Source organism: Salmo salar, chromosome 24 (assembly GCF_965601325.2).
Source record: "Salmo salar chromosome 24, fSalSal1, whole genome shotgun sequence".
NCBI lineage: Eukaryota > Metazoa > Chordata > Actinopteri > Salmoniformes > Salmonidae > Salmo > Salmo salar.
In genome coordinates, this window is record NC_138314.1 from 12,637,574 (window position 1) to 12,856,714 (window position 219,141).

The 219,141-nt window shown below is 44.6% G+C and overlaps 3 protein-coding genes and 1 long non-coding RNA gene across 9 annotated transcripts; 1 reads left to right on the plus strand and 3 right to left on the minus strand.

Moving 5' to 3' along the window:
- Window positions 1-15,178: 15,178 nt before the first annotated feature.
- On the plus strand, window positions 15,179-20,544 carry LOC123730441 (uncharacterized). Its single transcript, XR_006761891.2, has 3 exons — window positions 15,179-19,848; window positions 19,964-20,035; window positions 20,246-20,544. It is a non-coding gene; the product is annotated as an uncharacterized LOC123730441 (long non-coding RNA).
- Window positions 20,545-85,117: 64,573 nt separating this feature from the next.
- LOC106585101 (methylcytosine dioxygenase TET3) lies at window positions 85,118-150,813 on the minus strand. 4 transcript variants are annotated; one of them, XM_014170937.3, is made up of 12 exons: window positions 150,115-150,813; window positions 147,121-147,876; window positions 130,096-130,155; window positions 103,179-106,182; window positions 101,145-101,235; window positions 94,904-94,997; window positions 93,989-94,197; window positions 93,510-93,660; window positions 93,214-93,303; window positions 92,532-92,669; window positions 91,602-91,962; window positions 85,118-91,201 (listed from the first exon to the last, which is right to left on the minus strand). In XM_014170937.3, exons 2-12 carry the CDS (start codon window positions 147,508-147,510, stop codon window positions 89,445-89,447), a joined length of 6,345 nt encoding a protein of 2,114 aa, XP_014026412.2. In that variant the 5' UTR covers window positions 147,511-147,876; window positions 150,115-150,813; the 3' UTR covers window positions 85,118-89,444. The 4 variants fall into 4 exon arrangements, with proteins under 4 accessions (XP_014026412.2, XP_014026413.2, XP_014026414.2 ...); XM_014170938.3 differs by lacking the exon at window positions 130,096-130,155; XM_014170939.3 differs by lacking the exons at window positions 147,121-147,876; window positions 150,115-150,813 and adding an exon at window positions 130,962-131,205.
- A 297-nt stretch (window positions 150,814-151,110) lies between these two features.
- Window positions 151,111-162,146, minus strand: ap3m2 (adaptor related protein complex 3 subunit mu 2). Its single transcript, XM_014170941.3, has 9 exons — window positions 162,026-162,146; window positions 161,275-161,552; window positions 159,704-159,875; window positions 159,260-159,397; window positions 159,036-159,121; window positions 155,807-155,940; window positions 153,540-153,747; window positions 153,171-153,315; window positions 151,111-152,440 (listed from the first exon to the last, which is right to left on the minus strand). The coding sequence occupies exons 2-9, from the start codon at window positions 161,545-161,547 to the stop codon at window positions 152,340-152,342; spliced, it is 1,257 nt and encodes a 418-aa protein (XP_014026416.1). The 5' UTR covers window positions 161,548-161,552; window positions 162,026-162,146; the 3' UTR covers window positions 151,111-152,339.
- A 5,690-nt stretch (window positions 162,147-167,836) lies between these two features.
- LOC106585100 (histone acetyltransferase KAT6A) lies at window positions 167,837-202,968 on the minus strand. 3 transcript variants are annotated; one of them, XM_082968486.1, is made up of 17 exons: window positions 202,591-202,968; window positions 199,259-200,635; window positions 183,809-183,917; window positions 183,379-183,494; window positions 183,080-183,161; window positions 182,629-182,743; window positions 181,790-182,133; window positions 181,207-181,319; window positions 179,227-179,342; window positions 178,949-179,090; window positions 177,965-178,126; window positions 175,979-176,072; window positions 175,248-175,479; window positions 174,812-174,998; window positions 173,993-174,694; window positions 173,557-173,812; window positions 167,837-173,429 (listed from the first exon to the last, which is right to left on the minus strand). In XM_082968486.1, exons 2-17 carry the CDS (start codon window positions 199,940-199,942, stop codon window positions 170,128-170,130), a joined length of 6,756 nt encoding a protein of 2,251 aa, XP_082824612.1. In that variant the 5' UTR covers window positions 199,943-200,635; window positions 202,591-202,968; the 3' UTR covers window positions 167,837-170,127. The 3 variants fall into 3 exon arrangements, with proteins under 3 accessions (XP_082824612.1, XP_014026410.3, XP_082824613.1); XM_014170935.3 differs by having other exon boundaries at window positions 181,799-182,133; window positions 202,591-202,967; XM_082968487.1 differs by lacking the exon at window positions 202,591-202,968 and adding an exon at window positions 201,890-202,407.
- Between the last annotated feature and the right edge of the window lie 16,173 nt (window positions 202,969-219,141).

Consider the following 219,141-nt stretch of genomic DNA (forward strand, 5'->3'; position numbering starts at 1 on the left):
ACATAAATACATTCTATCACATTAACATCAGTACACAGCATCTCAATGTATTACAAAATAGCTTTATCCTTATTAATACATTCTATACAACCATTTGGATGCAAGTCCCATCGCTTAGGCTATTATATAAACAGTTTTATGGTAATATGGCTATATTGTCTCTTCTGAGTATCACAAAATTGTACCAAGCGGACCAGTTTTTAGCTGGATTCTTCACCAATCTTCCATACCTTCTCCAGAACATACATGTCATTCGGTTCCCCAATTCTGTGAGTTGGAAGAATTTCCTGTGTCTCTCTATGAACCATGTGGCAAGAGATTCTCCTTTAGAATTTTACAACCCTTCACACAGGGCCTGGGTGGGGGGAGGTAGGTTGGGGGATGGTGCAAGGGGGAGGGGGTCAACTGTCCTCCCTGTACTCAAAGAGGCCAACGTCATGACATACCCCCCCCCTGGTGGTTTGGATCTTGTTTATAATGCAAGTTACAAATCAACATAAAATCATGACCACGTGATGTCCCATTGGTTGATCATCGTTGCAGTCCCCTCTGGTGGTTGAACTTGGTAGGCTCTCTGAAAGCGGCGCAGTCCACCACAAGGATGGGCAGTTGATGTCCGGTTGGTGATCGCCGTTGCGGTCTCCTCTAGTGGTGTACCTTGGTAGGTTCCCTGGAAGCTGCAAAGTACCCCAGGAAGGGCCAGGGGATGTCCTGGTTGGTGATCGCCGTTGCGGTCCCCCCCTCTGGTGGTTTACCTTGGTAGGCTCTCTGACAGCGGGCATGCCGCCACAAGGATAGGCCGTGGGTGTCCGGATTTGGGGTCGCCGTTCCGGACCCGTCGCCCAAACTGGAAGATCTGGCAGTAACTTAGGCAGATGTTAACAACGCACACACACTCATGAAATATATATAATTACATTCATTCCCCAATGAGCGGCGTTATGGCACTAAGTGATGGTTGTATGGGGACTTGTTTATGGCTCTGTCACTTCCTAAGTGTCAAAGGAACTGAACCGAAAAGGAATGAAAGCATAAAAAAAAAAAAGTATACAAAATATAGTTCTCACACAAAAAAAATAATCTAATTGGACTGTATTCTATATACGTCCAATGTTCTGGCAAAATGATTATCATGGCATTGTCTCTAATGCCATATCTAGGGTTTTTCCTACTTGGTGTGTTGCTTAGGCGCTATCCTAAGTTGACAACTATATGATAAGTCTACAGCGTAATGCACTAGTTTTGGGCAGTCTACAGGGATGACCTATGGACTTCTGGGAAGAAAACTGGTGAGTGCTGTAGAGTCAAAGGCCTAGAAGTAAATGTTCAACTTTACTAAGGCTGGTATATTGCTTGGGCCCTTAAGTGGTCCTAGCATAAATCCTAATTGGATGTTCCGTTGTGCATGTGCGCTTATGCTTACACAAGCGCGCATGTCAAGGGAAGAAAACCAAGTATCCGGGCAGATTACAACTTGTTCAGAATGAGTCTGACGTAGTCAGGTAATTTTCAGGTCAATGCCTGGAGGTCAATCAGAATTGGTGTCAAGGGAGTCTGTAGTGGTTTTACTACCAGTCACTGTCTTCCACTATTGTAGTGGCGATAGGTATGAAGTCTATTTCATAGCTATGTTATCCACGGAGGAGCTAACCTCACGACGGAAGTACTCTTTAAGTATTGGACCAGTCATACGTGGTGTGATCATGGTTCATGACTTCTAATAATTTTCCTCCTGAATGGAGGGTCCTATTTATTAGTGACGTGTGTTAACCATTGGAAGAGTGCACTGGAGATTCCCCTACACGTGTTGCACTCTGAGTGACTCCTATGTCGCTGTTGTCAATGGTAATTTGATTGGTTAAGTCTCTAACCTTCTTACTGATTGTAGCGGGACTGACTGTTGCTAGTATTGGTACTGGTACTCAAGGGGACCAGTTATCCTACCGATTTATTCTGAAATATTATCTACCGGAACACATGATTGGAGCATTTTACTAGTTGTATTGTAGTTGAACCTACACATGGCAAGGAATGACTATTGATGCCATTTGTTTTGGAGGTGGACAAGTCCACTGGACTTCCTTTACGACCAGTGTGGTACACCTCAGTACTATCTTTAAATGTGTTCTAAGATAAACCCCGTTTATCTTTTTCCCCTCGTTCATGAAGTGAAGTCCGGCGGGCTTAGATCATGTGCTAACAAGACGGAGATTTTTGGACATAAATGATGAGCTTTTTTGAACAAAACTACATTCGTTATGGACCTGTGATACCTGGAAGTGACATCTGATGAAGAGAATCAAAGGTAATGGATTATTTACATAGTATTTTCGATTTTAGATCTCCCCAACATGACGTCTAGTCTGTATCGCAACGCGTATTTTTCTGGGCGCAGTGCTCAGATTATTGCAAAGTGTGATTTCCCAGTAAGGTTATTTTTAAATCTGGCAAGTTGATTGCGTTCAAGAGATGTAAATCTATAATTCTTTAAATGACAATATAATATTTTACCAATGTTTTCTAATTTTAATTATTTAATTTGTGGTGCTGACTTGACTGCCGGTTATTGGAGGGAAACGATTTCCTCAACATCAATGCCATAGTAAAACGCTGTTTTTGGATATAAATATGAACTTGATAGAACTAAAAATGCATGCATTGTCTAACATAATGTCCTAGGAGTGTCATCTGATGGAGATTGTAAAAGGTTAGTGCATCATTTTAGCTGGTTTTATGGTTTTGGTGACCCTGTCTTTGAATTGACAAAACATTACACACAACTCTTGTAAATGTACTGTCCTAACATACTCTAAATTTATGCTTTCGCCGTAAAACCTTTTTGAAATCGTAAAACGTGGTTAGATTAAGGAGATGTTTATCTTTCAAAGGGTGTAAAATAGTTGTATGTTTGAAAAATTTGAATTTTTACATTTATTTGGATTCAAATTTGCCGCTCTTGAAATGCACCTGCTGTTGATGGAGTGCACCACGGGTGGGACGCTTGCGTCCCACCTAGCCCATAGAGGTTAAGCGAGAACAAATTGAGAAAAGGGTAAAAGATAAGTCACAAGGACTAGACGGGGAATTACCGGACACCAGGTCCGCAGGAATTAACACCCATAGCAAGGACGTTAAAGTTCAAATTTCTCCCGCTCTCATTCAAGACCCTATCCAGGGCCCGCTTGATCAAGAAACAAGCCCCCGGGCTCTGTCTATAGACTCTGATACAAAAGTTGCGAAGAAAAAGGTCAAACGCTTCGTTAAAGCCAAGCCCACTCAAAATCGGAAAAGTCAATCTGCTTCCATCTTGAACAGACATGGCACATCACGTCGTTGCGAACGACCACTCCACTTTGTGGGGAATATGTCCACTAACCACGAATCTAAACGGCCATACCTGGAAACAGTCCTGAAGGACTGCTTAGCTTGTCATGCGCTAATTGATTCGGGTGCGACAATATCACTCATCTCTCAAACATTGTTTGATGATCTCAAAAGGGCTTTGAGATGGTTAAAAGTGGAACGATGCGACACTAAACTTCGAGGGGTCACTCAGACTACCTCGCCTCTCACATTGAGAGTCATGCTGAAACTACACTTCCAGGACGTATCGCTCGTTCACCCTGTGTATGTTACCAGCCTCGAAACTGTACCCCTGCTACTTGGAGCAGACTTGATGGATCGGTTACTCCCATTGATGGATTGGAAAACCAACCAGGTATGGTCACAGGCCACAGTGCCTTCTCCACTGACCACACTGTCTCCCCCTAACGCTAGCTGCAACGCAGTCCTTCACGAGGGGTATCTGTCGAAAGCACCCCTTGGGAAAAAGACGTTTAGAAACCTCTTGGTACAGAATCCGATCCACGGAGATTGTGTCGAGATATCGTACTTTCCATCAGCCAACCTGATTGACCAGTCTTTTCATGATTTCGAGCCAGCTGTCTCTGTGAATAAGCAACTTCCCTCCTCCTTGCAGTCGTGCAATACGATAGTTGAGATGAACTCTTGCCCTTTGGACACTTCCGCAAGCACTGCGGCCGTCTCAGCAAGAAAAACATTGATGTGCAGAGTATACTCTGTTTACGATGATACACCTTCTGCTTTGTTGGGGACTGTCACCCCTTACAATGACACTAATGGCGTCAGTCCAGCAACTGACCCGATGACTCTCACTGGTGAAACACTTTGCGATATCACAGACCGATATCCTCGTCTCAGTTCGCAGGTAATGAAGAGGTTGCCACACGCGGACGCGGTGGTGACTGACATGCCTCAACAGCCACTGAGCGTTTTGAAGCACAAACACCAGGAGATTTGGTTGAAAGGTTACAGCCATTCTCATAACAACGCGGCCGCTGACATCTCGTACGTAGGGTCCGACCTTTTCATTTGCGCATCGGACACCAACACCACCCGCTGGTGGGGGGGTCCCGAGGCACAAAGGGGGGGAAATAGTAGCCCAGACCCATGATGAGCCTCATCGAGGCCGGTGGGGGGGTCAAGACTACGGACAACACCGTACGAGGCCGCCAGAGCATAAATCAAATCTAGTTGTAAACTCCCCTATGAGAACAGTGAGGAGCAGACAGGCCCCTAGACGGGGTTTATCTTAGAACACATTTAAAGATAGTACTGAGGTGTACCACACTGGTCGTAAAGGAAGTCCAGTGGACTTGTCCACCTCCAAAACAAATGGCATCAATAGTCATTCCTTGCCATGTGTAGGTTCAACTACAATACAACTAGTAAAATGCTCCAATCATGTGTTCCGGTAGATAATATTTCAGAATAAATCGGTAGGATAACTGGTCCCCTTGAGTACCAGTACCAATACTAGCAACAGTCAGTCCCGCTACAATCAGTAAGAAGGTTAGAGACTTAACCAATCAAATTACCATTGACAACAGCGACATAGGAGTCACTCAGAGTGCAACACGTGTAGGGGAATCTCCAGTGCACTCTTCCAATGGTTAACACACGTCACTAATAAATAGGACCCTCCATTCAGGAGGAAAATTATTAGAAGTCATGAACCATGATCACACCACGTATGACTGGTCCAATACTTAAAGAGTACTTCCGTCGTGAGGTTAGCTCCTCCGTGGATAACATAGCTATGAAATAGACTTCATACCTATCGCCACTACAATAGTGGAAGACAGTGACTGGTAGTAAAACCACTACAGACTCCCTTGACACCAATTCTGATTGACCTCCAGGCATTGACCTGAAAATTACCTGACTACGTCAGACTCATTCTGAACAAGTTGTAATCTGCCCGGATACTTGGTTTTCTTCCCTTGACATGCGCGCTTGTGTAAGCATAAGCGCACATGCACAACGGAACATCCAATTAGGATTTATGCTAGGACCACTTAAGGGCCCAAGCAATATACCAGCCTTAGTAAAGTTGAACATTTACTTCTAGGCCTTTGACTCTACAGCACTCACTTTTTTAACCAGAACATGAATAATATTCAAGGTGGACGAATGCATTCTCTTTTATAACGTATTGGAACGAGGGTACCCAACATGAACTCGCGCGCCAGGTGTCTAATGGGCCATCATCGTTCCATGGCTCTTGTTCGGTCAGATCTCCCTCCAGAAGACTCAAAACACTTTGTAAAGGCTGGTGACATCTAGTGGAAGCAATAGGAAGTGCCAAAATATTCCTCAGCCCCTGTGTTTTTCAATGGCATAGGTTTAAAGGTAATACAACACATCAGGTATCCACTTCCTGTCAGAAAATGTCTCAGGGTTTTGCCTGCCAAATGAGTTCTGTTATACTCACAGACACCATTCAAACAGTTTTAGAAACTTTAGAGTGTTTTCTATCCATATATAATAAGTATATGCATATTCTAGTTACTGGGTAGGATTAGTAACCAGATTAAATCGGGTACATTTTTTTATCCAGCCGTGAAAATACTGCCCCCTAGCCCTAACAGGTTAAGTTCTTCCCGTAGTGGGACTTCTGGAGAACATTGGTCTACGTTTTGATCGTCCTTCAACCCTTTGTTACCCTTGCGCTCTGACACTTTTTGTGGGTTGGGTGCAGGAACGTAGCGAACAGGTTGATTGTAGCGGTAGTCATGTTGATGGCTACGTACTTTACAGTTATTTCGACCACAGAGGTTATTGGAACCATGGTTTCGTGGTAGAAACTGTTGTTGTGCGTCATCTCTCGACGCTCCAATACCTGATAATGCACCCTCTAACTGGAGTGAGTGCTCCTGGTCAAACGTCAAAACCGAGTGGTCAGGGATCTTTGCATTGTGAACTTTAGATGCCTCAAAAGCTGTGCTTGCAAGCTCTCTGAGTTGTAAGATAGGCAAGCCAACGTGGGCGGCAGGGCCCAAGTAGGTAATGAAGGTGGGATACATGTTCGACAGAAACATTTGTTTGAATGGTAACAGCTCTTCCATTCCTGTTTCTGTGAGTAGGCCAAAGTAAGCTGAACGAAGCCTATGATAGTAAGCTTGAGGGTGTTCGTTCCGAGCTTGTTTGACGGTGTTAGCCAGTGAGCTGTCGTGTTTGCGAGTCGCAGAACCACTGAATTCTAATTTCAAAGCTGTGGCAAGTTTAGCGTAGTCATTTAGCACGTGTTGCTGTTGTAGGCGATTGAACCTCGTCACGTGTCTATTCGACGTTCGCTTCAACAGGTAAACCCTGTCAGAACCCGTAGCGTTCGGGTAGCCATCCAACGCGTCCTCTATGTCAGCTAGGAACGTCTCAGTATCGTTTGGCTGACCTGGAACAGGGTCAAAGGTGGGGAAATTCTTGACGAGTTTGTCAAGGTATTCCGCGCCAAGCGGGCGGAGAGGGTTGGCTTCATCCTGTGGAGAGATTGGGGCCGAAAGGCCAAGAGAGGAAGCCAAGCCTTGTTGTTGTTGGCCAAGAGGCGCCATATTACTCAGTGCCGAAGGGCCAAGAAGAGAAGACTGAGGGACACATGAGGGAGGCAAGGTCTGAAACCTATTGTCTTCACTCCTGTGAGTACAGGGCTCCGGTTGCTTGGATGGGTAGTCGCACTGTAGAGCGTGACCATTCTGGATTTCCTCCAGATGGTACCTAAGGGTGGAATTCTGCTGCATTGCAGAGTCCACTTAAGCGCTTAGAGTACCGATTTTGGACACGTGAATGTCACACCTGCTCCTTTCGGTCTCAAACTTATCTGTCATGGTTTGCAGATAGAGGTCTTGAGTACGGAGCGAGAGATTCAGTGATGAGATTTCCTCTGCTTGCTTAGAAATCAATATTTCCATCCTCATCACCTGAGTTCTCTCATCATTCATTTGGTCAGCGACTTCAATAAGTTCTGCTGATTTATCATCCAACTTTGTCATTGTGTTCATTAACTGATCGTCTTTGGTCTGCAGCGCTTTGAGGAGAACCGTGTTATTTTGAGTAACATTCAACAAAACAGCATGCATATTGTCAAGTTGAGCGCTCCTGTTTGTAGATAACTCTTCAGATTTATCTAGTTTGGCGTGGACATCATGGTATTTAGTTTTGGCTAAATTGAGTTGTTCCTGTAGCATATGATTTTGTTCCTGTAGAAAACGATTTTGTTGAAGAGCTTGTGCTTGTTCATCGTCGTACGTTTTTGCAATTACATTTAATTGTTCGGTTTTCAAGCGCAGTTCCATAGCTAGCAGAATTTTTCCCTTTTCTGCATTTATCATTGGTTTCCCGGTTCTCTCCACCTGTCCCTTTATGTCTACCGTTACCTGCTCGTGCTTCAGCTGCGCACTGCGGTATTGGACAGATGCCAATCTCGGATGGCAAGACATCAGAGCTAGACTGGAGAGAACCTTTACGAGACCTGCGCCCGATGTTTGGTTTTGGAAAGCATTGTTGTCTGCTTTTCCACTAATGGCATAATTAGGGTTGTTATCGCTGCTGAGGTCAGAGATCAATCCATTTACGGGTGGAGGTTCACTAATTAGCGGGTGAGTGGGGACCACCCCCTCTGATAGCTTGCACATTATTAGAACCTTTGAAAGGAAAAATGTTTTTCCTAATTTTCCAAAATTTGGTTTTGGAATGTGGGGAGCTGCAAAGACGATTTTAATCTATTTATAGACGTTAATGAACCATCAGTACTGTACAGTACTGTGGAAGTTGGACGTGACTGAATTTGCAAAAGCAAATTGAATTAATCAATTAGTCGTACCTGGGTAGGCTATCTGGGTATTAAACTTGAATTACCTGAGAGGTTGCTTCATCCAGGTTAATATGCAAAGTTTAAGTTGTCTCATTTAGTTGGAAGAACCTAGAAAGGTATGTTCGACAATTTAACTTATTAAATTGAATGAGACAATAATCCATACAATCTCCATTGATTGGATATCATAAGTGTAAACCGTAGGTCAAATGTTGGGACCCTTCACCACTAGGGTACGCTCCTCCCTGGGGCTGAAGCCACTTGGGATTCCCTCCCGTCAGTAATGGGTTTTACTGAATGTGCTTTGCTAAAGCAGATTTTACTGATTCATCTATTTATGATAAATCAAACCTGTAAAGGCTATCTGGGAATTAACTTTCAATGACCTGAGAGGTTGCGTCATCAAGGTTAATATGCAAAGTTTAAGTTGTCTCATTTAGTTGGAAGAACCTAGAAAGGTTTGTTCGGCAATTTAAATAAATAAATTGAATGAGGCAATGATACCCAAGCAATTCAGATTGCGGGGTTATCATAACAGTAATGTAGTTTAAATGTTTAGGGTACATTCACCATTATACTTTCCCTTAAGGCCGAAGCCACATGGGATTCACTCCCGTCAGTAATGGGTTTTACTGAATGTGCTTTGATAAAGCAGATTTTACTGATTAATCTATTTATGATAAATCAAACCTGTAAAGGCTATCTGGGAATTAACTTTCAATTAACCTGAGAGCTTTGCTTCATCTAAGTTAAGTTTGAAAAAAGTTAATCATGTCTCATTGTAGAAGCCCAATCAATTTTGGATATTATTTAAAAGATCCACTTGAAAAGGTAAATCTGGCAATTTCACTTGTTAGTTAAATTGAATGAGACGTCATATCCAGTCAATTGCGATTGTCTGGATATCTTACCGTAATCCACGTTTGGATTTCCCCTAGAGATGTACTGGCAATTCTTCACCACCAGGGTATAGAATGCTGAAATTAAACGGAAGTACAAAGGTCGGGACTTCCGTCGCGCTAGCGGAGGAATTTTAAACCTGGTACGGGGAGGGTAAAATGTTCCCTCTGTTAGCTTGCAGTAATGCTAAGCTCTTCCTAACTTTGTTCAGGAGTATCACTTCCAAGCACCAAAATAGGGTCCTTTCACTATGGAAAGGGTGGGTTTTCTAGTGACGTCTCACCTTAACCCCATTCAGCATATTCTGCTAGCGTTTATGCTGACCGGAGCGACACGGTACTTAAATACAGATACGCATACGGTCTGCCCACACTGTCTTAGTGCGGTAGGCAAATTATTCGGCTCGGTCACCGGACAGTTATCTTCTAATTTCTAACCTTACTCTAGAAGTTAATATTGACCGACAGAAATAGTACCGTTTGGCCTAACGGACTAAATCTGGAATTTATCCCTCACTGCTATCGACATAAGACTGGAGCCACTCTAAATAGCTTCTCCCAATGGAAAATACACAATCACTTTGTTTAGATAGCCTGTTTGGACAATTCTGTTTGCACAATTGATATATAGAATTTCACAGCAAACTCCAATTCTATCTTAGATTCCTCGCACGGGGGCTCCATATATGTCGTGTCTTTGGGGTACCATTAAACTGAAGACATGTTTATCAATTAACTCCCTGCAATTATTATCACGCAATTAAACTGATTAATCGTTTAATTGTAATTAACTAGGAGATCGGGGCACCAAGGAAAATATTCAGATTACAAAGTTATAATTTTCCTAATATAACTTTCCTATATTATAACATTATATATTATATTCTATTATAGTATAGGCCGATTATCTTCTGGTTTAAATGGTGTATTTTACCTCGCGTCCAGTCTCATTCCAAACGTCGTAAATTGTTGTAACTGCACGAACCCAGTCTTTACTAAGAGTCATCCATACATCAATTGTCTTAAAATCATTTAGTTACTAAACTAAGTAATTCACAGAAAGTATACAAACAGTAATTATCGTCACAAAGAATTGGTAGAGGAATGTGCCCTAGTGGGCTAAACGGGCATGGCGGCCTGTTGAACAAAGGGTCATAAACGGTCAGCTGAGGAGACACACAGAGTTCATTAATATTAACAATTGATATGCTAATCCTTTGTACATGAACGCTCACTCATTCGGGAACAACTGCAATCAATATATATTTACGCTCAGTGTGTCGTCGGGATCCTTGTTGAAGAGTCGTTCTGTTGGAGAGTTCTCTCTCTCTCGGTTAGAATGGATCTTTCAAAGCGACATTCATTAATGTCGTTATAGAATGGATGTTTCGTTGGTCTTCGCGTTCAATGATATAATTTCTAGCTGCAGACTATTAATTAATATCAAAGACTTGTTCTTATTCTGTCGGTATCAATAGTCTAAAAGTTAACACGTGGTATAGTTCACTTTCAGTATAGGAATTGGATGGTCAAACCTATTGGCCAACTCGCAATGGAGTGGAGGCCTGGTCCCAGGAAAGTAAATCAGGGTGGGGTTTTATAGTGAACATAGAACAGGCTTGTCACATGACGCCTGGTCCTGTCTGTGTCCCTGGGGGCGTGCCGATGACTGATTTAATCTTTGAACATAAATACATTCTATCACATTAACATCAGTACACAGCATCTCAATGTATTACAAAATAGCTTTATCCTTATTAATACATTCTATACAACCATTTGGATGCAAGTCCCATCGCTGAGGCTATTATATGAACAGTTTTATGGTAATATGGCTATATAGTCTCTTCTGAGTATCACAAAATTGTACCAAGCGGACCAGTTTTTAGCTGGATACTTCACCAATCTTCCATACCTTCTCCAGAACATACATGTCATTCGGTTCCCCAATTCTGTGAGTTGGAAGAATTTCCTGTGTCTCTCTATGAACCATGTGGCAAGAGATTCTCCTTTAGAATTTTACAACCCTTCACACAGGGCCTGGGTGGGGGGAGGTAGGTTGGGGGATGGTGCAAGGGGGAGGGGATCAACTGTCCTCCCTGTACTCAAAGAGGCCAATGTCATGACACCCCCATGGACTTGAAAAACCCCCACGAATCCACCTAAAATGGTTTCATCCCTGTTTAGCTTTCACGCTACGGTTAGGCTCGGCAGTAGGCTTGTATTTGGTGTGATGATCTATGAGGTGAAAACATTTTATTTGCTTTGTGATTTGTCAAAAAAACGGTTAACGACTTGTCAAGTCATGTGCTCCGGTTCTTGTATACACTGTAACAAGTACATCGACGATTTGTAATATGCTGAAAAGTGCTAAACTAAGTTAATATTTTTCAGGCAATGAGCGCAGCCATCTTTGACTTTGTTTATTTGCATCTTATAGTGAATAGCATTCTGGGATTAGGGAGATTTCGCCCAGTCTAACATAAACAAACATGGCTGCCATCATAAAGAATTTAGCTGCTGTTAGCTTAGCTGACACACATTTATTTTCCAAACAATATTACACTAGTCTCGTGCTCACCAGAGATGTGATACATTGTAAACTAGTCTAGTTGTTAGGTCGCTAACTTATGTTTAGTTTTTTTGTCAGCGCAATCTGTTATTTGGACTGGTTTATGGAATGGCTGTGCATGTGTTCCGTGTGATGCTTGGATGAGGAATTTCACATTTATATTTTACATTAAAGGTCAAATTCAGGAATAAAGTTTAAGACCTTTATTTTCAATCAGTACAAAAATATATTTAGATGCTGTTCAGGCAACAATGCTGTTTAGACGCATTTGTTACGTCATACGTTCTGTTGCTACTGTTCAAATCACATATTTGAGATCGTACACTGCAGGGACGACTCAACAATGATCACAAATACATGGTCGTACGCGTCAAAGGGTTAAAACTGCAGAATGTTCTCTCAGCCTCAAGGTAAAATGTGAATAAAAGCATGAGATAAGCTATAAAAACATTTTTTTTCTCTGCCCCATGACATAATGTGTAGAAAAGCATTATAAAACTGCATATTTCTTTTCTCCACACCATGGCAAAATTTGTTGAAATGCAGTAAGTTAGAATTTTTAAACGAATAATGTGGAACAAAGTGGAGAGTACTCAACTAACGTGAGTCGAGGTGCAACCAACATTTTTGTCATCATTGGAAATGAAAAGGTGCAACGCTCGCTCACCATTAAAAAGTATTTGTTTTATTTAAGCAAGGTTAAAAGATTAATGTTTCGGTCTTCAATTCAGAATTCTGATGAAGGACATTGAAGGCCAAAACATACATCTTTTAACCTTGCCTAAATAAAAAATAAAAAATAAAATTAATGGTGAGCAAGCATTGCACTTTTTCCTTTCCAAAAATAATAACGTGCAAATATTGTACAATCCGGAATCCAGGTGTGCAAAGCTCTTAGAGACTTACCCAGAAAGACTCACAGTTGTAATCGCTGCCAAAGGTGATTGTAACATGTATTGACTCAAGGGGTTGAATATCTGTCTAATCAAGATATACAGTTGAAGTCGGAAGTTTACATACACTTAGGTTGGAGTCATTAAAACTAGTTTTTCAAGCACTCCACACATTTCTTGTTAACAAACTATCATTTTGGTAAGTCGGTTAGGACACTACTTTGTGCACGACACAAGTAATTTTTCCAACAATTGTTTACAGACAGATTATTTAATTTATAATTCACTGTATCACAATTCCAGTGGGTCAGAAGTTTACATACACTAAGTTGACTGTGCCTTTAAACAGCTTGGAAAATTGCAGAAAATGATGCCATGACTTTAGAAGCTTCTGATAGGCTAATTGACATAATTTGAGTCAATTAGAGGTGTAGCTGTGGATATATTTCAAGGTCAACCTTCAAACTCAGTGCCTCTGCTTGACATCATGGGAAAATCAAAAGAAATCACCCAAGACCTCAGAAAAGAAATTGTAGACCTCTGGTTCATCCTTGGGAGCAATTTCCAAACGCCTGAAGGTACCACGCTCACCTGTACAAACAATAGTACGCAAGTATAAACACCATGGGACTAGGCAACCGTCATACCGCTCAGGAAGGAGACGCATTCTGTCTCCTAGAGATTAACATACTTTGGTGCGAAAAGTGCAAATCAATCCCAGAACAACAGCAAAGGACCTTGTGAAGATGCTGGAGGAAACACTTTGTACCTGTCTATATCCACAGTAAAACGAGTCCTATATTGACATAACCTGAAAGACCGCTCAGCGAGGAAGAAGCCACTGTTCCAAAACCGCCATATAAAATGCCAGACTACGGTTTGCAACTGCACATGGGGACAAAGATCGTACTTTTTGGAGAAATGTCCTCTGGTCTGATGAAACAAAAATAGAACTGTTTGGCCATAATGCCCATCGTATGTTGGAGGAAAAAGGGGGAGCCGAGGATCACCATCCCAACCGTGAAACACGGGGGTGGCAGCATCATGTTGCGGAGGTGCTTTGCTGCAGGAGGGACTGGTGCACTTCACAAAATAGATGGCATCATGATGAGGAAAAATTATGTGGATATATTGAAGTAATATCTCAAGACATCAGACAGTAAGTTAAAGCTTGGTCACAAAATGGGTCTTCCAAATGGACAATGACCCTAAGCATACTTCCAAAGTTGTGGCAAAATGGCTTAAGGACAACAAAGTCAAGGTATTGGAGTGGCCATCACAAAGCCCTGACCTCAATCCTCTAGAAAATTTGTGGGCAGAACTGAAAAAGCGTGTGTGAGCAAGGAGACCTACAATCTTGACACAGTTACACCATCTCTGTCAGGAGGAATGGGCCAAAATTCGCCCACCTTATTGTGGGAAGCTTGTGGAAGGCTACCCGAAACGTTTGACCCAAGTTAAACAATTGTAAGGCAATACTACCAAATACTAATTGAGTGTATGTAAACGTCTGACCCACTGGGAATGTGATGAAAGAAATAAAAGCTGAAATAAATCATTCTCTCTACTATTATTCTGACATTTCACATTCTTAAAATAGTGGTGATCCTAACTGACCTAAGACAGGAAATTTTTACTAGGTTTAAATGTCAGGAATTGTGAAAAAAAACTGAGTTTAAATGTATTTGGGTAAGGTGTATGTAAACTTACGACTTCAACTGTGTTACAGAATCTTAGATAAAACATTTATTTTTACAAATGTTAGTTTTTCTTCCACTTTGACATTACAGTGTTTCGTGTAGCTTGTTGACAAACAAACAAACTGTGAAAAAAGTAAAGGGTTGTGAATACTTTCTGAAGGCACTGTAGGCACTGACTGCTGACTTATCACTCCGCATGCTACGTTGCATCTAACCTAGCCTTAGATGAGTTGCCAAAAAAACGGATGTTCTGGTTTTCAGGTATACAGCTATTTTCAACCTAGCTTCCTTTTCCGCTGAAAACCGGATGTGGTAACTCCGCTCAGATGTTTCTCTTACGCCTGCTACGTTACTAACCTAAAGTAGCCAACATAAAATAAATGCCTGAAACGACATCCCCTACATACTGGTCTTGATTAGTAGAAGAAGAAAAAAAACAGTTGGAAGTGGTTCTCTTCTGCACTGTTCAACCAATCCAGTAAATGTGGAGGAGGAGTTAAGATGGAGTGTTGCCTTGTTATCATCCAAAAGTGGTTGTCGCATCAAAGGCTCTCTTTCCATTTCCCCTGAAAACTGTAACATCCTGGTTGTTGGATAGTGGCAGAGACTGTTGTATCAAACGTGGTGGAATCAGAGAATGAGAGGCCTCTAGTGGCCGAAAGGCCATATTAGCATGGGCAGCGCCATTGAGGGCTTCCACCATTTTAATGTAGTCAACTGTCGTGGTTGTTCCATGTCATGTCCAACTGGGTCATCAGGAGTGATCAGCCAATCGTGAAGAAGAAAATTTAGTAATTCAAAATGGAATTTGCCTCAATAGTCCTTTTGCACAACGTAGCAACGCCCACTTCTGTTCAACTTCTTACCCGATACATAGCTTCCTCTCCCGATTGCATCCTGTCATGATGATTGTAGCCATTCTAGCCTCGAATTCACTCGTTTTATCATTATCTCAGTATATTAATATAATCATATTAATATAATCATATTTCTATAGCGTTTTTTTATCGTTCTTGTTGAAAATTGTTTATCCGTTCAGTTAGTGATTCGATTTTTGTGTTCTGTGTCTTTTTTTGTCTCTTTAGCTAGCAAACGTTAGCTACCAGTAGCTAGCTAATGTTAGTGCTAACGTTAACATTATTAGTTGGTGCAGCATCTTTATTGAAAGTTAGGAAGTGAAGAAGAGCAACATCAAGGTTGAGGCGAGAGGTCATCTTCATGGAATATTGCTCTGTTCCGTTGTGTACCTCCTCAGCGAAATACTCCTCGTTGAGTTTTCACTCATTTCCAAGTGATACTGAGCTAAGAGTAAAATGGGTCATCAATATTCGCAGGGAAAAGTTCCCCATCACAAGTCACTCCCAAGATTTGTGGTAGACACTTTTTACCACATGATTTCATTGAACCATGTGTGCTTCGACATCTGAAGAAGGGAGCAGTACCTTTGCTATTCCAGTGGAATAACTAAGCAAGAGCAAGTGTTTGGGAAAGAAGGGAGACCAAGGACTGGATGTGTAGAGGACAACCATGTTGAAGATGGAAAGGATGAAAAGATGGATTGCTAACATGACCATGACTACTGTGCAGTGGCTGGGCCCGATGTAGTTGACCTGGTTTTGATTGAGAGGGAAGAGATGCAGAGAGCGATTGAGGACCTATTGAACAAAGTAGAGGAGTTGACTGTGAGAAGTTATTTTGGGCTGCAGCGATTTGTGGGATCAGAGGCACAGATCCAGTCCTTCACAAGGTGGGTAAACCTAGCCCTGCTTAGTATTGTTACATCATAAACTTTACACTGTTTGCTTTCTGGCACCATTTCCCCTAGCTACCAGCATTTCTGTCTTAGACTTATGAGTAAATAACTCCTATCAATGATTCTTGCCTCATATGACCATCTGATGGCCTTTTGGTCACTCATCGAACTGTCAACTGACAATATTGTCCTGGTCACATGAGCAAGGAGAGCCAAGCTGCGGAATGAGGTGACACTTCCATGTACCTACTCAGTAAGTTCTCCCATTTCTGCTTAACTGTACTGTCTTACCAACGTTACTTTTCACTTGAGCTAAAAGCTATAGCCTACTGTAAATATCTGTTATGCATGTATCCTACAGAGACATGCCCTATCCATGCTGGATGAGCTGTTCCACTTCCTCATGTACTTGTTCTTGGGTTCAACTGAGATGGACCTCGCTAACCGATTTGGCATCCATCACTCAACAGTAAGCAGGATCGTTGTCACATGGGCCAACTACCTTTTACATTCTGCTGGGGTCTGTCTCTATATTGATGTCTTCGGAAGATGTCAAGGCTGTGTTGCCGAAGGAGTTCATTAGGTATCCAGACACCCAAGTCATCATTGACTGTACCGAGTTGAGATGCCAGTAGCCAGCCAGTCTCCCTCTACACAGTGAGATGTACTCTCATTACAAGTCCCACTGTACCTTGAAAGTCCTGCTTGGGATGGCCCCACATGGAGCAGTTACTTTTGTGTCAGAATTGTATGCTGGCTCCATCAGCGACGAAGAGCTATTCAAACAATCAGGACTGTTTGGCTTGCTCACTGAAGACATGGCAGTGATGGCAGACAAGGGGTTCCTGATTGATGACTGTGTGCCAGGCAAGGTCTACCGTCCACCCTTTCTGTCTTAACAGAGCCAAATGCCAGCAGCACAGGTCCATCAAACGCAATAGATTGCTCATCTTAGAGTCCACATTGAGAAATGAATTGGCAGAATTAAACTGAAAAAGCTGTGTCAGTCAGAGATCCCCATGTCACTGATGGGACGCATCAACTGCATCTGGGCTGTGGCTTGCCTTCTCACAAACTACCAGTGTGGGCCTCTTGCGAAGGCATAGGCCAAGGAGCTACTACTGCAATGCATCTTTCCTTGTTTTGCTGTGACCGTCCACATTGTCTAACACCTTGTAGTCCATTTATTGATAAACACCACTGCTTATCCTCCAAACACAAAATGTTGTAAAGAGTTTTTATTTACAGTGACAAGAGAACAGAAAAAATGTAACTGAATTATTTGAAATGATTTATTTATTAATGTCAGCTGTTGGTGCTGTGCCTTTGAGGATCCTTTCAGCTAGATTGCCTGCGGATGTCAGCCCTCTCACATGTCAAGCCTCTCGGAACCATGACGAGGTCAGTCTTGGTTTCCGGAGCACCTGCCAGTCAGAGACAGCACTCTGTTCTTTAGTAGCTTCCTCTATTTTAAGGGCTGTTGCGAAGCTCACCTGAAAAAAACTATAGTAGCCATCCAGGGGGCAGTGAAGGGAATGATGGTGTCTCCTTATGGTGAACTATGTGTCACGTTGTGATTGGAGGCTGCTGGTAAGACAGGAGGCTCCCAACCTGTACCTTTCCAAAGTGGGAGCTTTTCAGCAGACATCCCCATGCTGCAGATCAATGGCTTGGATAGAGGGTCAAAGTTCTTGTGTGCCTCTTCTATCTGGAGAACTGAGAGGTCAGGGAGAGGTCCAACAAGGGCGCTGTAGAATGTACTTCTGCAAAGCAGCCGCTGTGGTTAGCCAATCTAAACAATGTACTTGAAACCACCTGAAATTCAATTATTTTATATAGTCAAAGTGTAATAGGACATGAGCGGTGTCATGACTCTCTCTCCTTGGTGAGGATCAAAGGTGCCGGATAAAGTAGGCAGCCAAACTGACAGTCAGCCAAACTCTCTCTCTCTCTCTGTCCTGGGGGAGTTGGCCCAGTTTTTTAACTTAACAACCGTTATCGTAAATACTTTGCAGAAACTCTCCCTTTGCCTCTGCAGTATTGGGAAAGACATCCTTTGTATTACAGAAGAGAGACTCTTGTCCAAAACTTCAAACAATAGACATTGGGGCAAAATACTTCAACATCCAAACGCTGGGGATGACGAGGGATGGCATATGGGAAATTAATGTCTATTTTGTGATGTCATTAAAATGATCAGAAAGACGTTATAACGGAAACATTGTAACAATAAGAGCTTTCACAATGTATATATCAGATTTGCATCTAAATGTTGTAAAACGTATGATTATTAAATATGAAACTATTTGTAAGTAAAGTAAATATATTTCGAAAATGTAAAAAAAAACTATGTATTATTAGCTAATTAGCTATGGTGCAGGCTAACTCAAATGAGCTGCTAAATGAGCTAACTAGTTAACTATCTAGCCAACTTCACATACTGTATAGATAGCTAACTAAGTGAATGAAATATCACCATCTACCTAACTCCATATTAGCTAGCTATCTTGATATATTTATCACTGTAAAAAACAAACTCAAAATGCATTTGTAGGTAGCTAGCGAACAGCCATGGAGGAGGGTGAAAAGATAGCAGCCCCAACTGTCAGTGAGAGAGTAGGCTATTCTGGATAGGGCAGGTACTTTTGTGTAGTTCCTGTCCCTAGAAGTGAGGACGGAGATAATAGTAACATAATATTTGGTGTGGTGTAATTTGACTATAATGAAGTCTGTTTCTTGTGAGGTTTTCTGTCCTCAGATAAAGAGAGCTATGAAAGCCAGTCTACATATGAAGAGGTCCCAATGAAGAGCAGTGGTTCTCAGTCCTGGTCCTGGGGACTCAAAGGGGTGCACATTTTTGTTTTTGCCTTAGCACTGCACAGCTGAATGAAATGATCAAGTCATCATCAAGCTTCAAGTGTTATTTATGTATTCATTTGTGATGCTATCCTTGATATGATCCTGTTATTGTCACATGTGACACATGCACATATGTGTGCCAATGCATCTTTCAATCCAATGTTATCATGATTTGTTATCAGGGATATTATAGTTTAGTAATCCACAATGACCTGGTAAAAGTCTAATAATTACATTATCTTCGATATTCCTACAGATACCTTGTAATTGGAGATTCCTTCAAAACCATTGCCTACAGTTAGCGTGTAGGGCACTGCAAGGTTGGGTGATCAGGGCCATCTGGGACTGCCTCCTGGAGGAATTCAGGTGTGTGAAGGCTACCTGTGTCCTGCATAACTTCATGAAGATGGACACGAGGACCAGGAGTGGATCTGCAGCTTGCCGCCGTGTGCCAGAGGAGAAGTCTGGTGCTCTGCAGGATGTTTCAAGGTTGGGGTCCAGCAACGCAGCAAGAGAGGCAATCCGTGTGCTGGAGCTCGTCACCTCCTACTTCTTCGAAGAGGGTGCTGTTCCCTGGCAACACCATAGACTACATTATGCACAACCAAAGGCTATTTTAAGAGCCATCCACATTGCAATAAGAGTATTCTTCCATTTACTGAGCTATGTCAACTGCAGTTATTCAATTCCCAGTTTCTCTCCCTTTGATTTCTACTTCTCAGGTGAGGGTGCTGTTTAGATAAGGGTGTGATGTCTGTAGAAAAACAAAACAGGCTATTTAAATCACCCATATTGAAAAAATGTAGAACAATTAGACACCCTGTAACCCACACCTACACACTCATAAGCAGGCTCAGGTGTATAAAAAAAAGGTAAGAGGGCCAACCATGGAGAATAATAAGACACGTCATTATTTCTATTACCACGCTATTTTGTTTGTCCTCATGTGTTCATTCATGTTTTTCAGCATAAAGTACTCTGCAGCTACTTAGTGGACACCAGGTGAGGCCGCACACACAGATTCCTGTTGAACACTGTCTTTAACTACCTTATTTTCTCAATAACAATCTCTCTCCTTCACTTCATTCCTCTCTCCTCTTCTCCCTAAATCTTCTAGGTTATATCAGCTGTGTTGGTGAACCCCTCCCTCATCTGAACTGGCTACATAGAGGGCACAGCATGATCAGAGGTGAGAGGTCACTTGGTCAGCTCAACAAGAAGTATTATTAAAGGGATGCTTTACATTGAAATATAGATAGAGACACAGTAGTCCCAGAGTTAATGATCCAAGGTTAGTTTTGCATTTCACCTCCTGATTATTATGATGAGAAACAATGTTAGAATAAAAACTAAAAACACAAGGCTTAGATCTCTCTCTCCATCTGTCTCTCGTCTGCAGATGTGTTTTGTTGTGAGAGAGGATGCCAACCCCCAGTCCCATCATCGCAACCTCACCCGCTTTTAAGATAACCTTCAGGCTGACTAGAGACACTTATGTAATTGTGATGAACTGAGAGAATATTTGTGTAGCACTGATTCATTATTCATATCCCTGCTCCTATGTTCTTACCTCTTTCCCTTTCTGTCTTTTACACCTCTCTCGCCACCTCCTCTTTCTTCCTCTGTTTTTATAATTCACAACAGATGTGCATTGAAGTACAGATTGAACTTGTATTTATAATATTACAATTATAATATTAATGCATGTATTTATAACACTTGGATAATGAACTTCTTTCAATAAAGTGTTTCACATTCTCTACTGGTTGAAATTAAGTCTCATTTGATGAAATACTACACCTATCCTGTGTTTATCAGATCAATGCAGATGAAGGGCGTAGTGTACTGTTTTTTAAATTCTATTTCTGTATATATGAATTACAAATCAGCCTTTAACTAGTTAAATCCTGTTTCCAGTCTATTAGTTACAATGTCCCAGGACCAAGATTGGTAAACACTGTTGAAGTGTAACGGGTGTCGTTCGGTAGAGAGGACCAAGGCGCAGCGGGTTGCATGTTCATCATTATATTTTATTAACTAAATGTGAACACAGAAAAACAAGAAAACAAAGAACGACAGACCGACAGTTTCACAGGCTAATACTCACAGCAGTGCGAAATACAACTACCCACAAACTACAAACAAAACACATACCTATATATAGGACTCAGAGGCAAATCAGAGGCAACTAAAAACACCTGCCTCCAATTGAGAGTCCAACACCCAATTACCTAGACATAGAAATACAAAGAACTAGAATGAACCTAGTAATACAAAACATAGAACATAAACCAAAACCCGGAAATAATAAATCAAACACCCCTACAATATTCACACTCAACCTAAACCATACAAAACAAATACCCTTCTGCCACGTCCTGACCAAATACTAAGACAATTACTCCCTCTGCTGGTCAGGACGTGACAGTACCCCCAAGGGAAGCTTACAAAATTGTACATTCAATTTGCAGTAAATGCTTTAGCTAGCTAGATTCTTTACATCCACTGTTTCACAAGACGACAGCTTGGTTGCTGGTTGTTTCAGGAGTCCCTAAAATATTAAACAACCAGAATTACAATTTCATACTCTCACAACACCCATAAAGCTAGCCAGCTAGCTAATGTTAGCTAGTCAGCTAGCTTGCTAAATCGCAATTTTCGTAAATTAACTAAATGATTAAAAAAAATATGCATAATCGTTTGTCTACATTAACTAACATATTTCTGTCAGCTGTAATTTTTTTTGCATGATTCGTTATGACGTTATAATCACTTACATTTGCTTCCATCGCATAGCGTAAAATTCGTCATGGGAACCACTCGATATGATTGGTCATCACCCAGCGGTCGCTGCTGGTGATTGGCATAAAGTTAGGAAAAGTTTATATTTTTCACCGCCTCCAGCGCCACCTTCGCACCACCCAAAGGACCCCGCCCTCTCCGCTTCTCACCGCTTTCCTTCCATTGAAATTAATGGGAAGCGATGTTTCACAGCGCGGCATCCTGTTAGTGATGGGCATTCTGGCTCTTTTCAGTGAGCCGGCTCAGCTCACCAAAAAGAGCGGGCTCTTTTGGCTCCCAAACAGCTCTTTAAAAAAATATGTTTTGTATTTTTTCAAGTCAAACAGTTTGCGATAGTTTGACTATGATTGGTGTTAAAAGAATTCTAATTATATTCTTAAATAAAATCATACTCTACCTTAACCACAATTTATTTAAAATGCATTGGTTTGTTATGAAAAATAATGATATTAAACATTTGCATTTAAAGTATAAATTTGCAAAACTGCAGCATCCCACAAATTAAAATAAATGTAAAAAAGAAGGATGCTATTACACATGTGCATTTAAAGTATAACTTTTTAATATATATGAACAAAGTGCATATAAACGTAACAATACAAAACGAATACAATCTGAACAACATAATAATAGAATATTGCACCATATCAAAGAAAAATAAATAACAATGTGCAAAACTTCAGCATCCCACTTAAAACATTAAACTGGTCCCTCTTTTCTCTCTCTTCTTTATTGCCATGTTATTACCAGCAGCACACAGCAATGCTGACCATATTTTGCTCTTATGAGAGATTTGCATTCAGAAATGCAAGCTACCTCACTTTCGAGGGGCTGATGCGGTTTCTTCTCTCCGTAATTATTTGTCCCGTTTTCGAGAAGACCCTCTCAGAGGGTATGGATGTGGCCACTATGCAGAGTCTCCCTGTCATGACTTTAGTAAGCCGTGGGTAGACAGAGGCCTTGTTCTTCCACCAACTCAGGGGCTCCTTCAAATAGAATCGGACCTCCATTATGGCATCTGCTGAGGGATTCCTTCGTGCTGCATCCCCAGTTGCTCTCTCGTCTAACAGCATCCAAACAGCAGACGTTTGTGGCACTACTGCTGGTGCTTCTGCTCCATCTGATCCCTCTTCTTCCTGTTGCCCTGGTGCCTGAGCCAGCTGACTGCCGGGGCTGTCCCTCCCTGCTGCTGAGGTTATTCTCTGAAGAGCCTCGTCAATCGCTCTGGCATCACAGAGGACTAACTTGTTAAACCTGGGGTCAAGTGCAGCGGTTTCTGATAGCACGTGATTATATTCCATTCTGTGGAACTTTCTGTCCATTGATGAACATAGGGTGTCCGTCAACTCTGTCACATGTCCTGTGGTTACGTTTGCTTCTCTCTGACGGCTGGCTGTGATTCGCTGCAGACCCTTACACAGGAGTATCATTTTTTAGGCTGTCACATAGCTGAAAAGAGAGAACAGTAACTTATTAGTTAAGGTTCATGTTTTGTCTACTGATACTACGTTCTCATCTACTACTCATATACCGTAATTTCCGGACTATAAGCCGCAACTTTTTTCCCACGCTTTGAACCTCGCGGCTTAAACAATGACGCGGCTAATATATGGATTTTTCCCACTTTCAATTTTTTTTGAAAGGAGATGACTTCAGTGGTTTCAGTGCACAGGAGGAGGAAGATGGTGACCAATGACTTTCTTGGTAGGCTACTGTTTACTGCAAATTTTTAGTTTTTTGTTACAAGCCGTGTTTCGTTAAAGCCTATTTCTTTTTGTTACAAGCCGTGTTTTGTTAAAGCCTATTTATTTTTGTTACAAGCCGTGTTTCGTTAAAGCCTGTGTAAAGTTCATTTGTTTCAATGTACCAGTAGGCACCTGCGGCTTATAGACATGTGCGGCTTATTTATGTTCAAAATAATAATTATTTTAAAATTCAGTGGGTGCGGCTTATATTCAGGTGCGCTCAATAGTCCGGAAATTACGGTGCATATATAATACTGGATTAAATAAGGATGTAGTAATAACTGCTTACTGTAGCTCTCTCCACTGATCTCCACAGTGACCTGCTCAAAGGGTTCCAGGACTCTGCACACCTCCTCCACCACCTCCCATTCCTCTTGGGTCAGAGCATCAGCAGGTGCATTGACAATGGCAGGGTAGAGATGATGGGATCCTTTGACTCAAGAAACCGCTTCAACATATAAAATGTTGAATTCCACCTTGTAGTGCAGTCTTGTTTAGGCCTCAGCTCAGGCATCCCCATCTGGCGTTGTGTAGACTTTAGTTTTTCAGCACCTACTGTGCTCCTGTGGAACTATTCCACAGATGCTTTCACTTTGTCCACAGTGGGCTTCATCACCTTCAGAGCATCTCTTACAATCAGGTTGATTGTGTGGGCAAGACATGGATGATGGGTCCGTTTTAACATTTTCTTGGCTTTGGTTATGTTAGCTGCATTGTCGCTAACACAACAGACCCCTTTTCCATCTACTTGCCATTCTCTGGCCACTCTCAACAGTTCCTCTGCCAAGTTTTCTGAGGTGTGTCTGTCGCTGAACTCAAAGCAGTCCAGAAGACAGCTAGACATCTTCAATGAAGTGACATGTAACCTACATTTAAGAAGTGGTTACCCATGATGTCCAGCAGTCAGTGGTAAGGCAAACTGCAGTTGCTTTTTGGACTCTTTCCCGCATTGATTCCTGTGTGCTCTAGTACAGTTGTGGAATAAGTGATTTTGAAAGGGTTTTCCTGCTTGGAATTGTATACATTAGATTTAGACTATTGCTATAATTTCTAAAACCTCTGTCCTCCATGATCGAAAAATGGCTGGCAATCGTTTTAGCCAATGCAATATCAATTTGGCCTTGTTTTGCTACAGACATAGACTTTGGCAGAAGACTGCGTTGCTGTGGGTCGCGGAGTAGGCCTACTTGACTGAGTGGATACATCTCCACGTGTGGAGGTGCTGGCTCCACCACTATCACTAGCAGGCCCGCTAGTTTCTCGAAGCTCCGCTACAGCTACAGTAGCTTCACAGTTGGGTGCACAGTTCGCATGTGCCGGTGTAGGTTGTGCGTAGAACCGGCTTGATATGAGATTTTGTTTTGGCAAATTCTACACTGTGCTCTAACATTGTCTACATTATTAAAATGCATCCAAATGCTATAGTGCTTCCGACTCCTTTTCCAGCTGTTGTTTTCACAGCTGTCCTTCCTCTCTCTCCTCGGCTGCTAAGTGTGTGACTGTGAGTGAGTTGGCTCGGCCCTCCCTCACGCATCTTTGGTTCATTGGTTGACACTGCGTGTCTGATTGACAGGAACAACAGGTGAGGCTGTTAGTCTGAGCAGACAGTCAGATTGAATGTGTGCGCTTGAGCATTTAGGCCTATATTATTTTATTTATGTTTTAGTTCTTTGAATTAGTTAATTCAATTCATTTAAATATTCAAATCTTAATTTTTAAATATTTTTATAAATAGATTTGGCTCTTCTGATATGCGAGCCGGCTACCAATGTTCACCTACAAGTTCGCGAACGACCCATCACTACATCCTGTGCTAGTGTATCATGCCCTGCTTTTTTCAAGTTATCAAGAGCGTTTGTGACTGTACCTGTGTTGCTGGCAACAATTGAATTACGCTTTGTTTTGCCAACGTTTACATATTCAATAGGTGTTGAGCATTCAAAAATTCATCAATTAATCTGCGCTCTGGCATACTAAGACGAGAGTCTTTTGTTAAGAAATGTAGCTACAGTTGAAGTCAGAAGTTTACATACACCTTAGCCAAATACATTTAAACTCAGTTTTGCACACTTCCTGACATTTAATCCTAGTAAAACTCCCTGTCTTGGGTCAGTTAGGATCACCACTTTATTTTAAGAATGTGAAATGTCAGAATAATAGTAGAGAGAATGATTTATTTCAGCTTTTATTTCTTTCATCACATTCACAGTGGGTCAGAAGTTTACATACACTCAATTAGTATTTGGTAGCATTGCCTTTAAATTGTTTAACTTGGGTCAAATGTTTTGGGTAGCCTTCCACAAGCTTCCCACAATAAGTTGGGTGAATTTTGGCCCATTCCTCCTGACAGAGCTGGTGTAACTGAGTCAGGTTTGTAGGCCTCCTTACTCGCACACACTTTTTCAGTTCTGCCCACAAATGTTCTATAGGTTTGAGGTCAGGGCTTTGTGATGGCCACTCCAATACCGTGACTTTGTTGTCCTTAAGCCATTTTGCCACAACTTTGGAAGTATGCTTGGGGTCATTGTCCATTTGGAAGACCCATTTGCAAGCTTTAACTTCCTTACTGATGTCTTGAGATGTTCTTCTGAAACTCGTCAGTCTATTCTTGTTCTGAGAAATGAAGGCTATTCCATGAGAGAAATTGCCAAGAAACTGAAGATCTCGTACAACGCTGTGTACTACTCCCTTCACAGAGCAGCGCAAACTGTCTCTAACCAGAATAGAAAGAGGAGTGGGAGGCCCCAGTGCACAACTGAGCAAGAGGACAAGTACATTAGAGTGTCTAGTTTGAGAAACAGATGCCTCACAATTCCTCAACTGGCAGCTTCATTAAATAGTACCCGCAAAACGCCAGTCTCAACGTCAACAAAGAGAAGAGGCGACTCCGGAATGCTGGCCTTCTAGGTAGAAGTCCTCTGTCTAGTGTCTGTGTTCCTTTGCCCATCTTAATCTTTTCTTTCTATTGGCCAGTCTGAGATATGGCTTTTCTTTGCAACTCTACCTAGAAGGCCAGCGTCCCAGAGTTGCCTCTTCACTGTTGACATTGAAACTGGGGTTTTGCAGGTACAATTTAAATATTTAAAAAATATATATTTTGTATTGGTTTTTAAAGACAAAGACATACAGTGCCTTGTGAATGTATTCACCCCCCTTGGCATTTTTCCTATTTTGTTGCCTTATAACCTGGAATTAAAATATATTTTTTTTTGAGGGTTTGTGTCATTTGATTTACACAACATGCCTACCACTTTGAAGATGCAAAATATTTTTTTATTGTGAAACAAACAAGAAATAAGACAAAAAACTGAAAACGAGCGTTAATTACAGTAATTACAGCTGCAAGTCTCTTGGGATATGTCTCTATAAGCTTGGCACATCTAACCACTGGGATTTTCTCCATTCTTCAAGGCAAAACTGCTCCAGCTCCTTCAAGTTGGATGGGTTCCGCTGGTGTACAGCAATCTTTAAGTCATACCAGAGATTCTCAATTGGATAGATGTCTGGGCTTTGACTAGGCCATTCCAAGACATTTAAATGTTTCTCCTTAAACCACTTGAGTGTTGCTTTAGCAGTATCCTTAGGGTCATTGTCCTGCAGGAAGGTGAACCTCCATCCCAGTCTCAAATGTTGGTGTATGTGTATGGTTCCTAATTGGATGCAGCTGATAATCGTTGCCTCTAATTGGGGATCATACTTAGTGTGTTCCTTTTCCCACCTGCGATGTGGGATATTGTTTTGTTTTGTATGTGTGCTTATGTGCGCAATGTATTTCACATCGTTATATCTTTGTTGTTTTGATAAGTTTCACTATTATTCAAATGTGGAACTCACCATTGATCGAAATAATTGAGTAAAACACTTTCTAGAAATCGAAGGTAATCCTATGATTAGTTTCATTGTGCCGCCATGCTTTTTTTCCTCACAGAAACCAAAGATAAGAGAAGACAAGATGAGTTTGTTCTGTTTATAGTATGCATTTTGAAGGGGTGTGTCGTCTACCATCGTTCACATCCCACCATTCACTTCCTGAAGTTCTCAAAAAAGGAGTGAACCCTTACTCACCTCATTTTGTTATAGCATCTTTGGTCAGACAGACGATTACGTGAAACCCAGAATGCATTGTATGTCAACAAACATGGCTCCACACATAGCTGGAATTAGCTTAGCTCATCATAATCAGTACAACCTTCAAAAAAGTATTTTACACACATACAATGTGCCCATTACAATCTATGCAAGAATCGGAATGCATGATTTATCCCCGTTACTTGAAAACGTGAATAAAACAGTAAATAGATCAATTACCACACAAAACATTTTCTGATAGTGATTTATTGATACAAATGGCGTGTGCCGGCAGTCAATTACATAACCTCTCACTCCCACTCTGAGCCATTCAGTGTTGTTTATGTATGTAGCTTGTGAGCTAAACTGTAGCATTAGCAATGTCTTTCGAAAAGGAGACAACTCACAAACGGGGAAATTCTGGATATTTTTTTAAATTCTGACAATGAGTCTGAGTATGAAAGTCAGGAATCAGATTCTGACTGTGACAGTGAGAAGCTGCCCCCCAGCCAATGAGAACCCTGAATCTGAGGTTCCATTGACAAAGTCCCGGTTCCCTTTGAAGATGCTGGTGATGATGGAGGCAGACCGACAGTGGATGACGTACAGGAGTTCTGTGGTAGCTGGAAGGCCGCCAGCCATTTCACCCCTCCTGGCCCTGCTGTTCGTTTTGATGAGTCCCAGTCTGGAGTGCAAAGCCCCTTACCATTTCCATCTGATGCAGAGTGGTTCAAGTTGTTTCTGACAGAGGAGCTGGTGGGAGACATAGCAGAGACCAATCGCTATGCCTTGGAGCTACAGGAGAAGAGAGAGCCAGGAGTGGGGGGGGGGGGACCACAATTCGTGAAATGTCTACCTGCTAGTGCTAGTAAAAGCTACTTAACTGTCCCCTCTGTCACAAACCTAACACACAGAGCCAACTGTTCAGACTGCCCATCCCTGACCTCATCCGCCATAATGGCATGCATTCCAGACTTTGACATCTCAGAGACCATGGTGTCCATAATCTCTTGAGCACAGCATGCGATCATATTATTCTGAGATTCTAGAGAGAGATACGTCCCATTTGATGGAGTATTGTACCTTTGCAGGAAAGGGTCAAACTCCTTCAAAAGCGCCATACATTCAAGAAAGTTCCCTCTATTTGTGCTTTCACTAGATTCATCATTGGCACGGAAAGAGAGTCCCTGTCTTCCTAACATTGAGGTGACCGCAACAATTCTCCTCAGATACTCCCTTCTCTCTGCAATATCACTAGCATGAGCAGATGTTAAGATCTGAGCAATATTCCCATGACTGCTGGTTGCCTGGTAGCTTTGCCATGCCACAACACTGTCTCTGTGCTTTTGTGCCATTTCATGTTTACCAAAGATAAACAAAGCTTTTTTCCAATTTTTGCATAATCAAATTTTATGTTTTTGCCAAAAACTCTACATGGAAAGCAGAAAGCTGCGTTTTTGTGGACAGAGTACTCTACCCAATTGTATTTCTCAAACCAGCAGTGCTGTAATGCCCTTTTCAATGTACCAAAACATTTGTGGGGATAGCTATTCAGCTTTACTTGTCTGGGCCCTGTGTCTTTGTCACCTAAATCGCTCTCATTTCTGGAAGGAGTTGCTGCAGTGGCATGATTACTTTCTTTCTCTGGATCTGTTTGTTCTCCCTCCCTGTCTGGAGCTGTTTGTTGTTCCTCTCTCTCTGGATCTGTTTGTTGTCCCTCCCTCTCTGGATCTGTTTGTTGTCCCTCCCTCTCTGGATCTGTGTGTTGTCCCTCCCTCTCTGGATCTGTGTGTTGTCCCTCTCTCTCTGGATCGGTTCGCTGTTCCTCTTTCTCTGGATCTGTTTGTTCTCCTTCCCTGTCTGGAGCTGTGTGTTGTCCCTCTCTCTCTGGATCTGTTTGTTGTCCCTCCCTCTCTGGATCTGTTTGTTGTCCCTCCCTCTCTGGATCTGTGTGTTGTCCCTCTCTCTCTGGATCGGTTCGCTGTTCCTCTCTCTCTGGATCTGTTTGTTGTCCCTCTCTCTCTGGATCTGTTCGCTGTTCCTCTTTCTCTGGGCATGCTTGCTCTCTCTCACTTATACAGCTCGCATGTTGATCTCTGCCTTGCATAGAAGCCTCTCTTTCTGCATGACCCATAATTTACTTATGCCTAACAAAGTAAGACATATGCTGTCATGTGCTGTACAAATTTAACTGAAAGCTTAAACATCTACTCACCCCCCTAAAATAAGCCTAGCGATGCCCCTGGGTGTGAGCATGCCTGTTGGGTGGTCAATCCCTCACTTTGACAGACAGACAGCTGACAGACAAATAAAGGAATGGTGTAGTTTTCATTAGACTGTGGCATGTACCCTACTCAACATGAACTCAGTGACCTTGTGGTTAGAGTGTCCGCCCTGATAAATCAAATCAAATTATATTGGTCACATACACGTGTTTAGCAGATATTATTGCGGGTGTAGCGAAATGCTTGTGTTTCTAGCTCCGACAGTGCAGTAATATCTAACAAGTAATATTTAACAATTTCACAACATATACCCAATACACACAAATCTAAGTAAAGGAATGGAATTAAGAATATATCAATATATGGACGAGCAATGTCAGAGCGGCATAGACTAAGATACAGTAGAATAGAATAGAATACAGTATATACATATGAGATGAGTAATGCAAAATATGCAAACCTTATTAAAGTGACTAGTGTTCCATTTATTTAAGTGGCCAGTGATTTCAAGTCTATGTATATAGGCAGCAGCCTCTAATGTGCTAGTGATGGCTATTTAACAGTCTGATGGCCTTGAGATAGAAGCAGTTTTTCAGTCTCTCGGTCCCAGCTTTGATGCACCTGTACTGACCTCGCCTTCTGGATGATAGCGGGGTGAACAGGCAGTGGCTCGGGTGGTTGTTGTCCTTGATGATCTTTTTGTCCTTCCTGTGACATTGGGTGCTGTAGGTGTCCTGGAGGGCAGGCAGTTCGACCCCGTCGATGCGTTAGGCATACCGCACCACCATCTGGAGAGTCCTGCGGTTGCAGGCGGTGCAGTTGCTGTACCAGACGGTGATACAGCCCGACAGGATGCTCTCAATTCTGCATCTGTAAAAGTTAGTGAGGGATTTAGGTGCCAAGCCACACTGTCTGTGTGGGTGGACCATTTCAGTTTGTCAGTGATGTGCTCCCTCTGCTGTTTCCTGAAGTCCACGATCATCTCCTTTGTTTTGTTGATATTGGAAGGTTTTTGTATTTAAAAACATAATAATGTCACCTTTATTTAACCAGGCAGGCCAGTTGAGAACAAGTTCTCATGTACAACTGCGACCTGGCCAAGATAAAGCATAGCAGTGCGACAAAAACAACAACACAGAGTTACACATAAACAAACGTACAGTCAATAACACAAAATAAAGATCAAGATCAATAGAAATGTCAAACACACAAACCGAGTTTGGGGATGGTGGAAGAACATGTGCAAATGTAGAAAAATAGGGAAGTAGGCAATAAATAGGCCATAGAGGCGAATAAAATTACAACTTAGCATTAATACTGGAGTGATATATGTGCAGATGATGATGTGCAAGTAGAGATACTGGGGTGCAAAAGAGCAAGAGGGTAAGTAAACATGGGGATGAGGTAGTCGGGTGTGCTATTTACAGATTGGCTGTGTACAGGTAGAGTGATCGGTAAGCTGCTCTGACAGTTTACAAATACATTTAAAAGAATTGTCCAATAGATCGGCATCGGCTTTTTTTGGCCCCCCAATAATCGGTATCGGCGTTGAAAAATCATAATCGGTCGACCTCTAGTCCACATATTCTAGGTCAGAACCGTCCAGAGTAGTGATGCTAGTCGGGTGGGAGGGAGCGGGCAGCAATCGGTTGAAGAGCATGCATTTCGTTTTACTAGCATTTAAAAGCAGTTGGAGGCTACGGAAGGAGTGTTGTATGGCGCTGAAGCTCGTTTTTTGTTGGTTTTTTAGCACAGTGTCCAAAGAAGGGCCAGATGTATACAGAATGGTGTCGTCTGCGTAGAGGTGGATCAGAGAATCACCAGCAGCAAGAGCGACATCATTGATATATACAGAGAAAAGAGTCGGCCCGAGAATTGAGCCCTGTGGCACCCCCATAGAGACTGCCAGAGGTCCGGACAACAGGCCCTCCGATTTGATACACTGAACTCCATCAGAGAAGTAGTTGATGAACCAGGTGAGGCAGTCATTTGAGAAGCCAAGGCTATTGAGTCTGTTGATATGAATGTGGTGATTGACAGAGTCGAAAGCCTTGGCCAGGTTGGGGGTTTGATCACCGGTTCAATCATACAAAAGAGAAAATATGGAACCTGATGCATCTCTTCTTGGCACTCAGTATACAATTTAAAATAAAATACAATATAATCAAGAAAAACAATCACATTCCTCAGCAATCAACATTTTGTAAATCAAGCTGCCTCACGGCAGAAACATCCTATAGGCTGTTATAGCTCAGACGAGGCTTACTGAATGCTGGTTACTCTATCCCTCTCAGAGACCATGGAGCAGATGGAGAGGAGACGCCAATTAAATCCGTAAATTTTTTTATTAATTAGACCATCATGGAGAGCAGGTGGGCAAGACGCTCTTATGAATAACGTAGGGAGACTGATAATCAACATAAATAGATGTTTTCTGGTTGATTTATTAATTATCAGATGTTTTAGATGTTTATCAAGGACGATCTGTAGTTTTGAATGGCGTAGGGAGACTGATAATCATGTCATCATACATGGAAGTGTTTTGGTTTGTTTATTCATTATCCAATGCTTTGGATGTTTGTATAATTGGGATGGATGCAGTTGTTGACGTGGCAACCATTTATTACCCCAGTGTCGCTGCTGTAGTGGTGACAGGTTCATTATGCGTACTATTTAATTACGTACAGTATACATGACAGTGAATTTATTGAAAATGAAATACTGAAATATCTTATTTACATAAGTATTCACACCCCTGAGTCATTCTTCCAAGATGGCGTAGCAGTCAGGCGTCTTTATCTTTGTCTTGTCGTGTCCCGTGTATATATCTTTATATATATCTTTTTATATATTTTTTCTTCACATATATTTTTATACAGTATTTTTCTTAACCCCAACTTCACCATACTCTCCTGCAACCCGCCTCACCCAAAGTGGTATGGATCTGCTATTTTCTTTACTTTAGAACCGGAACCGCCAACAGAAGCTAGCCAGCTAACTAGCTACTAGCTAGTAGTCAGCTAGCCACTGCTAGCGGTCATCAGCTAACCTTTAGCCCGGACAACTCTTGCCAGTCTGCACAGCATAATTCAACCCAGATCTTATCAGACTTATTTTTCTCCATATCTCCGGATTCCTACCGCAAGCTCTGAACCTCTTCACCTGGATCATCGCATCTAGCTAGCTGCTATCCGATTGGCTTCTCCTGGCTAACGTCTTTGTCCAGAAGCAAGCACCAATTAGCCTGGAGCCAGCCTCTGCTAGGCCCATCTCCCGGCTAGCTGAAGAGGTCCATCAGCCACTTCTTGGGCTACAATACCTATTTTGCCAATTGGCCTGGACCCCTTTATTGCCGATACGGAGCCCAGCCGATCCATCACGACTGGACGACCGACGTAATCCGCCCGAGGTTTTTTTTTTTTCAACAGGCTGCTCCTTCGCGACGTCTCCTGAATGCCCATCTGCTAGCCTGCTAGCCACGGCCCGCTAGCTGTCTAGAGCATACCGGACTGTTAGCTGAAGAGGTCCATCACTCAATTTCTTGGGCTACTATACCTATTTTTCCAATTGGCCTGGGCCCTTTTACTACACGGAACCCTGCTGATCCAACACGACTGCTCTGCCGACGTAACCGCACGAGGGGGCTACAACAGACTGCTTCCGTCGCGACGTCCCTCTAAGGCCCTTCTGCTAGCCTGCTAGCCCCGGCCCGCTAGCTGTCTGAATCGCCGTGTCTCCAGCGCGCCCAACTACTCACTGGACCATATGATCACTCGGCTACGCATGCCTCTCCCTAATGTCAATACGCCTTGTCCATTGCTGTTTTGGTTAGTGATTGTCTTATTTCACTGTAGAGCCTCCAGCCCTGCTCAATATGCCTCAGTTAACCCTCTTGTCCTACCTCCCACACATGCGGTGACCTCCCCTGGTTTAATTGATGTCTCTAGAGACAATACCTCTCTCATCATCACTCAATACCTAGGTTTACCTCCACTGTATTCACTTCCTACCATACCTTTGTCCGTACATTATTAATTGAATCTATTCTACCGTGCCCAGAAACATGCTCCTTTTACTCTCTGTTCCAAACGTACTAGACGAACAGTTCATATAGCCTTTAGCCTTACCCTTATCCTACTCCTCCTCTGCTCCTCTGGTGATGTAGAGGTTAATCCAGGCCCTGCTCCACTCCCATTCCCCAGGCGCTCTCATTTGTTGACTCCTGTAACCGTAAAAGCCTTGGTTTCATGCATGTTAACATTAGAAGCCTCCTCCATAAGTTTGTTTTATTCACTGCTTTAACACACTCTGCCAACCCGGATGTCCTAGACATGTCTGAATCCTGGCTTAGGAAGGCCACCAAAAGACCTGAAATTTCCATCCCTAGCTATAACATTTTCCGACAAGATAGAACTGCCAAAAGGGGCAGAGTTGCAATCTACTGCAGAGAAGGCCTGCAGAGTTCTATTATACTATCCAGGTCTGTGCCCAAACAATTTGTGCTTCTACTTTAAAAAATCCACCTTTCCAGAAACAAGTCTCTCACCATTACCGCTTGCTATAGACCACCTTCTGTCCCCAGCTGTGCCCTGGACACCATATGTGAATTGATTGCCCCCCATCTATCTTCAGAGCTCGTGCTGTTAGGTGACCTAAACTGGCACATGCTTAACACCCCGGCCATCCTACAATCTAAGCTTGATGCCCTCAATCTCACACAAATGATCAATGAACCTACCAGGTACAACCCCAAATCCATAAACACAGGCACCCTCAAAGATATCATCCTAACCAATCTGCCCTCCAATTACACTTCTGCTGTCTTCAACCAGGATCTCAGCGATCACTGCCTCATTGCTTGCATCCGTAATGGGTCTGCGGTCAAACGACCACCCCTCATCACTGTCAAATGCTCCCTCAAACACTTCAACGAGCAGGCCTTTCTAATCAACCTGGCAAGGGTATCCTGGAAGGATATTGACGATGCCTGGCTGCTCTTTAAAATGCTTTCCTCACATTCTGAAATAAGCAAGCCCCATTAAAAAAATGTAGAACCAGGAACAGGTATAGCCCGTGGTTCACTCCAGACCTGACTGCCCTTGACCAGCACAAACACATCCTGTGGCATACTGCATTAGCATCGAATAGCCCCCGTGATATGCAACTTTTCAGGGAAGTTAAGAACCAATATACTCAGGCAGTTAGGAAAGCTAAGGCTAGCTTTTTCAAACAGAAATGTGCATCCTGCAGCACAAACTCCAAAAAGTTATTGGACACTGTAAAGTCCATGGAGTATAAGAGCACCTCCTCCCAGCTGCCCACTGCACTGAGGCTAGGAAACACTGTCACCACCGATAAATCCACGATAATTGAGAGCATTTTTCCACGGCTGGCCATGCTTTCCACCTGGCCACCCTTACCCTGGTCAACAGCCCTGCACCCACCACAGCAACTTGCCCACGCCTCCCCCATTTCTCCTTCAACAAAATCCAGACAGCTGATGTTCTGAAAGAGCTGCAAAATCTGGACCCCTACAAATCAGCAGGGCTAGACAATCTGGACCCTCTCTTTCTAAAATTATCAGACGAAATTGTTGCAACCCCTATTACTAGCCTGTTCAACCTCTCTTTCGTATCGACTGAGATCCCCAAAGATTGGAAAGCTGCCGCGGTCATCCCTCTCTTCAAAGGGGGAGACACCTCTAGACCCAAACTGCTACAGACCTATATCTATGCTACCCTGCATTTTCTAAGGTCTTCGAAAGCCAAGTTAACAAACAGATCACCAACCATTTCTTATCCCACTGTACCTTCTCCGCTATGCAATCTGGTTTCCGAGCTGGTCATGGGTGCACCTCAGCCACGCTCAAGATCCTAAACGATATCATAACCTCCATCGATTTGAGACAATACTGTGCAGCTGTATTCATAGACCTGGCCAAGGCTTTCGACTCTGTCAATCACCACATTCTTATCGGCAGACTCAACAGCCTTGGTTTCCCAAATGACTGCCTCGCCTGGTTCACCAACGACTTCTCAGACAGAGTTCAGTGTGTCAAATCGGAGGGCCTGTTGTCCGGACCTCTGGCAGTCTCTATGGGGGTGCCACAGGGTTCAATTCTCGGGCCGACTCTTTTCTCTGTATACATCAATGATGTCGCTCTAGCTGCTGGTGATTCTCTGATCCACCTCTACGCAGACGATACCATTCTGTATACTTCTGGCCCTTCTTTGGACACTGTGTTAACTAACCTCCAGACGAGCTTCAATGCCATACAACTCTCCTTCCGTGGCCTCCAACTGCTCTTAAATGTAAGTAAAACTAAATGCATGCTCTTCAACCGATCACCAGCAGCACCTGCCCGCCCGTCTTTGCTAGGTAAAGCCCCGCCTTATCTCAGCTCACTGGTCACCATAGCAGCACCCACCCGTAGCACACAGCACTAAAGTAATACTATGTGGAAATGCAATTAACTTTTTGTCCTGAATATAAAGTGTTATGTTTGGGGCAAATCCAATACAACACATTACTGAGTACCAGTCTTCAAATGTTCAAGCATAGTGGTGGCTGCATCATGTTATGGGTATGCTTGTAATCGTTAAGGACTGGAGAGTTTTTCAGGATAAAACATTTACAGAATGGAGCTAAGCACAGGCAAAATCCTAGAGGAAAACATGGTTGCCTGCTTTCCACCAGACACTGGTAGATGAATTCAACTTTCACCAGTGCGCCTCCATGGCCCAGTATATCCTGTGCCTGCGCCACGTACCCGGCCTCCAGTGAGTCTATCCAGCCTGGTACGCCCTGTGCCTGCTCCTCGCACTTGCCCTGAGGTGTGTGTTACCAGTCTGGCGCCACCTGTGCCAGCCCCACGCATCAGGCCTCCAGTGTGCCTGCCCAGTCCAGGGTGTCCTGTTCCTGCTCCCCGCATTCACCCTGAGGTGTGTGTTACCAGTCTGGCACCACCTGTGCCAGCCCCACACATCAGGCCTCCAGTGTGCATTCCCAGTCCAGAGCTTCCGGCGACAGTTCCCAGTCCAGAGCTTCCGGCGACAGTTCCCAGTCCAGAGCTTCCGGCGACAGTTCCCAGTCCAGAGCTTCCGGCGACGGCCCGCAGCCCGGGACCTCCGGCGACGGCCCGCAGCCCGGGACCTCCGGCGACGGCCCGCAGCCCGGGACCAGAGCCGCCATAGACAGTAGTTACCCACCCTACCTTCGGGGGGGTTGTTTTGTTTAGGTGTGTTCGGAGTCCGAACCTTCGGGGGGGGGTACTGTCGCATCCTGACCATAGAAAGATGTTATTTTCTATGGTAGAGTAGGTCAGGGTGTGACAGGTTTTTTTTCTAGTTTAGTTTTTCTATGTTGTCATGTTCTAGTTTTGTATTTCTATGTTGGTTTTGTTTGGGATGATCTCCAATTAGAGGCAGCTGGTCCTCGTTGTCTCTAATTGGAGATCATACTTAAGTAGGGTTTTTTTCTACCTGGGTTTGTGAGAGATTAATTTTGAGTAGTGTATGTTTCACCTCTGCGTCACGGTTTGTTGTTTTTTGTCATTCAGTTTATTTATGTATTGCATAGTTTCACAGTATAAATAAAATGTGGAATGACACACACGCTGCACTTTGGTCCGTTCATTCCTACGACAGCCGTGACACTGCACTTCATTTCATTTTACCTTTTTTCAATTGACATTTATTTGTATATATCCATTAAAAATATGCTATCTGATTCATGATTTTGGCTGAGAAACGCTGCCTGCCTCGCTGTCTTGTCCCATCTCCTGAAATAGGACAGCTGGAGATCAAATTTGAATATTAAAATAATATTGCAAATGTCGGAGAGACAGACAGCAAGGTTTATACAAATCTCCGATGTTGAAAACTCAATGTTAGTCTAAAAGAAATGTGAGATAATGTCTCGATGCTTTTTATAGTGGAGATCAAGTTAATAAATTGCCTGGCTGGGCTGATGAGACAGGGGATTGCGCAGTCGGATGGAACAGAGTAAATAGGCATTTCAAAATCATAGATTTAGCCGGTATAGACACCGGCTGGAATGCGGTTTTAAGCAATCAGCAGTCAGGATTAGACTCACCCATTGTATAAAGTGTAATTAATAACTTCACCATACTCAAAGGGATATTCAATGTCTGCTTTTTTACCAATGGGTGCCTGAAATTAACTGCTTGACTGAGGGACCTTACAGATAATTGCATAAGTGGGGTACAGAGATGAGGTAGTCATAAAAAACTCACCCCACAACATGATGCTGCCACCCCCGTGCTTCACGGTTGGGATGGTGTTCTTCGGCTTGCAAGCGTCCCCCTTTTTCCTCCAAACATAACGATGGTCATTATGGCCAAACAGTTCTATTTTTCTTTCAACAGACCAGAGGATAATTCTCCAAAAAGTATGATCTTTGTCCCCATGTGCCGTTGCAAAACCGTAGTCTGGCTTTTTTATGGCGGCTTTGGAGCAGTGGCTTCTTCCTTGCTGAGCGGCCTTTCAGGTTATGGCGATATAGGACTCGTTTTACAGTGATATAGATACTTTTATAGATACTGTTTCCTCCAGCATCTTCACAAGGTCCTTTGCTGATGTTCTGGGATTGATTTGCACTTTTCGCACCAAAGTATGTTCATCTCTAGGAGACAGAATGCGTCTCCTTCCTGAGTGGTATGACGGCTGCGTGGTCCCATGGTGTTTATACTTGCGTACTATTGTTTGTATAGATGAACGTGGCGTTTGGAAAATGCTCCCAGAGATGAATCAGACTTGTGGAGGTCTACAATTTATTTTCTGAGGTCTTGACTGATTTCTTTTGATTTTCTCCGGCGACGCTCCCCAGTCCGAAGCCTCCGGCGACGCTCTGTAGCCTTCGGCGGTGGCCCGCGGCCCGGAGTCTTCGGCGGCGGTTGGCGTTCCAAAGCCTCCGGCGATGATCCACGGTCTGGTTCCTCCGGAGACACAGAAGCGGGGGGATCAGCAGGTGGTGGGGGTGCTACGCCCCGAACCAGAGCCGCCGCCAAGTACAGATGCCCACCCGGACCCTCCCCTATAGGTTCAGGTTTGCGGCCGGGAGTCCGCACCTTTGGGGGGGGGGGGGGGTACTGTCACGCCCTGACCTAGGAGAACTGTTATTTTTTCTGTTTAGTTAGGTCGGGGTGTGATAGGCGGTGGGCATTCTATGTTTTTGTTTCTATGTTTTGGCCTGGTATGGTTTCCAATCAGAGGCAGCTGTCTATCGTTGTCTCTAATTGGAAGCCATACTTAGGCAGCCTTTTCCCACTTGGTTTTCGTGGGTAGTTGTTTTCTTTTTCGTTAATGTAACCTGACAGAACTGTTGGCTGTCGTTTTGTTTCTTTTGTCAAAGTGTTCGTTTTCATTAAAATTACAATTATGAGCACTCAACACGCTGCGCCTTGGTCCCCTCTATACGACGCCCGTTACACAATATCAAGTTTGCCTTGTGTGGTCTCAATAAAATTATCCACAGCCTATACTATAGGCTACAGGCCTAGGCTATACAAAGTGTATGCTCGGAGAAGCACTGGGCCAAGTTATATTTCTAAGAAAATGTACTTCTTTCCCGAGATTTTGCACTGCTTGGATGGTGTAGATAAAACTAGGCTACATTGCATTACACACTGCAATGGATAGGTGTTCCCAATCATGAGCCCCGGCCTGCCCTGCTCTTGATGATGTAGACTGTTTTGTACTGCCTAACCAATGACTGTGCTGTGTATGGTGGCACTTCAGGAGGTGAGTCAATTTGTAGAAAAAATCTGTGCGTGAGGACTAGGCCTACAGATATCCTATTCATTTGACAGGTAGAGTGCGAAGATGAGAAGGAGGACCGGAGGTAAGCTTGTTATGGCTATAATTGATTTGAATAAAAACAATATGTTGTCCATAATGAAGCTATTTATCAGAGTTATTGACCTCACAACAAGCCATATCGAGTAATTTACATAATTTACATTACTATGAAGCGGCAGCCGCGGAGATGGACAGCGCATGGGTGCTGAAAGTGGGTTAATTCGAGAAGGCCTAATTCATTTAAACCGTCTTCATTTTAATTTGACATAAGTCTACTAACAACAAAACGTCTTTGTATTGGAGCCTATCTCTTCATATTCAAGAAATAAGCGGTAGGCCTACCTGTTTGACAGACAAAAATATAGTCTACTGTCCATGGTTTTCGTTAGACAATTCCTTCAGTCACCATTAGGGTTGAATCTTTACCCAGTATATTACAAATGTTCCATCCCAAGAATAAATCACTTTTCTCCCTGGTAACCCGGTATTTCCCACCAAAACTGGAAGTGTCATTCAAAAGCATATTAATAGCCTATATCTGGATTTCATTAGAGCTTTGATCGGCATTAACATTCAAGCCTGATGCTACCTGAGCCTGATGAGCCATACATTAAATACATTTTATGAGCCCTACATTAAAGACATATTATGAGCCCAAGCCCAAAAAAGCCACAATTATTGTGCCATTATCTAATACATAGTCAATGATATATAGGCTACTTCACAGAAAAGCATAAAAGCCTGTAAATGTGGCTATGCTCTCTGAGAATTAGATGTGGCTATGCGCTGTCTGATCCCACCCTGAGCATTGGTGATTGATCATGCAGATAGCAGAGAGAAGGGCATAGAGAAGCCAGATTTAGACAATGCATACAATTTAACAGTTCCATTTTACGTCATGCTGTTCATATAAATAATGTATCATTTCTCGCAGTTATTTATCCCTGGAAAAGAGACTGGATTTGGGTGGTAAATCTCAGTAGCCCAGTTCTCGCTATTCAACCCTAGTCACCATGCCCACCTTAAATATCTTTGTCAGTGAAGAGCTTGGTGTGTAAGTTAAAACCTGGGCTCATTAAGGGGGTATCTGAGGGTATTGTGGCTTTTGTTAAATAAATTGGCTAAAAGCATAGGCCTACCCCTTGTCAACTTAAGATTAAAAAAAATATGTAGATATATACAGTGCATTTGGAAAGTATTCAGACCCTTCAACTTTTTCCACATTTTGTTACCTTACAGCCTTATTCTAAAATGGATTTTTTTTTTAATTTCACCCTCATCAATCTACACAATACCCCATAATGACAAAGCAAAAACAGTTTTTAGAAATTTTTGCAAATGTATTAAAATTAAAAACAGAAATATAATATTTACATAAGTATTCAGACCCTTTACTCAGAACTTTGTTGAAGCAACTTTGGCAGTGATTACAACCTCGAGTCTTCTTGGGTATGACGCTACAAGCTTGGCACACCTGTATTTGTGGAGTTTCTCGCATTCTTCTCTGCAGATTTCTCAAGCTCTGTCAGGTTGGATGGGGAGTGTGGCTGCACAGCTATTTTCAGGTCTCTCCAGAGATGTTCAATCGGGTTCAAGTTCGGGCTCTGTCCGCTGTCACCATATCTATTCGTTATGGCCATCGAAATGCTAGCTATTAAAATCAGATCAAATAACAACAATAGAGGATTAGAAATCAAAGGCTTAAAAACAAAAGTGTCCATGTATGCCGATGACTCAAGTTTTATGTTAAGTCCGCAAGCTAGACTCCTGCAATGTTTCATTGAAGATCTAGATAACTTTTCTGTACTCTCTGGACTAAAACCTAATTATGATAAGTGTACAATATTACGTATTGGATCTTTAAAAAATAAAACTTTTACATTACCCTGCAGTTTCAGGCTGACGTTGAAGTAGACATACTTGTTATTCATGTCACAAAAGATATAAATGAGCTCTCCACAAAGATCCTGCAACCATGGAGTGGTGAATACCTGTCTATTTATGGAAAAATTGCCCCGATTAACTCCTTAGTCATGTCTCAGTTTACTGACTTACTTGTGGCGCTGCCTACTCCTGATGATTTGTTTTTCAAAACATATAAGCAAAAAATATGGGACGCTAAACTAGACAAGATAAAGTGTGCCTATCTATATAATGAATATGAATTGGGTGGGTTGAGATAATTAAATATAAAAGCACTAAACCTCTCTCTAAAAGCTTCACTTATTCAAAAGTTTTACTTGAACCCTAAATGGTTCTCAAGTAGATAACTAAGAAAAGCTAATCTATTGTTTAAAAATTGCTGTTTTGCAAGTGGCAGTGGGAGGAGGAAGGGAACTGGTCTGTCTGCCCAATATAAAGGATCAAAACTGGGGAATAAAAATAGCATAAATAGGAAAGTATACCAGTTCCATTTGAGGACCAGGATGTTGACAGCTGTGCCATACAGTTTGCAAAATAGTTGGGAAGAAATTTTTGATGTACCGATTCCGTGGTAAAGGGTGTATGAGTTGATATATAAAACGACGTAAGATTCAAAACTTCGTGCTTTTCAGCAAAAATTATTATATAGATTTCTTTCCAACAAAATGTTGAATATTTGGGGCATACAATCATCAAAGCTCTGCCGATTTTGTTGTGAGAATACAGAATCAATTGTCCATTTATTTTGGTATTGCCCTCAGGTAGCCTGTTTCTGGTCTCAGGTTCAGGTATGGCTGAAAATGCATTGATCATTGATCTAAAATTTACCCTAGAAATAGTACTGTTGGGAGATATGGAGAGACCGGGTCAGTCAATTACTAAAATACTAATACTCTTAGTAAAAGTATTTATCTTCAATTCGCAATCTGTGGATTCTATTCGATTAGATAGATTGAAATTGTATGTTAAACATTACAGCATAGTTGAAAGATATATGGTGAGTGGAAATCCGAAGAGGGTGGCCAGCAGAGAGTCTGTTAGATGACTAATGTGATGTAGTTGTTGAGCGGCTTCACAGCAAGGATATTGTATGTTTTAAATATTCAATAATAAAAAATTGTAATTAACGGCAAGCTATTCAGATACTCGCCAAATTCGGGGCAACCTAAACTCAGAATTAGTATTAGAAATATTGTATTACCTTTGCTTTGTCAGAATGCACTCCCAGGACTGCTACTTCCACAAGAAATGTTTTTGTTCCAAATAATCCATATTTATGTCCAAATACCTCTGTTTTGTTCGTGTGTACAGATCACTTATCCAAAGGCATAACGCGCGAGCGCGGAACGAGAGACAAAGTCAAAATGTTCCATTACCGTACTTAGAAGCATGTCAAACGCTGTTTAAAATCAATCTTTATGGTATTTTTAACGTAAAATTGCGATAATATTCCAACCGGACAATAGCATATTCATTCAAGAAGAAAAAGAAGGAGGGGCGCGCTCGTGGGACCGAGCATATCCAATCCCTTTGTTGCCAGGCAGACCACTCAGTAACTGAGCTCCTATACTCTGCCCAGTGACAGGAAAATGCTCAAAACACTTTCTGAAGGCTTTAGACAGCCAATGGAAGCCTTAGGAAGTGCAACGTCACCCCACAGACACTGGAGCTTCGATAGAGAATCAAAAGAACTACAATTCCCAGACTTTTCACTTCCTGCTTGGAATTTTCTCAGGTTTTTGCCTGCCATATGAGTTCTGTTATACTCACAGACACCATTCAAACGGTTTTAGAAACTTCAGAGTGTTTTCTATCCAAATCCACTAATAATATGCATATTCTAGTTTCTGGGCCAGAGTAGTAACCTGTTTAAATTGGATACGTTTTTCATCCGGCCGTGAAAATACTGCCCCCTAGCCCAGACAGGATAAGGCTGTAACGTAACAACATTTTGAAAAGTCAAGGGGTATGGCACTGTATGGACCTGATTATATAAAGCCATTATTTTTTACATGCTTTAGTCACAATGCTTTATCCTAGAAACAAGCTGTAAAACACCGAGGAAAGACCAGACTAATGCAAATGGGACATCTTTTGTTTGTCTCTATGATCTTCATAGACTACAACCTTCTATAGGAGACTAAACATTTACTTTGCTCAATTGACGTTAGACATTTCAACAAGCTATTAAACAACATACTACCTCTCAATCAGTCAGGAGCAAGCCAGGTAGCCAAGAAGGAACGAAAATGTATTATTTAGGCTATAATTTTATTTCAAGGCTGTAGCCTGCCATTTAAGAAATCAAGTGTATGACATTGTTGCCACCTGTAGCACTGAACACAAGGGGAGCCAGCTAGCAGTATGACTGATCCTCAAGACTTTTAGTGTGAAGTCCCCATGTACATTTGGGCAAATCGTGAGACATTCGCATTCATATTCCATTTTTTTCTGCAAGAATATCATCAAATCTGTATACTTGGACTTTGATATAGCTTTCCAAGTATTAGTAGCCATATTATAAGTTCAACATTTGCAAATCAACCAGTTTTCATAACTTCATAACTCTGAATATCCTTATAATTTTGGGCCAAAATGAAAAGGCATGCTGTCGTACAAGGTTAGCATATACATGGTTTACAGGTACTCCCATAAAGCCCAGCTCATTGGCTATCTAGCTAGCTTTGTTTGACCCCGATTGGTGCTTATTTGACAAAGATATAGTCATTCAAGAGATGGCCACCCACGTCATTGGTGTGCCATGAAGGCGTATACTACACCCCTAATGAAATAGTGAAGTCTTGTTACCTTCTAGGATCTCTGAGGAATAGATACGAACGTGATTTGACTCGTTGAAACAACGTTTAAGGTGAGATTTTCACAGATTCCTTTCTTTGCAAATTGAACGAGTGGAAATACAAAATCGATCGTGCATGGTATATGGACTTTTTTAGGATATGAAAAATAATTTTATCTAACAAAATGACACTTCATGTTATCTCTGGGACCCTTTTGATGATAAATCAGAGCAAGATTTCAGAATGTAAGTACACATTTCACCTTCAGAGGTGAATTCATCAAACCTATCGCAGTGAAAAAATCTAATCAAATCAAATCAATTTTATTTATATAGCCCTTCTTACATCAGCTGATATCTCAAAGTGCTGTACAGAAACCCAGCCTAAAACCCCAAACAGCAAGCAATGCAGGTGTAGAAGCACGGTGGCTAGGAAAAACTCCCTAGAAAGGCCAAAACCTAGGAAGAAACCTAGAGAGGAACCAGGCTATGAGGGGTGGCCAGTCCTCCTCTGGCTGTGCCGGGTGGAGATTATAACAGCACATGGCCTAGATGTTCAAATGTTCATAAATGACCAGCATTGTCAAATAATAATAATCATAGTAGTTGTCGAGGGTGCAACAAGTCAGCAACACAAGAGTAAGTGTCAGTTGGCTTTTTCATAGCCGATCTTTGAGAGTATCTCTACCGCTCCTGCTGTCTCTAGAGGGTTGAAAACAGCAGGTCTGGGACAGGTAGCACGTCCGGTGAATAGGTCAGGGTTCCAGCAGGTCTGGGACAACAGGTCTGGGACAGGTAGCACGTCCGGTGAACAGGTCAGGGTTCCATAGCTGCAGGCAGAACAGTTGGAACTGGAGCAGCAGTATGGCCAGGTGAACTGGGGACAGCAAGGAGTCATCAAGCCAGGTAGTCCTGAGGCATGGTCCTAGGGCTCAGGTCCTCCGAGAGAGAGAAAGAAAGAAAGAGAAAGAGAGAATTAGAGAGAGCATATTTAAAATTCACACAGGACACCGGAAACGACAAGAGAAATACTCCAGATGTGACAGACTGACTCTAGCCCCCCGACACATAAACTACTGCAGCATAAATACTGGAGGCTGAGACAGGAGGGGTCAGGAGACACTGTGGCCCCATCCAATGAAACCCCTGGACAGGGCCAAACAGGTAGGATATAACCCCACACACTTTGCCAAAGCACACCCTCCACACCACTGGAGGGATATCTCCAACCACCATCATACCATCCCGGGACAAGGCCGAGTATAGCCCACAAAGATCTCCGCCACGGCACAGCCCAAAGGGGGGCACCACCCCAGACAGGAAGACCACGTCAGTGACTCAACCCAGTCAAGTGACGCACCCCTCCCAGGGACGGCATGAAAGAACACCAGTAAGCCAGTGACTCAGCCCCCGTAATAGGGGTAGAGGCAGAGAATCCCAGTGGAAAGAGGGGAAACCGGCCAGGCAGAGACAGCAAGGGCGGTTCGTTGCTCCAGCCTTTCCGTTCACCTTCACACCCCTGGGCCAGACTACACTTAATCATAGGACCTACTGAAGAGATATGTCTTCAGTAAAGACTTAAAGGTTGAGACTGAGTCTGCGTCTCTCACATGGGTAGGCAGACTATTCCATAAAAATGGAGCTCTATAGGAGAAAGCCCTGCCTCCAGCTGTTTGCTTAGAAATTCTAGGAACAATTAGGAGGCCCGCGTCTTGTGACGGTAGTGCACGTGTAGGTGTGTACGGCAGGACCAAATCGCAAAGATAGGTAGGAGCATGTAATGCTTTGTAGGTTATCAGTAAAACCTTGAAATCAGCCCTTGCCTTAACAGGAAGCCAGTGTAGGGAGGCTAGCACTGGAGTAATATGATCAAATTCTTTGGTTCTAGTCAGGATTCTAGCAGCCGTATTTAGCACTAACTGAAGTTTATTTAGTGCTTTATCCGGGTAGCCGGAAAGTAGAGCATTGCAATAGTCCAACCTAGAAGTAACAAAGGCATGGATAGATTTTTCTGCGTCATTTTTGGACAGAAAGTTTCAGATTTTTGCAATGTTACGTAGATGGAAAAAAGCTGTCCTTGAAACAGTCTTGATATGTTCTTCAAAAGAGAGATCAGGGTCCAGAGTAACGCCGAGGTCCTTCACAGTTTTATTTGAGACGACTGTACAACCATCTAGATTAATTGTCAGATTCAACAGAAGATCTCTTTGTTTCTTGGGACCTAGAACAAGCATCTCTGTTTTGTCCGAGTTTAAGAGTAGAAAGTTTGCAGCCATCCACTTCCTTATGTCTGAGACACAGGCTTCTAGCGAGGGCAATTTTGGGGCTTCACCATGTTTCATTGAAATGTACAGCTGTGTGTCATGCGCATAGCAGTGAAATTTAACATTATGTTTTTGAATGACATCCCCAAGAGGTAAAATATATAGTGAAAACAATAGTGGTCCTAAAACGGAACCTTGAGGAACACCGAAATTTACAGTTGATTTGTCAGAGGACAAACCATTCACAGAGACAAACAGAAATCTTTCCGACAGATAAGACCTACACCAGGCCAGAACTTGTCCATGTAGACCAATGCAGGTTTCCAATCTCTCCAAAAGAATGTGGTGATCGATGGTATCAAAAGCGGCACTAAGATCTAGGAGCACGAGGACAGACGCAGAACCTCGGTCTGACTTCATTAACCTCTCTAGGGCTAGGCGGGACGAATTCGTCCCACCTACGTAACAGCCAGTTGAATCCTGTGGCGCGATTTTCAAATACCTTAAAATCCTATTACTTCAATTTCTCAAACATATGACTATTTTACAGCTATTTAAAGACAAGACTCTCGTTAATCTAACCACACTGTCCGATTTCAAAAAGGCTTTACAACGAAAGCAAAACATTAGATTATGTCAGCAGAGTACCAAGCCAGAAATAATCAGACACCCATTTTTCAAGCTAGCATATAATGTCACAAAAACCCAGAAGACAGCTAAATGCAGCACTAACCTTTGATGATCTTCATCAGATGACAACCCTAGGACATTATGTTATACAATACATGCATGTTTTGTTCAATCAAGTTCATATTTATATCAAAAACCAGCTTTTTACATTAGCATGTGACGTTCAGAACTAGCATACCCCCCGCAAACTTCCGGCGAATTCACTAACAATTTTCTAAATGACTCACGATAAACGTTCACAAAAAGCATAACAATTATTTTAAGAATTATAGATACAGAACTCCTCTATGCACTCGATATGTCCGATTTTAAAATAGCTTTTTGGTGAAAGCACATTTTGCAATATTCTAAGTACATAGCCCAGGCATCACGGGCTAGCTATTTAGACACCCGGCAAGTTTAGCACTCACCAATATCAGGTTTACTATTATAAAAGTTTGATTACCTTTTGTTGTCTTCGTCAGAATGCACTCCCAGGACTGCTACTTCAATAACAAATGTTGGTTTGGTCCAAAATAATCCATCGTTATATCCGAATAGCGGCGTTTTGTTCGTGCGTCCCAGACACTATCTGAAATGGTAAATCAGGGTCGCGCGCATGGCGCAATTCGTGACAAAAAAAATCTAAATATTCCATTACCGTACTTCGAAGCATGTCAACCGCTGTTTAAAATCCATTTTTATGCAATTTTTCTCGTAAAAAAGCGATAATATTCCGACCGGGAATGTCCATTTAGGTAAACAGAGGAAAGTAAACAAAGCTTTCGGTCAACGCGGGCACGAGCCTGAGTCTCACAGTACTGTAACCAGCCACTACCCAAACGCGCTACTTTTTTTTTCAGCCAGAGCCTGCAAAGCCACGATTCAGCTTTTTACCACCTTCTGAGACCCTATGGTAGCCGTAGGAAGTGTCACAGGACAGCTAAGATCCTCACTCTTCAATAAACAGAGACAAGAAGAACGACACCTTGTCAGACAGGCCACTTCCTGCATGAAACCTTCTCAGTTTTTTGCCTGCCAAATGAGTTCTGTTATACTCACAGACACCATTCAAACAGTTTTAGAAACTTTAGGGTGTTTTCTATCCATATGTAATAAGTATATGCATATTCTAGTTACTGGGTAGGAGTGGTAACCAGATTAAATCGGGTACGTTTTTTATCCGGCGGTGTAAATACTGCCCCCTAGCCCTAACAGGATAAAAACCTCCGGGGTGAAAAAGTTGAATGAAAAAAGTTGAGTGAGGGAAAAACTAAAAATATACGGTAATGAAAAAGTAAAAAACGTGAAGTAGTCAGGAAGTTTTATTGTTGGGAGCTCTCCTCAAACAATAGCATGGCATTTTTTACTTCAGTAATAGCTACTGTAAATTGGACAGTGCAGTTATATCGGCTGAACGCTTAAATTCTTGTTAATATAAGACACTTCTATGTACCGACAATTGTTGTTACTCTAAAATCCGCAATCTTGACATAACGCTCTGAATGATTTACAACTGTCCCATTGACGGGACGCCGATCCTTAATGAGTTCCAAATATCTCTAACGGTCTCCCCAGCGTGAGTGTTTTTATGCACGTGATGTTAGAAAGTTCTCTCCATTCCAGAATGTGATTGCTACACAACAGTACATTTAATCCGCGCTGCCCTCAAACCAAGGCACGCAGCCTGTTTTTATTTATAGGCTGTTTTCAACTTGTCAATTTCAAATTCTTTTCTAACAAGTTTTTTATTTTCTAAGAACAGTTTGAATTGAGGTGTGTTCCGCCTCATTCATTCACATAAAAGTAGTCATTTTTACTTTTGCGGACCAATACATTTTTTGGACATTTCTGACCCGGACAAAATTCCCCAAACACTTACCAATTGTTTGTGCAGTTCAAGTCTGCAGACATTTGCTAACCTCCCATCCTGCACACACGTGTTCACATTTTCCGTCTGTTGCCTGCATCGTAGTCATAGTTTTCATTGCCAATAATAACTTTGGAAATGTGTGCGTTTCTGTCGAAGTAAGTGCCTTATTATGTTATAATAGTTTCTGCATGTCGTGTTATGTTGTTTCTACTGTAGCATAATATTTTTGTGTATATTCCTTATAACCTGTGGCGGATGAATCAGAATTAGTTGGGTAACATAGATATTTAAGATGTTTTATTTGTATAATATGCTTATGTGAGATACTTGTCATTAGGATGGCGTGCCCTTTGGACTCTGGTGTTGATAGTTGTACTTTTCCCTTAGCTAGGGCTCAGTCACTTGGGGCCCAGAGAGGGGAGAAGTCAGAATGAAACATTGTCTTCATATGTGAATGTGTCTTTACCCATTCTTAAACCATGTGAAGGGATGGCGTGATTAATGGGGAACCAATTACTTGTCTCCACAATGTCTGTGAGCAAGTCACTTCCTCCTTTTCTATGTTGTGGGGAGGTTTATGGCAGTGTCTGGGACCATTGTATGTCCTCTCTTAGATCTTGCTCTTATCCTGGGATAGTATATGACCTAGAGGCTCACTACCCCCAGTGAGCTTGTCCAGGAGTGGGGTCATGAGGGGGTTTGCTTGAGATGGGAGTATTTAGAGTTGACAATTGATATATGGCATTGGATGAGTTGTTGTTTTTGTACTATGAAGTACCAAGGACGAGATTAGAAACCTCGTCAAGAGGACCAAACTGAACGATAATTTATAGCGAATGCTATTTGGCTGTGGATACTCCTCTCTCAAGTAACAGTCTTTCTTTGTGAACCGTTCCTAACTATCTGTGGTTTGTCATGTCAAAAGGGGGTGGATCTTGCTATAAAGATCTCAGTAGCCATTGTGTTGACACTCTCAATGGTTCATTAGAAATGGTGAATCATTGAAAGTCAAGTGCTAATGCAAAGCTCTTATAATTAAAGATGTAGTTTAAGTATAACTCTGACTGGTGTGTGTTAAGTTTGTCTCTCCTCATTTGGTAATACAGAAATTAGCAACCACAAACCGCTGACAAGCGAGGTAACGTTACTCATTTCATAACCTTATGGTGTTATATTCAATCGTGCTTATGTAGCTAGCTACATTCTTATATTAGCTCTGTAAAACAATGCTAATTGCGTCAGAGAAGTATTGGCTTGTTGTGTTTTGAAGCTACCCTGGAAAAATGTACAAATATCTTCTTATACCACTTGATCATTTTCTGAGTGCATTCTACAAAGCTGTTTATCATGTCCGCCTTATCCACTGCCCCCATTTTGAGGTTATAGTCAAGCACGCAGTTTGGTTTGATTTTTCTCTCTCCCCTCAGGTGGTCTACCTTCCCTGTGGCCGACATGGTTGCTGTATGGACAGTGGAGAGGACACTATCAGAAAATGTTTTGTGTGGTAATTACTGGTATATTTACTGTTTTATTCACATGTTTTTCAAGTACCGGTGATAAATCATGCATTCCGATTCTTGCATAGATTGCAATGGGCACATAGTATGTGTGTAAAATACTTTTTTGAAGGTTGTACTGATTATGATGAGCTTAGCTAATTCCAGCTATGCTTGGAGCCATGTTTGTTAATATACAATGCATTCTGGGTTTCACGTAATCGTCTGTCGGACCAAAGATGCTATAACAAATGAGGTGAGTAAGGGTTCACTCATTTTTTGAGAACTTCAGGAAGTGAATGGTGGGATGTGAACGATGGTTGACGACACACGCCTTCAACATGCATACTATAAACAGAACAAACTCATCTTGTCTTCTCTTATTATCTTTGGTTTCTGTGAGGAAAAAAAGCATGGCTGTGTGCTGAAACTAATCATCGTCGGATTACTTTCAATTTCTAGAAAGTGTTTTACTCAATTATTTCGATCAATGGTGGGCTCACCCGTGATGTGATTAATTATAAATAGTAATTGCTATTAGCAAATTCATATTGTAGTTTATGTCAGCCGAGAGTTAGAAAATATGACCGCTTGTGTTGCTTCAATCTTTCCTCAGTTAGTGCTAGGACAAATGTAGCCTACATTTTTCCGGATTGGATGACTGTGTTATGCTATAGATAGTTCTGTGAATATCTGAACATTGCATCCACAAATAAACTGCTCACATTCTGGACATAACTTTGTAAGGACTGTGTTTGTGTAAATAGTTTCTGAAAAAAGTGTGGCCAGCTCAAATGCTGATTGTTGCGTCACTCCAAACTGGCCCTTCTAAATAAGCGTTCTAAATAAGCGTTCTAATCACATGGGTGTGATCGTGCACTTCAGGGACCACTGTTGAACGATCACACCTGTGTGATGGTAGGTGGGAAAGGGTTAAACAATGAATGGCTTTTTCTCGAATTAATTTATGGTCAGATACTTCAGTTGCAACTGGTTCATTTGCGCTCAATTTTTACAGTTGGTAGACAACATTAGCATTGTTCCAAACTTAGACTATCCTCTCTTTTAACAGTAGCCTGTATATGTTTTGAAGTATAACTATTTCAGGTTTGATGATGAATATTACCTCCAAACAAATGGTACATCGATGGGCTCCACATTCGCTCCGAGCTATGCTAACCTTTATGTGGGTCTTTTTGAAGAACGTTTTGTTAATAATGAAAGCTAAAATACATTTTTGAATAAAGTCCTGAAGTGGTATTGATATATTGATGACATTTTTTGCATAAGGGGAGGAACGGGAAAAGAGCTGTCAGACTTTATGGCACTACTCAATGACATTGACCCCAATCTCAAACTCACTATTGAGTGTAACACTAAACGTGTTCATTACCTCGATATGTGGATTCAGAAATCAAATGGAACCCTGTTTACAACTCTATATAGAAAAGAAATGGACAGAAATACTCTATTACAGGGGGACAGCTTCCACCCTGAGCCATTAAAAAGAGAACTTCCAAGAAGCCAGTTTTTCAGACTGCGCCGTATATGCCACTCCACCGATGATTATCCAGAAAAAGCTGCAGAAATGTGCAATAGGTTTCTACAAGGCTACTCTCCACAATGTGTGGATGAAGCTCTTAATTTGGCATTGGGGAAAACACGAGATGAACTGCTTCAAAAAAGACCCACTAGAGCTAAAGAACACACTGTAATGTTCACAACCACATATACTTCGAACTCGCGAAAAGTGGGAGATGCTGTCAAGAAACACTGGCATGTTTTATTGTATATAGGAGAGGTTGCAATTTACGGATAAATTGGTCCATGCCAACTGCCAGCCACAAAAGAAAATCAGCTAGGCTCTTTTACGCCCTCTTCCGAATGCTAGCTAGAAATGCAGAGGTTGTGCACAGTGCAACAATATGATGAAGTGTGAATATTTCTGCCACCCACACACAGGAAAACGGTTCCAAATAAATGACATTATTACGTGCTCCATCACCCATGTTATCTAAATTATAAAATGTCCATGTGGGCTGTGCTATGTAGGTAAAACCTCTCGTTCTATCAAACAGAGAATCTGTGAACATCAAAGTTCATTTAGGAGAAACGACAGGAGTCGGAGTACATTTTAATGACCTAAAACATGACATTTATACCTTTTAGATTTTGTGGCATAGAGAAAGTTAAGATATCAGACAGGGGAGGTGATATAAATAACACTCTGAGCAAAAGAGAATGTTTTTGGATTTTCACCCTCCAGACATTATTTCCTAAAGGTCTTAATGATGAAATGTTATGTTGTGAATTTGAACATGAATTATGCCCCTATTTCAGATTACTCTGACGTTTTTCTTGCACTGTACCCAATGATTTATGAAATCTTCCTTTATAGGTCGATGTCCTCATTGTGGTTTTACAGACGTGTTTAATACGTTTTATGTACACACTTTATTCGAATATTTATGAAATGCACTTATTTGTTTTCCCTCGACACCAACCCCATTCGATGCGTGGAACGGATGCGGGTGGGGCTAGGTCTACATAAGGCTGCACATTTTTTTTTAAGCACAAAAACACTGACGAAGGCAGTGAGGGCGATACGTAAAGCTTAATGAAGAGCAGTGATCCTATCAAGAGCAGTCTGCAGGATTTTTATTTTTTTCTCATCTAACAGTAGCCTGTATAGAAATCAAAAAGGTTTCCGGTCCTGCAGAATGCGCTCATTCGTTGTCATGCTCTGTTTTGGTATTAAAAAATATTCTGCTTGTCTCCAGTCATGTAGAATTGCATGAAATGCTTTTATAAAAGGCTATTTTATCTCTGACTGCAAATACGATTATAGATGCATGCAGTACTTTTATTATAATGGATATCTTTTCACTCCTACCCTAGACCGCTTGGTGGTCTGCAAATCCACAACCTTCTGGCTACTTTGCCATGTAATGCTTACAAAACTTTTGTTTTTCTTCTAAAACTGCATGTCAAATCAAATCAAATGTTATTGGTCACATACACATGGTTAGCAGATGTTAATGCGAGTGTAGCGAAATGCTTGTGCATTTACAAGTAATCTAAGTAATTTAACAATTAATCTAAGTAATCTAACAATTTCACAACAACAAAGGAATGAATAAGAATATGTACATATAAATATATGGATGAGCGATGGCCGAACGGCATAGGCAAGATGCAGTAGATGGTATAGAGTACAGTATATACATATGAGATGAGTAATGTAGGATATGTAAATATTATATAAAGTGGCATTGTTTAAAGTGACTAGTGATACATTTATTACATCCATTGTTTAATTATTAAAGAGGCTAGAGATTTGAGTCAGTATGTTGGCAGCAGCTACTCAATGTTAGTGATGCCTGTTTAACAGTCTGATGGCCTTGAGATAGAATCTGTTTTTCAGTCTCTCTGTCCCAACTTTGATGCACCTGTACTGCCTTCTGGATGATAGCGGGGTGAACAGGCAGTGGCTCGGGTGGTTGTTGTCCTTGATGATCTTTTTGGCCTTCCTGTGACATCGGGTGGTGTAGGTGTCCTGAAGGGCAGGTAGTTTGCCCCCAGTGATGCGTTGTGCACACCTCACTACCCTCTGGAGAGACTTACAATTGTGAGTGGAGCAGTTGCCGTACCAGGCAGTGATATAGCCTGACAGGATGCTCTCGATTGTGCATCTGTAAAAGTTTGTATGTTTTTGGTGACAAACCAAATTTCTTCATACTCTTGAGGTTGAAGAGGCGCTGTTGCGCTTTCTTCACCACGCTGTCTGTGTGGGTGGACCATTCCAGTTTGTCCATGATGTGTACGCCGAGGAACTTAAGACTTTCCACCTTCTCCAATACTGTCCCATCGATGTGGATAGGGGGGGGCTCCCTCTGCTGTTTCCTGAAGTCCACGATCATCTCCTTTGTTTTGTTGATGTTGAGTGTGAGGTTATTTTCCTGACACCACACTCCGAGGGCCCTCACCTCCTCCCTGTAGGCCGTCTCGTTGTTGTTGGTAATGAAACCTACCACTGTAGTGTCATCTGCAAACTTGATGATTGAGTTGGAGGCGTGCCTGGCCACGCAGTCATGGGTGAACAGGGAGTACAGGAGAGTGTTGAGAACGGACCCTTGTGGGGCCCCAGTGTTGAGGATCAGTGGGGTGGAGATGTTGTTTCCTACCCTCACCATCTGGGAGTGTCCTGTCAGAAAGTCCAGGACCCAGTTGCACAGGGCGGGGTCGAGACCCAGGGTCTCGAGCTTAATGACGACTTTGGAGGGTACCATGGTGTTAAATGCTGAGCTGTAATCGATGAACAGCATTCTTACATAGATATTCCTCTTGTCCGGATGGGTTAGGGCAGTGTGCAGTGTGATTGTGATTGCGTCGTCTGTGGACCTATTGGGGCAGTAAGCAAATTGGAGTGGGTGTAGAGTGTCAGGTAGGGTGGAGGTGATATGATCCTTGACTAGTCTCTCAAAGCATTTCATGATGACGGAAGAGAGTGCTATGGGGCGATAGTCATTTAGCTCAGTTACCTTAGCTTTCTTGGGAACAGGAACAATGGTGGCCCTCTTGAAGCATGTGGGAACAACAGACAGGGATAGGGATTGATTGAATATGTCTGTAAACACACCAGCCAGCTGGTCTGCACATGCTCTGAGGACACGGCTAGGGATGCCGTCTGGGCCGGCAGCCTTGCGAGGGTTAACACGTTTAAATGTTTTACTCACATTGACTGCGGTGAAGGAGAGCCTGCAGGTTTAGGTAGCGGCCGTGTCGTGGCTCTGTATTGTCCTCAATGCGAGCAAAGAAGTTGTTTAGTTTGTCTGGGAGCAAGACATCGTTGTCTGCGACTGGGCTGGTTTTCTTTTTGTAGTCCGTGATTGACTGTAGACCCTGCCACATACCTCTCATGTCTGAGCCGTTGAATTGTGACTCTACTTTGTCTCTATACTGACGCTTACCTTGTTTGATTGCCTTGTGGAGGGAATAGCTACACTGTTTGTATTCGGTCATGTTTCCGGTCGCCTTGCCCTGATTAAAAGTAGTAGTTCACGCTTTCAGTTTTGCGCGAATGCTGCCATCAATCCACGGTTTCTGGTTGGGGAAGGTTTTAATATTCGCCGTGGGTACAACATCACCGATGCACTTGCTAATAAACTCGCTCACCGAATCAGCGTATACATCAATGTTGTTGTTCGACGCTATCCGGAACATATCCCAGTCCACGTGATCGAAGCAATCTTGAAGCGTGGAATCAGATTGGTTGGACCAGCGTTGAACCGACCTGAGCACGGGTGTTTCCTGTTTTAGTTGCTGTCATAGGCTGGGAGCAACAAAATGGAGTGGTGGTCAGATTTGCCAAAAGGAGGGTCCGGGAGGGCTTTGTATGCATCGCAGAAGTTAGAGTAACAATGATCCAGGATTTTGCCAGCCCGGGTTGCGCATTCGATATGCTGATCAAATTTAGGGAGCCTTGTTTTCAGATTAGCCTTGTTAAAATCCCCAGCTACAATAAATGCAGCCTCAGGATATGTGGTTTCCAGTTTACATAGAGTCCAATGAAGTTCTTCAGGGCCGTCGAGGTGTCTGCTTGGGGGGATATACACGACTGTGATTATAATCGAAGAGAATTCTCTTGGTAGATAATGCGGTCGGCATTTGATTGTAAGTAATTCTAGGTCAGGTGAACAAAAGAACTGGAGTTCCTGTATGTTGTTATGATCACATCACGACTCGTTAATCATAAGGCATACACCCCCTTCTTCTTCTTACCAGAGAGATGTTTGTTTCTGTCGGCGCGATGCATGAAGAAACCAGGTGGCTGTACCGACTCTGATAACGTATCCTGAGTGAGCCATGTTTCCGTGAAACAGAGAATGTTACAATCTCTTATGTCTCTCTGGAAGGCAACCCTTAATCCGATTTTACATTTACATTTTAGTCATTTAGCAGACGCTCTTATCCAGAGCGACTTACAGTAGTGAATGCATACATTTCATACATTTTTTTCCCGTACTGGTCCCCCGTGGGAATCGAACCCACAACCCTGGCGTTGCAAACACCATGCTCTACCAACTGAGCCACACGGGACCACGGGATTTTGTCTACCTTGTTGTCAAGAGACTGGACATTGGCAAGTAGTATACTTGGGAGCGGTGGGGATGTGCCCGTCTACGGAGCCTGGCCAGAAGACCGCTCCATCTGTCCCTTCTGCGGCGCTGTTGTTTCGGGTCGCCTGCTGGGATCCGATCCATTGTCCTGGGTGGTGGCCCAAACAGAGGATCTGCTTCGGGAAAGTTGTTTTCCTGGTCATAATGTTGGTAAGTTGACGTTGCTCTTATATCCAATAGTTCCTCCCAGCTGTATGTAATGGGACTTAAGATTTCCTGGGGTAACAGTGTAAGAAATAATACATTAAAAAAATTAATACTCCATAGTTTCCTAAGAACGCGAAGCGAGGCAGCCATCTCTGTTGGCGCTGGCGGCCATCTCTATCTAAGGCTTTGGTCTGTCCTAGGAGTAAGGGTAAACGGTAGGCATTTTCTCTGCTATCCACTTATGTTTCAATTATTATTTTAGGTATAGAGGAGGGTCACTTCTTTTTTTCAAGAGTTCACAGAGGATCGGGTAAAATATATATTTTTCCTGAAGGGAGGGCCATCCATTTTCATTTCAGAGATCCGATTTTCTCCACGTATCCCTCATTATAAATAACATACAGTCCCTTTTATAGCTGCTTTATTAAAATCAAATAAAACAACAGGTGTAGACTAACAGTGAAATGCTTACTTACGGGTACTTTTCCAACAATGCAGAGTAAAGAAACAAAAACAGTTACATATGGAAAAAATACACAGTGCTTAACGAGAAACAATAACGAGTAAAAATAACATGGCTATATACAGGGAGTACCAGTACTGAGTCGATGTGCATGGATACGAGAACTTAGGTAGCGATGTACATATAGGTAGTGGTAAAGTAACTAGGCAACAGGATAGATAATCTGTGATTGCGTTTGAGTGGGTGTATGTGTGTGTTGGGGTATCGGTGTGTGTGTGGGTGGAGTCCAGTGTGTGTGCATAGTCAGTGCAAGAGAGTTAGTGCAGTTAAAGGCCAATGCAGGGAGTCCATATAAGAATTTGATGAGCTATTTAGCAGCCTTGTGGCTTGGGGGTAGAAGCTTTTCAGGGTTCTGTTGGTTCCCCCCCAAAATTATGAAAAAAAATGTTTTGTCACTTACACCGGATAGGTGCAGTGAAATGTGTTGTTTTACAGGTTCAGCCATAGTAGTACGACGCCACTATGGTTCCAGACTTGGTGCATTGGTACCGCTTGCCTGGCAGAAGCAGAGAGAACAGTCTATGACTTGGGTAGCTGGAGTCATTAACATTTTTTGGGGCCTTTCTCTGACACCGCCTGGTATAGAGTTCCTGGATGGCAGGGAGCTCAGCCTCAGTGATATAAATGGTAGACTCAGCGAAATGATGCTGTCACGAGCAGCACCGCAGATATTGAGAAGAGCGAGATGCAAGACCTCGCTCTCACACAGTCACACAGAGTATCTGCACATGTGCACAGGTTCCCTTCACGCTGTTACATTGTGGTAGCCACGCCACTAAAACAGCAGAGAAGATGAGCCTCACACTTTAGTTGTTGCAGAAATTGATTCACTATGCTGTTTACTTTCTGCATCTACTTAATTGCTGAGTCTACCATTAAGGAATGTTTTACTTACAATCATTCGTTGCGTTTAGATAGGCAGGCCAATTCAAGTATTTTTTTCACTAATTGATCTTTTGACCAATCAGATGAGCTCTGAAAAAGATCTGATGTGAAAAGAGCTGATGTGATTGGTCAAAAGACCAATTAGTGGAAAAAATATCAGAATTGGGCTGTCTGTGTAAACGCAGTCATTGTGATCTATGTGGTTTCTTGTCTAGTTGAATGTACTAACTGTAAGTTGCTCTGGTTAAGAGCGTCTGCTAAATGAAGAAAATGTAAATTCAACGTATAAATATAAACGTCTATTTCTGGAGGGATCACGCAGGCCTACACTACACATAGGCCTACAAAAAATGTATGCACTCCGCCAAGTACCATATAGCATATACACTACAGTTCAAATGTTTGGGGTCACTTAGAAATGTTCTTGTTTTTGAAAGAAAAGCAATTTTTTTGTCCATTAAAATAACATCAAATTGATCAGAAATACAGTGTAGACATTGTTAATGTTGTAAATGACTGGTGTAGCTGGAAACGACAGATTTTTTTTATGGAATATCTACATAGGCATAAGAGGCCCATTATCAGCAACCATCACTCCTGTGTTCCAATGCCACGTTGTGTTAGCTAATCCAAGTTGATCATTTTAAAAGGCTAATTGATCATTAGAAAAGCCTTTTGCAATTATGTTAGCACAGCTGAAAACTGTTGTTCTGATTAAAGAAGCAATAAAACTGGCCTTCGTTAGACTAGTTGAGAGTATCTGGAGCATCAGCATTTGTGTGTTCGATTTCAGGCTCAAAATGGCAAGAGACAAATAACTTTCTTCTGAAACTCATCAGGCTATTCTTGTTCTGAGAAATGAAGGCTATTCCATGCGAGAAATTGCCAAGAAACTGAAGATCTCGTACAACACTGTGTACTACTCCCTTCACAGAACAGCGCAAGCTGGCTCTAACCAGAATAGAAAGAGGAGTGGAAGGCCCCGGCCGTTTTACTGGCTCTTAACAAACTGTGCTACTTTATTTGTTTTTTCGCATTTTTTGTAACTTATTTTGTACATAATGTTGCTGCTACCGTCTCTTATGACCGAAAAGAGCTTCTGGACATCAGAACAGCGGTTACTCACATCGAATTGGACAAATAATTTGTATTTAATGAGTCGGACAGGAAGGATATACTTCAAACACCCGAACAGGCCCTCATCACCGTCATTCGCTGGAGAAAGATTTTTCGGAAAGAGATCGAGGTGCCTTGTGAGGATCAGGCGACGAGAGGCTAATCTGCCTTTGCCATCCGTACTGTTAGCTAACGTTCAATCACTGGAAAATAAATGGGACGAACTGAAAGCACATATATCCTACTAACGGGACATAAAAAACTGTAATATCTTATGTTTCACTGAGTCGTTGCTGAACGATGACATTAATAACATACAGCTGGCGGGTTATACACTCTATCGGCAGGATAGAACAGCAGCCTCTGGTAAGACACAGTGCGCGGGCCTATGTATATTTGTAAACAACAGCTGGTGCATGATATCTAAGGAAGTCTCGAGGTTTTGCTCGCCTGAGGTAGAGTATGTCATGATAATCTGTAGACCACATTATTTACCTAGAGAGTTTTCATCTGTATTTTTCATAGCTGTCTACATACCACCACAGACTGATGCTGGCATTAAAACCACACTCAATGTGCTGTATACCGCCATAAGCAAACAAGAAAACTCTCATTCAGAGGCAGCGCTCCTAGTGGCCGGGGACTTTAATGCACGGAAACTTAAATCACTTTTACCTAATTTCTATCAGTATGTTAAATGTGCAACCAGAGGGGAAAAAAACTCTAGACCACCTTTACTCCACACACAGAGACGCGTACAAAGCTCTCCCTCACCCTCCATTTGGCAAATCTGACCATATTTCTATCCTCCTGATATCTGCTTACAAGCGAAAACTAAAGCAGGAAGCACCAGTGACTCGGTCAATAAAAAAGTAGTTAGATGAAGCAGATGCTAAGCTACAGGACTGTTTTGCCTGCACAGACTGGAATATGTTCCCTGGACTATTCCGATGGCATTGAGGAGTACACCACATCAGTCACTGGCTTCATCAATAAGTGCATCGATGACGTCATCCCCTCTCTACGTACATACCACAACCAGAAGCCATGGATTACAGGCAACATTCTCATTGAGCTAAAGGGTAGAGCTGCCGCTTTCAAGGAGCAGGACTCTAAACCAGAAGCTTACAAGAAATCCCGCTATGCCCTCCGACAAACCAACAAACAGGCAAAGCATCGATACAGGACTAAGATTGAATCGTACCACACCGGCTCCAATGCTCGTTGGATGTGGCAGGGCTTGCAAACTATTACAGATTACAAAGGGAAGCACAGCCAAGAGCTGCCCAGTGACACGAGCCTGCCAGACGAGCTAAATTACTTCTATGCTCGCTTCGAGGCAAATAACACTGAAACATGCATGAAAGCGTCAGCTGTTCCGGACAACTGTGTGATCACGCTCTCCACAGGTCAATATTCACAAGGCTGCAGGGCCAGCCGGATTACCAGGATGTGTACTCCGAGCATGCGCTGACCAACTGGCAAGTGTCTTCACTGACATTTTCAACCTCTCCCTGTCTGAGTCTGTAATACCAACGTGTTTCAAGCAGACCACCATAGTCCCTGTGCTCTAGAACACTAAGATAACCTTTCTAAATGACTACCGACCCGTAGCACTCACGTCTGTAGCCATGAAACGCATTGAAAGGCTGGACATGGCTCACATCAACACCATTATCCCAGAAGCCCTAGACCCACTCCAACCCTAGACTCACTCCGCCCCAACAGATCCACAGATGATGCAATCTCTATTGCACTCTACATTGCACTTTCACACCTGGAAAAAAGGAACACCTATGTGAGAATGCTATTCATTGACTACAGCTCAGCGTTCAACACCATAGTGCCCTCAAAGCTCATCACTAAGCTAAGGACCCTGGGACTAAACATCTCCCTCTGCAACTGGATCCTGGATTTCCTGACGGGCCGCCCCCAGGTGGTAAGGGTAGGTAACAACACATCCGCCACGCTGATCCTCAACACGGGGGCCCCTCAGGGGTGCATGCTCAGTCCCCTCATGTACTCCCTGTTCACTCATGACTGCACGGCCAGGCCCGACTCCAACACCATCATTAAGTTCGCCGATGACACAACAGTGGTAGGCCTGATCACCGAAATTAATGTTCATTTCTCTACCATAAGCCGCCTCCAACGTCGTTTTAAAGAATTTGGCAGTACGTCCAGTCTGCCTCACAACCACAGACCATGTGTAACCACGCCAGCCCAGGACCTCCACATCCAGCTTCTTCACCTGAGACCAGCCACCCGGACAGCTGATGAAACTGTAGGTTTCACAACCAAATAATTTCTGCACAAACTGACAGAAACCGTGTCAGGGAAGCTCATCTGCATGCTCATCGTCCTCACTAGAGTCTTGACCTGACTGCAGTTCGGTGTCGTAACTGACCTTATTGGGCAAATGCTCACCTTCGATGGCCACTGGCATGCTGGAGAAGTGTGCTCCTTACAGATGAATCCTGGTTTCAACTGTTTAATTATTATTATTATTATTTTATTTAACAAGGTAAGTCAGTTAAGAATAAATTCTTATTTACAATGACGGCCTACACTGGCCAAACCCGGACAATGCTGGGCCAATTGTGCACCACCCTATGGGACTCCCAATCACGGCCGGTTGTGATAAAGCCTGGATTCGAACCAGGGTGTCTGTAGTGACGCCTCTAACGCTGAGATGCAGTGCCTTAGACCGCTGCACCACTTTGGAACCCCAAAACTGTACCGGGCAGATGGCAGACAGCGTGTATGGTGTCGTGTGGACAAGCGGTTTGCTGATGTCAACATTGTGTACAGAGTGCCCCATGGTGGCGGTGGAGTTGTGGTATGGGCCAGCATAACCTATGGACAACGCAATTACATTTTATCATTGGCAATTTGAGTGCACAGAGACACTGTGATGTTGTCAGGAGGCCCATTATCGTGCCATTCATCCGCCACCATCACCTCATGTTTCAGCATGATAATACACGGCCCATGTTGCAAGGATCTGTACACAATTCCTGGAAGCTGAAAAGGTCCCAGTTCTTCTATGGCCTGCATAGTCACCAGACATGTCACCCATTGAGCATGTTGGGATGCTCTGGATAGATGTGTACGACAGCGTGTTCCACTTCCCGCCAATATCCAGCAACTTCAGACAGCCATTTCACAGGAGTGGGACAATATTCCACAGGCCACAATCAACATTCTGATCAACTCTATGCGAAGGAGATGTGTTGCGCTGCATGAAGCAAATGGTGGTCACACCAGATACTGACTGGTTTTCTGATCCAAGTCCCTACCTTTTTTTTAAGTTTCTGTGACCAACACATGCATATCTGTATTCCCAGTCATGTGAAATCCATAGATTAGGGCCTAATGAAATTATTTCAATTGACTGATTTCCTCTACGCAGACGACACCATTCTGCATACTTCTGGCCCTTCTTTGGACACTGTGTTAACAAACCTCCAGACGAGGTTCAATGCCATACAACACTCCTTCTGTGGCCTCCAACTGCTCTTAAATGCTAGTAAAATTAAATGCATGCTCTCCAACCGATCGCTGCCCAGCACCTGCCTGCCCGACTCGCCCACCCTACTCTGGACGGTTCTGACAACTACAAATACCTAGGTGTCTGGTTAGACTGTAAACTCTCCTTCCAGACTCGCATCTCCAATCCAAAATGTAATCTAGAATCGGCTTCCTATTTCGCAACAAAGCCGCCTTCACTCATGCTGCTAAACATACCCTCGTAAAACTGAGTATCCTACCGATCCTTGACTTCGGCGATGTCATTTACAAAATAGCCTCTAACACTCAAATTAGAGTTTGTTTATCCCATGTGTAACTCTGTGTTGTTTTTGTTGCAGTGCTTTGCTTTATCTTGGCCAGGTCGCAGTTGTAAATGAGAATTTGTTCTCAACTGGCCTACCTGGTTAAATAAAGGTGGAAAAAATAAAAAAATAAAATATGAACTGTACCTCTGTAAAATATTTTTGTTCATTATAACTACAGCCTACTCCAGTTGTAAAGTGGTGCCTTAGGCGGTCCTTGCTCAGAATTTTTTTTAACATCTAAAGCTCATTTCCTGCATTTTTACTAAGACTGCCACTGACAAAAAAATAATAATATTTTGATTAATAAATTGGTTGACCGTTTTCTTTTTCTTTTTTAAACATATTTTTCCATATATAGACACAATGTATGTGTTTTAATCAAATCAACTGTATGTTTTCAGCACGCTTTGACTAAATAATGAAGACACAAATTACTCAAAGGGAGCCAGAGATCAAGATAACCTGTTCCTGACCCTGCTGCTGGCCTTTGGCCTTTGCAGATTCTGCTGTTATGCTCCTGAAGTTGCCAGTAATAGGCTACACCAATGGTTGGCAACCTTTTTGTTTGGGATGCCAATTTATCTTACTATTTCAACCAATCTGCATGCCAGTTCTGATTTTCAGATGAACATTTTCGTGGAACAGTTTTATTTAATTTATAATAGTCTTTGTATCTCAAAATCATTGTATCATGACACAAGGTGAGACCCAGATGCAGACACAGGAGGCAGATGGTTGGAGTCTTACAATATTTATTTATTGTATTGTAAGGCAAGAGAATGGTCGTGGACAGGCAAAAGGGTCAAAACCAGTTCAGAGTCCAAAAGGTACCAAAGGGCAGGCACGCAGAATCAAGGTCAGGGCAGGCAGGATGATCAGGCAGGTGGGAAAGTAGTCCAGAGTCAGGCAGGGGTCAAAACCAGGAAGACTATCAAAAAGAGAATAGCAAAAGGAGTACAGGAAAAACACGCTGGTTGACTTGACTAACATACAAGATGAACTGGCACAGAGAGACAGGAAACACAGGGATAAATACAATGGGGAGAATAAGTGACACCTGGAGGGGGTGGAGACAATCACAAGGACAGGTGAAACAGATCACGGCGTGACACATTGTCTGTGGTTAGTCTAGATTCTATCTAAATATAAATGAACATTTTATAAATCTAAAAACTCTCTCTAACAAACTTTAAACATTGTATAAAATATTCTGGGCCCTCAGAGTTTCCAGTGCCAGTGAGCTATTTGTGAAAGGGATGAGAAGTAATCAGGTATTTTATGACGTTTCCACTGGATCAGAGCATTACATTTTTCTCTTTCATGTCGAGTGGTTATCGAGCTGGAAATATTTTTCAAATACTTGACTGCCTCCTCCTCAGACTCAAAGTTAAGATCATCCATGACGAAGGAGAGCATCTATTCAGCAAGTCCGCCCCAGGGGTTCCTCCCGTTTTCCCTCTGGGTGGGCCATTGTCATTCTCAATTGATTCTAAAAACACTTTGTTTACTTGCTGTCTGAGGTGAAGAAAAATTACTTTGAGAAGCTCCACAGCTAAAAAGTGGGGGTGAGTTAAGACAATCAGAAATACTATCAGACGTCACCAAATGGGCACATGTATAGGCCTACATTTGCACGCAGGCCAGGTAGACGAGCCCTACTTCTAAACTCAGCAAAAAAAGAAACGTCCTCTCACTGTCAACTGCGTTTATTTTCTAAATAGCTAGCCGTGATGGCTGGGCTATCTACTCAGAATATTGTAGAATGTGCTTTCACCGAAAAGCTATTTTAAAATCGGACACCTCGATTGCACAAAGGAGTTCTGTATCTATAATTCTTAAAAGAATTGTTATGTTTTTTGTGAACGTTTATCGTGAGTAATTTAGTAAATTCACCGGAGGTTTGCGGGGGGTATGCTAGTTCTGAACGTCACATGCTAATGTAAAAAGCTGTTTTTTGATATAAATATGAACTTGATTGAACAAAACATGCATGTATTATATAACATAATGTCCTAGGAGTGGCATCTGATGAAGATCATCAAAGGTTAGTGCTGCATTTAGCTGTGGTTTTGTTTTTTGTGACATTATATGCTAGCTTGAAAAATGGGTGTCTGATTATTTCTGGCTGGGTACTCTGCTGACATAATCTAATGTTTTGCTTTCGCTGTAAAGCCTTTTTGAAATCGGACAGTGTGGTTAGATAAAGGAGAGTCTCGTCTTTAAAATGCTGGAAAATAGTCATATGTTTGAAAAATGGAAGTTTATGTATTTTTGAGGAATTTGTAATTCGCGCCACGCCTATCATTGGATATTGGAGCAGGTGTTCCGCTAGCGGAACGTCTAGATGTAAGCGGTTAAGGGGCTCTATTTTAACAAACCTAATGCAATGGTAAATCTTGGTGCTGTAGGTAGCATTATAGGAATTATGGGTGCAGCAGCTGGCGGCGGAGCGAAAGGGGACAAACTCTTTTCAGGCCAATTCGATACAGCTATGAAAGGAAGTGATTTTTGTAGCAGGCTAGGAGTGCGTTTTCACTAACCCTGACCCTAAACCTTACCCTAACCTTAACCTAATTAATTATCCTAACCTGCTGCGTAAGTTCTCCTAACCTGCTAAAAAAAAGACGGGTGAAAAAGTCACTTCCGGTCAGTAGCTGTATCAAAGTGCCGTGAAAAGAGTGTTTCTCGAGGCGAAAGGGCTGGGTTTTGATGAATAAATAAGTTGTGGGTGTGTCGAGGCTTGGCCCCTCATTGGCCAGTCAGAACATGCTCCATGGCTAAATATGTGGTTGCTTCAAGTTGTGTATTTATGGTCTTTTATGTATTGTGTTGATATCAACTCCAATTCAAATGTTAGTCCGATATAGCCTAGTTCGCTATATTTGCTAAATATTTTGAAAAATGTTCAGTCCACAATGTTCTAATGGCATTGCTTCAATATGGAAACACATTGTTAAACATACTTTGTAACATTCACACTGATATAGGAGCTAGGCCTATGTCACAGGTGTAGCTGTGTTGAATCGACCAAAACGCAGCCGGGATGTGAATACTCATCTTTATATTTATTTTGAATAAAGCATACACGGGAAACCAATAAACAAGAACGACTAGTGACAGTTTCACAGGCTATACATTCACTAGCAGTGCGAAATACAACAACCCACAAAAACCAGGTGACAAACACACTCCTAATATATGACTCCCAATCAGGAACAACGATAACCAGCTGTCCCTGATCGGGAGCCACACAGACCAACATAGAAACAGAAATACTAGACAAACACATACCCAGTACTTCTGCCACGTCCTGACCACAATACTAAACAACTACTCCCTCTGCTGGTCAGGACGTGACAGCCTACTTTAAATTGTAGTCTTGCCATGGACATGCCAAACATTGTCAATAAGCAAGATTACATGCTATTGATAAGACCTAAAAAGACAGCTTATAATTCTAATAAAATCAAAACAACTTTAAAAAAAAGCCTATGTTAAATACAGTTACAGGCACCATAATTGCTCCCCATAGGCATATAATACAGACAAGGCCACTTAGATTATAGAGGTTTTACGCACATCCAAAGTTTTCACAGAAGCTGGATAAAGATCCTATATAAAGAGAAAGGGGGAATGTCCACTCACCATTATACTGCTCCTAAATGTTTTATAAATATCATAGAACCATCTTACAGATCATATTTGCACTTCTCCATGAAATTGCATTGCGTTTGAGCCATGTACGTTCTCATTTTCTAATAAGTTTGGCTTTTTATTTCAATTAAACAACAAAACAATGTGTTTTTTTAAAGCATACTTTTTAAACTACTGACCACAACCACAAAACTACTGACCACAACTACTGAACCTCAAACCTATTTACCAAAACTACTGACCAAAACTACTGATCACAGCCACACAACTACTGAACCACACAACTAATGACCACAACCACAAAACTACTGACCACTATTACTGACCACAACCACATAACTACTGACCACAACTACTGACCACGTCCATACTGTATGGCTCAAAGATCCTGCAACACAACTGCACAACTACTGACCACACAACTACTGACTACAATTTCGGACACCAACTACTGCTCTGTCCTACACTAGCTCTGTTCCTAGTTCGCACCAGCTCTGGTATGCACTATACATTATAACTACTTAAATATACATAAATTAGCATATGGTTTTGCCTGTCTGTAAGAGAAAGGTGGGCTGTAAGTTGATCCTGCTGCTCGAATTGGATACAGCAAAGCTGTCTCCGTTCACTCACTTCATATTTCATCCGATCACTTCTCAAAGCACTTCTTTCAGTTTTCACACACAACAACTGTAGCTTAGACACTGACCACAACTATTGACCACATCCATACTATAGGGCCCAAAGAACCTACAACACAACTACACAACTACTGACCACAAATACTGACCACAACTAGACCACATAACTACTGACTACAATTCCTGACAACCACTAGTGACCAAACTACTGACCACAACTACTGAATCACAGATCTATTTACCAAAACGACTGACGACTACTGACCACAACTACTGACCACAACCACACCACTACTGACACAACTACTGACCATACAACTAATGACCACAACCACACTACTGACCATAACTATTGACCACAAAAGTGCTGAACCACATAACTAATGATCACCACACCACAGCTATTGACCACAACTATTGACCACATCCATACTGTAGGGCCAAAGAACCTGCAACACAAATACACAACTACTAACCACAATTACTGACCACATAACTACTGACTACAATTTCTGACAACTACTGACCACAACTAACAAACTACTGACCATAACTGCTGACCACAAATACTGACCACAACTACTGCTCTGGTCTGCAGTAGCTCTGGTCCAGCTCTGGTCCTGGGTGTAACTAGCCAGCTGTGAAATTAGTAAAAAAACTAAAAGCTGAAATGTCTTGAGTCAATAAATATTCAACACCTTTGTTATGGCAAGCCTAAGTAACTTCAGGAGTAAAAATGTGCTTAAAAATCACATAATAAGTTGCATGGATTCATTTCGTGTTCAATAATAGTGGTTAATATGATTTTTGAATGACTACCCCATCTCTGTACCCCACACATACAATGATCTGTAAGGTCCCTCAATCGAGTAGTGAATTTCCAGCACAGATTCAACCACAAAGACCAGGGAGGTTGTCCAATGCTTCGCAAAGAAGGGCACCAATTGGTCGATGTGAAAAAAGAAAAGAAAAGAGCAGAAGCTGAATATCCCTTGAGCATGGTGAAGTTATTAATTACACTTTGGATGGTGTTTTTGTCCCCCCCAGTTGTATCATTGCACTGTGATACAACACTGGGGGTGCTTTAGGACATTGCGGATGCCTCAGAGAGGTCAGGTAGGCTGTTTTCCGGTTTTAGATGGCTGGATTATGGAGACCACAGAGCGAGCGGACAGTGTCTGTGTGAATGAAAAGCTTCTGAAAGGCTGGAGTATAGGACCAGCACTGGAGAGTTGAACAGCTGCTCTCTGTGTTGCGCTTTTTTTCTGAGTTGTAAAAGCAAGCAGAGCAGAAACTGGTTACTCTTTAGCTGACTTATCTAGCTGGCAAGGTAACTGCTGTTTGACAGAGAAAAAATATATATTCCCAGTGCTGAGCTAGTAGTGTAACATTAGCTAATGTTTCATCCCCTCTCGACTGAAGTGAATGAACTACTAGCAGCTACTGTAGTTAGTTAGCAAGTACATACCACAGCCAGTTCAGCTGTAGCTAGCCTCTAGCTATCTGTCACTTACCTGTATCTAACAGCTGTTGTGTGTATGGAAATGTTTTGAAGCCTTTGTTTTGTACCGTTTCAACAGAAGTACCATTAGCTAGCAGAGCTAGCCAAATGTTGGCTAATGTCAGCCAGCTATTATTTTTCCCTCAATCACAGTAGACCTTGTTGGATTCGACATTTTGAACATTGAGATATTAAAGACATGATAGATCAGACGCATAGTATATTAAGGAGTGAGATCTGTAGAAAGACAGTGGCTATAGAATGTGCTGGGTGGACGGGAGGAGCTAAAAGGATTGCTATAGGGGAGGCAGATGGACACCTGTGGACTAGAAGAAGGAAGGGTTGAGGTCAGGAGGTGAGGTCAGATCCCCTGAAGGGAGTAATAAAGGTTTACTACCCTTTTCCTGTGGAACCATAAGATGTAAGGATTGGAGAGAAGGAGGAGTGTCGTAAGGGGGATATATATACCTGATATGGGAGAAATGTTGGGTTGTCTGAATTACAGCTGTACAGAACCTTTGGGAAGAATTAAACTTTGTTAAAGCTTCTCTAGTGTCCATGAGTTATTTACTCTGAAAAATAAGAAACTAACAGATGGCGTTGTCGGCAGGATTCACCATGAGTTGTAGTCAAACAAAAGAGTCCAGATCAGTGGAGCAGAGCTGGCAACAAACAAGGTAGGCTAGTTCCTATATCTGTTTCCACTCATTTTGACATCTTGGGGAGATGAGAATCGTTGGCTGAACTAATGATGGGATACGACCTGGAGAGCCTAAGTTTAATTCTACAGGTCCATTGTGTAACGACCGGTCATAGCTTTGTGGTATATGCTAAAGTATAGAGTAAGTCCCGAGCAGGAAAGATCCTGTGGAGGGTAATTCTTGTAGCGAGTAAGTCCCTAGCAGAATAGATCTATGAAGGGAAAGTCTCATAAGTCCCGAGCAGGATAGTTCCTGTGGAGGGTAAAATTTCAAGAGTAAGTCCCGAGCAGAATAGATCTGTGGAGGGTAAGTCTCATAAGTCCCGAGCAGGATAGTTCCTGTGGAGGGTAGAATCTCATAGATAAAGTCCCGAGCATAAAGCCTGTGGAGGCTAAAATCTCAGAGACAGGGAAAGTCCTGAACAGGGTAGTCCTGTGGAGGGTAAAACCATAGTGTAACGGTATATAGACCCGTAAGAAGGGCAAAAGGCCCAGTTGCAGTGGCCGTGAGAGCGCAGGGTGTGAGTGTATGTGTGAAAGAGGTTAGTTTTGTGACCTGTTGGGGTAGTGAACCATGGTAGATTATGTGGAAATAGGAAGACAAGTGTGAATCATTTTGGTGATGTGTGTTATCTATAATAGGGATATTGGAGGAGATACAGGACAAAGCCATTAAGTAATCCGTATTCTCCAGTAATACATTTGCAGACGCTATGGTATCAGTTCTAATACAAAGTATTAAGTGCCGTGACCAATGAATTATTATCCGGGGTGTGTAGTGCTATCTTAGAACATAGTTAATAGAAGGTGTGTATTATAGACGGGAGTGAAGAAATCTAAAATACCCTGTACACTGTCGGGAGTGTTTAGGGAATAATAACTATTGATATGGCGACAAACAGATCTGTTTCTCCCTGTAATATAGAGCTAGCAGATTTGAATAAAGCCATGGAGGCGCTGAAAGAAGCACACAAGCATTCTACCAATTCGACTGGAATATGGGAAGAATTTAGCAAATTAGATCAAATTGGAAAACATTTTCCTGCTGACGGAGAATTCAAATCAAATAAAGACTTCAGGGAGGCAATTATGACTTGGCATAAAGACATAAAACCAGAATCAAAAGCTTAATATACCAGCGTTTTGATGTCAGTATTCTATCAACAAAAAATGGATCACGATAAATCCAGAATGAGTATCAGTACGCTACTACAGAAGGACTGGGAACGGGATTGTATTGATAGAATTTGCACTTCTGCTTTGATGGCAGGTTTGAACCCTGTGATCAAAACGGTAATTGGGGGGGTGGTAGATTTAATTCAAGACGATGTTTTGAGAATGGAATATAACTCCGCTCACCTCGCAGACGTGCGAGGGGTTAATAGGCCCATAGAGAAAATCACTAACTATAGTTTCAATGGCAGAGATAAGACTAAGAAACGTAGCGAAAAAATCATCAAAGCGTAAGGAGATAGCTCCCTTACGATTGAGTGTATGAGTGTATGGTGATATTGAGTGTATGGTGATACTGGAACCTACACGAGCTCTGAAGCAAGCTTCCAGAAAATTGGAACGGAAATGGCGGCACACCAAACTGGAAGTCTTCCGACTAGCTTGGAAAGACAGTACCGTGCAGTATCGAAGAGCCCTCACTGCTGCTCGATCATCCTATTTTTCCAACTTAATTGAGGAAAATAAGAACAATCCGAAATTTCTTTTTGATACTGTCGCAAAGCTAACTAAAAAGCAGCATTCGCAAATGGAGGATGGCTTTCACTTCAGCAGTAATACATTTATGAACTTCTTTGAGGAAAAGATCATGATCATTAGAAAGCAAATTACGGACTCCTCTTTCAATCTGCGTATTCCTCCAAAGCTCCATTGTCCTGAGTCTGCACAACTCTGCCAGGACCTAGGATCAAGGTAGATACTAAAGTGTTTTAGTACTATATCTCTTGACACAATGATGAAAATAATCATGGCCTCTAAACCCTCAAGCTGCATACTGGACCCTATTCCAACTAAACTACTGAAAAAGCTGCTTCCTGTGCTTGGCCCTCCTATGTTGAACATAATAAACGGCTATCTATCCACCGGATGTGTACCAAGCTCACTAAAAGTGGCAGTAATAAAGCCTCTCTTGAAAAAGCCGAATCTTGACCCAGAAATTATAAAAACTATCGGCCTATATCGAATCTTCCATTCCTCTCAAAAATTTTAGAAAAAGCTGTTGCGCAGCAACTCACTGCCTTCCTGAAGACAAACAATGTATACGAAACGCTTCAGTCTGGTTTTAGACCCCATCATAGCACTGAGACTGCACTTGTGAAGGTGGTAAATGACCTTTTAATGACGTCAGACCGAGGCTCTGCATCTGTCCTCGTGCTCCTAGATCTTAGTGTCGCTTTTGATACCATCGATCACTACATTGTTTTGGAGAGATTGGAAACCCAAATTGGTCTACATGGACAAGTTCTGGCCTGGTTTAGATCTTATCTGTCAGAAAGATATCAGTTTGTCTCTGTGAATGGTTTGTCCTCAGACAAATCAATTGTAAATTTCGGTGTTCCTCAAGGTTCCGTTTTAGGACCACTATTGTTTTCACTATATATTTTTCCTCTTGGGGATGTCATTCGAAAACACAATGTTAAATTTCACTGCTATGCGGACGACACACAGCTGTACATTTCAATGAAACATGGTGAAAGCCTCAAAATTGCCCTCGCTAGAAGCCTGTGTTTCAGATATAAAGAAGTGGATGGCTGCAAACTTTCTACTTTTAAACTCGGACAAAACAGAGATGCTTGTTCTAGGTCCCAAGAAACAAAGAGATCTTCTGTTGAATCTGACAATTAATCTGGATGGTTGTACAGTCGTCTCAAATAAAACTGTGAAGGACCTCGGCGTTACTCTGGACCCTGATCTCTCTTTTGAAGAACATATCAAGACTGTTTCAAGGACAGCTTTTTTCCATCTATGTAACATTGCAAAAATCAGAAACTTTCTGTCCAAAAATGATGCAGGAAAATGTATCCATGCCTTTGTTACTTCTAGGCTGGACTACTGCAATGCTCTACTTTCCGGCTACCCGGATAAAGCACTAAACAAACTTCAGTTAGTGCTAAATACGGCTGCTAGAATTCTGACTAGAACCAAAACATTTGATCATATTACTCCAGTGCTAGCCTCCCTACACTGGCTTCCTGTTAAGGCAAGGGCTGATTTCAAGGTTTTACTGCTAACCTACAAAGCATTACATGGGCTTGCTCCTACCTATCTTTTTCCGATTTGGTCCTGCCGTACATACCTACACGTACGCTACGGTCACAAGACGCAGGCCTCCTAATTGTCTCTAGAATTTCTAAGCAAACGGCTGGAGGTAGGGCTTTCTCCTATAGAGCTCAATTTTTATGGAATGGTCTGCCTACCCATGTGAGAGACGCAGACTCAGTCTCAACCTTTAAGTCTTTACTGAAGACTTATCTCTTCAGTAGGTCCTATGATTAAGTATAGTCTGGCCCAGGAGTGTGAAGGTGAACGGAAAGGCTGGAGCAACGAACCGCCCTTGCTGTCTCTGCCTTGCCGGTTCCCCTCTCTCCACTGGGATTCTCTGCCTCTAACCCTATTACAGGGGCTGAGTCACTGGCTTACTGGTGTTCTTCCATGCCGTCCATGGGAGGGGTGCGTCACTTGACTGGGTTGAGTCACTGACGTGGTCTTCCTGTCTGGGTTGGCGGAGATCTTTGTGGGCTATACTCGGCCTTGTCTTAGGACGGTAAGTTGGTGGTTGGAGACATCCCTCTAGTGGTGTGGGGGCTGTGCTTTGGCAAAGTGGGCGGGGTTATATCCTGCCTGTTTGGCCCTGTCCGGGGGTATCATCGGATGGGGCCACAGTGTCTTCTGATCCCTCCTGTCTCAGCCTCCAGTATTTATGCTGCAGTAGTTTATGTGTCGGGGGGCTAGGGTCAGTCTGTTACATCTGGAGTATTTCTCTTGTCTTATCCGGTGTCCTGTGTGAATTTAAATATGCTCTCTCTAATTCTCTCTTTCTCTCTTTCTTTCTTTCTCTCGGAGGACCTGAGCCCTAGGACCATGCCTCAGGACTACCTGGCATGATGACTCCTTGCTGTCCCCAGTCCACCTGGCCGTGCTGCTGCTCCAGTTTCAACTGTTCTGCCTGCGGCTATGGAACCCTGACCTGTTCACCGGACGTGCTTGTTGCACCCTCGACAACTACTCTGATTATTATTATTTGACCATGCTGGTCATTTATGAACATTTTAACATCTTGACCATGTTCTGTTATAATATCCACCCGGCACAGCCAGAAGAGGACTGGCCACCCCTCATAGCCTGGTTCCTCTCTAGGTTTCTTCCTAGGTTTTGGCCTTTCTAGGGAGTTTTTCCTAGGGAGTTTTTCCTAGCCACCGTGCTTCTTTCACATGCATTGCTTGCTGTTTGGGGTTTTAGGCTGGGTTTCTGTACAGCACTTTGAGATATCAGCTGATGTACGAAGGGCTATATAAATAAATGTGATTTGATTTGATTCTGCATTCGAAGGAAATGCCGCTATACAAGAGTTTGCATCTTTTTCAAAAGAGCAACAACTAATCATTTTGACATTTGCAAGAATGGAACTTTCACCTAGCGGTGTATAGTTTCTGTTCGATCGATAAGTGGTTCATAGAGATTACAGTTTCTATGTGATGGAAGACGTATGAGATCACGTTCTACCTAACTTTTAGTAGAGTACCGATGGGATTTAAAAATAGTTCCACTTGGTATCATTTTGCATTGAAACAATCGTTAAAAGGGTGTCAATTTGTAGGTTCTGTGTTAGTACAATACGTGGATGATTTGTTATTAACGTCAAAAGACGAAGAAACTCATATGCGAGACCGCACCACATTGGTAGACAATTTGGCGGAACAGGGTCATAAAGCATCGTATGACAAAGCACAACTAGCAAAGCAAGAGGTAACATATTTGGGTGTTTCGAATTCTAAGGGCAAGATAAACAATTACCCGGGATTGGGTAGAAACCATGCGTTCTTTGGCACGGCCAAACGCTCCTCGCACGCTCAGGAAAACTTTAGGAGTTTTAAATTTTGTTAGTTACCCAGTAAATTAGCAGTGGTGAAATGTGAACCTCATACTAGTCGTACAGATAAAATCACCATAGGTAATCGTAAAGCAGATGAAATGGCTAAGGCGGCTGCCTTGGTGAGAGAAAGGGTTATAGAGAACCACATGTAAATATTGCGGATTCCTTACAATAAAAAATTGGCTAAATTTGCCACAGGAAAACGTTTTTTGGGTTGTAGATTCTAGGCGAAATGCCAGGGGAATGGATTCTAAAGGTAAAACATTTAAATGATATGGCCAAACACTCCTTGCAAATGCAGAAGGCCTTAGGTTTGTTTAAATCATTAGACATTTTATGTGGTTTTATTTTTAAATAAATTTAAGTTTTATGTTGTCTTATTCTGGAATGGAATTCTAGAATGGACGAAAGGATGGAGGGGTCACGAGGAATTAGTATAGGGGTTACCTAACCTAAAATGAACTGGGGTCACGAGGAATTGGTATAGGGGTTACCAAACCTAAAATGTACTTTACAATTTTTTATGTGGTGTGGTGGTTATGGAGAATCATGGAGAAAAGGAGACCAGTGAATCGTTAGACTCGGTGGTGTCACGTGTGTGTGTGTGTAGGAATGGACCAAGGCGCAGCGTGCGTATCGTTCCACATCTTTATTATATAGTGAAACTTAGCCTAACAAACAATAAACTATAAAACAAAACACAAACCGTGACGACAGAGGTGCAACATGCACTAACTCAAAAATAATCTCCCACAAACAAAGGTAGGAAAAACAACTACTTAAATATGATCCCCAATTAGAGACAATGATGACCAGCTGCCTCTAATTGGGGATCATCCAAAAACCCCAACATAGAAAAACAGAAACTAGAACCAAACAACATAGAACTAAATACACTAGATAAACCCCCCAGTCACGCCCTGACCTACTCTACCATAGAAAATAAGAGCTCTCTATGGTCAGGACGTGACAGGTGGAGAGATAATGTCGCCGTGTTGTGGGATTTATTGGATGGGGTCTTTTCAATTTAGTTGTGATTGGGATACAGCGAGAGAGAATTGCTAAAGCACGATGAGGGGTGGGGGCGCTGCTAACATTTATTTGGCCGAGAGAGTCTCCAGAAACCTATCTCTAAGCGTCATCCTGAAAGGAGGTGGTTTGTTAGGGGTATCACTGGATGTTAGCTTGGGACAACCATGAAAGTTTTTTGTTCTCTTTTGTTTTACCCTGTATTCAGAATTTTTATGTTACATCGCATCAATGAGTGGTGCTAAGTAATTAAACATGTACTTTGTTTCTCTTTTCTTTTCAATTTGTTTTTAGGTTTTGTGGAACATGAGGTTGTTCATTGTTCCAGAGGCGGGAATGATGTATATTGACTAACTGATTTGAGAATGTTAGTATGTTTATAAATGTAGAAAATGCATTAGGAGTAGTAACGTGTGTGTTCTGGGTTAGATGTAATGATAGAGGAGTACCGTGTGTTCTGGGTTAGATGTAATGATAGAGGAGTACCGTGTGTTCTGGGTTAGATGTAATGATAGAGGAGTACCGTGTGTTCTGGGTTAGATGTAATGATAGAGGAGTACCGTGTGTTCTGGGTTAGATGTAATGATAGAGGAGTACCGTGTGTTCTGGGTTAGATGTAATGATAGAGGAGTACCGTGTGTTCTGGGTTAGATGTAATGATAGAGGAGTACCGTGTGTTCTGGGTTAGATGTAATGATAGAGGAGTACCGTGTGTTCTGGGTTAGATGTAATGATAGAGGAGTACCGTGTGTTCTGGGTTAGATGTAATGATAGAGGAGTACCGTGTGTTCTGGGTTAGATGTAATGATAGAGGAGTACCGTGTGTTCTGGGTTAGATGTAATGTTAGAGGAGTACCGTGTGTTCTGGGTTAGATGTAATGATAGAGGAGTACCGTGTGTTCTGGGTTAGATGTAATGTTAGAGGAGTACCGTGTGTTCTGGGTTAGATGTAATGTTAGAGGAGTACCGTGTGTTCTGGGTTAGATGTAATGATAGAGGAGTACCGTGTGTTCTGGGTTAGATTTAATGTTAGAGGAGTACCGTGTGTTCTGGGTTAGATGTAATGATAGAGGAGTACCGTGTGTTCTGCTTTAGATTTAATGTTAGAGGAGTACTGTGTGTTCTGGGTTAGATGTAATGATAGAGGAGTACCGTGTGTTCTGGGTTAGATGTAATGATAGTGGAGTACCGTGTGTTCTGGGTTAGATGTAATGATAGAGGAGTACCGTGTGTTCTGGGTTAGATGTAATGATAGAGGAGTACCGTGTGTTCTGGGTTAGATGTAATGATAGAGGAGTACCGTGTGTTCTGGGTTAGATGTAATGATAGAGGAGTACCGTGTGTTCTGGGTTAGATGTAATGATAGAGGAGTACCATGTGTTCTGGGTTAGATGTAATGATAGAGGAGTACCGTGTGTTCTGGGTTAGATGTAATGATAGAGGAGTACCGTGTGTTCTGGGTTAGATGTAATGATAGAGGAGTACCGTGTGTTCTGGGTTAGATGTAATGATAGAGGAGTACCGTGTGTTCTGGGTTAGATGTAATGATAGAGGAGTACCGTGTGTTCTGGGTTAGATGTAATGATAGAGGAGTACCGTGTGTTCTGGGTTAGATGTAATGATAGAGGAGTACCGTGTGTTCTGGGTTAGATGTAATGATAGAGGAGTACCGTGTGTTCTGGGTTAGATGTAATGATAGAGGAGTACCATGTGTTCTGGGTTAGATGTAATGATAGAGGAGTACCGTGTGTTCTGGGTTAGATGTAATGATAGAGGAGTACCGTGTGTTCTGGGTTAGATTAAATGATAGAGGAGTATCATTCCTAGAGACTGTATATTGTTACAGGAGATTGCTCATAGAAGAGGGAGGACAGCTAACTGTACACAATATGGGGATTTAGTTGAACATTACACATACCTAGATCATGGTGAGAGTAGAAGAGATAGTGGTGGCATTTCAGACATTATGGTAAACTTTCAGGACACCTGTGACTCAGCGTTTTGTTATTCCCAATTCATACATTTTTCTCCAATTTCTAACAGCCGGTGAACATTTGACAGATTACATGCAGGAGGTATTCTCACGGCAGGCGCTGGAGGGACAGTAACTGAAGGAGCAGTACTAGTAGCGAAGGATGCTATATTGATAGCATGGAATTGGACTATTGCGTAAATGAGGGGTATTATGAGACTATAGTCATGGGTCATGTTGGAAGTAGCAGTGGTTACTTTAGTAGCATTGTTGGGATATCAGTTTATGACGACTCATGTCACATGGATTGGGACCGATGGGAGGACAGAGGATGCGGTTATTCAAATGTCACAAATGATGTTGTCAGGAAATGACCCATGTGTTGCAGTGTGTATATCCTCAGGTGAAAGCAGAGATATAACCAAGGGCACGGGCTGAATTCTGGAGATAGAGTGTACATCAAGAGACACCAGGCGGGGGTGTTGGGACAGAGTTGGTTTGGGACACACACTACCCAGTACAGTACCTGCAGTGGTAAAGATTGTCATGTCTCTCCTTGGGAGGGTGCATAGTTCTCACGTGAAGTGAGATCCAGCTGCATAATGGGTGAGTGAAGCGAAGCGGAGCGAGAGAGAGCGAGAGAGAGACTAGATTCCACTAAGACATACAGATGGGTGGGGTCTGGGAGCTACTGTAAACATCATAGTTGGTTTGGGGTTACCTGCTTTATTGGTTAATGCATCATATGATAGAGGACAGAGGGGTAATTATACCTCAAGAGGATGTAACGTGGAATAGGGATACGCACTTGCATATCAGGTGAAATGGAGGAGATGGGGAACAAAGTGAAAATTACATGACTTTGTGAACAGCTCTCGGACCCTGGGGCCTAAAAGGGGAAGACTGGGCGAAAGCATGAGGAAGCTTTTTAAGAGCTTTCATTTTTGTGGAACCCAGCAGGAAAGTATCCTGGAGGAATAGAGTCAGGTGAAGAGAGAGTGGGAGTTGTCATGGTCTCAGACTTCATGCATATATAATTATGCATAGTTTATCACATCATTAATACTGTTATGTTTTGTGTGTCATTTTGTTGCTTTCCAAGTCTTGTGCTATTACTCTCTTAGGAACCAGAAGGGGGAAGTGGAGAAACTAAAAGCCATAGAAGGAGACAGCAGATTCAGCTGGAATGGCTTTTTGTTGTGTGATGATGGATGGAAATAAAATTGTATGATCATAGTACAGAGGCCATAAGTCTCTGAATGTGTAAACCTCGCGGTGAATGTTTATTCATTGTTTGTTCCATTTGTTAGTTTGTTTAATTCATGTTTTCTAATAATGTGTTCGTTTTTTTTATTCATGTTTTATTATCATTGTTTATACATTTATTAGTAATTTCCAAGTTTATATAAATTGAACATTAGGATGCTATTGTTCAAGATGAGGGACTGTTGGATTCGACATTTTGAACATTGAGATATTAAAGACATGATAGATCAGATGCATAGTATATTAAGGAAAGACAGTGGCTGTGGAATGTGCTGGGTGGACGGGAGGAGCTCAAAGGATTGCTATATCCCCTGAAGCGAGTAATAAAGGTTTACTACCCCTTTCCTGTGGAACCATAAGATGTAAGGATTGGAGAGAAGGAGGAGTGTCGTAAGGGGGTTATATATACCTGATATGGGAGAAATGTTGGGTTGTCTGAATTACAGCTGTACATAACCTTTGGGAAGAATTAAACTTGGTTAAAGCTTCTCTAGTGTCCGAGAGTTATTCAGAGTTATTTACTCTGAAGAATAACAACCTAACAACCTGAATCAAATGATGAAACCAGCGGCCAAACGATTGAAGATATTCTGACGTTTATTCAGCTCAATATGAGTTTTTATTAGTCAGTATAGCAATGTAACGTTATTGATCTGTCCGTTTCCATAGCTAATTCCCTACTTTTCACACTGACACAGTATAAACAGCTCTACAGGCTTCACTGTCATGGTGCACAGTCAGAACACAACACTATGCTCATCATGTCTTAGCAGGATCAGATGGTGACCGGTGTCCCTGCAGGGTCAGACAGCCAAGGAAGACCAGTCTGTGACAGTGCAGAGGTGAACTTTTGCAGATACAACAATTTATTTTCTCTGTGCAGCAAACACTGGACAAGCAAGAAGCTTCAAAGATTGACAAGGCAGTCTGACTAACCTCTAAAATTGATTTCCAAACTGCATCAAGGGTTGATAGGCTTTTCCCGACGACACAAAGCATATAAAACAAAAATGTGAAGAAGACCTGGTAGAAGCTATTGATGATGAATGGATAGAGATATGTTTGAATGCCCAGTCATGTTCATATAATCTCAGACATAAATTACAGCAGTTTAAGATCATCCATAGAACATACTATATGCCAGTGAAACTGAATATCATGCACTTACAAATGTTATTCCTCTGCTGGAGGTATAAAACACTGAAGGGACATATTTGCATATGTTATGGTCTTGTGAAGGCTGGCTGAATGCTGGCAAAGATTATGTTCTTTTATCTCAGCATGTCTACAGATTCTCCCTTCTCCCTGTTTTTGTTTACTTGGAAATGTTGATACTGGAGACTGAAACTATGTAATCAGAAGAAACTATGTAAACTAGCATTTATAGCGGCTGTCACGCCCTGATCTGTTTCACCTGTCCTTGTGATTGTCTCCACCCCCTCCAGGTGTCACTTATTTTCCCCAGTGTATTTATCCCTGTGTTTCCTGTCTCTCTGTGCCAGTTCGTCTTGTATGTTTCAAAGTCAACCAGCGGTTTTCCCGTTCTCCTGCTTTTTGCATTCTCCTTTTTCTAGTCCTCCCGGGTTTTGACCCTTGCTTGTTTCTGGACTTTGAACCCGCCTGCCTGACCATTCTGCCTGCCTTGACCACGAGCCTGTCTGCCACTCTGTACCTCCTGGACTCTGATCTGGTTTTGACCTTTTTGCCTGTCCACGTCCATTCTCTTGTCTACCGCTTTAGATTAATAAACATTGTAAGACTCCAACCATCTGCCACCTGTGTCTGCATTTGTGTCTCGCCTTGTGCCTTGATAGCGGCTACGAAATACATTGCCATTCTTTGGAAGGTTGTTTATCCTCCCACAATGGATGGAAGAAATGTCAAGTTATGTATCACTAGACTTGATTTATTACAAGATTAAGGGTACACTGCAACTTTCATAAGGTCTGGATGCCTTATATGGAATACTGTACGACAAAAGGAGTCTGTATTGAAAACATGCCCACGTCAGGGGAGATACCTATTAAAGCAATCCCTATCTGCTCAGTCCTGGCCCTGGGGGTCTGCCGTCCTGTTGGTTGTCACTCTGGCCTTGGCAAACACACCTGAAACCAATAATGAATGTTTCACTAAGATCCTAAAGGTGAGTGGGGTGTGTTGGGTTGGGGCGCTGCAGGGCCGTGGACCCCTAGGGGCAGGACGGGTTGACCCAGCAATATTGTGTTCAAGTAAAAAGAGGTCAACAGTACTATTATGCCTATGATATGAATTATATGGAGGGTCTGCTGTTTCTGTGTGTTAATGTGTTGTGTGTTAATGTGTTAACACACCAAAATTTGTGTTAACACATGGCAGAAATTTGATACAGAGGATGTCTTAAGACATTCAAAAGTCTTTGTACTTTATTTGAAAGAGTTGTTCATTTGTTAGGCTATTGTTTAAAGGTGCAACACAATATTGACTGTTGAATTACTTTTGATCTAGTTCAGGCTTATCAATCACTTAAACATATTTAATACCTAGCTTGATAACTGTGGGCATTTTTGCTTACTTTGTTGTTCTAAATAGAGACCGCTAGAAGGGCCATGGGTCATATTAGATTGTGTAGAACGCTTTAGATGCCCCCAAAGAAGGGAGGACCCCCCAGACCCCTGCCAAGTTATGCCCCCCTCTTCTAAAACCAAAGTTGCACCCCTGTGTATTTAATTTGTATTTCAGAGCTGTAGTCTAACTTTCCAATAAATGCTGAAATGATATTAGGATAGCTATGAGGCTCGTATGTGGAAAATAATTATATTTTGAGACCAAAGTAATGGTGGATTGATGAGAAATATATGAAATGGTTTCTGAGGGAAATGCCCTGGTACTGACATTTTCAGTGTCTTCAAGAATTGTAAAGATTAATTTAAAGATATTCTCCAGGTTGGCTGGTTGGGAAGTGCTTGTACTGTATAAAAGAACAGGTGGGAACCATACTGTAGGTGTAAAGAGCAATTAAATGTATCTTGCAGTAATATAACACTAAGTTAAGTCCAGCCATCACCTATTTCAATGACAGAACAACAGATTTGGCACTTATGTGAGCATTTTTTTTTGTTCTTGTGGTGCATTAGAACATTTTGGCAGCATTGTTAAATGACTCTTTCATTATAGTGGTCTTGCTTTTGACACTTAAATAGATTTGCTCAGAAACGACTGCTCCTGGTCACCGTCATTACTTCCTGCAGGGCTTTGACATGCTAACTGTACCAAAAATGGAGGGACACTCAGTCAATGACATTGAACAAAGGACAAGTCTTCAGTTCCTATTGATTTTCGCCACAAAGTGCTTCTTGGCAACAATGCTTTGGCACAATTATTTCCCATTGAAGAAATAATTGAAGATGTGAAATTGAAGTCTTCCACCAGAAAAATAAAACCTAATGCTGGCGTAGACATAGACCTTGACCTTTTCTCAATTGGATTTCCTTAACTCCTGCGTCCTCTCGGATTCTTTTGAAAAAGGTCAAAGGTTATTGAAGATTGGCGGCGAGGAAAAGGAACGTGGACGAAAATGTGTTTGTATGAAATCAAATTTAATATTATCAGGAATCAAGGTAAGACCCAAGTGCAGACTGTGTGAAGTAACAATGTTTATTGTAACAGGGGCAGGCAAACGACAGGTCAAGGCAGGCAGGGGTCGATAATCCAGAGTAGAGGCCAAGGTACAGGACGGCAGGCAGGCTCATGGTCAGGCGGGTGGGTACAGGGTCAGGACAGGCAAGGGTCAAAAACCAGGAGGACGAGAGCGCGAGACTGGGGAACCAGGCGCTGAGAAAAACCGCTGGTTGACTTGAACAAACAAGACGAACTGGCACAGGCAGACAGAAAACACAGGTATAAATACCCAGAGGATAAGTGGGGAAGATGGGCGACACCTGGAGGGTGTGGAGACAAGCACAAGGACAGGTGAAACAGATCAGGGCATGACAATTATATTGACAAGATAGTCGAGCGACCGCTCTAACAATGGGAATACATGTTCTCAAAGGTGGAAGGCAGGCAGGTGAGAGGAGGCGAGATGGGACCATTCTAGCCAATGAGAGGGCAGATCTGTGTGTGAACAACAGGAACACATTTTATTCAGAGCTAATCTGCCCTGAGTTCCCTGCAAATGTGAATTTCATTTATTTTGATTTATTCTATGCTATCCTTCCAATTTGAATGGCAGCTGAGCTCTGTGGATGAAATCATCATATTTTACATATCATTGTGTTTTTTTCTCCTGCTTCTGGGTTTTTGCAGCACGGGCGCACACACAGCCATCTATAGAACACAATATTGCTGTGCTGCGATCGCGTGGCCATGAAGAGATAACTGAACTGTGCTTTGAGTGATCGTTATTCTAGTTCCAAACTAACATGCTATAAATCAAATTGACAAACCGTCAAAAATGTTGATCATACCACAAATGATTTTCATTTTTAGCTTTTTATTTATCGCACAACATAAAACAATATTGTGGGTTGTACCACATACACTATGTATTCACATAATACACCATACAGCTACAAAGAGAGACTGAACAAAAACAAAACAACTTTTTTACATACTGCATACTTGACATGAAAAAATAGAACCAAGAACAATCTTTGAACTGAAAAAGGAATGTAGCTGCCAGTTGTGGTGTTGTGTTTGTTTTCTGTTTATTTGGGGCAGGATTTAAGCTTGAGCCCAGCTTGAGAACTGAGTGCGGGGTATAAATGGTGACAATATTTGTGAATGTGTTTATGAGAAAGAGAAAGGGGGACAGAGAGGGGGGGAGGAAGAGAGAGGGGGGGAGAAGGGAGAAGGAGAAAAGGAAAGAGAGGGACTGATTATTATAGAATTATTTTCAAAGTTGCTGAAATGACATGAGTCCACCTATATCAGCGCATTCGTAACAACCTAAGTGTTCCAATACTTATATTTTGATCAAATTAGCCTCACGTAGCCAATTAGCAATTACATTTTTTGTTGACCAAATTTGATTCTCTCTCATTCACCTCCAAACAAAAATTCCTCACTTCGTGGTCATATTTTCGTGTACAGATTTTGGGCTGCGTAAACCCTCTCACTTTGCCTCTTCCTCTCTGCTGAAATGAGACTCTCCTATTCCTCTTGCGTGTCATCAGGCAAATTACGTTTACAGTTGTGTATGCCAAAATAAATGTGTAAATTGATTTTTTAAAATTAAGCTAATTAAATGTTGTGCAAGACATTTTATAGATTAAACGAGACGCATCTTCTTCTTCTTATTCTTCGGTCATGCTTTAACCTCAGACCCCCAAGGAATCCTTGCAGGAAAGCCATCATCCCATTATGAGAGAAAATAACGTTATTGCATCAAAGTACACCCTGCAACTGATTGGCGACTCATTTGATTTGGGTGATGAGGTTGAACGATGTTGGATTGGATGTTGCAGGATGTTTGATTCAGTCCAACATATGTTATTTGTTGACCTGGTCATTGGTTATTTGATTGGGACAGTGTACAGTTGGGTAATGGAGGGCGAGACAGAAATGACAAAGTACTGGGTCATGTCCAGAAGTCGTGATAGAGGCAAGGCACGATGAGGTGCAAAATACATTTTATTCAGAGCTAATCTGTCCTGAGTGCCCTCCAAATGGGAATGTGTCTATTTGTTTGATTTATTCTATGCTAAACTTCCAATTTGAATGGCAGCTGATCTCGGTGAATGAAATCATCATTTTTTGCATATCATCGTGCTTTTCCTCCTGCTGCTGGGCTCTTACTGCAAGGGCGCACATGCGCAGACAGACAGGCAGACAGACAGACAGACAGACAGACAGACAGACAGACAGACAGACAGACAGACAGACAGACGGAGTGAGAGACAGACACAGATAGATAGAACATAATATTGCTGTGCTGCCATCACGTGGACATGAAGAGGTAACTGAACTGTGCTTTGAGTGATCGTTATTCTAGTTCCAAACTAACGTGCTATAAGTAAAATTGACAAGAAAAATGTAAAAAATGTTGATCATACCACAAATGATTTTCATTTTTAGCTTTTTATTTATCGCGCAACATAAAACAATATTGTGGGTTGTACCACATACACTATGTATTCACATAATACACCATACAGCTACAAAGAGAGACTGAACAAAAACAAAACAACTTTTTTACATACTGCATACTTGACATGAAAAAATAGAACCAAGAACAATCTTTGAACTGAAAAAGGAATGTAGCTGCCAGTTGTGGTGTTGTGTTTGTTTTCTGTTTATTTGGGGCAGGATTTAAGCTTGAGCCCAGCTTGAGAACTGAGTGCGGGGTATAAATGGTGACAATATTTGTCTGTGTTTGTGAGAAATAGAAAAGGGGACAGAGAGGGGGGGAGGAAGAGAGAGGGGGGGAGAAGGGAGAAGGAGAAAAGGATAGAGAGAGAGATGGAAAGTATGTGAGATGTGTAAGCAGTTAGTGAGTGTATAAGTACGTAAGAAAATAAGTGCATGAGGGAGAAAAATAGCGTGGGAGTACACAATTGTTCCAATATTGTTCCAATATTTTAACATTCTCCCCTCACCATTAAAATGTACAACATACCCAAAACAGTAATGTTTAATAGAATAGCTTCCGCACATACACTGCAACAAGTTTTCAATTAAGATAACAGTCTGTTCACTTCAATATAATATGATCATTCAATCCCCATAGCAGTTAAAAGTACCTTATGGGGACAAGGATTAATAAAAGTGTATGTATGAAATGTGTGAGTGCTTCAATTCAACAGTTGTCTTTTTTTTTTTTTGTTCACTGCCTTGAACATGAATGGGAAATTCCCATAAGATCAGCACCGGAGCAGTTCCCCATCCACTGAAACGGACATATTTAAAATAATAGTTCCTCTCATCATTCTAAGAGCTCTAAAAAATATCAGTGATATACCCCCCCTCTCCCCCCCCCCCCCAACACACACACACTATTCCACGGGGGAGGGGGGGGGGGCACCATAGCACCAGCCTCCTTTGAGCATTTTTCTGTTATTTCCATCACGTCTTGAATAGAAATGTACAAAATTCATCTGAAGAATATAATGATCAGCACCCCTTATTACATACAGGTCATACATATGAATGAATCATTATAACTGTGTGTGAATCATGCATTGTCGTTATTAAAGGGGGACTTTGTTCTAACAGTGAGAATAGAATACAATTGAAACAGGATCATGAGTAGTTTGAGACAAAGGAACAGGCATATTTCCCCATTTCCCCCCCCCCCCCCAGTCCCTAAGTTAGTCAAAGTCCTGTTGGTCATGTCTGTGACAATCTATGACAATGAACAAAAGACAATATTACAAACTATACTACCAGGTATTATCTGGTGTCTTCCAGTAATGCACTGTACCTTCAGTCTGGTACTACAAGTGTTAAGTTGTCATGGTTTTTCATTACGGTTACATCCTTTACTACTGTTATAATCACTATCATTGATAATAATAACCAACAACCACATTTAAAAAATGAGTTACGGTGGGGGCAACCTCTCACCTCATAGTCTAATACAACGAACCAGATAGATTGCTGGGGCGACACCTCACTAGAGTTCTCTCACACATTTCTGATGAGTTTGATTCTGCACCTGTTTGAATCTCGTGTAAAAAAAATAAAGAAAGAAAAAAACATATTTTGAGCTCTATTCAATCCGTATTGTTGAAGCGTTACAGATTTCGTGATAGAAATGTAGTCATTTCCGATTTGAGCCGACACGTGATGCATTTAGCGTGAGTGCCGTCTCTTCCAACACCGAACCGTTGCGTTTAAATTTCAATTGGGCTTTACCACTGAATTTCTGCGATACGGATTGATTACAGAGCCCTTCGTTTAGCATTGGTTCTCAGAATGGATAGCTAGATATCATAGTCAGGTTTATAAGCAGCCTGATTACTGATTAGGTCTATCTCTTCTCACGAAGGGGGACTGGTTGGTTGCTGTCAGAGGTATCGTGTAGTACAGTACTAATGAAATCCAGACAGCAGGATTGAGTATACATCTACAGACACAACAACACATTGGAAATCACTGTGTTGCTTTCTGCTGCTGAAGGCTGTCTGACAAACTGACTGGACTTAAAAGCCTGGAATTAGTCATTATCCCTAACCAGTTAAATAATCTTACCTAAATATTTTAAATATTAACATTTTTTTTATCTCTCCCCCCCCAAAAAAAACAAACCAAAAAAACGAAGCTTCAAGTTGTCAATAATCTGTTATTTTTTCAAGATTAAAAGTGCTTTTATAAAATCTTTTCTTCTGTATGTACAATTTGTATTACCTATAAAAAAAAAAGAAAAACAATCATCATTATCATGTAATAAATAAGAATAAAAAAGTGGATTAAAATGAGTTTAGATAAGAGAGCACACAGGGAAGTTGTGGACTAATGTTTATCTCGTTTCTCTGTCCTCTGTGGTGCCTGTGTGTATGTGTGTGTGTGTGTGTTTCTAGCTTTTTGCAACCATGACCAGTGTCTCTGCAACGTTGAGGTATAGAGAGCTCTATATCGACAACTTCATAAGCACCAGGGTTTTTCATCTCAGAAGTGAGCACCAAGCAGACTCTGGTTCTTGCACTTACTTACACACACGCACTTACACGCACGCACACGCACACACACACACACACACGCACTTACACGCACGCACACACACACTTACACGCACGCACACGCACACACGCACACACACACACACACACACAGAGCTCAGAGCTGGATACAACATGCAGCGCTGCACTGAGTGAGGCCTCTAACAGGCTGAGGAGGATCTTAGTGCAATGTGGAAAAAAGATTCACAACCTCTTATAGCCCAGTCCACTGTGGTGCACATTAGATAGAGTCAGCTGGGGTTCAACCCACTGACTGCAACACTTGATGACTTAGGGCCAAATGCAGAGGCAGCCAGGATTGGTGAATACGTTTTTACTGGCTCTGTTGTGACAATGTATGCATAGAGACAAACCTAGCTCTGCTTCAAGACAACAAACAGCACCATGCAGAAGCAGGGCTGACTGACTGAGCCCTTTGTGTGTCGACATGTGTAGAGAAAGCACCAGTGTGTGTTTAGGAGTGCATTTCTGTCCACACACTATTCCCATCAATGTCTCCGGTTTCAGTGTAAAGGCCTTGCGTGGCCCGTGCTGCCTGCGGTCATTGGAAGGACTGGACTTTAGCGGCCATGCTTCGGTGGTTTAAAGCAGTAAGGCATTGCTCTGTGCTGGCCGGATGACAAGAGCTTTGTGTGCGTGCGTGTGTCTGTGTGTATCAGTGCACCATTTTACAGGGGCTTACAGGGGAGTCATAGAACTGGAGGGATAGATCTCTCAACCAACACCTGAAGGATGATGAGGACTTCTACTGCCTGTTGTTCTACTCACTCTACGTCTATGCCATAAAAGCACCCTTCCTTATATTCAGCATCTAGTGCCATTAAGAGTAGAGAAATGGAGTGACTGACATCCTCCCTGTGGAAAGGAGGAAGATCAACATGAAGCACCAATAGAGTGAGGTGGATTGGTAGGGTGAGAGTAACAATGAGGAGAGAAGAACCCTTCTCTTCACCGCAAGGCAGACAAGACGGGAGTTTAAAAAAGGCATGAGTTTGGGGACGTTGCTCAAAACCAGATGGTTCAGAGAAGTTTCTGTGGGTGGTGGCGTTTCTCTTCACTCTTTTGGTAATGATTAGTGATTCAAATGTTTAGAATTCTGTGCTGGAAAGACTGTCTTGAGGAGCCTTGCAGTGCTGAGAAAGGCCATTCTCCAAGTACAGTCACAAGAATGTCAAAGGCCAAAGGAAAAACAACAAAGAAATGGGCAGATTTCCAGAAATATGGGAAAAAATAAAGATCGACTGAGACAAAACCAAAACCAATCACATCATTAATAACAACATTAATGACAAAACAACCATATCAACAAAAAAATTAAAAATCAACTCAGCATCATAAAAATAACAATACCTGTAATAACAACATTGATAGTAACAATAGCAATCATAATAATATTGATAATAATAGTAATAATTAGGAGGATCATTAAAATTCTATGAAGAAGGAGAAGCGATGGAGTCCCCCCGCGGAGGAAAGAGGACGAGCACCACAGGCAGTGTGTCTGTATGGCCCAGGGTCTGGTCCAAACTGCTGCCTGACATGAGGTAAAAAAAACAAACAAAACAAAAAGAGGAGTTAAACCAGTAGTCCCCCTCTTTCCAGCCCAGAGGAAACAGAGCAAGAAGAGAAGGAAGGGCTGAGACACTCCTCCCTGGCCTGCTCAGCCCTCTCTCCCTCCACCAGTCTGTGTCTGTGTGTCCATCCATCCTCACACAAAGTGGCTGTAGGGCCCGGTGAGGGTGGTAAAGGCGTAGGGGGATACAGTGATGGTAGAGGTGGTGTGTCGCGTGGGGGCCAGCCGTGTCACCGGCCCCTCTCTCTTGTCCGTGGTCTGGCCAGGCCCCGGGCTGGCCCCTGCTGCCGTGGCCCCCAATTTGCGTTTCTTCCCAGGTTTGATGTCGTCGTAGGGCAGCCCCAGTAGTGCTGCCTCCTGCTGCCTCTCTCTAGCCCGCTCCGCCAGCATCTTCATCTTGGCCTCCCAGATCCACTGGCCGTGGCACGGCTGGTTCATGTTCTTGTGCTGGTAGAACACTAGGGAGATGCGGGTGGGGTGAGAGCGGTCGGGCCTCTTGAGCGGTGTGGTGGCGTGCAGCTCGCGCCGGGCGCACTCAATCAGGATGGACCCGTGGGCGGGCGCCACCGCCACCCCTCCGATGCTGGGGTCCAAGAAGTTATGCTCGCTGTCCGACCACCGCTCTTCCTCCTCGAGGTTGTGAGGAGTCTCAGCCTGGGACTGTCCATCCGACTGTTGTAGGGCATCGGGGAACAAGCGTCCCTCTGGGGCTGGGGACGGTGTACCTGCCATAGAGCCTCCGGAAGACTTCCAGGCCTTCTCCTGGAGCCCCAAGGGGGTCGAGCCCCAACTCTCGCCCGCCTTGGACCACATCTTGTCGGGGAAGCCTCCGGCGGGACTGGGGCTGTAACCAGCAGGAACCATGCCCATGGGCCAAGCCTTAGGCTGAGGGCTGGAATCAGGGCTGTCCCAGTGGCGGGGGGTGCCGGGGTGTGAGGAGGGAAAGGGGGACGGGGGTATCTTTATGGAGGGGGACAGGGAGGGAGCAGGGGAGGCCGTGGGGGTGTTTGGGCCATGGTAAGAGTTCCATTGCTGGGAGTATGGGGAGGGCTGTTGTGGGGGATGCTGATGCTGCTCTTGGGGGTATGGGGACTGGAAAGTCTGGTGAGGTCCCTGCTGGTGGAACTGCTGCTTGTCTGAAGTGAAGGGAGCCTCCGGGGGGCCTGGTGGTTGGAGGTTGCCTTCCCAACTGCTGGGCACCCTAATGCCGTTGGGCTTGTGCCCATGCCAGGGCCCTCCAGCAGCGCCAGGCTGTGGGGTGGTGCTGGGTGTGCTGGGACAGCTCTGGGCATTGACCCCCTTATAAACTGGCATATCTATGGGCTCCTGCTTGATGACGGGGGTCCCTCTGTGGGAGGGCTCTGAGGACACTGAGGAGGGACGTGATTGGTTGTAGTCAGTCTGGTGAGGGTGTGGGTAAGCGCTGCGTTGGTGTTGGTTGGCTGGGTCTCCGTGCTGCTGCTCCAGGTGTCCTGGGCTGGAGTAGGAGTGAGCTAGCCTGGCCTGGAGGCTCTGAACGTCTGGCTTCTTGTCCACAGGAGTGGGGGAAAACTTGTGCCCCATGTGGTGCCAGGAGCCGTTGCAGCCCTCGTAAGTGAGCTCATGTGGGAAAAGTGTGCTAGGGTTGGGGGGGTAGTTGTAGTAGCCATAGGGCAGTGCTGCCGGTAGATTAGGGCGGTAGCCATTGACTGGGCCTGGTGGAGGTGGAAGTGCAGGGGGCTGGCCATTGGAAGAGAGGCCTCCCCGTGCGTAGTAGCCAGGGTGGGAGGGGTAGACGTGGTAGGGGTCAGCGGTTTGGGCAGGGTAGCCCTCCAGCTGACCATGGAAGGGCTGGAAGCGCTGGTCCACTGGCTCCTTCTTTATGGTGGGCTTCACCTCCTGCTTAGGGATGGCTGTGGAGGAGGGAAGATAGAGGGGTGATAAGACGGGTAAGATCAAGCGGTTTTAATGGTTCACTTAGTTGGACTTTTGGGATTGATGGGTTTGATTCCTGCATGGGCTGCATACTGTAAGCTGACTAGCTATAGGCGTTAACTCTAGGTCAGTTTGGATTAAAGCATCTACTCTCGGGCTCCCCAACTGGTAGACCATATGTTCCGGCCCCCTGACCGTCCGTTCTAGAAAAATTATCCGTGATCTGCTCTATGACCACACTATTATCATCATACTGTAAAGCTGGTTGGAGTTTTGCTCACAATACTAGAGTGATGGGTTTTTTGTTATGATAAACCTCACAGCACTCATAAAGCCACTCTCCTACATGTTTATAGCAGAGTTCAGAGGTCATCTCACCTTTATTGCCATTCTGTCTGACAGGGGAGCCAGAGTGCCGGACCTCCATCTTGATCCCGGGTTTCTCCGGCGTCTCTGTGGGCGTTGGCGGCTGCTGCTTGCCCTTCTTCTTCTCAGAGGCACGGTTCTTAGCGTCCAGGCGGCGCTGACGGCAGGACTTGGCGCGCTCGGGCAGCTTGCGGACCTCGCGGCGGAAGTTGTTGAGCACCTGAATGGCGCCTGTACGCATCTTTTGACGCTGGCCCTCCTCGCTGCCGAACTCGTCTGTGAGGTCGGCCTTGTAGAGGGGAAGTACATGGAGCTGCTCGTCCTCTGGGATCTCCCCCACCTTACGGTTGTCCTCTTTAGTCAGAGTGCACACCTGGGGGTGAACAGAGGGGTGTTAGCGTAGTGAGAGAGACAGGGTAGCTGCTGTGTGTCGTACAGTTGTCCTGCACAACTTTCAAGTTTTATGTACGGTGATACACTGGCCAACGAAACGCTTACTTGCAGGTTCCTTCTCGACAATGCAACAATAAGAAATAATAAAAGATAACAATATGAACATAAAATAAATGGCTCAGTAGAATAAAATAAACATTTTAGCATAAGTATAATACAGGAAGTCACAATTTATAGTCCAATATTTACACATGCTTTGTGGAAGGGGGGATTGGGGGGCAAGTGCACCTGGACCGTACAGGGGGGGTGGTAGGAGTGGAGGAAGGGTTAGGGTGGGACACTCACTGTCTGTTCTATCCTCATGTAGACCAGACACAGCCTCTATACCCCCCACCATATGCCCCTACACACCCACACACAGTGGAGCATCCATACAATGTCCACACAAAGAGAGGGAAAGAGCGAGAAAGGAGATTGACGAGAGAGTGACGGAGAGAGCGACAAAAAGAGAGAAGGAGACAGAGGTAGAGGTAGGGCTGTGTGTCGTACCACAGTGCAGCCGTTGTAGAGGTTGTGCTGGTCCTTGTGGGCATGGGCACAGAAGTCCATGCAGGCGGTGACGCCGGAGAACGGCCGGCCTTCCTTCAGACCCAACCTGCAGTCTGTGGCTTTCGTCTCATTCTGACACTGAGGGACAGGAGAGGGGACACAAGTTGGGTTAGCGTGGTTTTACTCAACAGACCAAATCTAACACTCATAGCAGCCGTGACTTTTTATTGTGCACTTTTTGGAGGGAAGTCTACAAAGTACTTCTCCAGCAGAGTGTAAAATCACTGAGAGACACAGGGAAGAGGATGGCATGTCCAGGAGCAACCTGTTACTGTACACAACCTATCTAACACATAGCATCCTTCAGCTTGTTTTGTTTACTTTCAGAGGAACCGTCTACTATTTAGAGTTCTGGTGCTGTTCTCAGTTAGGTGTACACTCTTAGAAAAAAGGGTTCGTCGGCTGTCCCCATAGGAGAACCGTTTTGGGTTCCATGTAGAAGCCTCTGTGGGAAGGGTCCTACAATGAACCCGAACGGGTTCTACATGGAACCCAAAAAGGGTTCTTCAAAGGGTTCTCCTATGGGGACAGCCGACGAAACCTTTTAGGCTCGAGAAGGCACCTTTTTTTCCTAAGAGTGTAAGTGCAGGTAGGTGATGGTGGGTGAAAAGGCAGATGTTACCTGGTTACTGTAGGCCTGTGGGGCCAGCTGCTTGTACAGGGGAGCCACCTCAGTGGCCAGATCCTGGAAGTTATCCCTGAGTTGATCCTCCTAACAAACACACAAAGACAGATACCCTGGTAGCTCAATCCCAGTGTTAGCTTAGTGTGGTGTGGTCAATAACAACAATTCTACACAGGTGGTATGTAGTAACTGGACATAAAAGCAAGGAAGGGAGGCCTCTCTTGTCTGGGGAGGCTGCACAACCTTTTTCAAGTCTCAGTCGTACAGATATGGTACTACACATAGTCCCTTACCTCTTGGGGGTGGTCTCCTGTTAGTCTGAACTTGCGGGGTGTTTTGCTGCGGGCATACTTGCAGCCGTTGAAGTACATGCTCCAGGAACAGCCGAAGGAGAAGGAAGCTCCACAGCTGTCGGGGTCCTTGCCTTGGCACGCGCACGTACGACTGCAGGCAGGCAGGGGGAGACAGAGAGCACCAACACGGTCGGCACCACTCACAACCCGATCAGACACTCACAAGGTAATGTTCATCGTTCAGAAAGAGAACGCCTCAGTGCATAGAACGTCTATTGAAAATGATAATGAAGTAGTCTGCAGTCCATAAGTAGACTAACTTACTCATTTATTTTCACGCACAGACGTTTTGTCTGAAAGCCTCCCTCAGTGGGCCATCTAAACATCTTTGCACTGCAGAGTTTACTGCTAATTTAAGAAGAATGTAAGCATATTCAGCAGACTCATTCGTGGTTCTGTGAATGTTTCCTGTCACTCACTCGTCGTTGAGTCCACAGCGGCGGCTAGTGGGGTTGCCGAACTGTGTGAGGGTGGCGGAGAGCTCTCGATAGAGCTTGTCGCCTAGCGCCCGGGGCACGCCCTCCCACGCCATGATGAGGATGATGATGAAGGCGTTGGGACAGTGGTGACCCGTCCGGGGACGCACCAGACACAGCAACTTCTCTGTCTCACTGCCCCGACGAATCACCTGATAGGAGAGGGGGAAAGACAGAAAGGGGGGGGGGAGATGGCGAGAGAGAGAAAGGGAGAGGGAGAGAGAGCGTGTGCGAGAGAGAGAGAGAGAGAGAGAGCGAGCGAGAGAGCGAGAGAGAGAGAGAGAGAGAGAGGCTAAGATTGACACCTGTATTCTCCACTACTCTATCAATAGTGTCTGTTGAGAAGCCATGAAACCATTAGCAGGGTGTCAAAGAGAGTGACAGAGGTAGAGACCTCTAACTGGGAAGGAGAGGGATCAGGGAGACCCCCTGCTGGACCCCCTACTGGACCCCCTACTGGACCCCTACTGCTTTACTGTCTGAGGGTGAGGCTGTGGTGTTTGTCTGCTACCATCTCCTCTGCTCTACTCCCCCTCACTTTCACTAATGTCTATTAGTATATAGATGTGAGAGAAAAAACACAGGTGTGAAGTTTCTGTTTGGTTTTACAATGTCTGGTGAAACGTTGTGTGTTGATAAGAAATTGTTTGTGGTTAACCTACACTAGTGTGTTGTGTCAGCCCAAGGGCCAGTCTGTTTGTGCTACCATGCCAACCCCCTGTCACTCATTGTCATGTTTGGCTTGGTAATGAGACCAATGGAGTTGGTTAGAGCACACACAGATCTGGGACCAGGTGTTGTGTAGGGTTAGGCTTTGTTTGTTCTGTGAGAGGTAGGTTCAGTGTTTTATGTACTCACCCACTTGGCGATGGGACATCCCTGAGAGCTCTTGCCTTCCCGGCCGGTGTAGACTACCTTTTCAATACGGATAGCATCTCCCTTCTCTCCATACCTGCACCGAGAGACAGACAGCACAGTGTGAGTGTATACTGTATGTCTTCCTGAACACAACAGTTCAACTGTATTGTATTCAGTATAAAACGTTCACATCGTGCCTTAAAACACCCGTTAGCTGTGGTATATTAAGTAAATATACCACACCTCCTCTGGTATTTTATTGGTTAGTAAGCAAGTAGCCCATGTGCTTCTGCATGACCATAAATGCAAATGTTTGAGAGTTGAAGGTGTCTTGTCAAACACAAAAACCACAAGCTGGCTGGCCAAGAGGAGTGTTCACAGGACGTCGTCGATATTCACAGAGGCGTGACAGTAGCAGCCAAAGTCCAACGTAATCTGACCAGAACATTGTTAGTCAGTGTGTCTGACGGAGAAAGAGAATGAAACTCGAACCCTTCAGGGCCGTCCACACCAAGTGCGATAACGATAACGGTAATTATAACCATGTCCTTTTTTGTTTTTATCGTTCTAATTCAAGTGAACAGGGGCATTCGCGCTTCAATGATAACCACAAATAGAGCGGCGAGCGCTAACGAGAGCTACAGTTTGTCCCCGTCCCTCAGATGATAAAACGTTGACAACCAATAAAGAAACGTGTTCTGTTGAAGAGTTTGTTATTGGTTCTAGGTGTGCGAGGCTGCTTGGAACAGGAGAGAAGGCAAAGTGCACAGTAACGTTGCCTGAATAACTGGGCATGTGTGAGCATATTGGTGGCCACATTAATTACAGGACGACTTGGGAGAATGATCAACGTCAAACAGCGCATATCTGTACGAGAAGGCCATATTCTCCGATGGTATCTGTTAACGGAGATACAACCTGACAAAATACACACTATGACGAGCCTGCTACTGTGCCTTTCTGGACTTTGTAAACTGCAAAGAAAAGTCCCATTAGCCTACTGATCCAAATGGTTACATAATCAGGCCAAGGCTTTATGCAGTTATTTCGGCATGAATCATTCAAAACAGGACGTTTGAGCAGTTACTCAAATTAGCACATGCATCACTGCAGTTTACAGTCCTATAGAATAATTGTGTACTCACTTGATACAATAATACAGTCCTCATTGCACTGTGTTGTTGTATCCCAGGTAGAATAATGTTCTTGTTTAAAAATGTAGAAGTAATCAATAGTGGAGCTCTGTGTGCCAGAGGGGACTTGCAGAGCGCAGCCTGGAGGAATGCACAGATGTATTTATTTGTCTTGCACTTTGACAGGTAAATATGTATAGCCCTACTATTTCGATAATGAATGGCCTAATATTTAGCTTCTTACTTCGGCTACAGAACTCTAGCCTTTCTCTTCCAGCTGTTCCAGTGCGCAATAGGCTATATGGCTACGGACGCGAGCCTCTCCACTATTCCCCTTCTCGTGAAATCGCAGGAAAAGTTATAGGACATTTCTTTAGCACTTTTTTATACTAGGCCTAATATCCTTTTGTGGAGAGAAGCAGGCTTGCTCTTGCTAAAATGTAAAATAGGCCTAGGGTAAATGAACTGTCAGGGAAAGTTAAGGAGAGAGAGTACGTTGGTGTGATCACTTTGGCCGGTTATGATACTATGGTTGCACTGATGCATTGCAAATGGTTGCACAGGACATACAGAAAGATGAGCACAGTGGAAAAAAAGACCCAAGCGAATTGACAACCATAAAAAAATGGAAATCACTTGCAAACGACTTGAGCAACGAGGCAAGCAATGTCATGTAAAAGACGTGCAGGCTAAACAGCGTTTGTTGTAGAATTGCTACATTTATATATACAAGTTTCAATATTATTTTTCATTTAAGTATTAGTTTAAATAGTACCCGCAAAACACCAGTCTCAACGTAAACAGTGAAGAGGCGACTCCGGGTGCTGGCCTTCTAGGTAGAGTTACAAAGGAAAAGCCATATCTCAGACTGGCCAATAAAAAGAAAAGATTACGATGGGCAAAAGAACACAGACACTGGACAGAGGAACTCTGCCTAGATGGCCAGGATCCCGGAGTCGCCTCTTCACTGTTGACTGTTCACTGTTCACTGAGACTGGTGTTTTGCGGGTACTATTTAATGAAGCTGCCAGTTGTGGACTTGTGAGGCGTCTGTTTCTCAAACTAGACACTCTAATGTACTTGTCCTCTTGCTCAGTTGTGCACCGGGGCCTCCCACTCCTCTTTCTATTCTGGTTAGCCGAGTTTGCGCTGTTCTGTGAAGGGAGTAGTACACAGCGTTGTACAAGATTTTCAGTTTCTTGCCAATTTCTCGCAAGGAAAAGCCTTCATTTCTCAGAACAAGAATAGACTGACGAGTTTCAGAAGAAAGTTCTTTGTTTCTGGCCATTTTAAGCCTGTAATCAAACCCACAAATGCTGACGCTTTATTGCTTCTTTAATCAGAACATCAGTTTTCAGCTGTGCTAGTATAATTGCAAAAGGGTTTTCTAATGATCAATTGGCCTTTTAAAATGATAAACTTGGATTAGCTAACACAACGTGCCATTGGAACACAGGAGTGATGGTTGCTGATAATGGGCCTCTGTACGCCTATGTAGATATTCCATAAAAAATCTGCCGTTTCCAGCTACAATAGTCATTTACAACATTAACAAAGTCTACACTGTATTTCTGATCAAATTTATGTTATTTTAATGGACAAAAAATTTGCTTTTCTTTAAAAAACAAGGAAATTTCTATGTGACCCCAAACTTTTGAATTGTAATGTATATATATTTTTGGGGGGGGAGGACATCAAAGAATGTAAAAACTCCAGGAATTCAGCTCCAAGTGATTTTACTTTAAAAAAATCTGTTGCCAAGTATTCCCCTGCATAATAGAGACACGTGATCGTATACAAACGTAAGCAAGGTTTGAAATTATAATTATTATTTTTCTCCCCAATTTCGATCTTGTCTCATCGCTGCAACTCCCCAGCAGGCTCGGGAGGCGAAGGTTGAGTCATGTGTCCTCCAAAACATGACCCGGCTTCTTAACACCCACCCGCATAACCCGGAAGCCAGCCGCACCAATGTGTCGATGACATCCGAGGTCATTCTGCAGGTGCCAGGCTCGCCACTAGGAGTCGCTAGAGCGCGATGAACCAATTAAGGCCCCCCCCGGCCAAAACCCTCCCCTAACCCTGACGACGCTGGGCCAATTGCGCGCCGCCCTATGGGACTCCCGATCACGGCCGGTTGTGACTCAGCCTGGGATCGAACCCAGGTCTATAGTGAAGCCTCTAGCACTGCGATGTAGTTCCTTAAACCACTGCGCCACTCGGGAGGCCCCGAAATGATTATGTTTTAATCATTACCTGTTTGAGCTTCTTGCGGTCAATTTGCAATCGACCAATTATTTATTTAAATACGTTTTGGCCCCCCGACCACCTGCTGAAGAAAACAATCATCCCGCGGCTGAATCTAGCTGATGATCGCTGGCCTACAGCCTGCACTAGGATGCTTTGATCAGTTGATTGACAGGTGTACTGCAGAACGATAAACTGTCCGCTGGTGAGGATGGTCGTCAACGTTTATAGTTACGTGTAATTCATCATTGTAGTTATCGTCATGTTGTAGATGGCCCTTACTCCAACCTTAAACCTAACCCTTACTCCAAACTTAAACCTAACCCTTACTCTAACCTTAAACCTAACCCTTACTCCAAACTTAAACCTAACCCTTACTCCAACCTTAAACCTAACCCTTACTCCAAACTTAAACCTAACCCTTACTCTAACCTTAAACCTAACCCTTACTCCAACCTTAAACCTAACCCTTACTCCAACCTTAAACCTAACCCTTACTCCAACCTTAAACCTAACCCTTACTCCAACCTTAAACCTAACCCTTACTCCAACCTTAAACCTAACCCTTACTCCAACCTTAAACCTAACCCTTACTCCAACCTTAAACCTAACCCTTACTCTAACCTTAAACCTAACCCTTACTCCAACCTTAAACCTAACCCTTACTCTAACCCTAAACCATAACCCTTACTCCAACCTTAAACCTAACCCTTACTCTAACCCTAAACCATAACCCTAGCAAGCGGTTGCATATCAACATGTGCAGTTGATCATTTGTGGATAGTATGACCTAATCTGTTGATCATCTATAGGGAACTATCCAAATAAAGTGTAACTGCATCAGTGTGCGTTGGCTTGGTATATGTGTATGTGCCTGGTTAGGTTCTGGCGCATGTGTCTCTTGCTGCACAATGTGTAGAGAGATGTGGTTGGGTAAGCTACCAGCATAACTCAGATGTTCCTTCTTCCCTGTGTATCATACCTGTCATGTTGATAACGTCACCTCTGACCGGGTCTATCGTGGTGGGACACGTGGCTTTGTCCTTAATGGGAACTCATTCACCAATCATCAGCCGGTCAAAGTGTGTTGGCTCGGCCTCCACAGGGGTGGGCCAATGGGGTCAGAGGTGGGTCAGGGGTCAGGAGGAGACTATGGAGGGCTTTAGTTCTTACGTCATCTCTCAAACAAAGAAGGCTCTCCCTCCTCTCCTCACCTATCCCCCCCCCTCCCCCCATCCCATCCATTCTGATGAGTCTCTGGTCTATAGAAACAGTCCTCTGTCAATATAATGGCATGTCACTCTCGGCCCCGGTCCCCTATACAACAATGTGTGGGACCCAACCTAAGCAGCCCCCCATGTTTAGTCAATGAAAACTCAGTTGAGATTTGCGTAAGTATTAGGATACATGGTAAATGTGATTGTTTCTATTCCCTAGTTTCACGTTACCATTCTCCCAAGAGGAATTCTGAAACTGAATCTATCCATTCCCTAATGCAAATGTACTCGGTTTGATTCTCATTCTGTCCCTCTCTCTATATATATATATACACACACACATACCTCTCTCTCTGTCTCCCTCCCTCCCTCTCTGTCTCCTCCACCCATCTCTCCCTGCCTCTCCTTTCTTTGTCTCTTCCCCTCATCTCCCCCTACCTCTCCTCTCTCTGTCTCCTCCACCCATCTCTCCATGCCTCTCCTTTCTTTGTCTCTTCCCCTCATCTCTCCCTACCTCTCCTCTCTCTGTCTCCTCCACCCATCTCTCCCTACCTCTCCTCTCTCTGTCTCTTCCTCTCATCTCTCCCTACTTCTCCTCTCTCTGTCTCTTCCTCTCATCTCTCCCTACCTCTCTCCTATCCTCTCTCTATGCCTAGCCCTCTTCTCTGTTTGGTCTGATCTGCTGATGCGGTTATTTCCTGTTCCTCCTATTGGATTCTGGGTCAGGGATTCCCTGGGGACAGGATCACAGGAGTGTTAAGGGGAGGGGAGAGGGAGAGTAGGAGGACAGAAGCACTGGGGAGAGAGAGCAAAATAGAGGGAGGCATGGAGAGAGAGAGGGAAGAAAACAGAGTGATGCTAGCTCACAGCTGTGAGAGAGTTTGATGCCAAGACTCTTGTTCATAGGCAGAGGAGAGGAGAGAAGGAATGGAGAGGGGGGAGAAAGGGAGAGGGTGAAGGGGAGAGAAAGGGAGAGAGAGGGAGATGGGGAGCGAGAGGGAGAAGGAGAAGGGGAGAGAAAGGGAGCGAGCGAGAACGAGAGAGGGAGCGAGAAGGGGAGAGAGAGGGAGCGAGAGAAGGAGAGGGAGAAGGGGAGAGAAAGGAAGAGAGAGGGAGATGGGGAGAGAGGGGGAGAGAGGGGGAGAGAGAGGGAGAAGGAGAAGGGGAAAGAAAGGGAGGGGGTGGGAGAGAGAGGGAGAGAGAGAAGGGGAAAGGGAGACAGAGAAGGAGAAAGGGAGAGGAGAGAGGGAGAAGGGGCGAGACAGGGAGCGAGAGCGAGAGGCGGAGAGAGAGGAAGAGGGGATAGGAGAGAAGGAGGAAGAGGGAAAGGGAGAATGAGAGAGGGAGAGAGAGACTGTGAAGAGAGGACAGCTAGCTCTGCTCTAGGTGAATCAGGAGACTGCCATTGCGAGTTGCGTGGCTGTAATCTAGGGGGCTAAAAAAATCCCTGGACAAGCACACTAGCTACAACAGTATTTTGTAGTGTTTCCTCCACCCACCCATCAATTTCAGTCCATGCTCCATGCTCCCTGCCTTATCTAGAGGGAAATACTAGTATGCATCATACTCCTATGGTTTCTGAGTTATTTCAGTCTATGTCAGTCTCTTCTCTAACAGGTATCAAGTATGCTCCAGAAGTCTCACCTGGTCTCCATCAGGTCTCGTATGGAGGCCACAGTGGGCCCAGAGCCCAAGTGATTGTAGTACGGACCCTCATCCTTCTCTAGGATTTGCTCTGTAAGGAGAGAGAGAGAGAGAGAGTTACAGACAGAGTTCACAATGCAGTCCAAATTCAACCACCATTTTTACTTCCACACAAGTAGGTGATTTGGATGAGTGCAGGACAGTTCTGTGACATTGCGAGTATCAGAAGCAGTAGTGCCCAATTATTCAGATCTAACAAGCCATGGAAACAACGAGGAACCATAGATTGGTGTGACTGAAGCCAGATGTAAAACCACACACACTTCCTGTATCCTGTGACTGACTATGACAGGGGAATAGTAGTGAGCTTCTGAATACAGGGAGAGTCTGGGTGGGGACACTACAGTAGAAACAAGGGTGTTTGAGAGAACGAATGAGTCAGTGTGTGTGTGTGTGTGTGTGTGTGTGTGTGTGTGTGTGTGTGTGTGTGTGTGTGTGTGTGTGTGTGCGTGCGTGTGCGTGAGTGTGTGCGAGTGCGTGTGTGTGCGTGTGCGTATGTGTGCATGCGTGTGTGTACGCGTGTGTGTACGCGTGTGTGTACGCGTGTGTGTGCGTGCCTGCATCCGCGTGTGTAAGAAGGAAAGCTAGAGTATGAGAGAGTGTATCTGAGGTCACATTCCTGTGACAGTGCAGGGAGGAACCAAGGCAAGGCGTGGTCAGAGAGAAGCAGGAAATACTACACAGGACTACTGGCCTAAATAGTGTGTGAGAAAATAGTTGTGTGAGGGGGAGTAGTGGTTCCATGTTTGGAATCAGCAGAGTAGAGGGATTTGTAAAACTATGCTTGCTTCTCTGAGAGTGAGAGAAAGACAGAGAGAGGTTCGGTGAACGAGAGGAATGAATGAGTCAATGTGTGGGTGTGTGAGGGAGTCGGGTTACACATGGGGTGTTGACAGGGAAGTGTGTAAATAGGCTTCACTTTGGAGACCCGTTGTCTGGTGGCCTTTTCTCTTAGTAACAGCCTTACAGCACACGGCATAGCAAGTGTTCCCTGCAGCTGCTCTCTCTCTATGTCTCCCTTCTCTCCCTCCCTGTGATCCCTGGTCAAAAGTAGTGCACTAAATAGGGTACGCAAATAATAGTGCACATTTGGGAAGCGGGCCGAGAGGCCGTGTGCCACTTTGTCAGACATGTAGCCCAGACAGAGTGGCCTGCTCTGTGCTGTCTGCCAGCCAGACCAACACAATGGACTCCTTCTCGTGTTGTATCACTCTCACCGTTTCCCTCTGAACCTTGCACTGTAGCTGACTGGAGAGTAGAGGCGCGGGACACACAATCCGGCAACACAAACACACACCGGCTGGCAACACACACATTCTCAGACACACTCATGTGATGTTCAGAGAGAGGAGCTGGAGCAGAAGTGACTGGGCCACTTGATGTATACCTCTTGATAAACTGGGTGGTTAGAGCCCTGAATGCTGATTTGCTGACAGCCGTGGTATATCAGACCGTATACCCCGGGTATGACAAAACATTTATTTTTACTGCTCTAATTACGTTGGTAACCAGTTAATAATGGCAATAAGGCACCTCGGGGGTTTGTGATATATGGCCAATATACCACGGCTAAGGGGCTGTGTCCAGGCACTCTGCGTTGCGTCGTGCATAAGAACAGCCCTTAGACGTGGTATATTGTCCATATTCCACACCCCCTCGGGCCTTATCGCTTAAATATACCTGCTGCTGCCCGCTGTATAGCATCAGCCACTGCTGTACAGTATATTTCATGTTTTCTAGTAATCCTAAATGTATGGAGTAAGAGGATTTCAAGATAGCATACATGTCTTCTATAGGTGTTTGTTTGTTTCTATACTAGATACTAGATCGTATTTCTGGTTTTATTATGTACGCCAAAACACTTGTGTGCAGCCCACTTACTGGGAGTGTAAAGCAAAGTAACTCTGGGGCCCAGCAGTGGTCGAAATGTAGCTACATTAAAACTGTGTAGTTCAACACAGACACCCTACTCACCAACACAGTCGCAGGTGGGGAACTCAGCCTGGAGGTCCTTGGCGGGCATGTCTAGCAGGCTTTTAGTGGGTGTGTCCAGGTAGCGTAGTGGCGACTCCAGGAAGCCTTTTAGGGAGGGGTTGAGGGGGAAGCCGTCCTTAGTGGGGGTGTCGTCCTCGCCCCCCTCAGAGAACGATCCAGTGGTGGAGAGGACAGCCACGTTCCCATTCGTCTCGATCTTCATACGTTTGGGCAGCGGGGACGCGGAGGGGGAGAGAGGCACGGTGAAGGGGTCTTCAAGGACACGGTGCTGCTGCTGCTCCAGATGGACCTCTTGGCGCCGCGAGAGCGGCAACTGGGCCCCCTCGGGCTGCTCCTCCATGGGGCTCTCAGTGGAGGGCTGTGTGGCGGAGGTGTAGGATGCTTCACTCACACCCCCTGTCACATTCTCCTTGTCCACCTCCATGTCCTGGTCTGCTGGTGGGGCTGTGGTAGAAGCTAAGGGAGTAGGGCTGCAGGACTGGGTGTTGGTGGTGCTGGACGGTGACGTGGGTCTGGCTTGTCCTGAGGTAATGTTGGGCTGAGACTCTATCACCACGGGCTGGGCTGAGGCTGAGGGGGACTGGTCCTGAGGCTGGATCTGAGGAGGGCAGGGCACTGGGGCCGAGGATGAACTGTCTCCGAACTCTGCCTCGAACTGGAGGATCAGCTCCTCAAACTTGGGGTCCAGGGAGCTGAGGCCTGGTATGGACTGAGAGGTGGTGGAGGTCTGTGTGGCGCCGGCCTCCCCTGAGCTAGCCGGGGCGTCCGGGGCTGCAGGGAGAGGCAGAGGGGTTGAGACGGCTGGACTGTTTACAGAGAAGGCAGGAGCAGTGACAGAGCGTGCAATAGAAGAGTTTAAAATGGATACCTGAGATTGGGCCGGGGTTGGGAGGCCTGCGGCAGCCTGAGTGGGGTTACTGAGGAGGGGGAAGGTAGGGAAAGGGAGAGAACCTGAATGGGCGCTGGCCAGAGGCAGGGCTCCGATCATGGTGAGTGGAGACGGTTTCTGTATGGAGATCTGGCTGTGAGGCAGGAAGGTTGGCAGGGAGGCCTTCCGCTTGGTTTTCTTGATGACTATCGTCTTGGGTTTTGGACCTGGATAGAGCAGCATCCCCGGTTGCTGCTTGAGGAGCGGCGATGTCCCCGCCGTGCTCTTCCTCCTCTTGGGCTCCTTGGGCTCCTGCTTGATGACCACAGGGATGAGGTGGCCCTCGGGGCCCATCTGTTGGGGCCACCACTTGCGGAGGTTCTGGCAGGCCTGGGTGGGCCGTGGAGGGCAGAGGCCTGGGGGGCCGGGAGGATTAGAGAAGAGGTTCCTCTTGTGGTGAAGGTGTTGCTGCAGGGCTGTCTGGGTGGAGTAGTGGATGGCTGTGCTGCCCGCGGAGAGAGGTGGACCAGGGTACCCAGGCTGCTGCTGGCCGTTCATCCGGCCGTAGCGACCGCCCATGTAGGCACAGGCAGAGCTCTGGTACTCTCCAGAGTTGACCTCCTGCTTGACCTGAGGCATCCCTGGTTCCTGCTTGATGTGGTGGTGTGGGATAGGCAGCTTGAAGGGGTCATTTATATACTTTCCGCTGGAGTCGCCCAGTAGCTGTTTGAGCTTGGACATGGGATCGCCAACGCTGTGGCCACCGGACGGAGGGGCGAAGTGAGACTGCTGGGAATCTGAGTTCATCATCATCCACTGGTTCCTTTGCTCTTGGATTCCCCCAGGGGCCTGCTGCTGCTGCCACTGCTGAGGGTGAGGGTGGGGGCTGCCTGCCTGGGTCTGCCCGGGGAAAAGCAAAGTGGAGGACGGGAGAGGGGAGGCGTGGGCCGGATGACCCTGGGACTGGGGTCTGTGCTGCTGCTCCCACGACGAGGAGCTCTGCTGGGGGTACAGTCCAGGGGGGACAGATTGTGACCGCGAGGAGGACAAAGAGGACATGGGGCCGGGGGAGGGGGGGAGCAAGCGGTTGCCGTGCTGGGGCTGTAGAGGGGGTTGTTGGTGGCTGGTAGAGGAGGCCTGGGCAGGAGGGACCACAGTCTGGGGGGTGGTGGCAGACAGCTGGGTCAGGGCCTCGATGGCTATGGCCGTCTGCAGACTGACGTTCTTCTCCTTGGCGATGGAGAGAACCTGAGGGGAGCAGGGGACAGAGCCTGGGCGTTGGCCCTGTTGGTGTGGGTGAAGGGGTGGACAGGAGGGCGGGTTACCTCCATTGACATGGGGGTGAGGATGGTGGTGGGGGTGAGGGGGCTGTTGTGAGTGTGGTGGCTGTTGATGAGGCGGCGTGTCGGCGGCCATCTTGGAACAGGGTGTGTTGTTGTCCTGCTCCTCCCCCGCCTGTTTGATCCTCTTTTCCAGCCACTCCAAGTAGTCTGGGCAGTCCGGCCCATCACAGTCACAGTTTGGGGGCTTGTGGCCGTGCCTCGCTTGGCTCAGGGCAGTCTTCAGGGCAGTCTTCAGGGTGGTCTGCAAGTTGTTCAAGTCCTCTCGGGGGCTAGCCTGATCCCCTCCCTCTGGGGCTTGGAGCCTGGCTTGAGCCACGGCCCCCTTAGCAGTGCCCATCTCCTGGTTGAACTTCTCATACAGCTGGGCGGTGTAGGACTGGGCCTCGGGGATGGGGGCCAGAGAGCCCACATTAACACTGGCTGAGAAGGCTACCAGATTGCGTGCGTCCTCCATGTCTGCCTCGTGGACGGGCTTCCCAGGAGTCCTACCAAAACTGCCCCAGCCACTGCAGGGCAGCTGCTTCTGGGGTTGGGGGGCTTTGCCCTGCCCAGGTACCCAACCCTGTCCTGGGGGAACACTCCCTGACCGATGGGGCTCCCTCTGGGTGTCCAGGCCGGCTCCACCCTCCTCATGGGTGTCACTGGGTTGCCGGCTCACCCCATTGGTCGGTTCCAGGCTCAACGAACCGCCTTCTTCGAGGCGGTCATGTGACCCAGTTTCCATCTGGCCTCCTCTTCTGGGGCCATCCACTGAACCAGTGTCCGAAACAGTCTGAGAACGAGAGAGAGGGAGGACACAGATGAAAGAGGTTAGAGACCAGAAAAAAATAAATAGGAACTGTGCATCAAGTTGGAATAAGCAATACCTCAATCAATATACAAAAATATATTGTTTTAACATGTTAACAACAAGTTTTTATTCAGTCGATGATCTTAGCTTAACATCATACACAAACAAAGCATTCCCAGAGAAGGGACAAATCAACATATCATAATGATTATGACAGGGCACTGGCTAGAATCCATTCCTCATTTCAGAGGTCTTGGTTTGGGTTCCTCACTCACTCACTCACCCACACACACACACACACACACACACACACACACACACACACACACACACACACACACACACACACACACACACACACACACACACACACACACTCACACTCACACTCACACACACACTCACACACACACACACACACTCGGTCAGGCCAGTTGGGGAAATGAATTAACTGTTGCTTCAACAGTGTTTCCACAATGATCAGAGTGTTGAAGTCACAGACCATGTGACATCATTGTGCAGTAATGCTCACGCTACTTACTACACACTGCAGTCAGCCCATGTAAAGGTATACCATCCCCCCCCAAAGGCACAAAGGATCATTTAAAAAGCAATCAAATATACACAAATGCATGGCAATTACCTCCACATATCTGTTTTACTCAAGGAAGAACGTGGAGAATGCTGTGAACCTACGGGCAGCATTACTGCATCTCTACCATTCACTTCAATAGTTACAGGTAATAAACTTGCAACTCAACTTCCCTATTTAAATGTCAACATATTACCAGTGTATATATTAGCTCTATACGTTGTCAATGACTGTCTATTAGCCAAGCGGGGTTCCTGGTTCCTGATCCTGTGGTCCTGAACCTCTCTCTCCCTTAGGCCTTTATGACTGGGGAGTATCTATCTATCTCTACACTGCTGCATTCAACACCTGTCATATCACCATGGGGTAAGACTAGACACACTCAATAAATGCATGATGGATCAACAAACGCAATAAGAATGTGTCAAGGATCTAGAGAGCAAAGATGTAGCAAAGAGTGGTGTGGTAATTAAGCAATAAGGTCCGAAGGGGTGTGGTGGTATAGCCGTGGTATATATGGACAATATACCATGGCTAAGGGCTGTTCTTAAGCACGACGCAACGAAGAGTGCCTGGACACAGCCCTTAGCCATGGTATATTGGCCATATATCACAAACCCCCGAGGTGCCTTATTGCCATTATAAACTGGTTACCAACGTAATTAGAGCAGTAAAAATACATGTTTTTACTGTTGTTTTTTATTTCCTTACTTATCTATTGTTCACCTAATACCTTTTTTTTTTTACTTAAAAATTGTACTATTGGCTAAGGGCCTGTAAGTAAGCATTTCACTGTAAGGTGAAATGTTGTATTCGGCGCACGTGACAAATAAACTTTGATTTGATTTGATACCCGTGGTATACGGTCTGATATACCACAGACAATCAGCATTCAGGGCTCCAGCCACCCAGTTTATAATACCAAATCATGTGCATTGATAGTCTACGGTGACATTCCTGATGCCATTTCACAAGTGTGCTTCGTAAGATGATAGTAGAGCCTTGCATGACTCTCACTTCCATTAGAGTCCATTAGAGATAGAGCACGATGATCTCATCTGATTGTTGAAGCTGCTCATCCAATACATTAGCTGTGATGACATCACTGTTTACTGGACCTGCAGAATGAAGGCTGCAAGGTGACAGACTATAGGGGAGAATCTGGTCTCCTGGCTCCTGGTTTTGGAGGGGAAAACTAAAAGCAGCGCTGTTGTCAAAACACACTATATTGCTTCAAACAGCCTTCTCAACACGACACTGATTTCAAAACAAGTTGGAAATGCAACCGATCTGTGCTTGAATCATGTATCTGCAGTGGCACCCCTTAAATGGACATCATACAAGTATCGGAAGGACTGGGTCTGCTGTTTTGCTTTGTCAAAATGGAGCCCATACTAAGATGAGTTGTTTCCTATGAGTAAAACTGTGTCCACATTTTCTGTGTGTCTACAAACTGTTTACAAATTGACAAGCATCAGACATACAAACAGGGAAGGTGATCTATTCTACGCAGTCTCATGCTACTTCCTCTTTAGAGTAATATGACACTGTCTGTCAGTGGTGTGTATAAAACAGAGAGAACACAGGTCTGAAGACAATTCATTATGATCTACTGTGTTTGAGGAGGCATAGCAAACAAAGATAATCCAAGTACAAACACAGAGTACGGGTAATGAATATACACTACCGTTCAAAAGTTTGGGGTCACTTAGCAATTTCCTTGTTTTTGAAAGAAAAGCAACAAAAAAAATTGTCCATTAAAATAACACCAAATTGATCGGAAATACAGTGTAGACATTGTTAAAGTTGTAAATGACTCTTGTAGCTGGAAACGGCTGATTTTTAATGGAATATCTACATAGGCCCATTATCAGCAACCATCACTCCTGTGTTCCAATGGCACGTTGTGTTAGCTAATCCAAGTTTATCATTTTAAAAGCCTAATTGATCATTAGAAAACCATTTTGCAATTATGTTAGCACAGCTGAAAACTGTTGTTCTGATTAAAGAATCATTCAAACTGGCCTTCTTTAGACTAGGTGAGTATCTGGAGCATCAGCATTTGTGGGTTTGATTACAGGCTCAAAATGACCAGAAACAAAGAACTTTCTTCTGGAACTCGTCAGTATATTCTTGTTCTGAGAAATGAAGGCTATTCCATCAGAGAAATTGCCAAGAAACTGAAGATCTCGTACAATCTCGTACAACGCTGTGTACTACTCCCTTCACAGAACAGCACAAACTCGGCTTACCAGAATAGAAAGAGGAGTAGGAAGCCTGGTGCACAACTGAGCAAGAAGACAAGTACATTAGAGTGTCTAGTTTGAGAAACAGACGCCTCACAAGTCCTCAACTGGCAGCTTCATTAAATAGTACCCGCAAAACACCAGTCTCAACGTCAACAGTGAAGAGGCGACTCCGGGATCCTGGCCTTCTAGGCAGAGTTCCTCTGTCCAGTGTCTGTGTTCTTTTGCCCATCGTAATCTTTTCTTTTTATTGGCCAGTCTGAGATATGGCTTTTCTTTTGTAACTCTACCTAGAAGGCATGCATCCCAGAGTCGCCTCTTCACTGTTGGCATTTGTTTCTCAAACTAGACACTTGTCTTCTTGCTCAGTTGTGCGGGCCTCCCACTCCTCTTTCTATTCTGGTTAGAGCCAGTTGGCGCTGTTCTGTGAAGGGAGTAGTACACAGCGTTGTACGAGATCTTCAGTTTCTTGGCAATTTCCCGCATGGAATAGCCTTAATTTCTCAGAACAAGAATAGACTGATGAGTTTCAGAAGAAAGTTCTTTGTTTCTGGCCATTTTGAGCCTGTAATCGAACTCACAAATGCTGATGCTCCAGATATTCACCTAGTCAAAAGAAGGCCAGTTTTAATTATTCTTTAATCAGAACAACAGTTTTCAGCTATGCTAACATAATTGCAAAAGTATTTTCCAATGATCAATTAGCCTTTTAAAATGATAAACTTGGATTAGCTAACACAACGTGCCATTGGAACACAGGAGTGATGGTTGCTGATAATGGGCCTCTGTACGCCTATGTACGTAGATATCTCATAAAAAATCTGCCGTTTCCAGCTACAATAGTCATTTACAACTAACAATGTCTACATTGTATTTCTGATCAATTTGAGGTTATTTTAATGGACAAATAATGCGTTTTGCTTTCAAATACAAGGACATTTAAGTGACCCCAAACTTTTGAAATTTAGTGTACAGTCGTGGCCAAAAGTTTAGAGAATGACACAAATATTAATTTTCACCAAGTCTGCTGCCTCAGTTTGTATGATGGCAATTTGCATATACTCCAGAATGTTATGAAGAGTGATCAGATGAATTGCAATGTCCCTCTTTGCCATGCAAATGAACTGAATCCCCCCCCCCAAAATATTTCCACTGCATTTCAGCCCTGCCACAAAAGGACCAGCTGACATCATGTCAGTGATTCTCTTGTTAACACAGGTGTGAGTGTTGACGAGGACAAGGCTGGTGATCACTCTGTCATGCTGACTGAGTTCGAATAACAGACTGGAAGCTTCAAAAGGAGGGTGGTGCTTGGAATCATTGTTCATCCTCTCTCAAACATGGTTACCTGCAAGGAAACATGTGCCGTCATCATTGCTTTGCACAAAAAGGGCTTCACAGGCAAGGATATTGCTGCCAGTAAGATTGCACATAAACCAACCATTTATTGGATCATCAAGAACTTCAAGGAGAGCGGTTCAATTGTTGTGAAGAAGGCTTCAGGGCGCCCAAGAAAGTCCAGAAAGCACCAGGACCGTTTTCTAAAGTTGATTCAGCTGCGGGATCGGGGCACCACCAGTAGAGCTTGCTCAGGAATGGCAGCAGGCAGGTGTGAGTGCATCTTCATGCACAGTTAGGCGAAGACTTTTGGAGGATGGCCTGGTGTCAAGAAGGGCAGCAAAGAAGCCACTTCTCTCCAGGAAAAACATCAGGGACAGACTGATATTCTGCAAAAGGTACAGGGATTGGACTGCTGAGGACTGGGGTAAAGTCATTTTCTCTGATAAATCCCCTTTCCGATTGTTTGGGGCATCCGGAAAAAACCTTGTCCGGAGAAGACAAGGTGAGCGTTACCATCAGTCCTGTGTCATGCCAACAGTAAAGCATCCTGAGACCATTCATGTGTGGAGTTGCTTCTCAGCCAAGGGAGTGGGCTCACTCACAATTTTGCCTAAAAACACAGCCATGAATAAAGAATGGTACCAACACATCCTCCGAGAGCAACTTCTCCCAACCATCCAGGAACAGTTTGGTGATGAACAATGCCTAATCCAGCATGATGGAGCACCTTGCCATAAGGCAAAAGAGATAACTAAGTGGCTTGGGGAACAAAACATCAATATTTTGGGTCCATGGCCAGGAAACTCCCCAGACCTTAATCCCATTGAGAACTTGTGGTCAATCCCCAAGAGGCGGGTGGACAAACAAAACCCACAAATTCTGACAAACTCCAAGCATTGATTATGCAAGAATGGGATGCCATCAGTCAGGATGTGGCCCAGAAGTTAACTGACAGCATGCCAGGGCGGATTGCAGAGGTCTTGAAAAAGAAGGGTCAACACTGCAAATATTGACTCTTTGCATCAACTTCATGTAATTGTCAATAAAAGCCTTTGACACTTATGAAATGCTTGTAATTATACTTCAATATTCCATAGTAACATCTGACAAAAATATCTAAAGACACTGAAGCAGCAAACTTTGTGGAAATTAATATTTGTGTCATTCTCAAAACTTTTGGCCACGACTGTAAGTTCAACCACTTCTACACCGAGACACAAATCCATGACACACTGAGTATCCAAATAACCAAATAACACACATCATATTTTGACTTTTCCTCGGAAACATCTTCAAGTCCTATTCTACAATAGCCTAAACTAAATAAGGAAGTCTTCAACATGGCACTGCGGACATGTCAGAACAGGGAGTTTAGTGGCATTGAGGCTATAGCAGGTGAAAGGCAAGCCCTGCTCTATGCCCCAGACAGACACACGTTGATAACGCTTGAAGTCCTGTGAGCTCAGACAGACTGAGCTCCATGAGGATTGCACACAGTCATAATCATATCCGTACACTATGTTGTACACACGTGCATACTGTATAACTACACCGCCATTGCGCACACACCGTTTACAGCACAGACAGATACACATAAAGGTAGACTACACCATGTCAAAAGACTGCCTATACCTAGAAGAGGAACTAGGCTGGTTTGTTGTTTTGAGTTATGATCCAACAGGTCTGTGTATAATGCAGACTTCATCACATCTATATTCACAGTGAGAACACAGCTCTCGTTTGTAGCTCCTACAGTTGGTTGACAGCTGAAGTGGACCAGACACCCTGCTTCCCGTAATTTAAATATATTGAAATGAGGCTTTTGAAGTGTCTAATTATTGGACGGGCCGCTTGCTCAGGCCCTTTGAATTCACCTTCTGTGCCGGGTGTCTGGTGGGGGTCCCTGGGGGGGGGGGGGGGGGTGAACAGCCGGCCGGCGATACGTGAGAGGCCTCCATGCACGTTGCCCCATAACAAACTGATCATCAGACTGAGCTTAGTGGATTGGGGGGGGGACGACACAGAATGAGTAAGAGAGTTGCAATATATTGGAACACCGTGGTCACAAAACTGTACAACCCAACAACCCCCCCCCCCCCCCCCCCAACCAGTCACATTGTTGTTGTTCATCTCTGTTTCTCACAGTCAATAAACTGACACACTTCCTCTAACTCTCTCTAACACGTACAACACCAATTGAATCGCCGGTTCCACACGCCCGGCTTAAACCCAAACACTTTAACAACACGATCATAATGACAGTTCTCATACCCGGTCAACTGGGACTTCACAGATGTATTTAGCCAAATGAGACTGTCACAAATACCTTCTCTCTCTTCATGCACACTGTGTTATACACACCGCGGCACGCTTACACCTGCGGGCACCTACCACGGTGCTTCTGACAGAGCAGACCACGTGCTCGGACAACTATTGACGCCGTGTGAGAGCTTACTCTTTCCTGCCAGGACACACACACACACACGGCACGCACCGCACAAAGCTTCCAATCGAAAACATCAACACGCCCAACCAGAAGAGACTGCCTGACCTGTTAGACACCCTAAACTCTGAGACTAGTCCCTTTAAACGACACACAGGCTGTACGTTGCCGGCTAAACAGTCAAGCTGGTCTATCCTACAACTGGACCACTACACGTTTGTCCCCACCTCACGTCCCCACCTCCACCAGACCAGAACAGATGCCTTCAAGGTTGACAGCACAAAGTCAAAAAGGAAGGAGGGTGGAGAGACAAAGGGGGTGGGGGGGGGCATAAAGCCTGGGAGTAGACATAAATCCAAACAGTTAGACACACGACACCCTCCCTCTCTCCTTCCTTCTATCCCCCCCTCCCCTGGCTTTCCTTTCCTGCCGTGTCTGTCGTCGAGAAAACATGAAGGAGGAACCATGAGAATAAAACCCAGAAAAGAGTAGAGAGCCCCACACAGCTTCAGTACTTACATGGGTCTAGACGTCCTGCCAGTGGAAGTGGAGAGACACAGCAGGGAGAGGAGGGGAGCATGCAATAGTGGTGCTATGAGGGGAGCCACTAGCAATCTGGTGGAGGCTTTTTTTTGTTGTTGCGGCACACAAGCACCGACGCGCACGCACACACACACACGCACACACCTCCCCCCATGGAACGCACGCCCGCTCTCTGTCTCTTCTTACAGCCGTCACTTTCTGTTTTCTCCTTTTTCCTTTCTCATTACCTCTCTCTGCTCCTCCCTTCCCTTTTCAATATCCTTTTTCTTTCTCTTACACTCACAGTCTGGTTCTACTTGCAGCCCCCACCTTCGCCTCTCTCTCTCTCTCTCTCTCTCTCTCTCGCTCACTCTCCCTCCCCCTCTCTCTTCTGTGTGTGCAGAGCGAGAGGCCATTATCTGAGGCACAGTGGGCACGTACGAGGGAATGGAGGAGTGTGCAGTGAGCAGAGAGAGAAAGCGAGAGCTCGGGGATGGACGCTAGCGGCAGCGCTAGAAACAGCAACACATTGCAGGAGAGCGAGAGCTGTTACCAGGCAAAGCTCCCTCTCTCTCTCCACCAGCACAATCCCTTATTGAATAGGAACACCGTGAATACATAACAGTGTGTTTCGGATAACATTATGTTATGTGTTTTAGTGTATCTAGTCATGTCTAGTCATTTGGGTTATCTAAGAGTGGAGCGGTTCTTGAGCATGTGGACGCGGTGGAAACCACTAGATGCAGGCGAACGCCAATCTCAGCAGCACTTGCTGGAACATCAACAAGAAAATGAAGAAAAAAAACAACAACATTAAAATGTCCATATATATATATATATATATATATATATGTGGTTTGAATTCGACCGATTCAGACTCAGACTTTCTCCTGCGAGACAAGCTGTACGTCTATCTTTCTGTTTCTGTCATAGTCCGTTGGTCGTTGCAAAGCCGCTGACGATCTCTCTGATCGTTTCTCTGTCGTCTACCACAGAAATGTTAATAGTAGCTACTTCTTTACAGGTCTGTTACCTTCCCCGGCCGCTGATGTGTCGCTCAATGCGAGGTGATGCCGGGGGAAGAAGAGCAGCCTAGGACTTGTAAAGGCGAGACGAAGCATAGCGAGTCTCCCGCATACCAGAGGATAGCGATGGCTTGAGAGGACTTTTTAAGGTGCCAATACGTTTCACACTCAATCGTTTCTAAAGCCTATAATCTCCTGATTAATACATACGCGAAAGAGGGAGAAAATGGATTGAATGTGATTGAGAGAGGGGGATAAAGACTACAGGACTGGAGTCTGGGGAACTGGACAAGCAGCAGTCGATGGCAGTCTGGTAACATACAGACCACAGGGATAAAGGAAGCCAGAGGGACAGTAGAGACGAGAGGAACATCGAGGGGAGAGTAAGGAGAGATGTTGAGCTACAGAAATGCAACATTCACACACACACACATAACAACCTAGTAAGTTGTCTTATTCATGTGACTTCGGCTCTAGCAAGAGAAGGACGAGGGAGCAGAGGAGCAGCGATGGAGCGGCTTGTCGCTTGACAGAGACCGTCCGCAGCGGCATGGTGCTACTAGAGACGTCGACAAACGGCAACATCATTTGCACCGACGTCTAAGAGGACAGAAATGATTCCGCTGTCTCTCCTTCTCCATGGCGTGCCTGCTTTCCCTCTCCTACCATCCGGCCGGCCGGTCACTCTGTCCCGCCAATGTTCTCCCAACGTTATCCCCTCACCATTGCTTCAGCTTTAGCACCACCATCGCTAGCTTACTCCACATGCTACCCCTCTGACCGCCCTTCTCTGCTCCTTCTCTTCTCTCTGTCCCCTCCTCTATCTGGAATCAGATTTATCAAAGAAGAAGGGGGGAAAAACATGGCCGACGTCTCGTCTCTCCTCCATGCAGATGAGATCCTTGTCAGCTCCTGCACAGTATTGTTTTATTATTATGAATGAGCATGTGGACACTGCGCATTGGCTGGATTTATTGGAGTAACCTCTCCCTCTATCTCTCTTTCACTCTCTCTTTTTCCGCTCACACTTTCTCTCTAGTGTTTGGTTTCTGCCCATTCCTTTCCATCGCTCCAGGTTCATGGCAGACAGTGTCACTCCAACCCTGTCGGAGGCTTTCGTTGTCTGGCCCTGTGACTCACACAGTCCTCCACCAGCGCTGCCTGGCATTCACACACACCGCACGTGCGCACGCGTAACCCAAAGACAAACACGGCACAACCCAAGCTGCTGCCTAGTAGTAAAGGGAAGTGTGTTGTGTCACATGTCCAGGAAGCACCAATGAGAGAGAGAGAGCGAGAGAGAGAGAGCGAGAGGGGTGAGCGAGAGAGCTAGTGAAAGCATGTAGTTATGACATAACTGTTACATCATCAGAACCCGCCCGGCTGCCCCGCCTCGCACAGGCTGGACTTAAGTCTCATATGACACCGTGTGTAGACCCCCCCCCCCTTACCCCAATACACACACACACACACACACTCTCATTCATTCACCCTCCTGACTAGCGCTCGCTCTCTCCCGCAGTGCAGTGACACGGCATTTCTCGCTCTTAGAGCAAACTTAACCGTCTCCGTTCAGCGTAACACACTCATCTGCTCAACGCCAACAAGAGAGTGCATGTACAACAAAGAAAGAAGCAAACCCCCACCCCTGTTTTAAGAACCTGAATACGACATGAATATGAATTCCCGATATGAATTGGATTAGCCCCAACCGATTTCTAAAAGGCTGTTCTGGCCTTGTCATATAGACAGTTCAAACAGCGTAGGATAATCCAAATGCTTTTAAGCAACTAGCGGGCCAATCACAGGAGGTTGGCGGCACCTTAATTGGGGAAGACGGGCTGGTGGTAACGGCTGGAGCAGTAGAAGCGGAATGGTATCAAATACATCAAACACATTGTTTCCATGTGTTTGATGCCATTCCATTTACTCCGTTCCAGCCATTATTATGAGCCGTCCTCCCCTCAGAAGCCTCCACTGGCCAATATATAGATGCATTCTGCTAGCAGCAGACTACACTTCAATACTCTTGTCAGAACTATACTGTTTTTTTCTTTATACATTTTCTCTCACATTTTTTGAAGCTAAAATAGTCGATTTTCATACAAATAATATCTTCCCAGAAAAAAGCTATATTATGTTAACGGTTCTGTGATACACCACCTGGGATGAGCAGACCAGCAGCCATCACAGCTCAGACAACAGACTCACTTATCTAGTGTGTCAAGACCACCACCTCCCTAACGAGCCCTATAAGCCCTTGTATTCTTCACCTCAGTACGTCAGTGCCACACCAAAGTTGACGGGCCTGTCCATGTGTGGACTCATAAAGGGCCAGTTTACCGGACACAGATTAAGCCTAGTCCTGGACACTAAAATAATTGAATGTAAAATCTCCCATTGAGTTTGTTTCTAGTCCTGGACACTAAAATAATTGTATGTAAAATCTCCCATTGAGTTTGTTTCTAGTCCAGGACACTAAAATAATTGAATGTAAAATCTCCCATTGAGTTTGTTTCTAGTCCTGGACACTAAAATAATTGAATGTAAAATCTCCCATTGTGTTTGTTTCTAGTCCTGGACACTAAAATAATTGAATGTAAAATCTCCCATTGAGTTTGTTTCTAGTCCTGGACACTAAAATAATTTTATGTAAAATCTCCCATTGAGTTTGTTTCTAGTCCAGGACACTAAAAGAATTTTATGTAAAATCTCCCATTGAGCTTGTTTCTAGTCCAGGACTAGGCTTAATCTGTGCCTGGTAAACTGGCCTTTTATGTATAGGACGGGATAAACTAACAACCACTCTTGTCAAAGTTAAAAGTGAAAAATTATTTTAACTTAAATCTACCCACGATGATATAAATCTATACACACATTAGCCATTTATTTTAACCATATGTTCCATCAGACTCATCAAAACAAAAGGAGTCTATTTTACTCCCAAATGGCAGAAACTATTGTTCTGTGATCTCAACAATACACCAGAGAGAACGTTCCCTATGTCTCAACCACCTGCAGACACAACTGTCATGTGTACTTTGAACTCCTTCAGGCAAACCCCTGACTACCTTGTGTTCCCTAGACCCAAACCGCCACAGACAGTCACAATTGAAGTACTGCCAAAGCCCTGACAGACATACAGTGAGGGAAAAAAGTATTTGATCCCTTGCTGATTTTGTACGTTTGCCCCCTGACAAAGAAATGATCAGTCTATAATTTTAACGGTAGGTTTACTTGAACAGTGAGAAAAAGAATAACAACAAAAAAATCCAGAAAAACGCATGTCAAAAATTGTATAAAATGATTTGCATTGTAATGAGGGAAATAAGTATTTGACCCATCTGCAAAACATGACTTAGTACTTGGTGGCAAAACCTTTGTTGGCAATCACAGAGGTCAGACGTTTCTTATAGTTGGCCACCAGGTTTGCACACATCTCAGGAGGGATTTTGTCCCACTCCTCTTTGCAGATCTACTCCAAGTCATTAAGGTTTCGAGGCTGACGTTTGGCAACTCGAACCTTCAGCTCCCTCCACAGATTTTCTATGGGATTAAGGTCTGGAGACTGGCTAGGCCACTCCAGGACCTTAATGTGCTTCTTCTTGAGCCACTCCTTTATTGCCTTGGCCGTGTGTTTTGGGTCATTGTCATGCTAGAATACCCATCCATGACCCATTTTCAATGCCCTGGCTGAGGGAAGGAGGTTCTCACCCAAGAATTGACGGTACATGGCCCCGTCCAGCGTCCCTTTGATGCGGTGAAGTTGTCCTGTCCCCTTAGCAGAAAAACACCACCAAAGCATAATGTTTCCACCTCCATGTTTGACGGTGGGGATGGTGTTCTTGGGGTCATAGGCAGCATTCCTCCTCCTCCAAACACGGCGAGTTGAGTTGATGCCAAAGAGCTCCATTTTGGTTTCATCTGACCCCAACACTTTCACCAGTTGTCCTCTGAATCATTCAGATGTTCACTGACAAACTTCAGACGGGCATGTATATGTGCTTTCTTGAGCAGGGGGACCTAGCGGGCGCTGCAGGATTTCAGTCCTTCACAGCATAGTGTGTTACCAATTGTTTTATTGGTGACTATGGTCCCAGCTGCCTTGAGATCATTGACGAGATCCTCCCGTGTAGTTCTGGGCTGATTCCTCACCGTTCTCATGATCATTGCAACTCCACGAGGTGAGATCTTGCATGGAGCCCCAGGCTGAGGGAGATTGACAGTTCTTTTGTGTTTCTTCCATTTGCGAATAATCGCACCAACTGTTGTCACCTTCTCACCAAGCTGCTTGGCGATGGTCTTGTAGCCCATTCCAGCCTTGTGTAGGTCTACAATCTTGTCCCTGACATCCTTGGAGAGCTCTTTGGTCTTGGCTATGGTGGAGAGTTTGGAATCTGATTGATTGATTGCTTCTGTGGACAGGTGTCTTTTATACAGGTACCAAACTGAGATTAGGAGCACTCCCTTTAAGAGTGGAAATTAGCAAAGTGAGCAGCACTCTGCACTCGAAACACTGCAGGGTACCCACTCTGCAAAAACTGGTCGAATAAACATTGTTTCCACGTCATTTCAACCATAAAATATAATGTGATGATGTTGAATCAACGTGGAAAAATAATTGGATATGGAAAAAGTCATCAGTGTAAGGGAATTTAGTATTTTTTTTCACCCAACTTTAGCTAAATCCAATGACATGGTGAAATGTTTTGTTGATTTTACGTTGAATTCACATTAGTTGACAACTCAACCAAATGTAAATCAAAACTAGTCGTTGAACTGACGTCTGTGGTCAGTGGGTCGCTCCATAGCAACAAGTGGTCAGCTGATGTACTAGTGAATAATAACAAGACAGTGCTGGTTTAATGAGGGGGCCTAAAGAAGGAGAAAGTGATGATTTTTAAAAAAACAGAAGGGCAATTCAACACTTACAGTAGGAGTACTCTATTTGAGCATGAGGTGCGTGGTATGTGGTAACAGAAATGAAATAATTATCTGACTAGTTCTCAGATTTATCAGTAGATGTGATTCCACATCTCAAGTCCTCTCTCTCTCTCTCTTTCTCTCTCTCTCTCTCTCTCTCACAAAGCATTGTATTGGCCTTGTAGGAGTGATGACAGAATAGAGTGAGTGCAGCTGGGGCCGTGTGTTGTGTTCACCTCTTTCTACCATGACTAAGACGGACTGACTCATCTTTTCCTTCAAACAATCACCCACACACACTGACAAAGAAAACACACACCCCCTCACACACAAATCAACACATGTACGCGTTTACTGTATCAAGAAGGCACAGGTGGTGGGTGAAACTCGAAGATGAAAAAGATTATACATGACAAACAGAATGTATCATTTATTTCTACAGGGTACAGAGGAAACCAGCTCTCAGTGTTGAGGAAACAGCAAATATAAGACAGCATGTAAGTCTAGTGGCTGATGCAACCACGCTCAACCCTCTCACCTTATTTGTAGGGAGGCTTGTGTCAGAACATACCATATGTCACATCTTCTAAAACAACAGAGAGGTCTAGGAAGTGTACAGTGCAAGTCTTCTAAGGAGTAACATAGCCTAGGCCAAATACCATCAATAGATTAGACGGTCCAGCCACCCAAATTAGATCATTGCTCTAGGTTCCTGACAGAGCAGAGACCAACCCCCAACCTAATGTTTTCCTGTCAGTCCCTGACCCCATCCCTCCATCCCCCGACCCACGTTACACACCCTACTCCCTTCCAGCCTCATGCCATCAAGGTCATCAGTTCTGATACACACTTCATGTGACACACACAGAGGGGGGGGGGGGGGGGGGGGGGGGGGGGGAGAGTGACACACACACAGGCAGAGATACACACAGGCGCTATGCCTGGAGAGCACACGCAAACTGGGGAGAACACGCAAACTGGGGAGAACACGCAAACTGGGGAGAACACACAAACTGGGGAGAACACGCAAACTGGAGAGAACACGCAAACTGGGGAGAACACGCAAACTGGAGAGAACACGCAAACTGGGGAGAACACGCAAACTGGGGAGAACACGCAAACTGGGGAGAACACGCAAACTGGAGAGCACACGCAAACTGGGGAGAACACGCAAACTGGAGAGCACACGCAAACTGGGGAGAACACGCAAACTGGAGAGCACACGCAAACTGGGGAGAACACACAAACTGGGGAGAACACGCAAACTGGAGAGAACACGCAAACTGGGGAGAACACGCAAACTGGAGAGAACACGCAAACTGGGGAGAACACGCAAACTGGGGAGAACACGCAAACTGGGGAGAACACGCAAACTGGGGAGAACACGCAAACTGGGGAGAACACGCAAACTGGAGAGAACACGCAAACTGGGGAGCACACGCAAACTGGGGAGAACACGCAAACTGGGGAGAACACGCAAACTGGGGAGAACACGCAAACTGGAGAGAACACGCAAACTGGGGAGCACACGCAAACTGGGGAGAACACGCAAACTGGAGAGAACACGCAAACTGGGGAGCACACGCAAACTGGGGAGAACACGCAAACTGGGGAGAACACGTAAACTGGAGAGCACACGCAAACTGGGGAGAACACGCAAACTGGGGAGAACACGCAAACTGGGGAGAACACGTAAACTGGAGAGCACACGCAAACTGGGGAGAACACGTAAACTGGAGAGAACACGCAAACTGGGGAGAACCCGCAAACTGGGGAGAACACGTAAACTGGGGAGAACACGCAAACTGGGGAGAACACGCAAACTGGGGAGAACACGCAAACTGGGGAGAACCCGCAAACTGGGGAGAACACGCAAACTGGGGAGCACACGCAAACTGGGGAGAACACGCAAACTGGGGAGCACACGCAAACTGGGGAGCACACGCAAACTGGGGAGCAAACGCAAAGGCTCTCTGCGGAGTACAGGCTGGCTGGCTTGTGTAACACCCTGTTGCACCCTCGACAACTACTGTGATTATTATTATTTGACCCTGCTGGTCATCTATGAACATTTGAACATCTTGGCCATGTTCTGTTATAATCTCCAACACAGCCAGAAGAGGACTGGCCACCCCTCATAGCCTGGTTCCTCTCTAGGATCCTTCCTAGGTTCTGGCCTTTCTAGAGAGTTTTTCCTAGCCACTGTGCTGCTACACCTGCATTGCTTGCTGTTCAGGGTTTTAGGCTGAGTTTCTGTACAGCACTTTGTGACATCAGCTGATGTAAGAAGGGCTTTATAAATACATTTGATTGATTGATTGATTGATTGTGCTCTCACTCACACGCATAAAATGACTGAAGGTGGTCCCAAGTGGCTCAGTTAGTGGAGAATGGTGCCTGCAACGCCAGGCTTGTGGGTCCGATTCCCACGGTGGACCAGTATGAAGAAAGAAAAAAAAGTATGAAAATGTATGCTCTGGATAGGAGCTTCTGCTAAATGACTCAAATGTAAACAAGGGTCATTGGGTATGGTGAGTGGAACTGAAAGTGTAGCATAGAATACAAATATCTGAGAATCTATCTTTCTGCTCACTCGTTCTCTCGTTCTCTCTGTTTTTCCTTCCTTTGTCTTATTTTATCTCTCACTCTACACTCTTAGAAAAAACAGTTACGTTTTTTTAACAGGGTTTCAGTTGTGTGGCGCCAGACATTTGACAGGCAGCATTTTAATTTACCGGACATTTGAGAAATTTACCGGACCCACATGCATTGGGTGCGTAACCTGATTAGGACGTCCACCCACGGTGCTCAGAATGACAGGAATCACATTTAGATGATGGTAATTCATATTAACAGAACATGCAAATTGTGGATGAAAGGATGTGCCGCCCTTCTTACCGAATTCTGATGGGCACTTTGAACATGTTAGAATGACTGTCCACATTTACTTTTCCTCAACCAACAAGATGAGTAGCGAACAGCAGAATCACTAGCCTATGTCAATCTACTATCACCCATGGCAGAAAAGTGTACCTATTCTATTGGTCAGCTTGTCAAGAAAAAGCCTATTCCAAACCGACTCTGGGACAGTTGTGGGACGATAGATCCCAAATTCATACAACTAGGCTACATTTTCAAAAAACGTTAAAAGGAATGAGTCAGATGCAACAGATCAGAACTTTTAGCTTAAAATGTTGATAGACTATTATTTCTTCGCATTATAAGCGCAACAATGCACACAAGGCAGCAGTCTACGCGGGAATGTTCGTTCCATAATGCAATTAGCAGGAAAACACAGTTGTCAAAAGGGCACGGCACATGAGAGCGGTTTCATGTGACAGAGAGGTAAATATCAATTTGAAATTTAGAAAGAGGTGAGATCTAATAGGCAAAAAGTAGCATGGGTTGCTAATATGACTTGGATTGTGCCTTGGGCTACTGGACAATGAAAGAAAGTTGATATAAAAAATAATTGCCTCCACAAATATGATCTGATTTTGGCTAGGCTATTTTGTAGCAAGGTAAGACATGCCTCATAATATGTCTAAAAATGTTCAGGTTTCAAACAATTAAGTATATGTTTTCAAAATGCATACTGCTTCCAGCTCATTGCAAAGTGGTGTGTGCCGCGCTGATGAAGCCTGCCTTCCGCTGACTATGTATTTGCTGTTTGAGATGCTGTAGCAGTGGCTCTGGCGGTGTCTGACAGATGTTTTGCTCAAAGGCTCTGTATCTGTATGCCGTACACGTGTGATAAATAAAATACATAGCAAATATACGTTACACGCCACGAATTCAATTCCACAAGATTATGCAAAATTAACCTATAGACCGATAAGCATGACCAGTCAAATGTATTTCCATCGACTGGTATGTCCATCAATGAGTAGGGGAAAAAAACTATATTATTTCGCAATTCGATTTTTTCTTTCTTCTTCTCCCTGACAATTGGCCAGCGGCAATTTTATTTATCTGCTTGTCAAAACAAACAAAAAAATTGCCCAAAAGCCAGCTAATACCGGTTAATGGAAACCAGAAGTTTTTACTATTTCTCTGTCTTTCTCCATCCGTTTCTTCTTTCTTTCTCTCTTTTTTTCTTTAACTCTGTACCTGTCCTCTCCTCTGTGTTGTCCCTGACCTGTGAGCTCCTCCTCTGCTCTGGGCAGGGACAGACAGATGGACAGAGAGAGAGAGGGACAGAGATATGGACAGACAGGGGGGACAGAGAGGTACAGACAGATAGACAGAGAGGGACAGAGAGGAACAGGGAAGTGTAGGGTGGCAGTGTAGGGTATCCACCGTGTCATAGCTCCTGACTGCCCTTCCTGACACATGGCACGTGCAAGTCAGCACGCACACACACACAGCCCAGCTGGGAGGGAGAGGTCTGCCTGCCTGCCTGCCCCACTCCACCACTCCTCACAAAGAGAAGGGGAGGTAGGAGGAGAGGAGGAAGGAAAAGGGAGGGGGAGGCCAGGGCGGAGCCACCAAAAACACTCCAGCACCAGCAGAGGGGGAGGAAAGTGAAGGAGGAATAGTGTTTTTGAAAGACTGGTCTTTGTGGGAAAGACTTGGGACTGAACGAAAAATAGAGGGAAATATGAGGAGGCAAGGAATGGGTGGAGGGAAGAGGGTGGAGAGAGGGGGGGGGAAGAAAGGGTGAAAGGGTTTAAAGTAGTAGTGGAAATAATACCCTTACATACTGTAGTTGACAAGACAGTAGAATTGATAGCAGATGATGTCACAAGTGCGATGAGGTTATACTGTTTAAATCAGTACTAACATTCAGTTGGAACACTTTGGGGAGGAGTCTGACTTGCGACCCATCCATCAAAGACAGACAGACAGACAGACAGACAGACAGACAGACAGACAGACAGACAGACAGACAGACAGACAGACAGACAGACAGACAGACAGACAGACAGACAGACAGACAGACAGACAGACAGACAGACAGACAGACAGACAGACAGACAGACAGACAGACAGACAGACAGACAGACAGTACAGCAGTACAGGGAGGGAAAATATTAGCGAATGAAACAACTACGGTGCAACAACATAACACCTAGGGGGAGGGTTACACTGTGAGCGAAATAGAGAGAGAGCGAGAGAGGGGGGGAGAGATAAAGAGAAGGGGAGAGAGAGAGGGCTAGAGAGGGAGAGGGAGCTAGAGAGAGAAATATATAGAAAGGGGGTTAAAGGGAAAGAATAGGGAGAGAACCTTCCCCAGCCCCTGCACGGCGGCGTGTTGCTAACATTAGCTCCCCATATGTTCAAGCCAAGTGCAGCCCGTTTTAAAAGGTCCAGCGATCTCCTTGCCTGTAGCGCTGCAGAGAACCTAGAGCACCAATTGCCTTGCTCTGTGTCGTGCTTTACATCAACTACTACATACCCTACATATCCAATAACCATGACGTTTGTTGTAAACAAACACTTTCAAGCCACTTGAGGCCATACTGTATCTCCTATAAGTTTGTAGCCTACACTCGTAGAAACAAAAGGTGCTATCTAGAACCTAAAAGGGTTCTTCGGCTGTCTCCATTAGAGAACCTTTTGAAGAACCTTTTTTAGTTCCATGTATAACCCTTTCAACAGAGGGTTCAACATGGAACCCAAAAGATTTCTACCTGAAACCCAAACGTGTTCCACCTGGAACCAAAAAAGGTACTCCTATGGGGACAGTTGAAGAACCCTTTTGGAAGCATTTCTTTTCCTAAGAGTTTAGCCGACAGGATCCATGTGTTTTCACACCAAACTCCAATACTGTATCATGAAAACTAAAAACAGCTACAGGGATAACTTCTAAATCCTGACATGCAGTCATGGTTTGGCGGAGAAAGGCTGTGGATTGGCTGGATTCATTACAGTACTATACACACAGAGCTGGTTCCCAGTCTCCGAGAGAGAGCAGCCAGCAGAGAGGTGAGAATTTAAGACATGAGACAACAGCCTCCTACTCCTCCCTCCATTCATTTTTCATTAACCGTGGCAGGCAGCGGTGCTCGGGCCGCTCAGCCATTCTGTCCTCCAGGAGAAACCAGACGCCATCCGGCACGGACGAGAGCCACAACACTTCAACCACACAGGGCACCGCCAGTGATCCATGCCAGGACTTAAGCCAAGCCACGGGCACTCAGTCAGCCCCACAGACAGGACCCGTGAGGGGGAAGAAACATGACTGGGAACTGGGACGAGCGTCTGTTATAGAGCATTAATTAGAAGAGACACATTACAAGAGAGCTGTTGATGACAGTCAATCCCTTCTTGACATTTGAGTGGTCCCTGGAGTCTGCATCAGGGGAGGTGAATTAGTGGGTGAATACAGAACATGAATCAAAATGTCATTCAGGATCCCACTGGGGCTCAGTATGTTTCCTGCACATCTTGGTCGGTGAGTAATACAGGGAGACAGACACTTGATTTGAAGTGGTTTGCATAACGGTTTGATGATTTCTGAGTAATAATTATAGAATATCTGACGTAACCAATGGAAACGTAACCATGAGGAATGATTGTTCGTTGTGCTCGACAAGTTTCGTTCTTAAGACGCTGCGAGCTGTCATCTATAGGACCCAAGTGCATTGAGACTCATAACGGGAAGCACTGACACTTGGTCAATCACATTCAAACAATCGGCTCCATTTCTGTCCAATTCCTCTACACGTGGGCACTAGAAAACCCCACCTCCTCAATCCAACAAACAGTAGGTAGATATTTGGCAACAGGCATCAGGACCATGACTACGTTTCCATGCACAGTAATAATTCAACATTAAACTGTGCATGGCAGTGGGCAGATAATGCAATAGTCACCTGCTTTTCTGAGCAATCTTTTGAATTATTAGGACATGTAAACAACTTAAATCGGTGTTCCAGGGGTGTATTTGATCTGCGCATGTGTTAGCCCCAGCCCGAGCGAGCCTCCCTCTTTTGCGCGAATGAAGTGAGTTCAGAACAACTGAATGTATGAAGTGAGTTCAGAACAACTGAATGTATGAAGTGAGTTCAGAACAACTGAATGTATGAAGTGAGTTCAGAACAACTGAATGTATGAAGTGAGTTCAGAACAACTGAATGTATGAAGTGAGTTCAGAACAACTGAATGTATGCGTCTTAGAAGTAGTTTTCACATACAAACTTTATATGTCCGAACTCCGAATCAAATACGCTTCCCAAAAATAACATGGTCGCTGTGGTGGAACGATAATTTTGATCGAGCGATTTTCTGCAGTCCCATCAGGTAGCCTGATTTCAGATATGTCCATGTAAACAGGATTATTGGGGAAATTGATTTGAATTTTTTTTGCAAAGCATGTAAATGTTTTAATTGAACTATTATATTAATCTGACTATCCACAGTAATCACATTATTTTGTGCATGCAACCGTATTCAGTGACAGGTCAACAACAACAAAAAAGACGCTGAATGTAACTAACCTGGAACACCACACGCTTTCTGTAAATACTACACCTACAGATACTGCTACCCCCCCCCCATACACACACACACACACATGCAACCCATCTCATCACAGTTCAAATTACAGTGATGTCATCTGCCACTCACTGTTACCACATAAACTAGGTCACGGTTAACCCTTTCTAATCTAATCGAGGGTGGGGATTCCACAACATGGCTGTGTTCCAAATGGCACCTTATTCCTTATATAGCTAGTGTTTGACTAGGGCCCATAGGAGCAGGTTGTCATTTGGGACACAAAACGGTTCAACCAAACCTGCGAGCGCTGTACTTTCCATTTGTAATCAGAAACACAATGACTAATTCATGTCTTTGCTCCATCTACCTTTCCGGTAAACAGTCTACGTGTATTTGCGCATGGTGCAAGTGCACGTTTGATGATTGAAAAGGAATTAAGTGCATATGAAGAGAAATCACGCCAGCACAGTCTGTTGTAACCTCTCACGTTGCTCTAGTGTTTCCTGAAGAGCTACTACAGAGACCAGTAACCCTTCTAGAGCTGAAACTAAATGTTAGAAAATAGCAGTGTATACTTCAAATGTATACATTATATGTACAGTTGAAGTCGGAAGTTTACATACACCTGAGCCAAATACATTTATACTCAAGTTTTTCACAATTCCTGACATTTAATCCTAGTAAAAATTCCCTACCTTAGGTCAGTTAGGATCACCACTTTATTTTAAGAATGTGAAATGTCAGGGCGTGACAATAATAGTAGAGAGAATGATTTATTTCAGCTTTTATTTATTTCATCACGTTCCCAGTAGGTCAGAAGTTTACATACACTCAATTAGTATTTGGTAGCATTGCCTTTAAATTGTTTAACTTGGGTCAAACGTTTCGGGTAGCCTTCCACAAGCTTCCCACAATAAGTTGGGTGAATTTTGGCCCATTCCTCCCGACAGAGCTGGTGTAACTGAGTCAGGTTTGTAGGCCTCCATGCTCGCACACGCTTTTTCAGTTCTGCCCACAAATGTTCTATGGGATTGAGGTCAGGGCTTTGTGATGGCCATTCCAATACCTTGACTTTGTTGTCCTTAAGCCATTTTGCCACAACTTTGGAGGTATGCTTGGGGTCAATGTCCATTTGGAAGACCCATTTGCGTCCAAGCTTTAATTTCCTGACTGATGTCTTGAGATGTTGCTTCAATATATCCACATATTTTTCCTATCTCATGATGCCATCTATTTTGTGAAGTGCACCAGACCCTCCTGCAGCAAAGCACCCCTACAACATGATGCTGCCACCCCCGTGCTTCACGGTTGGGATGGTGTTCTTCGGCTTGCAAGCGTCAACATTTTTCCTCCAAACATAACCATGGTCATTATGACCAAACAGTTTTATTTTTGTTTCATCAGACCAGAGGACATTTCTCCAAGAAGTACGATCTTTGTCCCCATGTGCAGTTGCAAACCGAAGTCTGGCTTTATTATGGCGGTTTTGGAGCAGTGGCTTCTTCCTTGCTGAGCGGCCCTTTCAGGTTATGTCGATATAGGCACAGTCAACTTAGTGTATGTAAACTTCTGACCCACTGGAATTGTGATACAGTGAATTATAAGTCAAATAATCTGTAAACAATTGTTGGAAAAATTATTTGTGTCATGCACAAAGAAGATGTCCTAACCGACTTGCCAAAACTATAGTTTGTTAACAAGAAATTTGTGGAATGGTTGAAAAAATGATTTTTAATGACTCCAACATAAGTGTATGTAAACTTCCGACTTCAACTACATATATATATATATATATACATACAATATACAAATATATATGTGTACACTGGAGAATTAAAGAGTGAAAACTAGATTTTTATAGAGTGCTTCTTCAACAGGGCGTTGTTTGTGTGGATGTATGAGCCAGTCTTGACTATTTTCCAGAATGATCCTTGAATCATGACAACAACAGATGGTGACCAACAGCCTTAGCTGATGAGAAGTATGTGTCAGCACTTGGACTTTAAGAAGTTCACTGAGTTCAAAAGTAGCATGAAAACCAATTCCCTGACTGTCTGAACATGTATAACTGAAACCGAAGATCATTAGCACAACAAGAAAAGCCTACGGCTAAATTTGAATCTCCTTCCTCATATTCAACTGATCATCAACATGCCAAAACTCAACTTTGACAACCGATCTTACAATGAAAGAATCCATTCAAAAACAAGACATACGTCAGAATACTGGACATTGATTAGCTATGCCAGTCTCTATAAACAGATTGCCAGTTCAGCGACAGCATGGACGGAATCCTCCGTCTGAACCCATAGCTCAGAGATTTACCTCGTATATAAACACACAAGCGTGCCACGACTTGGCAGACCAGAGAACAGCAGCGCGCCAGCACTTAGAGGCCACGTGCTAGAGGTTACTATAGTACACACACACACACACACACACACACACACACACACACACACACACACACACACACACACACACACACACACACACACACACACACAGCCAGATAATCATGTGCGCATGCGTGTCTGTCTGACCCACTAACTTTTACTCCCTCGGTTGACTTCTGAACTCTGAGAGGAGGGCCCGCTCCCTGGCTCCTGAACCTGTGGGTACGGTTCCTCCTCCTCTCCTCCTCCTCTCATCCTCATCCTCCTCCTCCTCTCGCTGGCCGCCTCTCTCATCACATGCCTGCCTCTGCCGCCAATCGCCGCCCAGCCCGGGACGCTTTAAACCCGGCCCAGCCTCGCCGCCTGCCACTTAATCACAGCGACCTAGCACAAAACGCAGCCGCCAGATAAAGCCTGCGCTCTGAGCTAGCAGCCATGCAGCCAGCTACAGGGTGAAGATAACTAACTAACTACACACTGCACCGCGCCACAGTATAAGTCTGTTCACACGCCTGCCTTTAAAGGCCTCTCCTCTCCTGTGAGACGGAGCTCAGACAACTCTGAACACAAACCACACGTGGTCACCGGCGTGAGCGCCAACAGACAGATGACATGTGGATGTCTATTTACGGTCTGTCTGTTTGTTGATCAAGGGCTAGTTAAAGCTCCCTGATATAAGTGCACGCGTGCACACAAACACACACACAAACACACACCGGTTTCTGCAGCACTATATGCCCTTCCTCCCTTCTAACATCTGCAAGCCTCCTACAAACAGAACAGACACACAGGGAAATCGCAGACAGATGACAGCCCAGATGACAGCCCTCCCCCCCACTGCAGTAACACAAGGACTGAAGCCCTCCAATCCCACTAATAACCCAGAAATACAGCACATAATACGCTGTCTGACAGACTAGCTCTGTCTCAACGCTATCTGCTCCAGGTGGAGTCTTCCTCTTACCTCTGTTGCCAGACTGGGCTTTACCGACCAGGCTTTACTGTAGTCCTCAATATGTCCCACCTTACCAGCCATTCAGGAGAGTGAGAAAGGGAGAAGGAGAGAGAGGGAGGGAGGGAGGGAGGGAGGGAGAGAGAGAAATGGGGGGAGAATAACAATCAATCGAACAATGCGACAAGAGCTTTCCAAAGAGACGTGTCAATCCAGACAACATGAGCGCCTAAAGAATACCCCGTCTATATAACCCCCTTCTCATATTCTCTCCTCCTGACAGGAAAGGAACCTAACACATATCACTTCTATTTGCCTTCAAATGGCAAGCCAAGCCGGCGCTTCCCCACTGCTCTGAGCGAGTATGAGAGACAGTGAGAGAGCAAGGATTCTATTTTAATGATAGAATTATGTAATGCATCATGAACGAGGAGGATAGCCTCTATTCACGATTGTAGCAATGTGCCTTTGAATATCACCATGACAACATATACATCTACCATATTTCTGTAAATGGTCATGCATTATAACGTCTTTATAATTCATAGACATTATTCATGTATAGATTACTGTCAATACGACGATAATAACACGTTTAAAGTATCAACTCCAATACACTACAAAGGGGTTGTAACAGTAACAGCAGTAATAATGGAAGTCCTGAAACAATGAACACAGAATAGCAGCAGTGTACATTGGATATGCCCCTCTAACCACTTCTAGCTGTTTAGAGTACCGGCAGTGTGTTGTCTCCAGCTAACCCTCCTGGTCTCTCCACCCCCCTCTCCTCTATCTCAAATAAACCCCACAGACTCCCCTCTCTCTCTCCCGGCTCTCTGTGTCCCTGTCCGGCATTCTGCCTGGTAATTAATATTTACCCAGTGTGCCAATCTGTCTTGGTGTGCTGCTCTCTCTCTCCGTCGGCTGGCCGTATCCCCATCAGAAGACTCAAGCTCCCTCTCGTCTAACCTCTACTATCACACTCTCTCTCTCTCGCTCTCTCTAGTCTGTGCTCCAACCCATTCAGGAAGCCATCTTGTGTTTTTAATCCTGTTTTACATTAGCCCTAGTACACACACATTCTCTCCCTCCCTCCCTCTCTCTCTCTCTCTCTCTCTCCCTCCCTCCCTCCCTCCCTCCCTCCCTCCCTCCCTCCCTCGTTCCCCTATGCTAATAGGTCTACCGCACACGCACGCACGAGTGAGGATTTTTTTTCAAACCCAGCCTCTGTGATCGTTTTCACTGCTGCTCTACACACTACCTCCCCCCGTTCCTTCTCCTTTCTTTAAACCCCCCTCCTCTCTTTCTCAGTCTTTCCATCGAGTAAAACTAACTGCACTCGTGATGTGAATACACCCCCCCCCCCACCCGCTCTTCAACAATACACTCGCATGAACACACGCACACACACACGGCCGGCGCAAACGTCACGCTACACACCGCACACAAAGAGAGTCAAGCAACCAATCAGCGGCCGGCCTGAGCTCTGCTGCTAGGGTGAAAGAGAGAGAGAGTGAGAGAGAGGGAGGGGGGGGGGGTGGCTGTGTATGCTTGCTTGCACATGCAGTCCTATATCGAGTTAGTGAGAATAACACAGAGAAAGAGAGAGAAAGAGAGAGATAGACGGAAGGTGGACTGGGGGATGGGACCTCTCTATGGCTGTCAATTATCTCCTTGAGCTCGGCTTCCCTAAACAATGCCTCTGGTATGTGGTATCGCTGAGGACCATCTGTGTCAGGGTTGCCTGCAATAACTGGACTGGACTACAGTGCACACACACACACACACACACACACACACACACACACACACACACACACACACACACACACACACACACACACACACACACACACACACACACACACACACACACACACACACACACACACACACACACTCTCTCTCTGTGTACCGGGGAACAGACACTTACACAGCACCACAGCCATTTAAACATGCTGACTCAAGATTCACACACGCTGACATAATGTAGCAAACATTTCTGAATTGTGCAAATGTATGGAAATGTGTAAAAACGTAACACAAGGTAGAATGTGAAACGTATTTCTGTACCGTGTGAACACTTTGCGTTGCACAGGTCATTGACAAAAGTTGAAATGAAATGAAAGAAAACACACTGCCTAATGAGTATCATTCTGATAGACTAAATAACCCCCAAGGTTGTACAACAAAATAACTTCCCCTCCATTCTGAGTTGTTCTCTTTTAGGAAACTTACCCTACAAGATGAACATACCGATCATATTTAGGAGGTCTGGGGTGGGGGGGGGGGGGGGGGGTGTTTTGTTTATGTTGGTTTAAAGGGAGAGAGATCTGCTAGTACCGTCTCAGACGCAGGTAAAATATGCTCTCGGTTTAGTTTTCACTGACACTAGTAATGTGCCTCAATGCCAGCCAACTACTGAACACATTTGTATCTGCGTTTTACCAGTATCTTCTACTTTCAAGTCTAGGTGAAGGAGGACAAGTGGCCGTTGTAATGTCCAAGCTTCACAGAGTGCCAGGCAACTGTAGCGACGATGTATATGGGCTTACCTGGATTCATTGTTGTTAGTTACACAGGTTTACTGGCAATCTCTTTTGAGAGAAGTATAAAAACATTTTAAACAGCCATTTAGTCAAAAGAAAAAAGCACAAATCACAAAAATAAAGAGAACGAGTTCATGTTGAAGACAGAGAGAGAACGACAGAGAGAGAGAGAACGACTGAGAGAGAGAGAACGACTGAGAGAGAGAGAACGACTGAGAGAGAGAGAACGACAGAGAGAGAGAACGACTGAGAGAGAGAGTGGTAGTAAAACAAGCAGCCAGTCAGTGACACAGCGTTTGTGATGCCTGTCTGAGCCTCAGCCTCTTATATGGCTGGCGTGGAAATTCCCTGCTCTGACGTCACTCAGAGTGTGTGTGTGTGTGTGTGTGTGTGTGTGTGTGTGTTTGTAGTAAGCGGTACAGCAAGAGCGGCTGCGCAGCGTGTTTGTGTTATGGGTGGCGACCGAGCAACGTCATGTATCTGCCGGCGTGCCGTGGTTCCGTTGTGTGGCGCGCTTAAATTATCCCTCCAACATGAGTGATACAAATATCTGTAATAAAGTCCATTAGAGTCGCGTGTCTGAGTCGAGGCTAACGCCGGAAGTTTGTGGACCACTCTGCCTTACGTAGTGTAGTCTATATCTCCAACTCATCTCAATACTCAGCACTGACTGATCTGATTACGCTGCACCTGGCCTCCCCAGACAGGCCTCCCCATTTTCTCCACACACACACACACACACACACACACACACACACACACACACACACACACACACACACACACACACACACACACACACACACACACACACACACACACACACACACACACACACACACACACACACACACACACACACACACTCACACCATCTGCTCAATGACATTACTGTAATCCTGTTGTATAAATAAACCCCAGCCCCCCAACTCAATCTCAGCTAATTCCAACGTACTCTGTATGTCAGTCTCCCTCACCCCCACAAATGACAGATTATTGTCTGGTAACCAGGACGGCACCATCCTCCCTACCAACTTTGGTTACAACAAATTGAACAAGTGAAGCAAGAATGAGTGGTGTTCAGTCTGGTGTAACCAGGGCTACCAACCCGGCAACCCTCCAATATTCTCCTCACTCACCCAGACCTGTGACAACCCACTCCCACTCCCACACCCCTCTAGACTAGGACAAGAATCAGGGGGAGGGAGACTCATTACAATTACTTTAACAATGAGTTGTAAAAATCAGCAACTCATAGTGAGGAGGGTAGGGGGAGGAGTGGAAAGAGGTGGCCGGCTGTAATTACAACACTATTAACAGTATTAATTAACTAACACTCCGACTTCCCACCCCCGTCCTGTCCTGTCCTTCTCCCCTCTACTCTCCTGTCCTGTCCTTCTCCCCTCCTGTCCTCTACTCTCCTGTCCTCTACTCTCCTGTCCTGTCCTTCTCCCCTCCTGTCCTCTACTCTCCTGTCCTGTCCTTCTCCCCTCCTGTCCTCTACTCTCCTGTCCTGTCCTTCTCCCCTCCTGTCCTCTACTCTCCTGTCCAGTCCTTCTCCCCTCCTGTCCTCTACTCTCCTGTCCTCTACTCTCCTGTCCTGTCCTTCTCCCCTCCTGTCCTCTACTCTCCTGTCCTGTCCTTCTCCCCTCCTGTCCTCTACTCTCCTGTCCTGTCCTTCTCCCCTCCTGTCCTCTACTCTCCTGTCCTGTCCTTCTCCCCTCCTGTCCTCTACTCTCCTGTGATGTCCTTGTCCTGTTCTCTCCTCCTGTCCTCTCTAAATGACCTTTCTGGGTTATTTAGCCTTGGGCTAAACAAAAGTGGCAGTAGACATACAAACACCATATGCATCTTTAAAGACGGAGTAATGTACATAGGCTATACTAGTCTTGCGTGGCCGTCCTTCCAAATGATAAGCCTGGCCTCCTATGCCTAAGACAATAGAGGTGTAAACACCACGAGATGTGTGGCCAGACCTCGTGTCTGGAGAGGAGAATAATGGACAGAGATGATGGGATGTGGTTGCCAAGGCGATGGGGACACAGTTGGTGGACTCACACAGGGGCCAGAGAAGACAGAAGAGGAGAGGGGGATGTGAGGAGAGAGAGACGTTCAACCTCTGCTCAATATAGTTCACCTAAAGAGCACAGCTACAGCTTCCTCTCTCTGTCTATCCTACTCACTGCTGGCCTAACCATTACAATCTTACACTGTAAATAGAGTTGAAGTCGGAAGTTTACATACACCTTAGCCAAATACATTTATACTCAGTTTTTCACAATTCCTGACATTTAATCCTAGTAAAAATTCCCTGTCTTAGGTCAGTTAGGATCACCACTTTATTTTAAGAATGTGAAATGTCAGAATAATTGTAACGCTCGTCGTAAGGAGTAGACCAAGGTGCAGCGTGTTGAGTGCTCATGATAAATATTTATTATTAACTCAGAACACTATACAAAAAACAATAAACAAAGAAACACGAACATCATGTTCTGCAGGCTTCACTGAGCAATACAAAAACATGATCCCACACAGAAGGAGGGAAAAGGGCTGCCTAAGTATGATTCCTAATCAGAGACAACGATAGACAGCTGCCTCTGATTAGGAACCATACTCGGCTCAACACAAAGAAATAGAAAACATAGACTGGCATAGAATGCTCACCCCACATCACACCCTGACCTAACACAAAAAAAGGAAAAATAAACGGCAATCTAAGGTCAGGGCGTGACAGTACCCCCCCCAAAGGTGCGGACTCCCGGCCGCAAACCTGAACCTATAGGGGAGGGTCCGGGTGGGCATCTACTCTTGGCAGCGGCTCTGGTTTGGGGCGTAGCCCCCAATCCGCCCGCTGATCCCTCCGCTCTTGTGTCTCCGGAGGAACCAGACCGTGGATCCTCGCCGGAGGCTCAGAACTGGAACCCCCCGCTGGAGGTTCTGGACTGCAGACCGTCGCTGAAAACTCTGGACTGCAGACCGTCGCTGAAGACTCTGGACTGCAGACCGCCGCTGAAGACTCTGGACTGCAGACCGCCGCTGAAGACTCTGGACTGCAGACCGCCGCTGAAGACTCTGGACTGCAGACCGCCGCTGAAGACTCTGGACTGCAGACCGCCGCTGAAGACTCTGGACTGCAGACCGCCGCTGAAGACTCTGGACTGCAGACCGCCGCTGAAGACTCTGGACTGCAGACCGCCGCTGAAGACTCTGGACTGCAGAACGCCGCTGAAGACTCTGGACTGCAGAACGCCGCTGAAGACTCTGGACTGCAGACCGCCGCTGAAGACTCTGGACTGCAGACCGTCGCTGGAAGTTCCAGACTGGGAACTGTCGCCGGAAGCTCTGGACTGGGGACAAATTCTCCCTCTTCTCCCGGATTGGCTCTGGTTCACTCCTCTGCCGACTGCTTCATGTGCCCCCCCCCCCGGCTCTTTTCTCCTGCCACTATTCCTTCCAAAGTCCACGATATATTCCTCCTAATTTCCTCAAAAGTTCACTGGTCCGCCCCAAGCTGCTTGGTCATATTGAGGTGGGATCTTCTGTAACTCTCCTCGTAAGGAGTAGACCAAGGTGCAGCGTGCTCATGATAAATATTTATTATTAACTCAGAACACTATACAAAAAACAATAAACAAAGAAACACGAACATCATGTTCTGCAGGCTTCACTGAGCAATACAAAAACAAGATCCCACACAGAAGGAGGGAAAAGGGCTGCCTAAGTATGATTCCTAATCAGAGACAACGATAGACAGCTGCCTCTGATTAGGAACCATACTCGGCTCAACACAAAGAAATAGAAAACATAGACTGGCATAGAATGCTCACCCCACATCACACCCTGACCTAACACAAAAAAAGGAAAAATAAACGGCAATCTAAGGTCAGGGCGTGACAGTACCCCCCCCCAAAGGTGCGGACTCCCGGCCGCAAACCTGAACCTATAGGGGAGGGTCCGGGTGGGCATCTACTCTTGGCAGCGGCTCTGGTTTGGGGCGTAGCCCCCAATCCGCCCGCTGATCCCTCCGCTCGTGTCTCCGGAGGAACCAGACCGTGGATCCTCGCCGGAGGCTCAGAACTGGAACCCCCCGCTGGAGGTTCTGGACTGCAGACCGCCGCTGAAAACTCTGGACTGCAGACCGCCGCTGAAGACTCTGGACTGCAGACCGCCGCTGAAGACTCTGGACTGCAGACCGCCGCTGAAGACTCTGGACTGCAGACCGCCGCTGAAGACTCTGGACTGCAGACCGCCGCTGAAGACTATTGACTGCAGACCGCCGCTGAAGACTCTGGACTGCAGACCGCCGCTGAAGACTCTGGACTGCAGACCGCCGCTGAAGACTCTGGACTGCAGACCGCCGCTGAAGACTCTGGACTGCAGAACGCCGCTGAAGACTCTGGACTGCAGAACGCCGCTGAAGACTCTGGACTGCAGACCGCCGCTGAAGACTCTGGACTGCAGACCGTCGCTGGAAGTTCCAGACTGGGAACTGTCGCCGGAAGCTCTGGACTGGGGACAAATTCTCCCTCTTCTCCCGGATTGGCTCTGGTTCACTCCTCTGCCGACTGCTTCATGTGCCCCCCCCCCCCTCCCCGGCTCTTTTCTCCTGCCACTATTCCTTCCAAAGTCCACGATATATTCCTCCTAATTTCCTCAAAAGTTCACTGGTCCGCCCCAAGCTGCTTGGTCATATTGAGGTGGGATCTTCTGTAACTCTCCTCGTAAGGAGTAGACCAAGGTGCAGCGTGCTCATGATAAATATTTATTATTAACTCAGAACACTATACAAAAAACAATAAACAAAGAAACACGAACATCATGTTCTGCAGGCTTCACTGAGCAATACAAAAACATGATCCCACACAGAAGGAGGGAAAAGGGCTGCCTAAGTATGATTCCTAATCAGAGACAACGATAGACTCTGATTAGGAACCACACTCGGCTCAACACAAAGAAATAGAAAACATAGACTGGCATAGAATGCCCACCCGACATCACACCCTGACCTAACCCAAAAAAGGAAAAATACATGGCAAAGGTCAGGGCGTGACAATAATAGTAGTGAGAATGATTTATTTCAGCTTTTGTTTCTTTCATCACATTCCCAGTGGGTCAGAAGTTTACATACACTCAATTAGTATTCGGTAGCATTGCCTTTAAATTGTTTAACTTGGGTCAAACGTTTTGGGTAGCCTTCCACAAGATTCCCACAATAAGTTGGGTGAATTTTGGCCCACTCCTCCTGACAGAGCTGGTGTAACTGAGTCAGGTTTGTAGGCCTCCTTACTCGCACACGCTTTTTCAGTTCTGCCAAGAAAATGTTTATGGGATTGAGGTCAGGGCTTTGTGACGGCCACTCCAATACCTTGACTTTGTTGTCCTTCAGCCATTTTGCCACAACTTTGCAAGTATGCTTGTGGTCATTGTCCATTTGGAAGACCCATTTGCGACCAAGCTTTAACTTCCTGACTGATGTCTTGAGATGTTGCTTCAATATATCCACATATTTTTCCTATCTCATGATGCCATCTATTTTGTGAAGTGCACCAGACCCTCCTGCAGCAAAGCACCCCCACAACATGATGCTGCCACCCCCGTGCTTCACGGTTGGGATGGTGTTCTTTGGCTTGCAAGCATCAACATTTTTCCTCCAAACATAACGATGGTCAGTATGGCCAAACAGTTTTATTTTTGTTTCATCAGACCAGAGGACATTTCTCCAAAAAGTATAATCTTTGTCCCCATGTGCAGTTGCAAACCGTTGTCTGGCATTTTTATGGCAGTTTTGGAGCAGTGGCTTCTTCCTTGCTGAGCGGCCTTTCAGGTTATGTCGATATAGGACTCGTTTTACCTTGGATATAGATACTTTTGTACCTGTTTCCTCCAACATCTTCACAAGGTCTTTTGCTGTTGTTCTGGGATTGATTTGCACTTTTCGCACCAAAGTAAGTTCATCTCTAGGAGACAGAACGTGTCTCCTTCCTGAGCGGTATGATGGCTGTGTGGTCCCATGGCGTTTATAGTTGCGTACTATTGTTTGTACAGATGAACGTGGTACCTTCAGGCGTTTGGAAATTTCTCCCACGGATGAACCAGACTTGTGGAGGTCTCCAATTCTTTTTCTGAGGTCTTGGCTGATTTCTTTTGATTTTCCCATGATGTCAAGCAAAGAGGCACTGAGTTTGAAGGTAGGCTTGAAATACATCCAAAGGTACACCTCCAATTGACTCAAATTATGTCAATTAGCCTATCAGAAGCTTCTAAAGCCATGACATGATTTTCTGGAATTTTCCAAGCTGTTTAAAGGCACAGTCAACTTAGTGTATTTAAACTTCTGACCCACTGGAATTGGGATACAGTGAATTATAAGTGAAATAATCTGTCTGTAAACAATTGTTGGAAAAATTACTTGTGTCATGCACAAATTAGATGTCCTAACCGACTTGCCAAAACTAGTTTGTTAACAAGAAATTTGTGGAGTGGTTGAAAAACGAGGTTTAATGACTCCAACCTAAGTGTATGTAAACTTCCGACTTCAACTGTATATACTGAACAGAAATATAAACACATCATGTAAAGTGTTGGTGCCATGTTTCATGAGCTGAAATAAAAGATCTCACAAATTGTCCATGCGCACAAAAAGCTTATTTCTCTAAAATGTTGTGCACAAATTTGTTTACATGCCTATTCATGAGCATTTCTTCTTTACCAAGATAATCCATCCACCTGACAGGTGTGGCATATCAAGAAGCTGATTAAACAGCATCATCATTACACAGGTGCACTTTGTGCTGGGGGCAATAAAAGGCCACTCTAAAATATACAGTTTTGACACACAACACAATGCCACAGATGTCTCAAGTTTTGAGGGAGCGTGCAATTGGCATGCTGACTGCAGGAATGTCCACCAGAGCTGTTGTCAGATAATTTAATGTTCATTTCTCTACCATAAGCTGCCTCCGTCATTTTAAGGAATTTGGTAGTACGTCTAACCAGTCTCAAAACCGCAGACCACGTGTAACCTCGCCAGACAGGGACCTCCACATCGGGCTTCTTAACGTGCAGGATCGTCTAAGACCAGACACCCGGACAGCTGATGAAACTATAGGTTTGCACAACCGAAGAATTTCTGCACAAACTGTGAGAAACCATCTCAGGGAAGCTCATCTGCGTGCTCGTCGTCCTCACCAGGCTCTTGACCTGACTGCAGTTCGATGTCGAAACTGACTTCAGTGGGCAAATGCTCACCTTCGATGGCCACTGGCACACTGGAGAAGTGAATGAATCCCGGTTTCAACTTTATTTACCGATGGCAGACAGCGTATATGGCTTCATGTGGGCGAGCGGTTTGCTGATGTCAACGTTGTGAACAGAGTGCCCCATGGTGGTGGTGGGGTTATGGTATGGGCAGGCATAAGCTACGAACAACAAACACAATTGCATTTTATCAATGGCAATTTAAATTAACAGAGATACCGTGACGAGATCCTGAGGCCATTGTCGTTACATTCATCCACCACCATCATCACATGTTTCAGCATGATAACGCACAGGTCCGTGTCGCAAGGATCTGTACACAATTCCTGGAAGCTGAAAATGTCCCAGTTCTTCCATGGACTGCATACTCACCAGACATGTCACCCATTGAGCATGTTTGGGATGCTCTGGATCGACGTGTACGACAGCGTGTCCCACTTCCCGTCAATATCCAGCTACTTCGCACAGTCATTGAAGAGAACTAGGACCACATTCCACAGGCCACAATCAACAGCCTGACCAACTCTATGCGAAGGAGATGTCTCGCGCTGCATGAGGCAAATGGTGGTCACACCAGATACTGACTGGTTTTCTGATCCACGCCCCCTACCTTTTTTTATGGTATCTGTGACCAACAGATTCATATCTGTATTCCCAGTCGTGAAATCCACAGATTAAGGCCTAATGAATTTATTTCAATTGACTGATTTCCTCTAATGAACTGTAACTAAGTAAAACCTTTGAAATTGTTGCATGTTGCGTTTATATTTTTGTTCAGTGTAGTTTGTGTTATGTCATGGCCTTATAGTCTAATGCTTAAACACATATGTAAACAAATACACATGTACACAAACATGTACACAAACACACATGTACACATACATGTAAGTACATACAATCACCCACCCTCTTTCCCTGTGAGGGGATTGTCAGGTTCAGACAGACAAGACATTATTAGTCACATATCATCTATAACTCTGATCTCTCCAATCACACTGTTACCAGGGTGCAATGGTCTGTTTCTATGAGAAAATCACCATCAATATCATATACAGATGTGCTCAAATATGTTGGTACCCCTCCACAAAAAAACGAAGAATGCACAATTTTCTCTGAAATAACTTGAAACTGACAAAAGTAATTGGCATCCACCATTGTTTATTCCATATTTAACAGAAATCAGACTTTGCTTTTGATTTTTTATTCAACATAATATTGTAAATAATAACAACAAATGAAAATGGCATGGACAAAAATTATGAGACCCTTAACCTAATATTTTGTTGCACAACCTTTAGAGGCAATCACTGTAATCAAATGTTTTCTGTGGCTCTCAATGAGACTTATGCACCTGTTAACAGGTAGTTTGGCCCACTCTTCCTGAGCAAACTGCTACAGCTGTCTGAGGTTTGACGGGTGCCAAGTTTCAGCTCTTTCCATAGATGTTCGATAGGATTCAGATCATGACTCATAGAAGGCCACTTCAGAATAGTCCAATGTTTTGTTCTTATCCATTCTCGGGTGCTTTTAGCTGTGTGTTTTGGGTCATTATCCTGTTGGAGGACCCATGACCTGCAACTGAGAGTGTAACGATGTGCGCTCAGAGTCGGGAAGCAAGTTCAGGGAGTGAGTGTTTTAATAAAATAAAACGGAACATAATACAAAACATGAAACACTAACAGCACACAGACATGAAACTGAAACACCTGGGGAAGGAACCAAAGGGAGTGACATATATAGGGAAGGTATCAGGGAAGTGATAGAGTCCAGGTGAGTGTAACGATGGTGACAGGTGTGCGCCATAACGAACAGCCTGGTGACCTAGAGGGAACACACGTGACAGTACCCCTTCCCAGCGCGTGGCTCCAGCCGGAGGACGCCGACCAAAAAGACGATCCCGGGGATCAGGAGCGGACCGGTCACCTCTGCAGAGGCACGGGAAACCTGTCAGTCTGGCTGAGACGCGGGCGCATGGCAACCTAGAGCGCCGGAGAGCATAGATGACGGTACCCCCTCCCCGGCGCGTTCGGCTCCAGCAGCAGGACGCCAACCAAAGGGATGAACCCGGGGATCAGGAGCGGACTGGTCACCCCTGCTGATGCGGCTGGGGCGCGGGAACTTGACAGACCGGCTGAGGCAGGGGAGCCCGGCGATCCGGAGGAAGCAGAGGAGCCTGGCGATCCCACTGAGGCATGAGAGCCTGACGAGCTGGAGGAAGCAGGGGAGCCTGGCGATCCGGCTGAGGCATGAGAGCCTGACGAGCTGGAGGAAGCAGGGGAGCCTGGCGATCTGTCTCAGGGATGAGAGCCTGACGAGCTGGAGGAAGCAGGGGAGCCTGGCGATCCGGCTGAGGCATGAGAGCCTGACGAGCCGGAGGAAGCAGGGGAGCCTGGCGATCTGTCTCAGGGATGAGAGCCTGTAGCGGCTCCTGGACCCGACGTGGAGTCCTCCTGGGTCTTCTTCCATGGAGCCCACTTTCGCTCAAAAAGTGACGGATGGTACGATCAGAAACTGATGTACCTTCACCTTGGAGTTCAGCTTGTATCTCTTTGGCAGTTATTATTGGTTCTTTTTCTACCATTCACACTCTCCTTCTGTTCAATCTGGGGTCGATTTTCCTCTTGCGGCCGCATCCAGGGAGTTTGGCTACAGTTCCATGAACCTTAAACTTCCTAATAATATTTGCAACTGTTGTCACAGGAACATCAAGCTGCTTGGAGATGGTCTTGTAGCCTTTACCTTTTCCATGCTTGTCTATGATTTCCTTTCTGATCTCCTCAGACAAATGTCTCCTTTGCTTTCTCTGGTCCATGTTCAGTGTGATGCACACAATGATACCAAACAGCACAGTGACTACTTTTCTCAATTTAAATAGCCTGAATGACTGATTTACAAGATTGGAGACATGTGTGATACTAATTAAATAAACTAATTAGCTGGAAATATTACTATAATCCAATTATTTAATATCTTTTCTAAGGGGTACCAACAAATGTGTCCAGGCCCTTTAAGAATATCTTTGTTGAATAGGCAATAATTCATCTCTTTTCACAGCTTCTTTGCTTTATTCTATGACATATTAAAGGTATGCAAGTATACATGACAAAATAGCTTTTATTTCATCACTTTTCAGGAAGAAATAAGCATTATGTCAATGAGCTGTAAGGGTACCAACAAATTTGAGCACGTCTGTATATAATGTTTGTCTAAATTTAACTAGACCAAACTCAGCAAAAAAAGAAACGTCCCTTTTTCAGGACCCTGTCTTTTAAAGATAATTTGTAAAAATCCAAATAACTTCACAGATCTTCATTGTAAAGGGTTTCAACACTGTTTCCCATGCTTGTTCAATGAACCATAAACAATTAATGAACATGCACCTGTGGAACGGTCATTAAGACACTAACAGCTTACAGACGGTAGGCAATTAAGGTCACAGTTATGAAAACTTAGGACACTAAAGAGGCCTTTCTACTGACTCTGAAAAACACCAATGAAAGATGCCCAGGGTCCCTGCTCATCTGCGTGAACGTGCCTTAGCCATGCTGCAAGGAGGCATGAGGACTGCAGATGTGGCCAGGGCAATAAATTGCAATGTCTGTACTGTGAGATGCCTAAGACAGAGCTACAGGGGGACAGGACGGACAGCTGATCGTCCTCGCAGTGGCAGACCACGTGTAACAACACCTGCACAGGATCAGTACATCCGAACATCACACCTGCAGGACAGGTACAGGATGGCAACAACAACTGCCCGAATTACACCAGGAACGCACAATTTCTCCATCAGCGCTCAGACTGTCCGCAATAGGCTGAGAGAGGTTGGACTGAGGGCTTGTAGGCCTGTTGCAAGGCAGGTCTCACCAGACATCACTGGCAACAACGTCTCCTATGGGCACAAACCCACCGTCGCTGGACCAGACAGGACTGGCAAAAAGTGCTCTTCAGTGACGAGTCGCAGTTTTGTCTCACCAGGGGTGATGGTCGGATTTGCGTTTATCGTCGAAGGAATGAGCGTTACACCGAGGCCTGTACTCTGGAGCGGGATCGATTTGTAGGTAGAGGGTCCGTCATGGTCTGGGACGGTGTGTCACAGCATCATCGGACTGAGCTTATTGTCATTGCAGACAATCTCAACGCTATGTGTTACAGGGAAGCCATCCTCCTCCCTCATGTGGTACCCTTCCTGCAGGCTCATCCTGACATGACCCTCCAGCATGACAATGCCACCAGCCATACTGCTCGTTCTGTGCGTGATTTCCTGCAAGACAGGAATGTCAGTGTTCTGCCATGGCCAACGAAGAGCCCGGATCTCAATCCCATTGAGCACGTCTGGGACCTGTTGGATAGGAGGGTGAGGGCCAGGGCCATTCCCCCCAGAAATGTCCGGGAACTTGCAGGTGCCTTGGTGGAAGAATGGGGTAACATATCACAGCAAGAACTGGCAAATCTGGTGCAGTCCATGAGGAGGAGATGCACTGCAGTACTTAATGCAGCTGGTGGCCCCACCAGATACTGACTGTTACTTTTGATTTTGACCCCCCCTTTGTTCAGGGACACATGATTCAATTTCTGTTAGTCACATGTCTGTGGAACTTGTTCAGTTTATGTCTCAGTTGTTGAATCTTGTTATGTTCATACAAATATTTACACATGTTAAGTTTGCTGAAAATAAATGCAGTTGACAGTGAGAGGACGTTTTTTTTTTGCTGAGTTTACAAAGCTAAAAAGGCAGCAACAGTAAGAGACAGAAAGACAGCTACATATCAGTGTTACTATTACTATGGTTCAGACCCTAGCTACCGAACAGCAGGTTGAATAGAGGAAGAGTTCCCCTAGAGTTCACTGGTATAATCTATGGTGGCCATAAACATTCTACTTTAAACAACAATGGGACTGAGTGAGAACCTCTGGAAGGTCATATATCCAATCCATAAACACTAGCTGGGCTGCTTCTGTATTCCTCTCTGATACAGATAGAAGATGTCATCATGAGTATCATGTTAGATATAGCTGGACGTTTCTACAATGTTAGGCTATAAAAATGGTATAGTCCCTGAATATGCAGTTACTAAAAGTGAATGCAAGACAATAAGTTAGGATAAATCCATAAACGTAAGTTATTCCCACTCAGGACTACTGAAATGTCTGGGTTACAACTCCTCTCCAAGAACCTCATCTTCAACTATGACCACATGTGAGGTCTAGGTAACCAATCACAGATTGGGACAGCGAGTGTCTGAAAACAAAGGGGACAGAGTGACAGAGCAGGGGAGGGCAGTCCAGGAGGGAAGCCAAGATGTCCTGTGATTTACTGAACCTGTTCGCCCCTCCTCAGACCTTTCCCTCTGTCCCCAAGGCTACATGTCCTAACTGTCATCCATGTCCCTGTCTACAGAGTCAACCCCCCATCCTAAAACACACACACAGAGGGAAAAAGGCCTTCCCTAGCCAGTTCAGAGTTGTTCCTGAGCCCCCCTCCCTTCCTCCTCACTGCTGACTATTTATTTACATTCTGCCTGTCCTCCTGCCTTTCAGCCCCATCCCTATCCTGTGTACGCACCGCACACACTGTCCCTGTCTCCCTGCCTCCCCTCCGTGGCCCTGGACCTTAGGTCAACCCCCACCCTCCCTCCCCTCCTCGGCCCTGGCCCTAAGGTCAACCCCCATCCTGAGTGTCAGTGCAGGGCCTCAGGGGTCAGGGGAGAAAACGCAGAGGGCACTGGAAGGAATTCTACACTGCTGCTGTTTGTTGACTGGAAGGAGAAACCAAACACGACCCTCATCTCAATTATTCCACAAATAGAGCTAATGGAGACAGTTCTGGCGTTGGCATAAAACCTCAGTCAAACCAAAATAGAATGTATTGAGCTTTCTGGAAGTCAAATCTTCTGTAATACATGTATATCAAGTTTTTTATACCCCCACATGCACATTGCGCACATGAACACATACACACACTTCAGTGGATAGCTCACCTGTTTCCATTACTTTTAAACAGGCTGGAAATCTGCTGAGTAATAATTCCTCCAACTGATTTACAATGTCTGTTTGGGACAAGGACTGGTCTTCTAGTTGCTCAACAACTTAGTCTGAGTCCATTCAGACATGCTATTTGCCGTAATCAGCTAGGCGAACCGAACGAGTGTGCTCCCATACTCCCTTAAAAGACCTATGCTTGAAAAACGACAATATTACTGTTTGTCCATCTTGAGATGCCGTAGCCAAAATAGTCCAAATGAATTGAAGATAACTCAAGAAATCTGTAATTAATTTTGACGTTTTTGTTGATCTTAGTCGCGCAATTTTACATCTAACTAATATGTTTGGTACAGTACTTCTCAAGTGAAAAAATGTGCATGAGAACGAGTCGGCTATCGTTGAATGACAACGAACGCTTAATTGAAGAATCCCTACTGTTGACCAATGACCGATGAAGGGGCGTAGACTTCGGCTCCCAACTTCGACTTGCATCGGGAAAAAAATGTGTGCACGAACAGCCGATTAAACCCTTGCCAAAGACCAAAACCGTCACAAACGGTTAATACATGCACAAACTGTTCCAAACTGTTTCGGATGGGAAGCATGCGAACGCCTTCAGGGGTCCCTATCTCCACCATTGTTTTGCACAAAACAATGACAATGGTAAGCTGTTCCTAGGTAAACTTTAAGGTATAGGCAAGATTAGGTATACTGTATGTGTAATTTGGGTGGACTGTTCATTTAACCAGGCCTTGGGGTGATGCATGTCCAGATTTGACAACTAAAGGATGTTCAAGGGGATCCAGACAGGGGCTTTAACATCAGCTTGTCATGATTTAGGTGGTCTGATGAAAACCTTCTAAGACAGCCAGCTGCATGCACTTTAAAAGTTAGCTGTTTTGAAATGAATGTGATTCATCAGTTATCGAACTCAAATACAATCCTCCTCTGCTGTGGTATGTACACATATGGTCGTTATCTGTATACAAAACTAAACCTTCATGTTTAAACTGTTAAACTTATATGGGTCATGACATTTTACATTTTAGGGCCATATATCTTAGAGAGACATTTTCTAGTAAACATTTTCAACTTCAATTTCCCTCAATCAGCTCTAAACAGTCTCACACTGAACTAGGAGAAATAGCCACAGGGAATCAGTCTCACACTGAGCTATGAGAAATAGCCACTGGGACTATATCATGAAAATATGCGTTAGTTAGACGTTTGGTCAGTCATTTCCACTCACCTCGCAGTCCTTCTGTCCCTTCTTCTTCAGCTGGTCACATTTACGCAGCTTACATATCTGCTTCCCAATCTTACGGTTCATACAGTTGCTGCAGGTGCCACAATTCTCCTTCTGCATACAGGGTGCACACACGCCGCACCGCCTCCTCTTCTTACCCTGGGGGGCCGTGTGGGGCACTCCATGGGCGGGGGGCCTGAGGGAGAAGAGACCGCCTTGCTGGTGCTCAGTCTGGATATATTCGGAGTGAGGGGACAGGGGCTCCCCTGGGCCCTCCATGGCTGTCCTCGGGCCCCGCAGAAAGATCTGGGTGCCGGTCTCATCACCGTCCATGGAGAATTCATAGATGTCCTGGAAAGGTGGGGGGCCAGGCCCTCCCTTGGCCCTGTGCATTCTGACAGACAGTCCAGCCTAAAGACTAGATGCACAGTCCTGGTAGCAATGTGAGGGATAAAAACAGAACAGCAGCAACACAGAGTAGTGTAGTCTAATGGGAGAGTTCTGGAGTTGGGAAGGTAATTGTTGTAAGAGCTGAGAAGGGCTGAAACGTACGCAACTTCTAGATGCTAGTCTAGTCCATCCTGTCCTGTCAGTCTCCTGGTTGGCCTGCTGGATGAGATTGATCGTTGGGGATAGGGCATCTTTCCCAGCTACCCAGAGGGACAGATAGGGGTCAGCCATAACCACAGCAGGGGAGGAGGTGTGAGAGGAGACATGGTCTGGTCTCGCCAATCCAGCAGTAGCCTACCTGGTTGCTATCTGAAAGTGGGAATAGACAGCATGGAGAGAAATATGGAAGAGAGAACAGTTACTTACAATGGACAATAGCAATGTGAGTGTTCCATGTAGGCCAAGAAACAGAGAAAATATGAGAAAACTAATTCACCTGTCATTTCCCCCCACACAAATGTTTCAATTACTGCTTTACAGGGAAATACATAAATCTCGCATCAGGATAGGTATTAGTAGTCTAGACTTGTCATTAGAAATGGCTGGGTCTGGGGATGCCAGTCTATTTTAGTATTGTCTGGGAGTCTTACACAGGCAGATGAAATGCACATGGGTCGATATGGGCCTACGTGCAAATTGAGAAAAGATGCCGAGTTCTATAATGGCGATCCCTCCCCACGAGGAGGGGGCTTTGTTTGTCCTATATGAATGAGAGAAAGGGAGTTTCGTTAATGCCCGCGACGGAGCTCTTTGTTCCGCAGTCAGACTCATTAAACTGAAATGTTTTAACTGTGTCGATAAACCCGGTGTAGTCAAATTGTTTCTCCAAGGCAGTAGGCCTACGCTAACGTTGAATCACTGCGGTAGCACTAGTTACTTTCTTACTTAATTTTTTGCATATACAAAGATAGGATACACTCAGAAATGTATCATTAGCCTTTCTAATTGAATGTGCTTTGACGACGTATTATTAGTCCCACGAATATTGTCAACGTGTCTGAAATTCGAATGACATGACGAAGATGCTTTTCAGTTGTGCAAATCCGCAGATGAGGTGAAGTCTTTATTGCGCGATAGGGAACTCACTAGTTACTTTCTTATTAGTATAGCTTTCTTACTAGTATAGCAATATTGTCAGTCGTCCCAAACATTGTTACAAAGTCGTTATTATTGCAACATTAGTCACAACCACCACTCAGACGGAGCAGTGTGCCATCACGAGAACTTGGGACTAAGGTTCTATCTGCAATTTTTTTAAGTGTTATTGGCATAGCCTTGTTTTATTCAATGTTCTCTACCTATATAGTACTTTAAATAACCCAATTCATGTTGTTAAGTTCAAAAGAATACAAGATAAAAATTGCTGACACCATTCAAACCAATGAGGGTTCGGTAATGTAAAGCCAATTATATCAGAATCATCGTTTTGCAAAATGACCCTTACAGTCCCAAGCTCTCTGATACAAACCAATCACATTAAGTTTGACTTCATTCATTAGGCACGACAGAGACCTAAAAATCTGCATATTGGGTGTCAATCTTCTACATCCAAAACTAGGCTACTTCAACCCTTATCGTTGTCCAAAACAATAAATACATCTACAACCTTTTTAGGAAGCCTATGCATCATCAACGCAAATATATAGATGCCCAATGAAATGCCTATGGAAAGGTGTAACCATGCATACTGAGGGTAAATACAGGGTGAATTGTGAAATATTATAGTTTATTTTTGTCTTGTTTGGTTGTGTGCAAAAACCAATATGCAACAACAACAAAATTATGCTGGAATGGAAAAATCGTTAAAAGCCTAAATATTGGCTATCCAATGCCACCTGACATGCTCGCTAATATAGGCCTAGCCACACAATTAGACAGTATCTGGCAACGGGTATTAATTAGGCTACTTTCCTGTGAAAGTCTTGTGCAGAATCAGATGCAATGGCACGTTGCCACAATGCAACACGCGCCCCACTACCCTACTTCCCAAATAAGCACATGGCTTATTCAGCGATTTATACCGGGTGCTTTAACTGGAGGCAAACGCCAGCGCTGTACAAGACTGTTACACAGTCCCATTACTATAACCAACGATGGTTTAACTCGCGTATGAAACACTTTTTCAATAGTTTATTGAAGTGTCAGTTAAAGGGGTTGGAGGGGAAAAAAACATCAAATAAAGACTTTTAAAACATCACCCCCTGGAGCAAATAGACAACAATGATCAAAGGATAAAAAGTGAGAAAAACATCAGATAAAACAATACACAATTAGATGGTATCATAACATTTACATAAACCTCATTATCTGTCAAATAGAACACATAAATCTGTTAAGGCATGTGTGAAGTCACACACATTTAAGAATGGAGTTCATCAGTGGGCCCAATGTGTATTTGACTAATTGCTTTACTGATGAGATACTATTCACTTTCATTTGGTGGAATACACATCCAGATTTATTTCGACAACAAGCTGTTAGGCTATTGGAAAGGCTGATGGCTACAGAAAGGAAATAGAGAAATATCTCAAGAGATAGAATACATACCACGTTTGACGGGTGGGTCTTTAAATCCCTCGATTTTTTTTTACCTTGGATAAAGTTTATAAAAATAAAACAGCATAAACTCCCCCTTTAAAGGCAAATCAAAAGTCTAGATATTATTATTGAAAAGTTGTTCGAAGGTGAATTATAATGAGAAAAATAATGCAAAAAATTGCAGTGGAACAGTAACATAAAAAGCAACTCAACTCCCAGAATAAAAACAAAACGCAGCCAATAAACTTTGAGAAAATGCGCGATTCTTTTACACAGTTTTTCACTTAGTGACTCGTTGAAGGTCCGAGGTCTGGTTAGAGTTAAAAGACGAAGAAAATAATAGCAGAAAACGTTGTGGAACGGTTAAAGTGATCAGCAAATTACGGAGTGGAGTTCGATACACACAGTGGAACAACAGGGTTAACGCTTCTCCCCATGACGTCATTCTCATCTCAGACAGTACACATTTTTACGTTTTACACACAAACCCCCAATAAAATTAAAACATGAAATTACATTAGTTATAAATCATGGGGTAATTTTTTTAGATGGTAAGAAAACAAATATGAGATGGGCTATGTCCTCCTAATCAAAATTATGAAAATTGGTATTTGCCATGATGTCATTTTCCACATAATAGTAACTGGTGTGGGCTACTTGTCGAACTGTTAAGTTTGGAATATCTGTGGAATTCAAAGATCGAATAATTTGAGAGTAATGTTCATTGTAGCCTACCCATGATGTGGGGTAGAAAAGAAGCACAACCCACAACATTTGTTTACCATTTAGTTCATCAAACCAAAAACATTAAAACCTCCCATACATCTTCATTAATGGCCTCTCATAATACTCACGCTATCATGACAGAAATGTGTTTGAAGTTACAGACATGTAGAAACACATGGCTCTTTAAGTTGGTAACAACCAGATCTACACCGACTACATTGTAGTAGTTAAAGTATCCACTAACTGAGAGGACCAAAATTAATCCGATAATTCAGGGTATATCATATCAATTCTTAAATCTTTAATATCATACCATTGTAAAACTCAGTTTGAAGTCATTTGGACAGACACACAAACAAAAGCTGTAAACACAAACGCAAACCTTTAACATTCTTGATAGGGTAACCCACCGTTATCGTCAAACTGTAGTATGTCAGTCAGTATAGAGAACATACCTACAAAGAGAATTCACTATAGAGTAATAAAGATAAATCTGTGCTGCATTATATAATAGGCCTATACAGTATAGGATTGTGCTTGGATCAGGATTCAGTCCCTGATCAATCATTGGTCAATAAATAATCATTTAAAAAAAAAAAGGTAATCAAGAGGGATTCAGGTGGACAAATCTTCAGGTAGGCCACAGCAAAGTGCTCAACATGACACCTTACATGATATAAAGAGAGAAAAGAAGTAACATATCACCCGCATAATACAACCGTTAGATTTGATATGGAAGGACATGGTTATACATACAGTATTAACTGTTGAGAGAACAATGAATATGGTTGTGCATAATTCAGGGCAAGGGATTTCATGTCACATTCTCAAAACTCTAATGTGTTGACTTCAGTGTTGATGACAGACAGGCAGACAAATCCAGAAATATGGTTGGGAGGACTGAGAAGAAAAATTCAGGAAACAGGGAGTTTTGGAATAAGTGAGGGTAGAAAATACCAAGGGGACTGAGGAATAACATAGGAATGTAATAGAAGTAGCGCCAGGAGCTTTTCCTGGCCATGTGACCTGACCAGAAGTAACTCTGGGAAATGTTGATTATAAGGAATGGATTGAAGCACGAGAAAAGGGGGGTACTAGCAGTAGACAGTAGTTACACATCTGAGGGAAGCACATTAACCGTTTTGCCTGCCATTCTCACTCACAAGAGGAACTCAAAGGATAGCAAAGAGCTTGGAAAGAGAACCAGAAATGACAACAGAGATGCCCATTTTAGGCCTGCTACAAAAGCCGTAGCTACGTTGACTGGTAACCTCTTAACACATTTGACTGTGCAAACAACTCCATTAAAAACGGGGTTTTGTGTCGTGTCATACATTCCGTAGTAGTCCAGTTAGAGAGCGGAGCCCACAGTTTGTGAGGATAAATCCTGAAATGCATTTACACAGGGAATGTACCATAGCAGCCCCCCCCCCCCTTCTGAAACCACCTCCTATCTGTTGTATAGTAGTGGTTGTGGTGCAGAGGCCAGAGAGTGGCGAGCCAAGCCTCTATGTCCGGACCTGGAATTTGCCAGCTTTGGTCATGTACTTGATGCCTTTGAATGGTTTGTACTTCTCCCCGTACATATCCAACCGATTCACCTTCAGTCCTAGAGAAGAACAAGGAAATGAAAAAGGACAAAAAGGTGTCACATTGCTATTCAAAATGTATTTCTACAGAAAGTCATATAAAACGTTGATTTGGTCACTGCAAGGGTCGTAAGATACATGTAAATCCCTTTTGGAAACAGATACAAACCTCTCTGAGGATCAGATAGATTAAATAGAGATTGAGTATCTTGTTTCCATCTAAATGTGAAAAGGTGTCACTGTGAATGAGCTGTGTGGATGTCATGTGATTGTCTGCTGAGCATGCTTTGTAATATGGAGTTAGTAGATATCAGATCTTATTCATCTTCCCTAGGGTTAGATATTTATTTACTCCCTGAAATGATTATGGGCCAAGTAAACTGATACTAAATCAGCTGCTAAGTGGCAACTTCTACTCTAGAGTATAATAACCAATTATGATAAAAGTGTGTGTAAAATACTAATAATACAGGGGGTGCTTATATTCGTCCTGTTAAACAAAAAAAATACATTACACAATTGTGTTTGTTGCATATACAAACTCCCACTGAGACACCTGCGGGGAGTGGGATCACGGCCAGTGTCACCATTGTACAGCCACCCGGAGCAATTAGGATTAAGTGCCTTGCTCAAGGGCACAGCAAATTATTTTTTACCTTGTCAGCTCCAGTATTCGAACCAGCAACCTTTTGGTTACTGGCCCAACACTCTAACCTCGAAGCTACCTGTCTGTGTGTGTGTGTGTTTTACCAGAGAGGGCCGACTGTTGGATCTTGAATTGGATGTTGATGGTGGGGTTCTCGTCTGGCTTGGAGGCCCCTGCCTGCAGGCTCATAGAGCCCTTTAGACTAGGCAGCTTCTGAGGGTTGATCTTACCCACGTCCCACGACAGGAGCTGCATAGGGACAACACAATATCCTCACACTGTTATTACCACACATAGGGAGAAGGGTATAATTATGAATACACAGAGGTGGGTGGGGGGAGAAATCAACCATCCCACGGAATGTATGACTGCATAACCTTATGTAAGTGTACAGCATACACCACAAACTGGTCGGATAAATCCATATCTCCACACACGCACGCATACCTGCACTCCCTTCCCCACCACCTTACCTTAGTGACGGGGTCGAAGGTGTGTGTCCCCTGGGTGGGGTTGAGGTTGGTGTTGAGAACACCGCGGGGCAGCTGGCTGCTGACCAGAACAGCCTCTACTCCCTTCCCCATGGTCTGCTTGGGGCCCAGGGTCAGCTCAAAGCGGCCCTGAGAACTACCCTCCCTGAACGTGATGTTGTGCTTGACGTACACTGGGATGGCCACCAGACTGAGGGGCAGACACAGCATGTCAGAAGAACACAGGTAGGGCAGACACCGAGACAAAAAAATTACAGAGCACACTGAACAAAGTGTGTGAGTGACTAGTACTAAATAAAACAAGTGAATCATTTGCTGCTCAGATGTCCGTTTGTTATTACAACTTTTAAAAATGTGAAATTTCTTACTAAAAAAATGTGGATATACAAATGTAAATGTCAGGGTCATACTGGCGTTGGTGCCAAATATCATGCCTGGGTTTTCCCAAGCAAAACCAGAAGGGATAACGATCCAATCTTTACCAAGACACGTACAGTACTGCACTACATTCCTACAACTATACTACTTACATCTAATGCTTTGTCAAATGGATGTTTTGAGAATAAAAACATCCATTTAATTATTCATGTAACATTCAACCAAACACAGGTCTTCATCTAGCTAACACTTTAAAACAACTCTAGTTTTGGGTCGAGTCACAACTACAATGTCAATTTACTTTGAAATACCTTGCTGACCTTAATGGGTGGAGACTAAAATTAAAGACAATGACAAGAAAAAGTAAACATTCACAAACTGGGAAGCAAGCAGATGTGTGTGTTATGCCTTAAAGACATGCACGACAGAGTATGTGGTCACCCCTTCAAATTAGTGGATTTGTCTATTTCTGCCACACCAGTTGCTGACAGGTGTATAAAATCGAGGAAACAGCAATGCAATCTCCATAGACAAACATTGGCAGTAGAATGGCCCATACTGAAAAACATCAGAAACTTTCAATGTGGCACTGTCAAAGGATGCCAAATTTCCAACAAGTCAGTTTGACAAATGTATGCCCTGCTAGAGCTGCCATGGTCAACTTTAAGTGCTGTTATTGTGTAGTGGAAACGTCTAGGAGCAACAACGTCTAGGAGCAACAACGGCTCAGCCGCAAAGTGGTAGGCCACACAAGCTCACAGAATGGGACCGCCGAGTACTGAAACACGTAAAAATCATCTATCCTCGGTTGCAACACTCACTACCGAGATCCAAACTGCCTCTGGAAGCAACATCAGCACAATAACTGTTCAACGGGAGCTTCATGAAATGGGTTTCCATGGCCGTGCAGCCGCACATAAGCATAAGATCACCATGCGCAATGCCAAGCGTCAGCTGGAGTAGTGTAAAGCTCGCCGCTATTGGACTCTGGAGCAGTGGAAACACTTCACCATCTGGCAGTCCGATGGACGAATCTGGGTTTGGTGGATGCCAGGAGAATGCTACCTGTTCGAATGCATAGTGCCAACAGTAAAGTTTGGTGGAGGAGGAATAATGGTCTGGGGATGTTTTTCATGTTTCGGGTTAGGCCCCTTAGTTCCAGTGAAGGGAAATCTTAACGCTACAGCATACAATGACATTCTAGACGGTTCTGTGCCTCCAACTTTGTTGCAACAACATGACTTGCCCCCGTGCACGAAGCGAGGTCCATACAGAAATGGTTTGTTGAGATCGGTGTGGAAGAACAAATGGGTCATGCAGTAAGACAATGATCCAAAACACACAATCAAGTCAACATGAAAATGGTTCAAAAGCAACACATGAAGACATAATCCCAACTGAGATGATGTGGCAGGACTTGAAACGAGCTGTTCATGCTTGAAAACCCACAAATGTCAATGAGTTAAAGAAGTTAACTCAGCGACAAGAGTGGGCCAAAAGTCCTCCACAGCGATGTGAGAGACTGATCAACTACAACAGGAGGCATTTGATTGCAGTCATTGCAGCTTAAGGTGGCACAACCAGTTGTTGAGTGTAAGGGGCAAACTTTTTCACAAGGGAATTGGATTTTGCATAACTTTGTTAATTAAATAAGCATCTTTGTTTTGTTATTTGTAAACTTAGGTTCCCTTTACCTAACATTAGGTTGAAGATCTGATAACATCCAGTATAAAAAAATATATGCATAATTAGAGAAAATCAGAAACGGGACAAATACTTTTTTAAGGCACTGTATGTGGTATAATACTGTAAAGCCAGTGTAAAGCCTGAGAAAACAGAGCAGAAGACTAGAGGAGAACAGAGCTACTGACTTCTGGGAGCTGACATGGTAGGAGAGCAGCCGGAAGTTTCCATCTGGGGGGATGAAGGAGAGAATCCTCTCCGCTTCCCAGCGCTTGAACCTCACACACGGGTGGAAGCTCACATCATCCAGCAGACGAGGGTTCTGTGACAGGATCAAACAGGGGTATCAAGACAGAGAGAAAGAGAGTGGGAGTGACAGAAACAGATAGGACCATTTTGACACAGTTTGACACAGTTAACTTCAGCATTTCATACGGAGAGGCAGAGAGTGATCGGCTATTTGCAGGGGACAGGATTGGAGATAAACGATTTGCTAGAGCGGATCCGGCTCGCCAGCCCATTCAATCTGTCCAGCGGGAGGTTTGAGTAAAAAATGTATAATAAAAAAATAATATAAAATAAATATATAGTACCAGTCAAAAGTTTGGACACACGTACTCATTATTCAGCATATGTGGGAACTCCTTCAAGACTGTTGGAAAAGCATTTCTCATGAAGCTGGTTGAGAGAATGCCAAGAGTGTGCAAAGCTGTCATCAAGGCAAAGGGTGGCTACTTTGAAGAATCTGAAATCTATTTTGATTTGTTTAACAGTTTTTTGGTTACTACATGATTCCATGTGTTATTTCATAGTTTTGATGTCTTCACTATTATTCTACAATGTAGAAAATAGTCAAAATAAAGAAAAACCCTTGAATTAGTAGGTCTCCCCAAACTTTTGACTGGTACCGTACATACATTCACACTCCTCTGAGAATTTATTTTGACTTCTACATTAATATGGATGCTACCATGACTACAGATATTCATGAACAAATCCTGAATAACTACGAGTGAGAAAGAGGAATAAATACACCCCCCCCCCCCAAAAAAAATGCTAACCTCTGCAGTTATTGGTTGGCAATGGTAGGAGGTTTTAGGGACATGATACACTATATATACAAAAGTATAAAAATCAAGCACACAGCCATGCAACCTTCATAGACAAACATTGGCAGTAGAATTGCCTTACTGGAGAGCTCAATGACATTCAATGTGCCACTGTCATAGGATGCCACCTTTCCAACAAGTCAGTTCTTAAAATTACTGCCCTGCTAGAGCTGCCGCAGTCAACTGTGTGTGCTGTTATTGTGAAGTGTGAAAGTCTAGGAGCAACAACGGCTCAGCTGCAAAGAGGTAGGCCACACAAGGTCACAGAACGGGACCACCGAGTGCTGAAGCGCATAAAAATTGTCTGTCCTCGGTTGCAACACTCACTACTGGGTTCCAAACTGCCTCTGGAAGCAACGCCAGCACAGTAACTGTTCGTCGGGAGCTTCATGAAATTGGCTTCCATTTCCGAGCAACCGCACACAAGCCGAAGATCACCATGCGTCGGCTGGAGTGGTGTAAAGCTTGCCTCCATTGGACTCTGGAGCAGTAGAAACGTGTTCTCTGGAGTGATGAATCACGCTTCACCATCTGGCAGTCTGACAGACGAATCGAATTGGAATGCTGACTGTGAGCCTGGCCTAATCGCTCAACATCAGTGCCCAACCTCACTAATGCTATTGTGGCTGAATGGAAGCAAGTCTCCGCATCTAGTGGAAAGCCTTCCCAGAAGAGTGGAGGCTGTCATAGCAGCAAAAGGGGGGGACCAACTCCATATTAATGTCCATGATTTTGGAATGAGATGTTCAACAAGCATTTTGTCATGTAGTATATTTGTGCATCTGTACTTTCCACTGATCATTATACATGATTCATTCAGAATTATCCGTAATCATGGTAGCATCCACATTAATGTAAAGTGTTCAGAAATATATTCTAATGAAATGTTTATTTTTTTACATTGACATCCAAATTGATAGTTACAGTCTTGTCCCATCGCTGCAACTCCCGTACGGACTCAGGAGAGGCGAAGGTCGAGAGCCATGCGCCAATTGTGCGCCACATCATGGGTCTCCTGGCCGTGGCTGGCTGCGATACAGCCCGGGATCAAACCCGGGTCTGCAGTGACTCCTCAAGCACTGCGATGCAGTGCCTTGGGCCTCCTGAGTGGCGCAGTGGTCTAAGATATTCTATTCGTATTTACAATAAAAGTGACTACAAAATGACATATCATTTACCATTCATTTCTATTGGGCACAACACATCCAAAAAGTTCTAAAAAATAAGTGAATTTGTCCAAATACTTATGACACCTTCAAATGGGGACTAGATACAAAGTGCATTCATTTCTAAAATGGTAAAACAGGTATGAAAATAGCCCTACAAAAAAAGGTGACATTCTGTACTGTCACCTCATAAATCATTACAAAATCCCAAATTATGGAGTGTAGAGACAAATGTATTTATTATTTGTGGTAAAAAAATAAATAAAAACACTCTTGAATGTCTTAAATTATACTGAACAAAAACGCAACAATTTTACTCAGTTACAGTTCATATAAGGAAATCAGTCAACTGAAATCAATTCATTAGGCCCTGATCTATGGATTTCACATGACTGGGCGGGGGCGCTGCCATGGGTAGGACTGGGAGGGCATAGGCCCACCCACTTGGGAGCCAGGCCCGGCTAATCAGAATGAGCTTTTCCCCACAAAAAGGGATTTCTTACAGACAGAAATACTCAGTTTCATCAGCTGTCCGGGTGGCTGGTCTCAGACAATCCCGCAGGTGAAGAAGCCGGATGTGGAGGTCCTGGGCTGGCGTGGTTACACGTGGTCTGCGGTTGTGAGGTCGGTTGGATGTACTGCCAAATTCTCTAAAATTATGTTCGAGGGGGCTTATGGTAGAAAAATGACCATTCAATTATCTGGGAACAGCTCTGGTGGACATTCCTGCAGTCAGCATGCCAATTGCACGGTCCCTAAACTTGAGACATCTGTGGCATTGTGTTGGGTGACAGAACTGCACATTTTAGAGTGGCCTTTTATTTGAGAGAAATAAGCTTTTTGTGCACATGGAATTTTCTGGGATATTTTATTTCAGCTCATGAAACATGGGACCAACACTTTACATGGTGCATTTTATATATTTTTGCTCAGTACAGATAGAAAGCATGCAACAATTATAATGGACCTATATTTTAAAATAACTGCAATTTTTCTGGCCCGTAATGCTTTTGACGAAACAAATTGGCCCCCCAAAAATATCTGCGGGCCTCCACTGAATTTTGAAGTCGCGATGTGGCCCTCAAGAAGACAAAATGATTGCCCACCCCTGGGCTAGAGAGACAGAGAAAGAGAGGACTCACCATGAATGAGAGAGTGAGGTCAGGCATGCCTGTCAGTTTCACACAGGCATCAATCACCCCTTGGATCTCTGCTGTGATAGTGGAGCCTAACAGTGTGTGAGAGAAACAGAGAGAGATGGAGAAAGAGAACGAGTCAATCAGAAAGTCAAATTCTGTGTTTGTTACATTTATTGGGTCAGGATAGATTTACAGGAGAGCATGATGGGGCAGTATGCCTACCATACCTGATTTATCGATTATGGCATCAATCTCCTCCACTACATCAAAGTAGGCCTCGTTGTTGGTATACTTCACTCCAGTGCGTCGCCATGGCACCACAGACAACTGGCCAGTAGGGAGCTGCTCCCCTACATTGGTGCTGCCTACAAACAGAACAGTCAAATATAAATGACACACAAACAGGATGTACACATTCAGATAGTTGTGTACAGTGACATGGTTCTAGATGCAAAGTTCAAAAAACATATCATAGCCAACACCCACTGCCAATAATCTGTAAATAAATAGAACTATTGATGAACACATATGTCATGACTAGGGGCCTGAGTTTTTCCTGGTTGTTTTTCCAAGTTGCGTTGTGTAATACTAGGGTGTTTAGGTTGTTATGGTCAGGATAAAAGTGATGACATAGTGACTGTGCAGAGGCAAACTTGGTCATATTCAGGTACCTGTGATGGTGTTGACCACTGTGCGCAGGATGGTGGGCGGCTTGATGAGCTCTTTGAGGATATTGGACTCTGTGGCCAGGGGGAAACCATTGTCCAGCATCTCCTCTAGTAGCTCATATACTACCACCACATTGTCCTTGATTGCTGCCTCCGTGCACACTCCAAAGTAGTCCTGACAACAGGGAGGGAGGGAGTGAGAGGCCAGGGGAGGGAGGGATCAGTTGAGGGAATGGAGAGTGAGAAGAGATTTTTAACAAAATGACTTACAACATTTAAAAAAGTAACACTTGGTAACTTAACAATAAGACAATCAGTAACTCAAAGAAACAGATAGATTACATTGCAAGGTAGACTTAGGGTGCATTTGTAAATTCCCTCTGACCATCTACTCCAATTTCAAAAGCACTCATTTGAGTGTGCCAGAGCGCAGAATAACTGATGCATTTACGAACGCTCAACACCCGTTGAATACATGTCCGGTGTCAGTAAACGTCGGCAAAAAGCGTAATTCAATTGTTGCCAGCAGCACAGTTTGTCACCAAAGCTCTGGATAACATGAAAACAGCCTAACCAGCTCTGCTAGGGTGAGAGAATTGGTCAGAGTGAGCTGTTCTCTCATTTATGTCTGGAAGTAGATAGCTAACTTTAGTCAGTAAACCTCTACGGGATCGGTGTCCCTAACCCGGGAGAGTTGTTGCTTAATATGCGATAATGCGACTAGAATGACGTTGTAAACAGCTAATTCCGGGACATAGATATGTCTAGTATGGGCAGAAAATGTAAATTCTTGTTAATCTAACTGCAGCATCCAATTTACAGTAGCTATTTGAGAAAAAAAAAGACCATGCCATTGTTTGAGGATAGTGCACAACAACAAAACAACTGGTTTTAAACATTCACCTCTGAAGTTAAATAATGTACTTACATTCCTGCTCTGATTTGTCATCCTGAGGGTCCCAGAGATAAAATGAAATAGTTTTGCTTGATAAAATTGATTTTTATATTTAAATGTAGGAACTGGGTTCTACAGTTTGACCCCACTGCTTGGTTCTACAGTTTGCCCCCCCAAAAAAAACTTTCTGCACACACACTGCTGCCATCTTGTGGACAACATCTAAATTACACCTAGAATCCTATCCCAATGTATGGCCTTTCTCTTGCATTTCAAAGATGATTAACAAAAACAAAAAAATTAGAAAAAACATGTTTTTTTTTGTTTGTATTATCTTTTACCAGATCTAATGTGTTATAGTCTACTACATTAATTTCACATTTCCACAAGTGTTTCCTTCCACAAGTGTTTCCTTTCAAATGGTATCAAGAATATGCATATCCTTGCTTCAGGTAGATTTGGGAATGTCATTTTAGGCGAAAATTGAAAAAAAAAGTGTCAAGTGCAAAAGGCTCTGAATTTACAAACAGACAATCTGACAACTCTCTGAATTTATAAACGCCCAGAGCACATAGAGCGCTCATGGCACTCCAGAGTGAATTTAGGAACGCACCACGGTGATTAACAACCTGAACATGTGAAAGTGAATGGACGAAAAGTAAGTATGTCAAGTACAAACCTGGAATGTATCAACCACCCTGTGTAAGAACTCAATGACAAAGAGCGGCGGCACCTCGCTCTGGATAACAGCCACAAAGTAAATGCGGTGCCTTAGCACACTGATTAGGTAGTGGTGGGGGGTCGGGATGACTGGGGGCACGTTCTCCGGCTCGCTGGCGCGCTCTTGCGCCTCGAAAAAGTAGTCGCACACGGAGCGGCTGACAACGCTCTTCCAGTGCTTCTCCAGGAAAATGTCCCCCGAGGAGTTCACGAGGAACAAGCTGTGGATCATTCTGGCTGGAGGGTGAGAAAGAAAAATAACAAATATTTAGCTAGCGACTCTAAAACGATTTTAGCTAAACCATCCATGCAGTTGGAATACAATATAAATCTGAGTTAAACAGCGCTTGTGGTACTCTCAATATATGATGAGTGACAATGTAACTTGTGGAGAAAGGGATAGGACAGGTCACAGGCGACACCATTTCATTAAATATTCGGCTGGGCTATCAGGTTCCGCTGTGGGCGGCCGTAATATCAGTAGGTATGCACACGAACCCGTGAAATAAGATGACTACAGATTATGGTAATATATGGTATTTTACTGGAAGATAGGCCTGCCTCTGTATTCTTACAACATCCCCTCCTCGCCGTTGTCTTGTGACAGCAGGCGAGCGCCGGCATACAGCGATGATGAAAACGGAATTATTCATGGCTTGCGCTCAATATTTTAGTGCTATTCCTTATATTTATAACTTGTAATTACTTACCGGTGTCAATCTATTGGTGTTTTCGTCTCGCCTTCGCCTTTTTTCAATGAAAGATTAGAGAAGGCCGTCGCTTGTTCTCAGTTAGCTGGCTTGAATCACGAGAAATCTGACACCAGACAGGACCAATCGGAGACGAAAAAAAGCAAGAATGCCCTCCTCTCCCAAATAGTGATTGGTCCATAGTGCGGAGGTTCGTGCCTGCCAGTACTACTCGGAACTCAATTGTAATTGGACAACGCCCAATAAACACAGGCTGAACATGCACCTTGATTGGCTAAACGGCACCGTCGTGTCTGACATTTTGTGTCAAGACATCGTCCACGGATCATATCAGATTTCATTTTGTGGATACATTTTGTGGATACAAAATAGATATATTTCCAATGAATAGAATGTAATGGAAAATAATTTACCTGGTTACATTGAAACCACCATGTATCAAATCTATCAACACCATAGCCCCCGGTGAGGGGTAAAATATATATATATTTTTAATGTGTAGGCTATCTGAATATACACGTATATATAATTTCCATAATTGGCACTTACATACTGTATGTGAAACGGAGACAAATAGGCCTACTGTTAAATCAGAATACAATTGGTCCCTTTGATAGTGTTTTCCATATGTGAGTCTGTAAATATGATTAATTGGATAATGGACTCACTCATATTGAAGATGTCTTATCAAGTAGATAGCTGTTTATGGGGGTGATTGGCAATTTTCTTCAAATGGATCCCTTAAATGTAAGCCAAATATGTATTTGCAATCAGTCTGACCTTTTGCAGTCACGGACTAGCTTCTGATCCACTCTTATACTGAACAAAAATATAAACGCAACTTTTTTTTATTTAACTAGGCAAGTCAGTTAAGAACAAATTATTATTTACAATGACGGCCTACCCCCGACAAACTCGGATGACGCTGGGCCAATTGTGCGCCGCCCTATAGGACTCCCAATCACGCCCGCCTGGATGTGATGCAGCCTGGATTCAAACCAGGTACTGCAGTGATGCCTCTTGCACTGAGATGCAGTGTCTTAGATCACTGCACCACTCGGGAGCCTAACATGTAAAGTGTTGGTCCCATGTTACATGAGCTGAAATAAAAGATCCCAGAAATGTTTCATATACACAAAAAAAGATTATTTCTCTCAAATGTTGTGCACAAATGTATTTACATCCCTGTTAGTGAGCATTTCTCCTTTGCCAAGATAATACATCCACCTGACAGGTGTGGCTTCTTCTTCGGTGGTGTTTATCGCCACCCTATGGGACTCCCAACCACGGCCAGTTATGATACAGCCTGGATATGAACCAGGGTGTCTGTAGTGATGCCTCTAGCACTGAGATGCAGTGCCTTAGACCACTGCGCCACTAAATCCTACCTGCCAGCCCTGTTGCTCTTAAAAAAGATAACAAAATATTTGAGACTGTCTAATGATGTTCTACTCAATATACTCTTTATACTAATTTCCTGTATCTCCTTCTCCCTCATACTAGATCTCAGCCTCTCTCTTTCCCTCTGATACTGCCCACACTGTAGCAATACATGCTCCAAGGTCTGTTTCCTGGCAATAATCACACTTTCCTATTGGATGATTTCCTATCACATTTAAGGACTTATTCAACTGGCTGTGTCCCACCCTTAATCTTATAAAATAGCCTCCCCAACTTCCCTCTGTACTTGAAATAAATGCCTGCTCTTAGTATCTCTATTCCACTGCTCCTGCCATCTCTGCAACATCACTGTCCATATCAGGCTTTTTGCCTCTGCCTTGCTCATTGAAACTACAACATCAACATCGCCACTTCTAAGTGCTTGTTTCGCCAGTACATCAACTGCCTCGTTCCCCTCCACCCCCACATGGGCTGGGACCCAAGTAAATCTGATCTGTATAGCCATCTGTCTAATCCTGCCATGGGCTTGTAGCACCTCACGAAGCAGGTCTTGTCTACCACGTGACCTAAAGGACTGGAGACTCATTAACACTGCACATGAATCAGAGCAAATAACTACTGGCTGGACTTCCTCCACCCACTGCAAGGCCAACAGTGTGGCCATCAGCTCCACTGTATATACAGCCAGATGATCTATACTACATGTCCTGACTTCCACCCCACATTCCTGCACTACAAATGCTGACCCAGTACTTCCTGTCCTTGGATCTTTTGAACCATCTGTGTAAATGGCCACAAAATCCTGATACACAGTATCCAGATGTCTCTTAAACAAACCAGATTGATCAACACCGTCCCTATCTTTCTGTAGTCTCTCCAAGACAGGTGTGGCATATCAGGAAGCTGATTAAACAGCATGATCATTACACAGCTGCACGTTGTGCTGGGGACAATTAAAGGCCACTCTAAAATGTGCAGTTTTTTCACACAACCCAATACCACAGATGTCAAGTTTTGAAGGAGAGTGCAATTGGCAGGCTGACTGCAGGAATGTCCACCAGAGCTGTTGCTAGAGAATTGAACGTTAATTTCTCTACCATAAACAGGGTTGGGTAGGTTACTTTCTAAATGTAATCAGTTAGTTACTAGTTACCTGTCAAATTGTAATCAGTAACTCAACTTTTTGATTACCCTAACTCAGTAACGTAATCTGATTACATTCAGTTACTTTTAGATGACTTTCCCCTTAAGAGGCATTAGAAGACAAAAATGTATGTTACCAATTGAACGTCATGTAATGCCGGATAAATCGGTGTTAAAGTTTACATAGCTGGACATATATTGATGTTAAATTTGACTTTATGGGTTGGTTATGTAGGCTTCTTCTAACCCATCACTTTGCATTTCACTGAATGTCCACTGGTTTCAAAAACAATGATTGATAGGCAGCTTAAACTTCTTGAATTCAACCATTATTGGGTTCAAATACACATTTAGATTTGTGAACAGCCATCCACAACCACAATCCGTAAGGCACAAATAGCTAAATGAGAGCAGCAGTGTGATTCGCATCAATGCGCTATGTAGATATCAATAATAAGTGATATCCGTATCGCCGTAGACTACAGTTGGGGCCAACATTTTTGAATGACACATTCATTTCCACAAAGTTTGCTGCTTCAGTGTCTTTAGATATTTTTGTTAGATGTTACTATGGAATACTGAAGTATAATTACAAGCATTTCATAAGTGTCAAAGGCTTTTATTGACAATTACATGAAGTTGATGCAAAGAGTCAATATTTGCAGTGTTGACCCTTCTTTTTCAAGACCTCTGCAATCCGCCCTGGCATGCTGTCAATTAACTTCTGGGCCACATCCTGACTGATGGCAGCCCATTCTTGCACAATCAATGCTTGGAGTTTGTCAGAATTTGTGGGTTTTTGTTTGTCCACCCGCCTCTTGAGGATTGACCACAAGTTCTCAATGGGATTAAGGTCTGGGGAGTTTCCTGGCCATGGACCCAAAATATTGATATTTTGTTCCCCGAGCCACTTAGTTATAACTTTTGCCTTATGGCAAGGTGCTCCATCATGCTGGAAAAGGCATTGTTCGTCACCAAACTGTTCTTGGATGGTTGGGAGAAGTTGCTCTCGGAGGATGTGTTGGTACCATTCTTTATTCATGGCTGTGTTCTTTGGCAAAATTGTGAGTGAGCCCACTCCCTTGGCTGAGAAGCAACCCCACACATGAATGGTCTCAGGATGCTTTACAGTTGGCATGACACAGGACTGATGGTAGCGCTCACCTTGTCTTCTCCGGACAAGCTTATTTCCGGATGCCCCAAACAATCGGAAAGGGGATTTATCAGAGAAAATTACTTTACCCCAGTCCTCAGCAGTCCAATCCCTGTACCTTTTGCAGAATCAGTCTGTCCCTGATGTTTTTCTTGGAGAGAAGTGGCTTCTTTGCTGCCCTTCTTGACACCAGGCCATCCTCCAAGTCTTCGCCTCACTGTGCATGCAGATGCACTCACACCTGCCTGCTGCCATTCCTGAGCAAGCTCTACTGGTGGTGCCCCGATCCCGCAGCTGAATCAACTTTAGGAGACGGTCCTGGCGCTTGCTGGACTTTCTTGGGCGCCCTGATCCAATAAATGTTTTTTTTTTTTAGGTGCAATCTTACTGGCAGCAATATCCTTGCCTGTGAAGCCCTTTTTGTGCAAAGCAATGATGACAGCACGTGTTTCCTTGCTGGTAATCATGGTCGACAGAGGAAGAACAATGATTCCAAGCACCACCCTCCTTTTGAAGCTTCCAGTCTGTTATTCGAACTCAATCAGCATGACAAGAGTGATTTCCAGCCTTGTCCTCGTCAACACTCACACCTGTGTTAATGAGATAATCACTGACATGATGTCAGCTGGTCCTTTTGTGGCAGGGCTGAAATTTACATTTACATTTAAGTCATTTAGCAGACGCTCTTATCCAGAGCGACTTACAAATTAAATGCAGTGGAAATGTTTTTGGGGGATTCAGTTCATTTGCATGGCAAAGAGGGACTTTGATCAGATGAATTGCAATTAATTGCACTCTTCATAACATTCTGGAGTATATGCAAATTGCCATCATACAAACTGAGACAGCAGACTTTGTGAAAATTAATATTTGTGTCATTCTCAAACCTTTTGGCCACGACTGTACACCACTGCTCTCATCCTTACCTCCAAGCGTTTATTCAAATTGGAAAATCTTTGGATGCTGACAGCAGTCACACCATTGGAAGACATAGCTTGTATTGTAGTCTACAAATCAAATCAAATTTATTGGTCACATACGCAGGTGTTAATGCAAATGTAGCGAAATGCTTGTGCTTCTAGTTCCGATCATGCAGTAATATCTAACAAGTAATATAACCTAACAGTTTCACAACAACTACCTTATACACACAAGTGTAAAGGAATGAATACGAATATGTAATTCATGTAAGTCGCTCTGGATAAGAGCGTCTGCTAAATTACTTAAATGTAAATATGTACATAAAAATATATAAAAGAGTGATGGCCGAACGACATAGGCAAGATGCAGTAGATGGTATAGAGTACAGTATATACATATGAGATGAGCAATGTAGGGTATGAGAACATTAAAGTGGCATTGTTTAAAGTGGCTAGTGATACATTGAATTACATCAGATGGCAAGATGCAGTAGATGGTATAGCGTACAGTATATACATAAGAGATGAGTAATGTAGGGTAAGTAAACATATATAAAGTCTATTCCTGCTCTTTTCCCACGATCCATCAAACACATTTGGTGTGTCATTATAGTGGTCAGGCTTGCTCAGGTGGAACAAATTTAACTTTCGTTTTGTTTTTTTTGCTGGTAAAGTAACGGATCAGTTACCGTTTATTTGTAATCCGTTACTTCCCAACCCTGACAATAAACCAACTCCAACGTCATTTTAGAGAATTTGGAGTACGTCCGACCGGCCTCACAACTGCAGACCACACGTAACCATGCCAGCCCAGGACTTCCACATCCGGCTTCTTCACCTGCAGGATTGTCTGAGACCAGCCAACTGGACATTGAGTATTTCTGTCTGTAATAAATCCCTTTTGTGGGGAAAAACTCATTCTGATTGGCCCAGTCATGTGAAATTCATAGATTAGGGCCTAATTGACTTATTTCCTTATATGAACTGTAACTCAGTGAAATTGTTGTATGTTGCATTTATATTTTTGTTCAGTATGAGCCAGCTTCACATAGCAATGTTTACAGGCTTTCTATTAGCAAAGAAGCACAAATAAGAATTGAAATTAATGAATTTCTGGTTAAAGTGAGAAAATATCACTGCCAAGGAGCAGCAATTATTAAAAGTCCAAACAATAGATCAAGAAATAACATGACATACATGGCTCAACATAATTTATTTTTGTTTTATGTTAAAATGTACAGAGTTCTTTGAAAGTACTTGCTAAGAAAGAAAAACAAACAAATAAATGGAAATACATACAGGGACAAAGTAGAGAGAGGCAGCAGGGCGCTATCAACCATCGTTATGCACCCAGCCAGCCCCACCTCTCTCTCTTGTACTCTCTTAGCTCACAATGCACCATGTACAATTACAAAGGATACAAAAAGGGAAGCGATATAAACAGACAAATATACTGAGCTCATTTTTACATGCCTCTTAAAACGCAAGGAAGTCGTCCTATACACACATACAACAAAAGAAATTGAAACAAAAGAACGGCTAAGTGGCCTTCAGATATGTTTTTTCCTTTTGTTTTAAAATAGCATTAATATACTACACAAAGATAGAAAACTCTAGAGATGAGATGGAATGGAGAGGTTAAAAGGCATCTTAAATTCACTAAAAGTGAGTTAATTTTTTTTGTTTTGAATTTCTTAATAATATTACCTCAAGAGTCGAGCTAAAAAATATGTATCGTTTTTTTCCTGAAACAGAATTGAAAAAAATGACAGTACCAATATCAATGTCAGAATTTTTCTTTTTTATATTATAGAAAAAACATTCTCTACAATAGGTTTTCTAAAGTCAAAAAGAGTCAGCTTGTGTCATAAAAGAAAGCTGCCCAGTCTGATAAAATTCAGAGAAAATAAAAAAGAGAAAAAAAAACAAATAATATATGAAAATGTCAGGTCTGTAAGAAAAGTATCCTCATTTTGACTTTGAATACTGGAACATTGAGACAACTGGGTCAATTCCTCCACCACCCTTCCCATCCTAACACAGTGACCATCCAGATGTCTGTGTGGGGGGGGGGGGGGGGGGGGGGGGGGCAAGGCGTACACAATGCACAGTATTTGGCATTGGCCACCTCTCCGTATGCCGATGGTCCATAGAGCGCAGACATCTCTACTAGTCAATGGAAGTGCACTGCAGACTTGCACAGATGAACTCGTTTTAACAGAAAACAGTGTTTAGAGAGGATGCCTTGACCTCTGTTTGTGGGTTACTAACACTTAATGAAGTGGCTCAGCTAATTTCCAACAGCTGGTTTTCCTTAAAGCAGTGAGTTACTCCACCTGGCAGACCTCATCTCTCGTTCCCTGGAAGGTAAACTGCATGGCGATGACAGACATACACCATCAACTGGGTAAAAAGGCCTAATAATAGCCTTCTGTAGAGTGTGACCCCCCCAAAATATGTAAGTGCTGCAATGTCTTCTGTCTGCCACTGAGGGGAGACTAGCTGGCTCACTGACTGACAATGCTGGACTGTGAATCGACAGGAAGTAGCAGAATATTTACAATCTAAACATTCCAGAACAAACAGCTACAGCATCCTGGGTGGTGCCGAGAACACTACTGGTTTACTGATTTCCCTCTCCTGATACACACCCTCCTACCAGGAAGACAGACTCCTGACACTACGTTGTGACACTGAGGACCCGTGTATCCCAACTCTGAGACTGAAGTGCCCCGGCTCACCAAGTGGCAATGGAGAGGGTTGTGCGCGTGTGTGTGTGTGCGTCGGAGCTAGAGGGTGTACCACCATTTCAGTATGCCATACTTCAAGACCAAAGCACAGAGAGGTTGGACTGCACACGAGTTGTTTTCAACGGTTGTCAAAATAAAAACAACGAACGTATTCAAATATATTGAAAGAAAAGTCCATCTACAATTATAATCAGTCTCTTCTTTCCAAGTTAAGGCTTCCTATGTCAATTACAATATTGTGTGCATGGTTTAATATATTTAGTTAACCACTTTGTTTTTCCTTTCTCAGTTTTGACAATGTAAGGTCCTCCAAAGTCCATCTTCTTCCTTCTCCCCCTCCACTCTCCTCCCAGTAAACAGTGGAGGGGAGCCTTCCGTTAGCGTAGAAACTGTGCCAGAGAGGAGCGTGTCGTGTAGGTCTGACTAGACTAGCGCAGTCTGCCATACAGTACCAGAGGTTTAGTTACACGTTATGCATCACGCCAGCGTACTCCCTACACAGCCAGCTTGGGGGATGAATCCAACTGAATGGAACAAAATGACACATACAAAACATTGAAAATAGTCTCCCCTCACTCTCCCTTTATGCTCGCTCTGGCTTTGGGGAGGGTGGATTCAACACCAAGTAATACAGTAGAGAGGCAACAGCAGAGTCCCTCCCTACATCAGAGTGCCAGGTCGGAGTGTGTCCCTCCCATCTCTCGAGAGCGGCGGCGTTGCTGTGGGGTTCTCTACTCATCTGCTCATGTAAGGCGACTGTTTGGGGACGCCGGCGTAGCTGTGGTGGGTGGGGCCCGTGTACATCATGTTGCCGTGGTGATTGGGCTGCATAGGCTGCTGCGGGTACCCCTGCCCCCCCATCATGCCCATCTGCATCTGCATGGGGTACTGGGCGGGCTGGTTCATGTAAGGGGGGTTCCCGTGGTAACCGCTGTTCATCATAGGCTGTGGCATGCGGTAGCCGGCCGACATGGCGTTCAGCTGGTTCATGTTCATGGTGTTGTAACCGGCCGGCGTGGGCATGAGGTTGGGCATCATGCTGCGCTGCACGGCCAAAGTACGGGGCGAGCCCTGCATGGCCACGGACCCAGAGCTGCGGCCGTACAGCTGCTGCTGGTGCGGGGAGGGAGCAGGGGCCAGCTGGGCCTTGGAGCGGATGGCGATGTGGCCCTTCACTGTGGCCATCTGGCCCTGCAGCCTCTGGGTGTGGGGCGGGGGAGGCAGGCCGATGTTGCCGGTTGGCATGTTGCACTGCAGCTGCAGGGAGCCCAGGTTCATGGAGCCAGAGCTCATTTGGGGAGGGGGGCTCATGGTGGCCTGGCCCTGGGTTAAGGGAGGGTGTGGGGAGGGGGAGAGCTGGGCCAGACCGGGGTTAGACAGAGAAACACTGGTGGCGTATGACGTGACAGAGGCCGAGTGCGAGTAGGGCATGGCGTGGGGGTCCATGATGGTGTTGGTGAGCTGCTGCAGCTTAGCCAGGCTGAACGTGGCCGAGGGCTGGGGGTAACCCCCTGCACCAAAGTCCTGGCCCATCCGTTCGTACAGGCTGCGGCCCCCACCCTGGGAGGCACTCTCAGGGATCTCCATGATCATTGGTGTGGAGCCAAAGCCGTTCCCCATACTGCACTGGGACAGGGGCTGCTGCTGCTGGGGCGGGTGGGGGTTTGGAGGGGCCGAGGGCTGGGGGTTGGGAGCCTGCTGCTGCTGAGGGGGCTGCTGCACTTTTTTCTGGGACTGCTGGCTGGCGCTGGGCGGCCTCTCGTTCACAAAGCTCTGAGGGGACTTGATGCCTTGGTGGGTGTTGGCAGACGGCGGACGGGGTGGCAGCGGAGGCTGGGACACACTGTTGTTGCCACCCATGTTGGCTCCCGGACCATTATTGGGCCCTGGCCCGGTCTGTTGGATGAGGCTGCAGCTGCCCATGGCGAGCTGTGACGTCACGGCGCCGCTGGGAGACGTGAGGCCAGGCGCCGGGACAAAGGAGCAGCTGTTGCCCTGTGAGGAGGGCGTGGCCGAGTTAGAGGAAGAGCCCGCCGACGACGAGGAAGAGGCCGAGGTGACCGCATGGTTACCGCTGTTGTTTCCTCCCCCGCTGCCCATGGTGGAATCGTAGCTGCTGGGATTGTCATAGTTCTCCGTGGTGCTCTCGATGCTACCCAGGTCACTGAATCCACTGTCCACCACCTGCTGGGAGTGGTCCGACACCGACGGCACGTCCATCATGGGACTGGTCTCCATGTTCTGCTGGGACGGGGCTGACAGAGAGCTGGGGTGCTCAGGGGTGATCTGGGTGTACACCCCTCCCCCTGTTCCCCCAGTAGGGCCTGGCGTGCCCTCTCTCTGCTGCCCCAGCCCAGACTCCATCACCCCTCCTGGGGTCACGCCTGCTGGGCTGTTGACGGAGCGGACCGACTGGCTGGGTAAGGGGGTTATGGGGGGGTTGGTATGGGGCAGGGGGCTGCTGTGTTGGGAGGATCCACACTCCTCCACCAGGGCCAGGTGGGTAGCCTCCTCCTCGGCCTCGCCGGCGTGGCTGTAGCTCTGCAGGGTGCGGCAGGCTGCCAGCGTCTCTTCACAGTCCTGGTAGGCTCCGTGGGAGACCCCGTGGCTCTCTGGCTCCTCGTCCTGGGCCTCTCCCTGGGTCAGAGACTGGACCGCCTGCACCGTCTCCAGGTCCAGCTCGTTGTTGTGGTGGTGCTGGCCGTGATGGGACCCGTGGTGGTGGCTCAGCTCCTCCTTGAAGGAGTCGGGGTGCTGGTGGGGGTGTGGGTGCTGGTGGGGGTGCTGGGGCTCCATCAGCACCGTGACAGCTTTGTCCTCGGGGTGCAGCGGCTGCAGCTCTTGGGGCTCGGAGGGGACTGAGATGGTTGTCACGGTCTCCACCGCCGCAGCTGCCGCTGCTGACTCCTCCGCCTCTCGCTGCCGCCTCCTCTCGTCCTGTGCTGCGTCCAGCGGCCGACACTTCACCTCCTGCAGCTCCTCCTCCGCCTCTTCGTCGTCCTCCTCCTCTTGCTTGCTGACATAGGAGTCTCTGGCCTGCACGCTTCCCTGCATGTCTAAAAAACCTTCCCCGCCCTGGGGTTCCTCTTTGACGGGCGGAGAGCCGGCGGGGGAGGCAGGCTCTTCCTCCGCCTCAGAGTCCTGGCTCTTCCTCTTCTTGCTGTTGCTCTTGTCCTCCAGGTGACCGTCTCCTTCGTCGTCTGCATCATGGTCGTCGCTGCGTCTGCTCCCCGAGCCTGGCATTGCCACTGTCGTCCTGCTGCTGCTGCCCAGGCTCGCACACTCCTCATCCTCCCTCTCCTCATCTTCCTCATCCTCCCTGTCAGCCATGTCTCTGTTTTTGTCTGGCCTGCTGGGCTGGGGGGCACTGGGGCCTCCGGTAGAAGACGGGGAGAGCAGGGAGCAGGTCGGTGGATGGCTGGGTTTGTCCTCTACCCAGCCCCTCTCTGTCTCCTCCTCCTCCTCCTCCTCCTCCGAGACAGGGAGCGGCTTAGGGACGGGTTGTTGTAGCAGAGATGGGTTTTTGGGCGGTCGCCCCCGCCTCTTGGGGATCTTCTGCTCCACGGGCTTGGGAGGGTAGTCGTCCTCTTCATCAGAGTCTTTGCGTTTGTCGTTGTCAGTAGCTGCGGCTCTGGAGGACCTCTTGCAGGCTCGGTCCTCTAGCTGCTGGGGGGGCTTGTCTAGCTGCTGCCCCCCTCCCAGACCCAGCCTCGGTCTCTCTGCCTCCTGCCTCTTGGCCTCCTCCTGGGCCCGCTGTAGGTACCAGCTCCGGGGCTTGCGGCCCGGCTTCATCTTGATCTTGGGGGGAGGAGGGTCCCCTGAGGTGGTCAGACTGGTGTCCCCCGCGTTCTGGTTGGCCCAGCTGCCAGGTGGTCTGCCCGGCCATTTCCTCAAGTGCAGGGGCTTGCGGGGCTTGCCCTTGGGCCAGCCTTTTTTCTTCTTGACGGGGGACTCTGGGTTGGCCGCCGGGGCGTCTGCGGAGGCCGTGGGCTCTGGGTTCCGTAGGGAGGCAACTGACTTCAGAACAGGAGTGGGTTCTACACGAGAACAGAGGGGGAGAGATATCCATTGTTACACATACAGATCTACTCAAGCAAGTACTGTATATCAATGCCTAGCTACCATACACATATATCTTGCTACATAAATAACTGCTGGACTCACCGTCGTCCTCAGACTCTGTGAGGTTGGCTCGTCGGCCCCGCTTGGCCGTAGGGTCCGTGTGTCGGAGGGCGGAGCGGCCCGGGGGGTAGCGCCTCAGGGGGGTCTCCTCCTCCAGCCGGGGCATTGGCCTCTCAGAGTCAGAGTCCACGAAGGGCTCATCTAGCACCTCGGTGGTCTCGGAGATGGTCTCTGTCACCACGCTGCTGTGGGCGTGGCTGTGGCTGCGCTGACGCATGCGCCTCTTCCTCAACGGTTTCTGGGGAGACATGGAAAGGCTATTGAAATATAAACACAGTAAAACGTTGCAAGCAGAAAGTGTACATTTCTTATTTCGGACGAGGTCAACACATATCACTAATGTTTCTTTCGAGGTTACAACGTCATTTGGAGTGACCTATATCAAGCAGTTCAGCAGATCCACAGTCTTTCCATTCACCTTGCATTTGAGCCCCAGGGTGGGTTTTGTGAGGATGGGGGGGGAGTGAGCCCCCGTCTCTACGTCATCATCGCCATCCTCTTCCTCGCTGCTTTCACTGAAGCAGCTCCGTCTGACCGGTGACGGGTCACTGAGCCTGGGGGACAGGGGCAACTGGGGCAAGGCCTCCCCGGGTCCCTCACTCAGCCTGCGCTTGGGGCCCCTTTTCTTCCTGGGAGGTCGCCCTCTGCTGCGTGGGGGTGGGACAACAGATTGCCTGCCAAGCATCTCTAGGGGCCTGATGGTGCCTGTAGAATCCGCCTGCTGCCTGTCTGAGGAGAAGAGGGAGGGTGGGCTGCTGCCGAAGGTGGGGCTGGCTTTAGTGCCCTCAGTCCTGTCCTCCTCTTCCTCCTCCTCATCATCATCATCCTGCACTTCCACCCGGCTCTTTGGGGGTCGTCCCGGGCCCGGCCGCCTCTCGGCCCGCGGCCCATCCTTCACCTTGCCCCAGGGCCAGTTCTTGGGCGGGCGGCCCCTGCCCCGGCGCTCTCCGTTGGCGGGGGGAGGGGGGCGGTGGTCGGGGATGGGCAAAGGGCAGCGTACTGGGGAGGAGGCCGGAGAGCTTTGGCTGGCGGGGAACCCCGGGAAGCACTTTCTCTCCTCTTCTTCCTCTCCTCCTCGGATGAGCCAGGAGAACGGAGACACCTTGTGGCTAGGCTTGATCTGTTTCAAAATATGATCAAATCAACTCCAGAATTTACCACCCTAATCCATACAAGTCATTGTTGTAATGTCTTTCATCAAAACATTTTTTAGAACCTGAAGCATCATTATCCTCACCTCCTTGCAGGTGTCCTCCTCCTCCCCCTCTTCCTCCTCCTCCTCCTCTCCCCCCGACACCACAGTGTTGGTGACGATGACGGGGGTCCAGCGGAGAGAGTCAGGGTCCACATCTAGCAGCCGGGGCCTGGCGGTGAGACGAACCATGTGGGTGGACACCAGCTTCTCCTTACGCACCAGGACTAGCCTACAGGACAGGGGGACAGAGACAGGGGAGGTCAAAGTGATGTTCAGACAGATGGGTAAAACCCCACAAGGAGGGAAGAACCACTCTGAGCAAATAACTCCCAAACAGACACGTGTTCCATGCTGTATAATAGTCTCATCAGCTTTTAAATGGCCTTGGTAAGTCAGCATGTCGTTGCTCATTTCTGCGTCGTTGAATTTGTGACGGCATCGTGGTTACGCCACTGACGGCGCGCGCCCGTTGTCTCACCGCTCCCCTCTCTGCTCCAGCATGTTGAGGTGGTGCAGCGTGGCGGTGATGTCCTGGGGGCAGATGCCCGTGATCTTGCTGAGGCGTCGGATGGTGAGCTGGCGGTCGCGGACCTCATGGAGACACTCCAGCACCACGCTGCGCCAGTAGGCCGTGTAGGACAGACGTCCCAGGTCTGACAGGGGCTTCTCTGGGGAGCCGGGCTGGCCCTCCCGCTTGGACAGCAGGTAACCTGGAGGGGAGAGGAGAGACGGGAGCGGGCAGAGAACAAGGTTCATTTTTTTTAAATCAGTCGACAGGCACGAGGCGCATTTACATTTGACGGACAATTCAGTCTGTGACTATTGGTGTATAGGATCCAGTCCGACCGTGTGAAATAAATTCACGCTACCTTTTCTACCACTACTTGCCCTGTTACTACATGATAGTGGACCAGCTTTTTCTCAGAATAACCACCACCTTCTAAACCTTCAACCAGCTAAGCAGAGTAGGAAGGGGCCAATGCAGGTTTCGATTATTCAGCTCAACAAGGAATTGGACCGGACGTTATTCATTACAGGCACTTTGAGTCAGATTCCAACATGTTGCTAGTTCAACTCAATGGGACTGACTGCTATTCCGAATGCATTGACCAAGAACTCTACAGCAGCTTAGAACCACTGGTTCAGCATCAGAGAGGTCTGGGGAGCGGAGGTAAAAGCCAAGCTGAGAGCCTGAGCGGAGCTCCTTACTGAAGTCGATGAGGAAGCGGCCGTAGCCCTTGCGCTGGTACTGGGGAAGAATCATGATGCAGGACACGTTGTACTTCTGTTGACAGTGTTTCTCCTGGAGAGGGAGAGAGAGAGAGAGAGTGAGAGAGAGAGAGTAGGCATGGAAACACTCAGAGCAAGCCTGTGCTATTACATACAGCAGGAGTCTTGTGTGTGAGTGTGGTAAGATAATTGCTGTGTTGTGGCCGATTCCAGGAGCACCTGCACCCGGACAGACAGACAGAGGGGTGAGACGGCATCAAAGCAGCGGTGGTTTCTCTGCATACAGAGGGATTCACCGGAGTAGAAGGAAGGTGCGTCTAGACCAGGGCTCTCCAACCCCGTTCCCCGGAGAGCTACCGTCCAATTGGTTATCGCTAATCTAGCACAGCTGATTCTAATAATTAGCTGGTTGATAAACTGAAAAAGTTACATTGGGTTGGAGCAAAAAAACCTACAGGAGGGTAGCTCTCCAGGAACAGGGCTGGAGAGCGCTGGTGTAGACACCGACCTAAAGACACATTGTGGTTGAATTTGTGAGGGCATCATGATTTTAACTGTGTGCGTGTCTCACCGCTCCCCTCTCTGCTCCAGTATGAGGTGGTGCAGCGTGGCGGTGATGTCCTGGGAGCAGCGCAAGAGTGTGTGTGTGTGTAGTAAGATAATTGCTGTGTTTTGGCAGGCAGTCTATGTTAATAAGAGCCCCTGCATCCATACAGACACGGGGGAGACAGAAGGCGTCAAAGCAGCCGTGGTCGTTGCTCTGCACACTGAGGGACTCACCAGAGTAAAACGAAGGTGCACATAGACAGTGATCTACAGACATTTTGGGCTTTTCCACTCGGAACGGTTAAGGTTAGGATTTTGGGATGGTAAGCTGGTCCTAGATCTGTACCTAAAGAAGCTTGTGGGTTCACCTTGTTGTGTTTCCTAATGTACATCGATCCCTCTGAGCTGCGTACACGGACGTGCACTTCCTCCAGGACTGCCGCGCAGAGACGCAAGAGATTGAGTTCGCCACCATTAGTTTGCGCTACATAAATCAATGTTTTTTTCTGTGATCGAATCAACATTGTATATCAGCCCCTTTTCAATGCAGGAAAATGAAGTCGGATTTTGTTTTAGGCAGAGCCAGAGGGCACGGAGTAGAATTCTATTGACGGGGGCTAGTCCACGAGAGGTCCTTCAAGCACCCACAAGTGAATACGCTTTTCAGATCAGAGCAGCGCGAGTGCACAATTGTTGCTATTCTTTTCAAGTCAGCGCGTTTTAAAGCCCAGTTATAGATAAGTATAGGTCAGTAATGGAGAGTTGCTGCTTCCTACAAGAGCACATAACGTGTAGGCCACATTTCAAGCCGTCTATGAAAAGTCAGTCAGGCCAACAACAACAAAAAAGGTTGTGTCTTAATTAAAGGGACAGTGTTGTATTTTGAGACAGGCTTAAATATGCAAATAAGCCAATAGGCAAAGGGTAGCTTACATTGTCTAATTCTCCGTATGGTAACAATTACATTTTGTAAAATGGTTTCTTGCGTCATTCAATAAAATGCAATTTACAGTCACCTATTTGGCCCATGGTGTTACAGACCAAGAAAAAAAACTAAAAATCTATGTCAAGCCCTTCATAATATAAAAACCTGTTTAAAAAGTCCCATGCAATGTAGGCCTGCATTGAACACCACCTATAGGCTACATGGATGAAATCAATAGCTACAGTATTTCCCTGTGAAAATGTTATGGGATTTGCTCCATTGGTTTTATTGGTAGGCCACTCTGATAGGCCTACATTACGCTCACATAGCCACTGTATCCTATTGGCTACTGTCTAAAACTGTAAGGGTACAGCCTCAAGTGTTCCCTGTAAACGCGCGCCGGGAAGTTACACAAAAACGTTTCCGCTCACAAGACCTAAGATTTGCTCTGTGCCCCCAGGACCAGCTATATATATATATATGGTTAGACGTACCTTGGAGAAGTAGCCCACCAGGTGGCAGCCCTTGCTGTCGTTCTGTGTGAGAACGTAGAAGAGGAAGGGCTCCACATCGTAGTAAAGCGTCTTGTGGTCCAGGAACAACTTGGCCAACAGACACAGGTTCTGACAGTAGATTGTGCTCATGTTCCCATCCACCTGAGACCACACACACACACAACATGAATGAAATGAAAACCTATATTTGATTTGCACATCATGAGCACAGAAAGCAACCACCAATCTGACAAAGACAATTATTCACATTTGACTACAATGACCCAAGTTCAAAAGGGCAGTCTTGACTGCACCATTCAGCCCCTTTCCGAACCGCAACGGCAGTAACTATGAGACAGACACTCATGGGATACGGGAGGGGAGTCGATTGCTTTTATAGCCTCAGACAATGATGCCAACGATGTGAGCCATGGCATCTCTGGTGTCCCAGGCTGGGCGAGCGAGGGGCTCCCTGGCAGGCAGCCAGACGTCCCAGCTATTCTACTCTGCTGCTGAGTGAGGACAGGAGGGGACGAGGCGGGCTGGAGAGGCAGCGAAACTGCAGACGCTATCCTACAAGACAGACGGACGGCCATAGACTGACTGGCCCTCAATTAGAGGCCTGCAGTATGTACTGGTACAGCGGTTCTCAACCTTCTGCACATTGGATGTGGCTGATCAGTAACTCAGACGGACTAGCTGACACCAAGGTAGTTGGTTCCGAAGTGATAGTTTTAGCACAAGCGGTCCCGGCTCCAGGTACAACAAAACAAACAAGTAGTACTAGACAACAATCTAGGTACGTTAGCTTCACATAGATGCACTGTGTTGTGGGTCAATATTATAACGGGGTGGTTTTGGGAACGGTTGACGCCTCAGTGGGGGGACGAGAGTCTTTGACAAATGCCTGTGTGACACTGCCACTCTTGGCAGAGTGGTTTTGTGGCGGGGGAGGTGACCTCTGTCTCCATCTTTCTGTCTCACCTCAAACACAGAGACGTTGTCCTTCCTGTAGATCTCGTCGGCTGGCGGGTGGAACCAGGCGCACTTCCTCATGTGCTGGAAGAGGATGCTGCGACTCTTGACGTAACGCAGGCAGAACTCACACAGGTAGAGCTTAGGCAGCCTGGGCCAGGCAGAGGAGGGAGAAGATTGAGGGGGAAAGGGTGAGACATCCCGTTACACGAGCGCCAAACTAACAGTGGACTGACTCAGAGTGGAGCGTGTGTGGGAAAAGCAGCGTGGGTCGTGTTGTTCGTTACCTGCTGTACTCTTGTGGGTACGGAGAGGAGTACCAAGTCTGGATCTCAAACTTGCCAAACTCGATGACAGACGGACAACGCATTTGGGGATCTGGAGGGCCGGTCACCCCAACTTTCTGCAAAGGAAAAGAAATATAGAGCAAAGAAGAAAAAAAAGACAGACACACACAAGTGAGAGAAAGAGAGGAGGGTTCAGTTTTGGAACTACAGCATCAAGCGAAGGCCAGGTTTTCCAACAGGGGATTAAGAAGAGCATGGAGCAGACAGAGATTACACACCAGGGATTACTGGGCTTTCTGACTGCCCCCTGCCTAACCCAGCACAGCGTGTGGTTGTGTTTGCCTGACGCACCGGCACTCAAACACAAGCACACACTTAGTGACAGGAAGACGCATACGCACACGCTAAAAACAAGCACACCCACACGGGTACAGTAAAACAGAAACAAACTGGTCTCCTGTGCTGCTCGTAGGATTATTATTAGCTCTCTGGTCTGTCTTGAGTGGAAACTCTAGGCATCTGCCACTGGGTTCTGTTGACACGCTGGTAACGACACGCTGGTAACCACACGCTTCCACACACACAGAGAGGCCCCTCACCCATGCCTACAGTGTCAGGTCTCCTTCACTGACTGCCATGACAGGGGAGAGAGGATCCACTAAGACAAAAGCGAGCAGTACCAGAATGCGTCTAGTCTACACTATTTGTAAACAAACCACAACACAAAAAGGGAAGCCATCAATTATAAAATCGCTGAGCGTGCACCTCCACCTTTCACCTGCCTTTCCTATTCTCCTACCGACCAAGACTAGAGAAAAGTCTGACAGGAGGAGAATAAAACAACGCTGGCATTGAGTTTCTCCTGTGATGTATAGCAATGCTCTGAAGCTCTGCGGCGTCTGCGCCAGTGAAGAAACGCAACGGAATAGACACTGATAGAGACATATGGAGGGCAGCTGATCTCTCGCTCTCACACACAGAGAGCGAGACACAGAGAGAGAGAGAGAGAGAGAGAGAGAGAGAGAGAAGAGAGAGAGAGAGAGGAGAGAGAGAGAGAGAGAGGAGAGAGAGAGAGAGAGAGGAGAGAGAGAGACAAGCAGAGCGAGAGAGAGGAGAGAGAGAGAGAGAGAGGAGAGAGAGAGACAAGCAGAGCGAGAGACACAGAGAGCGAGAGAGACACAGAGAGCGAGAGAGACAGAGAGAGCGAGAGCGACAGAGAGAGAGAGACAGAGCGACAGACAGACACAGAGCGAGAGAGACACACAGAGCGAGAGCGACAGAGAGAGAGCGAGAGCGACAGAGACAGAGACACACACACAGAGACACAGAGCGACAGACAGACAGAGAGACAAAGAGAGAGGGAGACAGACGTGACACAGACAAGACACAAACAGACAGAGAGACAAACAGACAAAAAGAGACACAGACAAGACACAAACAGACAAAGAGAGACAAACAGATACAGACAGACAGAGAGAGAGACAGACAGAGACACAGAGACACAGAGCGAGAGAGACAGAGAGAAAGAGAGAGAGAGACAGTCAAAGACAGACAAAGAGAGAGAGGGAGACAGACAAAGAGAGACAGACAGACAGAGACAGAGACAGACAGACAGACAAAGACAGACAGACAGACAAAGACAGACAGACAAAGACAAAGACAGAGAAAGACAAAGACAGAGAAAGACAAAGACAGAGAGACAAAGACAGAGAAAGACAAAGACAGAGAAAGACAAAGACAGAGACAGACAAAGACAGAGACAGACAAACAGAGAAAGACAAACAGAGAAAGACAGACAGAGAAAGACAGACAGAGAAAGACAGACAGAGAGAGACAGACAGAGAGACAGACAGACAGAGAGACAGACAGACAGAGAGACAGACAGACAGAGAGACAGACAGACAGAGAGAGAAAGAGAGACACAGACAGACAGAGACAGACACACAGACACACTTTCTTTCCTTCTCCGTCTGTGGTTACCTGTAGTGCCAGCTCCTGGATGCGTCTGAAGAGTTCCACGTCTTTCTCGGTCAGGTTCTCATGTCCCGGCAGCTTGTCCTCATCCTCGCGCCAGTCACTACTGTCCTGATTGTCTGTGGAGGAAAGAAACAGGCGGCGGGACACTTTCAGAAAGGGAACAGAACAGTCATCTTTTAAGGTTCTGACAGACAAAGTGCTGGAACTTGTAAATGGTATTTGGGATCGTATTAGGATCCCGATTAGCTGTTGTGAAAGCAGCAGCTACTCTTCCTGGGGTCCACACCAAGCACGACGTAATACAGAACATTAATAGACAAGAACAGCTCAAGGACAGAACTACGTCAATTTAAAAAAATGGCACACGTAGCCTACATATATCAGGAGACACAAACTATCTAGGTCAAACAGGGGGAGAGGCGTTGGGCCGTGAGGTGTGTGGACAGACGTCTGGACAGTAAACAAGTTCTGCAGGTGTTGAGTCTGACTGAGGAACATCGTATGAAGCGCAGCGTTTGACTGACACAAATAAAGCCCCTACAGCCTTTCCTTCACCCTCAGTATTCAATGCATTATTCCAGCCTACCCTCCTCACCTGTCCTGTCGTCGCCCTCTCCCTTACGTATGGCCTTCTTACGGATGCGGTACTGCTGGGAGTAGTCCACCTCGTGCCGGGCCTTGCGTCCGTCTGGAGAGGGCGTGAAGAACTTGGTGAGGGCATCAATCAGGCCCTTGGTCTTCCTGTTGAAGCGCAGGCCGCCCTGCTCCGACGAGTCCTCTCGCAGGGAGAACAGCAGCCGATCGTCGCCAGGGTAACCCTCGCAGGACGAGCTGGACGACGAGCGCGGGGAGGAGCACTGCGAGCGACGGTCCCCCTTCCGCCGGCCACGCCCACCTGGCCCACGCAGCTTCTTGAATGGCCGGCCTGGTCTGCAACGGGAGACAGGATTGGTCAGAGACCCAGCAGGAAAAAGCAACACACTATACAAACTAAGGCCTGGTCATTTGGAAGCGACAAGAGCCACTGAACACAGCCAAAAACGTAACAACTAAACTAATGATCGTTTGTACAAATCGGCATTCGTGTTTCCTATGATCAAATAGCGTCAACAAATGAGTAAGGCTCGGTCCTCCACTCCCGACACTAAAATGTTGATCGGTGAGTTTCATATTTAGATTCTTATGCTCCGACAAAGCTTCATTTCCAGCATGAAACACAGCAGACTTTTTTTTGGAGCCATTAGGCCCTGTCATTAAAAACAGTTTGTGGTCATGGGAAATGGTCTGCTCCGGCCAGTAAAACTGTTGCGGCGCCGATCTGAAGTGGCCTGCCTGTGTTTCACAGGTCCAGCGACGCGCCGTGCCCGAGCTGCTAGCTCCCGGACGGTGCTGCCGAGCAGCCGCCCTGTCCGTCACGTTACCAACCTGTTCTTGGGTCGTCCCAGTGGTGCGTTGTAGCGCCGTTTGATTTGTGCCGCCTTTTCATGTAAGAGCTTTCTGCCCTTTTTCCTGGGCTGACACATCTGACAGATCCACATGCCTGGTGGGAGAGCAGAGCATTGTGTATTAGCTTAGTTGGCATTAAACCTCTTCGGTACTACTACTCTTCTATGACATGCACCGGCCACACAGTACTAGCAGCATTAGAACAGCAACAAAAAAAATATATGTTTCATTACACTGCCGGAAAATGGGTTTGTGGTCCTTCTGAGCTTTGTCATTCGTTACCAATTACCTCGTGGCCATAGTCATTCAGATGTACAGTGGATCCATTTACTGCAGAGAGGCGCAGGTCTTTCCAGGGACGGTGTATGTTTAAGTGGGTTTTATTGGGTACGTTAGACGGGTCAGGGATGGGAGAGAGGAGGGGGTTTACCTTTTGGCATCCGCATCAGTGGGGGGTCACAGCACTCCATGTGGAAGCCCCGGTCACAGGAGTCACAGAACAACATGTTCTCCTACACACACACAGTAAATATTTGGTCACTCCCTGCACATCATGTTTACGCTGAACTTTCATTTCCACCATTTGCCTTCAACCAGTCCTGCACTTGGACGTTCAGAAGAGAGCGAACCATCTGTAACCGGCGTTTAAAATAGTTCTGTTGAAAAACACAAAAGGATCCGAGTACCGACGTACTGAGCCGAAGCACAACCAGGCACACAAGCACTCACCGCGTTTTTGCCTTGATCCTGACAGTTGCTGCAGGTCTTGCATTCGATGCACTGCCACCACAGAGCTTTGACTCGCACCGTGAGCTCCGGTGAGAACTTCAGACAGGACGGGTGGCCTAGGGGACACAGATCAACAACGTCGAAACACTCACAAGCCTGACAACCACACGAGATCAAAACACCACTCCAAAAGCCCTATAGATCCAGAGCAACCACGACGACAAACTGAAAGATTCCGACATCTAACGGAACAGCCTGTCAAATCAGACGTTTAGCCTAGTTTGACGAATCAAAAACGACATCTGACCTAGTATTCAAATGAAACCCGAGACATAAATCCAAGGTGGGGGGGGGGGGGGGGGGGGAGTAGCAGGCAGCGCTTTATTGATGTCCCAGCATATAGAAACCGTGCTGCCACAGTGCTACTCACCGCTGTTGCCACAGTCTGCACAGGAGATGAGCTCCTCTGGCTTCTTGTCGCGGTTCGACTCCTTGGTCCCCAGGCAGAAGCTGCAGATAGGGATGGGCTCTGCCACAGGCTGAGAGAGAGAGAGACGGACAGAGAGTGAGATATATAGATAAACGGGAGTCGGGGGGGGGGGGGGGGGGGGCAGGAGAGGGACACAGAAAGAGTCACAAAACAGCTCCATTCAACTGCTTCATTGTACCAGACAGGAGGGGGAGGGGGGGCAGTAATCACTGTGTTCACATTCAGATCACTGTCAATGTGCCACAGAGACAGCAGTTACAGTTCACTCAGACAGCAAATGAATGCAGAATTTGTCAGTCAGATTAAGTGAATGGCAGAGGCAGCAGACTCTTCCCTGGTGATGACGTTGTGACCTAACAGATGACCATTAAAGGCGATGATGATGATGAAAACCTGCCTATACTCTCAGGGTATAACTGACCATCTAGGAACAGTTTTGCCTTTTAGATTAGAATGATTGGACGTGGGGACCTGATCCTAGATCAGCACGCCAACTGAGACGCATGACACATACGAGCCCAGAGGTGATAGTTACTACACTACCCAGAGGTCTTTGTTCTGCTCAACTGGATTCCCAAGGCAAAGGCCCTGTTCTGTTCCGATGCTTATTCTGTAGCACGCCATCTTGACATTCGCTTCTGGGGCACCATAAATCTTTTAGCATGGAGGAGAGGAGAGCCACCCATGAACCCGTTTTGAGACACACACAAACTGTCCCTCTCGCAGGGCAGCTACACAGTCACAAAGTGTATGTAAATGTACATAAAGAATGAGCCTAAATGTCAAAGTGTAGGTGACAGCCTTTGGCTACAGCCTTTCACGTACAGACCAATGCGGACGTGAGGGAGGCGCCTGAAAATGTTAAAATAACCCATTCTTGAAAAAATTGTATCTGCAAGAGCGAAGCCTTACCTCATGGTATATTTGAGCAATAATGACACTTTTAATTACACATACTTTTGTATATAATGTGTATGTATGTGGACACCGCTTCAAATTAGTAGAGTCGGCAATTTCAGGCACACCTGTTGCTGACAACTGTTGCTTACTGAAGAGCTCAGTGACTTTCAACATGGTACCGTCATAGGACACCACCTCAGTTCGTCAAATATCTTCCCTGCCAGAGCTGCTCCGGTCAACTGTAAGGGCTGTTGTTGTGAAGTGGAAACAACGGCTCTGCTGCAAAGTGGTAGGCCACACAGGGTCAAAGAACGGGACCGCCGCGTGCTGAAGTGCGTAGCATGTAAAAATCGTCTGTCCTCGGTTGCAACACTCGCTACCAAGTTCCAAACGGCCTCTGGAAGCAACGTCAGCACAAGAACTGTTCATCGGGAGCTTTATGAAAACGGGTTTCCACGGCTGAGCAGCCGCACACAGGCCTAAGATCACCATGCGCAATGCCAATTGTCAGTTGGAGCGGTGTAAAGATTGCCGCCATTGGACTCTTGAGTAGTGGAAACGAGTTCTCTGGAGTGATGAATCACACTTCACCACCTGGCAGTCCGACGGACATATCTGGGTTAGGTGGATGCCAGGAGAACGCTACATGCCCAAATGCATTGCACCAACTGTAAAGTTTGGTGGAGGAAGAATAAGTCTGGGCGCTGTTTTTCATGGCTCGGGCTATGCCCCTTAATGCTACAAAATACAGTAGTATGACAGTCTAAGCAATTCTGTGCTTTCAACTTTGTGGCAACAGTTTGGGGAAGGCCCATTCCTGTTTCAGCATGACAATGCCCCCGTGCACAAAGCGAGGTCCATACAGAAATGGTTTGTCGAGATCGGTGTGGAAGAACTTGACTGGCCTGCACAGAACCCTGACCTCAACCCCACCGAACACCTTTGGGGTGAATTGGAACGCCGACTGCGAGCCAGGCCTAACTGCCCAACCTCACCAACGCTCGTGGCTGAATGGAAGTCCCCAAAGCAATGTTCCAACTAGAGGTCGACCGATTAATCGGAATGGCCGATTAATTAGGGCCGATTTCAAGTTTTCATAAAAATCGGTAATCGGTATTTTTGGCCACCGATTTGACGATTTAAAAAAATAAGAAAAAAAATATATAAATATTTTTTAACTAGGCAAGTCAGTTAAGAACACGTTCTTATTTTCAATGACGGCCTAGAACGACAGATTTTTACCTTGTCAGCTTGGGGATGCAACCTTAAGGTTAATTAGTCCAACGCTCTAACCACCTGCTTTACATTGCACTCCACGAGGAGCCTGCCTGTTAAGCGAATGCAGTAAGAAGCCAAGGTAAGTTGCTAGTTAGCATTAAACTTATCTTATAAAAACAATCAATCATAATCACTAGTTAAACTAGTAATATCATCAACCATGTGTAGTTATCTAGCCTGTCCTGCGTTGCATATAATCAATGCGGTGCGCATTCGCGAAAAAGGACTGTCGTTGCTCCAACTTGTACCTAACCATACACATCAATGTCTTTCTTAAAATCAATACACAAGTATATATTTTTAAACCTGCATCTTTAGTTAATATTGCCTGCTAACATGAATTTATTTTAACTAGGGAAAATGTCTCACCTCTGCAACAGAGTCAGGGTATATGCAGCAGTTTGGGCCGCCTGGCTCGCTGCGAACTGTGAAGACTATTTCTTCCTAACAAAGACAGCCGACTTCTCCAAACGGAGGATGATTTAACAAAAGCGCATTTGCGGGGGAAAAAAAACGCACAATCGTTGCACGACTGTACCTAACCATAAACATCAATGCCTTAAAATCAATACACAGAAGTATATATTTTCAAACCTGCATATTTAGCTAAAAGAAATCCAGGTTAGCAGGCAATGTTAACCAGGTGAAATTGTGTCAATTCTCTTCCGTTCATTGCACGCAGAGTCAGGGTATATGCAACAGTTTGGACCGCCTGGCTCGTTGTGAACTAATTTGTCAGAATTTTACGTAATTATGACATAACATTGAAGGTTGTGCAATGTAACAGGAACATTTAGACTTATGGATGCCACCCGTTAGATAAAATACGGAACGGTTCCGTATTTCACTGAAAGAATAAACGTGATAGTTTCCGGATTCGACCATATTAATGACCTAAGGCTCGTGTTTCTGTGTGTTATGTTATAATTAAGTCTATGATTTGATAGAACAGTCTGAGTGAGCGATGGTAGACAGCAGCAGGCTCGTAAGCATTCATTCAAAATATCACTTTCGTGCGTTTTGCCAGAAGCCCTTCGCAATGCATTGCGCTATTTATGACTTCAAGCCTGTCAACTCCCAAGATTAGGCTGGTGTAACCGATGTGAAATGGCTAGCTAGTTAGCCGGGTGCGCGCTAATAGCGTTTCAAACGTCACTCGCTCTGAGACTTGGAGTAGTTGTTTCCCTTGCTCTACATGGGTAACGCTGTTTCGAGGGTGGCTGTGGTCGATGTGTTTCTGGTTCGAGCCCAGGTAGGAGCGAGGAGAGGGACGGAAGCTATACTGTTACACTGGCAATACTAAAGTGCCTATAAGAACATCCAATAGTCAAAGGTATATGAAATACAAATCGTATAGAGAGAAATAGTCCTATAATTCCTATAATAACTACAACCTAAAACTTCTTACCTGGGAATATTGAAGACTCATGTTAAAAGGAACCACCAGCTTTCATATGTTCTCATGTTCTGAGCAAGGAACTTAAACGTTAGCTTTCTTACATGGCACATAATGCACTTTTACTTTCTTCTCCAACACTTTTTTTTTTGCATTATTTAAACCAAATTGAACATGTTCCATTATTTATTTGAGGCTAAATTGATTTAATTGATGTATTATATTAAGTTAAAATAAGTGTTCATTCAGTATTGTTGTAATTGTCATTATTACAAATAAATAAATAAAAAGAAAGAAAGAAAGAAAAAATAAAAATTGAAAAAGTATTATTATTTATTTAATTAATCATGTAAATGTGTTTATTTTTGTTTGATTTATTTATTTAAAAATCGGCCGATTAATCGGTATCGGCTTTTTTTGGTCCTCCAATAATTGGTATCGGCGTTGAAAAATCATAATCGGTCGACCTCTAGTTCCAACATCTAGTGGAAAGCCTTCCCAGAAGAGTGGAGGCTGTTCTAGCAGAAAAGGGGTACCGACTCCATATTAATGTCCATGATTTTGGAATGAGATGTTCGATGAACAGGTGTCCACATACTTTGTCATTACATATACACATACGCACGGACGATGCTCTGTTCGGAACTCCACCCTGGACATGGGATCTTATCCCAGAGGCCAATCAAAAAAACAACGTGGTCGCCGCAGGAGAGGCAGACGGAGCGGCCTACTGGTCAGACTTAGGTGAGCACATCATACACCACTTCCGAGCATATTACTCACCAATGTCCACTCTCTAGACAACAAGGTGGACGAAATTAGGGCACGAGTTGCCTTCCAGAGAGACAGAGATTGTAACATTCTGTTTCACGGAAACATGGCTCACTCGGGATATGTTGTCGGAGTTGGTACAGCCATCCAGTGTCTTCGCGCATCGCACCGACAGAAACAAACAACTCTCTGGTAAGAAGAAGGGTGGGGGTGTATGCCTTATGGTGTGATCATGACAACATACAGAAACTCAAGTCCTTTTGTTCACCTGACCTAGAACTCCTAACAATCAAATGCCAACCGCATTCTCTACCAAGAGAATTCTCTTCGATTATAGTCAGCCGTGTATACTTTAATAATGTCTACATATCCTACATTACTCATCTCATATGTATATACTGCATTCTATACCATCTTGCCTATGCTGCACGGCCATCGCTTATCCATATATACACACACACGTTCATATTCATCCCTTACATTTGTGTATAAAGTAGTCGTTGTGAATTTGTTAGAGTGCTTATTAGATATTACTGCACTGTCGGAACTAGAAGCACAAGCATTTCTCTACTCTTGCATTAACATCTGCTAACCATGTGTATGTGACCAATAAAATTTGATTTGACACACAACACAGGCAAAAGTTTTCGAACACCTACTCATTCAAATATTTATTTGACTATTTTCAACATTGTAGAATAATCATGAAGACATCAAAACTATGAAATAACACATATGGAATCATGTAGTAACCAAAAAAAGTGTTAAGTCAAAATATATTTTATATTTGAGATTCTTCAAATAGTCACCCTTTGCCTTGATGACAGCTTCGCACACGCTTGGCATTCTCTCAACCAGCTTCACCTGGAATGCTTTTCCAACAGTCTTGAAGGAGTTCCCACATATGCTGATCACTTGTTGGCTGCTTTTCCTTCACTCTGCGGTCCGACTCATCCCAAACCATCTCAATTTGTGAGGCCAATTTGTTTTTGCATATCTGTATTCCCAGTCATGTGAAATCCATAGATCAGGGCTTAAATGTATTTCAATTGACTGATTTCCTCATATGAACTGTAACTCAGTAAAATCTTTGAAATTGAAGCATGTTGCGTTTATATTTCTGTAGGCTAAACACCAGTCATGTTTTACAAAAAGAATGTAGGATAACTATTAATATGTAAAGGCTCGATTCTGTGACATACTTGAGACACTGTTCGTTCCGATAGGAGAGAAAGGCCAGTGCCTGTTATGCACTGCAACATCCCCCACCTTGCAATCGGAGCGGAGGCAGTCAACATTTTGAAACTATTAAACCATAAACGTACTTAAAACCTTAACGTTTTGTCATTTTATGAGGCATGTCTTACCATGTTCCGGCCATAGGAACGTTAAAAGTATTATTTTATAAAACACTTCCTCATATGCCATTGAAACCAGCAATTCTCTCATGTTCTCAACTTTCTTTCGTTGTCCAGCAGCCAAAGACACAATCCTAGTCATGCTTTTGGTTGCTTCTATAGATCTTCCCTCTTTCTACATTTCTTTTTGATAATTTCATCTCGGTCATATCAAACCGCTTGCATTTGCGGTGTACTTTTGAGAACTGTGTTTTCCCGCTAATTGTATTTTGGGACATTCGTGCTTATTGCCATGTGCGCACTGCTACGTTTAGAAATGTGAACAAATAGCCTAATAGTTTAGCAACATTTTAAGCTAAAAGTTCTGATCTGTTGCATCAGCCTCAATGCTTTTAAAATGTTACATTTTTTTATGTACAGTGGTTGTATTAATTTGGGATCTAACGCATCCCACAACTGTCCCAGTGTATGTTTGGAATATTTATTTCTCGCACAGAAGGACAAGCTGACCAATAGAATAGGTCAACTTTTGTACTATGGGGATAGGAGATTGACATAGGCTACTGTTTTTACTGTTTGTTAGACCTACTCATCTTATAGGCTGAAGAAAAGTAAACGTGAACAGTTCTATCATCTTCAACATGCGCCTCGAAATTCAATAAGGATGTGCACCGTTCCATCCCCAATGTATCTGGCTTCACTTGTAGCCTACTTCGGAGCTGCAATGCCTGTGAGAAGGACCCGATCACGTGATGGGTACTAGCTAATAAGAATTGAGAAATCTGAGAGAGCCATGCAAGTGAGAGGTGCTTCAGAGTAGGCTACGGCGATTGGCAGCTGGGAGAAGGGAATTATGAACGGCCGCAAGGCATGATTTATTTATTTGGGGGGGGGGGGGGGGGGGCATTACGGCCACACAAGGCGGCATTGATGGTCATGGCCGCCGAGAAATTCGAGCTCTGCTGATGACTAAAGGGGGCTGGGAGGTGGGGGCCTGGACTGGGGCTGGGGTTAGGCTATAGGGCTGGCGCTAGGGTACGGGGTTGGGGCTGTGGGGTAGAGTGGGAGGGGCTCGGTGGGTTGGGGCAGGTGCAAAGATATTCCTGGCTGGCTGCACATAGCTCAACACAGGGAGGGAAGCGGGAAGGAGCAAGTCCAGGCAGGGAGTGAGGAAAGACGGGCTGAAGAGCTTGATTTATTGAGTTCATTTCCCTCGGACTCAGGCTGCCGCTTTCCATACAGGGACGCCTCTCATCACACCACAGAAAACACTGAGAGACACAGAGAAAGAGAGCGAGAGGAAGAGAGAAAATATGGCAGCAGTCCTTTGTGCAGCCTCCCAATCATTCCTGCCAGTTCAGCGGGAGGGAAGGGGTTGACCTGTGTCTGTGCGCTCTCACTCACTCACACACACACTCTCGTTTGCTTTCTCCACTAGTAACTAGCGCAGGCAGAGCTCAGGCATCGTGTTTCATACAAAGATTACAGTGCAGGGTTTCATTTGTGACATGACTCAATTACTGTCTGACTGTGACTAAAATAATCCCAAAGACACAAGAGCTAATCGTTTTCCAAGATATGTGTGGGAGAAATGGAATAGGCCTACATTTCCTTTAAATCCTCATGAGGCTTGCGTTCTTTATTTCAAAAGCCAACATTTATTGTCACGTTAGTCTTGGGTTGCCCTCTGTTTTTTTTTAAAACTTTACTAGCACCGGACTGCTCCTGGGCATATTTTTAAACCTGTCTGTCTGTCTGTCTGTCTGTCTGTCTGTCTGTCTGTCTGTCTGTCTGTCTGTCTGTCTGTCTGTCTGTCTGTCTGTCTGTCTGTCTGTCTGTCTGTCTGTCTGTCTGTCTGTCTGTCTGTCTGTCTGTGTGTGTGTGTGTGTTTGACCTGTACGCTACTTTGCACACTAGATAAGAGAGATGATTTCAACAGGAAACACTAGTTAGTCACAACACAGACACGCCTATAACGTCTCACCATGCCAACAGAGTAATCTACCCGCTCGACTTGAACAACAACTACAGGCAGAGGCCAAAACACGTCCTTCAGGTTAGAGTGAGGGCTCAGGTCCTTTATACTGAGACGGGCAGGGAGAGTCTCCGTCTCTATCCTGACACGTCTAACCCTCTGTATCACTAAGGGCCTACACTTGAGCAAAAACAATGCCTAGCTGATAGGAAAGGTTTGTGATATAGGACTACCTTTTCCACAGATTAGATGTGAAAGATACACTGGCCCACGCTACGGAGGCAAATGTGCAGGGTGTACAATACACTAGCTGAGAGATGAACTGTGAGAGTGGCCTGGTTTCTCCTTGTCCATTTGCAGTGGCACTGGGTGTACTAGAGGAGGAGCGAGATAATGAAAGAGAGAGCAATGAAGAGAGGACGGGAGGATAAGGATGAAGGGGGGGAGGAGGGGACTAGGATGAGAGTGTGCAACAGAGAGGGGGGTTGAACGAATGGGAAAAGCTGTCCTGTTGTCCTTGTCTCCTCTCAAGTCAAGGTTCTCATTAACATGTGAAACCCATCTCAATGTCCAACCAGGTGGTGCCGGGCAGCCCCCTCCCCAATACAGACCCAGACCTCTTACCACAACCTCATTGATCACTGTTACACACCGCTCGCTTGCACACACTCACGTCACGAGAAACACACACACACGAGAAACACATGCCCACTTGGCCATAGCAGGAATATGGAATGTATGGGGGCTACTTAACATACAGTTGAAGTCAGAAGTTTACATACACCTTAGCCAAATTCATTTAAACTCAGTTTCACAATTCCTGACATTTAATCCTAGTAAAAATTCCCTGTTTTAGGTCAGTTAGGATCACCACTTCATTTTAAGAATATGAAATGTCAGAATAATAGAGAGAATGATTTATTTCAGCTTTTATTTCCACATTCCCAGTGGGTCAGAAGTTTACATACACTCAATTAGTATTTGGTAGCATTGCCTTTAAATTGTTTAATTTGTGTCAAACGTTTCAGGTAGCCTTCCACAAGCTTCCCACAATAAGTTGGGGGAATTTTGGCCCATTCCTCCTGACAGAGCTGGTGTAACGGAGTCAGGTTTGTAGGCCTCCTTGCTCGCCCACGCTTTTTCAGTTCTGCCCACAAATTGTCTATAGGATTGAGGTCAGGGCTTTGTGATGGCCACTCCAATACCTTGACTTTGTTGTCCTTAAGCCATTCTGCCACAACTTTGGAAGTATGCTTGGGGTCATTGTCCATTTGGAAGACCCATTTGCGACCAAGCTTTAACTTCCTGACTGATGTCTTGAGATGTTGCTTCAATATATCCACATAATTTCCCTCCTCATGATGAAGTGCACCAGTCCCTCCTGCAGCAAAGCATCCCCACAACATGATGCTGCCACCCCCGTGCTTCACGGTTGGATGGTGTTCTTTGGCTTGCAAGCCTCCTCCTTTTTCCTCCAAACATAATGATGGTCATTACGGCCAAACAGTTCTATTTTTGTTTCATCAGACCAGAGGACATTTCTCCAAAAAGTACGATCTTTGTCCCCATGTGCAGTTGCAAACTGTAGTCTGGCTTTTTTTTTTTTTTAATGGTGGTTTGGAGCAGTGGCTTCTTCCTTGCGGAGCGGCCTTTCAGGTTATGTCGATATAAGACTCGTTTTACTGTGGATATAGATACTTTTGTACTTGTTTCCTCCAGCATCTTCACAAGGTCCTTTACTGTTGTTATGGGATTGATTTGCACTTTTCGCACCAAAGTACGTTCATCTCTAGGAGACAGAATGTCTGTTTGTACAGATGAACGTGGTACCTTCAGGCGTTTGAAAATTGCTCCCAAGGATGAACCAGACTTGTGGAGGTCTACAATATTTTTGAGGTTTTGCCTGATTTCTTTTGATTTTCCCATGATGTCAAGCAAAGAGGCACTGCGTTTGAAGGTAGGCCTTGAAATACATTCACAGGCACGCCTCCAATTGACTCAAATGATGTCAATTAGCCTATCAGAAGCTTCTAGAGCCATGACATCATTTTCTGGAATTTTCCAAGCTGTTTAAAGGCACAGTCAACTTAGTGTATGTAAACTTCTGACCCAAAAGACTTGGGATACAGTGAATTATAAGTGAAATAATCTGTCTGTAAACAATTGTTGGAAAAATTACTTGTGTCATGCACAAAGTAGATGTCCTAACCGACTTGCCAAAATTATAGTTTGTTAACAAGAAATTTGTGGAGTGGTTGAAAAACGAGTTTTAATGACTCCAACCTAAGTGTATGTAAACTTCCGACTTCAACTGTATATACTGAACAGAAATATAAACACATCATGTAAAGTGTTGGTCCCATGTTTCATGAGCTGAAATAAAAGATCTCACAAATTGTAAACTTCCGACTTCAACTGACGGTGGAGTAATAAAAAACATGGTCCGACGGCTGAGTTGGTTGAGTGGAGAATGCTGTTAGGAACACCCGAGTAGTGGGTTTGACTTCTGCACGGACTAGTGGACCACATTCTGAACAGCTGTAATACTGACTAAATCCATTTGGATGAACTAAATGACCATATTATTACACATGTTGGGGTTTCAGTTGAAATAGACATGCTTCCTGCCAGTCTAGCTGTTGGAAGCAGTGAAGAACCTTACAGTAGTGAGATTAACGAGGTAACAAGGGTAAATCCCTGTATCAAAAAGGTACAAGTTGGCCAGAACACACTGACCCCATTTGCTGGATTAGAGTTCCAGTCATTCTCACAGCAACAAACATTCTCATCACTCTCTCCCTTCCTAGCCACTTTATCTTCAGTCAGACTGATAATGGCACTCCACCAGACTACTGTCCAGATGATGATGTGTCTGGGTGTTGATTTCAGCACCTCTGGTGTGAATGTGGAAAGTGGGAACACCTAGCCAGTGAAATATGAGCTCTGTTAGATTATGTTAGCGACACACCATCACTAACAACCTGTTCATAATACACTCCTACTTAAAGGCCAAGCATAGGCTGAATACGTCCATAAGGAAATATCATTGCCCGAGTGAAGTATAGGTCAATGGACGTGGACTGAGCACAGAGTAGAAGGATATTCAAATTACGGCTCAGGGCGGGGCGACCAAGCAATATTGTGAGCAAGTAAAGAGAGCTCTACATTACTATTCTGAAATGAATTATATGGAGGCTGTGCTGTTGCTGTGTATATAAGCAGGTGTGTGTGTGTTTGTTAGACAACTCAAATTCAAACTTTTCCAATGGGGGAGTCTCAACTTTTTTTTTTACTGGGAGTAATATCTTTCCTGCTAAAATAAAATATTGTAAAAAAATAAAAAGTTACGTCTACTATCTAAGGACACCAGGTGATGCGTTGGTTAAAAAGGTAAACAACAGCTGTCTCCAAAGTAAATCAACCTAAACTTCCCTAGACTCCATACACCTCCCTATAAGATGGTTTCGTCCACCAACAAATATCAGCCCTGTATTGGCTGTGAATGCTTTCCTCAACCCTTCTTGTTCCATTGGTTTAGTAGTCTGCTAATATATCTGCTCTATTGTCAACCGGTACCCAAAAGGCTTCAAAGACATTGACATCACGGACCTGAAAGATGGCCCTCTCTCTTGACCCCAGTGGTGTCCACTACTAAGAGAAATGGCTTTGTTCTTAACTGACTTGCCTTGTTAAATAAAATACTCTGCCCGGCCACCTCTCTGGCCTGGCCGGCGACTCTCTACGGCCACACACACACACACACACACACACACACACACACACACACACACACACACACACACACACACACACACACACACACACACACAGAGAGAGACAGACAGACAGACAGACAGACAGAGAGACAATGACGTAGTGGTGGGGAGAATGCACTGACCCAGGGCACATAATCAATGTTTACTGGTATTTTGTATTCATGTCCTGTGTAGCACTCTTCCTTCACCTTGAGCAGAAAGAAAACACTAGATGGTTGTAATGTTCGCTAAAATAGCGAAGGACAGCTAACATCTATGCGAGAGGTTTCAGTAATTAGCCTAACCTACACAGGGCGAGCAGTACATGCGTATGCCATTACGTTTTGAAAGTGACTGGGATAAAGATCAAATTAGGCTCCAATTAGGCCTAACTACAGTACAGCTCATTCATTAGGTACACAGCCACCATGCTAGCTGACAGAACAAAGCCCACGAGGTCCCAGAACACCATGACCCCGGTCAGTGTCGTTTCAGTTGTCATCCCTCTCGCGACACGGCAACGTCAGTGAGGAGAACTCTGCTTCACCTGGGTCCAGCTGCTGTGAAAAGGGCAAGCACAGTGCCATGATCGCTCTTCCCGACAACATACTCAGGCCCATCCCCATCGAATAGCCTCATAATGGCCCACTAGACTCATAACTACGGCTAGCTACGGGTGGCTCATCTCAGGAAAAGCAGAGGTTTCCCATGTATATATCCGTGACCCTTGGATGACTCCACACACCCCTCGCCTCCCCCAATCTGGCCCGCCAGTGACCCCCTAATAGGGGGAGAGAGGGAGAGTGAGTGGGTCTGCGATCCTGTTTGAATGGAGCTGGGCGACACAGTCATTCGGGTGTCGAGTACACAAATCTCCCCTGCAATGGGGTCAAAGCCGGGGCTTATCCATTTGTTTTGCTTTATTTCCCCTCCTTTCCTCCTCTCCCCTCCCCTCACCCATCCCCTCCCTTTCTAAATCACAACCCATAGCAATCACGCAGGCAATATGGCACTGATGAGACTTCGAGAGAGAGAGACTTCGAGAGAGAGAGACTTCGAGAGAGAGAGAGAGGCTCTATAGCTGAGATATGGAGAGACGGCTACTTGAATACTGCAAATAGCAGCATAAGAGGAACAGAGCTGTCTGGAGTGGAGGTTGTGTGAATGCCAAAGAGAAACATTCAAATAACTCCCAGCCAGACTGGCAGCTGTTGTAGTAGCAGTACACCCACGGTTCACCATGCAACGCCTCCAAGCAACACATGAACACTACAACGAAAGAGCCCGTCAACTCACTATGAAAGTCATTGAACTAAGTCAAAGAGGGATCACAGTCTTCAGCGGAGGCCCGTCTGGGCCAGAGGGTCGGTAGTGCCTACACAGCCCTCGAGCCAGCAAGCCAGCCGATCAGTCAGCCAGGCATATGACTCCTGGCTGCTCCCGCCACTCTAATCCCAGGGTGTGTCCCAAATGGGTACTAGTTTTGACCGGGGCCCTTAGGGCTCTGATCAAAAGCAGTGCACTGTGTAGGGGATAGGGTGCCGTCGGGACTCAACCCTGCAGAATGAACCCGAAGCCCACACGAGACAAGCCACCTTGCACGGCAGAGTAGAGCAGAGATTTACAACACCCCCAGTCACAACAAAGTCTGTCTGGAGGGGCAAGGGCAGGACCTTTCAAATCACTATACACTACATCCTGGGTGGGACATGAACACCAGACACATCCTGGTAGATTGTCTATTCCTCCCAGCCACACTGACAGGTGGTCACACAGAGCAGTTGGGCGCAGTTATTTTATCATTTTCTTATTATGCAAAGCCCACATGTAAAAAATAAAAAAACATCTGTGTGTGTGTGTGTGTGTGTCAGTTCTGGATGAGAGAATCTCAAATGGGTCAGTGGTGAAAGCGGGGTGGGGTACAGCTGCAGCATAGGTTCAATATTTGGTTCAAACAACAGAGAGAGAAAGATGGTGATCTTGCCCACTGAAATGGGTCAATAACACAACACTGATATCCACTTCTGTCTGTCACCTTCTGGGTTTTCCTTTGAAATCACTTTCAATCAATTTAAAAACCATTCATTAATTGTTGTTTTAACGTTACAAAACATGTGGGTGCGTTTTCTGTGACTTAGCTTCATAATTTATTCACTTGCAGAAGAAAGAAAATGTGAGTGGCTGGTAACATTTGGTCTTCTACCAGCCACTGCGGCAGCTGGACCAAAAAGTTACTTTTCCACCCTTCCACAATTCCATCTGATGGCTGATAAGTGTGTGTACTGTATGCGTTTGTGTAGGGGTGCAAGTGTGTGTACAGTATGTCAGCTTGCACGCACTTGTGTTTGTTCACAGTGCATGCCATACGTTTATATGTGTGCATGAACGCATGCAATGGGTGTTATGCATGTTAGCTATGTGCGGTCCTGCCCCCGGGTAGTAGGAGAGGTTAGTGCCCATCCGGCTGCGGTCTGTCAGGTTACCCTGTGGGTGTGTCTTTTGGCACCGTCCTGGCCTGCGTGTCTGCTCCTCTGCCACTGACTGACTGACTGACTGTCTGTCTGACTGACTGTCTGTCTGACTGACTGTCTGTCTGACTGACTGTCTGTCTGTCTCTTTTCTCTCTCCCTCCCTCTCGCTCCCTCTTCGTGACTGGGTAAGGTGGCCCAGAGCATGCGTCAGCCAGGCCTCTTCCTCCGCTCTTCCTGTTTTTTTTCTCTCTCTCCCACACACACACACACACACACACACACACACACACTCTTCCTCTCATCTCCTGACAGCTCCTGACAGGGAGCAGCCCTGCAGCTGGTCGCCAGTCACTCTCGCCCCAGCAGGACGCTCGCTATGGCGCCACGTGAATCTTCCCTGACCTCCTCCTCCCATCTCTTTCTCCTCTTGCTGCATGCCTGAGACAGAAGGTTGGAGAGCAGCCCTCGCCCCTGGCAGCCGACCACAGAGCACTAAGCTCATCCGCCTCGCACGGCGCTCCACTCACTCCTGCTGCCTCCTGGAGCACGCGGCACGCCACCACTACGCCCAGACCCAGGGCTGGCCCCCTGAAAGAGACACTGAAAGCCCTGGTACTCCGTGCCCAAGCCAGGGCTCCGAATACACACAGGTCCAATCGACCCACTGACTACCACAGCGATGATACGCTTGTCGTCTCCCCCCCCCCCCCATGGAGCTACATGTAGACCGACCTCTTGTACGCTCACAGAGGGATTAAAACAGACTGCTGTCTAAGGTCTCTCTTTCGCAGCTCTCCGACCGGCATCCAGGTCAAGCGTCTCAAAATTGGGAGTCAATTTACCAACAGTGTGTGGCTTTAGGGTCATGTTAATCACACAGAGACATGCAACACACAGAGACATGCAACACATCTCGTCTCTTCCCGTGCCTATATTCACGCTCCCATCTAGGAAAATGATTCAACCGTTTGACACCAGTGACCACTCACTTCAGCAACGACATTATCAGTCAACCCACGACGTGCAAACATATTGATCACGCAATCTGTAAGTTACTGCCATAAAAAGGAGCAAGGGATTTTGTGAGAGTACAGTGCACTGACTGGGTAAAAATGAAACTAAGTTCCAGGCTCGGCATTGTGGGTTGCCAAACTCTACTGCCTAGCTGCCTGACCTGGCTACTAATTGCATGTGATAAAGTAACATTATAGGCGTTACGTCTTCCCTGGCAGCCTTACCACGACATGGAATCTACTATTCAGAATAAAGGTTGAGTCGTGCTAAGATTGATCGTGTGGTGTGTGTGTGTTCTGCCTTCAGCCTTGATTGTTAACTTCTTCCCACTGCCACAAAGGACAAATAAATTACCAATTGCTCTTTTAACAGTTAACCTTTTACACTTACACTGCATGTTTACATAGAGACATTACATTGTGTTAATATTTGAGGAAGAGAATGTAGATGTATGGGACGGTGTGTGGCTTACCTTGTCCTTCTCGTGTGGCAGGAGGCGGACGGGCGGCAGGGAGTCCAGCACCACAGTACCCGTCCCATCTGACTGGGAGCTGCGGCTGATGAGGCGGAATAGCAGCCCATTCTTGGCCACTCTACCGTGGGCACACGCCCGCTTCAGCGCAACCCTCAGCTGCTGGTGGAACAGGCCGGGCCCCATGGAGCCGCTGCCGGACAGGTAGGCCGCCACGTCACCCTGGCACTTGAGGAAGCGCTCAACACTCTTTAGGGTGGAGCCCCCTGGCTCATGAAGCCCCTCTAGGGAACGCTTGATCAGCTTGTTCCAGTCCAGTCCTGGCTTCTTCCCAGAGTGATGGTGGCTCCCCCCATGACCCTCATCCCTATGATGACCATCCTCTCCACCTCCACCTCCACCTCCTTCCCCTTCACCGCTGCCCAGGCAGGGCTTGGGGAAGGCCAAGCGGCCGGGGTTCTCTGGGTCCTTGTAGGAGTTGAGCCCCTTGTTAGACACTTTGAGGATAGTTCCATCCTTGACGCTGAGCTCCAGCTGTTCCAGTACAGTCTTGCGGTCCAGCCCATGGGACATGGACACAGCATTGCATATCCTTTCCTCCGACGGCCGCTGCTTCTGCTTCTTCACCTTCTTGATGGCCTCCAGGATCCAGGTGGTGTACATCGGGTTGGCCAGCTTCACCATGGCTGTGGCTGGAGGTCACGATGACGACACACACGCTAACACCCGTGGCGGGCAAAAGGTAAGAGTCCTGCGGCCTAAGCCGCCGCCTCCTCCTCGCCCCTCTGCCCAAGGACTATCCTTTGTCCCGGGGCTGCACAGAGTCCCTCAGAGCCTGAGCACGAGCAGCACGGCAGGGAGCAGCTCACCATAGCATAGCCCCCCCCCCCACCCCCCCCAAAAAATAAAACCTGGTTACCCACTACCCTCTCCCGGTAGGGTCAGTTAGCCTGAGTGAGAGCAGTGTCGTGGAGCACCAGATACTAGACTAACTCTGGACCTGTGGAGGACTGACTCGCACACTACGGGGGCTTTCACAATAACACTTAGGTATCTCCAACTACTGCCTGTTGCAAAAGGACAGGGGGACAAACAGATAGAAACCTGTTGATTCAGTCTCCAATCAATGTAAATAACAGGCTCTCAATGTGATGTTGAAACCGTGACCGTCATCTTGAGCTGAAGATCAGTTGTAGTGTTTGGGAAGTCCAGGAGGACTTAAATGTCTTTCAGCCACGCGGCTCCAGTCGTTCTCTTTCCTCTCTCCCTAGCGGTATCCACCTGTTCTAAGGTCTGGAAGGGAACAGATATCACACCCCATGGAGCAGCGAGGGCTAATCACCTTCATGCCAATTGCGCTTCAACAGGAAATGCACTCTGCAGAAAAAAAGGACACACATATGGCAGGGTCAGAGAAACAATGTGCAAGAGGGACAGCAACAACACTGGGTCACAATCGGTAGACAAAAATGATCATTTAAAAAAAAAAGTGTCTTAAAATTAGTTTTATATTGGAGCCGTTTCAAAACATTTGCTTCCTTTAGTTTTTACTGAATGCAACCCCTCAGAACACATGTACAAACACACTCCTCAAAACAACAGCAGCACGTAAACAAAGTAATGCTTGGCCACTAAACACAACACCATTAACCCACATGCTGCCTGAAGTCTAGATCAACATTACAGGACATGGGCAAAGTTAAACGCTAAAAGATTAAGGTTAAAGATTTGAGATACAAAACACATTTAGGTGGGGAAGAGAAACCCCTGAGCAAAGAGAGCATAAACCCAGATCTAAACATTGTCTTCCTTCACCAGTAGCTCAGGACAGTCCCAGACTAGTGTCTGAGTAGGTAAACATCAACTGTGATAATGGATGTAACTTTACAAAGTCTGGCTCACTATGTTTTTGTCTAATCCCCAAAACCACAGCAACTTTCATATCTGTGATGATAGTAACATAAACACTAGTGGAGAAGGCCACACCACATTTACATGCTATATAACTAGTATAGTATCTTCATATACTTTTCACAATATCATGAATTGGGTCAGAAAACAGAGATTGATCACAGGTAATAACACAACAGCCCAGATTATGGGAAAACTAGCCACATGTGAGGAACACTTGTTATTATGATTTTGCCAAGCAACATGGTTGTCACTTTGCATAGCAGAACAAATCAACTGAAATAGCCAACAACAAAACACAGAACGCCAGGAGGCCACTTCTCATGGCTAGCTAGCTAACGTTAGTTGTGTTCAGTGCCTTATATCAGCAAGCATGCAAACGTTAGCTAGCTAGCTTTCTATTCCATGCACAACATAAACACGATCATTGATTACATATGTATAGTAGTCAGTAACTGATGAAGATAAATCGTTTTAAAACTATGCTGTGACCTAGTAGCTGTGATATGGCTAACATTGAGCATGTGTCTAGTTAGTTAGCTTACGTTAGCCATGTCGGTCAAAACAAATCGGTGATTAACGTTACCATAGCTAGTTACAGAAACGTTAGCGATCCAAGAAACAGCCCCAAGTGCCTAACTTCCTCAACATTTACTGCTCTGGCTCTTTACTTCACTCTAGTACTGATATGAATTGTCAGGCAATTACGTGGTTACAAACCTTCCCGCGAACTGAAGTTATTTGCTTGGGTGTAGTGACGAAATAGCTCAAAATAGTAACAACGTGTAGTGTCGGTGAAGGAAAACTGTGTTTTGACACAATCAACAATGACAGATTCCTACAACGCCCGAGGCTTCAAACAATAACACGCAGCCATCACAAGGAATAATCCCATTTAGAATGTCATGGATGATATTCACGGTGAGATCACGGCCTAAAATGCCAAGGCACAATGTAAATTACAAACGGCCATAACCGCTATCGGGCAAGTGCAAAAATGAAGATCTCAAAGTGCTGGAGAATGTTCCATTAACATTACATGTTCTATGGCCGCCCGGCCTCCGCCTCGGCTCTGGGTGAAAATATTTCCCCGCAAGACGCGTCCCTACACACCGCTAGATAACCCTCACCTCTCCCTGCTTCCTTCCTCCATCACCCACCCTCCCACCTAGTGCCTGCGGTGAAGACAAGGCCGTTGGAGCGAAGTAGGCCTCGGCTCACTCACTCGCCCCCTCCTTCCTTCCTTCCTTCCTTCCAACCAACCAACCAACCAACCACGGCCCCCCCTCGCGATCTTCATCTCCCGTACCCCTTTCCCTCTACCTCTCGCGGTTCCCAGAAAGCTAGGACGGGTCCAGTTCGGGTTTTAAAGGGAAGCTCGGAGAACTTGTAATATCCTCTCCCCACTAGCCGCTACTCACCGTAATTTCGTGTCGAGCTGCCGAGTAGAATGTGCCAAAAATCCTTCGAATCAGAGACAACAACAAGCCCAAAAATGCAGCCAGAGACCAGAGGCTCTAAAGCTGACGCCATCTTTGAGTGGAACAGGAGCTCAGCTAGTGGGGGAGGGGGGAACAGTCGGGGTAAGGGACCGTCTGCATCGTTCAAACGCAAACCCGAGTGGACCGGACAGGAAAATACACTGCAAGGGGAGAGGGGGACAACGGCGTTATAGCTGTGAGGGGTGGATATTGGTTGAACACATGAAATGGAAGAGAGGGACAGATGGTGAAGGGATAGGTGTTCTTGCTTTCTCCACTGGGGCGCGCGCACACTGATATTGGCGTTTAGGGGAACGTCTGAATTTATGCCTTACAGCTGGCTCGTAAGAGAAATCAAAGCAACTGAGTGTGGTTTTAATGTTAGAGGGTATTTAAAGATCAAACAAGAGCCCTCCACACAGCCAGGTAGGTTCTGCAATCTATTGTAGCAGCTCTGTTATTTATTAGAGTAGGAGAATGAACCAGCAACTATACAGTGCTCGAAAGAGGCCTAAATGTTGAGGGCTTGTTACTATGTATCCGACCATGCTAGTAGGCTATCACTTGACAAAGCCGATCTGTTTATGTTGAGCGCTTATTCCCCGCCAGTCAGATTATGATACGTGGGCAGCTATTATCCTCCCACAAAAAACGATTATGTAAATTGCCCGCAGTGCCAAGCAACAGTAAACCACACCACAATAATAAGATTTCGGATTTCAACCTTCAATAGCTCTTACACAAAGCTTGCCATGACTATGGCAATTATATATTCTGAATCAGGGTAGGGTGGACAAAAATCCACAGCTTTGATTTTGTTAGAATTTCATTTTTTTTCTTCTTTTTTTAAACTTTCAATCATCAATAGCTCTTACACAAAGTGTGAAATGACTATGAAATTATATATTCCGAGTCAGGGGAGGATGGACAAAAATATAAATATTCTACATGTTTTTCTTCGGGCTTTCAATCTTGAATATTTCTTACACAAATGGCAAGCTTTTTAATTTATTTTATTTTCCCCAGTGGGTTTTTGTCCATCCTCCCCTGACTAAGAATATATACTTTCATAGTCACTGCACACTTTGTGTAAGAGCTATTGAATATTGAAAGTAAAATTAAAAAATGAAATTTTTCTAAAACATGTTTTACTTTCACCAACAACAAAAAAGCAGTGGATTTTTGTCCATCCTCCCCTGATTCAGAATATATCATTATCAGATTCATGAAATGCTTTGTATAAGAGCTATTGAAGATTGAAATCCAAAATTGATTATAAAAACATCTTTCTAGGTGTGGATTATTCTCCATCCACCCGATTCAGAATATACCTTCTTCATAGTCATCGCATGCGTGGTTCAAAAGCTGTTGACAAGAGAAACCCGAATGTCCAATATAAAACTACTTTCACCTCGGTACCTAATAACACCTATGAATGTTCTGCATTTCAGAAAGGGGGCTGCTTTCAACCCTGCTTGAAACAATATCATATTTTTTATTTGCATATTATTCTGAAAGGTAAGTCATTTAGGCATATCAAGAAGCTGATTAAACAGCATGATCATTACACAGGTGCACCTTGTGTTGGGGACAATAAAAGCCCACTAACATGTGCAGTTTTGTCACACAACAATGCCACAGATGTCTCAAGTTTTGAGGGAGCGTGCACTTGGCATGCTGACTAAAAGAATGTCCACCAGAGCTGTTGCCAGATAATTTAATGTTAATTTATCTACCATAAGCCGCCTCCAAAGTCATTTTAGAGAATTTGGCAATATGGCCAACCGGCCTCACAACCGCAGACCATGTGTATCCACACCAGCCTAGGACCTCCACATCCGGCTTCTTCACCTGCAAGGGGGTCTGAGATGAGCCACTCGGACAGCTGATGAATGTGTGGGTTTGCACAATCTAAGAATGTATGCACAAACTGTCAGAAATCGTCTCAGGGAAGCTCATCTGCATGCTCATCTTCCTCACAAGGATCTTGACCAGACTGCAGTTCTGCATTTTAACTGACTTCAGTGGGCAAATGCTCACCTTCGATGGCCACTGGCAGTCTGGAGAAGCATGCTCTTTACTGGTGAATCCCGGTTTCAACTGTACCAGGCAGATGGTAGACAGTATGTATGGCGTTGTGTGGGTGAGCGGTTTGCTGATGTCAACGTTGTGAACAGACTGCCCCATGGTGGCGGTGGGGTTATGGTATGGGCAGGCATAAGCTACAGACAACGAACACATCTGCATTTTATCAATAACAATTTGATGATTGTGGACTACAGAAAAAGGCTGATTGTGGACTACAGGAAAAGGAGGACCGAGCACACCCCCATTCTCATTGGTGGGGCTGATGTGGAGCAGGTTGAGAGCTTCAAGTTCCTTGGTGTCCACATCACCAATAAACTAACATGGTCGAAGCACACCAAGACAGTCGTGCCTCTCTCTGTTATTATCTATGCATAGTCATTTTAATAACTCTACCTACATGTACATATTACCTCAATTACCTCGACTAACCGGTGCCCCCGCACATTGACTCTGTACTGGTACTTCCTGTATATAGGCTCGCTATTGTTATTGTACTTCTGCTATTTAATTATTTGTTACTTTTATTTCTTACCTTTTTTTAAAATATTTTCTTAAAACTGCATTGTTGGTTAAGGGCTTATAAGTAAGCATTTCACTATAAGGTCTACACCTGTTGCATTCGGCACAGAGATACCGTGACAAGATTCTGAGGCCCATTGCCGTTCGATTCATACATTTTAATATTTTTTTATTTAACTAGGCAAGTCAGTTAAGAACAAATTTTGCGGGTATGGCTGGTGGCATTGTCATGCTGGAGGGTCATGTCAGGATGAGCCTGCAGGAAGGGTACCACGAGGGAGGAGGATGTCTTCCCTGTAATGCACATCGTTAAGATTGCCTGCAATAACGACAAGCTCAGTCCGATGACGCTGTGACACACCGCCCCAGGCCATGACGGACCCTCCACCTCTAAATCGATCCCGCTCCAGAGTATAGACCTCGGTGTAACGCTCATTCCTTCAACGATAAACACGAATCCGACCATCACCCCTGGTGAGACAAAACCGCATCTTGTCAGTGAAGAGCATTTTTTGCCAGTCCTGTCTTGTTCAGCGACGATGGGTTTGTGATGTCTGGTGAGGACCTGCCTTACAACAGGCCTACAAGCCTTCAGTCTAGCCTCTCTCAGCCTATTGCGGACAGTCTGAGCGCTTATGGAGGGATTGTGGTGTCCTGGTGTAACTCGGGCAGTTGTTGTTGTCATTCTGTACCTGTCCTGCAGGTGTGATGTTCAGATGTACCGACCCTGTGGAGGTGTTGTTACACACAGTCTGCCACTGCGAGCTGTCTGTCCTGTCTCCCTGTAGCGCTGTCTTAGGCGTCTCACAGTACGGACATTGCAATTTATTGCCCTGGCCACATCTGCAGTCCTCATGTCTCCTTGCAGCATGCTTAAGGCACGTTCACGCAGATGAGCAGGGACCCTGGGCATCTTTCTTTCAGTGTTTTTCAGAGTCAGTAGACAGGCCTCTTTAGTGTCCTAAGTATTCATAACTGTGACCTTAATTGCCTACCGTCTGTAAGCTGTTTGTGTCTTAACGACCGTTCCACAGATGCATGTTCATTAATTGTTTAATGGGAAAGAGTGTTTAAACACTTTACAATGAAGATCTGTGAAGTTATTTGGATTTTTACGAATTATCTTTTAAAGACAGGTTCCTGAAAAAGGGACATTTCTTTTTTTCTGAAGTTTACATACACCTTAGCCAAATACATTTAAACTCAGTTTTTCACAATTCCTGATGTTTAATCCTCGTAAAAATTCCCTGTCTTAGGTCAGTTAGGATCACCACTTTATTTTAAGAATGTGAAATGTCAGAATAATAGTATAGAGAATGATTTATTTATTTCAGCATTTATTTCTTTCATCACATTCCCAGTGGGTCAGAAGTTTACCTACACTCAATTAGTATTTGGTAGCATTGCCTTTAAATTCTTCCTTGCTGAGTGGTCTTTCTGGTTATGTCGGTATAGGACTCATTTTACTGTGGATATAGATACTTTTGTACCTGTTTCCTCCAGCATCTTCACAAGGTCCTTTGCTGTTGTTCTGGGATTGATTTGCACTTTTCACACCAAAGTACGTCCATCTCTAGGAGTCAGAACGCGTCTCCTTCCTGAGCGGTATGACGGCTGCGTGGCCCCATGGTGTTTATACTTGCGTACTATTGTTTGCACAGATGCACGTGGTACGTTCAGGGGTTTGTAAATTGCTCCCAAGGATGAACCAGACTTTTGGAGTTCTGCAAAAAAAATCTGAGGTCTTGGCTAATTTCTTTTGATTTTCCCATGATGTCAAGCAAAGAGGCACTGAGTTTGAAGGTAGGCCTTGAAATACATCCAAAGGTACACCTCCAATTGACTCAAATGATGCCAGAAGCTTCTAAAGCCATGACATAATTTTCCGGAATCGACATCCACGTCTTCGGCGCCCGGGGAACAGAGCGTTAACTGCCTTGCTCAGGGGCAGAACAACAGATTTTTAACTTGTCAGCTCAGGGATTCGATCCAGCAACTGGTTACTGGCCCAACGCTCTAACCACTAAGCTACCTGCCGCTGTATATACTGTATATATACAGTACCAGTCAAAAGTTTGGACACACCTACTCATTCTAGGGTTTTTCTTTATTTTTACTATTTTCTACATTGTAGAATAATAGTGAAGACATCAAAATGATGAAATAACACATATGGAATCATGTAATAAGCAAAAAAAGTGTTAAACAAATCTATTTTATATTTGAGATTCTTCAACGTAGCCACCCTTTGCCTTGATGACAGCTTTTCAGACTTTTATTGCAGACTTTTACTTTTTCTTAGAAAGTAATATTAAGTTTATGTTGTGTTGTAAGCTGTTAGTAGGCCATGTGCCTCACCCTAATCATTTTGATCCCTTTCCCCCTCTTAACTTAGCCTACTGTTCTGACTTGGTGGTGCACATGTAGCCTGTAGCCTGTTTTATAGAAATTGTATCATTGAACATTGTAAGTGCTTTGATTGTCTGCTTAAATGCCCCTTTTATTTATCCTACGGTTCTGACTTGGTGTACAGGGAGAATACTGTAAGAACGGTCCATGTTGTGAATTCTGTCGCTGTACATTTCAAAAGTGCTGAACAAATAGTTTTATTGATTACGTCCGTCATAGCTCATTAATGTCTTAATCAAAATTACGGATTGCCTCTTATGCGCTCGTCGTTCCCTTATGCTATAGTTTGTACATCTCAATTGTCAGTAGAAACCATGTTTGTTTAAGCAAGTCAGCCATATCAGTTATGTTTTTTTTTAAAGGCACCAAATGAGGCTGAATTAACTGTTTCGCTGTCAGACAAAGCTCCGCTGATAGCCAGGTATAGCAGTGGTAAGGATTCACTCCATGGTGCTGAAAAGAAAGCTCTGCTGTTGAGACAGCTTTGTGTAGGCCCTAAAACCTCGATCACACCGACAGCGTCATTGCATTTTGGTACACCAGAAGTACATTCATTTCCAATGGAAAACTGTGTTTGCCTTGCAGCATTGCATTGCAGAGGCAGTACGTTCTGTGTGGTACATACGTTGGATTTATCTAACGTATGCGTCAAACTGTATGTGTAGACTGCTTGACAGAAATGGTAGCAGAAGGTGAATTTTGAACTTTGGTTCCACACATATCCAGATGATGCTGTGTACTATTTTGCACAAAAACACTGTCGGTGTGATCAAGGCATAACAGTTAGTGGGCACCGTTTGTCACTGTTTTATAGTGCAATTAATGTATTGTTTAGTGTTGTGTAGTGGCTTTGCTGGCATGCATCTAAAACATTTTTTTTGAGTTTGCTCCACCTAGATTTACATGATAAAATCGCCACTGTCCATAAGTGCATTGTCTCTTCGGGCTACATCTAGCCCCATTCATTGTCTCTTCGGGCTACATCTAGCCTATTCATTGTCTCTTTGGGCTACATCTAGCCCATTCATTGTCTCTTCGGGCTACATCTAGCCCATTCATTGTCTCTTCGGGCTACATCTAGCCCATTCATTGTCTCTTCGGGCTACATCTAGCCTATTCATTGACGCTAACTACCTTTAGCGTCTATTCATGAAGTTATCTTCTGACTGGGGGAGATAAGAGCCCCTGCACTCTTTCTGAACGTTAACATGCATCACTTGCGGTACGGTTTTGGAAACATAAGGAACATATCTTTCATATCAGATAGAAATAAAAACAAATGAAGGTTCAATTATTACACACCTTTATAGGGTTCGGGTTAGTGTTCCCACATGGTCATATCTCTTATGTTACAGCACTTGTTTATGGATAATATTTCGCTGTTATGTAAGATAATTTCATGTTTCGGCAAGCAATGATTATTTACGTTTCTAAAAGTGAAAACAGAGCATCGGGATTGTAGTTCACATGGTCCCACCTGTAAGCGGTGCTTATAGCTGAAAACCCTTGGGATAAGGCAGAATGCCTTGTCAATGCCTTGGGTTCTCCAGAGCGAGGCTACATCATGGGTCCATGCTATCCGGAATCCTTGGGGAGTACCTACCCTATTGAAGTTGACATTTTAAATGGTTAAGGTTAGGGTTTAAGGTAAGGAAGTCCCACGGATCCCGGATTGCACTGACCCTACATCATGCATGGATCAGTTTAGTGTCACATTAGTGAATGACCCTATTGCTACATTTACACAGGCAGCCCAATTCTGATCTTTTGCCAATAATTGATCTTTTGACTGATCAGATCATATCTTTTGCTAACAACTGGGAAAAATATTAGAATTGGGCTGTTAGAAATTACACTATCGACAATGTAGCCTATAATGCATTTAAATCTGTCAACCACATGGATTTTAAAATGTCCTTAATTCTTTAGTTTCCTCTTTGCTGAATAGAAATCAAGAACACCTGCCTGTCTATCAACCAGGCAAAGACCAGCCCTCTTTATTAGAACTCCCTATTCATGGATGCAAAATGTAATTATCTGAAGCTTTTTTTTAAATGATTAGCCCCCTGCAGTCCTCGGAGTGGGATTATCAAGTCATAAAGGGAGCAATTAGATCAGAAGAGGTTTCCCTGTTTACAAAAAACATATGAGACAAAACATATACATCACATATGCACATTGAAGTAGCTACCTGTAGGCAAGGTAGGTACATAGGTAGGGAGGCACGTAGGTACAGTCGGTAGGCAGGTAGACATGCAGGCTGTGTCACCTGTAGTAGATTTTGACAGAAGAGAAATATCAAATATGTGTGCAAAAAATATTATTAGCATACATGAAACCATCATCACAAGCATACGTCTCAAAATATTTAAAAATGGCATCTTTCAAATATTTCAGTACGATAGTGATCATAAATTTAAACTGAACACGAAATAGAAAGCACAGATAGAAGATGGGGAATGCTCATGGCATCCCCCTTGACTCAGATCTACCATCGCAATCAACATCAATTAATAATGTCATGCACTATCTATTACAGAGATCATATAAATTGATGCAAAAGTCTGGTTTAAGAAAAAGAGTGGGAACACCCTCCTGGGTATGGGAGTACTCACTGAACATACAGTACATTCGGAAAGTATTCGGACCCCTTGACTTTTTCCACATTTTGTAACGTTACAGCCTTATTCTAAAATTGATTCAATTGTATTTTTTCCACTCATCAATCTACACACAATACCCCAGAATTATAAAGCAAAAACTGGTCTTTGAAATTTCTGCAAATCTATTTAAAAAAAAAACTGATATCACATTTACACAAGTATTCAGACCCTTTACTCAGTACTTTATTGAAGCACCTTTGGCAGTGATTACAGCCTCAAGTCTTCTTGGGTATGACGCTACAAGCTTGGCACACCTGTATTTGGAAAGTTTCTCCCCTTCTCTGCAGATCCTCTCAAGCTCTGTCAGGTTGGATGGGGAGCATCGCTGCACAGCTATTTTCAGGTCTCCCCAGAGATGTTTGATCGGGTTCAAGTCCGGGCTCTGACTAGGCAACTCAAGGACATTCCGAGACTTGTCCCGAAGCCACTCCTGCGTTGTCTTGGCTGTGTACTTAGGGTCGTTGTCTTGTTAAAAGGTGAACCTTCACCCCAGTCTGAGGCCCTGAGCACTCTGGAGCAGGTTTTCATCAAGGATCTCTCTGTACTTTGCTCCATTCATCTTTCCCTTGATCCTGATTAGTCTCCCAGTCCCTGCCACTGAATAATATCCCTACAGCATGATGCTGCCACCACCATGCTTCACCATAGGGATGGTGCCAGGTTTCCTCCAGACGTGACGCTTAGCATTCAGGTTAAAGAGTTCAATCTTGGTTTCATCAGACGAGAGAATCTTGTTTCTCATGGTCTGAGAGTCCTTTAGGTGCCTTTTGGCAAACTCCAAGCGAGCTGTCATGTACCTTTTGCTGATGAGTGGCTTACGTCTGGCCACTACCATAAAGGCCTGATTGGTGGAGTGCTGCAGAGATGGTTGTTCTTCTGGAAGGTTCTCCCATCTCCACAGAGGAACTCTGGACCTCTGTCAGAGTGACCATCGGGTTCTTGGTCACCTCCCTGACCAAGGTACTTCTCCCCCGATTGCTCAGTTTGATCGGCGGCCAGCTCTAGGAAGAGTCTTAGTGGTTCCAATCTCTTCCATTTAAGAATGATGGAGGCCACTGTGTCCTTGGGGAAGTTCAATGCTGCAGAAATGTTTTGGTACCCTTCCCCAGATCTGTGCCTCGACACAACCCTGTCTCTCAGCTCTACAGACAATTCCTTCGACCTCATGGCTTGGTTTTTGTTCTGACATGCACTGTCAATTGTGGGACCTTAAATAGACAGGTGTGTGCCTTTCCAAATCATGTCCAATCAATTGAATTTACCACAGGGTGGACCCCAATAAAGTTGTAGAAACATCTCAAGGATGATCAATGGAAACAGGATGCGCCTGAGCTCAAATGTGAGTCTCGTAGCAAACGGTCTGAAATAAGGTATTTCAGTTTTTTATTTTTAATACATTTGCAAAGAAAATCTTAAAAACCTCTTTTCGCTTTGTCATTATTCTACACATTATTGTGTGTCGAATACGGCTGTAACGTAACAAAATGTGAAAAAAGGGAAGGGGTCTGAATAATGCACTGTATATGACCCTGGATGTTGGTAAAGCGGATGTATGGTTTTCTATCCAGACTGATCAACAGTGGGAGCAGATTACTTTTTGTTTTTGTCCTTGCTGCTGTTTACACACTGGCCCATTGAGGGGTCCTGATAGGACGTTTTACCACCAGGCAGAGTGCAGACAGAAGGAGAGGCATTATCATAATTTTCACAATTTCACAGTATTATTCCAATCTTATAGTGTGGAAATATATATATATATATATATATATAAAACACACTTAGTCACAATAGTGACCGTAATTTTTTTTTACAGTTATAAGGCTCTAAACATTTTACTGAATGATATATCAATGCATTTCCAGCAAATATTGAAATAATAAAGGGTCTCAATGAAATATGTGCAGTGTCACATGTTTATTGTAAATTGTCACATGACCAGAGCTGTTTACTTCCTGGTTGCACCATGAGAAGAGGATGGCTACATCAAAGCTCCCAAACAAAAGGTTAGTAAAGTATATTAACATTAAGATAGGACAAAGAGTTTTGGTACACATCAACTTTAAGGTGTCTAGTATTGATATATGCATTTGCAATTACTCAACTTTGTTCAGTGTGGTCACAGAATGAGTAAACATGTTGACGGAAACAATAGTGACCGGTGGGAAAACACAGTGCATCTAGGTATACACATACATAGCTCTTGTTCTACCTAACTTTCTACTCTGTTCTTTCTTTTAGTTTCACTTTGAGTCAAGTTCTGGATATGTTGGATCTAGGTGACTGCTCAGACAAGGCGTGCAACATTGCAGTTATCCCTCAGAGATTGTAATAGTGATGGGTCAGATATGGACTATGAGGTGGAGACAGGCCATTTGCCAGCCAGGCTGTTGAATGTATATGCTGAACCTATGCAAACTGATCATGACAGGAACAAAGTTATCAGTGATGATGACCTACTCCTCACCACCCCACACTCTCCTCCCTGAGACTGGGTTGGGTCATGGACCCAGTGTCGTTATTGGTGTTGCAGAGCAATCTCAGGTGCCTCAAGGTTGCAAGTTCCTTCATGACAACCTCTTCACTTCGCTTGCACTCCTCGATGAAATGACAAAAAGAGGATATGGGAGCTCTGGAACGATGAGAAAAATTTGTCTGTTTGATGTCCCATTCAAGCCACAGAAGGACTTCATGAAGTTACCCCGGGGAACCTCTGAGGTTCTGACCCAAGGAGACACGTTGCTGGTCCGTTCTTAAGACAATAACATTGTCACAGTGGCAACAAACATGGAGGAGAAATACAGTGAGACCTCTGTCAAGAGATGGAACAAGGAGCGACGTGCTTTTTGACAAAGTCCCACAACCAAAATGCATCAACCGATACAATGAGTACATGGGTGGTGTTGAACTTCACAACCTACTGGTTTCAAGATACCATATCTCCATCAGGTCTAAGAAGTGGTGGTGGCCCATCTCTGCATGGTCTCTCAACAATACACTCGTAAACAGCCATTTATTTTACAGAGATGTTATGGGAGGAACCATCAACCTGCTCACCTTCTCATGGATAGTGCCACAGTCTCATGCAAAAGTTTGGCACGAAACCACTGAGCCATGGAAGGAGATCTCTACTGGCTGCTACTGTTGAAGATCAGTCAAGATATGACAAAGCTTCTTACTGGCCAATCAACACGATGTACCGGTTCCATAGATGTCGTCATTGTGACAAACGCACTAGCTATGCATGTGAGAAATGCAAAGCGCCACTGCACATTGAGTGCTTCAAGATATACCACGGACAGTAGAAAAGGAGATAAGAGTGAATGAAAAAGGTGAGGAGAAGCAGTACAACAGACTCTAGGAAGAAAATAAAAGTTGACGAAAAAGGGAAAAAGACAATCAAAATGACTGAAATATTTCTGGAAAAGAGGATCATTTGATTGAAGACATACTGTATGACAGTAGGTTTGACTGATCGTAGTTCAAAATAGTGATGCACAAACTAATCGTGCACTTGGTTTTGAAGCCTCCCTCTATAATATGTATGTATGTATGTATGTATGTATGTATGTATGTATGTATGTATGTATGTATGTATGTATGTATGTATGTATGTATGTATGTGTGTGTGTGTGTGTGTGTGTGTGTGTGTATAATATATATATTTATATTTAAAAAATAATAATAATTGTTCAGTGTAGGCCCCTACTTGAATGCCTGTTCTACAGGCTACCTCTATCCTAAATGTTACCTTTATGTTCAATGTGAAGGAATATACAGTTATACAGTTGTTAGTAAATGTTGCACTAAAATGTCACAATGACAATGTTACAAGAATATTGCACTAAAGTACAAGTTCAAATGTTACAATATTAATGTTTCAATACATGTTGCACTAAAGTAACAATGTTACAATGCATGTTACAATAAAGTTACAATATTAATGTTTCAATACATGTTACAATAAAGTAACAATGTTACAATGCATGTTACAATAAAGTTACAATATTAATGTTTCAATGCATGTTACAATAAAGTTACAATGTTGAAATATGTTGATGGTTGTTGTTTTTTTGTTTTTGCTCTCAGTATTCATATCGGTGTTGTATAAGGGTTTTTGATATGTAAAATAGTCACACTAGAATGTGATGGGGCATTCCAGTAGCAATGCTGGGGACTGCCAGTGACAGAGTTTTAAATGTGTTAATAACTGGGCTGGGATATATAAGAATTTTCATAACTGCATAGGAGAAATATGTTAATTCAGTATACATCACATTATCCCAATGGTGACCGACCATAAAACACACTTTTTCACCTACTTTTCCATGAAAATGTAAAAAAATGATGATTGATTATTTCAAAGGCTTACTAATGACACAAGATTTGGATGTTTTCATGTCTGGGAAAAATGTGGGATTAAATGGGTTAAATCACGTTTGTGACTGCACTGGGCCTTTAAAATACAGACAACTGGATTTTGAGCAGTAGAGAAAGATAACAAATGAAAGCATAAATGGAACATAATGGAACTTGAAATGAACATTTCCACAATGAAGACAAACACTGCAGATATTGCATATATACTAGAGTGTTGAAGAGTCAGTGTAGCTGTGAGTGAGTGACTGCAGTCAATCTTTGCAGTGGTGTAGCCAGACTCATATAACTGTGCAGAGTTCCTGTTTTGTGAGGGCTGTTGAGTCCTGCACAGATAGCTAGGCAGCGGCCAGGACTGCTTTTGTCTGTGTGAACTAGAAAGCTTCCTGCTGTGGCTGGCTCCTAGCCAAGTTCCGAAACCCCAACCCCACTGCTCACACCCCTCCCATCCTGGAATGGGCTGTTGAAACATACAACGGAAATTTCCAGGCCTATCCGCCCAAGAACATGCCCCCACTGCATCCCCACCCACATGGCCCCTATTCCCTCCCCTCCCTCAATCCAAAGGGGACAGAGAGCAGTTGGAAGGTGAAGTGCATCGTGTTGGAAACATAGAGCAGGGCCCTCCCTGACTGGACACACACTCCAGGAATTGAGGATGGAACTTAAAGTCAAGCCAGACACCTCTCACACACTCACAAAGTGGTGGAGAACTCTTTCCACGCTTTCCTTTTTTTCTGAAATCCCCTGAAAACACAAACTCCTCCACTAGTACCTTAAAGTACCTTTAAAGTGCCTTGAAGTACACTACTCTGTCAAAGACAGTGCCCAATTGAAAGACAAAGGAGAGGAGGTTGTGTGGACAACTCTGAGGTTTGACAAATTAATTGTCTTGCTGTCTGTACCTTGCAATCCTTTCAGTCTGAGTACATTTACAGCTGTGTTGCTGACAAGGTAATTAACATGAACAACTAGTTCTGACTCTCATATAATTCATCCTACGTGGAGGAGTTCTATATTCAGTAACGATGACAGAAATGTACCTCCTCTGCAATGGAGCTACTGACATACTGCAACAAATCCGTAGGTCCATGAAGGAACCTGTTGGTTCAAAGCGTGAATTTTACTCTGTCATAATATGAGGCATTACTTTGAGATACCATTCGCTAATTGCTATACGGCAATTTGGGTACTTCTGATACCATAGCTAAACCCTGTTGGAGAGAATCCATTGGCCAAGGCACCATTCCAAACCAATGCCAGTTTGCCATTCCTCCAAAACCACGATTCTCAGACAAGTCTTACTGCGGGATGCATGTCATAATGTAGTGCCTCCTATTTTATGTGCTAAGAGAGGAACATCATTGGTGTTAAAACTCAATTGATGGTTTAACTCTGGCTTAGATCCATTTCTGCCATAGGCATCTTCCTAGGTGGGTCAACAGCCCCCAGTCTATTTAGTGTGTTGTTGGACGCCCATTGTCTATCCCAGACACAAGCTTGGTTAGGGCTAGGACCCTCCCCTGGGGCTATAGTCACTGATACGCAGTGGTATCACAAGCCCCTCTGCCTGAGAGGGCTCAGTCAAGGGATATCAATGCCCCAAGTTGTCTTTATCCAGAAGGTTCTGCATACAGAGAACAATGCTTCGATATCCTGGATGATCAGTGTTTCTGTGCTCATTTACATATCCATATAGATTATTTCAGAAGACAAACCAAACATTACACGCATAGAAGTTGAAAGATTGTGAAGATACCACATGATTTATGTCTTCTACAGTAGCCGTGTTCCTAAAGAAAGAAGCGTGAGTATTTCCACAGACTAGTCAGTCCATAGACCTTGAGTTGTAATGTGTAGTGTAATATTTACAGAGCAGGATGCACCTCAGACAACAATGCCCCCTCCAAGAGCCTTTCACATTCCTGTGGGCCCTATTGGCGGGCTGGGGACTTAACCTCTGGAGCTCAACACTCATTGTCTGCACTGCCCCCCCCCCCCCCCCGCTGTCTCTGCAGACTCCCATAGTATACCCCCATTTTCTCATTCCCGCAACATTTACTTTCTCAATAATCTCCTTCTCATTAACTAGTATTACTGCTTCTGCTTTAGTAGCTTCATAATGAGTCAGGATACATGACTACTAGGGCATGTGGGTTTGTCTATGAATTAACATATAGCTAGTGGAGAGTTCTTTAATATCTTAAGTGTTCTGTGGATATGCCTTTGTCCTTGAATATTCCCTGTTAATATATCATTGATACATATTCAAGACCCATATGAAATTTAGACAAGTCAGTCTACTGGGTTCCTTTTAAGTTTTATTCCCTTCCTTATGTCATAAATTGCATTAAACACCTAATGTAAATCCTTGGTAAGTATTGTATGATCCTCATTATTCAGTCATCCATTCAAGATAGCACATAATTAAGATCAGGTTTGTGTAAAGATCTGTATGTTTGTCTCCCCCCTGTGCCGACCAGGGGAAACTAGAAAGATGTGGGAGAAATACAGTATGTTTGCAGTGGAGGCTGCTGAGGGGAGGACGGCTCATAATAATGGCTGGAACGGAGCAAATGGAATGGCATCAAACACAATGGAAACCGTGTTTGATGTATTTGATACCATTCCATTTAATCCGCTCCAGACAGTACCACTAGCTGTTCTCCCCATTTAAGGTGCCACCAACCTCCTGTGATGTTTATAGCATACCTTTCCCATGAAATGCATTAACGTCTTCCATAATGCTACTACAATCATGTCATAGATAGTACAATTGTACAAATAAACATGAAATTGGCATGTCACAGCTAATCTACAGGCCCTCTGTCCACTGCCAGACGGCCATAGAAGACCAGTGGGGAGAGGCTAGAAGGCAGACCCGGCGCCTGCATGAATCAGTTGGAGGGCATTTGATTTCCATAGGCGCTGTTTTTTTTACGGGACCTCCTATGTGTGCACGTGCTTGCACGCGTTTTTTTTTTTAAATGGGTGTAATAGTAAAGACCATAGGCAGCTCATGGGTTTCAAGTTTGGGGAAGATTACAATTTATCCTACCATTTCTACCGATCTGCATGCCATTTATGAATATTTATATATGTACATTTTCATGGAACAGTTTCATTTCAATAATAAAGTTTTCGTTTCTCAAAATGATTGTCACGTTGTTAATCATATCAATCTAAAGTAAAATGATAAAAATCTAAAAGTTTCAATTCAACTATGGCGAGAGCACTAGCCTTTGTCATATGGACACATTGATACACTGTGATCCATTGGCGACTAAAGAAATGAGAGTACGACTCAGAGATAGCCTATAGGCCAATGCAGCAGTACACATAACTTCCATCATCAAGTAAGTAAAATACATAGGACTAAAGCTGACAATTAAAAACAGTCGAAAATATCCTGATAAATTCCGGTACTTTCTATACTTTCAATCACATTCACCTCTCTTCTCCACCTGTCTGCCTCCCTTTCTATCTGTCTTGGCATGAGCTATTGCTAGTGAAGTTCAACATTTGATCAAATCATCACCTTCCTTTCTTCTTGTTGCAATATTTGAAATTATACTCAAGAATAGATATTATATTCACAAATATTTTAGATGCTTTTCACTGACAGCTGCAACTCAATTAGTTAGACCTATTGTCACCCGCTCGACCCAAATGGCGGGCTTCCCAAACACACTTGTGATTTAAAACAATCCACAGCCAAAAAAATGTGGCTAAGTCATGGTCCCTGGTGAAGTATTTTGAATGATTTTATTTAGACAGGGATAATTATAATTTTGGCGAAACATCAATCCAGCATCCTAACTGCACTCGCCAACTTTCCTTTCCAATTCACAAGAAGCTGAAACCAGAGATCTGAATATAATGACGAGATGCTCATGTCTCTGACCTAACAATGGGAGTCTTTGTCCAAAGGCGGGAAGTCAGGCGATAAGCTCAGGTCTGCATATTCTTCCAATAGAAATGCATTGGGTTTATACTGGACAGATTTTGCGAGAGTTAGCCCTCTTGCTTCGCCACTTCCTTTCTGCTGAAACTATAAAACCGGAGAAAGCATCCGTGCGAGGGAAACATAGCCCCTCTATATGTAGCCCGGACATACATAGTATGACATACCATACTCATTTGGTCCAGACAGCATCAGGTACATGGGCTACTACACTTACTAAAACAGGGGGGCGCTGTTTCACTCGGCTGGATGCTTTAACTGAGATTGATGTGTCTTTCTGTCGGCGCGAGTCTCAGATGAATAAGTAAGTGGTTCCCAACCTTTTCGGGTTAGTGAACCACCATTGGAGTACAGCTGAAGTACCACCTCGTGTGCATTTTACCAGTAAGTCTATGGTCTCATGAGTCTTCTCAAGTACCACCTGTGAATAGGCCAAGTACCCCAGGCTGGAAACCACTGAAATAAAATATTTTG

What these genes read in the sequence shown, in the direction of transcription:
- LOC106585101 (XM_014170937.3), bottom strand. Translation starts at nt 147,510, where the DNA reads ATGCACAGGGCCAAGGGAGGGCCTGGCCCCCCACCTTTCCAGGACATC. An exon ending in CACAGGCCTACAGTAACCAG is followed by an intron (nt 92,670 to 93,213) that starts GTAACATCTGCC and finishes CCTGTCCCTCAG; the next exon opens with TGTCAGAATGAGACGAAAGC. An exon ending in CAGACAGAATGGCAATAAAG is followed by an intron (nt 91,202 to 91,601) that starts GTGAGATGACCT and finishes CCTCCTCCACAG; the next exon opens with CCATCCCTAAGCAGGAGGTG.
- ap3m2 (XM_014170941.3), bottom strand. Translation starts at nt 161,547, where the DNA reads ATGATCCACAGCTTGTTCCTCGTGAACTCCTCGGGGGACATTTTCCTG. An exon ending in AGTGGTCAACACCATCACAG is followed by an intron (nt 159,398 to 159,703) that starts GTACCTGAATAT and finishes TTCTGTTTGTAG; the next exon opens with GCAGCACCAATGTAGGGGAG. An exon ending in CCAACAGTCGGCCCTCTCTG is followed by an intron (nt 152,441 to 153,170) that starts GTAAAACACACA and finishes GTTCTTCTCTAG; the next exon opens with GACTGAAGGTGAATCGGTTG.
- LOC106585100 (XM_082968486.1), bottom strand. Translation starts at nt 199,942, where the DNA reads ATGGTGAAGCTGGCCAACCCGATGTACACCACCTGGATCCTGGAGGCC. An exon ending in ACTGATGCGGATGCCAAAAG is followed by an intron (nt 182,744 to 183,079) that starts GTAAACCCCCTC and finishes CTCTCCCACCAG; the next exon opens with GCATGTGGATCTGTCAGATG. An exon ending in CCGCTTCCTCATCGACTTCA is followed by an intron (nt 175,480 to 175,978) that starts GTAAGGAGCTCC and finishes TCTCCCCTCCAG; the next exon opens with GTTACCTGCTGTCCAAGCGG.